This window comes from Dryobates pubescens, chromosome 34, assembly GCF_014839835.1.
Source record: "Dryobates pubescens isolate bDryPub1 chromosome 34, bDryPub1.pri, whole genome shotgun sequence".
In the NCBI taxonomy this organism is placed as follows: Eukaryota; Metazoa; Chordata; class Aves; order Piciformes; family Picidae; genus Dryobates; species Dryobates pubescens.
Window position 1 is genome coordinate 4,186,975 of NC_071645.1, and position 286,573 is coordinate 4,473,547.

General features: G+C 49.9%; 1 protein-coding gene across 4 annotated transcripts; it reads right to left on the minus strand.

Annotated features, from left to right (window-relative positions):
• Positions 1-750: 750 nt before the first annotated feature.
• Positions 751-192,523, minus strand: ARHGAP32 (Rho GTPase activating protein 32). 4 transcript variants are annotated; one of them, XM_054176227.1, is made up of 23 exons: positions 192,340-192,523; positions 157,216-157,324; positions 136,459-136,550; positions 135,305-135,346; positions 134,869-134,953; positions 101,311-101,397; positions 84,930-85,067; positions 84,339-84,431; positions 81,719-81,841; positions 80,681-80,758; positions 72,268-72,349; positions 36,175-36,324; positions 19,046-19,148; positions 16,758-16,902; positions 16,322-16,404; positions 14,354-14,461; positions 12,753-12,898; positions 11,150-11,351; positions 10,082-10,227; positions 8,657-8,731; positions 6,683-7,537; positions 5,096-5,985; positions 751-4,041 (listed from the first exon to the last, which is right to left on the minus strand). In XM_054176227.1, exons 1-23 carry the CDS (start codon positions 192,441-192,443, stop codon positions 1,768-1,770), a joined length of 6,210 nt encoding a protein of 2,069 aa, XP_054032202.1. In that variant the 5' UTR covers positions 192,444-192,523; the 3' UTR covers positions 751-1,767. The 4 variants fall into 4 exon arrangements, with proteins under 4 accessions (XP_054032202.1, XP_054032199.1, XP_054032200.1 ...); XM_054176224.1 differs by lacking the exons at positions 157,216-157,324; positions 192,340-192,523 and adding an exon at positions 63,124-63,174 and having other exon boundaries at positions 136,459-136,545; XM_054176225.1 differs by lacking the exons at positions 135,305-135,346; positions 157,216-157,324; positions 192,340-192,523 and adding an exon at positions 63,124-63,174 and having other exon boundaries at positions 136,459-136,545.
• Positions 192,524-286,573: the final 94,050 nt, after the last annotated feature.

Sequence of the window (286,573 nt, forward strand, 5' to 3'; positions counted from 1 at the left end):
TTAAAACAACAACATGGGACCCTGGGGTCCCCAGACAAGCCTACAAGGGAAGCAAACAGCTGAAGACTGGTGAGCAACTAGCAGCAGATTGTCCTCATGGTTTAAAAGCCCCTCCCAAAAAAGAAGCCACAAGATTTTTTTGTTCCCACACTCATCTGAGGTCCCTTTTAACTTGCTGCAGGACCTCTGGGTTTCTAACAAAACACCAGAGGTTCACAAGAGTTCTTCAGGCAGAGGGAGCAGCTTGGGAACGTCTCAGTGGATGTTTCAGAGCTCCCCAATCTCAAAGCCTTGCTGGCAAGCCCTCGTGGGATGGATGTGCTTCACTGATCAAGGTGGGCTTGTGGTGAGTCCTGGGGGGGCTGAGATGGGGCCTGGCTTCTTTTACAACATAGAAAAGCTTTTAAATACCCCAGGACAAGGTTCTGAGCATGTCAGGGAGTGCACTGGCCTCTTGTCCCTACTACAAACTAAATACTGGGAGGAGCTATGCTTGCAATACTCTTTCACAGAGCACAGGCTACTGGTTGCAGCTGCTCTGTGACAGGGATCCCCTTGCCCAGGCACGACCTGAAGGTTACAGGAAGCAGTGTCCTGTAGAGCTTCAGTTTAGGAGCATTCCCTGATCCATGAGCTGCAGGATCTGGCTGATCACAGAGTTAACTCATCACTTACACAGTCGCTCCCAGCTGGTAAGTTGGGCTCCAAGTGAGAAGCTGGACATAATGCTGGAGAGATTTTGAGGGGGGGTTAGGTCTTCTAGTTAGGTAATGTTTTGGGTAGAGATGACACTGTCTGGCCAGCCATGACACGGTATTAAATCATCTGGACTGTAGGTAGCCTTAAGAGGAACTGGCATGGAATGGGTGTGCTGTCCCCAGCCGTGTGTGGATGGGTTTGTGTTTCATTCCTTTTGATAGGAGCAATCCAAACGTGCCCTACTTGGCTTCCAGGGCTGCTTGCAAGAGAGGAATTTTAAAGCCATTAATGTTATTTGAGTTCTTGTAGTCAATTTGATTTGGTTTCTGGTAGGCAGGAGCACAAGTGATTAAAAAAAGAAGTGTGGGGTGTATTTTGAACTGGCCTGAGCCTATCCCACAGGCTTGAAGTCAAAAACAGGCTCCCACCCACTTCAAGGCAACTGAAGTGGATCTGCTATGCCTAAGCAATAATTTGCAAAGGAGAGGCAGGACCTCAGCATTTATGAAGAGAATATTTGGGAAGGCTCTTCCCCCTGGCCAGCTGAGTAACCTCAGAGGGACCATGTCAGGTAGACCCTGTGCTGGAAGCTAGCAGTGAGATGGGCAGCTCACTACACATGGGGAGAACAGCTACATGCACAGTCCATCATGCACAGGACCATGGAAGCATGGTGAGGAAGCGGTGGGAATGACCAAGGTCAAATCCTTGGAAGGAAAGACTTTTTGTTTTCCTTCCCTCCCTGCCCCAAACAGCATCACTTTCAGCTCTGCCCAGCCTCTCTGGCAACATCTGTGTGCCAACAGCCTGCCCTTGCCTTCCAGTTGTCTCAACCTACGTGAACAACCTATTACCTCTACTACATAAAAACAGTGAGTGGTGGTGGGGCTGCTGGGGGTGGAGGCCGAAGGATGGGGGGTGGGGAGGAGGTCTGCTTTGCTCATCGGGGCAGGGTTGGGTTTGGTTTTGTTTTCCATCATTGAAAAAATAAAACAGTCCACTGTCCAGCAGAGGCTGCTTAGACTCTATCCCTCCTTTTTGTTTTTTAATCCCTCCCCCCCATCCAGCTCACTCAACGTGGACCTCTGTCTCGGGCCTCTGCAAGCACAGCTCCGTCGGGAGGAAGGCTCCTTGGCCCAGGGCCGTGGCGTAAGTTCTACTGTGCACGTGGCTAAAAGCGGGGGGCACAAACCCCCCGCCTCCGACGTAGCCCCCTCTTTGGTGCTGAGGCATGGTATGGTAATCCTCCATGTTATCGTACTGGGACACCACAGTCATAGTGCTTTGGCGTTTCCCAAGGGTTTGGTAGGGGTAGAGGAGGGCAGAGTCCCTCTCCATGCTTTCGGGGTGCTGCATCCTGAGGCTGTGGCTGCGTTCGGGCTTGGGCGGGGGCGCCATGGGGGGGGCGGCGGCGGCGTGCTCCTCCTCTTTGTAGCAGTCTCGGGAGTGCTTCTCCATGGGTGGCGGGGGCCTGGCTCGAGGCCTCTCCAAATCCGGCCTCTCCTCCGCCAACCTCACCTCCTTGTGGTTCAGTCTCAGGGTGTCCTGGCTCGCTGGGATGTACTTCCCGCCCGGGTGCTGGTAGGCCATGGGTTCGGGGGGCTCTGGGCCCCCTTTGGGCCTGTAGTCAGGGTAAGGGGCTCCGTTTTTGGGCTCGGAAGGCTGCCTATGGCTTGCTTCCTGCTGCAAGTGCGTCCTGTGCTCGCTGGCGTTGCAGCCCGGCTCGTGCAGCTTCCTGCTGCGGATGCTGCTCTGCTTCTGGGGCAGGGAGGGCTTCTCGGGCTGCCCGTTGCCGTAGGTGCCGTGGTAGTGAGCCCTGTCCAGCTCCGGCTCGGGGTGCTGCAGGTAGTAACGCTCGTCCCCCTCGGGTGTCGCCGCCTTGGCCGGGTACCTGCCCTCCTTCCCCTCGGCCACGGCCAGCAGCCCGCTCTTCCCAGGGTCCGACTTGCTGCGCAGGTGAACGACGTCCAGGCCTCCCAGCTCCTCCGGCAGCAGCGGGGCCACGTTGTCGTACTGGGACATCAGCGGCCCCTTGACCTTCTGGCGCGCGCGGCTCTCCCGCCGGATGGACTGCATGCGGTACTTGTCCATGTCCTCCAGGTCCCAGGACACGTACATGTGCTTGACGTCCGGGGCCGGGGGCACGTCCCTGCTGATGAAGCTGTGCTCCTTGCCCGCCAGGTGCGAGATGAGGCCGCCGCGAGGGTAGGCGTTGAGGCTGGGGTAACGGTACAGCCCCTTGCCGGGCAGCCGCGAGGCGTAGGAGGTGAAGTCTCTGCCGGGCAGGGGGTGGAAGGGCCTGACCCGCACCGTGCTGTAGGGGTCCAGGTCGTAGAAGCTGCCGTCGGCCGCCGCGTAGTAAGAGGCAGCAGAGGAGCTGGAGTAAGGGCTGTAGCGGTAGTGCACCCTCCCGTTCTCGAAGTAAGGCTGCAGCTGGGTGACGTGGTAGTCAGAGTGGGGCTGGTATGGCTTGTACTGGTAGAGGGGCCGCGGGCAGAACACCGGCTCGTCGTCCGGGGGCACCTCGGTCCGCGAGATGGGCACCGAGCGGATGGCGGAGGCGGCGGGGGTGGGGACGTGCAGCGACTGAACGCGCCGGATGGTGGGGTAGGGCGGGGCGTCCTCGGCGGCGTAGCCGGCGCTCCGCAGGCCCGTGGGGCTCACCGAGGACACGAACTCCGTGCGGCTGCGGGGTTTGGAGTGGAGAGCTGCGCTGCTCTTCCCTTGCGTGGTGTAGGTGTTGTAGCGAGTGCCCACGGAGGTGGGCGTCTCGGAGCGAGGCGGGTAGGCTGGGTGCTGCTCAGGCTTGCCGTGGTAGGAGAGGTGAGGAGGGACGCTCTCGGGCCTGTACTGGTGGACGGAAGCTGCTTTGTGGTGCAGGTAGCCCTCCGGAGCCGGGGGCTCGGGGATGCTCTCTGGTTTGGGGTGCGGCACGTAGACGGACTGCAGGGAAGCGTGCTTGGGAGGGGGAGGTGGCGGAGGTGGTGGTGGCAGCAGGGCTTCCTCCACCGAGGAGGCCAGCATGGAGGAGGAGAGGAAGGCGTGGTAGTTGGAGTTGTTAATGGCCTCCGTGTTGTTCGAGTGCATGGCGGCAGCGATTTTGCTCTCCAGCGTTCTGACGGGCGGCACCGGGGGAGCAAAGCCGTAGGAGGAGGAGGAGTGAGTAGGGACGGACTCGGAGCGCAGGTGCAGCGGGGGTGCCCTCGTGGGCTCCCGAGGCTTCTCCAAGTGGCTCTGGTGGCTTGCGGGCACAGAGGAGGAGCAGCGGGCGGTGGAACTACTTTCTGAGACAAACCCGGGTGTGGGCTCAGGCGGCTTTTCAGGTGCTGATGTGGCCCATACCTATAGAGAAGCAGCCAAAAGTTAGATGAAAGCACCTTCTCTCCCCTCCTACTCCCCTCAACTCTGGCCTACTGAGGCCACAGCTTAAGGACTGGGGCCAGTTCTGGCCTCCCCAATTTACTAGAGACAGGAGAGAGTCAAGCAGAAGCTCTGAAGATGATGTGGGGCCCAGAGCATCTTTGTAAGGAGGAAAGGCTGAGGAACCTGGAGCTGCTGGGCCTGGAGAGCAGCCTGAGAGGGGATCTGATCAATGCTCAGCAAGAGCTGAAGGGCCCTGAGGGAGCAAGAGGATGGGGCCAGGCTCTTTTCAGTGGTGCCCAGTGACAGGACGAGAGGCAACAGACACAAACTGGAACCCATCTGGACCCAAACTGTTCCACACAGATAGGTGGTGAAAAATCTTTACTTTGAGGGTGCTGGAGCCCTGGAGCAGGCTGCCCAGAGACGTTGTGGAGTCTCCTCTGGAAAGATTCCAAAACCACCTGGACATGGTGATCCTGGCCAAGCTGCTGTGGGTCACTCTGCCTTAGGAGCGGGTTGGACTGGATGATCTCCAGAGATCTCCTTTCAAGCCTCACCATGTTTGGATTCTGTAACTGGGATGTTCCCTTGTGTTCATCCAGGAAATTCTGCCCTGCTTTCTGGAAGGCTGTGTGTGCCATACACGTGGAATTCCTAATAAGCCATGGAAGCACAGACTCAGGGAGTCATAGAACGCTTTGGGCTGGGAGGGACCTTAAAGATGATCTAGTTCCAACCCTCTGCCATGGGCAGGGACACCTTCCACTGGACCAGGCTAATCAAGGCCTCATCCAACCTGGCCTTGAACACCTCCAGGGAGGGGGCATCCACAGCCTCCCTGGGCAACCTGTGCCAGTGTCTCACCACCCTCACTCTAAAGAATTTCTCCCTCATCTCCAGGCTAAATCTGCCCTCCTCAAGCTTCCATCCACTCCCTGTCTCCTGTCCTTTAGGACTGCGTCTGACTCTCCTAGATCTGAGCCTCCTACAGCTACAGGTTCACTGTGCAAGGCTGGTGGCCATGTCCACATACCTGGCTGGAGCCGCTGGGTGGCTTTGCAGAGCCTGCTGGCACTTGTCCCATGGCTGCCTGGTGATCCTGCCTCTGCGCCTGTGCAGGCTGGCCGGCGGGGAGGGCTCGCTGCGCGGCGGTGCCGGTGCCATCGGCCTGAGCCGGGGCTGGCCTGGGCTCGGGGGCTGTTGGCTGGATGGTTGTTAAATAAGGGATTGGAGCCGGGGCGCTTTTCTCCCCGGCTGTGACAGGAGGAGACTGCAGTTTGTCCTCGGCTGTGCAGCTAGGAATGTGGTGCTGGTCCCCAGACAGGCATGCACGGAGCTGGGGCTTATCTACAGGCAGCTCCGCTGCGGGAGCTTCCCAGTCGGGCAGAGGGCCTGCAGCGTGGTGCTGGGTGTGCTCCCAGTCCCCGGCATGCGAGGGGAAGGGATCTTTGTCCCCCACTTTACCAGGCTGGAAGCTGGACTGCTCCTGCTCTGCATCTCTGCTATCAGGCATGTCCCCAGGCATGCCCGTGTGGAGAGGTGGGGGGTCCTGGTTGCCGGGCGCACCCGGAGGGTGGTTCTGCTCCCCGGCCGTGCCGCTACCTTGGCAATCCTGCTCTACTGCTGCACCGGCCTGGAAGTGAAGTCGGTTCTCGGGCAGACCGGAATAGTGGTGGAGCTTGTCTGGAGCACCAGCGGAGAGATGGAGCTTTTCTAGAGCTGTGCCAGCTTCAGCCTCTCCGTAATTTGTGCTTTCAGAGTGAGCATCTCCTGGCCTTTTCTGAGACTGAGCGGACGCTTGCTGTGCGGACTCGGCTAACGCTAGGGCTAGCATGCGCGCTGCGTTTTTCGGAGGAGGAGGAGGGATAAGAGACACAGAACTGACGGGAACAGGATCCTGGGGGGAGTCGAGGGCAACTGCTCCTAATGGGGGGAAAATCGAGAGAGAGAGTGATTTTATATGTTACCCAGTAAGGAGAGTGACCTACCCTTACATTCAAAAAAGAAATAAGAATAGATGCTTTTCCACACTGCCACAGTGGCAACTCCTCCTGACGTGAAACACTCTATCCTCCGTCTCACATGCAAGGGCTGCTCAAACAGCACAGCAGTTCAGCACAAAAAGGATGGGGGAAAGGAAAAAAGTCAAACCAAAGGACACAAGAGATTGTCTTAAAGGCTCCTCTTGCATTTCTAGAGAGGTAGGAAGGAGGTAGCAGAGAACGAGACACCCTTACACAATTTTGATCATAAGGTGGGAAGGGTCCCTTCTTCAAGTGTTGGCAGAGGTTTTACTTCAGTAAAAGACTTAGATGGTTTATTGGCTGAAATGGTTGAGGGCATGCTAGAGAGCTTCACGTATGACAGGATGAGGAGGGGGGGGAAGAAAAAAACCCAACAAAACAGTGGTGTAGAAAGAGTTATGGAAACTTAGCCGAGGTCTGTGTGATGTAGGGAGAAGGCAGAGGTTAAGAGCTTACTGATCTGCACAGCCCTGCGAGACACTCGTGATCAGAACTGGTGGGCAATCCCCTCTCCTACAAGGCACGCAGAGGAGGACGTTTCTGAGAGCAGGTCCCCTTTGGAACTTAAAGAAAGAATGGAGGAAAATGCACTGTACCTGGCTGTGCGTGTCCACTGGGTACAGTCTTATTCTGACTGCTTGACATTGGTCTCTCCCCTTCTTCTGGCAACTCTGGCTTGCCAGCAGCCACTAGCTGGGCATGCTGCAGCTCTTGGTGGGCTCCTTCCCCTGCTCCTGTTTCACTGTTTTTCAGGGGCAAGGACATCTGGGTTGGGGACCTGTTTGTGATTTCAGTGATGCCAATGCCTTTGCTCCAGCTGGAAGCAGAGGAGTTTCTGGATGTGATGGGCACTCCTCCCACGGTCTCTGACGCACGGCTGGGCAGGGTGAAGGAGACAGGTTCTGCTGCAGTCAGTGGTGGAGACTTGAGGGGCTTCCTCCCCATCTTGGGGGAGAAGGTGTGGGGTTTGCAGGCCTTCTCCTCAGTTGGGCTCAGGTCCAGAGTAAAGAAGGGACTCATCCTCTCCTGGAAAGGGGAGACCGGCTCAGAGCTCGTGGCACTGCCTGGTGTCTGGGACTGGCTGCCTGATTCTAAATCCTTCTTTAGCAGGCTTGGCTTGTCCTTATTGATGCCAACTGACTCCATCAGGGATGTGCTGCTGTCCAGGCACTCGGACTCTGCTTGGGGTGGGCTGCACTGGAAGGACATGGGGTCAAAATCCAGGCTAGCGACTCCGATATCCGGGGGGCTCAGGTCCACATCTTCAGAGGATCGAGGGGAAATGAGGGCAGGAACATGGATCAGGCCCTCGTCCCCATCGCTGTCGTCATGGGGCAGGTTGTCGTAGGAGTTGCAGCGGTTCATGTTCCCCAAGAGCTCTCCGTTGAAGGAAGCAGACAGGGCATCACTGCTGGACCTGGGTCTCCTGGGTCGGAACAGTTTGGATTCACCTAGGAAGGAGCAGACAGAAATGAGTTGGTGCCACAAGCTGACTGTCCAGGTGGTGGCTGTAAAGCAGTCCTAGGGCAGCGTGAGAGGTGCTCACCTGGGCAACTCAAACACTAAAGTCATGCTCTTAGCAGCTGCTGTACTCAGCACTGGTTAAGCCACACCTTGAGTACTGGTTCCAGTCCTGGGGCCCTCAGTTTAGGAAAGATGTTGAGTTGCTGGAAGGTGTTCAGAGAAGGGCAACAAAGCTGGGGAGGGGTCTGGAGCACAGCCCTGTGAGGAGAGGCTGAGGGAGCTGGGGTTGCTTAGCCTGCAGAAGAGGAGGCTCAGGGGAGACCTCATTGCTCTCTACAACTCCCTGAAGGGAGGTTGTAGCCAGGTGGGGGTTGGTCTCTTCTCCCAGGCAACCAGCACCAGAACAAGAGGACACAGTCTTAAGCAGCACCAGGGGAAGTTTAGGCTGGAGGTGAGGAAGAAATTCTTCACAGAAAGGGTGATTGGCCATTGAAATGTGCTGCCCAGGGAGGTGATGGAGTCACCATCACTGGAGGTGTTTAGGAAGAGCCTGGATAGGGTGCTTGGTGCCATGGTTTAGTTGATTAGATGGTGTTGGATGATAGGTTGGACTTGATGAACTCAAAGGTCTTTTCCAACCTGGTTAATTCTATTCTATTCTGTTTGCTCAAAGCCTCTGACAGCAGCTGCTGGGTCTGATTTAGTCTGACACCAGCAAAAGCAAAGCTAGCTGGAGTGTGCTGTAGAGCTAAGTCATGCTCAGAAAGCATTTTCCTTCCCGTCTTTTCCACCTCAGAAGAGCAAGAGGTGGTGGAGGTGGAATGAAGAGAAAGAGGAGGAATGAAGGTGAGCAGTGCTGCCTGCACCAAGGCAAGAGGTTTGGCTTTGGTCTTTTTTCACCTTGAAAAGGCAAGGCCTGAAGAGCATTTCCCTGTGACACACATCTGTGTGGGGCAGCGGCAGTACGCTGCTTCATCAATTAGCAAGCCCAGCTCTTCCTGGAGGGGTGGCAAATTGTGCTTTGCTGGATATCTGCAGTCAGCAGTGTCAAACTGCCTTGTTTAAACCCAGAGAGATGGGAAGTGCAGGTGCAGCCTGTGTCTTACCATCCACGGCGTGCAGGGAGGTCAGAGATTCCTCGCTCTTGGCCGAGCGCAGAGTCCCGCTGTCTCCTCGGCCACCTGGGGAAACGCAGCCAAGAGAGGGCAGAAGCTGAGTTATCACCAAATATAAAACCAGTTTTAGATAATGGTGGCAGGTAAAACCCAAGTGGGTTTCTAGCCATGGCACAGCTGTCCTCAGAGGAACTCTTGTGCTTTTTGGGTTTTTCAGGTTTTGGTTTTATTCCACAGCCCTTAAAGAAAAGCTTTGTCCTGGTCTACTCTTACTAGTTTTGCTGGGTGAGAAATGTGCAGCCCTGTTTTATTGAGTCATAGAATGGATTGGGTGGGAAGGGACCTTGAAGATCATCCAGTTCCAGCACCCTTGCCATTGGCAAGGAAAACCTCCCACTAAACCAGGCTGCTGAAGGCCTCATCCAACCTGGCCTTGAACACCTTCAGGGAGGGGGCATCCACAGCCTCCCTGGGCAACCTGTTCCAGTGTCTCTCCACCCTCACTCTAAAGAATTTCTTCCTAATCTCCACTCTACATCTCCCCTCTTCAAACTTCAATTCATTCCCTCTCGTCCTACCACTACAAGCCCTTGTAAAAAGTGCTTTTTGTCATGGAATACTGGCTTATGGAGGTCCTTTTCAACCCATGATGTTATATTACCAGACAGGTGGCAATTAGAAAAGACTAAATCATCCACTGGCTTTCAAATGCCTGATGAGACCTCATCTGGAGCACTGTGAACAGCTCTGGAGCCCTCAGCACAGGAGACCTGATGAGTGGATTCAGAGGAGGGCCATGAAATGGATGGAGCAGCTCTGCTACAAGGACAGGCTGAGGGGGCTGGGGTTGTTCAGCCTGGGGAGATTTAATAGTGGTCTTCCAGTACCTGAAGGGGGCTACAAGAAGGCTGCAGAGGGACTGTTTGCAAAGGGCTGCAGTGATAGGATGAGGAGCAATAGATTGAAATGAGACAAGAGCAGATTTAGGTTGGACGTTAGGAACAAGTTCTGCACCATCAGGGAGGTGGAACACTGCAACAGGTCGCCCAGGCAGGTTGGTTGGGGCCCTATTCCTGGAGCTATTCAAGGTCAGGCTGGACCAGGCTCTGAGCAACCTGCTCTAGTGGAGGAGGTCCCGGCTGACTGCAGGGGAGTTAAGACTAGATGACCTTTGGAGATCCCTTCTAACCCAAACCATTCTATGAGTCAATGAAAAGCTGCTTTGGGACAAGCTTTAGAGGTCTGTGCAGGTTCTGCTCTTGAGCCAACGTGAGCTCCATTTAGCACGGACAGCAGTTCAGTGCAGGTGTTATGCACGGCTTGAACGCTAGAAGGAGCTACTGCCCACCGAAAAGATGAACTCTGCTGCAGGCGAGTCCAGAGCGTTTTGGAGGCTGCAGCTGCAGCCTCACTCACCTGCCAGGGCTATGGCTTTCATCTCCGAGGGCTCGCTGGGGTTGCGCTGCAGTTTGCGCTTGGACACCGAGGAGGATTTCCCCAGGTTGAAGAAGGAACGCCAGCTGCCAACTGGGGACTTCTTCATCTTGCTGGGTGGCCTTTTTCTGGAGTGAGAAGGCAGAGGGAATTACTGGAAGGGAAAGCTGTGTCCAGATCCTGCTACTGGTCGTTGGTTATTCACACTCTCTGCTGCGAGAAAGCCTAGGAGGTCAGTCTGTGTAAATTGGGCTAGATGGCCTTTAAAGGTCCCTTCCGACCCTCCAACCCAGCCCAGTCCCTGATTCTGAACAGCTGAGGATGTTTTCATCCTTATAGCTCAGCCCTAAAGTTCTGCTGTGTGAATTCCTCCAAACTGCCAAGCAGGTGCACTGCAGGTGGAAAAAGAAGCTCCAGCTGTGGTGCTGAGGGCCATGGTTTAGCACCAGTCCTGGTAGGACTTCATGATCTTAGAAGTCTCTTCCAACCATAAGGGATTCTGTGATCCTTGTGCACTACAGCAGTAGAAGGGTGGTTAAACAAAGCTGGCAGATGCAGCAGTTCTCTGAGGAACTGTGCAGCCATCACAGATATTCAAAAGCATCTCTCACTCATGCTGTAAAATCACATTTACCTCCTCCCACTGCCATGTTTCATTCCTAGTGCTGTCAAGTCTGTCCAACTGCTCCACTTTGAAGGGAACTTGGGATGTGTTATAGGCACTGAGTCCTGAAATCTGGAAAACCCCAATGTTTCCAGGTGTTCAGCCTGGAAATGACTCCTCTGTGCCCATGATGAGTGCAGGCAGCTATATGCCTCACAGCTTTACACATTCAATGATCAATCTGCTAAAAAGGAGGGAGTGGGGCAAAAGTTTTATGGCTAAACTAAGTCCACCAGACAATGGATGGCCTCACAGAGTCCAAAGCAGCTGCAAAAGTGGCTACAACAGCTCATGCACAACTAGTGTAAGTCAATAGCATCAGGGTTCTGTTACAATCCCACCCCCCCCCAGTGATGACACGTGCTGCAAAGGAAATTGGTCTCTACCTTTCAGCTGGGAAGTCTATAACTGTGTGGAATTTCCCCTGCAGAGCTGCAGGGCCTTCACCCACTTCTATGTACTTGCTGTCTGCCACGATGGGAGAGTTGATCTGGGCTTGTGTCCGTGCCTGTGCCTCCTCCAGCGTCAGCAGCTTTGTGGAAGGGGAGGACACCAGCAGAGACTTGGGTCGTGATAAAGAGCTGTGCCCTGGAAAGCAAAACCACAGGAGAATCAGAAACCAGCAGGCCAGAGATCAAAGCTCTGGGGCTGTGTGTCTAGGGAGGGGCAGTGTTTGTCCTACATCTTTTGTTATCCCAGCAGCTGCAAGATGTGGTCAGAACAAACCATTTAGTCAGAGGGATGTTTATGACAACAACAATTCTGTAATTGAGAGCAGCTCAGTGTATTTTAAAAGGGGGAGGAGGGAGAAAAAGGCAGAGGGAAGCAGGTAGGTTAGAAACCGTCACTGCTACACTTAAGCTTCACCTGTGAGCAGGCATCTGCACAGAAAAGGATGGGTTTCCTTCTTCTAAAGCAAGGTTTCTGTCATTCCCAGGTTCCATCTCTTGGTGCAAGAGGAAATGCCATCTGTGACTGAAGCTGCCACAAACTCCTGTGCAGATGGACACTGCAAACAGACCCTAGCTGTGTGTCCTGCCCTTGGCCTTTCCACAGCTTGTGCCTGGCTTTGGAGATGAGCATGTGGATTTTACTAGAGGTAGTTGCTGTTGCCTCCTGCTGCTAGATCTGTTAAGTCAGCTCCGTGTTGAGGAGACTGCTACAGAGGAGCAACCTGGTCTAGTTGTAGAGGTCCCTGTGAACTGCAGAGGGGTTGGACCAAAAGCAGTCTGTGAGCCTGTTGGCTTTTGTTTGCCATTGCTTATTGTGCAAGTATTTACATGGCTATTGTCACATGAGGGAAGGGGTGTGGAGGGAAGCACATCACCTCACTCTTCTGGTTGGTTCCACTCCTATCACTATCCCTTTAGCACGTAATGCTCTGGGCTTGGGGCAGAAAGGTTGGAAGCTGTGCTCAAAACCAGCATCTCTTGGAAGCACTGAAGAGGTTGATGCAGAGCCCTGCTGCACTTTGCTGCTGGGCTGTGAAATGGCCTGACCCTTCTCCTGGTCAGTTTTGTGTCAAAGCACAGTGAATGGGAATGACCAAGTCATTAAACAATTAGCTGAATTTCCATGGTCCATACTAAGCCTGGATAATTATTTGGCTCAGGCACTCAGCGTGCTTATCTCCTCCTGGCAGAGCTCAGCTGCTGTGGGCTGTGACTGTTCTGCCAAGCCAGCCTCTGACTTCAAACTGCCTTCCAGCAGGAACAAAAATTGGAATGGAGGTAGGGCTGGTTTCAACGTGGGGAGCAGCCAACAGAGTGGAAATCCAGCTGCCAGAGGTGGTGGGATCTGCACTGCCTGGGCACATCCAAGAGGAAGGGCAGGTTATTACAGCAGATGGCACACAGGGTCAAACACCATAACCCTGGGAATCTCTTCTCTGGGCTATAGTGAAAAACGTTTTAATTGCCCCACAGGAGGTTCAGAGTACCCATTAAGTGTCTGCTACCTTTTTCTGCTCAAGTGGAGGAAGCCACATACCTGCTCCATCACGTATGACCGAGCTGAGCTTGGAACTGAAGAGGACATCCACGTGGTTCAGGATGAACTCCACAACTACCGACTGGATTCGCACCTCCATGAAGGCAGCTGTCCCGCTGAAGCAGGCAGACTCAATCTGCTTTGACCTGAAGAAAAGGCAGGTGGAATAAAGCCCCAACAGCCAGAAGAACAGAGGAAGATGCTCTTTGGGGAAGGCTCAGGATGTGGTGAGTTATTGTGCCTGGTCACTCACAAGGACAGGGCGTTAGGGGTAGTGAAGAGATTCACTCGGCAGCCATCCAGGCTTGTGGTGATCCACCAACAGGCTTTGGCAGCTTATAGATTCATAGAATGGGCTGGGTTGGATTGGAAGGGACCTTGAAGACCATCTAGTTCCAACCCTATCCTGTCATGAGCAGGGACACCTTCCACTAGCCCAGGTTGCTCATCCAGCCTGACCTTGAACACCTCCCTGGAGGGGGCATCCACAGCCTCCCTATTCCAGTGTCTCACCACCCTCACTGGAAGCCTCATCAAAGCATTACTCAAAGAACTGCACTGACTGGGGTGGTTCATATCTAGGTGTTGGATTCAGGTTGTAGCTCTCCTGACAGAGGAACACTGGGTTTGGAAGGGGAACAAGAGTGTGGAGGGAAATTAAATGCATACACCAAATGGAGAGCTTTTGCATAACTGATTTCCAGGCACTGTGAAGAGCAGTAGCAAACAGCCTCCTAATGGGATTTTTCCCTCTAGCAGGGAATGTTTCCAACTGGTCCTGCTCTGCAAGGACCCCAATGTTCACAAAAGCAACAAGAGATCATTTGACTGCTGGTGGGTGAGCTGCCAGCAAGGAGCAAAGAGCTCACCCTCATTAACTGCACACAGGGGAATCAATGACTCAGATTTCTCAGGTTGGTGACTGAAGCAATTCAGAAAGCAAGACAATGGAGGCCAGGGCAAGTTGGGCTTTCTTAAAAAGCAAAGTTTTTATGTCACACCATGCATTTTAATGCACATTCAAACCCCAGATTTTAGGGGACAGATTTATCCACAATCATTGCCCCAAGTTGGAATTTTTTGCAGCCAGAAAGCTGCCAAATTAGACTCTCACTGGGAAATCAGGGAGGGCAGTGATCAAACCTTCCTGGATACACTAAGCAGGAGAGGGAAAATGATTCACAGAACAGAATACCAGGTTGGAAGGGACCTCAAGGATCATCTAGTCCAACCAATGATCACCTAGGAGAGAGGCTTAGGGGTGGGGGCAAATCCTTCCTTGCCCCTCTGGAACGGTAGTCAGTGGAACTGCATCCTGGTGAGATAGAACAATGCTGGGGTGATCTCTCCAGGGGGTTATTCTTTGATTAGGTGGTGTTGGATGATAGGTTGGACATGACGATCTTGAAGGTCTCTTCCAACCTGGTCTATTCTATTCTATTCTATTCTATTCTGTTCTATTCTATTCTATTCTATAGCAGTGGTTCAGGAGCTGCCAGTTGGTCTCAAGCCCTTGCTTAGAATGACTTCCCTCTGGAAATTTTACAGGAGGACAAGGGATAGGAGTGAGGGCCAAAGGGAGGGAAGAAGTGAGACAGTACCTGAGGAGGTTTGGAGCCCAGACAATTGCTAAGTTCTTGGTGTGCATGTTTGTGATGGAGCAGTAATCAGCGAGTCGAGATAAATGCCTCATTAGGAACTCCAGTGTCCTGGAAAACAGGAGACAGGCAAATGTTCAGCACCAATGAGCAAAGCCAGGCTGGGATGTACAAAACAAACCCCAGATCATTATTTCCTTTTGGTTTCACAGCTTGCAGAAGAAAAATATAATAAAGTTGAACTATGTGCCCTAAGAGGGATGGTGAAGTCATCTTTAGCAAATGGCACCAGGGTGGGATGAGGAGAGTCTCTCCTCATCTGTAAATGAACAGAAGGTCAAGGAAACTGCTTTCAGTCCCAGGGCTAGAGCCAGCAAACGTGGAGGTGGACAGGAATGACCTAAATGCCACCAGCCCAGCAGGATGTAGAAGCAGAGTGTCCTGGAGCTTCAGCGCTCGGCTGCTCTGCTGTAGCACTGCACAAGGGAAATGGCTGCTTGGTGTGGTATGAGACAGCACTGAGGGAGGGCTCCCTTCTTCTTGGGTGGGAAGTGCTCTGGGGCTCAAAGTTCCACAGGGGGACAAGGCCTGGCATGAAGATGGATGTTTCTGGCTGGAAACAAAAGGGACGTCTCCAGCACTGTGCACAGCTCTGCTCCAGCTTTTGCTGCCAGAGCCTGGTACCCTGCATGGACCTTCTCATCAGAGAGAAGCAGCAAAATCATCTTGGGCTTGTTTTCTTCAAGCAAACCTCAGGACAGCAGGAGAGCAGCAGCTCTGTTCACCTACATGACTTGGCATCCCAGTGTCTCCTGTGCCCCCTTCTCTGCTCGAAGCCTAAGACACACCACGGCATCACCACCTTCAAGTTAAACAAATCTGGTACCCCATGAAGGAAGAGATATTGCAAGGAAAAGCTGGAATGCCCCAGAGAAAACCAGATGAAGGTGATGGCTTATTTTTGAGAAGGTCCTTTGCAAGGCCCTGTCTCATTAAATGACAGAAAGAAAATATTGCAGGCAGTGTCATGTCTGGTTTGGGTGACACTAATTAATGTTATTTAAATAGCAAGTAGCACATGGAGCTTAGAACACATTAGTTAAACACTGTAATTAAAGATTAATGCTCATATGATGTCATTTTAATATCAGTAACCTATATTAGAATGAGGTACAGCATTACACTTCCCCAGCTAATCACCACAGCTATCAATAATGAAAATTCAAGTAATCATTAGCTCAAATAATTGCAACTAATTATCAATAACCAAGTGTTTCCATGTGTTACAACTGGCCATCTACAGCAGTCAGGGTACAGAACCATAAATGCTTCTGGAAACTAAGATAGAATGCAATAAAACCTCCCCAGAAGCAGCCAGGTGATGACTCTCACCAAATCTCAGAGGGGATCTCAATAACCAAGGACCATTTGCCAAGGGTAGTCACTGGAAGAGGACAGGTGTTCAAGACCAAGGCATTAGGAGGGGGATAGCAATCAATTATTGGTGTCTATAACCAGGAAATGGTGTTGGGAGGGGACACCAATCAATACCTGGCATTGGGTTGGGAGGGGACACCAATCAATACCTGGCATTGGGAGGGGACACCAATCAGTACTTGGCATAGGGAGGGGACACCAATCAATATGTGACTTATGCCTTTTCCCATAGCCTCTGATAACTGTTAATAACAGAGGCCATTAATGTGTTAATTTACTTACCCCAGAGTCTTTACTGCCTCTCACTAATTAGTTATCAATATTGATTGAGTTGATCAGATAATGACAATCAGTTGGTGTGCTTTAAGCACTGCATGGTGGTATGCAAAGCACGGAGTGTTCCCCTGCTAACGAGCTCATTAAGACATCCATCACCTTCCTGGCACCGTGTGACTCTCTGGGGTGGGAAAGCTGGAATGGCCTCACCTTAGTTCTGGAACAGCAAGAGAAAAGCTGTGGGAATTCCACACTCACCTGTAGTGAGGAGGGGGCAGCTGCTGGATGACATCATGGATCTTCACCAGGCGTTCCTCGTCCGTAGCAGCAGAAACAGCATCCTGGAAGAAGGCAGGAAGGGGATCAGCTGCAAAGCAACTCAGTGCCTGCCACCCCATCTTCTCCTCAGTAGCAAGGTGGATTTTGTTGCCATTATCAGAATTCCAGTGTGGTGGGGGTTGGGAGGGAACTTCTGGAGACCACCCAGTCCAATCCCCCACCTGAAGCAGGGCACCCACAGCAGCTTGCCCAGCATCACAATGGCCAAGGTGGGTTTGGAAGACTCCACCACCTGTCTGGGCAGCCTGCTCCAGGGCTCCAGCCCCCTTGCACCAAAGAAGTTTCTCCTCATACTGCAATGGAACAGATGAAGTCACAGTGGAGGGGGAAGTGGAAGGGATCACCTGACACTTACTGAGAACTTCTCATAGAGTTGGTAGGTCAGCAGAGGGTTGGGCAGCTCACGGAAGTACAGCTTGCAGAGGGAGCCCACGCAGTGGATGTCTTGGATGTAGATGTCCTTGGTCAAGTCAGGGATCTGCTCAGAGTCAAACTCATGGCTGGAAAGGAGAGCAGAGAAATAAACAGTCAGGAATTTCCTTTCCTTTTCCTTTCCTCTTCCCCATTTCTTTACTTGCCTTCCTTTACATTTCCTTTTATGTTCGTTTTTTAGAATAGAGTAGAATTAACCAGGTTGGAAAAGACCTTTGAGATCATCAAGTCCAACCTATCACCCAACACCATCTAATCAACTCAACCATGGCACCAAGTGCCTCATCCAGTCTCTTCCTAAACACCTCCAGGGATGGTGACTCCACCACCTCCCTGGGCAGCACATTCCAATGGCCAATCTCTCTGTGGAGAACTTCTTCCTAACATCCAGCCTGAACCTCCCCTGGCACAGCTTGAGACTGTGTCCTCTTGTTCTGGTTGTCTGGGCGAAGAGACCAACCCCCACCTGGCTACAACCTCCCTTCAGGGAGCTGTAGAGAGCAAGAAGGTCTCCTCTGAGCCTCCTCTTCTCCAGGCTAAGCAACCCCAACTCCCTCAGCCTCTCTTCTTTTCTCCTCTTTCTCCTTTTCCTTCCTTTCCCTTCCCAAAAGACAGTGAAAGAAAAAGATAGAGAAAGAAAAAGATAGAGAAGAAAAGGAGAAAAAAGGAAAAAAGAAAAGGAAAAAACCCCCACACCCAGCCACCCAGCTCTTCCCTGTGTAGGTGTGGGGCTCTGATTTGCCCTTTTGTCCTCCTTTTGAATTCTTTTTTTCACTCCTCCCCTGAGTAATTCCTGAAGACCCCTGCCACACACTCTGCTTTCCCTACCAGCCAAAGGAGGAGACTACTGCCCTGCTAAAGACCCAACTCCTGTCCTGGAGAAAACAGCCCATGTGGAACAAATCCTTTAACTTCCTCTGCAACCCAAAAAACCAAACCCCAAACCCAACAACCCACCCCAAACCCCTTTAAATCCAGGAGATCCCAAACTTCCATGTGGCCCTTCAGAGCACTGCCTCAATTCTAAGGACACTGCAGCTCTGCCCTAACCCTGGCAATGTGTTTATAGAGCTGGGAACTCCAGCAGTGTGTCTTACATGAATCAAACCCCCAGCAAAGTCTGGCGTGATTGGGATGAACAAGGACAGTGCCTACAAGCTGTGCCATCTTCCCCCTTCCTTTTGTCTTTGGAACATCTCAGAAGGAGGCTGTCTCTTGCTCCTCTGCACTACTCCAGGGATTGAGGCTATTCAAGTGCCAGAAAAATACTTTTTAAAGCACCTTTGGAAAAACAATGAAGGAGAAAATGGTCTTGGCAACACACAGGGACAAAAATGGACTGGGGCACAGATTAGAGATGGTCAAAATAGTGAATTAAAGGGATGGAGCTGGAGCAAGGGCAAAATGTTTTATTCAGCCAAGACTGCTGTGGGCAACAGCTACAATCAGAGTCTTTGGAGCCTGCACATCAAAGCCTCAGGAGCAGAGGCTTTCAAATGGAAGTTGTTGTGATAGGAAACAGGATTAGGCTGAACCAGAACAAGCTCATCCATACAAGGGTTTGCACAGCAACCAGCTCAAACCTGGCCACTGAGCTGGCACAGAAAGGATGTCCTTCACTTGGGGGACAGCCCTTGGCTGCTTGTGGGATGCCATGAGCCTGGGACATGCATAGAATTGGTCACATCCCACTAGGTTCTCTCAGTCCCTTCACAACCAAACGTGGCATGCAATGCCAGGAGGAAAAGCAGCCTCACAAAAGGATACAGCCCAGTTACTGGGATGAGGACAGCTCTGAACTGGAGAGGACACACAGCCAGCCTTGACCTGCACAGCCAGGCAGCGTGGCAATGCCACCCACTGACAACTATGTGAGGATTCTTTGCATGTTGTTCGTTAATTGCCAATATGCCACCACAAGGAGGAATATCAGCTGCCCAAAGGGGCTATGGGAGCAAGAGGAAACAGGAAGGAAGCACTGACAGCAGTGCCACCACCATTCCAGAGCCTTCTGATGCTCTCTCCTGAAGGAAACCTTCCTGCAGAATGACTTGTGCCAAACAAGCCAATGCTTCCCCAAACCAGTGGAGCACAAAGCACACATCCTCATCAGAGCTGATGAAGAGTCTGTCCTGCAGCCACCACAGAGCAGGACCCAGGGCATGCCTTGCTCCTCCCATGCAATCAGGGCTGCAAACACAGTGCCCTTACCGTAGCTTCTGGATGTTGGAGGCGATCCCGGACAGCCGATAGATCCCGTCCACGATGCCGTGCTTCTCGATGAACTCCGTGCAGCTCTTGAGGACCTGTGGGACTAGAGAGCAAGTTCTGTTGGTTAGGGGAACCCCTTATGAAAGTTCAGGTAGTGGTCTTGTCAGATGTCACAAACTAGGCCTGTCAGTTCTTTCTTGAAAGACAAAGCCTGTAAGAAATTTCACTTCAGGAGGTGGTGTGAGAACTGGTCAGAGGTATTCCTGGCTTGGAAGGAATGCCAGGATTTTGGGGTGCATTAAGAAGAGTGTGGCCAGCAGGATGAGGGAGTCTCTCCTCCCCTTCTACTCTCCCTAGTGAGCTGGAGGACTGGGTCCAGTTCTGGGCTCCCCAGTTCAAGGGAGACAGAGAACTACTGGAGAGTCTCCAAAGATGCTGAGCATCCTGGAGCCTCACTGTGAGGAGAAAAGGCTGAGAGCCCTGGGGATCTTTAGCCTGGAGATGAGCAGCCTCAGAGGGGATCTCATCAATGATTATCAGTGCCTACAGAGTGGACTCTTTTCAGTGGTACCCAGTGATAGGACAAGAGACAACAGACACAACCCAAGAGGTTCCATCTGAATATGAGGAGAAACTACTTTGGTGTGAGGGTGCTGGAGCTCTGGAGCAGGCTGCCCAGAGAGGTTGTGGAGTCTCCTCCTTTGGAGAGATTCCAAACCCACCTGGCCACTGTGATCCTAAGCAACCTGCTGTGGGTACCCCTGCTTGAGCAGTGGGGCTGGACTGGCAGATCTCCAGAGGTCCCTTCCAACCCCACTATGCTGGGATTCTGTGATAGGGATTAGGCTGAAAAAAAGTCAGGTCTGCTTGAGGGGAGACAGTGCAGGTCCCACCCAGTAGCTCTATAAAACTGAATACATCCACTCTCAGAACCCCAGAACTGTCAAGTTTGGAAGGGTCCTCAAAGATCATTCAGTTCCAACCCCCTCTGCAATGGGCAAGGCCACCTCACATTAGATCAGGCCTTTGGCCTTTGTTCTCTACAGCTACCTGAAGGGAGGTTGTAGCCAGGTGGGGGTTGGTCTCTTCTCCCAGGCACCCAGCACCACAACAAGAGGACACAGTCTCAAGCTGTGCCAGGGGAAGCTTAGGCTCAAGATGAGGAGAAAGTTCTTCACAGAGTTATTTGCCATTGGAATGAGCTGCCCAGGGAGATGGTGGAGTCACCATCCCTGGAGGTGTTCCAGAGGGGACTGGATGTGGCACTTGAAGCCATGGTAGTTAGTCAGGAGGTGTTGGGTGATAGGTTGGACTTGATGATCTCTGAGGTCTTTTCCAACCTTCTTGATTCTGTGATTCTCCAGTCTATACAAAGATCAACTCACACTGTTTGGTTTAAGCAAACTCCACTTGCTGTGCCAGGGCCAGGAGAGTTTTTCTTACTGATAATAATTGCATTGCCAATGTCTGCTGGAGCATGACTGGATTGAGACAGCTACACAGCACACCACACTCACACAAACTGCAGCCAGGCTGGGGTATGACAGAATGGGAAAAACAAGCCCAGAGGACATCATTAGGTGTCAAGTTAATATTCAAGCCGCTTCACCAACTGATTCCTTCCAGCTGACTTCTCAGCCTCATGCAGCACTCACTGCTGGAGCTCTCTGTCCATCCTTGTAAGCTTAAGGAGGAGCAAATGACTTGATTTATCAAAGGGAGAGACAACTGCTCTGAACACAGAAAGAAAATGAGGATTGAGCTCTTGTATCAGCAAATACCCTGGGGAAAAGCTCAGATCCTTGTGGATTCCTCTGCAAACCACCTTCTTGCTCCAGCTCCTCTGACAGTGCAGATTTGTTCCTGCATTGAGATGCCAGGTCTGATCAATTTGCCACGTGACACAGACTCTGAATAGGTCATGTGGCAAATCCCTTTATATCAAGCAGCAAATGCCATCTGCCAGTCAGTTCTCCTAAGTGCTGCTGAACTTAGATGCTCTGTGCTCTCCCCCTCCCTGGCTTGCAGCAAACTCTTGGGGAGCAAAGCCTCATTTTATGTGGTTCCCTAGAAGATCAGCAGGTGCATCCTGGCCTAAGGGCACATCTGCTCCACACTCCAGCACAGGACAGGACTAACCCTGTAAATCTGTGTGGCATGGCAGTCAGACAGGTTCAGCTAGAGCAGGTTGGTCCTGGACCAACCATACCCAAAGAGGCCAACCACAGTCAGTCAGACTTTAGTATGACACAGAAAAGGCCTTGGAAATCAAGTGCTGCATTGCTGGGAGAGGGAAAGCCAGCAGAGGTGATCACCTTCCCCTCTCCCTTGTAGCTTCAATGGTCATTTCAACTTCCAGCCAGAAGATACTTGCAGAAGGAAGCCTTCCTGAAGCTCAAGGTACCTCTCACAGCCTCCTGAGTTGAGTGGCACCACAACTGCTGGCATTAAGAGTCAACCTGATGCACATTTAGGCATCTGAGGCAAGATAAGCAACAGCCTCTGAGTGCTGGAACAGGGCAGATTTAGACTGGATTAGGAAGAAATTCTTTACAGTGAGTGTGGCAAAACACTGGCACAGGTTGCCCAAGGAGGCTGTGGATGCCCCCTCCTTGGAGGTGTTCAAGGCCAGGCTGGATGAGGCCTTGAGCAACCTGGGCTGGTGGGAGGTGTCCCTGCCCATGGCAGGGGGTTGGAGCTGGATGAGCTTCAAGATTCCTTTCAACCCAAACCATTCTATGAATCTGCCAACACTCAGCTGCAAAATCCCAATTTAATGGTCCATACTGGAGCCTCAACAGGGTTGCCCTTGCAAATTAGTAGCCCCAGGTAAAATAAACAAAGCAGCAAATAAATAAGCAGCACATTCCCTGCCTAACTGCTGCCAGGGAGGCTGACACCACCCGAGAAGGGCGATGCACACATGGATTGTACCCTGCCAAGCTCTCCTGTTTATCTACTCCCCATGACCATGGCCAGGACACCCTCCTGTGCTTCTTAATTGAAGGCTGTGCCACGGGGAGTGAGCTCTGTGTGTTTCCAAGACCTTCCCCTTCTGGGGGTTGATCCAGGCTGTGCAAACAAGCAGCATGCTAAGAGTGGTGTTTATGGAGCCGGTCAGCCGAGCAGCAACCTGTTGTGACAACATCAGGAGGGAACAGAGCAGGAAGGTGAGGGCTGTAAGCACCTACAAGGGCTGATGGAAAGTCCTGGGCACAGTTAGAATCATTACTATACACTGAAAAAGAATTCCAGCAGGTTGCTTCAGTGCCTTCCCTAATGTGGATAGCAGGAGGAGCTGTTCTTCCAGCTAAATCTATCATGTCAGCAGCACAGGTACTGTGGGGGAATGCTGCACGGTTGGAGAAGTGACTGAAACTCAGTCAGAGCTACAATTAGAATAGAATAGAATAGAATAGAATAGAATAGAATAGAATAGAATAGAATAGAATAGAATAGAATAGAATAGAATAGAATAGAATAGACCAGACCAGACCAGACCAGACCAGACCAGACCAGACCAGACCAGACCAGACCAGACCGGAAGAGACCTTTGAGATCATCAAGTCCAACCTATCACCCAACACCATCTAATCAACTAAACCATGGCACCAAGCACCCCATCCAGGCTCTTCCTAAACACCTCCAGTGATGGTGACTCCACCACCTCCCTGGGCAGCACATTCCAAAGGCCAATCTCTCCTTCTGTGAAGAACTTCTTCCTAGCATCCAGCCTAAACCTCCCCTGGCACAGCTTGAAACTGTGTCCTCTTGTTCTGGTGCTGCTTGCCTGGGAGAAGAAACCAACCCACACCTGGCTACAACCTCCCTTCAGGGAGTTGTAGAGAGCAAGAAGGTCTCCTCTGAGCCTCCTCTTCTGCAGGCTAAGCAACCCCAGCTCCCTCAGCCTCTCCTCACAGGGCTGTGCTCCAGACCCCTCCCCAGCTTTGCTGCCCTTCTCTGGACACCTTCCAGCACCTCAACATCTTTCCTAAACTGAGGGGCCCAGAGCTGGACACAGGACTCAAGGTGTGGCCTAACCTGAAGGCCCTCTGCTGCAATGGTGACTTGATCCTTCAGATCCTTGAACAAATCATGGGCTGGTTTGGGTTGGAAGGGACCTTTTAAGGCTCATCCTGTGCAACCTCGCTGCAGGCAGCAGGGACATCTGCAACTACAGCAGGCTGTTCAGAGCCCCAGATAACCTGACCTAGAATGGGGCACTCACCACCTCTCCAGGCAACCTTGACCAGTGTCTCACCACCCTCACAGTGAAGAACTTTCTCCTTCAGTCTAATCTAAATCCCTCAATCTGCTGAGGATGAAGCCCAGGACATGGCTAGAGCGCACTTCATCACCACAGAAGCTGAAGGAATGCATTCAGCTTGCTCCTGAGCATCTTTCAGCTGCTTTGAAAGGTTTATTGCATTTCCAGGGCCCATTAACTGTTAATTCTTTGCCATTAAGAGCAAGCAGAAGTTTTATGAGTTTTCATCCTAAGACCATTTTGATCCAGCTCGAAATCAGGCCCTTCCCCCCACCCCCCCAATCATCCTGGGGTTATTTTTTATCCCCTCTTTCATCTTTTGCAATGCTCCCTCCCTGGGTTTTTGAGAGGCTTGCTTTGTTTTTGTTTTCTCAGGATGTTACTGGAATCAGAACTATTTGCTCAGCCTGGGGAGCAAGGCCTCCCATCAAGCTCCCCCCGCCGCCTCCAGCAGGGTCATTTCCACAGCCTCACAGCAATAAGGTGAAGCTGTGGCACAAGCCAGGCCTCTGGGCTGGTTAATGGACCAGAGCACTCCTGAAATGCAGCTGCTCAGCTGAATTCCACACATAGCACACACAGAGGGAAAGCCAAACCTGCAGCCCAGCAGGAACAAGGACAATGCAATGAACTGCGCTGAGCGCCACTCCGAACTGCCCACACAAAGGTAATAACCATGGCCATCAACATTGTGTAACCACCCTTAGGAAGCACATAAAAACCCCACAGCTCAGTGAAGGAACATCTCAGAAGGTTAAGGGCAAGGTTTTGAGTCACAGGAATGCAAACTGAAATAACCAGCCATAAGGTAAGGCTGAGGTCCTCTGCTCTGCTGAGACCTCACCTGCACTACCGCAGCCAGCTCTGGGGCTCCCAACACAAAAGGGATGAGGACCTGCTGGAGTGGGTCCAGAGGAGGCCACAAAGATGATCCACAGTTATAGAATCATAGAATGGTTTGGCTTGGAAAGGACCTCCAAAGATCATCTAGTCCAAGCCCCCTGCAGTCAGCAGGGACATCCTCCATTAGAGCAGGTTGCTCAGAGTCTGGCTGAGCCTGACCTTGAATACGTCCAGGGATGGGGCCACAACTACCTTCCTGGGCAACCTGTTGCAGTGTTCCACCACCCTCATGGCACAGAACTTGTCCCTCACATCCAGCCTAAATCTGCTCTTGTCTCATTCCAATCCATTGCTCCTCATCCTACCGCTGCAGCCCTTTGCAAACAGTCCCACTGCAGCCTTCCTGTAACCCCCTTCAGGCACTGAGGTTTCACAGAATCAGTAAGGTTGGAAAAGACCTCAAAGATCATCAAGTGCAACCTAACACCCAACACCTCATGACTACTAGACCATGGCTCCAAGTGCCACATCCAATCTCTTCTTGAACACCTCCAGGGATGGGGACTCCACCACCTCCCTGGGCAGCACATTCTGATAGCTAACAGCTCTCTCAGTGAAGAACTTTCTCCTCACCTCCAGCCTAAACTTCCCCTGGCACAGCTTGAGACTGTGTCCTCTTGTTCTGGTGCTGACTGCCTGGGAGAAGAGACCAACCCCCTCCTGGCTACTGGACACAGGACTCAAGGTGTGGCCTGCTTGAATCATGTCCTCACATCGGAATCCCCAGGAGAAGCAGCAGCCTGAGCAAGCAGCAGCCCTCCTTCAAGAGCCTCCCTGATTTGTAAGAAGTGATCCACACTAAAATGATTTATGCTGTTGATGAGCTGCTTAAAGCCTGCCCTGCTGTCACAAGCTGTGCTCCTTCCTGCTAGCACAGAGGGATTTCTGTTTGAAGTGTGACTCTCGCACTTGGGAGAAAGCTCAGTGACGGAAGAGCGAGCCACAGAGCAGGAGCAGGTTCCAAGAGCACTCACTGCCCATGTATGGGACTGAACTCTGCTTTGTGAAGGCTGGACTTCTTTTGTTTGTTTGCTTTATGGCAGCTTCCCAGGCACCTGTGGAAAAACCAAAGTGCAAAGTGCAAGCCTGAGAACCAGCAAACCTGTTGCATCAGGCTGGGGAGGCAGATAACTGCCTTGTGAAAGTGCTGTGAGATCAGCAGCGCTCTCAGTGCTGTGGGGATGGCTGTTCTGGGGTGGGGGCTGCACTTTGGCCACAACAACCCCATGCAGAGCTTCAGGCTGGGGTCAGAGTGGCTGGAGAGCAGCCAAACAGAGAGGGACCTGGGGGTGCTGATTGACAGCAGGCTGAACATGAGCCAGCAGTGTGCCTAGGGGGCCAAGAAGGCCAATGGCATCCTGGCCTGCATCAAGAATAGTGTGGCCAGCAGGAGCAGGGAGGTCATTGTGCCCTGTGCTCAGCACTGGTTAGGAAACACCTTGAGTCCTGTGTCCAGGTCTGGGCCCCTCAGTTTAAGAAGGACATTGAGAGACTTGAATGTGTCCAGAGAAGGGCAAGGAGGCTGGGGAGGGTCTGGAGCACAGCCCTGTGAGGAGAGGCTGAGGGAGCTGGGGTTGCTTAGCCTGCAGAAGAGGAGGCTCAGGGGAGACCTTCTTGCTCTCTCCAACTCCCTGAAGGGAGGTTGTAGCCAGGTGGGGGTTGGTCTCTTCTCCCAGGCAAGCAGCACCAGAACAAGAGGACACAGTCTCAAGCTGTGCCAGGGAAGTTTAGGTTGGAGGGGAGGAGAAAGTTCTTCCCAGAGAGAGTTGTTAGCCAATGGAATGTGCTGCCCAGGGAGATGGTGGAGTCCCCATCCCTGGAGGTGTTTAAGAGGGGATTGGATGTGGCACTTGGTGCCATGGTTCAGTCATGAGGTCTGTGGTGACAGGTTGGACTTGATGATCTTTGAGGTCTCTTCCAACCTTGGTGATTCTGTGATTCTGACAGGCAACTCTATTTACTACAGGTAGTTAAGAGGGGAAGAGCATCTACCTTGCTAAGAGAGGCAGGGTAAGAGCACAAACCATTCCTGCAAGCATTTTTTTTGCTCATGCTTGTTCCCCCCACAGCTGCAGTGTTTCGAAATGCCAATTAATTTTCAACTCCCTGCTGTCCTCTGGGTCACTCAGGCAGCAAAGAATTTCTCCTCCTGCAGCTGCAGGCAGTGTGGAGGAAAAAAAAAAAGGAAGGAAAAGGAGAGAGAAACCATCTCTCTTCTTCCCTGCCAAAGCTTGTGTGGTTTGCTCAGCCCTGGAGGTGTTCAAAAAGGGATTGGATGGGGCACTTGAAGCCATGGTTTAGTAGTCATGAGGTCTTGGGTGGACTTGATGATCTTTGAGGTCTTTTCCAACCTTATTGATTCTATCATTCTATGATGTCCCTCAAAATAATTCTCCATGGGGACCCCATGCACCTCTCTGCATCCTGGCCTGCATCAAAAGAAGCAAGGTCAAGAGAGGGGATTCTGCCACTTTACTCCTCTCTGGTGAGACCTCACCTGGAGTACTGTGAACAGCTCTGGAGCCCTCAACACAGGAAGGGCATTGACCTAATGAGTGGATTCAGAGGAGGGCCATGAAGGGGATGGAGCAGCTCTGCTACAAGGACAGGCTGAGGGAGCTGGGGTTGTTCAGCCTGGGGAGATTTAATAGTGGCCTTCCAGTACCTGAAGGGGGCTACAAGAAGGCTGCAGAGGGACTGTTTGCAAAGGGCTGCAGTGATAGGATGAGGAGCAATAGATTGAAATGAGACAAGAGCAGATTTAGGTTGGATGTTAGGAACAAGTTCTGCACCATCAGGGAGGTGGAACACTGCAACAGGTCGCCCGGGCAGGTTGGTTGGGGCCCTATTCCTGGAGCTATTCAAGGTCAGGCTGGACCAGGCTCTGAGCAACCTGCTCTAGTGGAGGAGGTCCCTGCTGACTGCAGGGGTGTTAAGACTGGATGACCTTTGGAGGTCCCTTCCAAGCCAAACCATTCTATGATTCTATGATCTGTAATGCTAACCCCAGCCCCAATAATCTTGTGCTCCAGCAATTCAGAGCACAGCTGGCCAAGCAATAACAGTGTTTGTTATCTTTGGGAAGCTGCCCAAACCAGCTCAAAACTATCAGCCTTCTAAATAGCATCAGCTCATGTTAAAGGAGTCTGTGTAGGGGAGAAGGCATCTGCAGGAATATTTTCTGCCATTTGGGTTAATTTGTGCAGCTCTGTCCAGGCTGCTGGGTCCATTTCTTTATGTTGAACTGGTTCATATGTGCAGAGGCACCTCAAAAAACATCACCCCAGGGAATTTGGCACTGTTTGGGCTCCAAAATGGTTGAGGCAACAAAGAAACAAAATAAATAAAAGGGACACAGGTAACAGGACATTTCCTACAAGGCTACTCTGGATCTAACATGCCAACCTCAGTAAATACTACAGAGATACATACATAAATATATATAGACACATACAGCAGGAGCAGGGAAGTCATTGTGCCCTGTACTCTGCACTGGTTAGGGCACACCTTGGGTCCTGTGTCCAGTTCTGGGCTCCTCAGTTTAAGAAGGACATTGAGAGACTTGAAGGTGTCCAGAGAAGGGCAACAAAGCTGGGGAGGGGTCTGGAGCACAGCCCTGGGAGGAGAGGCTGAGGGAGCTGGCGTTGCTTAGCCTGCAGAAGAGGAGGCTCAGGGGAGACCTCATTGCTGTCTACAACTCCCTGAAGGGAGGTTGTAGCCAGGTGGAGGTTGGTCTCTTCTCCCAGGCAACCAGCACCAGAACAAGAGGACACAGTCTCAAGCTGTGCCAGGGGAGGTTTAGGCTGGAGGTGAGGAGAAAGTTCTTCCCAGAGAGAGTTGTTAGCCATTGGAATGTGCTGCCCAGGGAGGTGGTGGAGTCCCCATCCCTGGAGGTGTTCAAGAGGGGATTGGATGTGGCACTTGGTGCCATGGTCTAGTAGTAGTCATGAGGTGTTGGGTGACAGGTTGGACTTGATGATCTTTGAGGTCTCTTCCAACCTTGGTGATTCTGTGCAGGTCATATCACCCTCTTCAGCTTCTAAGTGCTTCACAAGTATCAGAATCTCTCCCTAGTGGCACCTCAGGGCTGGATCCAGACTGGCAGTTTGATTTTACAGGTGTGGAGATGGAATGGGAGATACCAAGCACGTTCCCCACGGCCATGAAAGGTGGTTGAGAGATGGGTTTGAGCTCCTGAGCACCCAGGTCCCACCCCACCAGCCAGAATTCTGACTCCAGCTGGGGTCATTGCTTGGCCAAGTCCTTTGGAGGTGGATTTTGATTTAAAAAAGTCTACAAATTGTGAAATGCTGAAGGGAAACTGGTTTGGGCATGCCTGAGGCTGGCTGCTCTCAATGTATCTGGCCTGGGTCCAGCTCTGGGCTCACCAGTTCAAGAGACTGGGAACTACTGGAGAGTGTGCAGGGGAGGCTACAAAGATGCTGAGGGGCCTGGAGCCTCAGTATGAGCAGGAAAGGCTGAGAGCCATGGGGCTGTTGAACCTGGAGTATAGCAGCCTGAAAGGGGATGTGATCCATGCTCAGCAAGAGCTAAAGGACCTGTGGGGAGCCAAAGGATGAAGCTGGGCTCGTCTCAGTGGTGCCAAGTGGCAAGACAAGGAGCACTGGGCACAAAGTGGAACCCAGGAGGCTCCATCTGAACATGAGGAGAAAATTCTTTGGTGGGAGGGTGCTGGAGCTCTGAAGCAGGCTGCCCAGAGAGGTTGTGGAGTCTCCTTCTCTGAAGAGCTTCCAAAGCCACCTGGCCATTATGGAAAAGCAGGATGCCAGATCTGAACCTGCTTAGAGGTTTGAAACCTTTTCATTCCCATTCAAACTTGTCAGTTTGGATACTCTGAAAACACCTATTAAAAGCACAAAAATCCCCCAAGGGTTCATTCACTGAGTGAAAGCAGCTCACATAAACCTTCAACCTCATCCCCAGCCAACATTCCCCTCAGCCCTTGGTGATGACTGTGGCCAATTTCATCATCCTGAGCTCAATGTTATGGCTAACACCACACACAGGACCTGCCTCTTTCGTGCAGCACTTCAACAGCCCTTTGTGGAAGAACAAGAAGTGCTTCAATAAATCAACTTGATGTGGTTGGCAGCATTCAAGTCCTAACAATTCCAAGCATACCTGAGGAACTACGTCCCAGGGTTGCTGCCACGAAATCTCTCTGCTCTCTGAGCTGTGGCAGGCCCAGGTAAAGCTGCAAGGTCTATTTCTGATGGCTTTTTCTGAAGGGAAAAATCTTGGAGCAGAGCAAAAACCAGAATCACAGAATCACCAAGGTTGGAAGAGACCTCAAAGGTCATCAAGTCCAACCTGTCACCACAGACCTCATGACTAAACCATGGCACCAAGTGCCACAACCAATCCCCTCTGGAATACCTCTAGGGATGGGGACTCCACCACCTCCCTGGGCAGCACATTCCAATGGCCAACAACTCTCTCTGGGAAGAACTTTCTCCTCACCTCCAGCCTAAACTTCCCCTGGCACAGCTTAAGACTGTGTCCTCTTGTTCTTGTGCTGATTGCCTGGGAGAAGAGACCAGCTCCCTCCTGGCTACAACCTCCCTTCAGGTAGTTGTAGAGAGCAAGAAGGTCTCCCCTGAGCCTCCTCTTCTCCAGGCTAAGCAACCCCAGCTCCCTCAGCCTCTCCTCATAGGGCTTGTGCCTGAGGCCTCTCCCCAGCCTCACTGCCCGCCTCAAGGCTGGATGTTAGGAAGAAGTTCTTCCCAGAAAGAGAGATTGGCCACTGGAAAGTGCTGCCCAGGGAGGTGGTGGAGTCACCACCACTGGAGGTGTTTAAGAAGAGACTGGATGAGCCACTTGGTGCCATGGTTTAGTTGATTAGATGGTGTTGGGTGATATGTTGGACTTGATGATCTCAAAGATCTGGTCTATTCTATTCTATTCCATTCCCTTCCCTCCCAAGGACATCAGAATATAGATTGGAAGGTCTTGCCTTTTGTGCCTCCAGTTAAAAACAGTATTTAAAGAAAGGGGGGGGGAGGAAACCCCACCCCCAAAATCAACACTTGTGTAAATAAGTTTCTACTTTTCAGCCAAGTTTGCTTTCTTTTTTTTGTTTGTCACCTTCAGTCTCCTGCAAAAAGAGAGAGGGTGGAAACCAGCTGAATGAATCCTCCAAGAGTTAAAACATCCAGAAAAGCTAAAACTGGAGAAATATGTCAGACTTGGCTGGCCTGAATTGCAGATGAAGGCTTCTCTCACAGCTGGCACAGCTCCAAACCCAGGCAGAATGTTATTGTAATGAAAATTATTAGCTAGTAAAAGGGACTCCTCACATTAATACCAGGGGCCCAAAGAGATGACACAGAGATTCCCAAACTTCTGCTTGAGCTAAGGGGAACCAGATTGATACAGCTGCCTGCCAAGATGCTGCCCAAGATATCTCATTCCTTGTGCTGCTCTGTTCAGGCAACAGTGCTCTCCCTCCAAATCTGCAATGAGTTAGCATCTAAAGCAACTACACCCCCCAGCTGCAGAGCCAGTGGATGGCTTGAAGGGAAGGGTAACACCAGAAACCCCAGACCAAGCTGGGCTGTCACCAGAAATCCCAAGGTGCTGTTAAGGAGCTTAGCTGAAGAGCACAACCACCAGCCCAGGGGAATAAAGCCACCCCTTGCAAACAGTTGTTGCTGGTGCTTAGTACCTCAGAGGACCAAGATCTGCTGGAATTTGGTCTTGCACACAGCTCTGAAGAGTCTGAGCTTTGAGTTTAGTTATAATCCTGCCCAGCTTGTCCAAAGAACTGCTTCTAAACTGGGGGAACTGGGAAGAATAGAAGGACAGAGAGCAAGACTCAGGTGTGTTGGTGAACTCTGCTCTCTGTAGGCATTTGCTTTCTCAGCAGGAAAAGCTACACCTTGCCCAGCTGATCACAGATCACTGTCCCATCAAAAATGAGATCTAGATCCTCCAAAAGGGAATAGCTTGGCCAGAGAGGTGGGAGATGCCCCATGCCTGGAAACATTCCAGGTCAAGCTGTCTGGAGCTTTCAGCAACCTGCCCTAGCTGCAGATGTCCCTGCAGGGACCTTGAAAGGTCCCTTCCCATCCAAACCATTCTGTGATTCCCACCACACAAGGGTTCCATCCTTGTTTGGGAAGTGCCAGCACACCACAAACTGGAATTCAACCAAATACAACCAAACCCAGGACACTGCCTATCTCCAGTTGCCAGCCCAATCATCTCCACAATCCCCATCATGAATCACCAGGCACAGAGTTTAAGGTGCAGCACTCACCCCAACCACTGTCACTGTCAACATAGCAACAGCTGTGAGAATCCTTTCCTGCCCCCATACCTGCTCACAGTGTTGGCTCTCAGAGACACACACATCAATTAAAGCAATGACAGAGTAAATCCTCAGCCCAACATGAAAAAGGCAACACCATCCTGTTTGCACCACTCCTCCCACCTTCCCCAGTCACCTTCTTCCCCCAAGGAGAAACTCCAGTAAACAAGACCTGAAGTTCAACAGCTGCAAGTTGTGTCTTGCCAGCCTCAGAGGAACCTTTCAGAAGACAGAGCACTGTGCCTCAGAGCCAGGCTGACCTCAACAACTCAGGCAGAGCAAGATAAATGAATACAGAGCTCAGAATTAACCAGGTTGGAAAAGACCAGGTGAGACCTCATCTTGAGTACTGTGTTCAGTTCTGGGCTCCCCAGCTCAAGAGGGACAGGGATCTGCTGGGGAGGTCCAGCAGAGGGCAATGAGGATGGTTAGGGGACTGCAGCACTGCCTGGTGAGGAGAGGCTGAGGGACCTGGGGCTTTTTATTCTGGGGAAGAGAAGACAGAGAGGATTTAATACATGTTTATAAATATCCAAGGGCTGGGGGTCAGGAAGCGGGGGGGGACAGGCTCTGCTCACTTGCTCCCTGTGATAGGTCAAGGAGCAATGGATGTAAGCTGCAGCACAGGAGGTTCCACCCCAACACAAGGGGGAACTTCTTTACTGTTAGAGTCACAGAGCACTGCAACAGGCTGCCCAGAGAGGTTGTGGAGTCTCCTTCTCTGGAGACTTTCAAGGCCCATCTGGATGTGTTCCTCTGTGACCTGAGCTAGACTGTATGGTCCTGCTCTGGCAGGGGGCTTGGACTTGATGATCTCTTTGGGTCCCTTCCAAACCCTGACATCCTGTGATCATCAAGTCCAACCTATCACCCAACACCATCTAACCAACTAAACCATGGCACTAAGTGCCTCATCCAGGCTCCTTTTAAACACCTCCAGTGATGGTGACTCCACCACCTCCCTGGGCAGCACATTCCAATGGCCAATCTCTCTTTCTGTGAACAATTTCCTCCTAACATCCAGCCTGACCCTCCCCTGGCACAGCTTGAGACTGTGTCTGCTTCCCTGGTTTAGACCTTGGTGCATCCTGCATGTGAAGTGTGTGCATGGAGCTGTGCAGGATGTGTCACCAGGGCTCCTGCTCTGTTAAACAGGGCACATCTCTGTATCCTCTACAGCTCATCCCAATTTATTGTCCTCCTGAAAGAGGCTGCAGTGATGAGTGATGACTTGCTGAGGCAGCAAAAAGGCAGCATACTGCAGTAGGTAGAACATTCCCTCTGTGCTTGCAGATTCCCTTTGGGGTATTACAGAGACACGACAGCAAAACCATCTTCTCCTAGCTAAGCAACCCAAGCCAGCTGCCTCAACACAGTGCTCAGGACTAAAAATGTTAGACCTGTTTCAGTCTCTGCCCTTCCTCACCTCTCACCACTTCCCAGCTAAGAGACAGGCAAACCTTCAGGTGTTCGTGGCTGCTCGCCTTGTTTCACAGCACACTGCTGAGAAGTGATGTTCCACCAGCTCCCCCAAGGCTGGTAACCAATGAAATCCTCACCACAACTCCAGTTTGGTTCAGTGTTAGATCTGTGAGGAGCACATGAATGCTGAGCCACTCATTTCAAACACCCTGGGCAGCATTATTATTCTGGGCAGGAATAACCTCAGCAGTACAGGTGAGGAATGGACCTGCTGGAAAGCAGCTTCAAGGAGAGGGACCTGGGAGTGCTGGTGGACACCAAGTTGTCTGTGAGCCAGCAATGTGCCCTCATGGCCAAAAAGGGCCAAGAGTGTGGCCAGAAGGTTGAGGGAGGTTCTCCTCCCCCTCTACTCTGCCCTAACGAGGCCACAGCTGGTGGACTGAGTCCATGTCTGGGCTCCCCAGCTCGAGTGAGACAAAGAATACTGGAGAGAGTCCAGGGGAGGCTACAAAGAGGACTGGAGCATCCTGTGAGGAGGAAAGGCTGCGAGCCCTGGGGCTGTTGTGATCCTGGGCAACCTGTTCTGGGTGACCCTGTTTTGGTTGGACTGGAGGATCTCTACAGGTCCCTTCCAATCCCCTTCAGGGATTGCTTTCTCCTTCACTCCTACTAAATCTTTTTGGATATTAGAGAGAACCTCTCTCAACTGGCATTAACCTACCCCAATCTATGAATGCTTTGGGTTCTTTTGGGGTTTCTGGGCTGAGATGTAATCCCAAAGCTCTACCAGCAGGCACCACGCACAGGCTTCAGCTCCAGCTCTGTGCTGCTATGACAACACTTCTGCACGTTCTGGTTAGGAGGCGAAGGAGCAGGGCTGCAGCTTTGCTTTAACTGATTCAGCTTAGGGTCTCCTGTGGTACCTCAGTCCTCTCTCAGCAGATCAACACTGCATTTGGCTGCAAGGCTGAGCAACCTTAATGCTAGAGAGGGAGGGAGTCTTAAAATGCTGTGCCTGCACCCAGCTGGAGCCGCAGGAGCCCAGGGACGGAGCCGCAGGAGCCCAGGGACGGCTCCGCAGAACCAGTCCTGGGCATTACGTCACTTGGAATACAGGGCAGGGAGGTGAATCACACAGCACAAACCAACCCTGCTGTGAGAAACGGAGACCTGCCCCTCTCAGCAACATTCAAGCTGGAGCTGTTTCACTCCGGGGAGTTAGGAAAGAGCTCTCCAATCAAGGGTGAAAACAACTCGGTAGCTTCGCAGCTGATGAGAGCTCATTAGCACAGCGCGGTCGCAGCAGCTCCACTGCACGGGAGGGGAGTGACCAGGATGAGAAGCGAGCTCCCAGAGGCTGTCAAACAGGAGCCTGCAGTGGAGGCACAACAGCTCACTTCAGCTCAGGATGTGTCTTTTAATGCTAAAGAAAAAAGTGTCCCCCCTAAAGCCGGAGGAAGAAGTCAGCACGGAGGGCAAGGAAGAGCTTTAATGATTGCTGCCTTGTGCCTAACTGAAATGGACAGGAGGAGGGCTGGGGATGAAAGAGAATTTTCTCTCTTTGCCATTAATGAGCTCACTCCACTGGCATGTCTCCTGCCCTCCAAGACTGCTCCCACAGCATGAATATAAAACCAGCTCTATAGCTACCCAGCAGTGTAAATTACCTAACTCCTGATGCAGATCTTACATGGGTTACTGTCTGTTTCTGTCTCCAAACCATCCAGCTGCTGGCTCTCTGATGCTTTTCAAGCCCCAGCAGTAAAGATCTCTACTGGTTCCAATTAACAAGCCAACAAGCCTTGCCACAGACCTGATTCCATAAGAACAAGCTCATATTACTCATCAACTGGTAGTAAAACACTTCATGTCAGGCCAGGGAGTGCACATGGCAGTTACCAACTGAATCAGCTGGAAAAACAGCACCAAACAGCTCCCCACCCTCACCATCCCCTTCCCAGAAGGCACTCATGAATGAGGAGTTTGGGGCACAAAGAAACTCCTCTCCCACCCCAACATCACACTGCTTCTCCTTCAGCCCCCACCCAAAGCTGGCAGACACTGGATGAACAACTCTGGCACAAGAGCTCTGCTGCAGAACCATCAGGCAAGGAGCAAACCTGGGGAAGAGCTCACCAAGCAGACATAGCCAGACAGTGATGCTGCACCCATCGCTCATCTCCTGATGGTTTTAACTCCTGGGCAAGCTGGCTGCAGCCTGTGGTTGCTCCACACTGCTTTCCTTGCTAACCCTCACCATGAGCCGTTTGTGGGGATGACCTTGGCTAGTGAACTGGGAAAGAATTTGAGTCCTGTTCGCTTCTCAGCAATGCAGATACCTCCAGACCTCACAGCCCAGAGTGGGGATGTCACAGTGAGAGGGCAGGAAAGAGCATGTGAAACAACAGCTCATCTGAGGAAGAGCAGGAACAACTGTGTGATGGTTTGCTTGGAGGGCACAGCTCACCTCTGCTACCTCCCTAATCTGATGGTGGGCGAAGGCAAAAGCCACAGAGAGGACCTATGGAGAGCTCATGGTAACAAACAGAGAGGGAAGTAAACTGTGCCAAATGAATTCCTGGACAGGTTGTGAACTCCAAAGGAAAAGGCAGATGGAGGATTTACATTGCAAATCCTGCTACCATCACACAAAAGCACCCAGGAACTGTATGGATTTAACACAACACTTCATTATTCAGTGGGCACTGACACACAAATGAAGTTTCTTTACCTGCAAAAAACAACCCCCAACAACCTGATATTTAATATTTACTTGAAGAACTCAAGTGGTTAAGATTCATAGAATGGTTTGGGTTGGAAAGAACCCTAAAGATCATCCAGTTCCAAGCCCCTGCCATGGGCAGGGACACCTCCCACTAGCCCGTGTTGCTCAAAGCCTCATGCAGCCTGGCCTTGAATGTCTCCAGGGAGGGGGCATCCACAACCTCCCTGGGCAACCTGTTCCAGCATCTCCCCACCTTCACTCTAAAGAATTTCTTCCTAATCTTCAGTCTACATCTCCCCTCCTCCAGCTTAAAGAGCTCATCTCCAGTAGCTCCATCCATCCTCAGAGCTCCCACGATGCTTCTTAGCAGCGTTTACCTTTCAGCCACCCCATTTCTGCTGCGCTTCTCTCAGCCGGTCCCCCTTTGGAGCTAAAACAAGATTCCCAGCAGAGGAAGAGCTCAGGAAAGGATGGCTCCTTACCATCATGGCCAGAGTTGAGTAGGTGCTCTCCCAGGTCACAGCCAAAGACTCTTTCCTTCAGGATCCCCCGCTGCTTCAGCTTCTGCTTCGTTGGGCGCGACTTCATGAATGTCCGCAGGAAGGTGATGAGCTTGCCGTGTTTCTTTGACACTGCACAACAAAACAAAGCACAACATCTCAGCTTTGGCCCAGCTGGGCAGGGCCAAGCACAACACGTTCTACACAGCACGTAAGAGCTGTCAAAGTGCTCCTATCAATTATCTGCAGGAAGAGATTTTCCAGGGTGAGATGCTAAGCAGAGCCTTGGCTGGGGTTCGGCGTCTTGGCCGGCACGGAACTAACAAGGGGCAGCTGTGAAGGGAGAAGGTAGCACAAAGACAGGTTCAAGCTGCAGAGCAGCTCCAGGTGGAGCATCCTAGGGCTCTGTCACAGAGATGGCTGATGGGCAGCACCTGACAGCTCTGGTTTGCATCCCTGCCAAAGTGAAGGCAGCCAAACTCACACACCCAGTCATCTCCTGTCCACTGACTCACAGAATACCTTTGCTTGGAAGAGACCTTCAAGATCATCCAGTCCAACCTTCAACCCAGCACTGCAAGGTCACCACCAAATCATGTCCCTAAGCACCAGGTCCACACACCATTTAAACACCTCCAGGGATGGTGACTCCACCACTGCCTTGGGCAGACCATTCCAATGTTGGAGAGCCCTTTCAGTGAAGAAATTGTTCCTCACGTCCAAGTTAAACCTCCCCTGGTGGAACTTGAGGCTGTTTCCTCTTGTCCTATCATCTGTTATTTGGGAGAAGAGACCAACTTCCACCTTGCTACCACCTCCTTTCAGGAGTCCTCTTTGAATCTTCTCAAGCCTTTGCACTTGTTTTTCTGTCTTTGCTTTATTCAATAGAAACCCAAGGCAGCTGGTCTGAAGAGGTGCAATTTATCCTCCTCAAAATAAAAACACAAGACTACAAAGAAGTGAAAACACAGCTCAGGAGCCATCCCTCCAAACCTCTTGCTCCACGTGATGCCACATAGTCTCTGTGTTATGGTGAAACCTCTGTTCAAAGCATCCTGTCTGGCTAAGGGGAACAACCCCCCCACCAGTGCCATGGGCAGCCACACAGGGCAGAAGTGGGTGACACAAATAAAACTCCTGCAAAAGGGGAGGAGAGGCCCAGCAGGTTTGAATGGAAGCAGAACAATGCCCTTGAATGTCAACTTTTCTTCCTGAGGCCCAGGCTGGAAGAGGGAGGGCTCTGGCCTCCCCAACAAAAGTGCCATTGTGGCCATGATTTAAAAGCAGTTTGACTTCCACAGAAGAGCTCCACTGAGGAGAACAAATCACTAGGTAGAAAAGGCTGAGCTTTGTGAGGAAGCCTTTACAGCCCCAGGAAGCTGTAAAGGCTCCTGCAGCACAGCAAGGCAATTCCAGCCATCACTCCTCCGATCCTGCCTCAAATCCCACAGAGGAGAGACAACCTGCATTAAATCCCCAAGTACTGACAGCAAATCCCAGCAGGGTAATCAGAAAAGAAAAGCCTCAAAGGAGGTTGGAGCAACAGGAAGATGTCTGTCTCTCCTCCCAAGGAACAAGGATGAGAGGAAATGGCCTCAAGTGGCACCAAGGGAGGTTTAGGTTGGACACGGGGTACAGTTTCTTCCTCAAAAGGGCTGTCAAGCCCTAAACCAGGCTGCCCAGGGCAGTGCTGGAGTCCCCATCCCTGGAGGGGCTTCAAAGCCATGAAGATGTGGTGCTGGGAGCATGGTTTAGTGGAGACCTGGCAGTGCTGGATTTGATGATCTGAAAGGTCCTTCCCAAGCAAAATGAATTCTGTCATGATTTAATCCCTTTCAACAGCTGAGCATTTCCCTTCCATTTCACCAGGTGCTGCTTCAGCCCTTCTCTTTGTAACAACCCTGATTGCAGGGACCTTAACATATTTCTGTGTCTTGGATAAAGCCTCTTTCAGCAGCCCTGACACCACACTGATCTTCAGCAGCCCAGTCCCATCTGAACACCTGCAACCCCCAAACCTCCAGCAAAAGCCACAGCAACCAAACCCAAACCACTTAACAACAAGCAGAAGCTCTGAGCATGACAAACTGTGGCTGTGGGGGCTTTAATTGAAGGCACATTTTCAGTTTGGTGGGGTTGGTTTATTTAATCCCACAGTAACTGAACAGATTGTGCCAACGTGCCAGACACAGTCAGGAGAGCTTCTGGTTGGATCCATGGAGTAATGGCTCATTTATCACCTCCTATCATCCATCCCTGCTCAAAAACAAATGGAGACAAGAGCCTCATCCTGCCTCTTGTGGCATTTCAAAGGGTTCAGGCTCCTGTGAAATTGCTGCTGGAGGTGCTAGACCTGAGACAGACACTTTTACACCCCTCAAACAGACTACTAATTATTAACACCTAGGCAGGAGTCTAAATCCTTTCACAGGCTTCTGCATGCACCATTCCATGAAGTATCTGCTTGGACTATATGAGTCCATCAGAAAATGGACTTCAAAGGGAGGAAAAACACAGCCAGGTCCAGGACTGCAGCGATCCTAATGCTGGTGACCAGGTCAGCAAGTGACCAGGTCAGCAAGTGGATCTGAATCCTTTCACAGGCTTCTGCATGCAGCATTCCATGAAGTATCTGCTTGGACTAAATGAGTCCATCAGAAAATGGACTTCAAATGGAGGTAAAACAGGTCCAGGACTGCAGAGATCCTAATGCTAGTGACCAGGTCAGCAAGTGAATCTGAATCCTTTCACAGGCTTCTGCATGCAGCATTCCATGAAGTATCTGCTTGGACTAAATGATTCCATCAGAAAATGGACTTCAAAGGGAAGAAAAACACAGCCAGGTCCAGGACTGCAGAGATCCTAAAGCTGGTGACCAGGTCAGCAAGTGACTTGTGGGTGTCACCTCAGAAGAATGAGCAATGGATCCACCTCCACGATCCAGTGATGTCCTTTTTGCTTGGTAATGCTCCTTTTTTACACTCCTAACCAGAAGGGAGACCTGAGCTTTTAAAACCCCACAAGTTTGCCCTGCCTTTAAGCCACAGGTTAGAATTGTCTTGTTTGCTGCATCATTAAGCAGCCTCCTCCACTCACACCACAACAGACCAGGACACTGTCAGGGCAATGCCCCAGCAGGTTCAGTCACCACAAATTCCCTTACCAACAGCCTGGTGGAAGAGAGTTTTCTCTTCTCTGAATCACTGCCTGCTCTGGATGAGAGCTTCTCAGGCTAAACTGACTTCAGAGGTTCATACCTACGCAGGGATGATTCACTGATAGGAGCTGAGCTTCTCTGGGGTGGGGAAGGGAAAAAACAGAGAGAACAGGGAGAAAATCCGAGCTGTGCTGACAGCTTAGAGAAGAGAACAAAAAAGCAGGTAGGTGTCTGATAAGGATAAGCCATCCTCATAAGCTGCCAGAGCTCAGGAGGCTGGCAGGTATGCTGTCCTGCTGCCAACAGCAATAGAAGTGAAACGCTTTCCATCCACCTTCCCAACCCCCGGCGTCGTGTGACCCTCAAAGCAGCAAAGAGATTGCAGTTCTGGTGCATTTTGCTGGAGAGGAAGCCAGCACAGCACGCCCAGGTTGTGGATAATGCCAAAGGGGCTACCAAGAATCCCGCAGAGCACATGTTTTCTGCTCCAAAAGACTGGTCCTAAACCTTTGCTGGCCCACAGGTGACAGCACCTGCACGAGCAGTTGCCCCACACTCCTACCCCCATCTCAACCCCCCCAGAGTTCATGAAGGATGGCAGCAAGGCACAGCCTTTAGAGCAGAAACAAACCATTTGCCACTCTCAAAACCCTCAGAATCAGTGAACAATGGGAGTTAGGGGATCAAGGAAACAAACCTAAAATTGCTACAAAGGTGATTTAGATAAAGCAGTTAGCCTTCTTCTACCCTTTTTGTCCCATAAATGAGGGGGGGATATGCTAAATCCAACCCATTCACAGCCTAGAAAGGTTGGACCAGATGATCCTTGCAGTTCCTTCCAACCTGGCATTCTGTGATTCTGTGAGTTCAGGTCTCCATGTGAGGTGGTCAAGTGTCACAGAATGATAGAATCAATCAGGTTGGAAAAGACCTCAAAGATCATCAAGTCCAAGCTGTCACCCAACACCTCATGACTACTAAACCATGGCACCAAGTGCCACATCCAATCCCTTTTTGAACACCTCCCTGGGCAGCACATTCCAATGGCCAATGACTCCCTCAGTGAAGAACTTTCTCCTCACCTCCAGCCTAAACCTCCCCTGGCACAGCTTGAGACTGTGTGCTCTTGTTCTGGTGCTGCTTGCCTGGGAGAAGAGACCAACCCCCACCTGGCCCCAACCTCCCTTCAGGCAGTTGTAGACCGCAGGAAGGTCTCCCCTGAGCCTCCTCTTCTCCAGGCTGAACAACCCCAGCTCCCTCCTGGCAGTGAATTCAGACTCAAAGCAGCATCACCACCAGACAACTTTCCACGGTGGCAGAGATACTGCTGGGTTACCAAACCCCTTCCCAAATACCAACACTTAGCCATATCAATTCCCCCCTCAGGTTCAACCACTCTCAGACAAACTCTTGACCAAGAAATGGAAGCTTTCCTAGAAGGGGCAGGGGCTGATTTTCCTCAGAAAGGCAGCTCTGGCTGAACACCCTGGCCTGCACCAGCAAATATTCCATCAAGCTCTCCACAGTGAAATTGGCTGAAAATAAAACCCCAATCAAAACCCAAACAATAAAAACCCCACCCAAGCTTGGGCTGCTTTGGAAGGTTTGCTGGCACCAACAGGTCACTTAGGAGTGAGAAAAAAATATCCCAGCCTTAGCTGACAGAACCAGGCTGGCTCCAGCCTTTGTGTGGTGGGAAGGGAGGGAAGAAAAAAAAAGGGTCAGCTGTGCCAGGTAGCTCATTGTGGGTTTGGGAGGCTGCCATGGTCTGTACCTCCCTGAGGAGCATTCATCAATCCAGCCATGCTGTTGTTGCCATACCACCAGGCTTTTGTAGGAGGTGAGGCCTGAAATTCCCCTGCCATTGATAAAATCCATTAACCAACAATTACTTCATTAAAGGCAGGGCTTGTTCACCCTCAATGCCAGGGACTGAGAAGCCACTGCAGGATACAATTTGTGCAGCCCATTTCCTGGAGAAAGGTGTCAGCCATCAGGGCAGTTTTGTGGCTCTTCAGCACAATCTGCTTCTCCTGGGGGACTTTGGCAACCCACTGACAGCTCACAGGGATCTCTTGGGCTGCAGAATCATGGGAATGTTTGGGTTGGAAGAGCCACTTCAGGTCACGGAGTCCAACCCCTAAGTCAGTACTGCCAGGTGACCACTAAACTGTGTCCCTCAGCAGCACATCTAAAGAGCTTTGAAAGCCCTCCAGGGATGGGGAGTCCAGCACAGCCCTGTTCCAGGTCTTGACAACCCTTTTGGGGGAGATATTTTTCTGAATGTCCTAAACCTCCTCTGGCCCAGCTTGAGGCCATTTCCTCATCATACCACACAATCATAGATTCATAGACTGGTTTAGATTAGAAAAGACCTTAAAGATCATCCAGCTCCAACCCCCTGACGTGGGCAGGGACGCCTCCCACTAGCCCAGGTTGCTCAAGGCTTCATCCAACTTGGCCTTGAACATCTCCACAACCTCCCTGGGCAACCTGTGCCAGTGTCTCACCACCCTCACTGTCAAGAATTTCTTCCTAACCTCCAGTCTAAATCTGCTCTCCTACCACTTGTTCCTTTGTCTTATCACATTTGCCTTCGGAGAAGAGCCCAACCCCCACCTCACTCCAACCTCCTTCCATGTAGTTGTAGAGACTGCTCCCCTCAGCCTCCTCTTCTCCAGGCTAAACAACCCCAGCTCCCTCAGCTGCTCCTCAGAAGGTCTCTCTTGCCTCTTCCTTGACTTGCTGCCCTCCCATCCACTGTGGCACCTCCTGTTGTGTTCCTCCACCTTCCCATGAGGTTGCACTGTGAGCTGAGCCACTGCAGCAACCCAGATTACAACTAATCTGCTGAACCTGATGCTCTTACAGCATGAGCAGTTGTGGCAGCCAGAGTGAGGGGGTGGTGGAACAGAGTGCAGGAAACTTCTTATGCTGAGCTCCCTGCAGAACTACCCTCAGCCTGCTGGCAAATGCCTTGAATTCACTGAGGTACAACCCACCCATGGAACACCAGCTTCTGACTCCTCCTGTGCCTGTGCAGATTACTCTGGATTTGGAATCACTGAAACATTTGGGCTGGAAGACACCTTTAAGATAAGGATTTACACCCATCAGGTCAGTGCAGAGACCAGTGAGACCTTGTATCTCAGCCCAACCTGCACAAGAATCATGTCTGGGCCACAGAACTCTTCCTGAGAGCACTTCTAAAATGCAATCCTGAACGAAATTGCCCAAACTGTTGCCAACAAAAGGAAAGGGATGGAAAACAGCTCCTGATTCCTTGGCTTTGAATCATGGTGATCAAACAGGAGAGTCTTTTCAAAGAATTCCAGAATCCCAGCAGGGCAGGGGTTGGAAGGGACCTCTGGAGATCATCTAGTTGAACCCCCCTGCTAAAGCAGGGGTGCCTCCAGCAGCTTGCCCAGGAGCCCAGTGGCCAGGTGGGTTTGGAATCCCTCCAGAGAAAGACTCCACAACCTCTCTGGGCAGCCTGCTCCTTCCCTCTTCAGTATGCAAACCCCCATGACACACAGGCTCTGCTGAGAGCAAAACACAACACAGTCAGCCTTGCAGCCCAGGCCAGCAGCTCCCATCCCACACACCCTGTCTCTTTTCAGCGACCAGGGGAAGCAAGCAACAGAAAAGCAAAGAGCAGATTTCAGGTCTTGCATGTGAGCAACAAAGGTTAAGTGCTGGCTCAGTGGGCATCCAGGCTTCTGGTGACTCACCAACATATTCTGGCACCTTTTAGAAGCCTAGAATGGTTTGGGTTGGAAGGGGAGCTACAAGATCATCCACTTCCAACCCCACCTGCCATGGGCAAGGACACCTCCCACCAGCCCAGGTTAAGGTCCCATACAACCTGGCCTTGAACACCTCCAGGGAGGAGGTATCCACAAGCTCTCTGGACAGCCTGTCCCAGTATCTCACCACCCTCACAGTCAAGAATGTCTTCCTAATCTCCAGCCTAAATCTCCCCTCTTCCAGCTTCCCATAGGACACGCTCACAAACCCACTGCCTGTCCCCCTGCAACCTCCCTAGGTTTGGCCAAGGGAAACCAAAGCCAGCCGAGCAAAGCACACCTGCCTGATCTCCTGTTGCTATCACTGCTTTGGTTTGGAGCTCCTCTTCGCAGGACCCTTGTCAGCAACATGTTTTCTAAGGCAGGGTTTGTCAACTCTGACTCCAAGAGAAGCTCTTGGAGGGTGCTTGCTGCCCCACACAGCCCAGCATGTTTGTTTCTCCTCTTACTGGCAGTGATTTGACATATGGCAGAACCCAGCTGGCCCCTGCTGCCAGGAGGGAGTGGGGCTAAGGGCAAGAGCAAGCACACACGTGGCTGCAGAGTTCAAAACACATCAACAAACAGCAATATCCAGGCAGAGAGGGGAGAAGGGCTGGGAAGGCTGTATGAAAAGCACAGTGAAGATGACAAAACAAAAGTGAAATCCATCCTCTCTGAAGAGAGATTTACAGCAGGTCAAGCTCAAAATTTTTCCAGGCTATTGGCCCCTCAGGATTCATTCTCCTCTAAAATTAAACTCTGCTGCAGGGAGAGAAAGAGCAGTGACAGACACTGGGAAAACAAAATAAGAGCAGAAGCAGGAATCAGGGAATGAGAAGCTGGGTTTGGTTTTCCCACATATTTCCTCTTCTCCTTCTATCTGCAAACACTCAGGAAGACATTTAACGGTGTGAGAGGACTGGGTTCAGCTGGTTCCCCACCAGCCTCAGTTCTCTCAGCCCCTCCTTAAAACCCCAGTAAATATTTTTAATATCATCCATCCCTTCACACATAGAGGAGCAGGCTCTGTGGACCCACATCTTGCTGAAGAGAAATGATACAAAGCCAAGGACTGAGTCACATCTCCCAGTTCTCTGTCATGTTCCTTAGCAACAAGACATTTTACTCCTTCCCTCCTGCCACAGCAGATTCTATTTTGGAAGCTGAGTTAGACAGCCCTAAAAACCCCACCAGGATCTGGAACCAGGCACCACCAAGCACCATCTTTTTGTCCTTGAAGAGGACACTGGTTTTGAAGAAGAACCAACACCAGCATCACATCAATAACTGCAGCAATCTCATTGGTTCACAGATTGCATGAGGTTGGAAGGCACCCTCAAAGGCTTTCCAGTATTTTAAGGGGGGCTACAAGAAAGCTGGGGAGGGATTTTTTAGGGTGTGAGGGAGTGATAGGACTGGGGGGGATGGAAAAAACTAGAAATGGGTAGATTGAGATTGGATGCTAGGAAGTTCTTCCCCATGAGGGTGGTGAGAGACTGGCACAGGTTGCCCAGGGAGGTGGTGGAAGCCTCATCCCTGGAGGTTTTTAAGGCCAGGCTGGATGTGGCTCTGGGCAACCTGATGTAGCGTGAGGTGTCCTTGCCCATGGCAGAGGGGTTGGAACTGGCTGATCCTTGAGGTCCCTTCCCACCCTAACAATTCTATGATTCTATGATCTTGTCCAACCCCCTTGCAGTGAACAGGGACACTTCCAACTCGCAGGCTGCCCAGGGCCACATCAAGGCTGACCTCTACACTGGGCTTCCTTGCTGGTCATGAAGATTGTCAGGAGGAGATTTTAAAAGCTATGGAATTGAGAATTACAGTAAAATAGCCTTCTATCTTTGGTAACCTTCACCAAGGTGTCTTGACCGATTCGCTCTGTACAGAACCTTCTGACGCTGCAGCATTTATCTTCTGCCTGGCTGACAACGACGCCCTAAGAAACCACCAAATTTGTTAAAGGTGATGAATTTCAGTGTCATTAGAGAAAAGCCATTAAAATGAACTGTGGTGAGGAGCAGCAGCACGTATTTCCAGCAGACACAAGGAGAGGAAGGCAGGTCATTAACTCTGATAAGCAGTGCTGCTGCTCTTATTTACAAAGTCCAGTAGCAAGGAGCTGATCTGAGAAGGGCTTGGGTGCAAAGGGACCTTGCAAGGTCACCCAGCTCGACTCCCTGCATGTCTTCTTGGGATGTCTTCAACTAGAGCAGGCTGCTCAGAGCCCCAAACAACCTGACCTGGAACAGTTCCAGGAATGGGGCATCTGCCACTTCTCCAGGCAACCTCAGCCAGCATCCCACTACCTTCAACTAAAGTTTCTTCCTTCTCTCTCTGTCAGTGTTTAAAATGCACACAAGATCCATCACCTACCACAGCAAAAACCTCTTTCCATGCTCTTCATTGCCAACTCCTGACAAATTTATGGAGTGTTTATAACAGGATAAGGATGATCACCACAGGCTTAGCTAGATGCATGTGTGTCACCTATGCACAGAGAGGAAAGCCTGATCCCAAGCAACCCGCAATACTTTCCAGGTTAACGCTATGCCTGAACTTGTGATGGGACTCTAAAGCCATAAGGGAGCACTAAGACAAGTATGAGCTGATCTCCTGAGCAAACAGACCACAGGACACCTGTGAATTAGAGGCAGATTCAGACTGGAGATTAGGAAGACATTCTTTCCAGTGAGGGTGATGAGACACTGAACAGGTTTCCCAGGGAGGCTGCGGATGCCCCTTTCCTGGAGGTGTTAAGGCCAGGTTGGATGAGGCCTTGAACAAACTGGTTTAGTGGGAAGTGTCCCTGCCCACAGCAGGAAAGATGATCTTTGAGGTCCCTTCTAACCCAAACCATTCTATGAATTAATCTCCTGAAGTCCAGGATAGCAACTCTGAGGGAAGGGCCACGTGGTTAGGAGAGACAAATCAGTTAGCTGAAGGCTACCTGAGAAAGGAGAGAGGTTTCTAAGCTAGAAGGGCTGACAAGGTCTAGTTATTCACTCTAATCTTGGAATTGTGTCTGGAAAATGCTGACTAAGACAGGTCTGAGTGACAAAGCAGCAGGGATGGGTTCAGTCAGGGATCACAAGGGCCTCATGGGTTTGCAACTGGAGGTGAGGAAATGGCAACACACAGGGCTGTAGGTCAATGCAAACCAGTTATCAGAGGCCCAAACTGGAAAACAAGTGGGAGTTGCAAATAAAATGATGGAGATGATGTCATTTAGCACCCAGTCAGCAGTTCAGGTGACACAATGAGGCCAGAAGGCCGGCAGCAGGACTAGGAAACAAGAGGAACAAACTGGGAAATGTGGAGCTAGGAGAAAACCAGCAAGAGAGAGACCTGAAAGATCTTGTTTTCACTTTCCTTCACACTACATTGTGTTAAGCCTCTGTGTTCCAGCAGGGTTTAATGTGGTCCTTTTGCTTGGAGATCAATGACACACTGGAAAAATGAACGTTCTGGCTCAGGTAACCAAACTTCAGACCTGCTTTTTAGGAAGCCAGTGGTGATCCTTCACCCATGTTCACTTGGAGATCACCATCATTGGACTTTGCATACCCAAGCACACACTGCACCCATAAATAAGGGAGACATCAAAGTGTCCTCAAGCCCTTGTGGAGCACTGAATGCACACTAAGAAGAAACCTCATTTTAGACCAACCCCAAAGGTGATGCACTGTGTCCTGTGGGAGGTGTTACTGATGTGCAGGTTTCCTCAGGTGGTGCAGTACCCTTAAGGACAGCCAGGTAAGCATCAACAAGCAAACAAGCATCAAGATCAACCAGGTGATTGTGTGCTAGATAATAATCAAGAGCCAAGATGTCACCTAATCCACTAAGTGACACCTGAGGAGGTTCAACTCTCACCCCAGCCATCTCTGCCAAAAGTTTCTCCTTCTCAACAGTCTCCAGTGAGGAAAATGCCACATATTTCCTGTTGGCAGCATTCCTCCTTGATCAATCATAGAATCACACAATGGCTTAGGTTGGAAGGGACCTCAGAGATCATCTGCTCCAACCTCCCTGCCATGGCCAGGGATGCCTCTCAACTGGACTTAAGTCTTCATCCAACCTGGCCAAACACCTCCAGGAAGAAGCCATCCCTGGGCAGCCTACCCCAGAGTCTCACCACCCTCATACTGAAGAACTTCTTCTTCAGCTCCAGTCTAACCCTGCTCTCCCTCAGGGTTAAACCATTCCCTCTTGTCCCGTCTCTAGACACCCTCATGAAAAGTCCCTCTCCAGCCTTCCTGTAGGATCCCTTCAGGTGTTGTAAGGCAGCTCTAAGGTACCCTCAGAGTCTTCTCTTCCCCAGGCTGAACAACCTCATCTCCCTCAGCCTGCCCTGATAGCAGAGGCTATTAAAGGCTCTGGAGCTGCAGCACAGCCTCACCCACGCTATGTCTCCTTCTGCCACAACTGGTAGCAGCGCTTCGGGGGAGCTTCCAAAAGCCTGAGAGCAACCCAAGCCAGCCCTGAGTAACATCTAAGCCCTTTGGACACACAGACACACAGGGCCCAGAGCTTTCACTGATCATCCACAGGCAGATCAGCCTTCAGCCCCGGCCTGGCAGCAGCTGAACCAGGCTAACCGGAGTGGCGGTGGCAGGCCAGTCGCTCCGGTTCTGCACGGCAGCACACTCCAGCTGGGCTGGTGGGAGGAGGCAGGCAGGGAGAGCAGACCTGACATGAATCAACTGAGGCTGAATAATGGGGAGTTTGGCAGATGGAGCCCAGTCTTGGAGGTGAGAGGGTGTCTGCTCTTATGCAAGGCCTCAGGAAGAAACTGGGAAGGAGCCTTTTTATCCCATCAGGAAGGGGGATGAGCAATCCACCTGGAGCAAGGAAGGGAGCCAGGCCAAAGCACACTGCTTCCCTTAGCTTCAACCACAGAGCACAGCCCTTACCTCAGACTCCTCTGAAGTATGCAGCGCTCCCAGTGTGGCAAGGAAGATCCTTGGTGCTCTCCCAATCCCTTCCAGAAGATGCTTATCTCCATTTTCACTAGCTGCAGGGCAGCTGTTTACAACCCAGAGCAGCTCCTTGCAACTCACACTGACCTACTCTGCCAGGATCCGTATCGCCCTGGTTCTTTTCTTGTTTACAACCCTGAGTTTCCAAACTGCTTATACTGTAGCTACCAACACCTGCATTAAGGCCTGAGATGATTTTGCCTGTGGCAGCAGAATTCCCCCTCACCTGGAGTGAAAACAAGATTGAAGACAAGGAACATGAGCCTCATTCGTGTTACAGTCACTTTCTACAGCACTAGCAGGACAAAATAGCTCCAAAGAGGATAAAAACATCTTTTTTCTTGTACATTCTCCTTACCCAGCTGAAGAAGTGAAGTAAAGCTTTACTGAAAATGAAAACTGGGCCCAACTGGGGGCTTACAGTGCACCAAATCTGCTTTTTAAGATGCAGGAATGCAGATATTGCATTGTTTCGCCTGCTTTATTCTTTCCCTTTCTCTTACCAGACCGGAGCTTTGATTTCCAATGAGACTCTTTTACCATGCCCAGAACAAAGGAGGTCAGGGAAGAGTGGAAGGGGAAGGCCTCCTGTCTTGCCTGTCATAAATAATAAGATCCTGCAGGGCAGTTAGTCCTTAAAATGGACTATAGCTTCTAGGAGGTTTTCTGAACAAATAGGAACAGACAAGCCATGGCTACTTGCAAAGTGTCTCCTACCATCACCCTAACTCTCCCTCCCTGGGAATGTTATTTTCCAGAAAGGATTCACTGCCCTGGGGCTCCCACAAACAAAGGAGGAGCCTTTTTAAATAGGAAACACCACCCCCACCCCCCTCTTCTCCTCAACAACAGCATCCATAATATTAATGCTTAGGAATGCATCCTATGGCAGGCTGAGGAAGGGGAGGGGGAACCAGAAGATAAAGGGATATGCAAAAATCGATTGAAATTCAAATTCCAGGCAGTCCCATCTGGCAGCTGCCTCTTTGGAAGCTGGGTATAAATCCTGCAGGAAGAGCTGAGCTCTCACCTCCCCAACCTCAAGGACCAGGCAGGCAGCTGGAGAGGGCACTCAAGCTGAAATTCCTTCTCCCTTGGGATTTGGGTGGGAAGCTTCACACAAATCACCCCAGACATGAAATAGGTTCCTGTTAACAGCTCCAGCTCACTGCACACTCATGGCCTTATTGTAAGTCCAATAGACCAGTTTACAACTACAGACCTGGTGAGTACCAAAGTGCAACAGAAACCTGAACCCTGAGATGAGTAAAAGGGAAGCAGAAGTAAAACAATTAGCAAGGAGGGAGGGAGGGAGGGAGAGGGGGAAGTAGGAGGCGTCAATCAATCTCCAGTTGGCAAGAGAAGCCAACCACCACACCAGGTAACCTGCCCAAGGGCACAGGTCCCTGAGGATCTCCTCCCACCGCAGAAGCAAATGGGTCTACATGCAGGTGCCAGGCCAGAGTGGCACTGGAAATTGGTTGAGGAGCAGGTACTTTCTCATCTGGATGAACACACAGTCCCAGTGATCTGCCTGAAAACGTGATCCCAGCGATCTGCATACACAGGTGATGCCACAGGCTAACGTGATCCCAGGCTACTTACTCTACCACAACTGAAGTTAATTCGAGAGCCTTGCTTGCACTGCCCCTGTACCAGATGCCTCAATTTGAGCACCTCACTTGCACTACCCTCGGTATAAAAGGCAGTTCCACTCCAGGTACAACCTCCTGTGCAACACAGACCTGCGTGCTGGGCACCGTACAGCGCAGCCTGGCCCTGCTGTGCCCAGCTGGGGGGGGGGTCTGACCCCCAGGATGTGCCCACCGTTTCTTCACGGAAAGGGCTCTCAAACGCTGCCACAGACTGCCCAGGGAAGTGGCTGAGTCCCCATCCCTGGAGGCGTTTAAAAGGCAGAGAGATGTGGTGCCACGGGACACAGTTTGGCACCTGCCCTGGCAGAGCCGGACTCGACCACCTGAAAGGTCTTTTTCCAACCGCAACGATTCAAAGTCACCTCCTTCCCCAGAGCAACATCGCCAGACAAGAGGAAAAAAAATCCTCATCTAAAGCCATTAAATGCTCCCAACCCGCACGTTAAATACCTGGCAAGTTACTAAGCAACAAGTGGGCGCAGGGACCTAAAAATACTCCGCGAGTCTTACATAAGAAAGGCGCTGAGCGAGGGCAGGGGCTAGAGCCCAGACCTCCCTTACCTTCCTCTCCTGGTCGTGGGGCCGAGACGCTCTCCCGAGCAGCTCTGTCCCCCGGGGGGGCTGAGGCTGGGCTCTGCCCGCCCCTGCCCAGGAGGGGACGGAGGAGCCGAGGTGCTGGGCGGCGCGGCGCGGCTCGCTGCGGTCCGGTCCGGTCCGGCTCGGCTCCGGGAGGCTGGCGGAGGGTGCAGCCGCCTCTGCGGCTCCTGCCAGGCCCCTCCCCGGAGAGCCCGGCCCCGTCCGCCCCGGCTCCACCTCCCGCAGGTGGATCTTTCCACGCCGGCTGCCGGAGCTCCTGGCTGGGGGCCGGGCACAGCCGGGGCGTCCTTCCTCCCCTCCTCCTCCTCAGGGATGCTCTGCTGAGCCGCAGTGGGGCTGAGGGGGGACAAGGTGCGGGGCCTCTTTCCCTGCCCTGCTTCCCTTCCCTCCCTCCCTCCCCCGTGGCCCTTTGGACCTCGGCTGGGCCATGGGTTCATCAGTGGGCAAAGGGCAGAGGAGCAGAAGGGGAAAGAAAGCAAAACACAGCTCGGCCTGGGCAGTGTCAGACCTCTGGTTTCTCTCAACATCACCCATGACCTCCCCTCCATCTCTCTTATCGGGATGGATTCTTGCTTGCCATCCTCTTCCAGCTTGGGAGTACCTCAGGAAAGCAGCAAGAATGCAGCCAGAAGAGCTGCACCCAAGTTTATCCATAGGATTATAGAATCCTTTTGGATGGAAGAGATGTTTAAGATCATCAAATCAAACAGCACAGTCAGGTCACCACTGCACTGTCTCCCAGCTTGGGAGAGCCTTGGGAAAACACAGGAATGGGGCCAGGAGAGCTACACTCACGTTTATCCATGGGGTCATAACATCATTTTGGTTGGGAGAACTTTAAGATGATCCAAGTCCAAACATTAACCCAGCACTGCTGAGTCAAACCCACAGCTTTCTTGTCCCTTGCATGGAGCTAAACTGCACCTTCATGCCACCAAAGCTACAGAGGAACATCAGAGAGAGGGTGAAACCCCAATCTACAGGCTGCAGAGCTCAGGGGTAGGTTTGTGCCATTCTTAAAGCACAGGTCCCTCACTGCAAATCCTCAAGCCCATAAAGGTTGCCTCAGCATGTCCAAAAAGAAGGGACAGATGTTGAGCGTGCTGGAATGCTTTGAAACCTATCCAGACTTGCAGACTGGACCACATTCAGGTGAGCCCCACCTGCCCCTGAGCTCTGGTGACACTTTGCATCCAGGATGTGCCTTCTGTTAATCTAATCACAGAGCTGTCCCCTCCCACCCCCAGTGGCTGTTAACCAGCACAATTTGCAGCTGCATTGATCAGCTCACTGAGAACAAACCCAGCTCAAAATTCTGCTGGAGTTCTGCTATGTGAAACACCAAAGTAAAACGACACAGATGAGTTTACAGTGACCTAGTTTCACAGCCCAGCTCCAAAACCTGCCTGTACCATCTCACCAACACTCCAGAGCAGAAAGCAGAAGGCACCCTAACTTGACTTTATCAGCAACCCTTCTTGGCCACACCAGGCACCAAGCAGCAAGGACCAAAGCCAGGAGGGTCACAGGGCTCAGGAAACTTCAGCCAGGCTTTCTAGCTTTTTTTTTTTGGGGGGGTGGTGGTGTTACCTGCATTTATGGCATGCCTGAGGAATAAAAGCTGCTGCTGACCCCCAAGCCCCTGGGCTCACAGGAGGCTGCAGTGCCATTCATCAATCTCAGTAACTGCTGTCACACACTTTGAAATGTGGGCTCACCAGATAAGGTGGACAACCTCAGGGTCAGGAGGATTAAAGAGGAATCTGCTTCTATTTATGCAGACATCTGGATGACCAGGAGGGTAAAACTCATTTCTTTTGCTGCCCATAGTTTCTCCCCAAGCAGATGTGTTCACTGCTAAACGGTTTGCTGACTCACATCTCCACATCAGACTGGTTCTCCAGCTCCTTGTTAGATGTGCTATGTATTACTGGAATTGTTTGGCCTGGACAATGATCACACTATCTATCACATGACTTTTTTCCTTAGCAGCCAAGCATGACTCCTAAGGCTGGTTCTAGATGTCTTATGTACAACTCTGAACACAAAACCTTCTTCCTGATACCAGGCACGTTCCTCCTATCAAACCCAACGAGAAAATCCCAACACAAACAGGGGATGAATGCAGCAGGGACACAACAGCTGCATCCTCAGTGACACAGAGCTCCCTCAACTGTAGGTTTGAACCTCTGCAAATGATTGCTCTGATGTGATCATTGCCTGAGGAGCTCTTTTACTATACGGTGCACAATGGGCCACCTTTCCCCCACCTGCACTCAGCTTCCTGTAAAGAAGAATACTTCATGCTTGTAACAAAACACCTTGCTTTTAGGAATGAAACCTGAGCCACCAGGGACGTGGCTACAACAAGCCTGTGTCTGGCACAGCACTGCCATCACAGCTCCCAGAGAATGCTCAGAGCACAGCACAGATACATCTCCCCTGGCTCTGGAGCTTGAGGGGCTCTGCCCTGCACAGGGGTCTTTGCCCTCCATGGGACTGAACAGTATTGGGATGCCCTCTTATTTCTCCTAAATATCTGACAAGCCTCAGCACTTGAAATCATAGAATTGTCAGGATTGGAAGGGACCTCAAGGAGCATTCAGTTCCAACCCCCTGCCATGGGCAGGGACACCTCACACTGCAGCAGGTTGCTCACAGCCACCTCCAGCCTGGCTGCAAACACCTCCAGGCAGGAGGCTTCCACCACCTCCCTGGGCAGCCTGTGCCAGTGTCTCACCACCCTCATGGGGAACAACTTCTTCCTAACATCCAGTCTGAATCTACCCATTGCTATTTTTTTCCCATTCCCCCCAGTCCTATCACTCCCTCACACCCTAAAAAGTCCCTCCCCAGCCTTCTTGTAGCCCCCTTCAGATACTGGAAGGCCACAATGAGGTCTCCTGAGAGCCTCCTCTTCTCCAGACTGAACAGACCCAACTCTCTCAGTCTGTCCTCATAGGAGAGGAGCTCCAGCCCTCTGCTCATCCTCATGGCCCCTCTCTGGACACCTTCCAGCACCTCCAGATCCTTCCTGTAATAGAGGCTCCAAAACTGGATGCAGTACTCCAGGTGGGATCTCACCAGAGTGGAGGAGAGGGGGAGAATGACCTCCCTCAACCTGCTGGCTGTGCTTCTCTTGATGCTTGGCTTTCTGGGCTGAAAAGGCACACTGCTGGCTCATAGACAAAAAGGCTCCATCCACATACTTGTCATAAATTAGACCCTTCAAGCACCCTGAAGTTTAACCTATCCTCCCAAAGTTATTTCACATGGAAGTTCTGGGAAAGCAAAGTAAGCTACAAAAAATGACATTAATACACCCTGCAGCTTCTCCACTTCCCTGTTTTCCAGAGGGAACCACTGAAGGAAGCTTCAAGCCATTAATAGAAGCCAGGCAGCCAGCATTTTTTGGTTTGCTTCTAACTCAGCTGGATTCATCCTGCAATCAAATTCTCCCCAGATAAAACACACACAAAAAAGAACCCTCCCCAAAAATGCAAATCCCTCTCATTTAATTAAGAGTTTTTGGGGAGAAGCTAATATTATAGATGAAAGCAGACAGAGACAATTAAGATTACAGATAAAAGCAGACTGGGAGGTTAAACCCCCCTGCCCCCAGAGAACAGCACAGCATGCAACAGGCTGCCAGGGGGCAACCTCAGAGTCACAGAATGCCAGGCTGGAAGGGACCCCAAGGATCATCTGGTCCAGCCCTTAATGACTTGAATGATTTGATTTGATTCTCAGCACTGGTTAGGCCACATCTTGAGTCCTGTGTCCAGTTCTGGGCCCCTGAATTTAAGAAGGACATTGAGACACTTGAATGTGTCCAGAGAAGGGCAAGGAGGCTGGGGAGGGGTCTGGAGCACAGCTCTGTGAGGAGAGGCTGAGGGAGCTGGGGTTGCTTAGCCTGCAGAAGAGGAGGCTCAGGGGAGAGCTTCTTGCTCTCTACAACTACCTGAAGGGAGGATGTAGACAGGAGGGGGTTGGTCTCTTCTCCCAGGCACCCAGCACAAGAGGACACAGTCTCAAGCTGCACCAGGGGGAGTTTAATTTTGAAGTGAGGAGAAAGTTCTTCCCAGAGAGAGTTGTTGGCCATTGGAATGTGCTGCCCAGGGAGGTGGTGGAGTCCCCATCCCTGGAGGTGTTCAAGAGGGGATTGGATGTGGCACTTGGTGCCATGGCTTAGTAGTCATGAGGTGTTGGGTGACAGGTTGGACTTGATGATCTTTGAGGTCTCTTCCAACCTTATTGATTCTATGATGTGACTTGATTCACAGACCTCACAGAAACCCAGGTTTGACATCAAGGTGCCTGGATAACCCTGTGGTGACTCAGTCTCCTGGTGGATGCAGCCATGGCCTGCTGGCTTTGCAAGAAAAATGATCCCAAATATTCCATTTAGCAAGGCAATAAAGCAGTCAGGAATGCTGCCAGTAACGGAGGGCTTCCACCTGCCTCTTGGTTCCCATGAGAACAAGGCAGAGAACTTGAGGCAGGCTTCCCACTGGTGTTACAGCATTAAATGCTGAAGAAGAATGAGTGCAGCACTGACACAGGTTCTTAAATGAGATCTGGCAGATGAAACCTCAGCTCAGCAAAGTCTTCTGAATTAATCACAGGCACAGGCTGATTCATGAGCTAGCAAAGCAAGTCCTAAAGGCCACAGTAAGGCTGTGCTCTGCAGTTTGCAGCAGCTAAACCCACTGCCAGGGAGAGGGGAAGAAAAGGAGGGAGGAGAGAGAGAGATGGAGACAGAGAGGAGAGCAGGGGAGAGTCTTGCCTTGTGTAGGATTATGGTGGAAACATGCTGCAGAGCTTGTCCAAGAAGAGGGCAAAATGATTTTCTGGAGTTGTTTAGCCTGGACAAGAGCAGAAGGGATCTTCTCAATGCTTATCAAGATCTAAAGAGTGGGGGGCAAGTGGATGGGCCAGACTCTTCTCAGCAGTGCCCAGCATCATGACAAGAGGCAATGGGCACAAACCAGAACCCAGGAGGTTCCACCTAAACCTGTGGAGAAACTTCTTTGGTGTGAGGGTGCTGGAGCCCTGGAGCAGGCTGCCCAGAGAGGTTGTGGAGTCTCCTCTGGAGAGATTCCAAACCCACCTGGACATGGTGATCCTGAGCAACCTGCTCTGGGTGACCCTGCTTCAGCAGCAGGGTTGGACTGGCTGATCTCCAGAGGGTCCCTTCCAAGCCCACCCTGCTGGGATTCACAAGGAGAGCACAACAAATCTGCTTTATCTCATTGTTGCAAAGCTCTCAGCATAACTGCTGAGTTCTGCTTGACCCAGCTATTACTGCAGCCCCATTCTGACAGAGCTTGTTAGAAAGGGGGGGAAAAAACCCCAAACCAAACCTAGTTTAAAAATAACAACTCCCCCCAGCCCAGCCCACCCTGAGTGAGTGGAGAGCAGGCAGAGCAAGAACACAGCACAGAACGCGTGAGAAGGAAGCTGCCCTTATTAGCAGCACTTTGCTGCCTCCAACACCTCTGCACTCAGCCAAGGTCTGCTGCTGTCCTTCACAAGCAGCGGACTCAACCTCTCAGCATGGGTGAAGCACACCCAGCTCCAACCACCACAACCAGGACTGCAGCTCTTTGTTACCTCCACAACACTCAACCCATGTCCTTATCTCCAAGCTGAGGCACACACAGGCTGTGCAGGGATCCCAACATCCCACTTGCTCCCTTTCTTTTCCCATGTACTTGAGGAATTGGAACTCAAGGAAGAGAAAGGGAGCAAGTGGGATGTTTGGATCCAGTTCCTCAAGTAGCATAATCCACAGTACCTGTCAGAAATGTGGGAAGGCTGCAGCTGCTGTCTCCTGAAAGCCTCAGGGGCTGTGAGTGACCCCACACAAGGAAGGAGTTGCACTGCAGGCAAGGCAGAAATGAATCTGTCTCTTCCTTCTACCTGTGGTTCAGGCATTTCCCTGTGACTCCACGACATCCAAGGCTAATTCCCAACGCTGTTTTTACACCAGTAGTGCCTCCCAGTGGAGATGCAGGAGATGCTGGGAGATGTTTCTCAGCTGGTAGAGCTCTTCTGCCAGGACAGCTGTGCCCACCCTCCCCCGACTGGGTGTTTTGGGTGGCTTTGCTGGCTTTTTGTTGTTGGGTTTTTTTTGTCTTGGCAGAGAAGCTGTCAGCTCTGGATGTGATTCTTTTTACACCTACAGAGACTCAGCTGTGCCATGACAAACACTAGAGCAAACCTGCTTTGAAGCTGGAGACAGAGAGTTCACTGTGCCCTGCACCTGCGCTGTCACTGATCTTGTACCAGGAAGCCAAAAGGTCATCAGAACAATCCCCTTTTACACTCAATCCTCTGCAAATGACTGCAGGGGCTACAAGGCAATGCTCATGTACAAGAACTTATCCCTCTGAACTTCTTGCTCTGCACACATGACATTTGTTTCTGGAATTAGCAACGTTTCCCTTCTTGGAGGATGGGAGGAAGAATCATAGCATGGTTTGGGTTGGAGGGGACCTTTCAAGGTCACCCAATTCAACTCCCTGCACTCAGCAGGGACATCTGCAACTAGAGCAGGTTGCTCAGAGCCCCAAACAGCCTGACCTGGAATGGTTCCAGGGATGTGGCATCTGCCATCTCTCTGGGCAACCTGGACCAGGGTCTCTCCACCCTCAGTGTAAACAATTTCTTCCTTCTCTCCAGTCTCAGTCTCCCTCTTTTAGTTTCAAACCATCACCCCTTGTCCTGTCACAACAGGCCCTGCTCAAAAGTCTATCCTCATCTTCTTTAAGACCTAAAAGGCTACCAGAGGCTCTCCCTGAAGCCTTCTCTTCTCCAGGCTGAACAACCCTAGCTCTGTCAGCCTGGCCTCACAGCAGAGGGCTTCCAGCCCTCCCAGCATTGCTGTGGCCTCCTGTGGCCCCACTCGAACAGGTCCCTGTCTGTACTGAGGACTCCAGAGCTGCCCCAGCACTGCAGGTGGGGTCTCAAGCAGAGCACAGCAGAGGGGCAGAATGCCCTCCCTGCCCACACTGCTGGGGATCAGCCCAGCACAGGGCTGGAGCTGGGCTGGCAGCGCTTGGTGCTGGCTCCTGTCCAGCTTTGCACCCTCCAGCACCCCCAAGTCCTTCTCCTTGGGGCTGCTCTCCAGCCCCTCACCCCCAGCCTGGATTGACAGCAGGAGCTGCCTTGGCCCAGGTGCAGGGATGCTCAGCACAAGTGCTTGCCCAGGGCACGCAGCATCCAGAGTTTCTGTCAGCCTCTGTCCCTAGCACACAGGCTCTGGGGAGCTGTTCTCAGACTTTTCCAGCAGAATCACAGATTTTTATGGTGCAACTCTCATAGGAGACCAGATGAATCCTGAATATAGCAGCACTTCCACAGATCAGCCCACACTTCTCATCCTTTTCTATTTCTGCCAAAAAAACAGGAAGGGCAAAAAAAAAAAAAGGGGGGGGGGGAGGGAGGAGAAAAAATCACTTGAAACAAAGGAGAGGAAAGAGTAAGGAGGACTCCAAGGAAATGCAAATCCAGCAGCAAAACACTGCTGCAGCCTGGATTTGTTCTGCAGTTCTGTAGACAAATTTAAAGCCCTCCAAAGACTACCCACTGCAGCAGCAGCAGCAGCAGCACATCTCCTAGCTGTGTGCCACCATAAATCCCCTTCTCCTAAAGCCAGGTAATTACTGGAGCCATTCAGATTACAGCAGCACTTCATCAGAATTTGCTGCACTGAAAGCAAGCAGTGCAACAGAAATGAATGCAAACATTCATTAATGGAATGAAGCTGGAGGTGGGGAGATTCAGGCTGGAGGTGAGGAGGAAGTTCTTCTCCATGAGAGTGGTGAAGCCCTGGAATGGGTTGTCCAGGGAGGTGGTTGAGGCCCCAGCCCTGGAGGTGTTTAAGCCCAGGCTGGATGAGGCTCTGGCCAGCCTGATCTAGTGTGAGGTGTCCCTGCCCATGGCAGAGGGGTTGGAACTAGCTGATCCTTGTGGTCCCTTCCAACCCTGACTGATACTATGATACTATGATGGAAGGCCCAGCTCGGTGCTCCTGAGGGAACCAAGAGGTAAACTAACAGCAAAATAACACTGCTTAAAAAAAGTGAAATGAAGTACAAAAAAGTCCTGCTTTACTTAAAGGAAGCATGAAACACAGGAGGGAAATCAAGCTTTAAAGCCTGGCTAAGAGAGAAATCCACCTTTTGGTAGCTTTAGAAGGGCGACAATGGAAATGCAGAGCAGGATTTCAGGGGAGCTTTGCCTGGAGACAGCCACAAGAAGATTTGCAAGAGGATGCAATGGAATTAGCAAAGAGGTTTGTCACTTCCCAAGGGCTTAAAAAAAAATATATCCCTGAGCTGCACCAATATTGGACTCCTGCACACAGTGAAATGGAATCCCTGCGCTGTGGGCAGCAGGAGCTGCAGCCTGCAGAAGAGGAGGCTCAGGGGAGACCTTCTTGCTCTCTACAGCTCCCTGAAGGGAGGGTGTAGCCAGGAGGGGGTTGGTCTCCTCTCCCAGGCAAGCAGCACCAGAACAAGAGGACACAGTCTCAAGCTGTGCCAGGGGAAGTTTAGACCCCAGGTGAGGAGAAAGTTCTTCCCAGAGAGAGCTGTTGACCATTGGAATGTGCTACCCAGGGAGGTGGTGGAGATCCAATCCCCTCTTGAACACCTCCAGGGATGGTATGTGGCACTTGAAGCCATGGTTTAGTTAGTCAGGAGGTGTTGGGTGATAGGTTGGACTTGATCTCTGAGGTCTTTTCCAACCTGACTGATTCTATGGTTCAATGTGAGCTCTGACTGGCTACAGTTATTAGCATCGCTAACAGAGCTTGCTGCTCAGGCTCTCCTTAAACTCCACTCCCATTTTCTTTCAGGTGCTCAGGAGCTCCAGGAAAACAAAATCATTTAAGCAGAGCTGAAATGTCTGTTATCAGGCACCTCTCAATAACTGAGGCTCAAATTGTTTAGGTACCTAAAATGTACCAGAGACCCATCTCAGTTCCACAGTTCCACTGGAACACTTCAATTTGACTTAATATTAGGTTTGAAATGCCCAGTGACGTGTTCATGACAGTTGTTTTCTGCTGTCACCATGCAACTGGGCACACACTGGGGTCCTTTGCTTTGCCATAGATCTGCAGCACTTAACCACATTGCTTTTCTCTCTCATTCAAGCAATTTCTTTCCTCCACAAACAGGGTTTGGCACACTCTTTGAACATATCATTCTGAAAGCCTGGAAGGGCTGTGGTTAGCAGGTCCAGAGAGGTTTTCCTCCCCCTCTACTCTGCCCTGGTGAGGCCACATCTGGAATACTGTGTTCAGTTCTGGGCCCCTCTGTCCAAGAAGGACCTCAGGGAACTGCTTGAAGAGTTCAGCACAGGCACAAAGATGCTGAAGGCAGTGGAACGTCTCCCTGCAGAGCAAAGGCTGCGGGAGGTGGGGCTCTTCAGTTCGGAGCACAGGAGCCTGAGGGGTGCCCTCATTCCTGTTGATAAAGATGTGCAGGGCAGTGTAGGGCAGACAGAAATCTGCTCAGGGATGTCCAGTGACAGGACAAGGGGCAAAGGGGGCAAGCTGGAGCATGGGGGGTTCCATGTGAACAGAAGGAAAAGCTTTCTCACTGTGAGGGTGGCAGAGCCCTGGAGCAGGCTGCCCACAGAGGCTGTGGAGTCTCTTCCTCCGGAGACATTCAAACCTTCCCTGGATGCATTGCTGTGTGACCTGCCCTGGGTGATCCTGCCCTGGCAGGGAGGTTGGACTGGATGGTCTCTGTAGGTTCCTTCCAAGCTCTAGCATTGTGTGATCCTGTGAATTCAGCAGTTTGGCAAGGGGAGAAGCAGCTGATTTATGATACACAGCCTAACAGCCACATGGCCACTGACACTGCAGAGCATCACGCTGCAAGAGCCATGCTTGCTGAGCAGTGCCCTTAAGATTTGGGCTGACTGATTTGAGGGGAATCACTTCCATCCCTTTGATATGGTGCTAAGGGAGATGGTTGGGCAGCAGACTTGGTAAGGCTAGAGAATGGTTGGACTTGATGAGCTTCAAAGCCTTTTCCAGCCCAAACAATTCTGATTCTAAGGTGGATTCTTAGAATCCTGCATTGGCTTTAGCAGTCAGCAGATACTCAAGCAACAAAAAATAATGAATAAGTGAATAATAAACTATTTCAACTACAACTAGCTTCTGCAAGCAAACTAGGGTGTTAGTAAGTGGTTATTGCTACCACACACAGTGTTAGACTTGGTTAGGACACTGAGAGACTCAGCGCACGCAACGGGCTCTACCTGAGCTCAGCTGGGACTGGTTGAGAGCCTCTGTAACACATGCAGAACCTGGCTTTACACTATCCATCTCCAAATCTGCACATGGTTAGGGTCAGGTGAGGAGAGGACAGAGGGACAGACAGAAGGCAAGAGAAAGGACAAAGTTAAACCAAACCGACCTCCCAGAACGTCTCCTGGGGGCTTAGCACTTTGTAGAGACAGCAGTGAGAGAAACAGGGCTAGAGAAATCCAGATTGCAGGGTTAAGCAGCCTAAGGTGTTGCTTCTCTGGCATCTTCTAGGCCTGAACTGTTCTTATCTAGCAGTGTTTATGTGCAAAAAGAAGTCTGAGTGAAGTGATATGCCAAGCTCACAGGATAAATAGCCAAAAAGATGAGGCGAGATGAAACAAGCAGGGAACTAACAGCCAAAGCCCAGGAAAACTTGAGCTGCTGGGGATGAAAACTTGTGCTTGTACCTGAACATCTGGGCTTAAAGCTGGCTCAGGTGGGAGCAGTGGAAGCAGGCTTAATGCTCACTTTCAGCACAGCTCCACTTATTCATGCATTCATAGAGTCAGAGAATACTTTAGATTGGAAGTGACCTTAAAGATCATCCAGTTCCAACCTCCTGCCATGGGCAGGGACATCTCCCACCAGCCCAGGTTGCTCAAGGCCTCATCCAACCTGGCCTTGAACACCTCCAGGGAGGGCACACCTACAACCTCCCTGGGCAACCTGTCACAGTGTCTCCCCACCCTCACTGTCAAGAATTTCCTCCTCATCTCCAGTCTAAATCTCCTCTCCTCAAGCTTCAATCCATTCACTCTTGTTCTGTTACTCCCAGCCCTTGTCTAAAGTCCCTGCCCAGCTCTCCTGTGGCTCCCTTCAGGTACTGGAAGACTGCTCTAAGGTCTCCCTGGAGCCTTCTCTTCTCAACTCTCTCAGCCTGTCCCCACAGGGGAGGTTCTCCAGCCCTCTGATCATCTCTGTGACCTCCTCTGGACCCACTCCAGCAGTTCCCATATCACCATAAGCACAGGTTTCTCTGTAGAAAGAGTTAAAAAACCCCATACACTAGATCTCAGTTTAGGTTGGCAAACACTAATGGATGAATCAGTGACTTTAAAGATAGCTGCAGCTTGCACAATAGTGGTCTTTAGTACAGTTGGAAGACTAAGGATTCAGAGCCTCATTTTCTGAGGCACTCTGTCCCAGTTTCCAAACCATATTTCACCCCTTGCCTCCTTATTCAGATCTCAGTTTGCTTCATCTGGGGAAGGTGAGGGCCAAAAAGAAGCCAACTTCAGTGTCTAAAAGCTGAGGCCAAAAAGTAACTTCCCTCCTAACACCAGCAACACCTGCCCAGGGCCTCAAAGCTTCCCCACACCAAGTATCTCCCTAGGCTGCCAGTAAGAGAAGATGCACAACCATGAGCTTTGGTAGCCAGGAAGAGTCTCAGCAAGAGGAGCCAGTGCAGACCACAGGCACAGAGGAGGAGTGCTCAGGCTTGGGAGGGCTGTGGCACACGATCTCCTTGCGTGGCCATGGCCAGGTTTCTGGTCTCTGTTGCAATGCCATGACTCACAAAGGGATGTGGCTGTCCAAAGAGATTCATTGCACAGGAAAAACAAGATGAACCACTAACGAGCCTTCTACCTGCTCCAGTGCTGAACTCTTCTCTGACAACCAGCTCAGTAAGGAGGCTGGCTCTGAATCCTCTCCTTCCAGGCTGCAGCAAGCAACCAGAAATTGTTTTCATCTTAAAAAAGAGCAAAAAAAAGCTCAACCTTGCCTCTGTTATCTGCAGTTAGCAGCTACTGGTCCTCAGGAGGAGTGGCATCTTGGAAGGGCTCATGGATACAAGGAATTTGACTATAAAAAACCCGTTAAAAAAAATCTTTCCTCCATCCCTGTAGGTCCAAAGGAAGCTCCTTGGATCTTAACAGCATTCACTACTCTCACTTGTGGCAGGTTACTTATTTATCAGTGAGTACAGCCAGGCAGAGCAATAAACTCTGCCCTCATCCTGCAAAAACTCTACCCCAGCTTCAATCCTGCAAAAACTCTACCCCAGCTTCACTATTCCCTGGCTGCTGGATCTCTCATCTCCAACTGAAGAGTTCAAATCAGCTCCTTTGTCTCCCTGCTGCATTGTTTTATGGCCTCTTTAAAAACTCTTCAGTTTCTTAACAGGCACCTCAGGGTTGGGCTGGTTTCCCTGAATGTCTTTCAAAGAATCAGTGCTGCTGACTGTCCTGTTCTGAAGGAGGGGAGGAGAGGGGAGAAGGGAGGCAGGGAGAAGGAAGGAAGGAAGGCAGCTAGACATAGGGAGAAGAAGGGAGGGAAGGGAGGGAAGGGAGGGAAGGGAGGGAAGGGAGGGAAGGGAGGGAGAACAGTGAGGTATAAGAACAACAAGAGGGAGAAGCAAAACAAAAAACACAGAGGGAGAAAGAGTGAAAGAAGGGGGGAAAAGGCATAAATGAAACCGTACAAGGGGGGAAGTAGCTCCAGGACGCCGGCCGGGCTCCGTGGGCAAGGGAGACTGGGAAGGTGTCAGTGAAAAAAAAGAAAACAAACAAACAGAATGGTTAAAACATGCACCCCCTGCAGATGGCTTCATTTCATGTCAAGCTCAGCTAGGCTCGGTGCAAAACATGACCACAGACCCAGCCCTTCACGCTGTTTGGTGCTTCAGACCCTAAACACTTGGGAAGTTCCTTATGATCCAGGAATTTCCCACCCAGCACGTCCCAGCTCCCCAAACCCCCAGATATTTGGCAGGAGCGAACTTTTAGCACCAGGCTCAACCCTGCTGAGCGAGGCAGAGAAGCAGAGGATTTGTTTGCATTGCTTCTGCTGAGCATGTGGTTGTGGTGAAGGCCACGTTTAAGCACTCGGATGAGTCAGAGGAGGGGCTGCAGGATGTTATGTTGCTGGATAGAGATGGACAATGCCAACCACTTCCAACAGAAAGCACCTCCCAGGTTTGTAAATTCAGGGTTTGTGCCATTTGGTTCCTTACACATTCACAGGCAGCTGCTTCATCTTGCTGCCCATCCTCAGCACAAACCCAGCACTGTTTCAGGGCCAAGTTTTCCCACTGACAAAAGGAGTCCTTCCTGAGAAACACCAAATCCACAGTGGGGCTTGGAAGGGACTTCTGGAGATCATCCAGGCCAGCCCCCTGCTAAAGCAGGGTCACCCACAGCAGCTTGCCCAGGATCACAACAGCCAGGTGGGTTTGGAAGCTCTCCAGAGGTGAGTCTTCTTGCATGCCGCTCTTGAGATACTGATGAGCACTGAGTAGGTCCCCAAGATCTGATCTAGGGTCAATGGGACTGGGACAGACTTTGTTCAGTGGTGCCCAGTGACAGGACAAGAAGCAATGGGCACAACCTGGAACCCAGAAGGTCCCACCTGAACAGGAGGAGCAAATTCTTTGGTGTGAGGATGCTGGAGCCCTGGAGCAGGCTGCCCAGAGAGGTTGTGAAGTCTCCTTCTCTGGAGAGCTTCCAATCTCACCTGGCCATTGTGATCCTGGGCAGCCTGCTGTGGGTGACTCTGCTTCAGCAGTGGGGTTGGCCTGGATGATCTGGGATCCTGTGACCCACACCCTTTAGATATTTATAAGCATTCCTAACTGCAGCAAAGGCAGAGACTTGGCTTGTGCTGCCTCAGCCCCAGGGGTATCTCCTTTTTCTCATCTGGAGGAGAGAAAACACAAACCCAGGAAATAACTTTGCCCAGACCAGCTCATACTGGAGGTGTTTAGAAAGAGACTGGATGGGGTGCTTGGTGCCATGGTTTAGTTGATTAGATGGTGTTGGGTGATAGGTTGGACTTGAGGATCAAAAAGGTCTTTTCCAACCTGGTCTGTTTCGGTTCGGTTCTATTTGGTTCTATTCTATTCTATTCTACTCTACTCTACTCTATTCTACTCTACTCTATCCTATCCTGTCCTAAATCTGGGCTTTAAGCAAGTTGGCATCATCCTGCTGAAGTCTCCACTGGAGCCCAGAAGGCTGAATCTTGGTGGAGAAATCCCTGCAGGACATTCCCAAGCCACAGGAGCAGTCTCCTGAAGAAAAAGCTTTTCCACTCACACCCTGCAACTTCTGCCTGAGCTCCCCAGGGGCTATGAGAACTTCAGTCCTTGAAGAACTGCTCCTTAGCCCTGCCAACACTGGGAGCCCTTGGTCTGTCTTCCCCACCAGGAGCTGCACTTGCTGGCCCTGGGGGTGTTTGGGTGCTGGTTCCCTGCCCGCTTTTTCCAGCCAGGAAATCAATACCTGCCTTGCCTTAATAGCATTTTCATTTAATTCAGCTTTAATGAGGCAGTTGCACATTGGAGGCCAAACAACTGCTTTGTTTGCATAAGATTAACGAGCCTGCCACTAATTACATACAGTTTATCTTTCCATATTTCCTTTATTAAAGGCCTAATTAACACATTATGCACTCAGCAGTGTCAAATGACTGCTCAAGCCAGGCAGCTGCTGAATTGAAGTTCTGCTTGGACCTTATTCCTCCTCAGTGTTTTACTTTGTATTTATTTATTCTTGATTATTTTTACTTCTGTTATCATGGGGGATTTTTTACTTCTATTATTATTGATTGGTTTCACTTTTATTATTGTTATTTTCACTTTCATTATTATTACCTTCACTTCTATTATTTTTATGTCTATTATTATTTTTCCTTTTACCATAATTTTTCAGTACTTACTCTTTTAGTATTGTTTTTCAATACTTTTCCTTTTACTGTTGTTTTTCAGTATTTTTGCTTACTATTATTTATTATTTTCCCTTTTACTCTTTTTCCTTCTTTTCCCTTTTATTCTTTTTCCTTCTTTTCCATTTTATTCTTTTTCCTTCTTTTTCCTTTTATTATTTTCCCTTATTTTTCCTTTTATTTTCCCTTATTTTTCCTTTTGTTACTTTCATTATTTTTCCTTTTATTACCTTTCATTATTTTTCCTTTTATTCTTTTTCCTTATTTTTCCTTTTATTAGCTTTCATTTTTTTACTTTTATTCTTTTTCTTTATTTTTCCTTTTATTCCTTTTCCTTATTTTTCTTTTTATTCTTTTTCCTTATTTTTCCTTTTATTACCTTTCATTTTTTTACTTTTATTCTTTTTCTTTATTTTTCCTTTTATTCTTGTTCCTTATTTTTCCTTTTATTCTTTTTCCTTATTTTTCCTGTTATTCTTTTTCCTTATTTTTCCTTTTATTAGCTTTCATTTTTTTACTTTTATTTTTCCTTTTATTACCTTTCATTATTTTTCCTTTTATTATCTTTAATTATTTTTCCTTTTACTATTTTCCATTATTTTTCCTTTTATTAGCTTTCATTTTTTCCTTTTATTATTTTTCATTATTTTTCCTTTTATTATTTTTCATTTTTCCCTTTTATTATTTTTCATTATTTTTACTTTTATTGGCTTTCATTTTTTACTTTTATTATTTTTCCTTTTATTACTTTTCATTATTTTTCCTTTTATTATCTTTCATTATTTTTCCTTTTATTCTTTTTTATTGTTTTTCCTTGCATTATCTTTCATCATTTTTCCTTCTTTTTCCTTTGTCTATTATTCATTATTTTTACTTTTGTTATTCTTACTACTATTATTTATTATTTTTCCTTTTATTAGCATTGATTATTATTACTAGTAGTAGCCTTATCTTCTTGGACCTTACCCTTCCTCATTTCCTTTTATTATTTTGGCCTTTTTAAATACATTTTATCCAGGGCTTCAAACCAGGCCTGACCTCTTCCAAGCAATGACTGCAACAGCTTTAGCACAACCAACATTAACTCAGGTGGCACTTCTGGAGTTCAATCGAAATGAGTCAGGGCTGTAGGAGGTCAGAGCAGAGTCAGGAGGTCACAAGAGTCTCTTGCCTGCTCCAGACCTAGATTTCCATCCTGAAGTTCAGTGGATTATCTGTGTTTGGAGTGGTGAGCCAGATTAATCTGTTATTTATGCTTAGGAAAACCCCCAACTATTTATTTACAACAGCCTGTAATGCTGCAGTAGCCTGAGCTGCAGAGCACTGAGCACATCTACCTGCTAAACCTAAACTGAGTGGCTGAGACAGGGATTTGCAGCTCCTCCAGAAAGCTAGGCAGAGCTGCTGGGGTTCTTCATTCTTTTGTCCTAAGTGAGACTGAAGAACTGGTGAGTGGAGCCCTGGAGTTTTCCAGCTGCTCCTTGTTTTGACAACAAAAAAGGGAAACATCAATTTCTCATCCCCTGCTTCTTCAATTAAGCTCTAACTGTCCCACTGCATCTTTGCTCTTTTGTTTTCCCACTCCAAGCCAGGTGCTCCCCAGTAGCAAGCAGATTTAGAAGCCCTCACCTGAATTACCACTCCCAACGCCTCTGCAGTGAAGGTTTGGGACACAGGAGGTGCTACTTGGTGGCAAAAGACATGGAACAAATTGAAGGGACGAGGTGAAGGGTGAGGTGTGAATTTGGACACTGCTAAACTACAGGTATCCAGAGTTATGAGGAAGAAGGGACTGAAACAGCTCAGACATGCTGCCTGTGACTTAACTGTGCCACAATGATGATGAGGACAACACAGACACACATATAGACGCTGGCTCCCTACTATCAGGTGATAGGACAAGAAGAAATGGCCTGAAATTGTGTCAGGGGAGGGTTAGGATGGCTACCAAGAACAATTTCTGTCCTGCAAGAGTGGTCAGGGATTGGAATAGGCTGCCCAGGGAGCTGGTGGAGTCAGCATCCCTAGAGGTGTTCAGGAAACCTGTGGCCATGGCACTTCAATGGCCATAGTAGTGGTGGGTTGAAGGTTGGACTCAATGATCTTGGAGGTCTTTTCCAACCCAAACAGTTCCATGATTCTGTGAAAGACCAATCAGAGATGGACAGAAGAGAATGAGAAGAGCAAACACAGCCACAACCTGGAGGTAATTCCCAAACAGTCAATTAGAAGGAAAAGGCAAAACAGCTCTTCCCTTTTTATTTCCCTCCTAAGCAGCTCAATGAATATTTATAGGACTCACTTCTCACTGAACATCTGATATTCAAATGCAACCTTTCTCCTGTGTCTCTGTAAAGATCTGGATAAACATGAGCTGATCCCATCCATTGTGACACTGAATTCCAGCCCAGCTGCCAGCAAACGGTGTGAGCTCTGAAATGCCAAATACCAACCCAGTACAACAACTCAGGCTGAGGGTTTACCTTTAGAGCCTTGTATCTGAGTAAAAACTCAGGCAGGATTAAGTAAAAGGGCAAGTGCTCAAGAAATTTGGGCTTTGGTGAGCTCACACTACCTCCCTGCAGTGCTTTTTTTACTTAAGTTTGCATCCCACCTCAAAAAACCCCTCCATTTTCTGACCTGGCTAACATGGGGCATGGCTTTAGTACAGCCACTCAACAGGAAACCTCCAAGACCTCCTGTGCACCTCCAGCTCCTTACATGACTTTATCACATCTATGAACAGGTTGGCCTGCCAAGGGAGCTCATGGATGCTCCTTCCCTGGAGGTGTTCAAGGCCAGGCTAGACTGCCTGGTCTAGTGGAAGGATCATTTGGACTGGAAGAGATCTTTCAGGCTGACCAACTGTTAACCCAGCACTGCCAGGTCACCACTAAACCATGTCCCTCAGCACCACATCACCAAGGCTTTGAAACCCCTCCAGCCATGGGGATTCCACCACTGCCCTGGGCAGCAGAAATTGTCCCTCATGTCCAACCTAAACCTCCCCTGCAGCAGCTTGTGTCCATTTCCTCTTGTCCTATCCCTTGTTCCCTAGGGGAAGAGACCAACCCCTACCTGACTCTATAGAGTCAGACTTTCATGGATTTGTAGAGAACCAGAAGCTTGTCCCTTCAGCCTCCTTTTCTCCAGGCTGAACAAGCCCAGTTCCCTCAGCTGCTCCTCACCAGCCCTGTTCTCCAGACCTTTCCCCACCTTTGTTGCTCTTTAGATACTAACCTCAGGCACTGGCTGCATTCCCAGTGCTGTCACCCACATAGCTCCAGTGCAGGGGTCAAAGAAAACCTTGCTTGTAAAAGCAGAGCTTGCCCTCAAACCCAACCTTCCTCTCCCATTCCCTGTGCTTCATTTTCTCCCAAACTCCAGCCATTATTTGCAGTGCATTGCAGACCACTGCAATACTTTATGGTGCTATTAAAATGCTGTCCCCATCACTGCTGCAAATCAACCCCTCCAATTACAAATATTAATAAAAGCAGAGGGCAGGAAGTTCTTTCCCTTTCCATCTGCTTTTTATTACATTACTCAGCCCAGGCAAATCTATGGACAATTAAAACAACAGCAAGAGTTCTGTCTGTTTGTAAAGGCCTTCATGGCAAAGAGCTTTCTGCTGCTGATACAAAATGTCCTGGATGCTCTGCACATCGTATTTTCATTAAGGAAAATAAAGTTGGCATGTTGATAACTCTGCCTTGTCGAGGCCAAATCTAAAGCCTCACATTAATTCTAGATGAAATAACGCTGCTGAGGTCGGGTGAGGGCAAAAGCTCCAAGATTCCTTTCAGAAACGCCTCTGTCCCTTGGGAAAAGCCAATCTGAGGTTTCACATACAAGCTAAAGGGAGAAGATTGATTGGTGTGGATATTGAAGTGTTTGGGAAATCATAGAATCAATAAGGTTGGAAAAGACCTCAGAGATCATCAAGTCCAACCTGTCACCCAACACCTCCTAACTAACTAAACCATGGCACCAAGTGCCACGTCCAATCCCCTCTGGAGCACCTCCAGGGATGGGGACTCCACCACCTCCCTGGGCAGCACATTCCAGTGGCCAATTATTCTCTCTGGGAAGAACTTTCTCTTCACTTCAAGCTTAAACTTCCCCTGGCACAGCTTGAGACTGTGTCCTCTTGTTCTGGTGCTGCTTGCCTGGGAGAAGAGACCAACCCCCTCCTGGCTACAACCTTCCTTCAGGTAGTTGTAGACAGCAATAAGGTCCCCCCTGATCCTCCCCTTCTCCAGGCTAAACAACCCCAGCTCCCTCAGCCTCTCCTCACAGGGCTGTGCTCAAGGCCTCTCCCCAGCCTCATTGCCCTTCTCTGGACACATTCAAGAGTCTCAATGTCCTTCTTAAATTGAGGGGCCCAGAACTGGACACAGGACTCAAGGTGTGGCCTAAAGTCCTAACCAGTGCTGAGTACAGGGGCACAATGACTTCCCTGCTCCTGCTGGCCACACTATTCTTGATGCAGGCCAGGATACCATTGGCCTTCTTGGCCACCTGGGCACACTGCTGGCTCCTGTTCACATGCTGGCTCATGCCCTCTATGGCCAAAGATAGATTAGAAGGCACTAAATGCACAGAATATGGGTGAGGAAAATAGAATCACAGGCTCATTTAGGTTGGAAAAAGAACTTTGAGACCACTGAAATTAAGCTCTCCTGCATTATCCCAGCAATGCCATTCCTAGCAAGGCTCTGGAGGAACCCCTGGACAAGATCCAGCTTTCCACTCCCCACCAGTGCTACTGCAGGCACCCAGGGTGCTTCAGCAGCTCCTTTCTGCCACCTTCCTGGACTGTGCTGACAAGGCATTTGGCTTGGGCAGCTGTGTGGAAACTGAAACCCTTTCCTCCTCCTCCATCTTCTCACCTCTTCTGGATCTCACCCATCATTTTTCCCTCCAGGCAGACAGGTTCCTCGAGTTCTCCAACATCACATCCACTTACAAAAACCTCCTCCCTGAACTCCTTCCAGCTCTCACCAGCTCACAACTCCTGCAGCAACCCAGGAAGAGTATTCCAGACTTCCCCCTCCACCACACAAGCACTTCCCGAGGGGGGAAAAGGGAAAAGCACAATGCTACAGAGGAATGGCATCCTCGAATCTGTGTGCAAAGGCAAGGCAGGGGAGGATTACAGAGACAGCTGCAAGGTTCATTGGAGCAATCCTCACATCTGAAAGCTCATTAGTGCTCTTCTGGAGCGGTTTTTTGCCTGTAATTGCAGGCACAGAACAACTCTCAGGGAAGGTCAACAGGGACAGCCTCATGACTTGGCAATATCTTTCAAGTTAGTCCTTTTAATAGGACTTGGGCTTTTGCTATCAACTTCATAGCAAACATTTCCCAGGACTGAAGGAGAAAATCCACCCCCTGGTGTGTTGTTCAAGCCAAGCAGATCCTATTCATCTAGGTGGCTTCGTTATCTCTCATTAAAGCAGAGCAAGAAAGCACTCAGCAGCAGCTCATGGCAGTTAATTGCCTGAGCCATGTTTAATAATAAACACTTGCTCGGGATTGCATATATCAGCCTGGCCTGTGTTTAGGTTTCAAGCTGCCCTTGTCTACATGCTTTAGCTGATGGAGAACAGAGGAGTGCCCCATCAGGGCATTTCCAGATCAGCTCCAAACAACAAAAGGCAGATCCTGGATTTATGGGCTGACCACCTGCTGCCGCGCCTGGAATCGCCACAGATCCCTGTGACAGGGCTTCTGGCAAAGACATCTGCACCTTCCCCTGCAGCAACAAAGCCTGGAGACACCAAGGGCTGAGAAAACAATTTCCCTGAGCTGTCAGCTCTCTGAGGCATGCAGATTAATGTGGGGCACTGAGAGCAGAGGCTGTTCCTGACTTTCCACCACTGAACCCAAAGCTGTAACACAAGATCTGATAAAAAGCATTTCCCTTAGTCAGGTCAGATGGTTGAGTCACATCTACTCCTTTTAAAGCATCAAGTCAGCAATCTTAAAAGATAAGGAACATCATGAAAAGAGGGGGAAACTGATGAAAACAAGAGCAGTTAACCAGCTCTCCAACTTGATTGGCTGGCTGCATACTGCTTTAAGGGAGATCAGCAACTGCAAACTGCTTCTCTTGATGCACGAGAGATACAGAGAGATCTTCCTATGCATCATCATTAAACAACAGCTCCAGCACCAGGAAATGCTGCACAGATCTCAGTTATGCCACCACATCCAACTGAAATCCCTTCCAGTCTACGCTGGGAGGACAGCAGAGTGAGACCCAAGATCTAATCCTCTGTCAATGTTTCCTTTCCTCAGCAGGCCTTGGTATTCATTCACCTCCACTGCGTACAATCCAGAGCTGTCCAGGAGGCAGCAGGAAGGAGATGGAGTCACATACCCACAGCAGAAGCCATTAGTAATCCAGGTTCTGTTCTATCCATCAATCCTCAAACAGAAACAATATATCTAATTGATCTCTATTCCAAGATATCTAATTGATCTTTCCCAAACAGAAAGAAGCTTCCAATATCTCATTGATCCATTCCACTTAAGACATTTTTGGGTCACCTGTATGAAAACCACCTACCACACAACACACTCTGGCCATCATACACTGGGGACATTGCCTGGAGTTACAGATTGCTGAAGGTATCTTAACTTCTTACAAGCTTAAAAGCTTTCAAGTCAGGCAGGAGGCAGACATTGCCCTGAGGTGACAGAACACCACAGATGGAAGACATTCAACAGTGGCAACCAGTCAGAGAGGTAAGGTGGGGATGATCAACACACAGGATGGATGATGTGTGTGTGAAGAGGGATGGACAGAGAGTGCAGCAGGGTGTGTTTAAAGGGGGTATTCAACATGGAACAGCAACAGGAGAGCTCTCTCCTGGTTCATCAAACTTAAGAGACATACCTGGCTTTGGCACAGAATTGGTCACCGACTGAGGGACTTTGTCGTTAATCAGCTCAACACACTCACTGGGGAAAAATCCAACCTGTAGCAAAAACAGAAACAGGCAGAATGGTGAATGTTGTGGCTTTAGGAGCTGAGCTGTTCCACCAGCCACACTTGAACACTTCCCTTGAACCCCTCTTGCCTGCTGCTCCACAACATCACCCAGCGCAAAAGGGGCAGCGTAAGAGAAATCCCTTTGCAAAATGATGCAGCCAAAAATGCTGCAAAGCAAAGAATTCCTTCTGTAAAGCACAGTTGTGAGGCTGCTTGCCAGGCTTGGGGCACAGGACAGAGATACTTGCAGCAGAAGGGGGAGAGCACAAGTGTGCTACACACCCCTAAATCTCAAGTGGAACTTGAGAGAGAGAAAGACTTCAGCTGGGTCTCCTGCAGCTGGCTGCATGTAACATGAAGTTTAATGAAGAGATGTTTCAGCTCTCAGCATCTCAACTATCTGTACTCTGAGCTCCCCAGCACCTGACCCTCTTCCACTGTCAAAATATGATATTCACAAGCTCTTGAATGCTTGGTTCCTTCAGAAAACTGAGAAATATGGGGGAAGAAAACTGAAATCAGTTTGGGCCCAAGCAAAGTGACATCAGTTTGGGCCAAGCAAACTGAAATCAAGTATGGGTCAAACCCCCTGAAACTGATTTGGGTCAAGAAAATTGAAAGCAGTATGGGTCAAAAAAAGAAATCAAGATGGGCCAAGAAAATTGAACTCAGCAATGCTGGAGAGCCTGTCTAAACCAGCCCAAGGGTCACAGGCTTGAAGAGGGTGGGGAGGACCTGCATGTTTTGTGGCACTGGGATGTGCCTGCACAAATTCACAGGCCACTTGAAGGTCTCCATGCCTGGAAAGAGGCAAAATTATTTCCCTTGCACTATGAAAGGATTCAGGCCAAGGTGTGACCAGGCAGCAGTTTTAGACTTCCCACATTCCCAAACCTTCTCTCCACCTCGGTGTCCTCCTCCTTACTGATGTTCCAGTGCCAGGTCAGAGCCTTTGCCAGCTTTAATCCTCAGTCCATTACTTCCAGACTTTTTTGTTTCTCAGAATCACAGCATGGTTTGGGTTGGAAGGGACCTTCAAAGGTCACCTAGTCCAATCCCTCTCATATCCTCACCCAACAGAGCTTTGGTATTGTGCCATGTAATTCAAGCACCACCACCCTCCTGGGACACCCCAGTCTAAGCCAGGAGCAGGATTTCCTGCCCTGTGTCAGGCATGTGGTGGGGACAGCTGAAAGCATCAAGTCACTTCAGGCAGCCACGGTTTGGTGAAGCGCTGCAACAATGCATGGCAGGGAGCCAGCACAGGGCCCCGAGCTCATCTCAGCAGCAGAACGGGGCCAGGACTGCTGCCAGTCCTGTTAGCACATCTGTGACATTCCTTGGAGCCACCACGAGCCTGGCAGACAGCCCCTGCTCTATTTATTCATCTTACACAACTCCCTTTTTGTCTCCAAGGAACAGCAACAACAAAAAAAAAAGTCATCTCTGTCCTACTCCAAGTTGGTTTTCACCCATAAACCTCCCAGCAATTTAGCAACAAGGGTAGTGTGTCCAGGTGAACACTCCAGGCTTTGAAAGCATCCCAAATTCCCTCAGGGAAGCCACAGCTCATAGCAAGAGCTTCTCTGTCCCACCCCCCCATTACTCAGGCAATGTTCTGTGCAAGTCAGAGGAGAAACTAATCCATCACATTAATGTCTTATGAGGAGAGGCTGAGAGCCCTGGGGCTGTTCAGCCTGGAGAAGAGCAGCCTGAGAGGGGATCTGATGAATGCTCAGCAAGAGCTGAAGGATGGAGGTCATAAGGATGGAGCTGGGCTTGTCTCAGATCTCCCTACTGATAGGAAAAGGGGCACTGGGGGGAAACTAGAACCCAGGAGGTTCCACCTAAACCTGAGAAGAAACTTCTTTGCTGTGAGGGTGCTGGAGTCCTGGAGCAGGCTGCCCAGAGAGGTTTGGAGTCTCTGTCTCTGGAGAGCTTCCAAACCCACCTGGCCACTGTGATCCTGAGCAACCTGCTGTGGCTGCCCCTGCTTGAGCAGGGGGTTGGACTGGCTGACCTCCAGAGGTGCCTACCAACTCCCACCATGCTGGGAGTAAAGATACAAAATGGTGGATGAGATTCCAGCCCCAAATCCCATGCTGTCATGAAAACTCAGTTGTCTTTGATCACTAACACAAACCTTCTCCTGTTCCTGGATGCAACAATCCACCACTGAACGTGCATTTAGAATCACAAAATCAGTAAGGTTGGAAAAGACCTCAAGAGATCATCAAGTCCAACCTGGCACCCAACACCTCATGACTACTAAACCACAGCACCAAGTGCCACATCCAATCCCCTCTGGAACACCTCCAGGGATGGGGACTCCACCACCTCCCTGGGCAGCACATCCCAATGGCCAATTCCTCTTTCTGGGAAGAACTTTCTCCTCACCTAAACCTCGCCTAAACCTCCCCTGGTGCAGCTTGAGACTGTGTCCTCTTGTTCTGGTGCTGCTTGCCTGGGAGAAGAGACCAACCTCCACCTGGCTACAACCTCCCTTCAGGTAAAGAAGACCTAAGACGTTTCTGTCACTGCTTCTCCAGATCTCAGCCCCTTTTCCCCCATGAAGCACTACACCTGTTCCCCATGTCTCATGTTTGCCATGGGCACAGCCAATAATTCTGATGGATTTTTCTGGGGAGAGGAAGTTTTCCCTTGTGCTCTCAGATGGTCACCTACAGCTCCCAGCCCTCAGACCATACATTTCCTGACTTACCTTTCTAACTTCTCATGCAAGATGCCCACGAGGTCATCTTCAGGGTCGTGAACCTATAACTCCTGCCTCCTTCCCACCCTTTTAAAATGCTGGCTTTCCTCCCAGTTTTCCCATGATTTTGTATAAATAAGGGAGTTTAGTCCCAGAGTTAATCTCAACAGATGTAGCCAGGCACTGTTCGAGCTTGAGCCAGGATTAAAGGATTTGGCAACGCAGGAAAATGAATAGCAAGGGCAGTGTATATTTAGATAAATGCAAGGTCATCTAAAGGTTAAAACAATCTCTGCACACCTCAGCCCAAGGAGGAAAGCTCAGGCTGCTGCTGGAGGCAAGCATTCCTGCTACTCTCTCTTTTTCTTCCACTTCCCTGCCAGAGTCTGCTAAGGCTTGGAGGGAAGAAGTCAAAGCAGCAGCAATGACTGTCAGTGTACCAGGAGGGAATTCTGCATGGGAGGTGGGAGCAGCAACATAAATCACAGAACCATAGAATGGCTTAGGTTGGAAGGCACCCCAGAGATCATCTACTCCAAGCTCCCCACCATGGGCAGGGACACCTCTCAACTAGTCTTGGTTGCTCAAGGCCTCATCCAACCTGGCCTTGAACACCTCTAGGCAGGGGGTAACCACAACCTCCCTGGGCAGACTGTTCCAGAGTCTCACCACCCTTGTACTGAAGAACTTCCTCCTCAGATCCAGTCTAACCCTGCTCTCCCTCAGCTTCAAACCATTCCCCCTTGTCCTATCTCTAGACACCCTCATGAAAAGTCCCTCTGCAGCCTTCCTGCAGGATCCCTTCAGCTATTGGAAGGCAGCTCTAAGGTCCCCCCATAGCCTTCTCTTCTCCAGGCTGAACAACCCCAGCTCCCTCAGCCTGTCCTCAGAGCAGAGCTGCTCCAGCCCTTGGATCTCTTGGGAAGTAAAGCTTCTGTTTGAGACCTCTTGATTGGGTTTTGGTTTTGACATGGGCTGAATAAAGGTCATCCAGTCCAATTCTTATGCACTCAGCAGGGACATCTGCAACTAGAGCAGGCTGCTCAGAGCCCCAAACAACCTGACCCGAAAGGCTTCCAGGGATGGGGAATCTGCCACCTCTCTGGGCATCCTGGGTCAGCATCTCACCACCCTGACTGTAAACAATTTCTTCCTTCTCTCCAGTCTGAATCTCCCTCTTTTAGTTTCAAACCATCACCCCTTGTCCTGTCACAACAGGCCCTGCTAGAATTCTGTCCCCAGAAAGTCCTGAAAGGCCACCAGAAGATCTCCCTGGAGCCTTCTTTTCTCCAAGCTGAACAACCTCAACCCTCTCAGCCTGGTCTCACAGCTCTCACTGAGGCTACATCCTAAAGACAGAACTCTTCTAAACATCAAAAGGCAGTTGGGCACCAAAGAGAAGGAAGAAAAAGGGGGACCGGTCCCTAATGATTCAGCTGCCTGAAACAGAGCTCCTGATGGAAAAGACAAAGCATGAGGAAAAAAGCAGAGGAGAACAAAGAAGGCAGGAAGGCTGGTGGTGAGGAGGTGGCTGTGATGTAGGTAACACTCTCACAGTGAGAGCAGTGACTCACTGAGGGCACTGGAAAAGAAAAGGAAAGAAAAGGCTTGAGGAAAAATGCTTTAAAAATCATTTTCCCCTCAACCAGAGGGGAAAAAAAAATGATCAGAAGCCCACTGGCTTGTTTTGTTCTGCAGAAGATTAAGTCATTAGATCAGGTATTGGAGAGAAAAGCAGCAGGCAACTGGCAAGACAGAAATGTGAAGGATAACAACAGTGGTGATTCATTCCTGGAGGAGAGCTCTGCCTGGCACGCAGCAAACTGACTTCAGTGCCAAATCAAAGCTGCTGCAGTTCAGACCCAATGTGCTCCCAACCTCCCCAAGTGCCTCTGCTGCTGACATCTGCTGACCTGCCTCTTGTTGATGTGCTCAGCACAGAGCAACCCTTCACTGACCCTAAGAGAGAGGCAGAAATGATCTGCCCAGATGGACACAAGTCACAGCAGTTGAAGACTCACAGAAGCACAGAGACCTCTGGAGATCAATCAGTTCAACCCCACTCCTAAAGCAGGGTCACCCACAGCAGCTTGCCCAGGATCACAATGTCCAGGGGGGTCTGGAATCTCTCCTTGCACACCTCCAGGGCAAGGACATCCACAGCCTCCCTGGGCAACCCATCCCAGCATCTCACCACCCTGATGCATGGAAATGAAAAGCTTTGAGAAGGACATTTCTCAAAGGGAAGGGAAAACCCACTGGCAATTCCCAGAGCAAAATGCACCTCTCTGCAAATCAGATCCATGGGTGTGTGGAGAGATGTTTATGCAGCAGTAACTGAGTGAGCACAGCTTATGAAATTCCTGCCTGACAGCTGGGATGCAGCTGCTGAGCAGCACCTTGGAGCTAACTAGCTGTAGTCTGCAGTCAGCAGGAGCACACAGCATCCAGATGGGCTGTCACCCTTCCTCAGCTGACAGGCAGCAACTTCAGCACCACTAACTTCTGCCCTGTGCAAACACATCCTGAGACCTCCTGAAACCCAAATTATCTCCACAGCTCTCTGAAAGGAGGTTGGAGTGAGGTGGGGGAAAGTCTCTTCTCTCTACTAGCAAGCTATAGGATGAGAGGAAATGGCCTCAAGTTGTAGCAGGGGAGCTGTTCAGGTAGGACATGAGGAACAATTTCTTTGCTGCAAGAATGGTCCCAGGGAGGTGGTGGAGTCCCCATCCCTGAGCTGCTCAAGGAATGTGTAGACATGGCACTTTGGGGCATGGTTTAATGGCCATGGTGGTGCTGGGGGGATGGTTGGACTTGATGACCTCTGAGGTCTTTTCCAACCTTAAGGATTCCATGGCTGCTGTAATCCTAACTGAGGAAAGCAGAAGAGCAGCCAAGTCTGTTCAAGAAATATCAATGTGTCAGCTCTAGAAACAAGTTTAATGGCAGGGCAGGTATCAGATGTCCCCACTGCTCTGACTTTCCAAATGAGGTAGGCTCTGAACCCCCACATCTGACAATCTGTTCCATAGCTTTATTGATGATCTGGATGAGGGGATTGAGTCAGCCATCAGGAAATTTGCAGATGACACTAAGCTGGGAGCAGGAGTTGATCTGTTAGAGGGCAGAAGGGCTCTGCAGAGGGACCTTGCCAGGCTGGACAGATGGGCAGAGGCCAACAGGATGGCATTCAACAAGCCCCAAGTGCCAGGTGCTGCACTTTGGCCACAGCAACCCCAGGCAGTGCTACAGGCTGGGGTCACAGTGGTCGGATAGCAGCTAGGCAGAAAGAGACCTGGGGGTGCTGGGTGACAGCAGCTGAACATGAGCCAGCAGTGTGCCCAGGTGGCCAAGAAGGCCAATGGCATCCTGTCCTGCATCAGGAACAGCGTGGCCAGCAGGAGCAGGGAGGTCATTCTGCCCCGTGCTCAGCACTGGTTAGGCCACACCTTGAGTCCTGTGTCCAGTTCTGGGCTCCTCAGTTCAGGAAAGATGTTGAGATGCTGGAAGGTGTCCAGAGAAGGGCAACAAAGCTGGGGAGGGGTCTGGAGCACAGCCCTGTGAGGAGAGGCTGAGCGAGCTGGGGTTGCTTAGCCTGGAGAAGAGGAGGCTCAGGGGAGACCTTCTTGCTGTCTACAGCTCCCTGAAGGGAGGTTGTAGCCAGAAGGGGATTGGTCTCTTCTCCCAGGCAAGCAGCACCAGAACAAGAGGACACAGTCTCAAGCTGCACCAGGGGAAGTTTATGCTGGAGGTGAGGAGAAAGTTCTTCCCAGAAAGAGGAATTGGCCATTGGAATGTGCTGCCCAGGGAGGTGGTGGAGTCCCCATCCCTGGAAGTGTTCAAGAGGGAAATGGATGTGGCACTTGGTGCCATGGTTTAGTTAGTCATAAGGTGTTGGGTGACAGGTTGGACTTGATGATCTTTGAGGTGTTTTCCAACCTTACTGATTCTATGATAAAGCCAACCCAAGCAGGATCTCAGGTGCTCTGGCTGATCAGAGAGAAGTGCAGTGGTGGAACTATCACTCAACTCAGAAGGGATTGGTGGTGTTTGGAGATCAGTTGCATGACAGCAGAACCACAATTTGGGATCTGGCACAGAAAGGTCCTTCAGGGAAAAATCCAAGTGGCTTTAAGAAGACTTTTTCAGGCCAAGCTATTCAAGTGCCTGGTCGGTTCTGACCCTCTCCAGAGCAAACTCCTAATTCCACCTACTCACAGACAGCAGCTGCAGTGTGGAAAATCCCTCCTGCTTGAAAGGAGCTGAAACCTGAGCCCTTAAATGTGAGGAGGTAGAACACCACTTACTGCAACCTTCAGCAGTTCTGGGGTTTGGTAGGTAGAGATCTTCCCTAATTAAACTTCCTAATGAGAAAATCCAAGCCAGGGATTAACAGGTCCATTGGAAGGGAAGTTTGGGTGCCTAACTCCCAGGTATCTTTAGGATCTTCTGAAAACTCAGCCTAAATCTCTCTGTGTAGCCTTCACAGTGAGCAGTGCCAGGCACCCCACACGAGGAACGCAGGCAGGACAGCACAGGTTAGTTGGGTGGCTTGGCCAAGTCAGGGGCAGTGTCTCATCAAGTGGCTTCCTCTGAAGCCTTCATGTTCTGCCTGATCTAGTTCCAAACAGTGGAAGGAATGGGATGATTTGAGTAACAGTGTCAGCTGCCTTGGAGGAGGTGCAGCACAAGCTTCCACTAACATCAGGCCAGCTGTCCATCACAGGGTCATGGCTATCCCTCACTCCCACAGTTAGGCAGGGAGGTAACTTCTTTCAGGATCACATCTTCGGACAGGGTAGGGTAGGGTAGGGTAGGGTAGGGTAGGGTAGGGTAGGGTAGGGTAGGGTGGAAAAGACCTTTGAGATTATCGAGTCCAACCTATCACCCAACACCATCTAATCAACTAAACCATGGCACCAAGTGCCTCATCCAGTCTCTTCTTAAACACTTCCAGTGATGGTGAATCTACCACCTCCCTGGGCAGCACATTCCAATGGCCAGTCTCTCTTTCTGTGATGAACTTCTTCCTAACATCCATCTTGAACCTCTGCTGGCACAGCTTGAGACTGTGCCCTCTTGTTCTGGTGCTGGTTGCCTGGGAGAAGAGACCAACCCCCACCTGGCTACAACCTCCCTTCAGGTAGTTGTAGACAGCAGAAGGGATGGGACTTTTTCCTAGGACTTGTAGTGACAGGATGAGAGGGAATGGATTGAAGCTTGAGGAGAGGAGATTAGGAAGAAATTCTTAACTGTGAGGGTGGTGAGACACCGGTACAGCTTGCAGGGGGAGGTTGTGGATGTCCACTCTGGAGGTGTTCAAGGCCAGGCTGGATGAGGCCTTGAGCAACCTGGGCTGGTAGAAGGTGTCCCTGCCCATGGCAGGGGGTTAGAACTGGCTGATCTTTAAGGTCCCTTCCAACCCAAACCATTGTACCAATCTGAGAATCTCTGCTGGAGCCCAAATCCAGAGAGAAAGGAGAAGTCCTCTCACAGCAACCCATAAGTAACCCTGCTCAGGGAGAACACTTTGGTAAACACACTGCTGAGTTTCCTGCCTTTCTCTCTGTAAGGTGCACTGTGGAATCTGGTGCTTGTGCCTACCTGGAATCCATGTTTGCCTCTCCACCACGTGGTCAGCTCCTTTGGTGGCATATCGATAACAGACACTATGTCTCCCACCTGCAAAAGATGGGCAACATCAATCACAGCCTGCAACGTGGCCAGGAGGAAAGCACAGCTCAAACATCTGTGCTCTTCAGCACTGCAAAAGAGGAAAAAAGCCCTCTGCAACCTGGGAGCAACTGCAGCAACACCAACCTTGAGACCCCTGCCTGGGGGACATCACACTGTGAGGAGCAAGAGCCCTTTCAGATCATTCGGCCCAACCATCCTCTAACTCTGCCACGGCTGGGGCTAAACCATGGCCCTCAGCACCACATCTCTGCCTCTTTTAAACACCTCCAGGGATGGGGATTCAAACACCTCCCTGAGCAGCCTGTTCCAGGGTTTGAGAACCCTTTCAGCCAAGAAGTTTCTCCCAATGTCCAACCATTTCCTCTCATCCTATCACTTGCTCCTTGGGAGAAGAGACCGATCCTCACCTGGCTCCAGCCTGCTGTCAGTGAGGTTGTGGTCTCAGTGAGGTTGTGGTCTCAGTCATGTTGAGGTCTCCCTTCAGCCTCCTTTTTTCCAAACTAAACCCCACAATTCCCTCAACTGCTCCTCCCAAGACCTGTCCTCCAGACCCTTTCACCAGCTTCATGTCTTCTTGTTTCCTCTCACAGCAAAACAAAGCTCCATTCGTAGAACCATCTAATCATAGAATGGGTTGGGTTGGAAGGGACCTCCAAAGGTCATCCAGTCCAACCCCCCTGGAGTGAGCAGGGACATCCTCCACCAGACCAGGGTAGAGTACTTGACACTGTCTATTTAATCAGCAAAGCTGTGTTTTAAAGATGACTTCAGCTCCTGTGACTTCCCTCTGCATCCAGCCCACGGCAAATCCAATATTCGACTCCATCTTCTAAGCTTCACCTCACAAAACTTTCTGAAAGCCACTGACTGTGCCTCCTGCTGCACAGACAGAGAGGTTACACCCTCCTGCACAGGACAGCAAGGAATGCAAGCATTTCTCTGTACCTCAAAGGACAGCTCATCTGCTGCTTGGGCAATGTATCTCTTGATAACGTGGGCAGCAGCGATAGCAGGGACGTTAATGGACGACTCCTCGTGGACCAGCAGGTGGTTCCCCTTGTTATCAATCTGCAATGAAGAGCAGAGCAGAGTGGGAGGCAGCTGAGGACAAGCAGGGAGGGATTTTATTGGTGCTCATACGTGGCAGAACCTTTAAGCTGATTCACAGAGACAGCACAGCCCCAGGGCCCCCCGAGGAGAGCGGCACAGACAGGCAGCGCAGGCAAACAACTGCTGAAGAGTGTTTGGGAAGGTCGAGCGTCCCCAGCCAGCTCAGGAGAAAACATCCTGCACTTGTGCTTCTCTGTGTACAAACAGCAAGGTGGCAGGGAAGCTTTACACCTCCCTTTCATCACCTTGTTTGTCCTCAAGTACTTCGAATGGTAACATCAAAGAGGACTACAAACCCCCCCTGCAATGCTCCAAACCTCCCTGCAGTGCTAAAGGAAGGAAGCAATGCTGCCAAACTCAAACAGTCTGGCACTTCCAACATTCCCTCCACCTCTTTAGTCCTTCTTTTAGAACCTGCCACTTAATCACAGAATGCCTTGGGTTGGAAGGGACCTTCAAGATCATCCAGTCCCAACCCCCCTGCCATGGGCAGGGACACCTCTCGCTGGACCAGGCTGCTGAAGGAGGGGACATCCACAACCTCCCTGGGTGACCTGTTCCAGTGTCTCACCAGCCCTCACTGTTAAGTATTTCTTCCTAATCTCCAGTCTAAACCTCCTCTCTTCCAGTTTCTAAACCATTCCCTCTCATCCTATCACTACAAGCCTCTGTTAAAAGTCCCTCCCCAGCTTCCTGGCAGATCCCTTTCAGGTACAGCTAATGCCAATATATGCCAGCAGACATTGCTCCTTCTCCTTGCTGCAGCCCCCAGCCCCCTTCCAAAATCCCAAGACTTTAGTGCCCCTGCAATAAACTCTCCACCACAAATGCCACTGTGTTGCATCTGCCACAGCTTTGCTGTAACCTCCTGATCCACTCTCTTGCTGTAAATTCTAGTGTTCATTTCCCCCCTACAACTTCCTTCCTCTGGGAGGCTTCCAAGAGCTGAGGTTTCCAGGATTTTTTTCACATCCCAAAGGATTTCAGGGTGAGGAGGATATCAGCAGGGAAAACAGCAGGAAATCACACTCCATCCTTATCACCACCATTTGAAAACGAATTGCAACAGCCTAATAATAGTTGTTTCTATTCCTGGCATGCAGCAGCAGGCAGTGGAAATATCTCTAGCAGACTAATCAGGACCAGCGCTGCTGACACAAACCTGCCCTCAAACACCCAGCTCCAGTCTTTCCTGCTCTCCTCCCCCAGTGAGGGCTGCTGTTTGAGATGGTAGAAGGCCATGAACAGAGAAACCAAAGCTGCAGCTCTGATTCACAATGTGGAGACAGCGCTCTTAGAATCATCGAATCAGTAAGGTTGGAAAAGGCCTCAGAGAGCATCAAGTCCAACCTGGCACCCAACACCTCATGACTACTAAACCATGGCTCCAAGTGCCACATCCAATCCCCCCTGGAACACCTCCAGGGATGGGGACTCCACCACCTCCCTGGGCAGCACATCCCAATGGCCAATTCCTCTTGCTGGGAAGAACTTTCTCCTCACCTCCAGCCTAAACTTCCCCTGGCACAGCTTGAGACTGTGTCCTCTTGTTCTGGTGCTGCTTGCCTAGGAGAAGAGACCAACCCCCACATGGCCATAACCTCCCTTCAGGGAGCTGGAGAGAGCAAGAAGGTCTCCCCTGAACCTCCTTTTCTCCAGGCTAAGCAACCCCAGCTCCCTCAGCCTCTCCTCACAGGGCTGTGCTCCAGACCCCTCCCCAGCTTTGTTGCCCTTCTCTGGACACCTTCCAGCAACTCAACATCTTTCCTAACCTGAGGGGCCCAGAACTGGACACAGGACTCAAGGTGTGGCCTAACCAGTGCTGAGTACAGGGCACAATGACTTCCCTGCTCCTGCTGGCCACACTACTCCTGATGCAGGCCAGGATGCTGCTGCAAGCACAGACTGAGCTCTGCTCAGCACTGTAACCAACAGTGGCAGGTGATGGTGGTTGGTTCTGGAGCTAATGGCATGGAAAAAAAATGGGCAGGCATCACAGAATCCCAGAATGGGACTTGGAAGGGACCTCTGGGGATCAGCTAGCTCAACCCCACTGCTAAAGCAGGGTCACTCACAGCAGCTTGCCCAGGATCACAGTGCCCAGATGGGTTTGGAAACTCCAGAGCACACGACTCCACAATCTCTCTGGGCAGCCTGCTGCAGGGTTCCAGCACTCTCACTGCAAAGAGGTAGAACCTCCTGGGTTCCAGATTGTGCCCACTGCCCCTTGTTTTGTCACTGGGCATCACTGAAAAGAGTCTGGCCCCATCCTCCTGTCCCCCAAGGGTCCTTTAGCTCTTGCTGAGCACTAAGAAGATCCCTTCTCACTCTGCTCTTGTCCAGGCTGAACAGCCACAGGATTATAAATCCTTCTGGAAAGGCAAGAGAGCATATCTGTGGCTTAATCTGCTGCTCAGGACAGGAAATAAAGACTAACCTGAGCTTCATACCATACCTCCATCCATGTGAGAGCAGGCCCACAGTTGATCTTGTTGCCTGCAATGGCCGAGAGCCGTGACAGGTAAGCCATCAGCATCTGGGTGACAAGCTGGAACAGAGACAGACAGACAGGTTTCTTGTTAATGCTCCACAGCAAGGCTTCTTCAGATGTGGAGAGACCAAAAACTACCCTTTGGCACAGGCAACCCACAGAGAAACAGCAAAAGCAGGGACACCTACAGTAGATTGCCCAAGATCACAATGTCCAGGTGGGTTCTGAAAGTCTCCAGAGAAGAAGAATACACAACCTCTCTGGGCAGTGTGTGCCAGTGCTCCAGCACCTTCAAAGATAGAAATCTCTTGCCTATGTTTAGGTGGAACCTCACTGGTTCCAGTTTGTGCCCATTACCCCTTGTCCTGTCACTGGGCACCCTTGAATAGAGTCTGACCCTATCCCCTGTGTGGTGCTCAAGGCCATGTTGGATGAGGCCTTGAGCAACCTGGGCTAGTGGGAGGTGTCCCTACCCATGGCAGGGGGTTGGAAGATCTTTAAGGTCCCTTCCAACCCAAGGCATTGCCTGGATCTCTGCAGTGTTTGCTGCTGTACCTCTGGACTGTCCTTCAGGGCATCGGAGCGGGGCAGCTCGGCGAGCTGGGAGAAGCGCCGGTCATAGATGCAGAGGTGAAGGTGCTTGTCAAGGACTCTGAAATCTTCATAGCTCCTCTTCACAATCCAGCTCCTCCCCTGCACAAACACAAAAGACAAACCACATCTTCAGGGGCTGCTCACCAGTTTGGGTTAGATGAGGAAAGCACAAATGTGTATAGAAAGGGCTGAGAGCTCTGGGGAGTGCTGTCAGAAGAGACCTCCTCATAGCATCAGAGAATCAATAAGGGTGGGAAAGACCTCAGAGAGCATCAAGTCCAACCTGGCACCAAACACCTCATGGCTCCAAGTGCCACATCCAAACCCCTCTTGAACACCTCCAAGGACAGGGACTCCACCACCTCCCTGGGCAGCACATCCCAATAGTTAATTCCTCTTTCTGGGAAGAACTTTCTCCTCACCTCCAGCCTAAACTTCCCCTGGCACAGCTTGAGACTGTGTCCTCTTGTTCTGGTGCTGCTTGCCTGGGAGAAGAGACCAACCCCCACCTGGCTCCAACCTCCCTTCAGGTAGCTGTAGATGACAGAAGGGATGGGACTTTTTCCTAGGACTCGAAGTGACAGGATGAGAGGGAATGGATTGAAGCTTGAGGAGAGGAGATGTGGTGCTGAGGGTCATGGCTTAGCACCAGCCTTGGCAGAGTTAGAGAATGGTTGGATTGGATGACCTGAAAGGGCTTTTCCTACCAAAAAGACTTTATGACCACTCTTCTCCATGCCCTTGCACATGCTGGAAGTGCCTCAGCAGCATCTTCCTGCTTTAACTGGGGGACAACTCATGCTCAAGCCAGCTCTCAGTGTTCCTAATTCTTTCACCAGTTATTGGGATGTACCAAAGCTTTGAACTTCCACCTGTCCTGCAAGGACCTGGCAGCTCCTCCACACTGGAGGTGTCTTCTGCAGAGATGCAAATGACAAAGTGGTTTATAAACAGCATGAAATTCGATTCAACAGAGAGAGGAAAAGATGCAACCAGAGATCTGAAGGTAGAACTGAAGCCTGCAAGATTTCTGGCAGGAGCCCCAGGCAAATCTTCAGCTGAAGTGGGGAAAAAAACCCCCAGCACCAAGCCACCAACCTGTGATGAGTAACACCAGCTGAAGCTTTTACTCCTTGAAGATTTAATTCCCCTAATTAATGCATTGCCAAGACACATCCTGCTGCAGGGGACAAGGAAGGGGCCGTGGCAGCTCAGTGTGATTTGCTTTGTGAAGCTTTTCATATCTGATGGTGCTTCTAAACTCTTCATGGTCTATTCTGATCGATGAGAAGATGCTGTAATAATGCAGCAGTTTCCAGGTCAAAGCACTTCATGAAGACTCATTACTCCTCTCAGCCCCTAAAATGAGGCTGCTCCTGCTGGAGAGATGTGGGCACTTGCCTCAGACCACCCCCACGCTCCCCACAGAGCTTCCCCACCTCCCAGTTCCAGTGCAAAGTGATTTCAGAATGAATCACAGGGGTGTTGGAAGAGACCTTTCAGATCATTGAGGCCACCTGGTGACCCAATGCACCACTAGACCATGGCCCTCAGCACCACAGCTTTCAAACCCCTCCAGGGATGGGGACTCCACCACTGCCCTGGGCAGCCTGGTCCTCACTTGACAGCTCTTCTGGGGAAGGAATTCTTGCTCACACCCAACCTAAACCTCCCCTGATGCAACTTGAGGCCATTTCCTCTCATCCTATAGCTTGTTCCCTAGGAAAAGAGACTGACCCCACTTCACTACAGCCTCCTCTTCTCCAGGATGAACATCCCCACTTCCCTCAGCTGCTCCTCCCCAGCCCTGTTCTCCAGACCCTTCCCCAGCTTTGTTGCCCTTCTCTGGACCTGCTCCAGCCCCTCAATGTCCTTCATGGTGTGAGGGTCCCACATCTGAACCCATGGTACAGCCTCAGCACTGCCCAATACAGAGGGACAAGCACCTCCTTAATCCTGCTGGCCACAGCATTGCTGATCCAAGCCAGGGTGCTGGTGGCCTCCTTGGCCACCTGGGTACATGCTGGCTCATCTTCAGCTGGCTGTCAACCAAACCCCCACAGGTCCTCCTCCACCAGGCAGTTTCCAGCCACTCTGCCTCAAGCCTGAAGCATTTATGGGGTTGTTGTGCCCCAAGTGCAGGACCCCAGCACTTGCCCTTGTTGAACCTCATACGACTGACCTTGGCCCAGCCAGCCAGCCTGGCTAGATCCCTCTGCAGACCCCATCCCAGTCCCAGTCCTGCCAGACTCATTTGTAACAAGCACCATTTCAGAGCCTGCAAGGCAACAGTGGATGCAAACCCTGGAATGCACCAAGCTAGACCTTTCCTGTCCCACTCACTTCAGACAGCTCCAGCCCACGTGTCCATACCCCTGTGTTCAGACCACAAGACATCACAAGCCCACAAGGAAGGCTCCACACAGGACAGAAGCACTTTGTCATCTCCATGACTTCTGTCATTTTAACTCCCCATTTAAAGGGCAAAACCCCAAACCAAGGAGTGCAAGTGGAATGATCTTCATGAAGGTGACAGCCTGTCCTATTTCTCCACCTTTTGCAGCCCTGTAGTTCTTGCTGTCAGGAAGCTGCCAGCACAACCTTCAGCCCAGGGAGGTTTAGTCACCAGCGTAAGAAAGGACAGAAAAAGCAATGGCTGCAACCCTGTCCCTGTTTCTGGGCAAGACATCTCCATCCCACCTCATACCCTGCCCACACAAACCTGCTTGTCAGATGATCCCAGGCTGTCACTGATCCCATGACATTTTCATTCTCAGGCTCCTTTTGGGATGAGTTAAGACAGCAAGGGTTAAATTCCCAAGCTAGCAATCGCTGGGGGTCAGCAAACCACTGCTGCAAGAGACAGGGTGTGCAGGACCAGCCATGGACAGTCAGCCCTGGCCAGTCAGCCCTGGCCAGTCAGCCAACGCTCTCCTTGCTGCTGCTGCTGCAACCCATCCTACACCATCACGCTAACGAGGCTGCTAATAGCTGGAGGAGGCTGATTAAGGAGCAGGGGTGGCTTACCTCACCACAGCAGAGGGGTTTCTTGCCCCACCATCTCTCTGGGAGGTTCTTCCTGAGCTGCTGGACAACTGGTGGAGCAAGCCCCCGAGCTGGCTCAGTGGGAGCTCGGTGCAGAAAGGTAACCCAGAACCTCCTGCACCTTCAAGCTGCAGCAGCTCAGCAGCTGCTAAGCAACCAGCCGAGCTAGCCCTGCGGAAGCAGAAACAGCCTCCATAAGAGGGGTGGTGCCCACGTCTGGGGGCCAGAACCACTAGCACCGTTCCCAGGGAAGTCAGGCCAACATCTGCAAACACAGCCCTGGCTCTCAGGCTCTTGTGCCAAGGGACTGCAGGATAGCAGTGGGAATGGAACCTACTCGTTCTACAGCCGCATTCCTCAGGGCTGCAAGTGCAGAACACAGGTTTGGGAGCAGCAATTCATAGATTCCCAGAATGGTTTGGGTTGGAAGGGACCTTCAAGATCATACAGTTCCAACCCCCCTGCCATGGTCAGGGACACCTTCCACTAGGTTGCTCAAAGCTTCATCCAATCTGGCCTGGAACACCTCCAGGAAGGGAGCATCCACAATCTCCCTGGGCAACCTGTTCCAGTGTCTCACCACCCTCACTGGAAACAATTTCTTCCTGATCTCCAGTCTAAATCTCCTCTCCTCAAGCTTCAATCCATTCCCCCTCATCCTGTCATTCCAAGCCCTTGTCAGAAGTCCTTCTCCAGCTCTCCTGTACCCCCCTTCAGGCACTGGAAGGCTGCTTTAAGGTCTCCCTGGAGCCTTCTCCAGGCTGAACAGCCCCAACTCTCTCAGCCTATCCCCACAGGGGAGATGCTTCAGCTCTCTGATCATCATCATCATAATCAATACTTCCATCCAGCAGAAAGTTATCCCAACCCCCTAAAATGGGAACCATTCCCAGTATCCTGCAGGGGATCTTCTCAAGGATTCAGCCCTTCAGTCCCAAACCTGGGTAGGACAGACTTCATAAATCAAGCCTCACATGAAGATTTCAGTGAGGCCACACAACAGCTTCAGGATCTTTAAAAGGAAAAACTGAGCAGTGACTTAAAGCAAAACCCCAAAGTGGGCTTTGGGAACTTCATTGGACAGCAAGGTTCACAATGAAAGGCATCATGAGAATGATGGAATTCCTCACAAAATGGAAAACCTGGGCTCCTCCCATGCTCCAGTTTGCCCTCTGCTCCTTTCCTCCTGCTTGCTGTGTAGGATTTAAGGTATGATGAAAGCCTGCAGGCTGCAGAGAGCTCCTGGTAGTATTTTTATCAAAGCAAGAAGAAACCTGATGCTCAACCAAAAAATGATTGGAGAGTTCTGAGTTGATGATTTAATTCCCACCAAGACAGAGATTTGAGCCTCCCCTTAGCACAAGCATTACCCCATCCTACAAAGTCACCCAAGCTTCACATCCCACGAGAGGAGCTGCAGAAGGACAAGGACTCCAAGCACCAGCTCCACAAGCAGCATCTGATCAAGGGGCCTAAGGAAATGCTGGGCTGGGGAAAATCACATTTCAAAGGAAGGCATTTCTAGGGTTTTAAACCATTCTCTGCATTGTCATTCCCACAGTAACAAAGATCCATCTTGGCTCCAACACAGCCTTCCAGTCCAAACCCCTTAGCTCTAAGAGGGGCTCCCATGAGCTGAAGGCCAATTCCATCCAGGGATATTTTCATGTGGATTCAACTGTCTTCACTTTTCTGGCAAGAAGCAATCCTTCTCCAGTCAACAGTGTACTCAGAAGCATCCAGCTACACTAAAGAAGTTCACATGTGGTCAAGATGTCTGAAATGATCCACTTGCAACCCAAGCAGGCCAACATTCTCTGCAAATAGGATAGGATAGGATAGGATAGGATAGGATAGGATAGGATAGGATAGGATAGGATAGGTTGGAAAAGACCTTTGAGATCATCAAGTCCAACCTATCACCCAACCAGTGATGATGACTCCACCACCTCCCTGGGCAGCACATCCCAATGGCCATCTCTCTCTCTATGAAGAATTTCTTCCTAACATCCAGCCTAAACCTCCCCTAGCACAGCTTGAGACTGTGTCCTCTTGTTCTGGCGCTGGGTGCCTGGGAGAAGAGACCAACCCCCAGCTGGCTACAACCTCCCTTCAGGGAGTTGGAGACAGCAAGAAGGTCTTCCCTGAGCCTCCTCTTCTCCAGGCTAAGCAACCCCAGCTCCCTCAGCCTCTCCTCACAGGGCTGTGCTCCAGACCCCTCTCCAGCCTCCTTGCCCTTCTCTGGACACCTTCCAGCAGCTCAACATCTTTCCTAAGCTGAGGAGCCCAGAACTGGACACAGGACTCAAGGTGTGGCCTAACCAGTGCTGAGCACAGGGCACAATGACTTCCCTGCTCCTGCTGGCCACACTGTTCCTGATGCAGGCCAGGATGCCATTGGCCTTCTTGGTCACCTCGGCACACTGCTGCCTCATGTTCAGCTGCTCTCCACCAGTACCCCCAGGTCCCTCTCTGCCTGGCTGCTCTCAGCCACTCTGCCCCCAGCCTGTAGCACTGCCTGGGGTTGTTGTGGCCAATGTGCAGCACCTGGCACTTGGATGTGTTCAATCTCATGCCCTTGGCCTCTATCCATCTGTCCAGCCTGGCAAGGTCCCTCTGCAGAGCTCTCCTACCCTCTAACAGATCAACTCCTGCCCCCAGCTTGCTGTCATCTGCAAACTGACTGCTGATGGACTCAATGCCCTCATTCAGATCATCAATAAAGATATTAAAGAGCATGGGGCCCAGCACTGATCCCTGGGGGGCACCACTAGTGCCTGGCTGCGAGAAGCCCTCAACCTGCCAACATCTGTGCAGGGGAGGATTCCTCTCTGTCCCTCACTGCCCCTGGCTGCGCTCCAGCAGGCAGAGCTTTCCTCTCCCACGCTCTGACCAGCTTTGCTCTCTAGCACCTAAGATTTATTTAGTTTTGAGGCAGGGACAGACCTTTCTTCTCTGGTTCAAATGCTTGTTTCCTGAGAGAATTCACATGGATGCTCTCATGAACCTTCACCAGTCCACGTGGAGAGGGAGACCAGCAAATGAGATGAAAATCTATGGCAAAAGTCACTGCAGTTTGACCCCACTGTAAGAAAACACCCCAGATTAAATAGCAGGGGAATGGCCAGCATCCACCAGTGGAGGTGACTCTGCCATGGGGGTGACTTCTCCAGCTGTCTGGGCCCTGGGTTCTGGATGTTATTCCAACATGACCCTTCTGCCCTTTTTTTCTTTCAAGTCACACTGGAGAATGGCTTCGAAATTTAGTCAAAACAGAAGATGAGGCTGCTGGAATCCATCACTTCCAGCTGAGCCAGGAAGTGTTTGGAGCTGGTGCCTTTAGCTAAGCTTAGGTTTGTTTACCAGAATGTCCTGGGTGATGTCAGGGCTTCTGGGGTGTGAGTGGAACTTAGGGAAATTAGAAATCTCTACAAATTGAAAGGAGTTTGCACTAAGGCAACACAAAGCTGCTCCTGCAACCAAAATGGATCCTGCTTCATTTCTGAAGGAATCAGAGAATCACAGAATCCTTTTGGTTGCAAGAGCCCTCTAAGATCATCAAGAGGGATCTAAGATCATCAAGAGCCCTCTAAGATCATCAAGAGCCCTCTAAGATCATTTGAATCCACCCATCACCCATCCAACCCAACACCACCATGGCCTCTAAACCACATCCCAAGTTCAAATCCCTTGAACACCTGCAGGAATGGGGACTCCACCACCTCCCTGGGCAGCCTGTTCCAACACCTGGCCACTCTTGCAGTGAAGAAACTCTTCCTAATCATAGAATCATCATAGAATCAATAAGGTTGGAAAAGACCTCAGAGAGCATCAAGTCCAACCTGTCACCCAACACCTCATGACTAACTAAACCACAGCACCAAGTGCTACATCCAATCCCTTTTTGAACACCTAGGCAAAGGCTCAGCTATCAGAAGATGAAGGGAACACCTGGACAGATGGATTGTAAGGCAGAAGGCAGAGAAGGAAGGTCAGGGTATTTTTTGTGGTGAATCCTTAATAGCCTTATTCCACAGAAGAAATTAATCTCTTTCAATGTTAATTAGCAGTTTATTATCAATTAATTGCAATCTGCAGGGAAAATGAGGATTTAATGGCAGCCACTGCAGCTGTTCCCCACTGAAAATTACACTTCCTTCCACCCCCTGATTTCAGTTAGAGACAGGAACACTAAACCCACATGTGGGAACACAAGGTTGCCCCAGGAGCAGGTCTGAGTGCCAACAGAGTCATGCTAGATGTTGGATATTGCTGTCTACAACTCCCTGAAGGGAGGTTGTAGCCAGGAGGGGGTTTGTCTCTTCTCCCAGGCACCCAGCACCAGAACAAGAGGACACAGTCTCAAGCTGCACCAGGGGAGGTTTAGGCTGGAGGTGAGAAGAAAGTTCTTCCCAGAAAGAGAGATTGGCCATTGGAATGTGCTGCCCAGGGAGGTGGTGGAGTCCCCATCACTGGAGGTGTTTAGGAAGAGCCTGGATGAGGCACTTGGTGCCATGGTTTAGTTGATGAGATGGTGTTGGATGATAGGCTGGACTTGATGATCACAGGATGTCATGGGTTGGAGTGTTCTGTTCTCTTCCAAGAGGTGTATGTGGCCTTGTGCTGCTGCACTGACAGCAGCCATGACCTTCCAGAGGTCTCTCTGGCACTCAGAAGAGGGCATCGATGGGCCCAGGCCAATGGGATGAGCTTGAACAAGGTCAAGCGCTGGGTCCTGCACTTGGATCACAACAACTTAGCAGGGGATTTGGAGTGGATGATCTGCAGAGGTCCCTTCCAACCCCCACCATGGAGGGATTCTGGGATTCACAAACTAACAGGAGCTTCAAAGCATGGAAATCACTAAAGCCATGATGGGACATCTTTAACTGGAGCAGGTTGCTCAGATCCTCCAACCTGACCTTCTGTGCCTCTTTTTTCTCCCCCACTATCCTTTACTAATCTCCTTGTCCTACATTTCAGGTCCAATCAATCTGTTGTCTGGAAGTGCAGATGCTCTTCCAAGGTCTGTGAGCTTTATTTACATGCAAGTGGTTCAGGTCTGAAGCATCACAACTCACACACTGCCATTCTCCTGGTGGCTGCTCAGCCACCTAACACCCACCGTTACTCCTTGATCACAGGAACTCTGCAGCCCACAGAGCAGCTCCCCATGGAGCTGGTTGAGTCTCCATCCCTGGAGGTGTTTAGAGGATGCAGGGATGTGGTGCTGAGGGACATGGTTTGACAGCAGGCTTGGTGAGGTTGGGTGCTGGTTGGACTTGATGATCTTGGAGGCCTTTATCCAACTGAAGCAATCCTATGATCCCAATGAGGCTGCTCTGGACTCTGTCCCAAAGGGCTGACAACTGCCCCAAGCTACTATTAAAAAGGGATTTATGTTCAACTCCTCTATCAGGAACAAACATCAAGGCAGCTAAGAAAAACAGGAACAGCCACCACAATCCTCCTCCTCTTTTGGATTTGGCCCAAGGCCAGCCCTTGAAGAAGCTGTAAACCAAGTCAAATTGCAAAGCTGCCCTCTGCAATGCCTCTAGACTTGCTTACTTATGGGGCAGGATCCAATGCCTCTACAGAATCAAGCCAACTGTGCTCTTCAATTAGTGGCTGGGCCCAGCCTTGTCTACAAAGCACCACATGACAAGGAGCAGCTCTGCCAAGAGGCATCACTAAGAGCAAGGAACCACAATTGCTATCCTGTCCTCTTAGCTTTCAACAGTGATCTTCACTCCTGCTTCGGTACAACACAATTTGGGTACAAGAGGATTGATTGAACTCAGAGCTTGCTTTCTGAAGGCAAGATGCCCAAAGGACATGACAGGAACAAACCACCATGTAATTGTAAAAGATTCTGCTGCTTAAAAAAAACCCTTTCATGGCAGCATGGCCCTGGGAGAGGCTATTTCGGTCTCAGAAGTGATTTTTCCTCTTGCTCATGGTCGAGCATTGGAAAAGGCTGCCCAGAGAGGTCTCTTCTCTCACTTCAGTTCTCTATAGGGAGCTTATAAGTGAGGGAGATGTTGGTCTCTTCTCCCTAGTACCAAGCTGGGACATTGAGACTCCTGAATGTGTCCAGAGAAGGGCAATGAGGCTGGGGAGAGGCCTTGAGCACAGCCCTGTGAGGAGAGGCTGAGGGAGCTGGGGTTGCTTAGCCTGCAGAAGAGGAGGCTCAGGGGAGACCTTCTTGCTCTCTCCAACTCCCTGAAGGGAGGTTGTAGCCAGCTGGGGGTTGGTCTCTTCTCCTAGGCAAGCAGCACCAGAACAAGAGGACACAGTCTCAAGCTGTGCCAGGGAAGTTTAGGCTGGAGGTGAGGAGAAAGTTCTTCCCAGAGAGAGTTGTTAGCCATTGGAATGTGCTGCCCAGGGAGGTGGTGGAGTCCCCATCCCTGGAGGTGTTCAAGAGAGGATTGGATGTGGCACTTGGTGCCATGGTTTAGCAGTCAGGAGGTGTTGGGTGACAGGTTGGACTTGATGATCTTTGAGGTCTTTTCCAACCTTACTGATTCTATGATTCTAAGTGATAGGAAGAGAGCAGCCCCAAACTGCACCAAGGGAGGCTTAGGTTGGAGATTAGGAACAATTTCTTTCCTGCAAGAGTGGTCAGGCATTGGAACAGGCTGCCCAGGGAGGTGGTGGAGTCACCACCCCTCAGGTGTTCAAGAAACCTGTGGCCATGGCATCTAGCAGCTACATGGACACACAGACCTCTGAAGGCATTGGTAGGGGCAGGAGACTGCAGCCAGACTGCAGAGCCTTCACCTGAATTTGTTGCTTAATAGAGAACACAGCTTTTGTTCAGGCAAACCTTTAACCAACAGAGGCAGGAAATGCAGTGCTAAGGAAGGAGAAGCCCAGTAAGAGATACTCCAAAAGTGGATTTTGAGGTGGGTAGGGGCCAGCTTGGATGCTCCACAGAGAGATTCCACCAACAAAGAGGAGGCCAGATTTTGTTTTCTTTTTTTCCCTCCCCTCTAAACCACACAAGGATCTAATTGTGTGCTAAAGCTTGGGCCTCAGACATCTGTTGGAAGACCTGTAGCTCTTCACAGGAAGACACTTGGTGGCACTTACTCAAGTGAGTGTTCTGTAGGTGTTTTGAGCTTCCCTCACACGAGATGCAAGCGATTCATACCTTAAAGCAGCAGCCTCTAAGACAAAACCCAACCATACAAATGTTGGACTCAAAACTCCTCCTGCAAGCAATTAGTGGTTTTGAGTCTGGGCTATCAGAGCAGACAGGACCAGCAAGCCATACTTTAGACATTAGCAGTCTGAGTAAGACATCTGCTTCTGTGACAATATATTCCACTCTCTTCTCCCCACAAACCACCCAGGATGGGGAGTCCTGCCTGTTCTGCCTCCTGGGAGCCCAGTTTTTTCCTGGCATTCTCACTGCTGCCCTTGGAAGCACTCATTACTGCAACCATGCTCCCAAGCCAGGCAATGCTGGCTGGGGGCTGCCTTCAGAGCTTGGCAAAGGCTGCTCTTCAGGGAGAAGATCGGGGAGGTGGTCTGTTCCCTAAGTACCTAGTGACAGGTCAAGAGGAAATGGCCTCAAGCTGCACCTGGAGAGGTTTAGGTTGGGCACTAGCAACAGTTTCTATCCTGCAAGAGTGGTCAGGCATTGGCACAGGCTGCCCAGGGAGGTAGGTGGTGGACTCCCCATCCCTGGAGGTGTTCAAGAAACCTGTGGACATGGCACTGTAGGACATGGTTTAGAGGCCATGGTGGTGGTGTGTTGCTGGTTGGACTTGATGATGATCTTGGAGGTCTTTTCCAACCTTAATGATTCTATCATAAGATACTAAGCTTGAATCTCTTGCCTGGCAGAGCTGGGAGATGCAAGTGGCATACATTTGCATAAATGTCTCCATCTAGCACACCAGAGACCTGATTCCATCAATCAAAACCAACACACAGCAGACACCAGAACAGGGCAAAGGACTGTGCATCCTGCACAACAACTGCTGGCCAGGCACTGGCACAGGCTGCCCAGGGAGGTGGTGGAGTCCCCATCCCTGCAGGTGGTCAAGAAACCTGTGGCCATGGCACTTGGGGATGTGGTTTAGTGGCCATGGTGGTGTTGGGTCAATAGTTGGACTCAATGATCCTGGAGGTCTTTTATAACCAGGTCTCCACTAAACCGTGGCCCTCAGCACCACATCTACACAGCTTTGAAACCCCTCCAGGGATGGGGACTCCACCACTGCCCTGGGCAGCCTGTTTCAGGGCTTGACAACCCTTTTGAGGAAGAAATTGTACCTGTTGCAGGACCTCATAAACCTTTTGGGGAAAGAATTTTTCCCAACACCCAACCTAACCCCCCTGTGGAGCAACTTGAGGCCATTTTTCTCTCATCATATCACTTGTTCCTTGGGAGAAGAAACCAACCTCCACCTCCTTTCCTCCAGACTAAACACCTCTAGGTCCCTCATCTGCTCCTCACCAGCCCTGTTCTCCAGACCCTTCCCCAGCTTTGTTGCCCTTCTCTGGAGCTGCTCCAGCCCCTCAATATCCTTCTTGGAGCAAGGGCCTGAAAAACTGAACCCAGGACTTGAGGTCTGGCCTCACTACTGTCTAGTACAGGGGGATTATCCCTGCTTTAGTCCTCCTGGTCACACCACTCCTCATCCAAGCCAGGATGCTGTTATCCCTCTTGGCCACCTGGGCACAGCCTGGCTCACATTCAGCTGCTGTCAACCAACACCCCCAGGCCCTTTTCCACCAGGCAGTTTCCAGCCACCCTGCCCCAAGCCTGGAATATTCATGGAGCTGTTGTGACCCAAATGCAGGACCCAGCACTTGGCTTTGTTGAGCCTCATCCCATTGGCCTCAGCCCATCCATCCAGGCTGGCCAGATCCCTCACACCACCCCTGCCTGGATTCTATCCTTGTCTGTTTCCTACACAAACCCCAGACTCCAACATTCTTCAGAGACATTTTCCTCCCTGGCAGGAACACACGTGGCCTTCTGTCTGCACTCTGCAAAAGTTCCAACTCCAAACAGGATTCCTCTTCCCTACAAGCTTGCCTCCAACTTCAAGCACTTGCAGATTGTTCCACCCCTCCTTTTATCATGGAAAGGGATTTTGTCTGCCTTTATTGTAGGAACAGCAACCCTTCAAGAGCAGCAACTGAACATAGAATCATAGCATCAATAAGGTTGGAAGAGACCTCAGAGATCATTAAGCCCAACCTCTCACCCAACACCTCATGACTACTAAACCATGGCATCAAGTGCCACATCCAATCCTCTTTTTAATACCTCCAGGGATGGGGACTCCACCACCTCCCTGGGCAGCACATCCCAATGGCTAACAACTCTCTCTGGGAAGAACTTTCTCCTCACCTCCAGCCTAAACTTCTCCTGGTGCCTCTCCTCACAGGGCTGTGCTCCAGACCCCTCCCCAGCCTCCTTGCCCTTCTCTGGACACCTTCAAGTCTCTCAATGTCCTTCTTAAATTGAGGGGCCCGGAACTGGACACAGGACTCAAGGTGTGGCCTAACCAGTGCTGAGCACAGGGCACAATGACTTCCCTGCTCCTGCTGGCCACACTGTTCCTGATGCAGGACAGGATGCCATTGGCCTTCTTGGCCACCTGGACACACTGCTGGCTCATGTTCAGCTGCTGTCAACCAGCAGCCCCAGGTCCCTTTCTGCTTGGTAGCTCTCCAGCCACTCTGACCCCAGCCTGTAGCACTGCCTGGGGTTGTTGTGGCCAAAGTGCAGCACCTGGCACTTGGGCTTGTTGAATGCCATCCTGTTGGCCTCTGCCCATCTGTCCAGCCTGGCAAGGTCCCTCTGCAGAGCCCTTCTGCCCTCTAACAGATCAACTCCTGCTCCCAGCTTGGAGTCATCTGCAAACTTCCTGATGGCTGACTCAATCCCCTCATCCAGATCATCAATAAAGCTATGGAACAGATTGTCAGATGTGGGGGTTCAGAGCCTACCTCATTTGGAAAGTCAGAGCAGTGGGGACATCTGATACCTGCCCTGCCATTAAACTTGTTTCTAGAGCTGACACATTGATATTTCTTGAACAGACTTGGCTGCTCTTCTGCTTTCCTCAGTTAGGATTACAGCAGCCATGGAATCCTTAAGGTTGGAAAAGACCTCAGAGGTCATCAAGCCCAACCATCCCCCCAGCACCACCATGGCCATTAAACCATGCCCCAAAGTGCCATGTCTACACATTCCTTGAGCAGCTCAGGGATGGGGACTCCACCACCTCCCTAACATGTCCTGAAGGTGAGCTCAGCATTCAAGTTAAAACCATGCCAGCTGACTTGGAACAAAGGAAACTCCATCTACATGGCTCTAAAAAGAACCCCAAACCAGACCAGATCCTCACCAACTCTTTCCAAGGTCATTTCAAGCCCTAAAACTTTGCATTCCTGTTTACATTTGTTCCACAAGCTCAAACCAACCCTGGCTTTCCACTCTTCTGAAACACTTGGAACAACTCTCTCTGTATTCCCACCACTTCTTAGCAGCTAATAAACTGGATTAATATTTTATTGTTGAGGTCCCTCAGAAAAGCTGAAGAGAGACTTAATTCCCCTACCCCTACCCAGAACCTCACACAAAGCTTCTCTTCCACAAGCTGACAAATACAACTCCAAACCCTCCCTTTTTATTCCCCTCACCCCCAAACCTTATCTGGGAAGCTTTTGCAGAACAGGCATCAAACCCAATAATTCTCTTTACACCACTGAAATTATCCTTACAGATGGGAAAGAGTGGGATAGAATTTCCTTAGCCTGAATGCTGAGCCAAACCCAGCTGAGCCTGGGTGCTTGCAAAAAAAAACAACCTCCAGTGCTCAAAAGCTTTGTGTTTGCTGCCTGCTACAGAGTGAAATGACAAAATGAATGCCTGGTGATGGCCCACACCACACAGAGCTGCTGTCAGCGCAGGCCATACTGGCCAAGGCACAGCATTCAACCCCCAAACCCGGGACTTTCAGCCTGTTTTCCTCCTGCTCTCTAATCTCAACTGGCCAGAGTGGCCACATGCCCTTGCTTTTCCAACTCACAAAGATCCTGAAGCTTTCAAATGGAGCTTTAATTACCACAACTCCTTTTCCCTGTGTCCCTCTGAGAGCTGAAGGAGACTTCTCCAGGCTGCTGCAGCAGGATGAACACCGGTGCTGGCAGCAAGCCAAAAGGTGAGCAACACCAAAGCTGGTTTACAGCCTTCCCACCACCACCCCCCCACCATGGTTTTTTTCTTTCTCCCTCCTTCAATATTTTTGGCCTGATACAGCTGCATCCTGCCAAAATCTCTCCCCACTGCACTATCATTCCATGAGCTATTTCACACCTCCCATCCAACCCTACTGTGGGGCCAAATCCATCCAGACACCGACGGGCTCCAACGCGTGACGGAATGGAATCTTTCCCTGGACATTAGGAGAGGCCATGAGATGTCAGGGGTGAAGCAGCTCCATGCTGCTCAGCTGTGCAGCTCCTTTCCATGCCTTTCCCTTCATTGAATCCAGATGCCACAAGTTTCTCAGCTTGTAAGTAGCTGAGAGATGGGGACACGGATGGACCTGCAAGAGGTGAGTCACAGACTCGGGGCGGGGAGAAGTTCCAGCTAGGCAGAAGGATGACTTTAAAAGGAAAGGAAAGAAGGAAAAGGTGACTAGTTTCATGGGCAGCCTTTAAAAGGATGAGGCCAACCCCCAGTGCTCCCATTTCAGTTGAGTAATGCTGGAAAAAAAAGTGTAACATAAGCCCTCAGCAGCTGGGCTTGACCTACTGGACAGCCAAAGCCCTCAGCAGCTGGGCTTCACCTACTGGACAGCCAAAGCCCTCAGCAGTCAGACAGGATCTACTGGACAGCCAAAGCCCTCAGCAGCTGGGCTTCACCTACTGGACAGCCAAAGCCCTCAGCAGCTGGGCTTCACCTACTGGACAGCCAAAGCCCTCAGCAGTCAGACAGGATCTACTGGACAGCCAAAGCCCTCAGCAGCTGGGCTTGACCTACTGGACAGCCAAAGCCCTCAGTAGTCAGGCAGGATCTACTAGGCACAGCTCACCTCTGCATTCAGCACTGTGAATGTAGCCTCAAACCCAACAGCCAGGAGGGAAGGCAAAGTTCATCTCTGCCTTCAGCACTGTGACTGCAAGTCTCAAACATGAGGACTCAAAACCCATCCCAACTCCAATTTCCTTCAACCCCCTCCAAAAATGTCCCTTCTGTCACTGTGCTGCTCTTGGCTGGGGCACAGACACGTGTCCACTGCCACATTTTCTGACAAGAGGGCAATTATTCTGTGTGTTTCTATCCCACTGACCACACTGCTGTGTCTCAGCCTGTTCCAAGCTCCACCTCCCCACCAGAGCAGAAGCTTTGCCTCCCTACAGCAGCGTGCACAAAGAGGGAGGGCAGAAGAGCAAGGTGACTGCACATTGATGTTTCTGTGGTTCTAATGCCACCAGGCTGCTAAAAACACAGAGAGAGGCAGAGCCCACAGCGGCTTCAGCCTAAATTGCTGAGAGGTGCTCAAGAAGTGCCGAGATGAAGCATGGAAAGAATTGAGCTAAGAGCAGACCCAGTGCAGGCATTAAGCCTCAGTTGATGCTGTCAATGCAGTCTGTCTCCTATAAACATCTGCATCCAAAACAGTAAAATCAAATCCCCATTTGGGCAGCACCTCACAGCCACTACAGCCCTGGGAGCAGATGGGGACCTGGGGCAGAAAGCAGCAGATCTCTCTGCTTGGTTTTGATGCCCCGGCGGCAGAGGCAGCGAAAAGAATCTCACACTGCAGACCTAACTGGGAAGAGACCAGGAATTCCCATCTCCTGGCTGCCATCAACCAAACCACTGCCCAGCATTCTGCTGCGTGCCCTTCCTCTGTCTGTGTGCCTGGTGTGTCCCTGTGGCAGGGCACAGCCCCCCAGCTGACAGCCACACGTCGGCAGAGCCTCAGCACGCACGCCCGGGGCTGCAGGCTAATTGCTGTGCAGCTCAGCACAAGCTGCAGCAAGGATTATTTGCTTAACAGATTCCTTTTCCTCCCCTCCATGCTCTTTTTCTTCCTACTTGCTGGTTACAATGCCACAACCAGCATCTGTCTGAGGAGCAGCCTTCTAAGGAGCATCCTCTTGAGAAGCATCCTCCTGAGGACCAAGCGAGGCAAGGAGTGGAAAAAACCCACACGTGCTGCAGGAAGGTGTTGTACCCAGATATTTCAAGGCTGTGCTGCCAAACAGAGTGCAATCCAGCCTGCCAAATGAGCTGAGGGACAGAAAAGGTGGGCTTTACCTGACAGGAGATCTGCACCAGGTAGACCAGTTCCTTGGATTCACAGCCGTTCCTCGTTACTTCATTCTGTTCCTCCGGGAGCGAAAGCTGCGCCGAGGGAGAGGGGAGGGGGTGGGGAGAAGAGGAAGAGAGAAAGCCCAGGTCAGTGAGCAGGATAAGCCAGGCATGGCAGAATGCACAGCACTCACAGCAACTTGCTCCAAGACATGCTGAGTACCAAGGAACTGGGGAAGTGCTTGCCTGTCTGGAGCTGTCAGACAGAAAAGAGTCAGCACTCAGGGTTAATCCAGACCCTCCAGTGCCACTGGGATCTACCCAGACCCTCCAGTGCCACTAGCATTTACCCAGACCCTCCAGTGCCACTGGGATCTACCCAGACCCTCCAGTGCCACTAGCATTTACCCAGACCCTCCAGTGCCACTGGGATCTACCCAGACCCTCCAGTGCCACTGGGATCTACCCAGACCCTCCAGAGCCACTGGCATTTACCCAGACCCTCCAGTGCCACTGGGATCTCCCCAGACCTTCCAGTGCCACTGAATTTTGGGCACTGAGTTTGATCCAGACCCTCCAGTGCCACTGGGATTTGCCACAGGGTTTCACACAAACCCTCCAGTGCCACTGGGATTTGGGCACTGGGTTTTACACAGCCCCTCTGGTGCCACTAGGTTTTGCCCCTGGCTTTCACCCAGACCCTCCCCCTCCAGTGCCACTTCACCTGACAGTTCAAAAGTCAAAACATGGCTCAGAAATAAAGCCAGGAAGGCAAAATTGTTCCAGGCAGGGATTAAAGCTCTGCCTTAGAAGGCTGCAAAATTAATTGTTTGCTGAAAATATCTCTATAAATATTCATGTATCAGATAAAAGTGAATCCCCCTGCAGCCTTAGCCTTTTTCTTTCACTGTATATGTTCAGGCAGACATTAGACAGTGAAATCCATCTCCTGGTTTGCAGGGCTGTCGAGCAGTTCCCCACCACACAGCAGTTTATGGCACCACTCATCACACAGAGGCAGCCAACACCTCATCAGGATGGGCTTTTTGGAGGAGCAGGGAGCTGTAACCACCTCCTTCCTGTGCATGTGCCCAGCACCATGACCAGTCCTGACACCCAAACCATTCCAGGCACCCATGAAGATCATCAGGGCTGTGCCTACTGTTCACAGAATGGTTTGGGTTGGAAGAGACCTTCAAGATCATCCAGCTCCAGCCATGGGCAGGGACACCCTCCACCAGCCCAGGCTGCTCAGGGCCTCATACAGCCTGGCCTTGAACACCTCCAGGGAGGGAGCAGTATCACAGTATCACTAAGGCTGGAAGAGACCTCGAGGATCATCGAGTCCAACCTGTCACCACAGACCTCATGGCTAAACCATGGCACCAAGTGCCACATCCAATCCCCTCTTGAACACCTCCAGGGATGGGGACTCCACCACCTCCCTGGGCAGCCTGTTCCAGTGTCTCCCCACCCTCACTGGAAAGAATTGATTGAATTCAAGAACTTCCTGGATACCAATTCCATTCCTGATGGCTGTGTGGAGGCCATCAGAATTCAGCAGATTCTGCTGCACCTGCAGAGAATTCAGAAGGTTTCTGGGCCACAGGAAGACTTTGTGTTTCCCACTGTCTGAGACAATCAGCTCATCTCTAAGCTGGGAGACAAAGACAGTGATTACAGGAGGCTCCAGCAGAAAGGAGCCCCTTGGTTATTCCTCTTGTAGAGACAAACAGCAACAGAGTGCACAGGAGGGTAAGCAAGTTCTGGTAGAGCACACTGAGGAGGCTCACTCAGTAGTTTCACAAGGTACAACTCAGGGTCTGTGCATTTCTAAACACATGCTCTCATCTCTCCTCTCCAAAGTAGCTTTGGAGGCTGCTTTCTGCTCTGCCTCCAAGAATAATCCTCCATCAAACCCTGGCAGATCTGTGCTTGGAGGGAAGCAACTGAGAGCCTCCTTTGTTTGTCTGGAGTGCCACGATTTCAAGGCTACTGTGGCTGGAAGGCACAGGGGATCTGCCATGGCTGAGATCCAAGGAGCAGAGGCTACTGAGTAAGGAGAGGATTTCGATTAGAGCAGAGGCAGCACCACTCTCCTTTCAGAGCAGCAAGGTCTCAGCCTTCTCTTTGTCACACTAAACCATCCCAGCTCCCTCATCTGCTCCTCATAAGACACATTCACTCCTTTCACTGCATGCCACAACCTGTCCATCTGTGACCCCACTCAAGTGAGCAGCACCTGGCACAGTGGTCCAGGAAGGATGGAGAGGTCACAGGGGGATGCAAGCGGCCCAGCATGGAAGGATGGGAGGAGGCAGATGGCACGAATCAACCTCAGGGGCAGGCATGAACTTCACCAGGTTCCACCTCAACCACAGTGCACAGCTGTAGAACTCGAGGAGGGAAGTGAGGGCAAGACAGCTGCAGAAAGTCTCTTTGGCCAGGAGTTTGAAGTCAGTGGAAATGCTGATGGCTGTTCCTGGCAGAGCACAGGTCATTGTTCCAAGGCAAGCTGGTGACCTGCTCACGTTTTTCCAAGCAGCAGTTCGAGGCAAGCAGACACACACCACTGGCACAGCTGCTGCTGCTCACACTCAGCCCTGCTACAAGGCTCCAAACCACCACTGCTGACAGCATTAGGAGCACACCTGATGATCTTCACAGACTCACAGAACAGCTGGGGTTGGAAGGGACCTTCAAGATCATCCAGCTCCAACCCCCCTGCCACGGGCAGGGACACCTCCCACCAGCCCAGGTCGCTCAAGGCCTCATCCAGCCTGGCCTTGAACACCTCCAGGGAGAGGACATCCACAACCTCGCCGGGCATCCTGTTCCAGTATCTTACCACCCTCACTGGAAAGCATTTCTTCCTAATCTCCAGTCTCCATCTCCCCTCTCCCAGCTCAAAGCCATTACTCCTCATCCTAGCACTACAAGCTCTTGTCAAAAGTCTCTCCTCAGCTCTCTGGCAGCCCCCTTCAGCTACAGGCAGGCTGCTTTAAGGTCTCCCTGGAGCCTTCTCCAGGTTGAACAGCCCCAACTCTCACATCTTCAAGATCTTTTCAAACCAGAATGATTCTTTGAGTTTGGGATTTCTAATCCTCTCAGAACCACCCCACTCCTGATGGCTCCCTGCTGTCCCTCCCCTCCTTCATTTATGACATTGCTGCAATTGAATCATAGAATCACCAAGGCTGGAAAAGACCTCAGAGATCATCAAGTCCAACCTCTCATCCAACACCTCATGACTACTAAACCATGGCATCAAGTGCCACATCCAATCCCCCCTTGAACACCTCCAGGGATGGGGACTCCACCACCTCCCTGGGCAGCACATCCCAATGGCCAATCTCTCTTTCTGGGAAGAACTTTCTCCTCACCTCCAGCCTAAACTTCCCCTGGCACAGCTTGAGACTGTGTCCTCTTGTTCTGGTGCTGCTTGCCTGGGAGAAGAGACCAACCCCCACCTGGCTACAACCTCCCTTCAGGGAGTCAAAGAGAGCAAGAAGGTCTCCCCTGAGCCTCCTCTTCTGCAGGCTAAGCAACCCCAGCTCCCTCAGCCTCTCCTCACAGGGCTGTGCTCCAGACCCCTCCCCAGCTTTGTTGTCCTTCTCTGGACACCTTCAAGTCTCAATGTCCTTCTTAAACTGAGGAGCCCAGAACTGGACACAGGACTCAAGCTGTGCCCTAACCAGTGCAGAGTACAGGGCACAATGACTTCCCTGCTCCTGCTGTATGTGTCTATATATATTTATGTATGTATCTCTGTAGTATTTACTGAGGTTGGCATGTTAGATCCAGAGTAGCCTTGTAGGAAATGTCCTGTTACCTGTGTCCCTTTTATTTATTTTGTTTCTTTGTTGCCTCAACCATTTTGGAGCCCAAACAGTGCCAAATTCCCTGAGGGACCCAGAACTGGACACAGGATTCAAGGGGTGGCCTAACCAATGCTCAGCACAGGGCACAATGACTTCCCTGCTCCTGCTGGCCACAGGATTCTTGATGCAGGCCAGGATGCCATTGCCCTTCTTGGCCACCTGGGCACACTGCTGGCTCATGTTCAGCTGCTGTCACCCAGCACCCCCAGGTCCCTTTCTGCTTGGCAGCTCTCTGCCCCCAGCCTGTAGCACTGCCTGGGGTTGTTGTGTACTTGCCTTAGTTTGCCTTGCAGTGGGGCACCTCCAAGCCCTGGTTGGGTGTTTTTTGGATGTATTTGAAGATATTACTTCATTATATTGGAAATTTCAGCTTGGCAAACTGGTTTTCCACCAGGGAAACATTTTCTAGCTAATTACCCTGACAGCTTAAATGCATTTCTCTGGCCTATTTTTCTTCTCTCCAGATTTATCTTGCTAAATGGACTAATTATCCTCCCACACCGTTCCCCATCTTCTCCTGCTTTCTCCTCAACTCTGGCTGCAGAGCAGGAAAAGAACATTTCCAGCAGTGGCTTCATTATCCAAACACAAATATCCTGAAGTAATGATGAAAGTGAAGACAAAACTGACATGCTTAAAGAGTATTTTTATCTCTGAAGATCCATTTCTCCCCTTGGAGAGCTCAAAAAGCAGCACCCAAAGCCAGCAACAACAAAACCACAGTCAAGCAGAGCTCAACAGGACCCTCCACCCTTCAGCTCTTGCTGGGCATTCAGCACATCCCCTCTCAGGCTGCTCTTCTCCAGGCTCAACAGCCCCAGGGCTCTCAGCTTTTCCAGCTCCAGGTCCCTCAGCATCTTTTCAGCTCCCTCTAGACTCTCCAGTAGCTCCCTGTCTCTCTTGAACTGGAGAGCCCAGAGTTGGACAGAGATCTCCAGATGTGTCCTCATTAGGGCAGAATAGAGGTGTAGGAGAACCCTGCAGTCTTTGCTAGTGGCCAAGCAGAGGACAGCACCAGAACAAGAGGACACAGTCTCAAGCTGCACCAGGGGAGGTTTAGGCTGGAGGTGAGGAAGAAATTCTTCCCAGAAAGAGACTGGCCATTGGAATGCGCTGCCCAGGGAGGTGGTGGAGTCCCCATCACTGGAGGTGTTTAGGAGACTGGATGGGGTGCTTGGTGCCATGGTTTAGTTGATTAGATGGTGTTGGGTGATAGGTTGGATGGGGTGATCTCGAAGGTCTCTTCCAACCTGGCTTATTCTATTCTGACACAGTTCTGGTCAGGTGGATGCTCCCCATGCCACCCTCTGGACTGCCTTTGTAATGCTGCTCTCGGACACCAAGCACAGCAGGAGCAGGGTCTAGCTTCATAGATTAGCTTGGGTTGGAAAGGAGCTTGAGGATCATCTAGATCCAACCCCCCCTGCCATGGAGAATCACAGAATCACCAAGGTTGGAAGAGACCTCAAAGATCATCAAGTCCAACCTGTCACCACAGACCTCATGACTGAACCAGATTCAAGGTTTGGCCTCACTACTGCCCAGTACAGGGGGATGATCACTGCCCTGGTCCTCCTGGCCAGGGGCAGTTGGTGCCTTGCTGAAGACAAACCCAGGAGGAGCCCTGACACAACTTGACTCTCCCTGCAGTCTGCAACACACAGCTGGGAAAGGTCTCACTCCCAAGCCCTGATTCCCAGCTGAGCTGCCAACACAGGCACCTTCTGTCTCTGCTGCTGGAGTTTGTTTGCTTTCATTCTTAAGCCAAGTGTACTCGATGCTGGAGCTCCCTGAGACATAAAGTCTCCGAGAGTTGTTCTCAGGCCTCCTTCTCCCAGCTTTTCCTGCTTTAAGCCCCAAATGTTTTCCCCTGTGGCCTCACCCTTTTCCTCCCTCTAAATGTGTAAGAAGGTCGATCTCCACAAGCAATGAAATATTCATTACAGCTTCTCAGATGCAGTCATTAGGGACTCCATTAGGCAAAACCAACTTCTTCAGGTCTGGAAATGGGATGTTTTCATCAAGTTAAAATATCTGATGTGATTAAAAACAAACTAATGAGCACACACACACCCCCTCTCCCCTCCCCAACCAGCCTGCAGAGTACTGCCTCAGGCACTTGATGACTGGCAAGGAGGGCATTACACCCTGGAAGGCTCCAGAAGATGGATTTGCCCCCCCTGGGTAGATTTTGGTGGGTTTGTCTTTGGTCTTTAAAGCTCAGTATGAACTTTCTTACAGAAAGATGGGGAGACACTGGAACAGGTTGCCCAGGGAGGTTGTGGGTGCTCCCTCCCTGGAGGTGTTCAAGGCCAGGGGGGGAAAAAGGAAGGGAGGAAGGGAAGGGGAATGGGGGGACCAAAGAGGGGGGATGAAAAAGGGGAGACCAAAAAGGGGGATGAAAAAGGGGAGACCAAAAAGGGGGATGAAAAAGGGGAGACCAAAGAGGGGGATGAAAAAGGGGAGACCAAAGAGGGGGGACCAAAAGAGGGGGATGAAAAAGGGGGGACCAAAAGAGGGGGAAAGGGTGGACAAAACCAGGGGAAAAGGGGGGACAAAACCAGGGGAAAAGGGAGCAATAAATGTCACAGAGGCAAAAGGAAATGAAAGTATCTCTTTCAAATTCATTTTCCATACAACAATATCAGCCAAAGGAAACCTTTCCTTAATAAAGGCAACTGCAAGGGTGTGTGAAATGACCAAGGGTACAGGTGCCCAGCAGTAGCACACTGCTGTCAGAGCATGACTGCAAACACTGCAGTCATTACTGGCACAGATCCCTCCAGGTCCAATAAACCTGGCCCCAAGCAGAGGGCTTTGATGTGAACGGCTGTGAATGCGTATTTGAGCGGCCTGACAGAAATGTCTTTCAGGGAGCATCCTGCAAACAGCATTTCTGGCCCAGGCAGGGGATTTACAACTTGTTCTGCTTCAAACTTCTGAGATTTGACTCTTGTGAAGCTGTTAGGAGCTTGTCCCCTACATCTCCAGAGCATATCAAGTTGTTCCCTGTGAATTCCTTGCTTTGAAAAGTGGGGAAGGTGAAAGAAGAAAGGCAAAAGAGGAAGCAGAGAGAGAAATCCCAGCTACTCTCAGAAGCCTGTTGTAAGGAAACAGAGTAAGGGAAAAAAAGCCACAAAGTCAAACAAATAGATTCCAAATAATTCATTTCAAGCCCCCAGCTGCTGAATTTGGAGTCCAAGAGGCACTGCCATGCAAACAGTGCAGTGCTTTGGAAGCAGCTACTCCAAACAGCCCCTCCACTCTACTCTGGCTGCCCAGCCAAGCACAAAGGCACAAATTAAACACACACACACAAAAAAAACCCTCTCAGTTTCTCTGACTTAGGGCAAGCATTAAGCTGAGGGTTTTGAGTAACACAGGAACTGTCTCACCAGCTCTTGTCCCACTAACCACAACCTCACAGGAAAGGTGTCCCTCAGCCTGATGCAACTAAGAGGGGAAAACCAGTACGTGAAGAGATCCCCTTTATTCACATATGCAAATCTGGGGGCAAGGCATAAAAGGCTTAGTGGGGCACATGAAAAGCAACCAGCAAAGATAGGCAGGAAATAGGAAGTGGTTTAAGTCCAAGTCTCCTCCACAAAAGACAAGGAGAGCTGAGCCAGCACAAAGGGAGAACTTACAACACGTCCTAGCAGTGGGATTTCCAAGTGAAGGAGCCCTGGCAATTCTCACCAGGATTTCACAGAGGGCTGCAGATGCTTTGCACTGCTCCTTGAGAGCCTGGAGCAGGACTGAGCTGCCTGAGGCAGGAATTTCAGAGGTAGGCACGTGGACAAAAGTCATTCCTAGAAAGCCCAGCTGCTGATTTTTGCCTGGTTAATAATTTACTGGCTATGAATGAAAGAACACATGTAAAACTTATCTGTCTGCTGTCTCTTTTGCTGTGGCTCCTGCCAGCGTGGCACCTAAGATGAGCATTTTGTGCCTCTGCACCTGATTAAAGATTTATCCAGAGCTGTGTTTCACTTACACAGACATCTGCAGCAAAAAAGAAACTCCTGAGAAGGGCTCAAAGATCATTCAGACCTAAGTTCTGAGCCAATACACAAAGATCATTCAGACCTAAGTTCTGAGCCAATACACACTCTCTTTATCAATACAGAATTTATGTTCTACATTTTATATTACCATTGGATAGCACACAGTTTATCTAGGACTATAAAGTTTCTCTTGCATAGTTGGGAGATAGTTTGTATTCCAATTACTACAGAAGGATGCATGGAAGATCAAAGGCAAATGAAATAACTTCTAAACTCCTATGGTTTTCAAAAGCCACCTTTGCTCAGCACACCCTGACAACAAAGGAAGTGTCCTAGCAAGTTTGGAACATGCCTAGCACCCTAAAATGCAACACACTCCACTTTTTTATGGCCTCCCATTCCTTTAATTAGTAGACTCAAAGAATCAATAAGGTTGGAGAAGACCTCAGAGATCATCAAGTCCAACCTGTCACCCAACACCTCCTGACTACTACAGATGCACTGGAAGTCTAAAAGCCACTCAGTTCTGCTGAGGCAGGAAAGAAACCACTGTGGGGATGTTCCCCAGTTAATTCCTTCTCCCTCATTCATTCAGAATGACTACCTGAGTGCAAAAACAAAACCCCTTCCCTAAGGCCACAGGTTAAGCTCAGGGAGGAGAGCCACAGTTTGCATTATCCTGAGCTGTAAAACCTGTAACATAAGACAGGCTGCACACAAATGCCATAACCACCACCCTCCCCCCCCTCCCCCTTCAAACTACAGGGAAAACTCTGACTGGAAAATCAGAATCTTTCTTTATTGCCCCAGGAGCACTTAAAAGTGCCATCCTGGAGGTGCTCTGCCAGCTGGTTTTCCTTCAGCACTACCATTAGATCGTGGCAGCAAACGGAAAAGGGGATCTTGCAGGGAGCGCCGAGGAGCTCTGCAAGGCTGAGGGCTACTTACCCCTGCTACAAGGATCTATTCTTCCCATGGATGGGCTCCCTAGCCAAGGCCTAACAGCTCCAGGTCCCTCCGTAGCTTCCCAGCAGCTAATTGAAAAAACCTTGCAGGCATCAGCTCCGAAATGCAAGGGCTCCAGGCTGGCAAAATCAGATGAAAGTCCTGAGGTCCAGCTCTCCAGCTCGCCTCCCTCCCCGCCGCCGCCGCCGCCGCTGCTGCTGCTGGGGCTGAACGTGCCTATGAATAGCATCGAGGAGCTGCCTCCACGGCCCCGTCAGCCGTTTCCACGCTGCCCATTTCATGCTCAATTTGCACTGCAGAGAAACCAGTGGTGTTCTTTTCTCTCTGCCTCGCTCTCTCCTTGGAAAGGTCCCGCAAGACGAGCCGTGGAGTTTAACAAGAGCCAAGAGAAACAAGGAGGGAGGGAATGCACGCGGGGGATGTGCTCAGGCGAGCGCACAGCAGCCTGCTGCTACAGCTCCCAAGGAGAAGGGGAGGGGGGGAAACAACCAAACAAAACCCAACAAACAACACAACAAGAAGCATGACAGCGAAGTGCCATCACATGCCCGAGAGCCAGCAGAGTTGGAGGCAAGCCGATGCCTCACCGCTCGCTCCTTCCCCCCGGGATCCAACTGCGCGGAGCTAAAGCTCGACCAAATTCCTCTCCCGTCCCCGGTGCTGTGCGAGCTGCAAATCAAGGCAGGATGGGAGCCCTAGTGCCCAGGGACAGCGCTGCTCTGGTCACTCCCTGCATGCCCTACAGAGAACAGGTACTTAAATCCTGGAGGCTTTCACAATCCACCTGGATCAGCGGCCCTGGGGGTGTTCAAAAAGGGATTGGATGTGGCACCGGGAGCCATGGTTTAGCAGTCATGAGGTCTCGGGTGCCAGGTTGAACTTGATGATCCCTGAGGTCTTGTTCAACCTTGTGCTACTGTGTGACCTGCCCTAGGTGATCCTTCTCTGACAAGGGGCTTGGACTCAGAGGTCCCTTCCACCCCTACTGTTCTATGCATGGATTGGGTTAGAAGAGACCTTAAAGATAAGAAGTTTGCTGGCAAAATCTTCCCTCGTCTGTTAACAGCCTAAATGTACCACCCTGTCCAGGGGTCCATAGTCTGAGCACAGAATGAATGGCACTAAGGCATCTGCAAAGCCAAACTCACCAGCAGGATGTTAGCAGTCACCACTGAAGCACAGACAACCACCACCAAGGGCATCACCCCAAGTCTGGGGTTCAGAGATTCATAGATTCAAAGAATGGTTTGGGATGGAAGAGACCTCAAAGGTCATCCAGCTCCAACCCCCCTGCCATGGGCAGGGACACCTCCCACCAGCCCAGGTTGCTCAAGGCTTCATCCAGCCTGGCCTTGAACACCTCCAGGGAGGAGGCATCCACAACCTCCCTGGGCAACCTGTTCCAGTGTCTCTCTGGAGCCCTACACCATGTAGGCACAACTCTCCTTGCCCCATCTACTTCCAGCAGGTTATGATGCTGAATCCTTCTGTTCCCAACTACACACTGAGCTGGAGATCACTGCAATGCCTTGAAGTGCACAATGAGAGAGTAAAAGCCAGGAACTAATGAAGCTGCCTCAAACTCCTAAGAGGAACCATCACCTTCATTCCACCACCCCCAACCTCCAAGCAACATCATCAGATTCCACCAGCTTCCCAGGAACCCAAACCAAATCACTCTGTTTACCAACAGAAACGGTGCTGGCAAGAAAATGACTCCTTTGTATGTGTGCAACAGTGACAACAGAGAAACATTCCCCTGGTCACAGGCTGAACATCCGTGCCTGGTACCAGGCTGGTCTAAATCTGCTTTCTGGTGAGCACAGCCACCAGCATACAATCATGGGATGGGATGGGATGGGATGGGACCTTTGAGATCACCAAGTCCAACCTATCACCCAACACCATCTAATCAATTAAACCCTGGCACCAAGCACCCCATCCAGTCTCTTCCTAAACACCTCCAGTGATGGTGACTCCATCACCTCCCTGGGCAGCACATTCCCATGGCCAAGCTCTATAAAGAACTTCTTCCTAACATCCAGCCTAAACCTCCCCTGGCACAGCTTGAGACTGTGTCCTCTTGTTCTGGTGCTGCTTGCCTGGGAGAAGAGACCAACCCCCACCTGGCTGCAACCTCCCTTCAGGCAGCTGTAGACAGCAAGAAGGTCTCCCCTGAGCCACCTCTTCTCCAGGCTAAGCAACCCCAGGTCCCTCAGCCTCTCCTTATAGTGCTGTGTTCCAGGCTCCTTATCAGTTCCATTGCCCTTCTCTGGACACATTCCAGTACCTCACCATCCCTCTTGAATTGAGGGGCATAGTCACAATCTCCATCAACCCATCAGGTTCATCCCTGCACAGTAAAGTTCTCCAGAGGAATATGCAAAACTTTCCTTGAACCTCCCTCAACTCCTCCTCCTCGGAACCATCTTCCTCATTCCAACAGCCCCAAATCCCCCAGCAGCACCACCACATTCCAGCAGTTTCCCAGGACCTCAAATCAAAGCTCTCTGTTGATCAACAGAATTAGCCAGAAGTGACACCCCTGTGCTTTCCCAGAGACAAAGCTCTTTACCACCCTTCACAGCACAGCCAGCAGCCCGTGCTTGTCCTCCCCCTTGCCTCAGTGAGCTCAACTGAACAGTCAACTACAAAAAGGACCCAAAAAAAAAAACCCCAAAACCTCTTCCTGGCTGCCAACCAAACTTTGCTTCCGACATGAATTCCCAGAAAATTGTGATGCAGCCAGAAAGAGAAGAACCCAGCCTGGCTCCAAGGGAAACCACCTTCAGGCCCCAGCTAACTGATCCTGCTGACCATAATAGCAGCTACTTGGAAATAGGCACTTGGGTCCCCAGGGGTCCCCATGCCCTCTCTTGTGTGTTAGCCCTTGCACCACAGGCTCTGCTCCAAAAGGGGAAAGCAAACCTCTTCCATCTTGCAGTTCAAAGCAAAGCTGATCCAAACTAATGATGGGTTTCCATAGCCACGCTGGGTGTTTCTGCAACACAAACTCACTGCAGGCAGCTGAAGGAGTCTTCTTTCTTTCATGGATTCATAGAATGGGTTGGGGTTGGAAGGGATCTTCAAGGTCATCCAGATCCAACCCCCCTGCCATGGGCAGGGACACCTCCCACCAGCCCAGGTTGCTCAAGGCTTCATCCAGCCTAGCCCTGAACACCTCCTCCAGGGAGGAAACATCCAGAGCCTCGAGCACAAGCCCTGTGAGGAGAGGCTGAGGGAGCTGGGGCTGCTTAGCCTGGAGAAGAGGAAGCTCAGGGGAGACCTTCTTGCTCTCTACAACTCCCTGAAGGGAGGTTGTAGCCAGGAGGGGGTTGGTCTTTTCTCCCAGGCAACCAGCACCAGAACAAGAGGACACAGTCTCAAGCTGCATCAGGGGAGGTTTAGACTGGATGCTAGGAAGAAATTCTACACAGAGAGAGAGAGATTTGACATTGGAATGTGCTGCCCAGGGAGATGGTGGAGTCCCCATCCCTGGAGGTGTTCAAGAGGAGATTGGACTTGGTGCTGCCATGGTTTAGTCATGAGTTCTGTGGTGCCAGGTTGGACTTGATGAGCTTTGAGGTCTCTTCCAGCCTTGGTGATTCTGTGGGCAACCAGTTCCAGTGTCTCCCCACCCTCACTGGAAAGAATTTCTTCTTAATCTCCAGTCTCAATCTACTCTCCTATAAAGGTTAAATCTTAACCTGGAGATGTGCAGCTTGCTCCTAGAAACACCCAGGCTCAGGGTTAAAACAGGTCTAATGATGAGGTTTTCTGTGCTTTTCCTAACCTCCATCCTAAATCTCCTCTCCTCAAGCTTCAATCCATCCCTTCTTGTCCTATCACTCTCAGCCCATGTCAAAAGTCCCTCCCCAGCTCTCCTGTAGCCCCCTTCAGGTACTAGAAGGCTGCTCTAAGGCCTCCCTGAAGCCTTCTCTTCTCCAGGCTGAACAGCACCAACTCTCTCAGCCTGTCCCCACAGAGGAGGTTCTCCAGCCCTCTGATCATCTTTGTGGCCTCCTCTGGGACCTGCTCCAGCAGTTCCATTCCATCTTGTGCTGGGGGCACCAGAGCTGGAGGCAGTGCTGCACGACTTTAGCCCTTCCAGCTCTCTGCTGAAAGCTCCCAGGCAAAGGTGGAGCATTTGTGAACTCGAGGAGTGGCTCCAGTTTCACCCGGGGGTGTTTGAGGGGGGATGTTGATTAACAGATGCAAATAAGGGCAGCTTGTGGTGCTTCTCATTTCACACCCTACTGCAGGCTGCAGATGTGGCCTTACCAAGGCAGAGCAGAGGGGGAGGAGAACCTGCTTGGGCCTCTTGGTCACACTGCTCTTCATGCACCTCAGTGCTTCTCTCCTTTCTGACACACACACGAGATCAGCCATAGCCAGAAACACCTCCTTGGGCTGGGCAAAATGTCACTGCCCCCTTCTCTACTCTCTAACACACCCTCACTCCAAGAAAATCCCAGTTAGCAAGAGGAGAGATGTGAAAACTGAGAGCTGAAGGATGCTTGAAAATGTATTACAATCACCCCTGCTAAAATATGGAGCAGCCTGGAATCAGGTGCAAGGAGCAGCCCTCTGGGAGCAGCCTGGAATCAGGTGCAAGGAGCAGCCCTCTGGGAGCAGCCTGCAATCAGGTGCAAGGAGCAGCCCTCTGGGAGCAGCCTGGAATCAGGTGCAAGGAGCAGCCCTCTGGGAGCAGCCTGGAATCAGGTGCAAGGAGCAGCCCTCTGGGAGCAGCCTGGAATCAGGTGCAAGGAGCAGCCCTCTGGGAGCAGCCTGGAATCAGGTGCAAGGAGCAGCCCTCTGGGAGCAGCCTGGAATCAGGTGCAAGGAGCATCCCTCTGGGAGCAGCCTGCAATCAGGTGCAAGGAGCATCCCTCTGGGAGCAGCCTGGAATCAGGTGCAAGGAGCAGCCCTCTGGGAGCAGCCTGGAATCAGGTGCAAGGAGCATCCCTCTGGGAGCAGCCTGGAATCAGGTGCAAGGAGCATCCCTCTGGGAGCAGCCTGGAATCAGGTGCAAGGAGCAGCCCTCTGGGAGCAGCCTGGAATCAGGTGCAAGGAGAAGCCCTCTGGGAGCAGCCTGGAATCAGGTGCAAGGAGAAGCCCTCTGGGAGCAGCCTGGAATCAGGTGCAAGGAGCAGCCCTCTGCTGCCACGGACTTAGAGCAGATAGGAGCCTGGAGCTCTCTGCACACTAGATGGCATTGCACGACAAAGGATGGCAGGGATCAAGTTCTCCTAAGGAGAACACCAGCACGATTATCTTCCTGCTCATGCACTCCTGGTGTTCTCCAGAGCCCAACTGTGTGAGCATCTATGGCGTGAAGAACAATGGAGATGGCTCTGGAAGAAGAACCAGCCTCTTGGTGGCTTCAGGCAGAGACAAAGAGGCTGTTAAATGAAAGCAGTGGGGTTATTCATTTGTTTCTGGAGGAAGAAAAGTGGCTTTGCCACCAAACAAAGAGTCCTTTCTGGTGCTGGCTGCTACCAGACAACACAGGACCTTCACTTTGGCTGCTGCATGAGGGCAGAGTTCCCCCTTTGTCACACCAAAGGCATCATTTTTATACTCAACACACTCAGGAGCTACTTAAAGCCACATGGATGAGCCAAGAAGGAGGTTGATTGCTTTGCAGTTTTTGTCCATCAGGCTGTCCAAAGAGGTGGTGGAGTCTCCATCTCTGTAGTCATTCCAAACCCACCTGGACACCTTCTTGTGTAACATACTCTGGGTGGAGGTTTGGACTGGGTGGTCTCCAGTGGCCCCTTACCAACCCCTATTGTCTTGGGATATGCTGGCAACATCTATTAAGGGTATAAGTCATCTATAACCTCTATTATGAGGAGCAGCTGAGGGGGCTGGGGGTGTTCAGCCTGGAGAAAAGGAGGTTGAGGGCTTGCAGTGATAGCATCATAGTATCATAGATTCAGTCAGGGTTGGAAGGGACCACAAGGATCAGCTAGTTCCAACCCCCCTGCCATGGGCAGGGACACCCCACACTAGATCAGGCTGGCCAGAGCCTCATCCAGCCTGCTCTTAAACACCTCCAGGGATGGGGCCTCAACCACCTCCCTGGACAACCCATTCCAGGGCTTCACCACTCTCATGGGGAAGAACTTCCTCCTCACCTCCAGACTGAATGATGAGAAAGCATAGACTGAAGCTAGAGGAGGGCAGATTGAGACTAAAGATTAGGAAGAAATTCTTGCCAGTGAGGGTGGGGAGACACTGGAACAGGTTGCCCAAGGGAGCTTGTGGATGCTCTCTCCCTGGAGGTGTTCAAGGCCAGCTTGGATGAGGCCTTGAGCACCCTGGGCTGGTGGGAGGTGTCCCTGCCCATGGCAGGAGGGTTGGAACTGGATGACCTTCAAGCTCCCTTGCAACCCAAAACCATTCTCTGAATCTATCCTCTACAACTCGCTGAGGGCAGACTGGAGGCGGCTGGGGGTAGGGCTTCAAGTTGTGTCAGGGGAGGCTTAGATTGGACATGAGAAACAACTTCTTCCCCAAAAGGGTTGGGAAGCCTCTACCAAAGCTTTACAGGGTGGTGGTAGAGCCCACATCCCTGGAAGGCTTTAAGAATAGAATAGAATAGAATAGAATAGAATAGAATAGAATAGAATAGAATAGAATAGAATAGAATAGAATAGAATATAGCAGACCAGGTTGGAAGAGACCTTTGAGATCATCAGGTCCAACCTATCACCCAACACCATCTAATCAACTAAACCATGGCACCAAGTGCCTCATCCACTCTCCTCCTAAACACCTCCAGTGATGGGGACTCCACCACCTCCCTGGGCAGCACATTCCAAGGGCCAATCTCTCTTTCTGGGAAGAATTTCTTCCTAACCTCCAGCCTAATCCTCCCCTGGCACAGCTTGAGACTGTGTCCTCTTGTTCTGGTGCTTAGATGTGGTGCTGAGGGACATGGTATTGTGGTGGACACGGGCAGTGTTAGGTTGACAGCTGGACTCAAGGATCCTGGGGGGGTCTTCTCCAACCTCCATGACTCTGTTACTGTTCCAGCTCGCTGGGAGATGCATTCATCCACAAGCAGAAACCAGAAGAGTGTGCCGGGCGGCTACGAATTAGCTCACAGCTTCATTTTCACTTCTTCATCTCCCTGCACGTGGCCATTTCATAAAGATTGCTGACTTTCAAGGAAAGTGCATTCAAAATCAGTGTGTTAGTTAGGACTGCCTGCTCTTCCCCCAGCTCCAAAAGCCATTAAATGCTGTGGGAGGTCACTGACAGCTTCGCTCAGAGTCGACTTTTCCATTTGCTGGAGAGAAGTGGATTATTCCTCTGGGAGAACTGAAAATTGATACACTCCTGTCATGCCAGGCTATTAGGCTCTTACTCACTTATTGTGCTCTCTCTCTCTCCCTCCCCCACTAAATCAATATTAACCTTTTTTTTTCCTCCAGGCTGATAAGGATCAAAGTCACCAGGAGGGAGGGAAAAAATGGTTTATAGACCTGAAATATCAGCAGGAGCTCCAGGGGAGGAGAAAGAACACTAACAAAAAACCCCATCCAACCCTCAAATCCTGGAAGCAATCATTTTGAGGAGGAGGAGAAAGAGGCAATGAGAAGCATGGTTTGGTAGTCAGGCTGCCCAGGGAAGTGGTGGAGTCATCTCCACAGGTGTTTAAAAGATGTGTGGATGAAGAGCTTAGGGACATGGTCAAGAGCTGTGTTTAGGGAGATGGTAGGTCAGGGTTGGACTCAGATTCATAGATTGGAAGGTGACCTCAAAGGTCATCTTGTCCAATCCCCCTGCAGGCAGCAGGGACACCTCCAACTCGATCAGGCTGCCCAGGGCCACAGCAAGGCTGATGCTGAATGTCTGCATGGACAGAGCCTCACCCACATCCCTGGGCAATCTGTTGCTGGATTTCACCACTCTCACTGCAAAGAACTCCTCCTGATGGCCAACTTAAATCTCTCTAAACAGTCCCTCCCCAGCCTTCCTGTAGGTCAGGGACAACCTCATTTGTGCTGCCCAGGGAGGTGGTGGAGTTCTCATCCCTGGAGGTGTTCAAGAGGGGATTGGACGTGGTACTTGGAGCCATGGTTTAGTCAGGAAGTCTGTAGTGACAGGTTGGTCTTGATGACCTTTGAGGTCTCTTCCAACCTTGGTGATTCTGTGATTCTGTGATCTTGAGGTCTTTTTCCAGCCAGGCAGTTCTATTATCCTTGTCTCACTGTCACACTGACCCTGGGAAGGTTTAGGCTGGACATCAGAAGAAACCTCTTCACTGAAAGGGTTCCCAGAGACTGGCACAGGCTGCCCAGAGAGGTGCTTGAATCCCCAATCCCTGGAGGTGTTTCAAAGAGGCAGAGATGTGGTGCTGAGGGCCATGGTTTGGCACCAGCCTTGGCAGAGTTGGAGAATGGCTGCACATGGCCATCCTAAAAGCCTTTTCCCACCACATCAATTCTCTGATTCCAGGACTGCATGTTGTGATTCTGTTGCCTAAGCAGAGGTTTTTGCTCTGATTTCTCACCTTGCTGCCACCCAAAGAGAGAATAAAGCTCATGGCATCCTTCAGGAGGAGCCCCAGTGCAGGACTGAGTGCTGAGCAACATTGCTTGTTCTGCACATCCAGAGAAGCAGCAAGAAGGAATCCAGCTCCAAGGAGCAGAGGCAGTACACAAAGCTTAATAATGCACACAAGGGAAAAACAAACACACCCTGAGGAGCCCTGAAGGCAGCAGTCTGGATGTGCAGGGCATGAATAAATCTGCAATCTCATTAGGAGCTCTACCTCCTGGCTCTTGTGTCAGCACTTCTGCTGGCCTGCAGCCCAAACTCCTACCCCCGGCCACAAGCAGGGCCCGGTGCTCAGCAAGCAAGGGAGGTGAGAGGAAGCACAACCAGCTTTCACACCAGCATGGAATCACAGCATTGTCTCAGTTAGAAGAGACCTTTAAGATCATCAGGTCCAGCCACTGACCCAGCACTGCCAGGTCACCACTGCACCATGTCCCTCAGCACCACATCTCCATGGCTTTGAAAGCCCTCCAGGGATGGGGACTCCAACACAACCACCTTTTAGTGGAAGAAATGATTCCTAACACCCAACTTAGACCTCCCCTGGAGCAACTTGAAGCCATGTCCCCTTGTCCCTTGGGAGGAGGGACTGCTCCCCACCTGGCTCTGACTTCCTTTCAGGGAACTGCAGAGAGCCAGAAGGTCTTTCCTCAGCACAGAATCATAGAATCAATAAGGTTGGAAAAGACCCAAAGATCATCGAGTCCAACCTGTCACCCAACACCTCATGACTACTAAACCATGGCATCAAGTGCCATGTCCAATCCCCTCTTGAACACCCCCACACCTCTCAGCTGCTCCTCCCCAGCCCTGTTCTCCAGACCCTTCCCCAGCTTTGGACCTCTGGACCTGCTCCATCCCCTCAATGTCCTGCCTGGAGTGAGGGCCCCAAAACTGAACCCAGCACTCAAGGTGTGGCCTCAGCAGTGCTGAGTACAAGAGGACAATCACGTCCCTGCTCCTGCTGGCCACACCATTCCTGATCCAGACCCAGGATGCTGTTGATTTTCTTGGCCACCTGGGCACACACTGGCTTCTCTTCAGCCACTCTCAACCAGAAAAGCCTGTACTGTGCTGCTGTGAGAACCTCCATACCACAAAGGGACATGCTCTAGGAAAAGGCCACAGGAGAGGCTGCTAAAACTGCAAGAATTCACAGGCCTAGGCTGAAAAAAGCACTGAGAGGGGCAATCAGTGTTGCCTCAACCACATCTGAGAGCTCCTTCCCCAGGAAGAGTCTTATTTATTCCCTGGCTGAACACCAGCTCCCCTCTCTGACAGGAGGAGCAGCAAATGCAGGCAAATAATCCACCTTTGGCTGGCAGGAGGAAGTGATAAAAGCTGAGGGGAAGCTTTCTGCACTTCCTCCCATGACCCCAGAAGTGGGAAAGATCAACAAGCTCTCATCTTTACAGAGCAGGCTGTGTGAAACCCAGAGCTTTTGGCATTTCCCTCTGCCTCCAGCCCCTGCTTTTACATAAAGCTCAGTCTATGACTGAACTACTGAATGCACCTTAATGTAACACAGACACAGCTAGAGGACTCCCACTGCTGTCAAACCCAGCCTGGGACCTTCAGCTACCAAGCTTCAGCTCAAGAGGAAGGTGCAAGCAGGCAGATGCAGGAGAAAGAACATTTCACCCTTTCACATCCCCCCCATGCCATTTTTCTACCCAAAGAACATGCTAGCTCCTGTTCCACAGCTGGGTTCAGAGGCATGGAGCAGAGCAGACAGATGTTTTACATCACCAAGGAGGTTTTTATCCACCAGCAAGTGCTACAGCATGAAGCAGACTAGAAGGAAGAAGCATCCCATCTGGGAAAAGGAGGGCTGGAAAAGAAGCTCAACAGGTGTGTGGTCAAAGGGAAGTTCTAAAAGGAAAGGTTTTGCTAGGAGTAAACCCAAAAACTTCTAACCTTACAGGATGGCATTCAACAAGTCCAAGTGCCAGGTGCTGCACTTTGGCTACAACAACCCCAGGCAGAGTGGGGTCAGAGTGGCTGAGAGCAGCCAGGCAGAAAGGGACCTGGGGATGCTGATTGACAGCAGCTCAACATGAGCCAGCAGTGTGCCCAGGTGCCCAAGAAGGCCAATGGCATCCTGGCCTGCATCAGGAAGAGTGTGGCCAGCAGGAGCAGGGAAGTCATTGTGCCCTGTGCTCAGCACTGGTTAGGCCACACCTTGAGTCCTGTGTCCAGTTCAAGCTCCTCGGTTCAAGAAGGACATTGAGAGACTTGAAGGTGTCCAGAGAAGGGCAAGGAGGCTGGGGAGGGGGCTGGAGCACAGCCCTGTGAGGAGAGGCTGAGGGAGCTGGGGTTGCTTAGCCTGGAGAAGAGGAGGCTCAGGGGAGACCTTCTTGCTCTCTCCAACTCCCTGAAGGGAGGTTGTAGCCAGGTGGGGGTTGGTCTCTTCTCCCAGGCAAGCAGCACCAGAACAAGAGGACACAGTCTCAAGCTGTGCCAGGGGAAGTTTAGGCTGGAGGTGAGGAGAAAGTTCTTCCCAGAAAGAGGAGTTTGCCATTGGAATGTGCTGCCCAGGGAGGTGGTGGAGTCCCCATCCCTGGAGGTGTTCCAGAGGGGATTCTATGTTGATTCTACGATTAAGAGAAAAAAAACCCCACAAGGGACTGAAACTCCCTGGCTTCAACACAACACAGCAAAGGGACACTGCAGTGTTTGTGTTTACAGCATCTGTCCTGCTCTTCACATACCCAAACACAAGGTGCATGGTTGCTTCCCATCTTCTGCTACTCACACCCACATCCTGTACACTCACAACTCCAGCCAGTGTCTCTCCAAGGCATGATGCACCAGGAAGGGTGCTGGGAACACTGCTGTGCCCTGCACAACATCTCCGGCACCACCTACTGCTACTCCTTTGAACAAAGGCAGAGGTGACCCTCATTATAGAATCATAGAATCAATCAGGTTGGAAAAGACCTCAAGGATCATCAAGTCCAGCCTGTCACCCAACACTTCATCACTACTAAACCATGGCCCCAAGTGCCACATTCAATCCCCTCTTGAACACCCCCAGGGACAGGGACTCCACCACCTCCATGGACCTTGCACCACTACAGGTGAAGGGTTGACCTCCTGGAAAGCAGATCCAAGGAGAAGGACCTGGGAGTGATGGAGGACAACCATGTGCCCTCGTGGGCTGCCTTAAGGAAAGTGTGGCCAGCAGGTTGAGGAAGGTTCTCCTCCCCCTCTACTCTGACCTAGTGAGGACACATCTGGAGTATTGTATCCAGTTCTGGTCTCCCTATTCAAAAGAGAGAGGGAACTGCTGGAGTCTAGTGGAGGCTACAAAGATGCTGAGAGGCCTGAAGCATCTCTGTGAGGAGGAAAGGCTGAGAGCCCTGGGGCTGTTGAGCCTGGAGAAGAGCAGCCTGAGAGCTAAAGGGCCCTGAGGGGGCAAGAGGAGGGGGCCAGACTCTTCACAGTGACAGGACAAAACATTCTAGTCAGTGAAGTCAAACACTCTCCTTGACAGAGGTGCCAGGGAAATTATATTCCAGAGCTCTGGAGGCACTTCAGAGAGCAAGCAGGCAGGAGAAGCCTTGCAAGTCACAGCCCTGATTGAAAAATAGCTGTGACTGCATACAGGGACGATAAATAAATGCTATCATGAAGCACAAGAGCAGAGTGCCAGCCAACCTTCACCACTCTGTGTCACTGCAGGCCATCAGCACTTCATCAACACTGGGTTGGTTTTTTTTTCCAGTGGTTGTATGCAAATGTGCTGCAAACTCCAACCCAGAAAGGCCAACTGGAAAAGATGAAACTGTGTTTTCCAGAGCACAAGCACACACAGGAATTACCCTGCTATTTGCCTGTCAGATTATTTATGTCATGTGGCAAAAGCAGCATCTTGTCTGGGGCTGCAAAACCCCAGGGGAGGAAGAACATTGCTTCCACAGCCAAACAAAAAGTAGAATCAGAGAATCAGTCAGGGTTGGAAGGGACCACAAGGATCAGCTAGTTCCAACCCCCCTGCCATGGGCAGGGACACCTCACACTAGATCAGGCTGGCCACAGCCTCATCCAGCCTGGGCTTAAACACCTCCAGGGATGGAGCCTCAACCACCTCCCTGGACAACCCATTCCAGGGCTTCACCACTCTCATGGGGAAGAACTTCCTCCTCACCTCCAGCCTGAATCTCCCCACCTCCAGCTTCATTCCATTCCCCCTAGTCCTATCACTACCTGAGATCCTGAGCAGTCCCTCCCCAGCCTTCCTGTAGCCCCCTTCAGATACCAGAAGGCAGTAAAGTACCTTCCGAATGTTAACTCAGAAGAGCAGCAGGAACTGAAGGGCAAAATGTCTGAAATTCAAGGGGTTAAAGACATTTGCTCAGAAAGGTTTAATAAATGGGATGATTTTACTTTTGTGAGGTAGTTCCTAAATGGTGTCTTGGGGGTTTTTTTTGATCCATGCATCAAAACCTTAGCCAGTGGTCTCCAGAGTGTGGACTTCAAGAGGTGAAAAAAAACAGGCAAATTGCACCAAGGGTCAGCACCACAGCCCTGCCTCTTTGAAACACCTCCAGGGATGGGGATTCAACCACCTCCCTGGGCAGCCTGGTCCAGTCTTTGACAACCCCTTCAGTCAAAAAGTTTCTTCTAATGTCCAATCTAAACCTTCCCTCAGGCAACCTGCATCCATTTCCTCTTGTCCTATCACTTGTTCCTTCGGAGCAGAGACCAATCCCACCTCACTGCAACCTCCTTTCAGGGAGCTGTGGAGAGCAATGAGGTCTTCCCTCAGCCTCCTCTTCTCTAGCCTGAACATCCCCAGCACTTCCTCAGCACCTCCTTGTAGCCCAGGTGCTCCAGCCCCTTCACCAGCTTTTTTGTCCTTCTCTGGATGCACTGCAGCCCCTTGGAGTGAGGACTCCAAAACCGAACAATATGCTCAAGGTGTGGCCTCAGCAGTGCTGAGCACAGGGGGACAATCCTTGCCCTGGTCCCACTGGCCACACCAAGCCAGGATGCTGTTGGCCTTCTTGACCACCTGGGCACACCCTGGCTCATCTTCAGCAGGCTGTCAACCAGCACCCCTAGGTCATAGAATCACAGAATCAATAAGGTTGGAAAAGACCTCAAAGATCATCAAGTCCAACCTGTCACCCAACACCTCATCACTACTAAACCATGGCTCCAAGTGCCACATCCAATTCCCTCTTGAACACCTCCAGGGATGGGGACTCCACCACCTCCCTGGGCAGCACATTCCAATGGCCAATCTCTCCTTCTGGGAAGAACTTTCTCCTCACCTCCAGCCTAAACTTCCCCTGGCACAGCTTGAGACTGTGTCCTCTTGTTCTGGTGCTGCTTGCCTGGGAGAAGAGACCAACTCCCACCTGGCTACAACCTCCCTTCAGGGAGTGGTAGACAGCAAGAAGGTCTCTCCTGAGCCTCCTCTTCTGCAGGCTAAGCAACCCCAGCTCCCTCAGCCTCTCCTCACAGGCTGTGCTCCAGACCCCTCCCCAGCCTCCTTGCCCTTCTCTGGACACACTCAAGTGTCTCAATGTCCTTCTTAAATTGAGGGGCCTCCAAACTGGAGTGTTCATGGGGTTGCTGTGACCCAGGTGCAGACCCTGCTGAACCCTAAATACAACAAAGAATTAAAGGGCAGGTAGACAGTTTGTTGAGAAACCCCCAAGCCTCTCCTTGCTTGTCTTTAGACCACAAGAGAGCAAACGTGAACATTATTCCCCAGACTGGCTCCAGGAGCTGATGAATGCCCCAAATCCTGCAGTTTTGTGCCATTAGACAGGCATGACAAGTTTAAGCCAGCTGCAGCACGCCTCCAGGACTGCGCCCTCCGATTCTGCATCAACACCAAGCAGCTCTGCGAAGATCTTCTCCTCACTTTGAACTCCACTTTGCTGAAAGCAGCTAGAAACTGAGGGATAGAGGGAGGCTTAAAGGAGTTCAAAGAAGTGCAGGGACCATGCAGTAGGGGAAAGAAGAGCCCCAGCACAGCTCATCTGGGGTGGATTCAAAGTGCACATCACAGCTCCAGAGCCGCTGCTAAAATCCATCAATAATTCAGACTGCGTGCCCCCGCCTAAGAGCTCGCCGACAAAGAGTTTCCAGGCTCCATCTAGCTATTATTTAGTATGAAAAGAAAAGGCAAAGCATGACACTGAATCAAACCTTGAGCCAGAAGAGAAGGTGCCTGGATGAAGACTGTCACTCAGGCTGTGACATTGCCCTGGTCTCACACCTTCACTACACCTCACAGTCCTGAGTTTCCCCTCACCTTAACACCCTCATCCTGGTATGACACTGCCCTTTCCTCCATGCAAATCCCTTCTACCCCAAGGCTCCAGCTCCCAGGGGGTTCCCAGTCCATTCCAGGACTGCTAAACCTATGATTATTGCAGAGCTTGGCAGCTAATGGACTATTAAATAATTCACCAGCGTTTCAAAGTCAGTTCCTGGACTCACACTGCACAAAATAATACAAGTTGCTTTGATTTTGCTTTTAACTGCTTCAAGCTGGTAAAGAGGAACTGGGTCCAAGGTGGTGCATTTTATGGTTTAGTGGGAGACCTGATGATCTGAAAAGGCCTCTTCCAACCCAAATAATTCTATGGTTCTCTGTTTGGACATGTCACACCTGCAATAAGTAAGGCTAACACCCAAGCACCATAAGGCTGGAGGTGAGGAGAAAGTTCTTCCCTGAGAGAGTTGTTGGAATGGGCTGCCCAGGGAGGTGGTGGAGTCCCCATCCCTGGAGGTATTCAAGAGGGGATTGGATGTGGCACTTGGTGCCATGGTTTATTAGTTATGAGGTGCTGGGTGACAGGTTGGACTTGATGATCTTTGAGGTCTTTTCCAACCTTATTGATTCTATGATGGATTCTAAAGCTGCCCTGAACCTCAAGCTTTAACATCGTGTCTAAACATCATTTGGCAGGAGCAGCCAACACCATCCACCCAAAGCTGAGATTTTCTAGCAGGCAGTTTGCTTTGTAATCACATTTATAAGCTTCAGCAGCCTTCCAATAGAACAGAATTGATTTTATGGCAGGCTGATGGATCCTGAACACACATTAAATGTAAGTCACCACACATCTTGATCTCCAGCTTGCTGTGAGGCTGGGTTTGTGGCTGTCTGTTCAGCAACAGCCTCCCCTCTAAGTTATGACTGACATACTTCTGAGTGTGAGGGTGGACTTAGAGGTGTCAGCTCTGACTGCAGCTCCCAAACCAATCCCTGACTGCCCTAAAAAAACCATTTGATGGGCCTTTAAACATACATATGCAGACCTAAACAAGCTTCCCCTGAGAAACAGGGAGGTGGTGGAGTCACCATCACTGTTTAGGAAGAGACTGGATGGGGTGCTTGGTGCCATGGTTTAGTTGATGAGATGGTGTTGGGGGATAGGTTGGACTCAATGATCTCAAAGGTCTTTTCCAACCTGGTTAATTCTATTCTATTCTGTTTCCTCCTTCTATTTCCTAGATTGAAAGGAGGCAATCTAGGATGGTGGCAGGGGAGGTCTTGCTCCTTAAGAAATTTCTCACAGCAAGCAGAAGATAATTCTCTCATTAATATGGCAGGCAGAGGGGTGGAAACAACTAGGGAGAAGGAGAATCAAAGTTTGTTCAGTTAGTTTCAAGAGACAAGAGAAGCTGCACTTTAAAAAGAGGCTGTCTTGAAGAGTATCTTCATGGAAGTATTTCATTTTTAAAGCTCCCAGACACACATGCACAAGAAGCAACCCAAGAAAACAGCTTGCCCAGGGTCACAATGCTCCTTCCTCTTGCCCCCAGCCCTTTGGCTCTCGCTCAGATTCCCGCTCAGGCTCAAAGGCTCCAGGGCTCTCAGCCTTTCCTCCTCACAGAGATGCTCCAGGCCCCTCAGCATCTTTGTAGCCTCTGCTGGACTCTCTCCAGCAGTTCTCTGTCTGTCTTGAACTGGGGAGCCCAGAACTGGACCCAGGACTCCAGATGTGTCCTCACTAGAGCACAGTAGAGGAGAAGAACCACCTCCCTGAACCTGCTGGTCTTCTTTTTAGTTTGTGCCCATTGCCCCTTGTCCAGTCATGGGGCACCACTGAGAAGAGTCTGGCCCCTTCCTTTGACCCCTGCCCAGAACTCAAAGCCAAGCCAATCAGCACTACAAGTTTTGCACCCTTAGGTGGTATCCTACCTGCGCCTCTTCACCAGGAAACAAATGAGAACACTTCTAAGCCCAGGACTCCCCACAGCCCACTGGGAAGCCAATCTTATGAATGAAGAGTTTCAAATTCTCAAGCCCAACTTGCTCCCCTCGAGCTGCCAACTGTCAGCAAGGCCCTGAGTCCTGGCACATGAGCAGAAACCAAACAAACCTCCCTTTCTGCAGGCAGCTCCGGTCCACACCAAATGCCAATGCTCCCGGGGATGTTTGCTTTAGCAGCTCATACATCCACTGCCATGACAAACCTCCACTGGAGAGGAAAAACACATCCCTGTTCCTGTAAATCTCAGGGATGGGATCAACCTGGGGGTTGCTGGTTGTTAAGAGCACAGCAGCCTGGCACGCCGGGAGAGCCGAGGGCACTCTTCTGGGGTGTTTTAGCACCATTCCTCTTAACAGCATCACTTGATATAGACAAAACCATGAGGGCTTTAATCCTCTCTCACACCACTGAAACTGGGATTACTTTCCTGGAGCCCACAGATTCCTTTCACATGTTTAATATCTTTTCATTATCCCTAGAATACATCTTGTAGGGCTCTTCCCCCCGACCCCCTCCCCCCCCCTTCTTTTGCAGGTCATTAAACCTCCAGGAAGAAAAAAACTTTTCCAACACAAATCTGTTCCAGTTACTAATTAAAACAATTTTTATACTTTCCTGTGACATGCTGCTAAAGGTGATTTATGGGGGTGGCACACAGCAGGAGGTCAATGCCAAAGTTAACAGCTGGGCTTAGGAAAGGCACTTCCAAGATTTGCTCAGCCTATAAAGAGCCACCACGCAGCAAGCCAGAGTAAAAAGCCACAGGGAGCTTTGCTCTGGTTTTCAGGCAAGAAAAACGAAGCTGGATTCCTGCAGGAGGCGAATGCCCTTTGCCCAGTCACAAAGAAGAGCCAAGTGTGCCCATTCTGGTGCCCAAGCCCTCAGCACTTGAGTAACAGAAGAAACCCAACGCCGGGCATTCAAGTCTGAGAAAATGCTCATCCACTCTGGCACAGGGAGTTTGCTCTCTGACAAGGGCTGGTGGGACAAGAGGGAATGGGCTGAAGCTGAAGGAGGGCAGATTTAGACTAGAGATTAGGAAGAAATTCTTGCCAGTGAGGGTGGGGAGACACTGGAACAGGTTGCCCAGGGAGCTTGTGGATGCTCTCTCTCTGGAGGTGTTCAAGGCCAGGTTGGATGAGGCCTTGAGCACCTTGGGCTGGTGGGAGGTGTCTCTGCCCATGGCAGGAGGGTTGAAACTGGATGACCTTCAAGCTCCTTTTCAACCCAAAACATTCTATGAATCAATCATCACCCAAAGCAGCCTGAAGCTGTCCCCATCCCTTCCAGTACTACACCTCCAAATACTCTCAAGGGTGCTCCTCTGAGCACGTCCCTTCCACTCAATCACAAACACCTCCAGCCAAATGATGGCCACGAGGTCTGCAGAAGGACTTGCTTAGCCTTCCAAATCACATCCTGTCAGCCACCTGCCAGCAGACAGTTTCCCTGAGAGCTGCCCATCAATTCTGCAACCCCAGTAAGCCCTCTCAGCCCTCTCTACAGCAACACCTGTAATAAAACAAGTAGTAAATGTAGCAGCAAGAGCGGAGTTCATGGAGAGAGATCCTCTCCATCCCTGAAGTCAACCTTCCACTATAAAACCCATTGCTGGACTTCTCCCCAATTCACTGGAAGAACACCAAGTAAGCTGGAATTTCACAGGTGTGAGCTTGATCCAGGCAAGAATTTTTCTGAGGGCTTAGTGGCAAGTTGGATGCAAGGCAGGGAAACAGAAGAATCCAAGAACTGAGGTGAACTGACTCAAATAGTTTCCTAACGTCTTGGCACTGAGAAGCTTGGCCTGGAGACTCCAAATTTTCAAAAGCTGTTGATCTTGGCAGGAAACTGTGCCAAGTTTCAGGGAGTTGTGGCTGGAATTATTAAGTTAATAGAAGCAGTTTCCACCTACACGATGAACATCGTCGCTGTGATAGACCCACGTCCCTCTAGCTGCCTTTGAGACACCTTCCCCTAGTCAAGAAGACACAGAGCAAGACCTGGACAGGCTGGGAAGTGGTCTCCTGGTGGGGGGCACAAAGAAGAGTGTGGCCAGCAGGTCAAGAGAGGTTCTCCTGTCCCTCTAATTCTGACCTAGTGAGGACACATCTGGAGTCCTGGGTCCAGTTCTGGGCTCACAGTTCAAGGAAGACAGGGAACTACTGGAGAGAGTCCCATGGAGGGCCATGAAGATGCTGAGGGGCCTGGAGCATCTCTGTGAGGAGGAAAGGCTGAGAGCCCTGGGGCTGTTGAGCCTGGAGAAGAGCAGCCTGAGAGGGGATCTGATCAAGGCTCAGCAAGAGCTAAAGGATTGGATGATCTCCAGAGGTCCCTTCCAATGCTCACCACGCTAGGACTGTGTGAAAAGATAAGCAGTGAGAGGGGAAGGTCTTAGGAATACAGCATATAAGAATCTGGGCACTATTCTGGGGGGAGATTATTATCATCCAGAGCTGGAAGGCAATGAAGCTGCACCACTTGACATGCAACACAGCTGTCATCACACAAAGACAAAGCAAGACCCAGCAAAGCTGTCCTCACAGCACCAACCCCCAGCACCACGCAGGCCAGTTCTGGTGACTTCTGCTCTGTGTTTCCATCTCTTCAAAGGGCCTGGGGGTGTTTCATTTTCTTTTCAAAGTCAAGACTTTCTTTCTCCTGAAGCACTTTGCAAATGAGTGGGATAAATGAAGACATTGCAGCCTGTAGCTGCTCACGACTGCCAAGACACTGAACATCACCATGGCCACAGAAGAGCTGGAGGAACAAAAGTGCCCTCCTACACCAAGCAGTGAGCAGGTTTGGTTTAAAGGCACTGCTGGGAGGAGACTGGAGCTCAGCTAGCCAGCTTCACGTGGACAGAAAGCAAGGAGCACTCCTCCAGCCCTTTTTCCAGGTGATCTGTGCACAGGACAGCCCTAAGCTGGGGCAGAAACACCTCAAACTGTCCCACACCTCAATTAACTGCAGAGGAGAGCAACTGGTCAGCCTTTCCCATTTAGGAACTCTTTACAGTGAGGGTGGTGAGACACTGAAACAAGCTGCCCAGGAGGAACACCTCCCTGGAGGAGTTCAAGGCCAAACTGGATGGGGCCATGAGCAACCTGGCCTAGTGGGAGGTGTCCCTGTCCATGGCAGGGGAGTTGCAGTAGATGATCTCTAAGGTCCCTTCCAACCCAAACCACTGCATGGCTCTAGGAATTTATATTCCTTTGCAATTCATCTCAGCACAAAGACTGCTGTATAATTCACAGAGACACTTTTCCCTCTCCAACCCCTTCCCTAGAATATTATTAAATCACAGAAAAAAAGGCAAACTAGACAAAGATGACCCCAAAAAGATCATCTCAACAGGCTGTGCTGACAGGAGGCACAAGAAGAGCTGACCTGCTCTTTGCAGTGCCTCTAACTCTGAAGACCCATCAGGAAAACACAATTCCAGGGGCAAAGCACAGCCACCATCATCTGGGCTGGAAGGCTGGAGCTTGCCAAAGGCACTGCAACAGCAAACAATGCTGCTGAGCTCCTCAGGAATTCCTGGCAGCTGGAATTCCAGAGGAGGAAGCGATTCTGGTTCAAATACTTCCTTTCCCACTGATAGCAGGCTCCTACCACTTGCAGTGTCAAAGCTTAACAGATAAGGAGAGGATCTTCCATGCACCATAATCCAATCCTGCTCCAACAGGGGTTTATTTTTAGAAGGCAATAGCACAGAGATGGGGCTGTTGGAAGGGGTGAAGTTGGGTCAGATGCAAGATTCCTGAGGTGATATGAATGTTCATGACAGCCCTTTCTCTCATTCAGCCATGAGGTTTTACTCAGGGAGCAAAAATCATTAGCTGGGAATCGTGGAGCTCTTCATATTCCATTACTGAAATCGACCCAACCAGAGATCATGTCTTCATTCTGTTTTTCCTCTTCTTTTCACAGAATCCCAGCAATGTGGTGGTTGAAAAAGGGCCTCTGGAGGTCATCCTGTCCAAGCCCTCTGCTAAAGCAGGGTCACCAACAGCAGGCTTCCCAGGGTCACAGTGATGCAACCTCAAACCTTTGACAGCGTTGACATCAACCACCTTTGCCTGGTAAAACAGCAACTTCTTGCTGATGCTGATAAGGTGAAGATACAGTGGTCAGGCAGAGGGTGGGCTGCCCAGGGAGATGGTGGTCATGGCACTTTGGAACATGGTTTAGTGGCCCTGGTGGTGTTGGGTTGATGGTTGGACTTGACAATCACAGAATCACAGAAGCACCAAGGTTGGAAGAGACCTCAATGATCACCAAGTCCAACCTGTCACCACAGACCTCATGACTAAACCATGGCACAAGTGCCACATCCAATTCCCTCTTGAACACCCCCAGGGATGGGGACTCCACCACCTCCCTGGGCAGCACATTCCAATGGCAAACAACTCTCTCAGTGAAGAACTTTCTCCTCAACTCCAGCCTAAACTTCCCCTGGCACAGCTTGAGACTGTGTCCTCTTGTTCTGGTGCTGCTTGCCTGGGAGAAGAGACCAACCCCCTCCTGGCTACAACCTCCCTTCAGGTAGTTGTACACAGCAAGAAGGTCTCCCCTGAGCCTCCTCCTCTCCAGGCTAAGCAACCCCAGCTCCCTCAGCCTCTCCTCACAGGGCTTGTGCTCCAGGCCTAGAGGTCTTTTCCAACCTTAGTGACTCTGTGATTCTACAGCAGAATATTTCTGAAGAGAGAAAGCAGAAATGCACCTGGATGTGTTAGCAGAGGGCTGGAGAGCAAATCCCTTTTGCTACATCTCAGGAAGTCAATTTGAAACCGTCTCATGAGGTGAAATGCCAAGATATTAATACCAGTTGCACCACCAGAGCATATTCTAAGTGACATCAACGTTACAAAACAATCTGAAACTTGGCCAGGCTGTTAATAGACAGTGTTACACAATTCCTGACACAGCAGGGTAATGCTGTGTTCCTAACCAGGCACATTTTTAACAGTGCAGTTGATTTTGAAAGGAGTTTCCACCCACCACCCCTCAGCTGCAAGGTGGGAATGAGCTATTAAGTGCCAAGCTGTCATTTACAAGTCACTTCAGCCTGCTGCTTTTCTCCTGTCTACCCTCTTATCACAAAGGAGCCACCAATGAATGCTGCTTGACTGCAATGCATGAGCCCTAGAGGAACCTATTTTTAAGTCTATAAACTAATGCTGCTGATGTTATTAATACTGTAATTTCTCTTCCCTTTAATGCTGGCCTTCTGCTGAGGAAATACTGCCCTGCCCTGTCCTTCTGCAGAACACCTTTGGTCCTCAGAGGTTTGTATCTGGGGGTGGGATCTACCACAGAATCGTTTTGGTTGGAAGAGACCTTTGAGATCATAGAGTCATTGAGTCAATAAGGTTGGAAAAGACCTCAAAGATCATCAAGTCCAACCTGTCATCCAAAAACCCCATGACTACTAAACCATGGCACCAAGTGCCATGTCCAATCCCCTCTTGAACACCTCCAGGGACGGGGACTCCACCACCGCCTTGGGCAGCACATTCAGGGATCATCAAGCCCAGCTGTTAACCCAGCACTTCCAGGTCACCACTAAACCATGTCCCTCAGCACCACATCTACAGCAACCTGGCTAAGTAAAAGGAAGGGACAAGGGGCACAAAGCTGGTGCTTAGGACCTGGCTCACTTTATTTAAGCACAATCATTTTGGTTGGAAAAGACCTTCAAGATCATCCAGTCCAATCATGCTCTAACTCTGCCAAGGCTGGTGCCAAACCATGCCTCTCAGCACCACATCTCTGCCTCTTTGCAACACCTCCAGGGACAGGGATTCAGACACCTCCCTGGGCACCCTGTTCCAGTGCTTGAGAGCCCTTTCAGGGAGGAAGCTTCTTCTAATATCCAACTTAAAGCTCCCCTGGTGCAACCTGAGGCCACTTCCTCTTGTCCCATCACTTTAGAGAAGCGGCCAAACCCCATCTGGCTCCAACCACCTTTCAGGGAGATGTAGAGCCAGGTGGTCTTCCCTCAGCCGCCCCTCACCAGACCTGTTCCCCGGGCCCTTAACCCACATGCTCTGCTTCAGTTAAGCAGCCAAGGTTTTGCAGAGGTAGAATTAACTCCCCCAACACACATAGAATCACAGTATTGTGACAGACCCTCTCACGCTGTCATCCTCCACAAGTTCTCTTCCTGCCATCCCCACACAGACACTGTGACAGAAAACAACTCAGGGGCTGAACAACCAATATTACTTTTTATTCCTGGGCCATATCCTTTCCCTATTGTTATTTTCAGACAGACCACTCCTCTGCTGACAGCAGTTGGAGATCTGCTACTGATGGAGACCACAACACAGAGGGTAGCCAAGCAGGAGCAGGGAAAGCTGCAGGTGCAGTCATGACACCACAAGTGCTAGACAGCACCCAGCTCCTGCTTGAGGAAAGCTTCCCATCAGAACAGGCTTCAGGTTTCTCTGTAGAACACCATGAAGGAAATCTGCACAGAAAAGATGGTCTGATTTTACTTCTCCCTCTCAAAGACACACACACACAGAGCAATCCCAGGATGTCAACCCTACAAGTGTGCCCTGCTGTCCTTACAACACTCCAAAGAATAAACCCGCTAAACGATCAAGTTATTTGTCATCAACATGCTTTAAAGGCAAAGGTTGGACTCTCTGTAGCTTGTACATTGTGCTGAACACCTTTGAAGGGTGGAAAGGAAAAGCTCAAGAGGACCACATGAGGCCAAAAAAAAACCCCATCTTTGTGTGTACAGAAACCTGTTCAAACACCTACTGGGCAGAAAACTTCTCTCCAAAAAGAGGCTGAAAAATCAGCAGTGCCAAACCAGGAGGCAAAAAAAACCAGGGGACAGAGATTAGTCACACATGCTCCCATGCACAGGAAGGGGAAACAAAGCAGCACACTCCTGCTTCAGAAGACTTGAGGGCTGCTCCTGCTTGCTCTTAGCTGCTGCAAAAAGTGAGCTCTTTGCACCGGTGTCCTCCTAAACCTCGGTCCAGTTCGCTTTGGCTTCGTGCGCGTGTGCCTGCCAAGGCGCACGCCTCCTGCGCTCTGCAGAATGCACCTACTTAGAGGCACTAAGTGGCTATGAGCCTTGAAAATCCTGTGAAAAGGACCCAAACTCCTCCTCAGTCTGAATTTTACAGGAACAAGAGGCAGGGGGGGGGAAAAAAAAGTCTGCACAATTCTGCTTTGCAGAACAGTGGAGCAGGGAAGCGCGAAGGGCTGTAAATAATTCACTCTGTATTACAGGAAATGTTTTACAAATGGAAAGGTTGTAACCTCTTTTTCTTTTGGAGGCTAGAAGGCTGGTGGCAAATGCTGGAGGCATTCCTGCCTCTCGAAGCACAGAACATGATGTGCTCTGCTTACGAGGAACCAAGCAGCAATTCCGAGCTCTCTTTGCTCGCTGCTCAGTCAAAAGCGTGGCTGGGCTTCTGATGCATCACAAAAGAAAGAAGCTTGAGCACTTGTGGAAATGCAAGTCAGGCTGACTAGCAGATTCTTGCATCCTGATGACACAGAATATCAGACAGGTAACAGGAAGGGAACAGATAAGTTGGAATTATTTACATTTAAGCAAAGCAATTTGCACTATTCTTTGAACACACACAACCAAACCAGAGGCATGCAGGCAGTTACCACCAGCGGCTCAGTAAGGAGTGCTTGATGCAGTCTGAGAACAGTAGCATCACCAAACTCAGCAGAAATTAGATCATCTCCGACCTCAAAGTGGTGGCCACATGGTTGAGGACACAGAAGTGATTCCAACAAGACCCTGATGCTCTAACTGCTTATCCCTGAGCTCCCTCAGTGGAGCAACCTCTGCGCCTTCCCCCAGCAGGGCAGTTGGCGGCCAGGACAGGGCGATAGGAAGAGACATCTGCAACTCACCTGGATGTTGCCAAAGTCCACGTTCTCATAATGGAAATGTGCACATTCAGCCATCTTCGGGAAATGCCCCTTGGTAAAGGATAACCTGAGGCACATCAAAAAAGACAGGGTAAGGGAGGTGCTCCTCACCTCCGCTGCGCCCGGCGCCAAGCGCGGATACAGAACGCAGTTACTGAGACCAATCCTAAAGCCGAGGGAACAGAGGGATTTGTCGATGTGATGCACCAAAATAAAACCAACAGAGGAGAAAGGAACTGAGGAAAAAAAAAAGAGGAAAACAAAACCACCAAGTGGCTTTTCTCATCACATCCTCCGAGCTGAGTGGCATTCCATCAACACCAAGCCCACATCTTTACGCGACGCTGCGGGGACAAGCACGGCTCTGCGGTGCAAATAAACAGCCTTACACGAGACACGTAGCAAAGGAGAACTTTACCTGTGAAAGGCATCACAGCCCATCAGTCCCGGGTTGAGGTATCTGAGGGTGCAGAACAAATGCTATTTATCCTTTTCTGCCTTTGGGCAAGTCAAAAGTGAGGCATAATTATTCCCCCAAGTGTCTCCGGCTACAGCGATGGCTGACGGGGAGATCCTCTGGCTCTGCAACATGCTCTTGCTTCTGCTGAAGCTATTATAGACTCCTATAGATATTTCTGGTGGTGAGCCAATGAGATTGTCATTATCTAACTCTCTCTTCCCACGGGAATAGAAGTGGGAAGTGAGATGCAGCATCTGGCTGCTCAGCACTAGAACAAAGAGCCATTTCCCTTCCAGCTTCCCAGCGCTAAGGAGAGGTGATCTGAACGCTCGGACTGATCAATATCTGGGCGTTCTGGGCTTCCAGTCAGCACTCTCAGCTGAGATAAGTCAAGTTATATTGATTACTTTTGATCCCCTTTGCAGGCTAGAGGTTTGAAACCTTAGCTGCAAGCATAATAAGTTGGTTTACATTCTCTGGGAGAGAATGAGAGTGAGCCCAAGGCAAAAGAAAACCTGGGAGAACGGGGAAGGAAAAAATACCCCTAAGAAAGAAAAATACTGCAAAAAGACCCCCAAAAAACCATTCAAATGAAGAGGTACAGAGCAGAATGTCAAATAAGAAAGGAAAGAAGAAGAAAATAACAGATAAAGAAAATATATATATATATCTAGGCCACCCACTTGTCCTGGTTTCGCTTCCCAGAGCATAGGGAGACAGGGAAAATGATCTCATTTAGACATTGCATAGGCTTTTATTTAGAGGGTTTATATATATATGTATGATCCAGTTTGGGTGTTTTAATTGACCAGTTTCAGGAAGAAATGACAAAAATGTAAAAATACAGCAAGAGTCAAGTTCAAAACTCTAAGCAGCTTTGCTGCTATGGCCAGAGAGAACCCCAAACCCTCCCAAGGCCCCCAGTTTCAGACAACATTAGCTGTAATTCCCTTCCTGCACGTGGATTTTGGTGGCTCTGATGAAGACCCCATCCAAAATGACTGCTGAATTCCCTAGCTGTATTACAGCTCAATAGCTAAAAGCCCAGGGTATGAAACCCAGCAGCCCAGCAATGAGAGGTAAAAAATGAAAGCAAAGGACTCAGCTCTTACTTTTTCACATTCTTGACTTTCATACTGGCTGTGCTGCCGCAGGTCCGGAGCGCCAGCTCCCCGGGAATGTCAGGGATATCTGCACCTCTTGCCTGCAGAAAAGAGAAGGAAGGAAAAAGAACTCCTGAGACATGTTTGTGCAACACAGCTGAAGTCTCATTATGTGCTAGAAGTCCTTCTGTCTTTTTACTTTGAGGCTGGCAGAGCACTGGACCAGGCTGCCCAGAGAGGTGGCGGAGTCTCTATCCCTGAACTCACCTGGATGTGTTCCTGTGTGACCTGCTTTAAATGATCCTGCTCTGCCCAAGGGGGTTGGACTCAATGATCTTCAGAGGTCCCTTCCAAGCCCTGTGATTCTGTGGTTATCTCTTCATGAGCCATGTTGCAGGGCTTTGCTAATTCTCCATAACAACAGCCAGAGACCCAGCATTTCACTCATGACTCCTAGTTCCTAAACAGGAGGTTTTCAGAGGCAGGAAGCCTCATTTTCCAAACATCTGTGCCCACAGATTGAGGCAGAGGCACTGGGAGAAGCTGGATAGCTCACACACTGGAGAATCAAGTTAATGACAGAGCTGTTGGAATGTGGGAGGTGAGCTTCTTAAAAAAGAGGTTTGAAGCTGTTGGGCTAAGTGCATGAACACATTAAAATTCCTTAATCACTAAAATTCATTTACTGTAGTGAGGCCAGAGCTCCCAACTCTCTCTTTTCATTCGTTCTGCCATGCTTTTCCCGTCCTTTCCTTCCTCCAGATGCTGCTTCATGAACTCTGAGCTGTCACCATCACAAGGGACCCTGGGACACTCTGCACCACGTTTTCCTCTCGCTGGGCTGTACCAGACCCTAAGCACCAGGGGAATGATGGCTTTTAGGTGAGGCTTTCATGAAGGCAGCAGTGATCAAACGGGAAGATCAGCACACACACTTCACAGAAAAGGAGAGAAATGTGGTCCTGATGTGGGCCAGAGATGGCTCATTAGTGCTGTGGGTGAGAGCAGCTGAATGAGCTTTTTTCTGCACCATCAAACATGACTAATGGCCAAAAGAGTGAATGCTCCAGCAAGAGGAAGAAAAGCACCTTAGCGCTCCTCCTCTTACAGGTCTGGAACAAAAGTAGCACATCAAATCCTTCATCTAGTGACAGAAATGAAGAGATGAGTTCCCTGATCCCCATTATAATGTACCAACACTGTGGCCTCCTTGGCCACAAGTGCCCATTGCTGGCTCATGTCCAGCTTCTCCCCCACCAGCACCCCCCACGTCCTTCCTGCAGGGCTGCTCTCAGTCTCATTATCCCCCAGCCTGCACTGATGTCGAGGTTTGCCCCAACCCAGGGGCAGAACCTTGCACTTGGCTTTAATGAACCTCATGAGGCTCTCCTCAGCTGACCTCTCCAGCCTGCCTGATGGTTCCCTGCACCCAAACCCCGAGCACTGCCCTTGGAAAAGTGATGCTGCAGCTATTAGGAGCCAGCTCCCTCCTTTCAACCTTACTCAAGAAATTCAAAGCCAGGACACTCACTCTCCCACAGCTGTTGACTCCACTGTCCCACAGCCCTGCAGAACACACATGCCCACTGGCTGGAGACAAACAAGGACAACATTTACACCCTCAAATAAACCCATCCTTGGCTGCCTGCCTGTTCCCAAGTACACAATCACTTTAGGATGTAAGAAGACACTTGAGAAGCTCCTTGTGCATTTCAACATTAAGAGGACCACAATTTAATAAACCCTGCAGGCCTTTTACACAACAACATAACTAATGGCAGGAATAAACAGAAGCTGCTTTTAGGCAAAGTTGGATGTGCTCACCTCAGATTTTCTCAGGAGCAGAGTTTCTGCAGGAAGAAAAAGAAATCTTTCTCCTCCATCAGCAGTGGGATATAAGAATGGCTAAAGGAATCTGACAGAAAAACGTGGGCTTCAAGCCAGTTTGCAGCAGTGGGTGGAGACTACCTTAGGTCTGACTCAAAGCAGCGTAGGCAAAACTCACACCTCCAGGAGACTTAAATGCCAGCAACTCTCTTGGAAGACAAAAAAGTTGTATTATGCCCTTCCTCCTGGTTGAGCTATGGCCAAACCCTGCTGGAAAGGGATAGCTGCCTGTCCCATGGATCCATTTAAATGGACCACAATGGAGTCATTAACTGGGGTCTTTTTTTTTCAGTCAGATCTGAGCTCTTTGGACTCTGCTGCAGAAGAACCATCTCTCATGAGCATCACAGCTGAGAAAAAGGGCAGGATGGTGACCTGGTGCAAGTTAAAATCCTTAGTATGAGCAACTAACAGCAGGTAACACTTAAAGAAGAGATGAAAAGCAGACTAACTGCCATTTTGGAACCCATATGACACCAAAGTGTAAAGCAGTGGACCAGGGAGGTAGTGGAGTCCCCATCCCTGGAGCCGTTCAAGAAGCGTGTGGCCATGGCACTCTGGGACACGGTTTAATAGCCCTGGGTTGATGCTTGGACTCAATGATCTTAGAGGTCTCTTCCAACCAAAATAATTCTATGATTCTATGAAAACAAACCAGCAGCTGCTTTCCATGTAAACCAAAGAGTCACAGCTACACAAAAGCAAACTTGATTCACCACCAATTTGGACCTGGCTTGATCCAAAACCTGGCAAGCAAAACGCCATCCGAGCTTCCCCCTCCTCTCAAAGCACCAATGAGATGGGTCATCTTTTGTGCTTTGTGTCACAGGAACTGAATTTTAACAACCATTTTGAAACAGTTGGGTGATCTACATCTGAAAAGTAACTCTCTAGCATGGGCAGGGGCTTCTCACTTCCCCACTCTCGCTCTCTCCGCATCGCAGTTCGGTGGAAGCCTCCAAACTGCAGAGCAAATCACTTTATGCAAATGATGGAGGCTGATTTTCACAGCTTCCTGTCACTGCTGCATCAATCTGCTGCAGCCCAGAACTTGGTAAACAAATTAGGACCCAATCCAGAAGGCAGTTGATTTGAGTTTATCAGGACCCTCAGTGCTCTTGCAGATCACCCAGGGAGGTGGTGGAGTCACCATTATTGGGGTTGTTTAGGAAGAGACTGGACAGGGTGCTTGGTGCCATGGTTTAGTTGATTAGATGGTGTTGGGTGTTAGGCTGGACTCAATGATCTCAAAGGTCTCTTCCAACCTGGTTAATTCTATTCTATTCTATCATTAGAAGGTTTCTGAGCAACACCCTACCACCAACTTGCTCTCATCTAAGATGTTCTCCTACCAAAAGCCCACTCAGCACTGCACTTGCAGTAGCAGCAGCTGGGACACTACTTGAGAGCTTCAGTATTTTATAACAGACTTCCCAGAATCATAGAACTGTTTTGGTTGGAAGAGACCTTTCAGATCATCAAGTCCAACTGTTAACCCAGCACTGCCAGGTCACCACTAAATCATGTCCCTCTGCACCACATCTGAAGGAAGGTTGGAGTGAAGTGGAGGTTGGTCTCCCCTCCCAAGGAATAAGTGATAGAGAGGAAGTGGCCTCAAGTTGCACCAGGGAAGGTTTAGGTTAGACATTAGAAGAAACTTCTTTCACTGAAAGGGTTCTCAGACCCTGGAACAGGCTGCCCAGGGAGGTGGTTGAATCCCCATTCCTGGAAGGGTTTCAAAGAGGCAGAGATGTGGTATTGAGGGACATGGCTTAGCACCAGCCTTGGCAGAGCTAGAGAGTGGGTGGACTCAATGATCTTAAAGAGTTTTTCCAACCAAAACAATTCCATCAGCACCACATCAACCATGAGGCAGATAAAGCCCACTGAAATGGGATGCTCTAAGGGATTTTGGGACAACATCTGCCTGTCTATCCCACCCCTCACTGGATGCTCACTCCATTTCTACATCACCACAGCCACCTGCTCGGTGGGTATCAGGAGGACACCTGAAGCATCTCACTCATTTCTGCAGCTCTGAAGTGCTGCTGCTGAGCTCCCTGGGAATCCAGGAGCTCACACAGTGTCTAGCTTGAAACATCTAAGCTTGAAAATGTTGGTCCTTATATTTATAGACATGATTTGGAAAACTTCAGCTTTGTGCTCTCCAGCACACAAAAACCTGAGCCATAAATAATTCATATCCAGCGATTCCAGAGCATAATAGGAAAGGATTTGCTCCTGCAAAGTCTCATTGCATTTATCAGAAAACATGTCAACCTGTCTGCCTCACATCTAGAAAGGTAACACAATCTGAAAATACACCTGAACTGGAAGAAAACAGCCCAGTGAACACGATGTGATAAAGCTTCCACCCTGGCATCCTCGACAGGGGAGAGCATCGAACCAACGCGAAACGTGCAGCCCTCCTCCTGCTGCCACAGGCGTACTCTGGGAGTCAATGGCTCACAGAATGGGTTGAGTTGGAAGAGACCTTCAAGATCATCCAGTTCCAACTCTCCTGCCACAGGTTCCACCAGCCCAGGTTGCTCAAGACCTCATCCAACCTGGCCTTGAACACCTCCAGGGAGAGAGCATCCACAGCCTCCCTGGGCAGCCTGTTCCAGTGTCTCCCCACCCTCACTGGAAAGCATTTCTTCCTAACCTCCAGTCTAAATCTGCCCTCCTCAAGCTTCAATCCATTCCCCCTTATCCTAGCACTACAAGCCCTTATCAAAAACCCCTTCCTGACTTTCTTGTAGCCCCCTTTCAGGTACTGAAAGGCTGCTCTCAGGTACTTTAAGGCTGCCATAATGCACAAGAAGAGAAGAAATCCTGGAATCCCAGCCAGTACCATGACTGGTAAACTGGCTTTCCACAAAGTCACTCAAACTCCTAACTAGGTACCAGGAATAGTTACAACACAGGGCTTGACTGGGCAGAGTCTCCCCAGGCTAGTGAGTTCACATGGGATTTCTGAAGGCAGAGATCCATCCTTAGTCCAAGATGAACACAAAGCAAGGAGAACTATTAGACAGGCAGGAACATTTATGCACCTTCCTTCCATCAGTCTTTCACCAAACCCAGGCTGGAGGAACCAGATTGCTCTGGTTTCTTTCAACACATGCCCTTGTTTCTAAAAGTGGCAGAGCTGATTCAGAATGCTGGTTGGTTTCCATGACACTCTTTCCTTTACATCATCTGCATTTCCTCTCAGTTTTCTTGGAGAAGAAAAAAGGAAGGAGGGAGGGGGGGAAAAAAAGGCCCAACCATGACATACCCCCCAGAGCTTTCCAAAACCCCAAAGCTTGGTTGGAATTTTAATTCTTCACTGGAGAACAGCAGGAAAGAGAAATGTTGTTTCAATAAAAGTCATTACCCTGTGGTAAGAAAGAGTCTGCTGAACTTGAGTGAGAGGATGAACTGCAGAAGCCTCTCTGCCCTGTTTGATAGCTCAATCATAGCTTTCTCTGGGTTGGAAAAGCTCTAAGATCATCCACTCCAACCATCAACCCAACAACACCATGGCCGTTAAATCATGTCTCAAAGTGCCATGTCTATATCTGTAGGGATGAGGACTCCACCACCTCCCTGGGCAGCCACTTCCAGTGCCTGACCACTCTTGCAGGGAAGAAATTGCTCCTAATCTCCAATCTAAACCTCCCCTGAGACAGCTTGAGGTTACTGTGTCCAGTTCTGGGCCCCTCAGTTTAGGAAAGATGTTGAGTTGCTGGAAGGTGTCCAGAGAAGGGCAACAAAGCTGGGGAGGGGTCTGGAGCACAGCCCTGTGAGGAGAGGCTGAGGGAGCTGGGGTTGCTTAGCCTGCAGAAGAGGAGGCTCAGGGGAGACCTTCTTGCTCTCTACAACTACCTGAAGGGAGGTTGTAGCCAGGTGGGGGTTGGTCTCTCTCCCAGGCAACCAGCACCAGAACAAGAGGACACAGTCTCAAGCTGCACCAGGGGAGGTTTAGGCTGGATCTTAGGAAGAAGTTCTTCATAGAGAGAGAGATTGGCCATTGGAATGTGCTGCCCAGGGGGGTGGTGGAGTCACCATCACTGGAGGTGACTTGATGGGGTGCTTGGTGCCATGGTTTAGTTGATTAGATGGTGTTGGGTGATAGCTTAGACTCAATGATCTTGAAGGTCTTTTCCAACCTGGTTAATTCTATTCTATTCCATTCTATTCCCTCTTGTCCTATGGCTTGATAGGAGGAAGAAAAAGACCAACCCCCACCTCACTCCAAGCTCCTCTCAGAGAGCTGTAGAGATCTGAAGTGGGTGTTTTTGCACAAGGACATCAACAGCTACTCCAAACCCCGGGTACCAACTAGCTACATAAAGCTGGCTCAGCATCAGCTTCATTGCAGAGCTTGCTTTGCAACATTGAAAAGAATCTGTCCTACAAAAATCCCCTGCAGAAGATGATGGCTGCATTAGCACCATCCTGCTTTTACCAAGCACTGCTCAAGAGTCAGCCTGCGGCACAACGAACAGGCTGGGGTCGGAGTGGCTGGAGAGCAGCCAGGCAGAAAGGGACCTGGGGGTACTGGTTGACAGCAGCTGAACATAAGCCAGCAGTGTGCCCAGGTGGCCAAAAAGGCCAATGCCATCCTGGCCTGCATCAGGAATAGTGTGGCCAGGAGCAGGGAAGTCATTGTGCCCCTGTGCTCAGCACTGGTTAGGCCACACCTTGAGTCCTGTGTCCAGCTCTGGGCTCCTCAGCTTAGGAAAGATGTTGAGTTGTTGGAAGGTGTCCAGAGAAGGGCAACAAAGCTGGGGAGGGGTCTGGAGCACAGCCCTGTGAGGAGAGACTGAGGGAGCTGGGGTTGCTTAGCTTGGAGAAGAGGAGGCTCAGAGGAGAACTTACTGCTCTCTCCAACACCCTGAAAGGAGGCTGTAGCCAGGTGGGGGTTGGTCTCTTCTCCCAGGTAACAAGCACCAGAACAAGAGGACATAGTGTCAAGCTGTGCCAGGGGAAGTTTAGGCTGGAGGTGAGGAGAAAGTTCTTCCCTGAGAGAGTTGTTAGCCATTGGGATGTGCTGCCCATGGAGGTGATGGAGTCCCTGTCCCTGGAGGTGTTTGAAAAGGGATTGGATGTGGCACTTGGTGCCATGGTTTAGTAGTCAGGAGGTGTTGGGTGGCAGGTTGGACTTGATGATCTTTGAGGTCTTTTCCAACCTTATCGATTCCATGACTGTAAGAAAGCACAAATACGGTTCACCTCAGCTTCCTACTCCACAGCAAGCTGCTCCAGGGATGGAAAGCTCTCACTACTCTTACTTTATGTGTTGTAACAACTATCCTGGCTGTCCACAATAAATAAATCAATGAAGCCTTCACTAAATGCTTGTACTAAAGGCTGGAGCCCCTTCCTAACAGCACAGGCTGAGGGAGCTGGGGTTGCTCAGCCTAGAGAAGAGTAGCCTCCAGGCAGACTTAATAGCAGCCTGCCAGTACCTGAAGGGGACTACAAGAAGGCTGCAGAGGGACTGTTTGCAAAGGCCTGCAGGGAGAGGACAAGGGGGAATGGTTTAAAATGAGAGGAAATTTAGATCTTTAGGAACAAGCTCTGCACCATGAGGGTGGTGGAACGCTGCAACAGGCTGCCCAGAGAGGCCCCATTGCTGGAGATATTCAAGATCAGGCTCAAGAAGGCTCTGAGCAGCCTGCTCTAGGGGAGGATGTCCCTGCTGACTGCAGGGGGATTGAACTGGGTGACCCCTTTGGAGGTCCCTTCCAACCCAAACCACTCTATGATTCTATGTCCAAGCTACTGTAAATGAAAAGTCCCAAACTGGCAGCCTTTAGCTGTTCAAGCACTAACCCTGAAAGGATTCAGATGTACCTGGGCAGAAGGAGGATGATTCACCCTTAAGTGGGGCACTTCTGAATGGAAGAACTCTTACAGTGATTGATGGAGGTACAACCTCCATCCCAAGCCGGCAGAGGTACCCTGGCAACACGATAGAAATTCAAGCCATTTGCCAAGTTCTTCACATTATCACTTCCCATTGATTCATTTAGTGGAGGCTAATGAGGTTCCAAGCACCTGCACACAGGATGTTTGTGTCACTTCGAGGCGTTTTTCAGAGCTGCTTAAAGTATCTGCATAGATTTGAAATGAAGCAGTGATTGCATCTGCTCCAGGTGCCCAGGTCTGAGCAGTCTCGGGTTAAATGGAAGTATCTGCTCGTTATACTGCAGGAGCTTCACTTAGGAGGTACAAAGGAAGAATAAATGCTGCCCTCCAGCTCTGAATTTCCCTCCCGACCTGCTTCAGGAGGAACTTCTGTGCTATCCGTGCTGTGAGCAGCAGAGCGCAGCACTGCCACATTGAACTACCACCCAGAGCTCTGCAAAGCTGAAACCGAGGACGAGCTTCTCCCCTCAGACTCGAGGGGACAATGTGCCCATACCATCGCAGCCCGGTTTGGGTTGGAAAGACCTTTAAAGGTCATCTAATCCAAGCCCCCTGCAGTCAGCAAGGACATCTGCAACAAGAGCTTGAAGGTGTCCAGAGAAGGGCAACAAGGCTGGGGAGAGGTCTGGAGCACAGCCCTGTGAGGAGAGGCTGAGGGAGCTGGGGTTGCTTAGCCTGGAGAAGAGGAGGCTCAGGGGAGACCTTCTTGCTCTCTCCAACTCCCTGAAGGGAGGTTGTAGCCAGGAGGGGGTTGGTCTCGTCTCTCAAGCAACCAGCACCAGAACAAGAGGACACAGTCTCAAGCTGTGCCAGGGGAGGTTCAGGCTGGAGGTGAGGAGAAAGTTCTTCCCAGAGAGAGTTGTTAACCATTGGAATGTGCTGCCCAGGGAGGTGGTGGAGTCCCCATCCCTGGAGGTGTTCAAGAGGGGATTGGATGTGGCACTTGTGCCATGGTTTAGTCATGAGGTCTGTGGTGACAGCTTGGACTTGATGACCTTTGAGGTCTCTTCCAACCTTGGTGATTCTGTGAAGAGCAGGCTGCTCAGGGCCCCGAACAACCTGACCTGGGATGGTTCCAGGGATGGGGCAGCTCCCACCTCCCTGGGCAACCTGGGTGAGGGTTTCACCACCCTCATTGGATCTATAGTTGCAGAAGCTGGCTACCCAGGAGCAAGGCTTCAGCTACACTTAACCTCGAGAGCGCAAGGCTCCAGCACCCTCTGATAACAGCAATCCAAACCCCGGGGGGAGGGGGCGGGGGGGAACCAGCTTTGAGAGCCAAGTTAAAGGCACAAAGATGGTTTTCAGAATGAGAAACCTTTTAAAATCGTTAAAGCATTTTCATTTTCGATTGAAGCCATCACTTAGCTCCTTCCCTAGTGCAAACATCCTGATCCCTTCTGATCTGAGAGCTGCAGGGTTACAGTGCAGGCATAGCTCAAGGCCCCCGGGGCTGGAGTCATTAGGGGTTCTGGAGTCATTAGAGGTAGCACTGACTGGTTCAATTTAACACTCAGTTTGGGGGCTGGGGCATGTGGGCACACATTCACCCAGAAGAGATGCCTTTAGAATCTCTTGGTGAAGAGAAATGTGGCAGAGGGAAGCCAGTGCAAACATGACACACTGCTTCCTGTAGGGAACCTCTGAATGCTGGCTCTGCACAGGCTGAATCCCATCTCCAAGGAATCTGCATTCAATAAAGAAGATCTTTCATGTGTATCACTTTTGCAGTTGAAGCCTTTTAATTCCATTTTCCACATTCCCTGTCAATGCTGAATTGTCCCAGCCAACACTCCTTGCATGGCATGGCTAACAGTCAATTCTTCTCTCTCACAGGACCACACAGGACGTGGGCTTTGGGGCTTTTTTAACTTGCTCCCAGCTTCTCCCTTCCAAAGGGGAGAATGAAGAAATAAGGGGGGGGGGGGGGGGGGGGGGGGGGGGGGGGGGGGGGGGGGGGGGGGGAGGGAGGAAGGCGGGGAACCAGACCAAAACAATACCCCCAACTTTTAAGCATTGCCATGAGCTGGCAAACTAAGGGAAACCTCTCAATCCTGAGACTTGGCATGATAGAGGACTTTAGAATCAGTCAGGGTTGGAAGGGACCACAAGGATCATCCAGTTCCAACCCCCTTGCCATGGGCAGGGACACCTCACACTAGATCAGGCTGACCAGAGCCTCATCCAGCCTGGGCTTAAACACCTCCAGGGCTGGGGCCTCAACCACCTCCCTGGACAGCCCATTCCAGGGCTTCACCACTCTCATGGGGAAGAACTTCCTCCTCACGTCCAGTCTGAACCTCCCCTGGCACAGCTTGAGACTGTGTCCTCTTGTTCTGGTGTTGGTTGCCTGGGAGAAGAGATCAACCCCCTCCTGGCTACAACCTCCCTTCAGGTAGTTGTAGACAGCAAGAAGGTCTCCCCTGAGCCTCCTCTTCTCCAGGCTAAGCAACCCCAGCTCCCTCAGCCTCTCCTCAAAGGGGTGTGCTCCAGACCCCTCCCCAGCTTTGGTGCCCTTCTCTAGCCAGATTTAGGTTTAGAATCACTCCAGGAGACTCCACCACCTCTCTGGGCAGCCTGCTCCAGGCCTTCAGCACCCTCACAACAAAGAAATTTCTCTTCCTGTTCAGATGGAACCTCCTGGGTTCCAGTTTGTGTCTGTTGCCTGGCACCACTGAGAAGAGTCTGGCCCCATCCTCTTGCCCTCTACCCTTTAGCTCTTGCTGAGCATTGAGCAGATCCTCTCTGGGGCTGCTCTTCTCCAGGCTCTCAACTTTTCATTCTCACAGAGAAGCTCCAAGCCCCTTTACATCTTTGTAGCCCTCTCTGGACTCTCTCCAGTAGCTCCCTGAAAGCTTGATGATGATTATTTCCACCACAACAGCCCTAGACTTGTATTTTCTTTCATGGCTATCCCTTGTTTCAGAGACAAACCCAGATGCAGCAAGCAGAGATGAATGGTTAGCTGCCAAGGACAGCATTAGCATGACAACCACCTGACAGCTTGCAGTCTGGGGCTGCCATCGCTATAGTGAGGCAGCAGAGAGCTCCCCTTCTTGCCATTCAGCTTCCCATTCAGCCCAGGAGCTGTGGGTACAGTACACAGCCTCACACAATAGCTCAGTGCCTGAGGAATCCACTTTCTTTAGGAACAAAAATCCCACATAAATATGCGTGGGAAAAGCAGCCAGGGTTAGAGTCCTGCTCCTGTCCAGCCTACAAACTCAATGTTAGGAGGGAGAAAAAAAGCCACAGTGAAAAAAAACCCCACAAACACCTCCAAGGAGCACACCACTCTGATCCCAGTTCCCTGTTGGCTAGAAGAAAAAGACCCTCCTCTCCCCCCAAAAAACCACCCCAAAATCCCAGCTCCTGCTTGATGCAGTCTCTACAGATTTATTGTTTGGTGGAGGGAAGAAGGGATCCTAATGGTGGCTTAGTGATAAAAGGACAAGTGGAGCTCTGGGCTGTGTTGGCAGAAAGCAGCTCTCATCAGAGAGAAAACTCAGAAAGATGCACACAGCCTGGAAGTAGCAAGTCCCACTCCAGTATTTGCTGATGGTGCCTAGCTGGGAGGAGTGGAAACACACCATGAGGCTGTGGTGATGTGCAGCAAGAGCTGGGCAGGCTGGAGAACTCAGGAGAACCACCTCATGAAGTTCCACAAGGGCAAGTGCAAGGTCCTGCCCCTGGGGAGGAACAACTCCCTGCACCAGTAGAGGTGAGAGGTGACCTGCTGGGGAGCAGCTCCACAGAGAAGGGCCTGGGAGGGCTGGGGAACAGCTCACCCATGAGACAGCAACCTGCCCTTGTGGCCAAGAAACTCAATGGTCTCCTGGGGGGGCATGAAGAAGACTGTGGCCAGCAGGATGCAGAAGGTTAAGGTGAGAGGAGATCTTCTCAATACTGATCAACAGTTCAAAGGTGGAAGGCAAGAGGAAGGGGACAGACTCTTTAAAGTGCTGCCCAGCAACAGGACAAGGAACAACAGACACAAAACAGAATGCAGGAGGTTCCATCCAACATGAGGAGAAACTGCCTTGGTTTGAGGGTGCTGGAGTCCTGGAGCAGGCTGCCTGGAGAGGTTGGGGAGTTTCCTTGTCTGGAGAGATTCCAAACCCACCTGGAATTGTGATTGTGATCTTGCTGTGGCTGCCCCTGCTGTAGGAGTGGGGGTGGTTTGGATGATCTGCACAGGTCCCCTCCAGCCCCCACCACTCTATGATTCTGTGTCCCTTGGCCATACTCAGTGATTATGCAAATTGCAGTGTGATGTGGTAGGTATAAATCAGCTTAGAAACTAAGCATTTTCCTGATGCAGGAGAAAGGAGGCTGGGAAGATGGAAAAACCAGCAGCCTGACATCTAACTCCAACATCTGAGTCAGTGGAGCTGACAGGAATTCATATTTCTGCATCTAAAGCCAACCTGGGCTCAGCTTTTTGTGTCCAATGGCATAAACCCCAAAGCTGGGTTGGGATCTGCTCATTTTCCAGACCCTTAGAACAAGAGCCACGTGAAGAATGTGTCTGCTTGGGACAGGCAATTTCTATCATCAGCTGTCCAGAAACTTCTGAACAACAGAACAAAAGAGGCAGCTTATTAATGTCTGGAAAACCTTGGCCTCTGATCACACACCCTGCTCTAGCTGCAGCAGCCTCCAGCTGTGGGGCAGGATAACTGGGCAGAATTCCTTGGATCTGCCTTCCTGACCAGATGTTCCCAACCCTGCTCAGCCTCAGCCAGCAGAGTTCTTAGAAGCAGGTTAGAATCATAGAATCAACAAGGTTGCAAAAGACCTCAAAGATCATCAAGTCCAACCTGTCACCCAACACCTCATGACTAATCCATGGCACCAAGTGCCACATCCAATCCCCTCTTGAACACCTCCAGGGATGGGGACTCCACCACCTCCCTGGGCAGCACATCCCAATGGCTAACAAGTCTCTCTAGGAAGAGTTCAGGGCAGACTCTGAAGATTCTGAGGGGCACAGAAGAGCATCACTGTGAAGAGGAAAGGCTGAGAGCCCTGGGGTCTCATCAATGCCCAGCATGAGCTAAAGAATGGGGCTGGCCCCATTGGAGAGGGGGCCAGCCCCATCAAGAGGATGGGGCTGGACTGTCTTCAGTGGTGCCTCATGACAGGAGAAGGGGCAATGGGCACAAACTGAAACTCAAGAGGTCCCATCTGAAGAGGAAGAGAAAGCTCTTGGGATTGAGGGTGCCAGAGCCCTGTCCCAGGCTGCCCAGAGAGGCTGTGGAGTCTCCTTCTCTGAAGAGATTCCAAACCCACCTGGCCATTGTGATCCAGGGCAAGCTGCTGTGGGTGCCCTGCTTTTAGCAGGGGGTGGACTGGATGACCTCTGGAGGTCCCTTGCAAGCCCCACCATGCTGGGATTCTGCAGGCATTCCAAGTTCAAAAGCACTCTTCTTCCCCCCCCCCCCCCCAGAGAAGTCTCAGGCACAGCCCTCCTAAAACCAGGATCATCACCACCAGATTGTCTGCACAGTTACTTAAGAGCTCACGACTCAGCTGTTACATTCTGGTATCAGTTCAGACCCCAGACAAAACATAAAGAGCTGTAAGCCACAGGAATAAAAACCCCCAAATCCCTCCTTTTTTCTTTGCATCTACTCTTCCAGAAACCACAATCAAGATCTGGGGCAGCACTGGGCTAAGTGCTGCAGAAAGAAGAAGAAACAAACCCTGTGCTAAGGAGAGTGAAATCTTCCTTTAAACCCTTTACAATTCACTAAGCTCTCCACACTTTCATAAATTGCATTTAAAAATAGCCTTCTCCTCACTCATGTCCCAGATTTAAGAGAGTGATATATTAAGGTCTCATTAAAAAGTCTTCATTACCTTCCACAAGCCATGGTGAGGGAGTCAGCCAGTGCCAAGTGCTGAAAATACTACAGAGCTCAGAAGCCTTTGACCTGATCTAAGACGAAGATCATTCCAAGGGACTTCATAGGGCAAGCTCCAACCCTTCCATCTTCCCAAAACACTTGCAGGATTGGACTTTCCTAACTCAAAAAGGATGATGTGCACCATGTGCCACCTACCTGCCCTCTTGGCACTTATGCCTGTGCCAAAATCAAGGACTCCTCACGTTCTCCCATTCAGAGGTTCAAGCATCACACCTTCTAACCTCCTTGGGCAACCTGTTCCAGTGCCTCACCACCCTCACTTTCTAATCTCCAGGCTAAACCTCCCCTCCTCAAGCTTCAATCCACTGCCCCTTGTCCTGTCAAAAGTCCTTCCCCAGCTCTCCTGTAGCCCCCTTCAGGTACTGGGAGGCTGCTCTAAGGTCTCCCTGGAGCTGCCTTTTCTCCAGGCTGAACAACCCCAACTCTCCCAGCCTGTCCCCATAAGGGAGGTTCTCCAGCCCTCTGATCATCCTTATGGCCTCCTCTGACCCCACTCCAGCAGTTCCAGGTCTTTCTTATGTTGCATTCTGCAGAACTGGAGGCAATGCTAGAAGTGAGGTCTCAGCAGAGCAGAGGGACAGAATCCTCTCCCTGTGCTGCTCTGCTCCCTGCTTTGGATGCAGCCCAGCACACAGCTGCCTGCTGGGCTGCCAGCAACCATTGCTGGCTCCTGGGGAGATTTCCATCAACTGACACCCCCCAAACACTACCTAAAGGCTCTTTTTGACCACTTTATTTCTTCTCAGGCAGAAATGGAGGATTCTTCAGGCCCTTACAAGTTAAAGATCCTCCTTCCCTATTGAAACAACATTGCTGCCTCAGAGAAAATCCATGCACAGTAATATTACTTGGCTCAAAAAGCAGCTTTTCATCCCCCCTGGAACCCAGAAGTGTTCTACAAAAGTCAATATCATCAACTGCTTTTTGCAAACTGGAGCAGGGGAAGGGGAAAACTTGTGTGTGTGTGAAGGTTACCCAGCAGGCCAGCAGCCTGGTGGGAATAGGAGGTTGAGGCAGTGAGGAAAATGGTCTGTCTAATATGATCAACCTCTAAAAATAGAGAACACAAGCTGGGAGGGGAATACAAAATATAGGGAGTCCTTGAGGGCTGCTCAGGCAGCTGCTGCCTCATCTAGCTCCTGTGAAGTCCATCCATCCAGTGCTGTGTCTCAGCCAGCTTGCCTCTCACAACCTGCAGCACAGGATCTCATTCCTGTGAAGTTTCCAGAGCCACCAGATCATACAATCATAGAATCAATAAGGTTGGAAAAGACCTCAGAGATCATCGAGTCCAACCTATCACCCAACACCTCCTGACTAACTAAACCATGGCTTCAAGTGCCACATCCAATCCCCTCTTGAACACCTCCAGGGATGGGGACTCCACCACCTCCCTGGGCAGCACATCCCAATGGCAAATTCCTCTTTCTGAGAAGAACTTTCTCCTCACCTCCAACCTAAACTTCCCCTGGCACAGCTTGAGACTGTGTCCTCTTGTTCTGGTGTTGGTTGCCTGGGAGAAGAGACCAACCCCCACCTGGCTACAACCTCCCTTCAGGGAGTTGGAGACAGCAAGGTCTCCCCTGAGTCTCCTCTTCTCCAGGCTAAGCAACCCCAGCTCCCTCAGCCTCTCCTCATAGGGCTTGTGCTTGAGCCTCTCACCAGCCTTCAATATGAACCAGGTCTTCAATATAAAACCACTTCTCCTGCTGAATATCTCTTGGAATACTGTGTCCAGCTATGGGATTCCAACAGAAGAGAGGCAAGGACCTGCTGGAAGCCACAAAGATGATCAGAGGGCTGGAGACAGGCTGAGAGTTGGGGCTGTTCAGCCTGGAGAAGAGAAGGCTCCAGGAAGACCTTAGAGCAGCTTTCCAGTACCTGAAGAGGGCTACAGGAGAGCTGGGGAGGGGCTTTTGACAAGGGCTTGGAATGGCAGGACGAGGGGCAATGGTTTGAAACTGAAGCAGAGCAGATTTAGGTCGGACATCAGGAGGAAGTTCCTCACAATGAGTGTGATGAAATCCTGGAACAGGTTGCCCAGGGGTCACGGTCGAGGTCCCATCCCTGGAGACATGCAAGATCAGACTCTATATGGCCCTGGGCAGCCTGATCTAGTTGGAGCTGTCCCTGCTGCCTGCAGGGGGGTTTGGACAAGATGGACCTTTGAGGGTCCCTTCCAGCCTGATGCCATCTGTGACTCTCGAAATCACAAACAAGAAAGGAGCAGCTTTAAGAAGGAGGTGAAAGAACAAATAATAAGCAGTCAAATGATGATAAAAGTAGCATCAGACAAAGGACTGGAGCTGCTCAGCTGCTCAGCTGCCCAGAACAAACTGGCAATGACAGAAATATTAAAAATAGAGTTTCTGCCCTACCTTGTATTTACAGCAAAGGAGGACAGACACTCCACCCCCACCCATTTAGAAAGACCTTTGGTTTATTTCTTGTGAAGAAAAAGCTCTGGACACAAAGCACTTCCATAAATTAGTAATAAGCCCTTGGAAATGTATTGAGGATAAAAGGGGGGAGGGAGGGAGGGAAGGAGAGCAGGGACAACTTGTAGCTGTTCATTTAACTGTGAATGCAGAAATGACCTTCTCCCAAAGCACAGAAACATACAGAAAGCAAAAGTTTAAGAGAGAAATGAGTAATCCTCACCAGCCTGGTGGCTGTGTCAAGAGGCTCCCAAGCTCTCCACGGTGTCACCACAGCCTCAGCATTTGCTCACCTGGCAGAAAGTGAACTTCATTTCAAGTGACAAAGCCTTTGCAGCCAGCTGCCTGACACAGAGAGCAGAAAAGAACCCAGCTGTGTCCACCTTGGCCAAGCTCCTGCAGCCTCCAGTCCCCAGAGGCTGAAACAGCAGGCAAACAAAACCTCAAGTCTGCAGCTTAAACAACTACCAACCAGTCATGGAATCCTTTTGATTAGAAGAGACCTTTAGGATCGTCTAGCCCAACCATTAACCAGGTCACCACTAAACCATGGTCCTCAGCACCACATCTACAAGGCCCTGGGCAGCCTGGGCCAGGCATTCACAACCCTTAACAGAAAGAATTTGTTCCTCATGTCCAGCCTAAACCTCCCCTGCTGCAACCTGAAGCCATTTTCCCTTGCTCCTTGGGGGAAGAGACCAACCTCCACCTGGCTCCAACCTCCTTTCAGGCAGTTGTAGAGAGTGCAGAGATTTCACCCATAGCCTTCTTTGCTCCAGAATAAGCAACCCCAGCTCACTCAGCTGCTCCCCCCCAGCCCCGTTCTCCAGACCCTTCCCCTTTATTACCCTTCTCTGGATCTGCTCCAGCTCCTCAAGGTCCTTCTTGGTGTGAGAGGCCCAAAGCTGAACCCAGGATTTGAGGGGCAGCCTCATCAGTATCCAGTACAGGGGGACAATCACTGCTCTGGTTCTGCTGGGCACACCACTGGTGATCCAGGCCAGGATGCTGGTGGCCTCCTTGCCCACCTGGGCACACACTGCCTCATATTTAGCCAGCTCTTGACCAATAGCCCAACCACAAACATGCTGTGCCACTATGAGAAACTCCCATCCCATGTAAGGAGCCTGCTCTGGGAAAAGGCTAAGCAGAAGGCTGCTAAAAATACAAGATGGAGAAGAGTAAGGAAAAAAACCATCAGGCTAAAAATGCTGAGGCAAAAAAGCAGAGCAGAGCAGCTGAAGTGGTTAAACAGGGACTCCAAAGTGACAGTGCTGTGCACTGCCCTTCAAATATTTACATCTTGCAAACATTACCTTGTGAGTGGATATTAAGGCAGGGGTTGAAAGTGGGAATTTGATTCACTCAGCACAGTAAACACAAGCAAGAGAGGTTTCTCCACCCATCTACACCACAGTCAGAGGATCAGGAGGTCAAAGCAATGCTGTGAACACAAATCCAAGCCACTATATACTCTGGTAGCTTTGCAGGTAGCCCTGTGCTTCCTCACACCAAATCAGCAAGCAGCAAACCTCAGCTGGGAATTTGCTTGCTTATCATCCTCTCAATCTCCTCTTTGCAGCCACCTGGGCTGTTCAGTTTTACAGTGCTGGCAAGAGAGCTGTGCAAGAGGATGTGTGCTACAAAGGGAATTAATAGCACAGCGTGAGGAACATTATGCAGATGGGGAGGGTGCAAGAGAAAAATCACAGAGGCATGGAATGGTTTGGCTTGGAAGGGACCAGTTCCAACCCCCTGCCATGGGCAGGGACACCTCCCACCAGACCAGGTTGCTCAAGGCCTCATCCAAGCTGCCCTTGAACACCTCCAGGGAGGGGACATCCACAGCCTCTCTGGGCAACCTGTTCCAGTGTCTCCCCACTCTCACTGTCAAGAATTTCTTCCTAGTCTCCAGTCTAAATCTGCTCTCTTCAAGCTTCAACCCATTCCCTCTTGTCCTATGGTGACACTGTGCTACTGAAGTTGCACCAGGGGAGGTTTAGGTTGGGTATTGCAAGAAACTTCTTCACTGAAGGGATTCTTAAACCTTGGAAGGATGTGGATGCTCCCTCTATGGAGGTGTTCAAGGCCAGGCTGGAGGAGGCCTTGAGCAACCTGGGCTGGTGGGAGGTGTCCATGCCCATGGCAGGGGGGTTGGGACCAGATGATCTTGAAGGTCCCTTCCAATCTAAACCATTCTATGAATCTATTACAAGGGCATAAGAGCTGAACAGTGTCCATGGGTGCAGCTGCCTTGATGAGCACAGGGAAAGCATCACAGCAGCAGGAGTGAACCTTTCCTTCACTGCAAGTCAACAACAGAATAACCCAGGAACAAACAGGGGATGCCAGCTAACTTCTGTTACAGGTGGAGACATGGAATTACAGAGCCACATTCCTGAGACACACCTTGAGGTTACAGACAGCACAGTGTCAAAGAGTGATTTGCACCCAGCTCCTGCCTCTGGGGTTTTTAGAGGCACCAAGGCTGGGAGCATGCACCCATGACTGGGTAACACTGATGAGAACAGGCAGCTCCAGCCTGAGCTGCTCCCCACCAAGGGGGAGAGAAGGCAAAAAATACCTACACAGGAGATAAACACAGTGAGAAATGCAAGAAGCCACCAGCAGGAGTGGATAAGCAGGAGCGAAGCAGAGTGACAAGCCCAGAAAATGCCAGCAGATAAAAGTGCTGGGGAAGATGAGGCTTTGGGTTGGGCTTTTGGGGGGCTGGAACAAGTTTGGAACAAAATATTGTCACTGTATTCCAGAGGGGCTGCATTCTAGCAGGGGGTTACAGATGCTTGTAAGAGAGTAACTCCTGGTGCTCCTCTTTGTTCCTCTGCTTAAAATAAATGCCTGGCTTGCAGGGAGTTTACACCCTGCACATTTCCTGACCCTTCTGCAAAGAACAGCTAACCCAAAATCTATTCCACATGCCCCAAGGAGCAGCTTTAAAATTCAAAGAACCCCCTGGGTTGAATACCCTTCCTGGATCAGATGGATCTGACTGTCCTGCAGCACCCAGCTCTCAGGCTCCCACTGCACTGCTGGCAAAGCCACATGTTCCCTGCTGCTGGAGTGCCAAGCTGAGGAGCTGCCACACAACCTCAACACAGTCTCAAGCTGTGCCAGGGGAAGTTTAGGCTGGAGGGGAGGAGAAAGTTCTTCCCAGAGAGAGCTGTTAGCCATTGGGATGTGCTGCCCAGGGAGGTGGTGGAGTCCCCATCCCTGGAGGTGTTCAAGAGGGGATTGGATGTGGCACTTGGTGCCATGGTTTAGTCATGAGGTCTGTGGTGACAGGTTGGACCTGATGGTCTTTGGGGTCTCTTCCAACCTTAGTGATTCTGTGTGAACCCAGTGAGAGGGAAAACTGGTCACTGGTGTCACAGCACAGCAGGAAATCTCAGCCTGGGGCTGTTCAGACTGGAGAAGAGAAGGCTGAGAGGGGATCTGATTGATGCTCAGCTGCATCTTCAGTGGTGCCCAGTGACAGGACAAGGGGCAATGGGCACAAACTGGAACCTCCATCTGAACAGGAGGAGAAAATTCTTGGTTTTGAGGGTGCTGAAGGCCTGGAGCAGCTGCCCAGAGGGGCTGTGGAGTCTCCTTGTCTGGAGAGATTCCCAACTCACCTGGCCATTGTGATCCTGGGCAAGCTGCTAAGGGTGCCCTGCTTTAGCAGGGGGTTTGGACTGGATGATCTCCAGAGATCTCTGGTTCTGGGATTCTGTGCCTGCCACTGCTGTCCTGGCATAGTCAGACCTTCCTGCTATCCAAGGTGTGTGGCAGAAGGTAATTCCCTCTTCAGCTCAGTATGCTAATGGGGCAATTTAGGAAACAACAAGCAAGATACAACTTCCAGACACTCCTACACTGAAACAAGGCAGGTCAAGCTTCTGTGAGCTGAGATAACTTCATCAAACTAATCAGACTGCCTTAGCTGGCTGCTGATCAAACAACAGCTGACCTTCCAAACTCAGCAAATGCTAGGGGGAGCTGGGGAAGTGGAGCTGCAGGTACTTCACTCCCTCACTGAAAAAGAAAGGAAACACACCGAGGCAGCAGAGCTGCCTGTGGCTCACTGCCTGCTTGGAGCAAGCTGGAGAGCAGCACCTTTGCAGCTGCTTCTCTGCAGCTGTGCTCTCCCTGATGGTTCATTAGCTCTTGGGTTGAGGTTTTGTTTCTCCAGACTTTGCCAGCATTTTGCTACAACCTCCTTCTTCTTCTTCCTCCTCAACGCTGCACGCTTCAAAGAGCCTCTTTGTACAAGGAGCTCCCTTCCTGCTCCAAAGCCTGCCTGAAAAAAGAGGTTAATGCAGACTGAAAATCGTTGTGACATTGTGGACCTTTTAATTGCTTACTAGACCTGCTTTGGGGCACATATTAATAGGGCAGAAGCATTATGCATGCTCCTTCCCTTCCTCTGGCAGTTTGTCAAGGAGAGAGAGAAAGAGAGAGAGAAGTATTTTGGGCTTGTACTGTGCAAGCCATTTAAAAACCTGAAATTCAGAGGAGATAAATCAGTAAGTGGGATGCAGGAGGAGATTGTGCACCAGAATGGGGCTAGAAAATGCAACAAGGTGTTTTACCATGGCATTGAGAGTCTCCTCCCAGTCTGGCCTCTCTCTGGGGTGGATGCTCCTCTGAAGCTCTGGCACAAAGTCATCTTCTTCTGCATGGAGAGAGGACTTCATCATTCTGCAAAAGAGGACAGAGAGGATTGATGCTCAGTGATAGTATCACAGTATCAGTCAGGGTTGGAAAGGACCACAAGGATCAGCTAGTTCCAACCCCCCTGCCATGGGCAGGGACACCTCACACTAGATCAGGCTGGCCAGAGCCTCAGCCAGCCTGGGCTTAAACACCTCCAGGGATGGGGCCTCAACCACCTCCCTGGACAACCCATTCCAGGGCTTCACCACTCTCATGGGGAAGAACTTCCTCCTCACCTCCAGCCTGAATCTCCCCACCTCCAGCTTCATTCCATTCCCCCTAGTCCTATCACTACCTGGGATCCTGAGCAGTCCCTCCCCAGCCTTCTTGTAGCCCCCTTCAGATACTGCAAGGCCACAATGAGGTCACCTTGGAGCCTTCTCTTCTCCAGACTGAACAGCCCCAACTCCTTCGGTCTGTCCTCGCAGGAGAGGTGCTCCAGCCCTCTGCTCATCCTCGTGGCCCTTCTCTGGACACCTTCCAGCACCTCCAGATCCCTCTTGGAATAGGGGCTCCAAAACTGGAGGCAGTACTCCAGGTGGGGTCTCAGCAGAGCTGAGCAGAGGGGGAGAATCCCCTCCCTTGCCCTGCTGGCCACACTTCTCTTGCTGCAGCCCAGGCTCTGATTGGCTTTCCAGGCTGCAAGTGCACTGAGAGCTCCTGCTGAGCTTCTCCTCCCCCAGCACCCCCAAGTCTCTCTCCTCAGGGCTGCTTTCCAGCCAGTCTCTGCCCAGCCTGGATTTGTGCCTGGGATTGCCTCCACCCAGCTGCAGGACCCTGCACTTGGTCTTGTTGAACCTCATGAGGTTGGCTTGTGCCCACCTCTCCAGCCTGTCCAGGTCCCTCTGGCTGGCATGCAATGATGACACCCAGCTAAGCTTAGGCAGAGCCTGTGATGATGCTCCCAGTGTTGCCATACACCCAGAAACCTTACAAACTTCCAAGCCTCTCTTCCATCCTCATTACACTCTTGTCCTGCTTGTATAGCTCTGGTGGAGAGAAATCTGCACTTCCCCACCAATCAATGGATAATTGTGTTTAATCACAGCACAATTTGCAAGTCCTACAACACAGACAACTGCAGAGCAGTCATTTTCAGTCCAGTTCCAGGAAATTGTTCCATCAGCCAAGCAAACAACATCAGCCTCAGCAGCACACTGACACATCCGAGTCCTCCACTGTCACTGCATGTCTTCCCCAAAATGAAGAGAGCACTTTCCATATCTTAGCTTGAAATCACATCCCAAGGCCTGAGCCAGCAGCTTTCACAGTCCTTACTAATCCTAGCTGAAGGGTGAGCCCCTTCAACCACCCCAGCTCTGCAGAGATAAGCTCCAATCAGTCTCCTTTTATCAAGGTAACCTTTTCTTTGGATAAGGAAGCATCTTTCAGCTATCCTATGAAGTATATGCTGAGCCTGCTTGATCAGAGGCTCAAAATCAAGATTTAAAAAGTAATCCTAAAAGTTTCTCAGCCTATCCTTATGACAGCTCTGCTGTGACAGCCCTGGAGCTGTTAGATACCATACCTGAAGGACACATAGATGTGTCTTTAGAGGGGTTCCAGAACAGATCTGCAGCACCAAGGGGCTGGTAAAAGGCTGCTGTTAGCCATTCTGCTTTCCTTAAATAGAGACTCAGGCAGAGTTTTATTTCACAGAACTGCAGAATGGGTTTGGCTGCAAGAGACTCTGAGTACCATCAAGTGACAACCCTCTCCAGGAAGAAACTGTTCCTCATGTTCAACCTGAACCTCTGCTGGTGCAAGCGGAGACCATCTCCTCTCATGTTATCACTTGTTCCTCGGGAGAAGAGGCTAACCCCCACCTCATCCCAGCCTCCTTTCAGGGAGTTGGAGAGAATCAAAAGGTCTCCCCCTCAGCATCCTCTTCTCCAGCCTAAACATCCCCAGCTCCACCAGCTGCTCCTCACCAGCCCTGTCCTCCGGACCCTTCCCCAGCTCCCTTGCCCTCCTTGGGACATGCTGCAGCCCCTCCACGTCCACCCTGGAGTCAGGTGTCCAAAACAAACCCAGTAGCTGAGGTGCAGCCTCACCAGGCCCCAGGACAGGGGAACAATCACTTCCCTGCTCCTGCTGGTCACACTGCTGCTGATCCAGGCCAGGATGCTGGTGGCCTCCTTGGCCCCCTGGGCACACTCTGACTCATTTACTTCTTTTGGGTAACAACTCTGGTAAGGAACAGTGTGCTCACAGGGGCTGGAAGGCAGGGCTGGCTTCAGCACATCCTAACTGTGCTGATTTATGGCCCCTTTGACCAAACCCAGTGGGGTGAAAGCCATCTGAGAAAACCAAGCCCAGACCTCCTGAAACCTCCCTGTGCTGTTTGCCACCAGGACATAAGTGGTTGGGCCAAAGCATTTAACTCTCTTTTATGCTCTACAAGAAGGTTAAGATGGAGTAATTAACACTCACAGTAACAGCACGGCAGGGTTCCAGAATGACAGCCCCTAGAATGCCATAACTGAGCTCTGTGATCACTTGGCAGTAGAGAACACATGCCAGGGAACATGGGCCTCAAACCCAGAAGTCATCATCCCCCAGGCTACTGCTGCTAAACGCTTCCATGTGCCATTCCCACCACAAAGTGAGAGTCAGCCATCCCCAACGAGACCACAAACCCCCCAGGTGGGGAAAGCTGGAGGGAGCTGCACAAGATCTGCATGGCAATAGCATGGGTGGGAAGGGAGAGGTGTGGTGGCAGCCCAGAGGTGAGACTCCCACCTTTGTGACCTGTGTGTTCAAAGGAATCTGAGTCTTGCAAACCTCAGAGGGGTGGCTCTCCCATTGCTCCTGCTCTGCATCACCAGAGCTGGATGTGGCCTCAGCTCCAGCCCTGGAGGAGCTGCCACTTCCTTTCACTGACAGCAAAAGCTGAACTTGCTGGGTGCAGCTGAAAGCACATTGAGTGGCTCACAACCAAAGAGAGCAAACATCTCAAATCCTGAGCTCTGGGGCCCTTACTTCAAGAAGGACATGGAGATGCAGGTCCAGAGGACAAAAAGCTGGTGAAAGGTCTAGAGACCAGGGCTGGGGAGCAGCTGAGGGACCTGGGGCTTTCAGTCTGAAGGAAAGGAGGCTGAGGGGAGACCTCATAGCTGTCTAGGACTCCTTGAAAGGAGGTTGGAGTGAGGTGGGGGTTGGTGTCTTCTGGTGAAAGGTCTAGAGAACAGGGCTGGGGAGCAGCTGAGGGACCTGGGGCTTTCAGTCTGAAGGAATAGAAGGCTGAGGGGAGACCTCATAGCTGTCTAGGACTCCTTGAAAGGAGGTTGGAGTGAGGTAGGGGTTGGTCTCTTCTCCCAAGGACTAAGTCATAGCCTAAGAGGAAATGGCCTCAGGTTGCCAGAGGGGAGGTTTAGGTTGGCCAGGTAACTTCTTCACTGAAAGGGCTCTCAACCACTTGGAGCAGGCTGCCCAGGGAGGTGGTTGAATCCCCATCCCTGGAAGTGTTTCAAAGAGGCAGAGATGAGGCACATGGTTTAGGACCAGCCTTGGGAGAGTTTGGGAGAAAGGTTGGACTGGATGATCTTGCAGGTCCCTTCCAACTGAAAGCTCTGTCTATAAAGCTCCACAATACAGTCTTCCAAAACCCTTCCCTCTGAGATCCTGAAGCACAGCCTCATTAATTCCCTCAGCTGAAGGCATTCTGGACTTCTACTAGAAGTGAAAACCAGCTCTGTGTGTAAGGCTGCATATTTACACCACCCCAGCCCTCCTGGAGGATTCTCCTGCTGATGGAAATCGAATACTTCATCAGAGTACCACCAAAATATTGGACATGACACTGAAGATTTTCTAATTCTAACCACTTGATAACCATCTGTGAACCTTCATTAATCTTTAACAGCAACTATTTAATTCCATGCCACCTGAGACAAGTGACCAAGGCAGGCAGAAGATGCTGCAGATAATATTAGTCCCTTATATATTCAGTCTAGAAGGTTCTTCCTCCCTGCCCTTGAGCTGGGTGAAGGAAAACCACCTTGTGAGTTAGCAGCACTGAAACAGAAGCAGGGGTAGGGCCAGAAAGGAGGGGAAAGAGGAGGAAGAGCAGCTACTGGAGACAGTCCTGCTGTTATTTCACAGAATCTCTGTGCTCTGAAGGAGGGCAGAGAGATGAGTCAGAAGCTCAGGGTCCCTCAGAAAGCTGCAATGGGAAGACTCACAGGACTGGTGCCCACCTGCATCAACACTTGGAAGCATTATTTCCTCACACCCTCATCTTCTTCTGAGCTTTCTGCACCAACTGAGTATCAAAGGCACAGCCCTGTTGTGTTTGGAACCCCCTCATGTGAGAAACCAACCACGACTGGGAGAGAGCCACAGTGGCTGCACTCACTGGGAGCATCCCCAAAGAAAATGTCCTCTGGGCACATGTAAAAGAGCCACACAGCTGGGGGATGAAGCCTTCCTAGAAGCCAGACATAGAGATTGTCCCTGGCCTCACCCCAAGAACAGCTTGGAATACTACACAGAGGTATAATCCTAGAGTCTCAGCAGGTGAGGGTTGGCAATGAGCTCTGGGGACCATCTAGTCCAACCCACAAGCAGCCTGCCCAGGATCACAAGCAACCAGCACCAGAACAAGAGGACACAGTCTCAAGCTGTGCCAGGGGAAGTTTAGGCTGGAGGGGAGGAGAAAGTTCTTCCCAGAGAGAGTTGTTAGCCATTGGGATGTGCTGCCCAGGGAGGTGGTGGAGTCCCCATCCCTGGAGGTGTTCAAGAGGGGATTGGACGTGGCACTTGGTGCCATGGTTTAGTCATGAGGTCTGTGGTGCCAGGTTGGACTTTGATGATCTTTGAGTTCTCTTCCAACCTTGGTGATTCTGTCATACAATGGCCACATGGGTCTGGAATCTCTCCAGAGAAGGAGACTCCACAGCCTTCCTGGGCAGCCTGCTCCCAGGCTCAAAGCCAAGATGTCTCTCCTCATGGAACCTCCTGGGTTCCAGTTTGTGTCTGTTACCCTTTCTCCTGTTGCTGGGCACCACTGAAAAGAGTCTGGGCCCCATCCTCTCATCCTCCACCCTCTGACTATTGTCCCCCACCCTTTAAATATTGATGAGTATTAAGCAGCTATGGCAATATCCTAAATGCTGAGGTCAGACAATTGGATTGGAGAAGGTGGAAAGGGGCATTCAGGGTTTCCTTGATGCAGCTGCCCCATGGGACATGTACAGGCTCTGCCTTGACATTCATCAGGTTGACCTAACAGAGAAGTTTAAAGGCTGGGTGTGAAGGAGGGCTGTGCCTTTTGTGAAGTGTCCTGTAAACATTTGTTCCAGTACATTTGATCCTCAATTTACAATGAAGAAGGATTCATTCATCTGAAGGGAGATTGCTTAATGGCCTCTGTGCAGCCAGGGCTTTTATTAATATAATGGTGTCACTTTTCATGGAAGGGCATGCAGAGCCTGTTAGGCTTTGAAAAAGTGACATTTGAGAGAAAATTTCAGGGCAGCTCTGCTGACTGGGTGCCCCTGTGCTCCTGAGCCTAAGTACCACCTGCACACCCCAATGGTTTGAGGAAGCCCCACAGCCATGCAGATGGAGGGTTGCCACAAGAAAGAATCACAGAATCCCACCATGGTAGAAGGTGGAAGGAATCTCCAGAGGCCCTGAGCAGCCAAGTCTGGTTGAGAGGTGTCCCTGCTCATGGTGGGAAGGTTGGAGCAGATGATCTCTAAGGCCCCTTCCAACCTAAGCTGTTCTCTGATGATGATGGTAGGGCTTCATGCTAATGATACAAGTTAATCACAGAGTCAATAAGGTTGGAAAAGACCTCAGAGATCATCAAGTCCAACCTGTCACCCAACACCTCCTGACAACTAAACCATGGCACCAAGTGCCACATCCAAGCCCCTCTTGAACACCTCCAGGGATGGGGACTCCACCACCTCCCTGGGCAGCACATTCCAATGGCAGATTCCTCTTTCTGAGAAGAGCTTTCTCCTCACCTCCAGCCTAAACTTCCCCTGGCACAGCTTGAGACTGTGTCCTCTTGTTCTGGTGCTGGGTGCCTGGGAGAAGAGACCAACCCCCTCCTGGCTACAACCTCCCTTCAGGTAGCTGTAGACAGCAAGGAGGTCTCCCCTGAGCCTCCTCTTCTGCAGGCTAAGCAACCCCAGCTCCCTCAGCCTCTCCTCATAGGGCTTGTGCTTGAGACCTCTCACCAGTAAGGTCTGTGCTGACACCCAGCTGAAGGAAATTGGGGGGGGGCAGTCTGGAAGAAAGGAGGCTGAGGGGAGACCTTCTGGATCTCTTCAACTCCCTGAAAGGAGGTTGGAGCCAGGTGAATCTTTGCCTCTTCTTCCTAGAACAAGCAATGGAACAAGAGGAAATGGACTCAAGCTGCACCAGGGGAGGTTTAGGTTGGATAGAAGAAACTTCTTCTCTGAAAGGGTTCTCAGCTCTGGAATTGCTGTCCAGGGAGGTGGTTGAATCCCCATCCCTGTAAGTGTTCAAGAGGCAGAGATGTGGTGCTGAAGGAGATGGTTCAGCCCCAGACTTGGTAGAGCTAGAGAATGGTTGGCCTGGATGATCTCAGAGGTCTGCAACTACAACAATCCTGACAGAAATCTGTACTGCAAGTCCAGGAGCTCAGACACCTCCTGATCAAAACTGTCATTTCTGCTGCTGCTCAAACAATTCCCACAAAAGGCCAAGCTAACAGAGCCTTCACCAGGGCACTGGGAAGGAATGGGGGCTCAAGCTTTGGCTTGTTTGCAAATGCAACGTGCAGGGAACTGCAGATCCACTCAGCTCATCTTCCTCGCTCCTAGCAACCGTGTTTGACTTCAATAAGCACTCTTCAGCTGGCTGCTGCTAGCAGATGCTGCTCCAGAAAGAGAGGAATGGCAGAGACAGCAGAGAGCAATCAAACCAGAATTGTGATGCAGTGCTGCAAGGCCAGGAGTCAGGAGCAGTCACAAAAATGAACATGATGTTTTGTAGACAAATGAGATTTGGGTTTATTGTAGGCTTCAGGACTTCACTACAGGTGAGCCACAGTGCAGAAAGCTAATGCTGAGATATTGCTCCTTTGAGGCACGGCAAAGCAGCCCGAGTGCAGCATCCTGATGTAAGCAAGCAGAGAGCTGCCAGGATTCAATTCCATAACCCTCAGTCACAGAATCTGTGAATCCCAGCATAGAGAGGGGTTGGAAGGGACTTCTGGGCATCAGCCAGTCCAATCCCACTCCTGAAACCAGGTCACTTACAGCAGGCTTGCCCAGAATCACAATGTCCAGGTGGGTTTGGAAGCTCTCCAGAGAAGAGTCTCCACAACCTCTCTGGGCAGCGTGGAACAGGCTCCAGAAACCTCACAGCATAGAATTTCCTCCTCCTGCTCAGATGGAACCTCCTGGGTTCCAGTTTGTGCCCATTGCCCCTTCTTCACCACTAGAAAGAGCTCAGCAACATCCCCTTGCCCCCAGCCCTTTAGGTCTTGCTGAGCTTTGATCAGCTGCCCTCTCAGGCTGCTCTTCTCCAGGCTCACCAGCCCCTGGGCCTTTGCTCCTCCCAGAGATGCTCCAGACCCCTCAGCATCTTAGGAGGAGGAGGGAAGGAGGTAAAAAGGGGGGATGGGGTGTGGGAAGAGGGGGAAAAAAAGCAGGGTGGAAAGAGAAGTGTCATAAGAGGCGTGGAACAAGCCAAAATGCAAAGCCCTCCTACCCTCCCCCAACCCAATTCTCCACCCAAACTCTGTGCCCATGAAATTAAACCGAACACAGCGGAGAGGGCTCGAATCAGCCTGCAATATGGGAAGCAGAGATAGCTGGAGAGCCCCAGGAAAAATGAAACAAGAGATGGGAATTGAAGGCTGAGAGCTCTGACCTGAAAGGGGATTTCATTTCCCCTGTTCTAAATCAGCTTTGTCAACACCTTTGCTGCTGCCATTCCGTCCATCTGCATTACATAAACCAAGACTGCTGAAGCCTGGGCTGCAGGATCACACAGCGTGAGGAGAGAGCAGACCAAGGAGGTCAGCTTAATGCATGGCTCATAAATAAACAAATGGGAAATGGATTGGACTTAATCCTTGACCACAAAATGAAAACCTGGCATCAGGAAATGCTTGACTGTGATGGATTCTACCACGCTGAAAGCTGTAATTGCTACTCTTGATGGAAGGGCAGAGCCTGGGAGCCAAAACTCAATTGTTTGGGAAGCAGTGCACAAGGAGAATGAATAGAATCAGAGTGTGGTAGAGGGAGGGACTCTTTCAAAAGCATCTGAAGGAAATCTGGTTGCAAATACCAGCGAGCACCAAGTTAAATGAATCTCTCTGGGCACTGCTTGTGTTGGTCAGGATGTATTACTGCCTGGGTTTAAGCTAGAACAGAGTCACAGAATTGGTTTGGTTGGAAAAGCTCTCTAAGATCATCCAGGCCAACCACCAACCCAACACCACCATGGCCATTAGACCATGTCCCAAAGTGCCATGGCTCCAGGGCAGGTGATTCCACCAGGTACCTTGGCAGCTTGTTCCAGTGCCTGGCCACTCTTGAAGAAAAGAAATTGTTCCTCATCTCCAACCTCAACCTCCCCTGGTGCAATTTGAGGCTCTGGATAGGTCCCACCTACAGCACTGCCTCCAGTTCAGGTGCCACCAGCACAAAGAGAACATGCAACTGCTGAAGCAGGTCCAGAGCAGGACATAAAGATGATCAGAGGGCTGAAGAACCTCCCCTGTGGGGACAGGCTGAGAGAGTTGGGGCTGTTCAGTCAGGAGAAGGCTCCAGGGAGACCTTAGAGCAGCCTTCCAGTACCTGAAGGGGGCTACAGGAGAGCTGGGGAGGGACTTCTGACAAGGGCTGGGAATGACAGGATGAGGGGGAATGGACTGAAGCCAGAAGAAGAGAGATTTGAGACTGGAGATTAGGAAGAATTTCTTTACAGTGAGAGTGGGGAGACACTGGAACAGGTTGCCCAGGGAGGTTGTGGATGCCCCCTCCCTGGAGGTGTTCAAGGCCAGGCAGGATGGGCTAGTGGGAAGTGTTCCTACCCATGGCAGGGGGTCTGGAACTGGATGATCTTTAAGGTCCCTTCCAACCCAGTGCACTATGAACCTAGGAACCTGTACCTCATGCTCTGGCAGCACTTTGTTGAGCAGGGCTGTAATCATTTGCATTCAGGATTTTGCATAACTGGAGCTGCTTTAAGCTTGGTGAATAGAAGATTCAGCTTCTACAGGCTCTGAAACATGTTCTTAGCTATTAAAAAGCTTTATAAAAATAAATCACTAAATCCTCCTGCTTTTCTGCACATATCTGCTGCTGAACAAACCTGCTCTTTTCTTTAGCAGCACACAAAAGCTGTTGGGTTTAGGAGATGCTTGGCATTTCACAGAATCACCAAGGAAGAGACCTCAAAGATCATCGAGTCCAACCTGGCACCACAGACCTCATGACTAAACCATGGCACCAAGGACCACATCCAATCCCCTCTTGGGCACCACCTCCCTGGGCAGCACATTCCAATGGCTAACAACTCTCTCTGGGAAGAACCTCATCCTCACCTTCAGCCTAAACTTCCCCTGGCACAGCTTGAGACTGTGTCCTCTTGTTCTGGTGCTGCTTGCCTGGGAGAAGAAACCAACCCCCTTCTGGCTACAACCTCCCTTCAGGGAGTTGCAGAGAGCAAGAAGGTCTCCCCTGAGCCTCCTCTTCTCCAGGCTAAGCAACCCCAGCTCCCTCAGCCTCTCCTCACAGGGCTGTGCTCCAGACCCCTCCCCTGCTTTGTTGGCCTTCTCTGGACACATTCAAGTCTCTCAATGTCCTTCTTTAATTGAGGAGCCCAGAACTGGACACAGGACTCAAGGTGTGTCCTAACCAATGCTGAGCACAGGACACAATGACTTCCCTGCTCCTGCTGGCCACACTCTTCCTGATGCAGGCCAGGATGCCATTGGCCTTCTTGGGCACCTGGGCACACTGCTGGCTCATGTTTAGGCAGCTGTCAATCAGCAGCCCCAGCTCCCTTTCTGTTTGGCAGCTCTCCAGCCACTCTGACCCCAGCCTGTAGCTCTGCCTGGGGTTGCCATGGCCAAAGTGCAGCACCTGGCACTTGGATTTGTTGAATGCCATCCTGTTGGACCCTGCCCATCTGTCCAGTCTGTTGAAGTCCCTCTGCAGAGCCCTTCTGCCCTCTAGCAGATCAACATCTGCTCCCAACTTGGTGTCATCTGCAAATTTCCTGATGACTGACTCAAACAACAACCCCCAAGTCCTCAGGACCAGGTTTCCTCTTATCACTTTTGCCCAACATAAGAATAGGAATAAGGGAATCACTGAACAATCAGAATCACTGAGCCCTGCCTTGGATTTCTTTTGTTTGATTCAGGAACAACTATAAAAGTATTAAAGAAAATTGCCTGCAGGGGAAAGGGTCCTAACATCTCATTTGCAATGAATGAAGTGCTGAAAGCAGCTCTAAAGTCTCCACACAGAGGAGAGAAGGGAAAGGATAGCTGCTGCTGTCCTCCCTGCTCTGCTGGGAAGTCTACATTTGGGCAGCAGCAGCATCCAGAAATCCCCATGGGGCAGTGGCAGCAGGATGTCCTGCCTCTGGCCCCCTGCTTCCCATGGTCTGAATGATCTGTGCTTCTGGCCCTGGCTCCTGCCACTTGCTTTCCCCCTCCAAGTGCCAGCAGGACAGGTACCACCTCACCAAGCTCTTAGTCAAACCCTGTTCCCTGCATCTCCTCTGCAATCCACTGGTGGTGTTTGTCTTGTTTAAGACCATGCTTTCCTCATAGGGTCACAGAATCCTTCAGGTTGGAAAAGGGCTTTCAGATCATCTCATCTTCCTCACTGCCCAACAGAAGCAGTTCACTGGAGTCCTTCAGTACAAGGGTGGGTAGACACTGCAACAGGTTGCCCAGGGAGGTTGTGGATGGCCCCTCCTTGGGGGTGTTCAAGGGCAGGTTGGATGAGCAGCTTAGTTGAGAGGTGGTCCCTGCCCACGGCAGAGAGGTTGGAACTAGATGATCTCTGAGGTCCCTTCCAACCTAAGCCATTCTGTAACCCTCCAAGCACTACCTGAACCCAAGTCAGCAATCAAACCCATCTGTTCACAGCTATTCCAAGCACAGCAAAGATCAAAGCAGCCCCCAAAACTGCAAAGAATGACCTAGAGCGAGATCCAAGGACATTCATCTGGGCTGATCCCATTTGTTTGTGGTTTGGTGCCAAGGCAAAGCCATGGTAAATTTAATCCTTCCTCAGAGAAGCATCTAGTGGAAAACTGATGCTTTCAGCACATGGGATGATCAAGTGCCATCAACTAATCACTTGCAATTAGCCTCGCGTGCTGTTCACTGACAACTGCTCCTAACGCAAAGCAACATTTCCAACTTGCCCACTCAGCCAGCTGCTGAGCAGGGAAATCCTCCCTCCAACTAAAACAGTTCTGTGGAGCCAGGCACTAATTACTGCCCCCTTTCAAAGGGACCAACAGCAAACTGGAGGCTGCTCGGCCATGAAGATGCTCAGAGGGTTGGAGCATCTCCCCTCCGGGGAGAGGCTGAGAGGGTTGGGGCTGTTCAGCCTGCAGAAAAGACAGAAGGCTTCAGAGCAGCTTTCCAGTACCTGAATGGCACAGTATCACAGTATCACAGTAACTAAGGTTGGAAGAGACCCCAAGGATCATCAAGTCCAACCTGTTCCAACAGACCTCACAACTAGATCATGGCACCAAGTGCCACGTCCAATCTCCCCTTGAACACCTCCAGGGACGGCGACTCCACCACCTCCCTGGGCAGCCCATTCCAATGACGAATGACTCGCTCAGTGAAGAGCTTTCTCCTCACCTCGAGTCTAAACCTCCCCTGGCACTACAGGATTGCTGGGGAGCGACTTCTGACAAAGGCTTGTAGTGATAGGATAGGATAGAACAGAATAAACCAGGTTGGAAGATTCCTCGAGTCCAACCTATCACCCAACACCACCTAATCAACTAAACCATGGCACCCTATCAAGTCTCCTCCTAAACACCTCCAGTGATGGTGACTCCACCACCTCCCCAGGCAGCACATTCCAATGGGCAATCACTCTCTCTGTGTAGAATTTCTTCCTAACCTCCAGCCTAAACCTCCCCTGGTGCAGCTTGAGACTGTGTCCTCTTGTTCTGGTGCTGCTTGCCTGCAAGAAGAGACCAACCCCCTCCTGTCTACAGCTTCCCTTCATGTAGTTGTAGAGAGCAATAAGGTCTCCCCTGAGCCTCCTCTTCTCCAGGCTAAGCAACCCCAGCTCCCTCAGCCTCTCCTCACAGGGCTTGTGTTCCAAACCCCTCACCAACCTTGTTGCCCTTCTCTGGACATGTTCCAGCAAGTCAACATCATGATGAGATGAGAGGGAATGGATGGAAGCTTGAGGAGGGCAGATTTAGCCCGGAGATTAGGAAGAGATTCTTTCCAGTGAGGGTGAGGAGACACTGGAACAGGTTTGCCCAGAGAGGTGAAGGAAGCCCCAGGCCTGGAGACATTCAAGGTGAGGCTTGATGGGGCTTTCAGCATCTGATGCAGTTGCAGATGTTCCTGATGACTGCAGGAAGGTTGGACCAGAGGACCTTTAAAGGTCCCTTCTATGAAACAACTCCACTGCTGAAGCCATCTAAACACACTGGCTTTGCCCTTTTGCAGGGCCTATTAAATATCTTTGTCAATGAATAATAATTAAAAAGGTGGGGGTGGGGGAGGGAAGAGCTGAAAGATATCATTGATCTGCCTTGCCTTCAGTGCTCAAGGGTCCAGCTGCAGCCACTACTGGCCAATGCTTTTCACCTTCAACACCCACACAAGCAATTTTTTTTGGTGCAGAAGCATCTGAGCTGGCACACACACACCTCTGCTGGGAATGGAAACCCTGCTGCTAGCTCTCCTGCTGCCACAGAGATGCATAGAGAAAGAACAATTAGCTCAGGCTTCAGACTCATTTAGATGTGCTTTTGGTTTTTCCTAGCTGGAGGAGAGCCTGAGAGACAGCACAATGGAAAACAAAAGTATTCACTCCACAGGCTACTCAGAGGAGGGCAATGCTGAAACACCTTGTTGGTCCTGGAGAAGAGGAGGCTCAGGGGAGACCTTATTGCTCTCTACAACTACCTGAAGGGAAGCTGGAGACAGGTGGGGGTTGGTCTCTTCTCTCAAGCAACCAGCACCAGAACAAGAGGACACAGTCTCAAGCTGTGCCAGGGGAAATTTAGGCTGGAAGTGAGGAGAAAGTTCTTCACAGAAGGAGTAATTGGCCATTGGAATGTGCTGCCCAGGGAGGTGGTGGAGTCACCATCCCTGGAGGTGTTCAAAAAAGGACTGGATGTGGCACTTGGAACCAAAGTTTAGTTGTCAGAAGGTGTCAGGTATTAGGTAACAAGTTGGACTTGATGATCTCTGAAGTCTCTTCCAACCTTAGTGATTCTATGACCTGTATTCTAAGGACTTCTGATCACAAGCACTATTGCCTAGAGCCCAGTGACCCCAGTTATGCTAAATGCTATGTGCTGAAGACACTGAAAGAAGAGAATGTGGACATTTGTCTTAGCTTTGCAACACTGGAGCTGAGTGTGGAAAGCTGCTGCAGTGCTCCATCAAGCAACATCCCCCCAGCCCTTTGGGAATGCCGGAGCTCCAAAATCAGCATAGGTTTCTCAGTTGTTGCTGTTATCCTTGATTAACTGGGGAGGGAAGTATCTGAAATACCAACATTCTGGGGGGGAAAAGTATCTGAAATGTCAGCACTTGGAGGTCTGGGGGGAAGGTCAACATTGTCTTTATGCTTTTTGATGTGAAGAGCAAACTGCAAGCCACTAAAATAATCAGCAGAGGAACAAAATTGCAGCTGAGAACAAAGTCATTTTGAGATGGAAAACAAAAAAAAGCAAGCCAGCCAGGAATTTTCACCCTCTTAGAACAAAAGGCTTTAATTGCACTGCTTCCCAGTTCTGTGGGTTTAAGTAGCCTCTTTAATTTTACATCAGGAAAGCCAAAAAGTCCCTGAAACATTAAAAGGCAGAAGGAAAGGGGGATAAAGAAAGAGGGGGGGGAAGTGAATTAGGCATTCACAGACAAGATTGGAAGGATATTCAAAGAGCAAAAAGAGAACCCTTCCAATGCATGAGAGGGGATGAAAACATGAAAGGTGTTTAATTGCCTCAGCAGATGCCAGCAGTGGAGTGCATGAAGAAGCAAAAGCAAAGAGGGTTTTCTGTCTCCTCAGTTACAGGACAACACGTCGGCATCCGCCGGCTGCCTGCGTGCGAGGAGGACGAGTCCCTGTAACTGTTGGCATCACCACGGCTTACTGAGCACAGGAGAAATGCTGCCTCACTCACCCCATCACAGAGAGACACCATGGGACCATCTGAAAGGGTCTGCTGCGCTGGGAAAGAGAGCAGTTAGAAATGCAGGAGGGAAGAAGAAGGAGAAAGGTAGGTGGCAAACCCATTCGAGGCTCCAGGAAGCGAAGCACGCAAATGACTCTGGAGTTGTGCAGTGACTCAGCAGGAGGGGGGAGAGGAATAGAGGGGAAAAAAAGACTAGACACAAAATACAGCAGCAGATAGGGAAGTCTGGGCTGGAAGAAATGAACTACCATGAAAAAAACCAAACAAAACAGAGGAACAAAAAGAGAGCCCAGCCTGGAATTCTGCCTAGTCCCAGCAGCTCTGCACACAAAGTTCTCTCTTAACCAGCCATTCTTTATTACCCTTTGCAGCATACCTGAGCCAGCAGAGCAGCAGGAAACTGAGCTGCTTTAACCCCTGCTTCACCACCACCTCTGCCTGGGTTGGCTGGGAATGAGGCTTTCCTGGTGAGCAACATGATAGGAAGAAGCTGAAGCCAGGACAGAAGTCAGATAAGCACACAGCAGAGACACAGAATGGTTTGGGTTGGAAAGGACCTTGAAGATCATCCAGTTCTAACCCCCCTGTGATGGGCAGGGACACCTCCCACTAGCCCAGGTAGCTCAAGACATCCAACCTCATCTTAAAGACGTCCAGGGATGAAGTGTCCACAACTTCTCTGGGCAAGAGGAGGGGGCTGGGCTATTTTCAATGGTGCCCAGTGACAGGACAAGGGGCAATGGTCACAATCGGGAACCCAGGAGGTTCCATCTGAACAGAGGATGACAATTCTTTGGTGTGAGGCCTGGAGTAGGCTGCCCAAAGATGTTCTGTATTCCAAACCCACCTAGACATTGTGATCCAAGGGCATCCTGCCTGCATCAGAAAGAGTGGCCAGCAGGAGCAGGGAAGTCAATCTGCCCTGTGCTCAGCACTGCTTAGGCCACACCTTGAGTCCTGTGTCCAGTTCTGGGCTCCTCAATTTAAGAAGGACATTGAGAGACTTGAAGGTGTCCAGAGAAGGGCAAGGAGGCTGGGGAGGGGTCTGGAGCACAGCCCTGTGAGGAGAGGCTGAGGGAGCTGGGGTTGCTTAGCCTGCAGAAGAGGAGGCTCAGGGGAGACCTTCTTGCTCTCTCCAACTCCTTGAAGGGAGGTTGTAGCCAGGAGGGGGTTGGGCTCTTCTCCCAGGCAAGCAGCACCAGAACAAGAGGACACAGTCTCAAGCTGTGCCAGGGGAAGTTTAGGCTGGAGGTGAGGAGAAAGTTCTTCCCAGAGAGAGTTGTTGGCCACTGGAATGTGCTGCCCAGGGAGGTGGTGGAGTCTCCGTCCCTGGAGGTATTCAAGAGGGGATTGGATGTGGCACTTGGTGCCATGGTCTAGTAGTCAGGAGGTGTTGGGTGACAGGTTGGACTTGGTGATCCTTGAGGTCTTTTCTAACCTTATTGATTCTGTGATGCTATTCTATGATCCTGGGCAACCTGCTATGGGCTATCCTGCTTTAGCAGGAGGGATGGACTAGCTGATGACCTCCAGAGCTCCCTTCAATCCTCACCATGCTGGATTCTCTATGAATGATTTCTGAACACTCTCTTCTGCCACCATACCACCCTTTATGGTTAACACAAGGCACTGTCCACTCCCAGTACTAACAGAACTGACCCCCCCTGCAAGGCAAGGAGAGCTGGGGCTTCATGGCTAGGATGTGAAAACCCATTACTTGCATAGCTGGATGGTTGGCAGTGAGGGATCAGGATGGACCCTGGGCTGTTGTTCCAAAATGTACTACGGTGAAAAACAGGAAGTCATAGGCAGAGAGGAGAATCACAACATCTGCAACATGGCCCTGACACCTGTGTCAACATCCACCACTCCCTGGTGCCTTGGGCAGCACTCTTGTAATTCAAGGGCTTGGGAGGGAAGTTAATAACCAAGGACAATCCTGCTTGAAAATGACACACAGCCACTAAATCCACCTTTCAATCCTCTTTCAAAAGGGCAACAGGAACCAAAGAAAATTTTGCCCTGAAGTAGTTTTCATCCTTGAGCCACACAGCTCTTCACAATTAAGCTAAAATCCTGCTGTAAAAGAGCTATTTTTGTTAGCTTTGCTTAAAATATGGTGCAGAGAGCTTCAGCACTGAAGCCCAGAACAAGCTGTCAGGCATGGGAACAGGCTGCCCAGGGAGCTGGTGGAGTCACCATCCCTGGAGGGACTCGAAAATCATGTAGCCATGGCACTTTGGGACATGGTAGAGTGGCTTGATGGTTGGACTTCAGGATCTTAGAGGTCTTTTCCCACCTTTAGGATTCTGTGATTTATCTTACATGTTTATAGAATCATTGAACAGTTTGAGTTGGAAGGGACCTTAAAGATCATCTAGTTCCAACTCTCCTACCACTAGCCCAGGTTGCTCAAGGCCTCATCCAAACTGGCCTTGAGCACCTCCAGGGAGGGGACATCCAGGACCTCCCTGGGCAACCTGTTCCAGTGTCTCACCACCCTCACTGGAAAGAATTTTTTCCCTGTCTCCAGAGTAAATCTTCCCTCTTCCACCTCTCAGCTATTGCCCCCTGTCCTATCACAACAAGCCCTTGTAAAAAGTCCTACCCCAGCTTTCACAGGGCAGGGGAGTTCACTAGAATAGACCAGGTTGAAAGAGACCTTCAAGATCTAGTCCAACCCATCACCCAACACCATCTAATCAACTAAACCATGGCATCAAGCACCCTATCAAGTCTCCTCCTAAACACCTCCAGGGATGGTGACTCCACCACCTCCCAGGGCACCTCCAACCTAAACCTCCCCTGGTGCAGCTTGAGACTGTGTCCTCTTGTTCTGGTGCTGCTTGCCTGGGAGAAGAGACCAAGCCCCTCCTGGCTACAACCTCCCTCCAGGGAGCTGTAGACAGCAATAAGGTCTCCCCTGAGCCTCCTCTTCTCCAGGCTAAGCAACCCCAGCTCCCTCAGCCTCTCCTCATAGAATGGTCTGGGTTGGAAGGGACCTTGAAGATCATCCAGTTCCAACCCCCCTGCCATGGGCAGGGACACCTCCCACCAACCCAGGCTGCTCAAGGCCTCATCCAACCTGGCATTGAACACCTCCAGGAAGGGGGCAGCATCCACAACCTGCCTGTGCAACCAGTTCCAGTGTCTCACCACCCTATCCTTACCTTCTTTATTCTTCCACCTGCTCCCTCTCAGCCTTTTCTCCCAGTCATTCACTCTGCACTAAGAAGTCTCTTCTGCAGGTGTGTGTTCCGAAATCATCGTGATTACACAGAGAGGGGGAGAAAACAGGGGGGGGGGGAGGGGGGTGGCAAAAAGCTTGAGGAGCCATTTTCCCAGGGTGCTGAAATTAATGTGCACTGATTTCAACATCTCAATGTCCTCAGGAGGGCTAATGGCCTGGTCACTTCATTATCCTGCCTTGCTGCACAAGTGCCAGGGTAATAGAAACGCTTTCATTTTCCAGACTCCCCTTCGGCTGCTTCAGACAAATGCTTTCAGAAGCTGGGCCATGCTTCCTTGCTTTTATTTTTCTCTCTCTCTGATTGAAAAAGCTCTAAATCTGTTCCTCACCTGTCCTTTCAGGTTAGCATTTTGCACCTGCAAGCCTCTTTTAATGTCTTCAAAATAACCCAGCCTGTGTGCTTTCACCAGGAGGTACTTTACCGAAACATTAAAGCTTTGTCTATTTTTTTTTCTCCCCCTCTCTTCTCCCAAGAGGGCATTTTTCTTCCTGACAGCATGAGTCAGGACAATGAAAGGTTGCAGTGAAATATTCCACCTTCTGAGGTGATGCAATATGAACTGGACTCAAATGTTACCTGAGTCATCCGGAGAATAAACACTTTTAACACACTCAGTGCTGTGTCCACTGCGAGATGGAAGGCTACCGGCTAAGCTCTGCCCACTGACTTCCCCTGTACTCAGCACTGCTTAGGCCACACCTGCAGTCTTGTGTCCAGTTCTGGGCTCCTCAGGTTAGGAAAGATGTTGAGTTGCTGGTACCTGGCCAGAGAAGGGCAACAAAGCTGGGGAGGGGTCTGGAGCACAGCCCTCTGAGGAGAGGCTGAGGGAGCTGGGGTTGCTTAGCCTGGAGAAGAGGAGGCTCAGGGGAGACCTTCTTGCTGTCTACAACTGCCTGAAGGGAAGTTGTAGCCAGGAGGAGGGGGTTGGTCTCTTCTCCCAGGCACCCAGCACCAGAACAAGAGGACACAGTCTCAAGCTGTGTCAGAGGAGGTTTAGGCTGGATGCTAGGAAGTAATTCTTCAGAGAGAGAGAGAGAGAGAGAGATTGGCCATTGGGATGTGCTGCCCAGAGAGGTGGTGGAGTCACCATCCCTGGAGGTGTTTAGTAAGAGACTGGATGGGGTGCTTGGTGCCATGGTTGAGTTGATTAGATGGTGTTGGGTAATAGGGTGGACTTGATGATCTCAAAGGTCTCTTCCAACCTGGTTAATTCTATTCTATTCTTCCCTATTCAGTGTTCATCAGGGCCTGGTAAGGAGAAATATTCTCCTTTAGAAACAGGAGCTGAATCTCCCTGGTTTCATGAGAAAGGTTCATTTTGGAGCCAGGCTGCTCTCCCTGCTCTCACACAGAGCGAGGCTGGTGGCATCCCAAAGGGTCATGGCTTGGTTATCTGCATCTCCCTCTCCACTCTGATTTCATCCCCAGCTTGCTGCTCACAGGCACTTCACAGAGTGAGCCACGATCCCATGTGACAGCCCAAGCCAGGGCTCTGCAGGCTTTTCCTTCCCAGAGACAAATGCACTCACTGCAAAGCTTTCTGCAAAGCTTGTTCAGAAATCACTTTGGGGGGTTGGTTTGTTTGGTGCTTTGTTTCTTTTAGAGTACTCTTTCCTTGTTTGGAAAAACATTTGGGAGAGCTGCTCATGGTGTTCTCCTTGGCACAACACAGAAGAACAATCAACTGCTCTGCCCTTTCCTCTTATGTACATCAAATTAATCAGGTTAATTAGCTAAAGACTTTTACATTTTATGTAAGACTTTCACAGAATTAAGGTTGGAAGAAAATCCCTGTGAACCAAGACCTCCAGGACCCTCTACTCTAAGCCCAACCTTCTCCCCAACACCTCCATGACCACCAGACCATGTGAAGTGCCACCTCTACTCAGTTTTTTAACACACTGCCACATGTTTGCAGGAAAACCACACACCTGGATGTGCGTGGACCAGTTCTGGGCCCCTCAGGTTAGGAAAGATGTTGAGTTGCTGGAAGGTGTCCAGAGAAGGGCAACAAGGCTGGGGAGGGGTTTGGAGCACAGCCCTGTGAGGAGAGGCTGAGGGAGCTGGGGTTGCTTAGCCTGCAGAAGAGCAGCCCAGAATGTGAAATGTTGGTTGCCTCTTCAAGGCCAAAAAAACAGCAAGGTTTGTGGTTTTTTCTTTCTTACCAAGCATGTTGCTAGAGATGCATCATCCTCAAGACTCCATGCAACCAGTACCACATAGAATCAATAAGGTTGGAAGACACCTCAGAGATCATCAAGTCCAACCTGTCATCCAACATCTCATGACTAACTAAACCATGGCTCCAAGTGCCACATCCAATCCCTTTTTGAACACCTCCAGGGATGGGGACTCCACCACCGCCCTGAGCAGCACATTCCAATGGCTAACAACTCTCTCTGGGAAGAACTTTCTCCTCACCTCCAGCCTAAACTTCCCCTGGCACACCTTGAGACTGTGTCCTCTTGTTCTGGTGCTGCTTGCCTGGGAGAAGAGACCAACTCCCACCTGGCTACAACCTCCCTTCAGGGAGTTGGAAAGAGCAAGAAGGTCTCCCCTGAGCCTCCTCTTCTCCAGGCTAAGCAACCCCAGCTCCCTCAGCCTCTCCTCACAGGCTGTGCTCCAGACCCCTCCCCAGCCTCATTGCCCTTCTCTGGACACATCTCTCAATGTCCTTCTTTAATTGAGGAGCCCAGAACTGGACACAGGACTTAAGGTGTGTCCTAACCAGTGCTGAGCACAGGGCACAATGACTTCCCTGCTCCTGCTGGCCACAGTATTCTTGATGCAGGCCAGGATACCACTGGCCTTCTTGGCCACCTGGGCACAGTGCTGGCTCATGTTCAGCCAGCTGTCAATCAGTACCTCCAGATCCCTTTCTGCTTAGCTACTCTCCAGCCACTCTGCCCCCAGCCTTTTGTCTTTTTTATCCAGAATGGCCCAAGCCCTTTTTCTCCCAGTCTGAAGTTTTCCTCTGAGTCTTTCCATTTTTGAGTATCCAGATTCCCTGGGAATACTTTTAGCAGACAACAGAAAACTTTGGGTATGCACAAGGGAGAAGAGGCCAAAGAAGTTACCTTCTGTTCTTTTATGAGCCCCTGGGGACTTGTCAGAAAAAAACCCTTTTCCCTGCAGAGCAGCACATCTTGATTGCAAACCAGGCCAGGTACTAATTAAAAAGCCTGTGTGGGCATCAGCTGGTGCTCAGCAACAGTTTTACATCTCAATGGGGTTTTTTCTTACCAACACCATATCCTGTGTCAATATATTGCTGGCTGTAATGGGAGAGGAAATCTCATGTGCTGTCAGATCAGCAACCTTGTCCTTTCCCTCCCTGAGTTCATCAGATGCATCAGGTGCTCTGAAGTCAAAGGGATATTTCAGGGTATTCCAAAGTAGAGTTAGAGTTGGGCTTGATCTTAAAGGGCTTTTCCAGCCCAAACAATGCCATGACAGAAAAATCATTCAATGTACCCACAGATGTTGCTGTCACCTCCCTGTAGGAGCCAAAGACCAACGCCACGAGGCAGACAGCACTACCTGAGTGCCTCCTGCAGTGCCTGAAATGCCACCTTCACCCAGGGAGAAGGGAAGATGAAGTTACCTGCCCACCTTCTGCATATCAGTACATTTGCAGATGACGTCAAGTTTGGAGCAGGAGTTGATCTGTTAGAGGGCAGAAGGGCTCTGCAGAGGGACCTTGACAGGCTGGAGAGATGGGCAGAGTCCAACAGGATGGCATTCAACAAGTCCAAGTGCCAGGTGCTGCACATTGGCCACATCAACCCCAGGCAGTGCTACAGGCTGGGGTCACAGTGGCTGGAGAGCAACCAGGCAGAGAAGGACCTGGGGGTACTGGTTGACATCTGCCTAAACATGAGCCAGCAGTGTGCCCAGGTGGCCAAGAAGGCAAATGGCATCCTGGCCTGCATCAGAAATAGTGTGGTCAGCAGGAGCAGGGAGGTCATTGTGCCCTGTACTCAGCACTGCAACCAGCACCAGAACAAGAGGACACAGTCTCAAGCTGTGCCAGGGGAAGTTTAGGCTGGAGGGGAGGAGAAAGTTCTTCCCAGAGAGAGTTGTTAGCCATTGGAATGTGATGCCCAGGGAGGTGGTGGAGTCCCCATCCCTGGAGATGTTCAAGAGGGGATTGGATGTGGCACTTGGAGCCATGGGTTAGTGGTCATGAGGTGTTGGGTGACAGGTTGGACTTGATGATCCTTGAGGTCTTTTCCAACCTTGTTGACTCTATGATATTTATGAAGCCCTGCACAGAGCTGGAGATGCTGCCACAGCACAACACAGTTCTATGTGAAGCTGCACTTCAGCTTCAGCCCCTTCAGAGGGAACAAAAAAGTAGTGTCAAGAAATCCACCTCAAGCCACTTCTCTGCCTCAGAAGCATACCTAGGCTACAGTTTCTAGTTTTCAGAACATTCAAAATGTAGTTTCAAGTCCAGCCTAATGGTCTTGGTAAGCCTCATGATAAGGGTTTCAGCATCCTGGCCTACCAAGAGGTGTCCCTGCACACGGCAGGGGATTGGGAACTAAATCATCTTTAAGGTCCCTTCCAGTTGAAGCCTTTCTATAAATTCTATGTGCAGAAAACCATCAGGAAAGAGACATTTTCAAGGAGCTGAGGAGAACTGGAGAAACAATTTTGTTGCCAGACCACTCAGATAGACTGACATGACCTTTCTAATTGTCACTGGGAGTGGAGATAACCTCCAATTATAAACACATGCGAACACAACACCCAAGCCTCCCTTCCTTGCCATTTCCCTGTCAAGTCACTCAGCATTTGGTGCTTTCAGAGCTCTCCAGTCAGGGAGCCAGACAAGGGGGAAATATTCCCAGCTTTTACTGTAATTACTAAATCATCTTGCAGGGGAAAGGTGAACAACACGACCCACCTTGCACTTAAAAACTCAAACTGGAGGGGAAACGAGAACAGAGCCATAATCAAAGTCTCCCTTAAAAGGTGTCATCTTTTAGGCAAATCTTGGGGGTTGTTTTTCTCCCAGCAGCTTGACAGTTGTTTGCTAAACGCTTGAGGGGTCAGTTCTACTACTGTATCAAAGGAGGATTTCTTTACAATGAGTCCTTTGGTCTCCAGGGTGACTCTCCTCTGAAGGTAGGCGGAAAGCATTGGGGCTGTTCAGCCTGGAGAAGAGAAGGCTCCAGGGAGACCTTGGAGCTATGTTTCAATATCTGAAAGGGACCTACAGGAAGGCTGGGGGAGGACTGTTTAGAAGGAGTGACAGGATGAGGAGCAATGGTAGGAAACTCGAGCAGGGCAGATGGAGGTTGGTCATCAGGAAGAAGCTCTATTCTATTCATGGTTCATTTCTACTGCACTGCAGCTCAGCTGCAGTCAGAGACCAATGTAAGGAACTGAGCTGGGAGAGCAAGGGAGAGGAATTTGTGCTGCTGAGGCCTCACCCTGAGTACTGTGTCCAGTTCTGGGCAATCCAGCTCAAGAACTCCAGAGAGCATCTGGTGCAGGGCCACTGTGTTAGGGGACTGGAACTGGTGAAATACAGGGACAGGCTGCCCAGGGATGGGACTGAGGCCCCATCCCTGCAGACATTCAAGATCAGACTCCACGTGGTCCTGGACAGCCTGATCTAGTTGGAGGTGTCCCTGCTGAGTGCAGGGCAGTTGGACAGGGGTCCCTTCCAACCTAGTGCAAGCTGTGAACCTGGGAATAGCCAGTCTCATTCAGCAAGATCACTAAGTGATACCAAATTCCTCTGAAGGATTGTACTCCAGACACTGTGAATCATCTTGGAGCGCTGCAGACCGCTGATGGAGCACAGGTTTGAACAGGAGCAGAGCCACCCATAATCTGGGGAACCACCAGACACCTACATGAATACTTGCTTCTTTTTTTGGCCTGGATTAACCCATGGTGGCTTTTTGAACCCACACAAATTTCACCTTCAAAGCAGCAAGGCTGAAAGACCTACAGAGAGAGACAAGACAGAACTTCCCTCCAGCCTGGCAAGCCAAGTCTCCTCTGATGCTGTTCTGTCTGCAAACAAACCCATCAGGATTCAGCAACATGTTGTACTTTGACAGGACTCAACATTAGGTGCCAGATCTAAGGAGCAGCTGCATTCCAGCTGGCATAGCTAGGCCTGCTCTTCCTTCCACAGCCAAGAAGGTTCAAGCAATTCCAGCCCTACTCTTTCTGGTGGCTTTCCTGGCTCTTTGCTGTGTAGATGTGGTCAAGTGCACATTCCATTGTTCACTCACTGCATGTTGACTCAACTGAAAATCATTTTGGAGGATTTATCATCACCTTCCCTCACCAAAAATAAAAAGAGGAGAAAGAAACTAGAAAGAAGGAAAACAATCCTCAAGGAGCTGAATTCAATCTTCCTGGCAGGGAAATCTTTCCCTTAAAGTCTCGTGGCCAGGAAGTTCAGATTTTCCCTTGCCACATCATTTCTAGTAGCTCCAGTTCTCAGGAGGATAAAGTTCTCTCCTGAGGTTTACAAAGCAGCAAAGACCATCCCTGGCTGCTTCAGCTCCCAGAGTCCCTTCAGACCCAGCAAATCCTGTTAGAGACACAGCCACAAGAGCACCTAAAGCACCTTCCATTTGCCAGTCCTAAATGGAGAAGGAACAGGGCACCAAACAAAAGCAGTTTCCAGCTCTGTGTGTGGATTGTGAGATTTGGAAGTCATATTTTACATGAGCAAAGAGATAATCCTGGGCTTAAAAAGCAATAAAAGGGATGGGAGAAGGGTGAGCATGAACAGGCCCCATACAGAACAGAACATTGTATTCAGGGGCTGCCCACAGCTGGAGTTCCTTGGGAGCAGCTGTTCCTGAGATGTTCCATGTGTGAACAAGCCCTTGAAAGGGAGAATGGGTTCAAAACCTGAGACATTTGCTGAAGACAAGGGGGTTGTGTGATTTGAGTGTCTGCAGTGTTTCTCAACATCCACTGAAGCCTGGAGAAAAGAGGTTTTACTCCTACAAGCCTTCCGTCCTACAGGGGAGCCACAAAGCAACACCTCCACCAAACTAACTCCTGCTCCAACAGCCAGTGCAGACAGCTCACTGGGAAACTGGGGGAGGAATTACTGAAAAGGCAAAGAGACCTTCAAGAGAAGGGCCTGTCAGCTGTGGAGGTGCACAGAGACCTGCCATGGGGACTGGAGGAGTAGCTGGAAACATCTCAATGACACCAAAGCCACAGGGTAAAGCAGGCACAGAGCACACCACCACTGCAAAATTGAGAGTTGGGGGTTCAACATACAACTGTGCACAGCTGAAGAAAAGGCTTCTCATTTTGCACTCAGAATCAATAAGGAATCACAGAATCATTAGGGCTGGCAAAGACCTCTAGGACCAGCAACTCCAACCATTAACAGCACCATGGCCATTAAACCCCATCCTGAAGTGCCACATCTACACATTTGGTGACAGAATAGAATAAACCAGGTTGGAAGAGACCTTCGAGATCATCAAGTCCAACCTATCATCCAGCACCATCTAATCAACTAAACCATGGCACCCAGTGCCTCATCCAGTCTCTTCCTAAACACCTCCAGGGATGGTGACTCCACCACCTCCCTGGGCAGCACATTCCAATGGTCAATCACTATGAAGAACTTCTTCCTAACATCCAGCCTAAACTTCCCCTGGTGCAGCTTGAGACTGTGTCCTCTTGTTCTGGTGCTGCTTGCCTGCAAGAAGAGACCAACCCCCACCTGGCTACAACCTCCCTTCAGGGAGTTGGAGAGAGCAAGAAGGTCTCCCCTGAGCCTCCTCTTCTCCAGGCTAAGCAACCTCAGCTTCCTCAGCCTCTCCTCACAGGGCTGTGCTCCAAACCCCTCCCCAGCTTTGTTGCCCTTCTCTGGACACATTCCAGCAAGTCAACCTCCTTCCTAACCTGAGGGGCCCAGAACTGGACACAGGACTCGAGGTGTGGCCTAAGCAGTGCTGAGCACAAGGCACAATGACCTCCCTGCTCCTGCTGGCCACACTGTTCCTGATGCAGGCCAGGATGCCATTGGCCCTCTTGGCCACCTGGGCACACTGCAGGCTCCTGTTCAGCCTACTATCAACCAGTACCCCCAGGTCCCTCTCTGCCTGCTGCTCTCAGCCACTCTGACCCCAGCCTGTAGCACTGCCTGGGGTTGCTGTGGCCAACGTGCAGAGCCTGGCACTTGCATGCCGCTGTGAGTAGAGGCACACACAAAATCCAGGGCTTAATTCTGACTACAGATGAAATTTCTGACTCTCAACCAAAAGTGGGAAGGAAAGCAAAGGCAAGGAGGCAAGAAGCAAGTCCTTCAGGACATGCACCGTGCCTAAGGGGGAGAAAAGAGGGAGGAATTGGTATGCCTGCCATGGCTTTTCCCCCCACAAGGACTCCGCTTGTGGTGCTGTGAGCTGTCACAGCAGTTTTTCCAGTAACGTAATTATCTCCCTATGAAACTTGCTTCCCTCTCCAGGGCATGGTGGGGGGAGGAAGGGAGGGAGGGAGGGAGGGAGGGGGCTGTTTGTCTTTTCTTTCCAATAATGAACCCCCTGGCTGGCAGCCTCAGCAGCCCTCCTCTCGCTGCTTTAAAATCATGCTGGCTCCAAGGCTACAGACTGAAGCTTTAGCTACTCCATCGTCCCAGCAACCTCAGCCACAGCATCTAACACCAAGAACAACTCTTGGCTCTGCCAGCCACTGAGCTCTGACACTTCCCCAGCTTCCCATGAGGATTTAAGTATCAGATAGGGAAGCGAGCAGGGGCTTGGTAATCTCATTACATTGCTGCTATGGGAAGCAATGAGCAACCCTGGCAGTACTGAAGAAATTAGTTTAGGGGGGGAAGGGAGGGGGAAAAAAAAAGTAGTCAACACAGCTTTGGTTAACCCTCTGGGCATGAATTGAATGGCTCTCTGCAACCACAAACCCTAGGATTTCAGAGCAAGCCTCCTCTGAAATTGATGGTTTGCATTGCCCTTGCTTCCCTCCATCATTAATAGGGGACAGAGGTTTTCAGTCGGTGAAAAACTGGAGTGCTTTCAGGAGTGCCCCTCAGCAGCTCCCTTGGCAGGGGAGGAAGCTGGGAAAGTCCCTTTCAAAGGGAATCTGTCAGCACCACACACTGGGTGCAACTGGGCAAAATGAAGACATCACTGCAATTTCCTCCTCTGGCTCTATTTCTTCACAACTCCCGTCACATCCCTGGCTGGGGAAGCACTGCAGCCAGCCTGCTCCCCTGCCTGAGATCAGTGGAACCTCAGAAAGCTCTGCAGATCTGCTCCTGCCCTTTGCATATTCCCCTAACAATACCAAGGGTAGGTTTCAAAGCAGGTTTGGCCACAGCAGACACATGTTAAAAGCAGTCTTGAATCATAGAATCAATAAGGTTGGAAGAGACCTCAAAGATCATCAAGCCCAACCTGACACCAAACACCTCATGGCTACTAAACCATGGCACCAACTGCCACATCCATTCGCCTCTTGAACGCCTCCAGGGATGGGGACTCCACCACCTCCCTGGGCAGCACATCCCAATGGCTAACAACTCTCTCTGGGAAGAACTTTCTCCTCCCCTCCAGCCTAAACTTCTCCTGGCACAGTTAGTGACTTTGTCCTCTTGTTCTGGTGCTGCTTGCCTGGGAGATGAGACCAATCCCCTCCTGGCCACAACCTCCCTGCAGGGAGTTGGAGAGAGCAAGAAGGTCTCCCCTGAGCCTCCTCTTCTCCAGGCTAAGCAACCCCAGCTCCCTCAGCCTCTCCTCACAGGGCTGTGCTCCAGGTCTCTCCCCAGCCTCATTGCCCTTCTCTGGACACCTTCAAATGTCTCAATGTCCTTCTTTAGTTGAGGGGCCCAGAACTGGACACAGGACTCAAGGGGTGGCCTAACCAGTGCTGAGTACAGGGCACAATGACTTCCCTGCTCCTGCTGGCCAAACTGTTCCTGATGCAGGCCAGGATGCCATTGGCCTTCTTGGGCACCGGGGCACACTGCTGGCTCATGTTCACCCTACTATCAACCAGTACCCCCAGGTCCCTTTCTGAAGAGCAGGGAGGCCTTACTGGAGTTATTTTCAAAGGAGAATGTCTTGAGGAGTTTCAAACATTTGTGAGATCACATTTTGAAGGTCAAAACTCCTTCTCATTGCAAGTGTAGCAAGGGCTGTGCTCTGTGTTTGATGCCATCCAAAGTTCTAACCTTACTGCTACCATCACTCTCCTCTGCCCTACTGAGGCCATACACACAATACTGCATCCAGCTGTGAGCTCCCCAGGTCAGGAGAGACAAGGAATTACTGGACAGATTCCGAGGTGCTGAGGGGCATGGAGCATCTCCTGAGGAGTGAAGACTCAGACCTGAGGCTGTTGAGTCTGGAGATATGATCTACACTCAGCAAGTGGAGAAGGCAAGAGGATGGGGCTGGACTCTTCTCAGTAACAGCACAAGGGGCAACAGGCACAAACTGGAAGCCAGGAGGTTCCACCTGAACATGAGGAGAAACTTCTTTAGTGTGAGGCTCCTGGAATAGGCTGCCCAGAGAGGTTGTGGCATCTCCTCCTCTGCAGAGATTCCACCTGGACACTGTGATCACAGGCAAGCTGCTCTGGGTGACCCTGCTTTAGGAGTGGGGTTGGACATTCATCAAGTTGCTCAAGGGCAAACTGGCCTTGAACACCTCCAGGGAGGGAGCATCCAGGCCCTCCCTGGGCAACCTGTTCCAGTGTCTCCCCACCCTCACTTCAAAGTATTTCTTCCTAATCTCCAGTCTAAATCTCCCCTGCTCAAGCTTCAAACCATTCCCTCAAGGGCTGAAATCTCATCTGTGGCATTGCAATCCTCAGCAAGGTTTGAAGCACTAATTTATAAGCCCTGGGGAAAAAGAAATGTTGATAAATTCTTGACTATTGAATGGCACTGAAAAAGTGCTGTATAGTAAGAGAAGTCACCAGACATTCCTGGAGTTCATTAGAGTATCACACTGGGTTTGGAAGAGCAAGCTGCACCCAAAGACTGGGCTCAAGGAGAGAGGCAGAACAACACAACTGCCCCCTCTCAGAGTGATTAAACCACAACAGGACTGCACACTGCAGAAAAGAAGGCTCCAGGGAGACCTTAGAGCAGCCTTCCAGTACCTGAATGGGCCTAAAGGAGAGCTGGGAAGGGACTTTTGACAAGGGCTTGTAGTGATGGGATGAGAGTGAATGGACTGAAGCTTGAGGAGGGCAGATTTAGCCTGGAGATTAGGAATAAACTATTTTCAGTGAGGGTGGGGAGACACTGGCACAGGCTGCCCAGGGAGGTGCTGGATGCCCTCTCCCTGGAGATGTTCAAGGCCAGGTTGCATGGGGCCTTGAGCAGCCTGGGCTGGTGGGAGGTGTCCCTGCCCATGGCAGGGGGATTAGACCTAGATGATCTTGAAGATCCCTTCCAACCCAAACCATTCTATGAATCTAACAGCCTATGAAATTCATTTGCCAAGAGAAAGCAAATCACCACCACTGCCTGTGTACCAGCTCAGTGTCCAAAGAAGCCATCATCTTCTTTCAGCCAATGCAATCAGCTGTTTGTGATCACCCAGATGAAACTGCCCCCAGCTTGAACTGTCTGAATCCAAACACAAAGAGCTGCGTTCAACTCTTGGTGTGCTAATGCAGCCAGAGCTTTCTAGACATCAGCATTATGAGAAGTGTCAGGTTAAAAGTCCTTCCCCCAAGTCTGATCAAGCAGAGACATCAGACCTCTGAGGAGCTTTAAAAGGAACCTGGAGTAACTGTAAGTATGTAACCCACCAAGCAGTAATGCACTGTCATCTTCTGGATGCTTCAGAAGGTTATTCAACCATGGGACTAACTGCAAGGGAATGCAAAGCCTAGAAATTCAAGGGGAGGCCATGAAGATGATCTAACAAAGATAGAATAGAATTAACCAGGTTGGAAGAGACCTTTGAGATCATTGAGTCCAACTTATCATCCAACATCATCTAATCAACTAAACCATGGCACCAAGTGCCTCACCCAGTCTCTTCCTAAACACCTCCAGTGATGGTGACTCCACCACCTCCCTGGGCAGCACATTCCAATGACCAATCTCTCTTTCTATGAAGAACTTCTTCCTAACATCCAGCCTAAACTTCCCCTGGCACAGCTTGAGACTGTGTCCTCTTGTTCTGGTGCTCCCTGCCTGAGAGAAGAGACCAATCCCCACCTGGCTACAACCTCCCTTCAGGCAGTTGCAGAGAGCAAGAAGCTCTCCCCTGAGCCTCCTCTTCTCCAGGCTAAGCAACCCCAGCTCCCTCAGCCTCTCCTCACAGGGCTGTGCTCCAGACCCCTCCCCAGCCTCCTTGCCCTTCTCTGGACACCTTCAAGTCTCTCAATGTTCTTTTTAAATTGAGGTGCCCAGAACTGGACACAGGACTCAAGGTGTGGCCTAACCAGTGCTGAGCACAGGGGCAGAATTGATTCAACACATACATGCTGTTCCTCATCAGGCATGGAAACAGGTTGCCCAGGGAGGTGGTGGAGTCCCCATCCCTGGAGGTGTTCGAGGAATGTGTGGACATGGCACCTGGAAGCACTGTTTAGTGATGATGGTGGTGTTGTGCTGATGGTTGGACTCAAGTCTAGCTAAGAAGTATCCCTGCCCATGCGAGGGATGTTGGAGCAGATGATCTCTGAGGTCCCTTCCAGCCTAAGCCATTCTACGATTCCTGATGCAGAAAGCTGAGCAACAGCTGACATTTGCCTCTGCTAGCTTGTGCTGTGCTCTCAACGATGATCACTGCCTCTTACCCTTGAGTGGGGTTTTGGCCACCATAACACATCTTCAGCCAGACCTGGGTTGCTACAGGCTAGGAAAGAGAAGTGTCACAGATCGTTTACTGCTGCTTTAGACACAGGAAGAAGAAACCCAGCTTAGTGCAGGGATTGCATAAGACAAGGCAGCTGACAAAGCCCAGGTTTTACATCACCTCAGAGGTGTCTACAGAGGTGCTGGGATAAGAAATGTCACATTCCCACTTGAAGAGGAGTGAAGCAGGATGTAAGAGAAGCCTGAATGTAAACAGCGCTTCAAAGCCAGGGTGCCAAGTTCAAATTCCTTCCCTTTTTCCCCCCCTCAGCATCCCCACTCTAAATCATGCTCTGGTCCCAGAACAAACCAGGAGACATGGAAATAGGTGCTGAGGCTTGCATTTTAATTTGCTTTCTGGATGTACACCTCAACCATGTTTGCAAACATGTTTTGCTCTCTTTAGAAACAGCAGAGAGAAAGCTCCCTCAAGGGATAAGAACAACAAACAGTTCAGTAATAACAGTCCCTTCCCATTCTAAGAAGCTTGAATGAAGCCCAGAAGATGCCTGCTGGAGTCCTCAGCCCTGGCCACCGCCTCCTGTTAACATTTCCAACACACAGGAATTTCAGGCCACGCAAAAGGTGCCTTTTATTTTCTCCTCCTTTCACATGAACAGACATTGAAATCCAGCCTGTTGTGACTCAGCAGCTAAGGACCTGCCTGCTTTGGTCTTCCTCCTAATGACTGGAAAGCTCAGGCCCCATCCCAACTGTTCTGATACTGGTCCATCACATCCAGCATTTCCAAGTCACCTTATTTCTCCTCCCCACCACCTATTCTGGGGGGGGTTTATTCTCTTCCTCCTGGCTGAAGAACATTTTCTTACGACACAGGACTATGGGTGAAAAACAGGGATTGCCTTTTTATGGACCCCAGTCAGGAGCAGAAGATTGAAATACCTTCTGTAAATGATACCAGGGTCTTGAACTTCTCAGAAAGAATCAACAGTGAGAAGAAAAACAGGGTTCAAAAAAAAGAGATTAAACTAAAAAGCTGGGAAAAGGGATCACAGAATGCATTGGTTTGGAAGGAACCTTTAGAGGTCATCTAGTCCATCCCCACCCTGCAGTAAGCAAGTGATATCCTCAACTACACCAGATTGCTCAGAGCCCCACTAAGCTTGATCTCGAATATCTCCAGGGATGGGATCCTCCAGAGACAGTCAAGGAGGATTAAATCTTTTGTCTTCTTGCTCTAACCCCTGCAGATGTGTCACAGTGCATTTGATATGCTGCTCGGTGCCAAAAGAACCAGGGGGGCAAAGGATGCACTCATTAACACCCTGATAAAATTGGCCCCTCCTTCAGAAGACAGCCTGCAGGGATTTGGGGTTCTTTTGCCATGGAAAGCATCCTGGAGGGCTCCTGGCTGCTGGAGCATGTGGAGCTGTGCAAGGGGAGGTAGAGGGCACGCAGCGAACAGGAGCGCCGGCAGCTCAGCGCTCCCTGGGCAGCTCTAGCAGCAGGAGCTCCTGACGTGCCAAATCACCCAGAACTGGTTGTGCCTGTCAGAAATCACCACGGAGTGGCCTCCAAGAAGATGCTATCTGTCCACAGCAACACACACAGCTCTGTCTGTGCAGTCCCTCGCAACAACTGCTCTTCCCCAAGCTCAGAGTTGCTGCTTTGCCCCTCTTGCCCTCCAGCCAAAAAGCTGCTGAAGACTGGGCAGGAACTCTGCAACCCTGAGATGTACCACTCCAATGCACAGAATGGTTTGGGTTGGAAGGGACCTTTAAGAGTCACCTAGTCAAACCCCCTGCAGTCAGCAGGGGCATTTCCTAACTACTTAGGACATGACTTCTGAATTTCAAGCAGAAAGTGACCTCTGTAATCGTGGCTTCAGTCAGGGCATTGCCACCAGCTGGAAAGGAAAGAGGCTGCAGGGTGAGGAATATGATTTCACAGACTTCTCCTGAACAACCTGACCTGGGCTTCAGCTGGAATGAAGACTTAGGCAGGCTCTCAGCATTGCACCTTTCTGGAAACAAAATCACCTCTCAGATCAAAGAACTTTGATTAAAACACCTTGGAGACACAGGGGTTGGCCGGTGGCTGTCGGGAAGATGAAAGCCATCTGCTTTCTGCTGAGGCATTTGAGTCTCATCTCCATGACCATTCATCTGCACCAGGAGTGCAGGGCAAGGAGGTGTCTCTGTTGGGGCTAAAGCTGGAAAGAGAAATGCCTCTGCAAGTTGTCAGTGAAGCAGCTTCTTGGCAAGAAGAATTTCAGGACTTTCTTCCCCCCACTTTGGTGCTACCTTTCTACGTCCTGGAATCACACAACTGAGGTTTTACCTGCAGAAAATCTGCATCAGCACCCTCCATTCTCTCCAGATTTACATCAAATCTCAGCCAGGAACGCTGGGCTGAGACAAGTTAAAAATACTTCTATAATCCTATTAAATGCAGGTCTTGCTTCCAAGAAACAATCCACATTTCTATCTCTCTGTTGAAAAGCAGGAAGCTGAGAGAAGCCAAGCAAGAAGCCTCTCCTTTGGGGAGCCAACCGTAATCAGCTCATACAAAGTTCTGTCATGCTCTGGACAAGCAGCAATAAAACTGAAACTGTCACTGCCAGGACTAAAACATCTTTTATCTGCAGCCTTCCCTGAAATACAGGGCTCAGCTGAAAGAGAACTGTACAGGTTGGATCAAATCGCTGCTAAGCTTCATCTGTCTTCAGCCACAGAGCTGCTGTTCTGCTCGGTGACACTGCCAGCTCCTCACAAATGTCAGCCTGCCTCCAGAGCGAGCCCCACACATTCCAAAGGGGAATTCTCAGCAAGCAAAACTCCTGGGGGGATTCCTGTTTACAGGCTCCTCTATAGCATGTGTGCAACTGTACACAGGATATTGCATGTTCTGCTTTTTCCATCACCAAGCAAGCTGGGGAGTGCGAAGCCTTCAGCATCAGCACACTGCACGCATCTGATTCTGAAACGCAGTTTGATTTCTATATGGCTGAGGGAGCTGGGGCTGTTCAGGGTGGAGAAAAAGAAGCTGAGACCTGCTGGCTCTCCACAACTCCCTGAAAGAAGGTTGAAGCCAGGTGGAGGTCAATCTCTTCCCCCTAGTAACAAGGGACGGGACACAAGGAAATGGCCTCAAGTTGCACCAGGGGAGGCTTAGGTTGGACATCAGCAGAAACTTCTTCACTGAAAGGGCTCTCAAAGACTGGAACTAGCTGCCCAGGGAGGTGGTTGAATCCCCATCCCTGGAGGTGGTTAAGAGAGGCAGAGACGTGGTGCTAAGGGACATGGTTGAGCACCAGCCTTGGTAGCATTACAGAACGCTTGGTCTCATGATCTGAGAGATCTTTTCCGAGCTCAAGGACCATGAAGCTATGAAAATCACCTAACTGGCTGCCTCACAGCACCAGGCTCACCGAGTTAGCACAAACGACAGGAAGATACTCAGCAGCAGCTTTCCTAAGGGTAAATACTTCAAGAAAGAAACAAAACACAGAAATTCAGAGGGGTTTTGTGGAGCTGGTAGGAGCTACTCTCCTTCAGTTTCTGGCAGTGAGCTGAAGAGGGTGGAGTTAGCATAAATTATCCAGACTCTTGTTGATAATGGATTAGAGAGTGAAATAAGAACCCAAGCCTCCAGCTTCCAGCAGCTATCTCCAGAAAGAACTTTTAGTTTGGTAGAAACAGCCTTGATTTGCAAGCCAAGCAGGTGGTAGCAGCATGCCCAAGACAGCAAGTTTTGCATTATACTGCTTCCCCAACTCTCTCTTTTTTCCCCTCTCACCAGCAAATAACTCTGCACTCTCTGCCCTGAAGCAGAAAAGCCCAACTGAACTGCTACAGCACCGGGCTTCTCTTCCCTATCAGCCACAGCACAAAGCCAAGCCTAGGGTGAGAGAGACGATCTGCCATGCAGATAACCAGCCCTGCCTCATTCCAGAGGAATTTTAACTGCGAGATAACCTACCCCTCCAGAAGGATTGCTGCTAACCCCACACCCTATCAACAGCACTTAGAAAGGAAGAGAGGTGTGGGGAGGGGGAAATCCGCTGAGCACAGAACCCTTGTGACTGTTGCCGCTTTCACTCGGCCACAGAGTACAGAACAACGAGGCTACGGGCTGGCTATACTACATTAGTGATTTAAAAAGGCAAGTTTCTGTCATGCTGATAACCACACTCTGCACCCTGCACCCGAAAATGCCTCCAGGAGCACTGTCACATGAAGAGCAGGATGCCAAACCCTACTTTGCCTGCTCGCTACGCGCCCGGTGTAACCTACATAGTGGTTGAAGGAGATGATTACCCTTCCTCCATTCACATACTAAACCACTTAAAAGACACTGCCACATGACTATGCTTTAAAAAACCACCCTAAAAAACTGCGAGGAAGCTGCCTGTGCAAGGCGAAGCTGCCACGCTTGCCTTTTCCACCGGCACTCTATCAGACCTTGCTGGCTCTCCAATTGCATTGCTCAGAGCCAGGCTGGCATTAAGGCTCCGTTCACGAGAAAAGAGGGTTAACACCACCACAGAAAGGGAGCAAGGAGAGTGATTTATTGATAGCACTGACCTTTGGGATTCATCAGGCTTGCTCCCAGCTCCTAGCACTCCTGCAGGGAAAGCTGCCGTGGCGAGACTGGCAAAGGCGGCAGCGGCTCCGGTCCCTCCCTCCATGTTGCGCACACAGACAGACAGACACCCGGACACACACACGCTGGCTCTGCAGGAGCAGCTGGCTGGTGGGGAGGAGGAGGCTGAGCATTGGGGTTGTGTCTCCCACCACCACACACTCTCCTGCTGCACTCTTCCCCACCCCACGGGAGCCAGACTGCTCCCCCACAACAGGGAGGGTTAACGCCATCTGCTCCCCATCGCAAAGGGCAGCCCGGCCGCGAGGGGATGAAACGCTGGATTTCAACACCCCCCTCCAAAACAACGATGTAGATACAAACGAAACGCACAAGCCAGCTCCCGAATCTGGGCTCCCGTTCTGCCTCTCCTCAGCAGCACTGATTCACGTTTTCCTGAGGCTGTAACAGGCATTTCAGCTGTTAACCCTTTCTGCGCTGGAAGGAGGAGGTATAGGAATGTCTTTGTCCTGTCCCTCAGATCCACGCAGGGATCTTCTTACCTGCTCTGGAGGTTTTTATCCCTAAATAAAACTTCAGCAACTCTGATGTGAGTGACCAGCATAAGCTGTAAGAGCAGGAGTCTATTCCCAACTGCATAACCTTGGATATATCCCATTAATGCTGCTCTGCCTCCTCCTGTTTGAAAACAGGAGGATATTTACTGGGTTCCCAGAGGAGGCTTAGGAGGCTTAATTAATTTCTGGGTTTATGCTGCCAATTGGAAAAGGAGCTGTGTGAAAACTGAGCTCCTGTTTCCTACTATCCACACTACACCACGAATAGGAACTGTGTCTTATTTCCTAACTTCACAAACCCCATTCAAAGAGGGAAATCTTTCCTCAGACCACCACTGCAGCAACCTAGGAGATCAGACATCCATAAGAGGCAGCGAGGTCTAGCAAATCAAGAGCAAAGCTTGGGTGATGGATCGCTGCCTTTCAGCCCTGACTTTGCCATCAGCTTGCAGCATGACCTTGATCAAGTGGTTTTAATCTCTCTGTATCAGTACAAAAGGCAGAGCTGTTCCCACTTCAGTGAAACAACACAAGGCTTTGCCGGTGGTGTCATTACTGCTGCTATCTGCTCAAGTGCTACCTCGTAACCGACAGTGTTAGATACTGACCAGACACAGCCCGTGGAGACTCAACAGAGCATCTCGAGGTAGCTGATGTTGCACCTAGTTCCTGTCAGCTCTGCAGGACTGCTGAGGAAGAGCTTTAAGACCATCAAGTCCAAGTGCTAACATCCAGCACTGCCAGGTCACCACTACACCATATCCTTCAGCACCACAGCTACACAGCTTTTCAAGCCTTTCAGGGATGGGGACTTCATCACTGCCCTGAACAGCCTAGTCCAGCTTGACAACCCTTTCTAAGAAGACAGTTTTCCTACTGTCCAATCTAGTCCTCCCCTGGTGCAACTAGAGGCCAATTCTTCTTATCCTATAGCTTGCTCCTTGGGAAAAGAGACCAACCCCCACCTGGCTCCAGCCTCCTTTCAGGGAGTTGTAGAGCACCAGGAGGTCTCCCTTCAGCCTCCTTTACTCATTGCAGACTCTTGGAACTGGGTGAAATACAAAGTGGAGAAAGACAAAAGGTTACAAAATAAAACCTCTTCCTGTTTTTTGGTTTAAAACTCATCAGAAGAGGCCAAACAATCCCAAATTACACCTTTTAGCATTGCTTCCTAAATGCTGGGTAGCTGAGTGACAATAACCTGATTAACAACATCTACTGCATGAGGACACCAGCAGCAGTTAGAGGAGAAGAGGAAGAAGACAGGAGCTTGGCAAAGTCTGAGCAAAGCCAAACAGGTTACACCCGTTCTGTGCCTAGAAAGCCAGATGACTCTAAATCCCTTCCTCCCAGTGCTCATCTTCCTTTCTTTCACCAAAACAGACAAGGGGGGATGGGACAAGCTAAAGAACTGCATAGGAAACAACACACCCGTTCAGGGAACAGAAAAATCTCTTCTGACTTGGCAGCAGTAGCTGCTGGGCTGCAGGAAGTACCACAAAGCTCTTCCTTACCCCTGGACCACCTCCTCCACCTGCAGCTCCCTGTGGCAGAGACCAAAAGACCATGGATGGATTTAGGATAGGATAGGATAAACCAGGTTGGGAGAGACCTTTGAGATAATCGAGTCCAACCTATCACCCAACACCATCTGATCAACTAAACCATGGGACCATCCACTCTCCTCCTAAACACCTCCAGTGATGGTGACTCCACCACCTCCCTGGGCAGCACATTCCAAGGGCCAATCTCTCTCACTGTGAAGAATTTCTTCCTCACCTCCAGCCTAAACCTCCCCTGGCACAGCTTGAGCTTAGGTCCTCTTGTTCTGGTGCTGGTCACCTGGGAGAAGAGACCAATCCCCACCTGGCTACAACCTCCCTTCATCTTAGGGAATCTCTCTCTCAGCTTAAGCTTTTGACATTCCTGACTGGAGTGGATGACTCAGCTGGAGTCAAACTTCGTGACAGAGGAAAACAGCAGCAACAAACCAAAACCTTAACCTGCTCTCCCTGTTTTGGACTAGATGATCCACATAGATCCCTTCCAACCCACAATATGCTGGGATCACACTTCAACTTTCTGCTCCCTAAATGAACTTTGTGGAGCAGCAAGGAGAACTCCCATTCAGCCAATTCTCTCCTAACTGAAACTTCTGTTAAGCACCTCAAGATGCTCCAGCTTGAACTCCACTTGTCACCTCTGGCAGCACAACCATTCATTCCTTCTTTGATAGCTTCTGAGTTTAAAGATGGTTCCTTTGTAAGAAGACGAAAAAGCCAAGCAAGAGTGGATTTTAAATGTCACCTCTTGATGGCTTGAGGTTATCTAGGCAAAGAAAGAGCAAAGATGCTGCCAGGCAGCCTTCCTCCCTTGCTCCCAGCCTCTTTTTCTTCATTCAATTAAAAATGGATTGCAGTTGATAATGTATGCATGACATGATACAGCAGGACTGCTTCTGAAAGCAAATGGATTTAATGGGAAAATATTTCAGTGTTGAGATGCTTCTATTGTTGAACAAACCACTCCAAGCAATACCATTCTCAGGTTCTGTACCATGACCATAGCTTGAGTTCAAGCAGAGCTCCATAAGCAGAGCTCCATAAGCAGAGCTCCATAAGCAGAGCTCCATAAGCAGAGCTCCATAAGCAGAGCTCCATAAGCAGAGCTCCATAAGCAGAGCTCCATAAGCAGAGCTCCATAAGCAGAGCTCCATAAGCAGAGCTCCATAAGCAGAGCTCCAGGTTCAGAAAACACAGAGACCAACTGGCCAGCTGGAACCTAAGAACTGCAATATTGAAAGGCAAAGCTTGCTGCAAGCCCAAGACAAGGATTGTTTCATGGCTAATTGATGACACAGGTCACCAACTGCTCTCCACTCAGGCATATGACAGGACATTTGCCTTCCCTGAGACACAGAGCACAGCCATTCATGACCTGTTCAATCTCACAGTCTATGAAAAATGGGGAGGGGTTTCATACCAGGAGAGCTCAGTGAATCACAGCACAAGAAAGAAAACCAGACTGCAATTTCTAACTGCCAAAACAGATGTAAAAGCCTTTCAGCCCCTGACCACATCAGACACTCTCTTACTATGGCTGGAGTTAAAAGCTTTTCTGCAGGGCTGGTTTAAGCTCTGCCTTCCCTGAGAACACAAGAGAAATGCTGAGCAGGCTGCAGCAGACACCTTCCAAGCCCTTTCCAAAGGGAAGTTTGCACTCCTGAACATCCTCCTGCACGAGAACTACGCTCAAGGCTCTGCTTTAAATACAAAGCTACTGCCACTCCTGCACACCTCCCACAATTAATCACCTTCAAAGGCCCTTGAGACAGCTCTGGATTATTACATCTCCATGACAGTTATTGGCCTGCTGAATTCCTGGGTATAGGCCTTACTCTTTTGATGACCAACTCATCTACTGCAGGTATACAGTAGAAGAAACTTCTTCACACCAAGGGTTCTCAAGCACTGGAACAGGCTCCTCAGGGAGGTGGTTGAATCCCCATCCCTGGAGGGGTTTCAAAGAGGTAGAGATGTGGTGCTGAGGGACATGGCTTAGCACCAGATTTGGTACAGTTACAGAACAGTTGGCCTGGATGATCTTGGAGGTCTTCTGCAACCAGAATTAAGCAGAATCTTCACTGGTGGAATCCATGCCAGGAATAGAAGCCACCCCCTTCCCTCACTAAAAAGTCAGACATTGAGGTGCTGAAGTGTGTCCAAAGACCAGCAGAGCTGGTGAAGGGTCTGGAGAACAGGTCTGGTGAGGAGCAGCTGAGGGAGCTGGGGTTGTTTAGACTGAGGCTGAGGGGAGACCTCACTGCTTTCTGCAACTCTCTGAAAGGAGGCTGAAGCCAGATGGGGGTTGGCCTCTTCTGCCAAAGAACAAGGGATAAGACAAGAGGAAATAACCTCAGGGTGCACCAGGGGAGGTTTAGGTTGGACATCAGGAATAATTTGCCCAACAGGGTTGCCAGTGGTGGCCTGGCAGTGCTGAGTTAATGGTTGGTACTTGATGATCTCAAAAGTCTTTCCCAACCTTAATAATTCTATCCTCAAAAAAAGGTACTCACTGCAACTAAGTTAGAAAAACCTTATTGCAAAGCAAGGACGAAGCAGCCCCAGGAGCAGCTGACTCATTTCAGCATTCCCACTCTGCTTTTCTTCCCCTGTCAAACACCCTGAGCCAGCTGCTGCTCCACACAAGTTGGTGCTTGTACAAAATGCTTTCCAATGCATTGTCCAAGGTGTGTCTGTGCAATCCACCTGCTGGTATTCAGCAATCCTTCAGCCACCTGCCCTCTGAGGAGGGATGAACATGGCAAGGAGGGAGCATGAACCTAAAATGTATTCCCCTCAGATGTGTCTTAGGCTTGGGAAGAGAGAACTCCTACCAAAAGAAATCCAGCAAGCTTTGTGAAGTATTCCCATCTGCAGAAGTCAGCCATGGAGAAAGAGATCATCAGCCTCACAGCTGCTCAGGAGCACTTCATGCCTTGGATTTGTTTCTACTTCAAGGTTTGGATCAGAGTTGAAAACCTGCTTCTCCTGAGCCTAGAGAAAAGGCAAGATAAGCTACCAAAACAACAAAATCTCCTGAGGGATGGTGAGCAGTGACAGGAGAGGAAAGTCAGCACACAAATTTAGGGGGTCTCCAGAGCTGGAGAAAACAGAAGGAGGTTCAGTAGCAGAGAGAAGCAATAAACAGGCTCAGGGAAAAGATAAGACACCTGACACCATGATAAAGAACTTGTGGGGAAGAGAACACCACTGCCTTCTCACTGAAGTCTGGTGAGGCAGCTGGGCTGCTTGCCCCAGGAAGAGCCACAGTTTGTGGTGGAAGGTGGCCAGGTCTGGAATTGAAGTGTTTGAGGAATAGAGGAGCAGATCAAATGGTAATTAGCACAGGCACATTTCACTGCAGCCAGGTCAAAGTGCTCCCAGACGGCAGCTTTTTAGCCCTTAAAGGACAGTACCTCGGGGAGCAGCTTTTTCTCCAGTGCAAGAGGTTAGCAGTAACAAGGAATAAGAGAACATCCTGGAAGTGACTTGAGCATCCACACATCTCTAACCAGAAAAGCAGCTGAAAAGCTTCAAATGCTTCTCAGTCTGTCCATCCCTCTCACTTCTAACCCAATTGCACGTTTCCACAGGTCTCTTTTCAACCAGCTGCTCTTCACATACAAAGTGATCCTCTCTTTTGTCACAGGAGATGAACAAAGCTTGTTAGCACTGTTGGTGGTCCAGGCCATCAGACCAGTTCACCTAAGGGCTGCATAAAGATATCTAATGGGACTGTGCAGCCCAAGCTCTGCAGCAGGAGCCACCTAGCTCCCTGCCTGCGTGGCAGCAAGCTTCCCATCCCAGGGAGGTGGGAATTCCACTCAGCACCTATCACACAGCTGTCACACAGTCAGTGTCTAACCACACAGCCAGACAACGGCCTCCAGGCTTCTGCTCCCCCCCAGGCATGAAGCCAGCAATATGCTGCTCTGTTTTTCACATTAGCCAACCATGATTTGACTCTCAGGGATAGTGCTGGTAATAATTCTGCCTCTATCTCACCTCAATACCCTCTTGGAATGAAAGCTTTTAATTAAAATATCCCCCAAGACAGTTGCAAGGAGAGAAAGAGAGAAGTTTTGCCTTCTCTACCACTGCCTGTTCTTACCAGTTGCAGTTCTCCTTGCCATCAAGGGTCCTGTTTCTCCTTCCCCAAATGTTGCTTTGTAACAAACTCCTTTACCTTAACACAACAAATCAGTCTCCTTCCATAGAATCACCCAGGTGGGAAGGGACCTCTAAAGGTGCAATCCCCTTGCAGCCAGCAAGGGCATCTTCAACTAAATCAGGCTGCTCTGAGCCCTGTCAAGCCTCACCTTAAGAATCTCCAGGGATGGGGCCTCAACCACCTCTGTGGGCAACCTGCTTCAGTGCTCAACCACCCTCATTGTAAAGAACTTGCTCCTAACATCCAATCTAACTCTCCTCTGACTTCAAACCATTGCCCCTCATCCTATCACAGCAGGCCTTCACAACCAGTCCCTCTGCAGCCTTCTTGCAGCCCCCTTCAGGTATTAGGTGGCCACTATTAGGTCTCCCCAGAGCCTTCTCCTCCCCAAGCTGAACAATCCCAGCTCCCTCAGCCTGTCCTTATGGAACAGGTGGTGGAGTCCCCAGCCCTGGAGACATTCAAGCAACCTGTGGATGTGGTTTAATGGTCACGGTGGCGTTGGGTCAATGGTTGGGACTCGGAGGTCTTTTCCAACCAAACCAACTCTCTGATTGTAAAACCTGGCCAAAAAAGGGTTCCTGTTTAAGAAGACATTCCACATTTTCTCAGAGTACAGCTTCTGGGATATAATTTTTTTCTCCCCCCTCCCCAACACTGAAAGCTTTTTAACATAGAAGACAGTTAAACCAGAATAAAATGGCTGCTTGGAACATGAAGAAGAGATTACACTTCTTTCTTTCCTTTTTTTTTGTCTCAAATGGCAAAGAAAAGAAGATGAAAGGCAAAGCTAATTTTCTCTCATTACAATCCATTGATGCACAGATTTTGGTTAATTGCTTCCCTTATGGGTATAATCTAAACGTTTAAAAGTGTAATAAACCTACCCAGCACCACAAGAAAATAAAAGGAGATTTGAGAAAGAGCTTGGGGAACCTTTTCAGCACATTCTTCATTAGTCTTGCATGGAGGACAGACTCCAAGGAGCCTGGGTGCATGTTGCAGCAAGAAAACAGAGAAGAGCTCTGTTCAGTGGAAAAGGCCACACAGAAAAGGCTATCAGTGCCCTGCTTCCCAGCCCCACCATCCAGCACACCAGGGTGTTGGTTTGGTGGGGAAAAGATGATGAGAAACTCTTAAACACATGTGCTAGGGGAGAAAAACGAGCTCTAAAGGTGGACCAAAAGTTTCCCTGAAAAACAGAAGGAAGAAAAGGTAAAAAAAAAAAGACTTCTTGGCAGCAGTTCAGTGGCAATTTGTCCCAGAGCTAGAGGAGCTCAGCCACTGCTGGTTTGCACTTCAAGGCTTTAATGCCCCTTGGCCACCTCTGAAGCATCAGCGCTGGAAACACAAGAGTAAAGATTTTAACAGAGCAACTGGAAATGGTCCCCACCAGGCCAAAAAAAGTGGCTTCCTCATTAAGTTCCAAGAAGGAAATGAGCACTCAAGGTGTAAAACCAGCAGTTAAAGTGCAGGCCCAGCCTCTCCCATCTCCACAAGGTACCATTTCTAAACGCCCACAGGCGACTAAAACGAAACACAAACTGGAGAAGAGATTTTGGAACAAAATGGGGACTTGGTGTGCTTTTTGTCTTCATGCTTCAAGGGCTGCAGCAGGGCTGCTTTTCCTTCAGGTATGGCCTTGTGCAGTCCATGCTCACCCAATGTGGTAGCTGATGATCACTGATATAACTACATATATACATAACAATAACAGGGCTCACAAAGGCAAGGAACAAGGATAGATAGGGAGAATATATATATATACACACAAACCCAACAGTCCTTTGAAGATGCAGCAGGGACAAAAGACCACTCTAGGGAGAATATACATATATATATACAAACCCAACAGTCCTTTGAAGATGCAGCAGGGACAAAAGACCACTCCAGAGAAGGGCAATGAGGCTGGGGACAGGCCTCGAGCACAAGCCTTATGAGGAGAGGCTGAGGGAGCTGGGGTTGTTTAGCCTGGAGAAGAGGAGGCTCAGGGGAGATCTTATTGCTCTCCAGAGCTACCTGAAGGGGGGTTGTAGCCAGGAGGGGGTTGGTCTCTTCTCCCAGGCAGTGACAGAACAAGAGGACACAGTCTCAAGCTGTGCCAGGGGAAGTTTAGGCTGGAGGTGAGGAGAAAGTTCTTCCCAGAGAGAGCTGTTAGCCATTGGAATGTGCTGCCCAGGGAGGTGGTGGAGTCCCCATCCCTAGAGGTGTTCAAGAAGGGATTGGATGTGGCACCTGAAGCCATGGTTTAGTAGTCATGAAGTCTTGGGTGACAGGTTGGACTTGATGATCCTTGAGGTCTCTTCCAACTTTATTGATTCTATGATTAGCCAAACAAGTAGACTATGAAAGGACATGAGTGTCTGATTCAGTCCAGATGTAACATTCAACAGTTAAAGGTGGTCACAGTACAAGCAGGTTAAAGCCATGACCATGCAAAAGAGGGAGACACAAAGGGCAGTCCCTTGTGCCTGTCTCATTCCACTCACACAGGTGAACATTCAGACAACGCCCCTGATGCCTTTCAAGGAGAACAGGCTGCCACTCTTAAGTCCCAGCAATCTACCATGAGGCTTTAAAGATGTCTTGGGATTTGCAACTTCTGTAAGAGGAATGGAGGAAAAGAAAGAAATCAGCATGTTCAATCAATCCTATAAAAAGAAGCATGAGTGCCAGACTGCTGGGTGACAACTGCCATGCAGCAGGAGATGAATCATGCCCCTGGCATAGGCAGGCTGTAATTTGGTGCAAAGAAGTTATCATAATCAATATTTACAGATGAGTATTTATATCAAGAGTGTGTACATTTGCCTCAATAAGGATCTGGAGACTGCCCTTGGAACAGAAATAAAAGGCACCAGGTGAAAAACGCTGGCTTTCCCCACACTGCAAACTCATTTGTCTTCAAACCTGGCCATGCAGATTGCCATTGACTGTGTGAAATTGAAAGGGCCAGCAACAAAACCACGGAGCAGAGCAGTCACATGCTCCTTTTGTGTTGGTTGGAGGGCAAACTGAAGAAACAAAGTTGGAGAACCAAGTGCAATTATTTTAACAATAGGACTACAGAGCTGGCTGGAAGCTCCCACTGTGCATGGAGTCCTCTGGACACAAAGAGAGGCTGTGATTGAGAGCACTGAACATCAAAAGCCAGCCCTGGAACAGAACCAGTCACCAAGATCCTGAAAGCAAGAAGTGACCACTCCACCAGGATGATGAAACTTGTTTAGAAGCATCTTGGGAACATCTACTGCACCATTGCACAACTGGTAAATAGGTTTAGATTTCCAGCATGAAAAGGCAGGCAGTGAAGGACTTGGCAGGGATGGACCTCTGGGAAGCACCAAACAAGATTGCAAGTGCACAAAGTTTATTACTTGGATGCTTCTGGCAATTTCATTTCACTCTTCATCGAGAAAAGTGTGACCAGCAGGTTGAGGGAGGCTTTCCCCCTCTACTCTGCCATGGTGAGGGCATAGATGGAACACTGGGTCCAGTTCTGGGCTCCTAAGTTTAAGAGGGACAGGGAACTGCTGGAGAGAGTCTCACGGAGGCCACAAAGCTGCTGAGGGGCCTGGAGCATTTCTGGGAGGGGGAAAGGCTGAGACCCCTGGAGAAGATCAGTGTGAGAGGGTGATCTTATCAATGATCAGAGAAGGTTGGAGGTCATGAGACTAGAATAGACCAGACCAGGTTGGAAGAGACCTTCGAGATCAAGTCCAACTCATCATCCAACACCATGGCACCAAGCACCCCATCCAGTCTCTTCCTAAACACCTCCAGGGATGGGGACTCCACCACCTCCCTGGGCAGCACATTCCAGTGGACAATCACTCTCTCTATGAAGAATTTCTACCTAACACCCAGCCTAAACCTCCCCTTGCACAGCTTGAGACTGTGTCCTCTTGTTCTGGTGCTGGTTGCCTGGGAGAAGAGACCAACCCCCATCTGGCTACAACCTCCCTTCAGGGAGTTGGAGAGAGCGAGGTGGTCTTCCCTGAGCCTCCTCTTCTCCAGGCTAAGCAACCCCAGCTCCCTCAGCCTCTCCTCACAGGGCTGTGCTCCAGACCCCTCCCCAGCCTTGTTGCCCTCCTCCAGCTTGGCTCTTTTGAGCAGTGCTCAGTGACAGAACAAAGCACAGTGGGTACAGATGACAACACAGGAGGGTTTCACTTGAACTGAAGAAGAAACTTGTTTACTTTGGGGGTGGCAGAGCACTGAACCAGGCTGCTTACAGAGGTTGGGGAGTCTCCTTCTCCGGAGACTTCCAAACCGTACCTAGACATATTCCTGTGCAACCTGATCCAGGAAAAGCTGGGTTAGTACGGGGGCTGACTTCATGATCTCCAGAGGTCTCCCTCCAGCCCCCAATGCTCCATGAGTCTGTGATTCATGCTTTAAGGGCAGCGACAGCAAGCCAGAGCAGCTGCCAAAGATGATGCCAGAGCAAAAGGCAGATCTGCAGCAGCCTTCTCTGCACACCCTCTATTTTATCAGCTGGGAAACAATAAAAAGCCACCACTTTAGAAAAGGAACTTGCACTGTCACATATTTTTAGCTTCTTAAAGCTCAAAGTGCTCTAAAAGAAACCAAATTTAGGCTCTGCTGCTGCACTGCACCACAGTAACACACAGAAGTGTGTCCCAGACTTCTAATGGTCACTCCAAGCTCTCCAGATCAGCTTTTGCTTATGGATTTGCAATAAATGCATGTAAATATAAACCTGGGCTTGTTCTCTCTGTACTGATAGATCTCTCTGTACTGATAGATCAGACTCGAGGTGAGGAGAGAGTTCTTCACTGAGCGAGTCATTCGTCATTGGGATGTGCTGCCAGGGAGGTGGTGGAGTCCCCATCCCTGGAGGTGTTCAAGAGGGGATTGGATGTGGCACTTGGTGCCATGGTTTAGTCATGAGGTCTGTGGAGACAGGTTGGACTTGATGATCCTCGAGGTTTCTTCCACCCTTAGTTATACTGTGATCTCTCTCCTGAGAGATCTCAATAGATATCTATAAATAGAGATCTATTTATTGATATACATAAATACCTATTGATTTATATAAATACCTATTGATATACATGTATTGATATAAATACAAATCTGTTTGCCACTTACATATAGCTCTATTTGCTATATATACACATTTCCTACCTATCCAACTATAGACCTGGGTTGAGCTACAAGAAGGTCTGCTACTTTGCACATGAAATCCAGCCCAGCCCCCTGATTTGAATTCACTGAAGCACAGCTTGCAGACACATCTTTACACATCAAATACAACTCACAGCTGATTGAATTCAAATTCTGTGAGTGCCAAACACCCAGCACTGCAGAACTAGCAAACTGTGTACCCAATTATCACTTGTGCAGTTCAAGGGACTGCATTTAAATGAAGATTAAGAAAATTAAACAGGCTTGGAATGGGTTTGTTGTTGGGTTTGGGTGGAGTGGTTTTTTTGCTAGGAAAATGTGTTGAAAGTGACCAATGCTCACAGAAAGGGCTTCTGAAAATCATAGAATCAATAAGGTTGGAAAAGACCTCAAGGATCATCAAGTCCAACCTGTCACCCAACACCTCATGACTAACTAAACCGTGGCTTCAAGTGCCACATCCAATCCCCTCCTGAACACCTCCAGGGATGGGGACTCCACCACCTCCCTGGGCAGCACATTCCAATGGTTACCAGCTCCCTCTGGGAAGAACTTTCTCCTCACCTCCAGCCTAAACTTCCCCTGGCGCAGCTTGAGACTGTGTCCTCTTGTTCTGGTGATGCTTGCCTGGGAGAAGAGACCAACCTCTACCTGGCTACAACCTCCCTTCAGGGAGTTGCAGAGAGCAAGAAGGTCTCCCCTGAGCCTCCTCTTCTCCAGGCTAAGCAACTCCAGCTCCCTCAGCCTCTCCTCACAGGGCTGTGCTCCAGACCCCTCCCCAGCTTTGTTGCCCTTCTCTGGACACCTTCCAGCAACTCAACATCTTTCCTAAACTGAGAGGCCCTGAACTGGACACAGGACTCAAGGTGTGGCCTAACCAGTGCTGAGTACAGGGCACAAATAGCGTTGCCACAAGTGGTTTTAATGAAGGTGAGGATGTTATTGCCAAGTTTTCTTCTTGTTTCCCCTTCATTCCCCTGAGCAGGTAACACAAACCCCTGGAAAAAAAAGGACAACACCAAACACTACCAAACATTATTAGCCTTAAAGGAAAACAACCTCCTACAGCCAGACTCTGAACTGTAACTGAAGTTGAGAGACCTAAGAAAATACTTACTGTAAGTGCAAAGCAGACTCTCCAGAAAGAGGAGTTTGGGCATGCTGAAACACCCTAATTTATGGAGAAATGCAACTGGGCAGGTTCCCTTTGTACAAATCCCACACAGGTTTATAAACCAGGAGCATCCAAATGCTTTTTCCTCCATAACAAAGGCAAGTTCTCTCTCCCCAAGCATACACTGAGCAATACATTGATCTTTGGATACAGCTACCGACTTGCTTGCCCTTCAAATGGGGCCTCTCAGTTTGACAGAGCAGTCAATGCTCTGTGAGAACCTACATGGAGCAGCTGAGGGAACTGGCATGGATCAGCCTGGAGAAAAGGAGGCTGAGGAGAGACCTTCTGGTAACTCCCAGAAAGGAGGCTGGAGTGAGATGGGGGTTGGTCACTTCTTCCTAGAGGACACAGTCTCAAGCTGCACCAGGGGAAGTTTAGGCTGGAGGTGAGGAGAAAGTTATTCCCAGAGAGAGTTGTTGGCCATTGGAATGTGCTGCCCAGGGAGGTGGTGGAGTCCCCATCCCTGGAGGTGTTCAAGAGGAGATTGGTGGCACTTGGTGCCATGGTTTAGTCATGAGGTGTTGGGTGCCAGGTTGGACTTGATGATCTTTGAGGTCTCTTCCAACCTTGGTGATTCTGTGAAATGACCTGAAATTGCACCAGGCCAGCTTTAGGTTGGATATTAGAAGAAACTTCTTCACTGGAAGGGTTCTCAAACATCAGAACAGGCTGCCCAGGGAGGTGTTTGAACCCCTATCCCTGGAGGAGTTTCAAAGAGGCAGAGATGTGGTGCTGAGGGACACGGTCTGGCACCAGCCTTGGCAGAGTTAGAGAACAGTTGGACTCAATCTGAAAGATCTTTCCCAACCAAAATGATTCTCTGACTCTGCAGATTGCTTCCAAAGCAGAACAAAACCCAGAAATATGTATTGCAAAGAGGTGACATGCAAATCACTTGGGGATAGTTTCGCTATCCTAGGCAGGAGAGAGAAAAGTGAATGGAAACAGCTACCAATACTCCTGATCCGAGATCCTACTCAGCAGATAAACCTGCCAGATTTGATGCTTTCACCAATACCACCTGTCTGCAACATCATCATAGAATGGTTTGGCTTGGAAGGGACCTCCAAGATCATCCAGTTCTAACCCCCACTGCTGCAGGCAGGGATACCTCCCACTAGCACAGGCTGCTGAAGACCTCATCCAACCTGGCCTTGAACGCTTCCAGCTCCAACAACATTCCCAGGGCCACAGAAACAACGCCTGACACCACATCAGAAACTGAAAATTAGTTCTCTTACTTCAAAAGCCACTGCAGGACTGCTGGAGCTTTGGCTTCAGTGCAGGAGTTGAACTGGGTGCCTGCTAGAACAATGCACAAAAGCACAGCTCAGAGCACAATGAAAGCACCACATTCTTGCAGCTGGCAGCCAAACCTTTCTCACTCCCCTGGTGCCAGGCAGTGTTTTCCTTCAGGAAGAAGAGGCAACAAAGAAATGCACAGAGAGCTACATCAAGATAAAATGATGCAGCAGCCTCGGTGGCCTCGACCACAGTTAGGGATCCCATGCTGCCAGCACAAGCATCACCAGGGGGCTGAGCACCTCTGCTCCAAGGACAGGCTGGGGGAGCTGGGGGTGTTCAGCCTGGAGAGAAGAAGGCTCCAGGCAGACTTTAGAGCAGCTTCCAGTACCTGAAGGGGACTACAGGAAGAGTGCAGAGAGACCTTTTGCAAAGGCCTGCAGTGATAGGATGAGGAGCAATGGTTTGAAATGAGAGGATACAGGCTGGATGTCAGGAACAAATCCTGCACCATGAGTGCTGGAACTCTGCAACAGGTTGCCCAGGCATGGAGCTGAGGCCCCAGTCCCTAAAGGTATTCAAGGTGAGGCTCAAAAAGGCTCTGAGCAACCTGATCTAGGGGAAGAGGTCCCTGCTGACTGCAGGGGGTTTGGACTGGATGACCTTTGGAGATCCCTTCCAACCCAGACCATTCTATGATTCTCTTCTCTGATTTGTCTCTTATCACAACTGAAGGTTTTAAAGCAGACCAATGTAAATATTATCCTTGACCTGAGGGATTTCTGTGCCTGGAACACAGAATAACCACTGCTTTAGCCACAGATTTGTTCTCCTATTAAAATCTTTAAGGCTTTCCTGCCAAGTGGTTCAGTACTTCATTTTGCCCTTTAAGCTGGGTTAGAGATGAGAATCCTGAAGGGCTCTGCAACATTTGGATAATTTTGAGTTTATTTTTAATCACCTTTCTGGTCCTCATCAAAGATTTAACTCCTGCTCTAGTCCTTTCTCTTCTGAAACCTCTCAGCAGCCTTCCAGTATTTGAAGGGTGCTACAGGAGAGCTGGAGAGGGACTTGTGACAGAGGCATGGAATAATAGGATGAGGTATAATGGCTTAGAACTGGAAGAAGCTGGATTTAGATTAAACATCAGGAAGAAATTCTTCCCCATCAGGGTGCTGAGGCACTGGAACAGGTTGCCCAGAGAAGCTGTGGAGGCTCCAACCCTGGAAACATTCAAAGCCAGGCTGGATGGGGCCTTGATCAACCTGGTCTAGTGGGAGGTGTCCCTGCCCATGGCAGGGGAGCTGGAACTGGATGATCTTTAAAGTCCCATTCAACCCAAACCATTCTATGATTCTAAGTCATTACTGCTGTATAAACTCTGTCTTTTTGGTTTCATACTGAGCTTAGTCATGTCACCAATGAAGGTAAAATCTGGGTCTGATGCTGGAAGGGGTTTCTGCTACAACTTTTCTGTGGAAGTCCATATATTTTTATCACTGTTGAGTATCATAATCCCGCTGCAGGAAAAAGGAACAGAAAGCAGAGGAGGGAGGATGGAGAGGAGCACTGTTACTGCCAAAAACCCATCTGCAAGCAGCTGCAGAAGCAGCAAACATAGAATAATAGAATCAATAAGGTTGGAAAAGACCTCAAAGATCATCAAGTCCAACCTATCACCCAACACCTCCTGACTACTCAAGTGCCACATCCAATCCCCTCTTGAACACCTCCAGGGATGGGGACTCCACTACCTCCCTGGGCAGCACATCCCAGTGGCTAACAACTCTCTCTGGGAAGAACTTTCTCCTCACCTCCAGCCTAAACTTCCCCTGGCACAGCTCAAGACTGTGTCCTCTTGTTCTGGTGCTGCTTGCCTGGGAGAAGAGACCAACCCCCTCCTGGCTGCAACCTCCCTTCAGGGAGTTGGAGAGAGCAAGAAGGTCTCCCCTGAGCCTCCTCTTCTCCAGGCTAAGCAACCCCAGCTCCCTCAGCCTCTCCTCACAGGGCTGTGCTCAAGGCTACTCCCCAGCCTCATTGCCTTTCTCTGGACACCTTCAAGAGTCTCAATGTCCTCCTTAAACTGAGGGGCCCAGAACTGGAAAACAAACATTGTTCTAACACCCAGTATTTCTCTACAGAAGGCTGCATTTAAGCAACATACAACACACATGCATTAAGACAGAGGCTTGAAATGTCTTTTTAACACAAACTAACCAAAAAAAAGAAGGAGAAATCCAATGACAGTCAACTAAAACCCCTTGCACATTACTGAGAGACCAATTTCACTTTCCTGTTTGCCTTGGAGTCTGACTTCTTGCATCATGTGGCATCTGGGTACACAGAGACGATTTCAGTGCCCTCTGTGGCTTTTGCTCCCCTACTTTTCTCCTTCACAAGTAGTTCTTCAAACTTGCAGCTAATCAAAAGAAATTTCTGGCCTCTTGAATTCCATTTTTAGTGCTGGCCTACTTCAATGATAAAAAAACCCCAAAACAAAAAAGGAATTCAGGCTTCTCTTCTTTTGAAAGCAGTTAAAGGAAACAAATCTCTCTGAGCCTCCCTTGCTCAGGTTATTGAGGCAAACAGGCTTCCAGGGCTCTCAAGAGCTGTTCACAATCCACCCAGCCTGCTGTAATGGATGGAAGGAAAGCAGCTACAGAGCAAAGAAGCAACCTGCAGCTCAGATTTCAAGCAGCATCAAACCACAGGCACAGCCATGGCCCTCCGGGGTTAGCGGTGCTGGGACACCTTCCTTTAGCGAAGCTCCTGGCCTCCTGCCCAATTCAGCTCCCCTGGATGCAGTTCAGTTCTGTCCTGAACAAGCACATCTCTGTCAGATTCTCATGCTTCACTCATTAAGTCCAAGAACAGCAATTTGCAAAGGAAAAAAGTGGGATACTTCAGAGCCCTTAGTTCCTCCATCACTCCAATCAAGTCTTCCAGGGCTCAAGGATGAATGGCTGATAACAAAACCTTGCCAGATCATGTGGAGGCAGCTGACTCTGAGCAAGGAAAGCCTTTGAGAAAGGCTGTGTGCATCAGCAATACACACTGGGTGTTTCTGCAAAACCCAGGCCAGGAAACAAGCCAAGATCTAACCCTGGCTGAGACTTCCACTGTCCTCAACCCACCTTTCTCCTCCTCTAACAACTAACCTTCTTATGCTGATGCACTGAATGGCTTTGGCTGGAGGAAACCTTCAAGATCCAACTGTTAGCACAACACTGCTGGGTCACAGATGGCTGAAATAAACTGAGGGAGAATTTAAAAGAGAGCACAAAACAACTTCAACTTTACATCAAGAATTGTTCCATCCTCATGGAATTTCACCTGACTAAACAGCAGAGTGGGCTCAACTATGCTAATTAGGAACTATAAAGCTGACTGCATCCTCATTTGGGGGCAAACTCCACTCAGGGACAAGGACTTGCAGTGATAGGATGAGAAGGGATGAACTGAAGATTCAGAAGGGCAGCTTTAGACTGGATATTAGGAAGAAGTTCTTGACAGTGAGGGTGGGGAGACACTGGAACAGGTTGCCCAGGGAGGTCTTGGATGCCCTCTCCCTGGAGGTGCTCAAGGCCAGGTTGAATGAGACCTTGAGGAACCTGATCCAGTGGGAGGCGTCCGTGCCCATGGCAGGAGGGTTGGAACTGGATGATCTTGAAGGTCCCTTCCAACCCAAACCCTTCCAGGAACCCATGAGTTATCCCTTATTTTGGAAGAGTCCAAACTGAAGCTTCTGGAAAACTGAGCTCTTCCTACTCAGTATCCTAAACTTCAGTGTGAGAGGCTCTCTTCTCAAATAACCCTCAAACTAACCTGGCATCAAACACTTGCAAAGTGATGATGATCCTTGTGGTCTCTTCCAACCCTGGCTGATACTATGATACTTCCAGGTGTTTGCAGTATTCCCAGTGAAGCCAAGCACTGCCATCACGTTCTACCCAGACTGCAAATCATTTGGAACTGGAGAAAACAAAACCTCAGGATCTCAAATTCATCACAAGTGAACAAATGGGAGAAATGAGGTTCCAGCTGCTGCCCCAGCTCTGAGGAGAGGACATGTTTTGACTCACAGTGAAGCACAAGTGCAGCCCCCACATCTGTACTGCAGCTGCCAGCAGAAAGCAGGAGGGGTGGAGGAACCTCAGCAGCATAGCAAATGCATCAGGAACAGTGTGGCCAGCAGGAGCAGGGAAGTCATTCTGCCCCTGTACTCAGCAGTGGTTAGGCCACACCTGGAGTCCTGTGCCCAGTTCTGGGCCCCTCAGCTTAGGAAAGATTTTGAGACTCTTAAAGGTGTCCAGAGAAGGGCAACAAAGCTGGGGAGGGGTCTGGAGCACAGCCCTGTGAGGAGAGGCTGAGGGAGCTGGGGTTGCTTAGCCTGGAGAAGAGGAGGCTCAGGGGAGATCTTCTTGCTATCTACAACTCCCTGAAGGGAGGTTGTAGCCAGGTGGGGGTTGGTCTCTTCTCCCAGGCAAGCAGCACCAGAACAAGAGGACACAGTCTCAGGCTGTACCAGGGGAGCTTCAGGCTGATGGTTAGGAAGAAGTTCTTCCCAGAAAGAGAGCTTGGCCATTGGGATGTGCTGCCCAGGGAGGTGGTGGAGTCACCATCACTGGAGGTGTTGAGGAACAGACTGGATGGGGTGCTTGGTGCCATGGTTTAGTTGATTAGGTGGTGTTGGGTGATAGGTTGGACTTGCTGATCTTTGAGGTCTCTTCCAAGCTGGTTAATTCTATTCTATTCAAATGAACCTGCCCTTGAAGGAGGGGTGAGGGGAAGGGAAGAAATAAGAAGCAAACCTACAGTGGCAGGTACCCTTGGCAGCAGTCTTAGAGGACAAGCTTTTACAATTAGGGGACCATTTCAACAAGGCAGCTCTGAAGGGTTTTTGTCCTCTGCACGCCGCAGCCTCTGCGATGTGCTCAGCAGTTCTATTTATATAGCTGTGACTCACCTTAGAGCTCCCTCAGACAATGTCCCTCCTCCACTCTCCCTTCAACCAATACAAACAACAACAAAAGGGACAACACTGAAAATAAGCTCTTTCCAATCTTCACCCCAAAACCACCAAGCAGACTGTAAAGGCCACAGTGACAGTCAGGGCTCAGAAGGCTCAAAAGGAGGTGTGGGGGCTTGGGTGAGCAAAGGGGAACTGCTAGACCAGAAACTGTCATTTTAATTCCACATGACACTGCCATATGCCCAGCATCAGGAAGGAGGAGATCTGAGACCTCATCTACATGCACATCATCATTGCAAAGGTGTCTTCAACAGCCAGACAAGTGAAACAGTGGTGGTTGGGGTTTTTTTCCCTGCTGTAGTCCCTTCAGTGAATTGTTGTGTTGCTTTTATTTCTGTATTGAGGACACTCTGTTAAAAATCAGAAGAAGGAGGAGGAAAGCAGTGAAGCTTGGCTGGAAAGTTAGGGAGACATCTCCCCTGAGATGTCTTGTCTTAAGGCTGGGAAAAATACAGGCTCTAATTTACTCTGCTACTTCAGAGACTGTAAAAGAGAAACACTTTGCAGATGGTGTTCCTGGGGGGTGTGTGGGAAGCAAGGAAAAAGAGCTCCTCCAGATTCAGTCTTTCCAGAATGCCTCAAGGTAAAAGGAATTGCATTTCCCCCACTGCTTGACTCTGGGAGTTTTGCTCTTGTTATGTAGCTCACTCCTAGCTGCTCCCTGCTCTTAGTTCCCTGGAACCCCATCCACAAGCCTCCTCTCCACTACACCTCATCCCCTTCAGCAAAGCCAAAGTCATCTATGGCTGCAGTCACTTGGCCACCAAAGTCACCCAGCCTTCAGCTCTCAACAGCTCCTTCCTCCTAAGAGCTCCTCATCAACTGTACAACAAGAAGGGAAGTTTTGTCTCTTTTCTCCTCTGTGTTACAGGGTTGAAACAGCCAGACTCAAGCACTTCCCAGTGAAAGTGATCAGTGCTTCTTGGGCACACATCCTTGCTTCCCCAGAAGATTGCTTGCCAGCTCAGTTTTGAGGACCTACATTGTCCCTGGGAGCTGCAAGAAGTCACAATGGCTTAGGAACAATTGATTGATTCATTATGAGTACCAGCAAGAAGAGTGATTTGACTGACCCCACCTGGCCCCAGCATAAGGAGGACATGGAACTGCTGGAGCAGGTGCAGAGGCGGTCATGAGGATGATGAGGGCTGATGAGAGAGCTGGTCCTATGGGGACAGGCTGAGAAAGTTGAGGCTGAACACCTGGGAAAGAGAAGGCTCCAGGGCAGCCTTCCAGTACATGAAGGGGCTACAGGACAGCCAGGGAGGGACTTCTGACAAGGGCTTGTAGTGATAGGACAAGGGAGAAAGGATTGAAGCTTGAGGAGGGTAGATTTAGACTGGAGATTAGGAAGAAATTCTTTCCAGTGAGGGTGGGGAGACACTGGAACAGGCTGCCCAGGGAGGCTGTGGATGCTCCCTCCCTGGAGGTCTTCAGATGAGGGTTTGAGCAACCTGGTCTAGTGGAAGGTGTGCCTGCCCATAGCAGGGGATTTGCAACTGGATAATCTTTAAGGTCCCTTCCAACCCAAACCATTCTATTAATCTACAGACATCACTTCCCACTACAAAGCAGCAAATAGCTCAGACAGATTAAAGCAGAAAATTCTCTTGCATCCTCCATCCTATTTCAGTTAACTGCATGTCATCCATCATCTACAGCAACATCCTGGGCTTAAAAATACCTAGTGTCAAATGCAGGCATGGGAAAATCCCTTCTTCTAAACTTCTGCTTGTTTGTATAAAGCTCAATACAAAGAGATCAATCCCTTCCCCTAAACAGACCTAATATGCCCCAACTGGCAGAACTTCGTGGTAACAATCTTGACCCAGAAAAGGCTGAGCTGTTCTTCCCAAATTCCTCAGCTGTAAGTAATCTTATGTGAACCACTGTGAATGAAGTGAAATCCAGCTTGTCCTCGTGTGCAAACATGAACTGAAGTGTCAGCATTCCTCAGTGAGGTCCAGAGAAAGCTGCTCAGCACACAGCGTGGAGGTCTACGTGCAGTGAAGTATGTGCTGAAGTGCTCCTCTGAAGTGAAGGGCCAAGACAAACCCCCTAATAGAAGCCAGGCCTCCTGGGCCTGCTGGGGTATATTGGAAAATACAGATTGCTTAGAATCATAGACTTAGGGAATTGTTTCTGTTGGAAGAGGCTGCTAAGATCATTGAGTCCAACCAAGAACCTAAGACCACCACAGACACTAAAGCACATCCCACAGTGCCACGTCCACAGGTTTCTTGAGCAACAGCAGTGTGCCCAGGTGGGTGAGAAGGCAAATGGCATCCTGGCCTGGATCAGGAATGGTGTGGCCAGCAGGAGCAGGGAAGTCATTCTGCCCTGTACTCAGCACTGGTTAGGCCACACCTTGAGTCCTGTGTCCAGTTCTGAGCCATTCAGTTTAAGAAGGTCACTGAGACTCTTGAAGGTGTCCAGAGAAGGGCAATGAGGATGGGGAGGGGTCTGGAGCACAGCCCTGTGAGGAGAGGCTGAGGGAGCTGGGGTTGCTTAGCCTGCAGAAGAGGAGGCTCAGGGGAGACCTTCTTGCTCTTTCCAACTCCCTGAAGGGAGGTTGTAGCCAGGAGGGGGTTGGTCTCTTCTCCCAGGCAACCAGCACCAGAACAAGAGGACACAGTGTCAAGCTGTGCCAGGGGAAGTTTAGGCTGGAGGTGAAGAGAAAGTTCTTCCCAGAGAAAGTTGTTAGCCATTGGGATGTGCTGCCCAGGGAGGTGATGGAGTCACCATCCCTGGAGGTGTTCAAGAGGGGATTGGATGTGGCACTTGGTGCCATGGTTTAGTAGTCATGAGGTGTTTGGTGTCAGGTTGGACTTGATGATCTTTGACGTCTCTTCCAACCTTACTGATTCTATGACCTCCAAGGATGGGGACTCCACCACCTCCCTGGGCAGCCTGTTCAAATGCCTGAAATTCAATTCTTGAATCCCAAGACTCTGGCAGCAGCCCACCCTAGAAGAAGCCAAGATGTGCTCCTCTGTTTCAGGCCTGCCAGGTACTGCTGCTGAGCACTTCAGGGTTTTTCAGTGGATTCAGCCACAGCTATTATGGAATGACAGACTGCTTTGGGATAAAGAACCTTTAAAGGTGATGCAGACCAAACCCCCAGCACTCAGCAGGCACATCTGCAACCAGAGCAGATTGCTCACAGCCCCAAACAGCCTGACCTGAAATGGTTCCAGGGATGAGGCATCTGCTACCTCTCTGGACAGCCTGGGTCAGGGTCTCCCACTACCCTCAGTGTACAAAATTTCATCCTTCTCTCTCATCTCAGTCTTCCTCTTTTAATTGAAAGCCATCACCCCTTGTCCTGTTGCAACACGCTGTGCTAAAAAGCCTGTCCCCATCTTACAAGACAATCCAATATGGCCACACAAATGTGTAGGAATGGAGAGGAAAGGCTCTCCAGCAGCTCCTTCACTCCCAGCCTTTTCATTACATGAAAGCTCTCAGATCTCCAAAGCTATTAAGAAAGCAAGAGGCACTCCAGCTACCTGCAGACTCCCAGAGAACACAGGGAGACTGTTTTCATGTAGAAAGTGCCTGGGATGACCTTGACTTTCCTCCTCAGGTGCAAAACTCATTTCAGTATGCCTCACCTTGTGCTTGCCCTGACATTTCAGATGCCATCAATAAGATGTCCTCATTGCATTTGGTTTCAACAGGCAACTCCACTGAATGGCAACTGAATCAAGGCAGAATCGGTCAGACACAATTTTTGCTCTGCTGCTGCCTAATTAGATGATGCTGACTAATCCCCTGCATTACTTTGCTGTGAAAGGCACCCAGCAGGAGTGTTAAGATGGGGTTTTAAAGAGCTAAAAGCCATGAATGATTTCCTTTTACAGGGAGCATTTCTCTGCACAAGTTGCTTCCACGAAGGGTCCTTTTCTGAGATCACATCCTCCACAAAATGCCTCTGTGGCCCACAGCATCAGAAGTTCACAGAGCAGCACAAGGAAACTGCAAAGATGAAGAGAGGAAAGAGCTGGGCACAATCTCCTGCAAAATTTTCCACACAGGAGGGACTACAATGAGAAGTGACTTGCAAGAGCAGCCTCTCAAGCTACCATTAAACAAACAGGCTGGAAGGTTTGGCTCTCCTCTTGCAAAAATGCAGACATGTGGTTGACTAAGCTTAGTCTTAACCCCTCTAGCTGACTAAGAACTGCTGGGGGCTTTGCAGAGAGGAATCACAGAATGGCTTAGCTTGGAAGGGAGCTCAAAGATCATCTGCTCCAACCTGCCTGCTATGGGCAAGGATGATTCTCAACTCAGTTGCTTGAGGCCTCACCCAACCTGAAGTTGAATACCCCCAGGGAGGAGACATCCACAACCTCCCTGGGGCAGCCTGTTCCAGTGTCTCTCAATCCTTCATCCCAAAAGATCCCTTCTAACCCTACTCTCCCTCAGCTCAAAATCATTCCCCCTTGTCCTGTCTCTAGAAACCCTCATGAGAAGTCCTTCTCCAGCCTTCCTCCAGGTTCCACTCAGGTACTGGAAGGCAGCTCTAAGGTCCCTGTAAGCTAAAGGGAATGCACAAGCAGCTCTTGCAAAGCTCAACCCTGACTGAGAGAACCTTAAAAGACTTAAGCACTGCTGGAAATTTCAATCTAAAATGTTCTAATTGCTTTCATGCCCTCAGAGATCCTGCTGAACCGCAGCTGAGGAGGCACAGGTTGGAAATCAAAAGGCCCTGCACTGATTTATTAGGGGATGGGAAATCATTATCAACCTTTTTTGTTGAAGCTCCAACAGAATGACATCACCAACTGCCTCATTATGTCAACCAGTTCCTACAGCAAGGAGAATTCCACTCCTCAAGCCTGCCTGTTTTTTCCCCCCCCCCCTCCTCTTCTCCAGGCTTAGCTTGTTAGGTTGTGGTCAATTAGGAGAAAGGAGGCAGGCAACAGTGGAAGAGGTCATTAAAGTGTAAGGCACTGAATATGTGCTGTCAAGCAAGGGAAAACTACAGCACCTTGTAAGTGGTGAGTTCTCAATAAAACCTGAGGTACATCATCCTCAATGCTCCAGGGTTGTGCCTGTCATGATGTGCATTTCCCCTAATCATTTAAAAGCAGACAGTGCTCTTGATTTAACCTAAGCTCTTGTGTGAGCCGAGATACAGATCAAAACCTGCTACCTACTGCTGCCCATCTGGGAGCAAATCAAAAGAACACCAACAGCATGCTCAGTGATCTTAACTGGGAGAAATTCAGCCTTCAACACTCAGGGTGCTCAAGGCTTCATGCAGCAGAAGGGCAAGGAAGGTTCTCCTCACCCTCTGCCCTAGTAAGGGCACATCTAGAGATGTAGACTTCTGGGTCCAGTTCAAGAAAGAAAAGGAAGTACTGGAGAGAGTCCAGCAGAGGCTGGGCTACCAAGATGCTGAAGGGCCTGGAGCATCTCTGTGAGGAGGAAAGGCTGAGAGCCCTGGGGCTTTTGAGACTGGAGAAGAGCAGCTTGAAAGAGGATTTTCTCCATGTTCACCAATATCTAAAGGGTGGGGGGCAAGAGCCTGGGGCCAGATTCTTGTCAGTGGTGCCCACCAACAGGACAAGGGGCAACAGGCACAAACTGGAACCCAGGAGGTCCCACCTGAACAGGAAGAGAAATTTTGTTTGCTGTGAGGATGCTGGAGCCCTGGAGCAGCTGCCCAGAGAGGTTGTGGAGTCTCCTGCTCTGGAGAGATTCCAAACCCACCTGGAGATTGTGACCCTGGGCAACCTGCTGTGGGTGCCCCTGCTTCAGCAGTGGGGTTGGACTGGATGATCTCCAGAGGTCCCTTCCAAGGCACACCATGCTGTGACTCCACAACTGACAGCAGCTGCAGGCTAAGGACTGACTGCTGCACAGAGGCATCTTCCTTAGGTACCTGGCTGTGCACCTGGAGCTGGATTATAAAGTGCCTCTTACAAAAGGACAGCTTGAGCCACAGCTTTCTGCTTACCAGTAACTCAACACAGCCTAGCTCCTGAAAGCTGTCCAAGGTCAGCTATGCCTCCTTCCTTTAGTGACAAAACCAGGTCAACACAACTGCCTACTTCAATTACTTCCCAACATCTAACCCAGAGGGTGCAGTGGGAGGGCTGCAGTGCTCGCTGGGGACAGATGTTAAAGGCTCAGGCTGACATGAACAAGCAAGCTGGTTCCACAAGCCTCTAGTTAATGATTGTACACAAACTGGGGCTAGTGATGGAGGAGAGAAGAGGAGGAAGAGACAGTTGGGTTTCCAGAGCTCCCAGGTTTGGGCAAGCAAGAAAACCAAACCCTTTCTACTCACACTGCAGATACACTCAGTCAGGAAAACAAGATGAAGAGCCCCAAATCCACAGAGCTGTGTTCAAAGTGGGGCTGCTTTCAAAACAACTTCTTAGGTATACCTGCAGGTGAGCCTGTGCATTGCAGGCTGCTTTTCAGATCTCCTGGCTCTATTGGCAGCCAATTTGAATAATAACTAGTTCCCATGAAGGACATCCATTCTGCTATGTGAAACAATAGCTGATGCAGAAGAGCTGAACCTGAGGAAGTGTGCAGGCATTAATTAAGTCAGAACATAAATGCAGAAGATATGCTGCTGGAAATAACTTCTGCTCAAGGTCACTGGTGAAGTTGTTTTAAGGTAATTAATTCAATAGCATAAAGGAAAAAAAAGATTATTGGCATAAAGTATTAAGTCCTATGAAGCACAACGGGGAGCCAAGGACTGGACATCACCTACAGACACACACACAGGCACTGCACCCCGGGCTGGCATCAGCTCTGCTCACAGAGGGTTAACTGAATTCTGCTGACTCACCAAGGCAGCTCAGTCATTATCACAGAATGGTTTAGAGTGGAAGGGACCCAAAAATCACACAGTTGCAAATCCCCTGCCATGGGCAGGGACACTTTCCACTATAGCAGGGTGCTCAAGGCCTCATCCAACCTGGCCCTGAACACCTCAAGGAAGGGGGCATCCACAACTTCCCTGGGCAATCTGTTCCAGTGTCTCCCCACCCTCACTGTGAGGACTTTCTTCCTGATCTCCAGTCTTCCTTAAGCTTCAATGCATTGCCCCTCATCCCATCACGCCCAGGCCTTGTCAAAAGTCCCTCCCCAGCTCTCCTGTAGCCCCCTCAGGTTACTGGAAGGTTGCTCTAAGGTCTCTGTGGAGCCTTCTCTTCTCCAGGCTGAACAGCCCCAGCTCTCTCAGCCTGTCCTTATTCCCTCAAACAGGATGGGGAAGGAATGTCCTTTGGAAGCCAGGGCCCAAAAATGCAACTCCAGGGGGGGGAAAAGAACAGAAGAATGAACTATGTTAAATGTTGGCTGGTTTCTATGATAGTAAATAATATGCCTTTCTCCTTGGTATTCAGAGGAGAAGCTGAATTTGGGAAGAATTTCAGCTGCTCTCACATCAACAGGAGTGGAAAGGAAAAAGATTTCAGCCTCTCATGTTGAAGACAGAGGGATCAACAATTCCATACACCTTCTCTTCCCTTGACAAGGAGCCTTCTCACTTTCCTGTCCAGCAAACAGACCCACCACAGAACACAGGAATAAAAAGGGGGAAACAGCAGCCAGAGGAGGATAAAGTACCTCTGAGCACATTTCAGGCTCAACAAACCTCATTTAATACTTTCCAGTGCATTTTATTCCAAACAGCATGTGACCTATTTCAGGGCTCACTCTGAGCTGACTATAATTAACTGTAATTTGTACAGATCTCAATTTAATACATGAACTGGCTTGCTTAAAAAGTAAAGGAGGGCAATCTCTACAGCTAAAAAAAGGCAGAAACCCATTTTGCAGTTAAAACATCAGCCCCCAAAACACACTGTGTAGCAGGGCTGGAGAATATTCTTCTCAACACAATTCCAAGGTAAACCATTTTAGAGAGGGTTTGATGCTGTCTCCAGCCTTAGCACAAGGACAAAATGTGATTCAGAGGTCTGAAAAACCTCTATTTCCCCCTCAAAATAATTCATAGTAGATCTTTTTTTCCTTCTGAGGGCCAAGTAAGGCTCTGTTATATATTGGGGTTTTGTAAGGCATTAATGCCTCAAGGTACCCAAGAAAGAGGAATAGAATAGACTAGAATAGAATAGGTTGGAAGATACTTTGGAGATCATCAAGTCCAACCTATCACCCAGCACCATCTAACCAACTAAACCATGGCACCAAGCACCCCCATCCAGTCTGTTCCTAAACACCTCCAATGATGGTGACTGCACCACCTCCCTGGGCAGCACATTCCAATGGCCAATCTCTCTCTTCATGAAGAATTCCTTCTTAACATCCAGCCTAAACCTCCCGTGGCACAGCTTGAGACTGTGTCCTCTGGTTCTGGTTGCCTGGGAGAAGAGACCAACCCCCACCTGGCTATAACCTCCCTTCAGGGAGCTGTAGACAGCAATAAGGTCTCCCCTGAGCCTCCTCTTCTCCAGGCTAAGCAACCCCAGCTCCCTCAGCCTCTCCTCACAGGGCTGTGCTCCAGACCCCTCCCCAGCTTTGTTGCCCTTCTCTGGACACCTTCCAGCATCTCAACATCTTTCCTAAATTGAGGAGCCCAGAACTGGACACAGGACTCCAGATGTGGCCTAACAAGTGCTTAGTACAGGGGGAGAGTGACCTCCCTGCTCCTGCTGGAAACAAAGGTTCAGTTGTCAAAGCCCTACATGGGTTACACTCTTCACTGCGCCTTCTAAGCTGCTTCATCTCCATAAGACCCCTGCACAGTAACCCACTCAAAACAGAGTGTCCTGTAGCTGCAAGTTACTGTGGACAGCTGCAGAGAAGAAAAACCTCAATATTATTTGGGTGATGAACTCCTAAGTTTATCTGTGGGGCACAGATAGAAGATTCTGCTGTGCTCTCAACTGCCCTCAAACCCTCAGATGGAATTCACCATGCCATTTTTCTCCCCTTGTCCCCATTTCATCAACAGAGAGGTCTAATTACAACTTGCAGATGTTCAAGGCTGGGCTGAATGAGGTCTTCAGCAAGATGGTTGAGCAGAATGTGTCCCTTCAGGTATGGGAAAGCAGCTCTAAGGTCCCCCTGGAGTCTCCTCCAGGCTGAACAACCCCAACTCCCTCAGCCTATCCTCACAGCAGAGCTGCTCCAGCCCTTGGATCACCCTTGTGGCCCTCCTCTGGACTTGCTCCAACAGCTCTGTGTCCTTATGCTGGGGACACCAGAACTGGAGGAAGTATTCGAGGTGGGGGCTCACCAGAGCAGAGTAAACCTTTCTGCTCTACCCCTCCAATCTGTGACACCCCTCCCTTCAGGTCTGGATTTCTCAGCTTTCAAAACAGGCAGCAGTTTGGGGAGCTCAAAAGAGCATCAGCCCACAAACCTTTTGTGAGGAAAGCCAGCCAATACAAACAAAAATACCCCTCTCAGTGTCCTTATCTGCATCAGCAGCTGCATCAAAGCACTGGCTGGCTTTCACTCCGACACATCCTCTCAATGAAGACAGCTTCACAAGTCAGGGTCAAGGCTTCTGCCAAAAGTTTCCCTGACTAATACTGCAAAGCCTGGCTGGGAAACTCAGCTGCAGAGCCTGATAGTTTTGCAGTGCTGTCTTGGCAAGGCAGGAGGGAGATGAGGGATGGAAAGAGAGGTGGAAATTGAATTAATAAAGGAGTAGATGAAGTGACATTCAAGTAGAGGAGATAGGATAAAAAGCAGTAAGACATCACTCTGACTTGACAAACTTCAGATTAAGTCACTTCAAGTTGACAGAGCATAAATAGTCACTGATGATGTAAAAACAGAGTCAGGAGGGCTTGGAAGCATTAACTTTCCCTGGGTAGTTGTTATTCCTACAGCCCAGACAGAACTTTGTCTGCCTCCCTGCAATTCAAATCCCACCAGTTTCAAATGTGGCTTCCAGGGGGAAAAAAAAGGTTGTTCTGATGCAGGAGAAGTCTTCTTCAGAGGCAAGTGACAGCCCCACAGTGCATAAAGGCAAAGGCACAGGCAATGTCCAGCTTGCAGGGGGCTTAGAAAGCCTCTGAATTCATTCCAGCATCTCAACACAACAAAAGGCAATATCCAGACCACGTAACCACGAAGCTATAGGAGAACACACAAGCAGACAAACACAGCTCAGGTAGCCATGGGTGAAGTGTAAGAGCACTGCAGAATTCTAACAAGAGGTTTAGGCTCCAAACTGTCCACACCTCCTCAGCTCTGGGCTGAACTCCACGCCAGCCAAATGACTAGGATGTGCCATGAAGTGCCAGAGGATGTGCCACAAAGCTCTTCACTTCCAACGCACTGCAAGTGCAGACAAGCCAAAAGAAGTTTCAAGTGAGAGACACAAGGCAGGGCAGCAACAGCTGTATGACCCCAGATGTGCTCTACTTCTCACTCCTCCACTCCTCTGCCCCCTTGAAGCAACTTGTAACACTGCCAGAACACATGAGTGGATCTTTCCTACAGCTTTGAGAGCTCTTGCAGCAGCTCACCATCTGGCTCTGTTTCTGCTCTCTGCTTCCACATCAGGGCACATCAAAACAGGAGCAAACTTGGTCTGCCTGAATGATGTCACCGAAACATCCACTTCTACCAAAGGCATCATCCCAAAGAAAGAGGAGAGTGTGGGCATAAAGGGAGCAGTGGCACAAGAAGAGAGAAGAAAGACAGCCCTGGAACAAGAGAAAAAGCCTCAAAGAAAGACAATGGATAAAGGTAAGAACCAGGGAAAGAAAAGAGAATCAGTAACAACCATAGAATGCAACAAATCAGTCACCACCTTTTTCAACTGCTCCTTGGTTTTCACTGCTCTCTGCTGTGGTAGCAGCTACTCCTCATCACTAGCCCCCCAAAACCATACAATCATGGAATGGGTTGGGATGGAAAGGCCCTCTAAAGGTCATCCAGTCCAAACTCCCCGCAGTCAGCAGAGGCATCCTTCATTAATAGTAGGTTGCTCAGAGCCCTGTCGAGCCTCACCTTAAGTATCTCCAGGGATGGGGCCTCAACTACCTGCCTGGGCAACCTGCTGCAGTATTCCACCCCCAAGGAGAGGGTTTGTCACAGGGACTGTTTATTAAATCATGACACTAGGGAATGCCCCACTTTGGAGAACAAACTGAGAATTAAGGCTTTCTAGCAGCACCCACACCACAGTAAAGGCTACTAAGCCAAGGCAGCTGCTATTAAGGAAGCAGCCTCAGCACTTAAACACCCAGCTTGAAGTTTTCTGACAGTGCCCAAACTAGTGCTGCCTGTTTTGAATTACAGCTTCCCCCCTTATCTTAACCAAGATAAGAGTTTATCTTGCCAGCCCTTAGAAATTCTCAGCTGGTAGGAACACAACTGCCCTTTCACTGAAGTCATCTCAAGCTTTCAGCTATTTTCCCCCATTTCACAGATTTACACAGCATGCAGCAGCAGAGGCTCTGCTCAGACAACAGGCATGCAGAAGAGCAGGTGCCATCAATCCTGACAGCTAAGGCAGGTCACCAGAGAAGCTTCCCTTCAGAGCATCACAGAACAAAGAGCACGCTCCTGCGAAGCCACGGTGCGGTTTGCAGCGAGCAGCAAAGCTTCATGCTCTGCCCAGCCAACAGGCAAAGCCACACTGACCACAGGACTGAAAGTGTGGCTGGAAAATTGAAAACAGTTGCCTTCATGCTTGTACTGGGAGGAAATAATCACCCATTAAACAGAGACAAAAGAAAAGACACTGCACGCTGTTCAGAACTGGTCTGACTTGCCTCAGCCTCAAGAGTTTCTTCCTTCATGAAATAGGAGCTCTGGGTAATTCCAGGCTGCTTCCCTGTCATGTTTTCAGTCCCCTTAACCTTGCTGATAACTACAATGGCTCAAGCACTCTGATGACTCCCTTGAATCAAACTCCAATCTCATCTCAGCCCCTGTTGTCTCAGCAGCTCTTCAAGAGGGGCAACAGACACTTTAGGAGCTCAATATGAGGGAAAAGATCTCCTCTGAGGGGGAAGAGAATATTAAGCATTGCTTAGCTAAGAGATTCTGCAGCCTTTCCAGACCATTTTTTGTGCCCAGAGTTTAAACCCACCCCACTGTATTTTACCAGCAAGCAGAGATGCTTTCTTCTGAGCTACATATCCATTACTCTGGGTGTCAGAAATCCAAGTGCAAGCGACCCAACCCTAGGTTGGGTTTTCAGACAGTGCAAAAATCAACCTGACACCACTGCTCACCAGGGAATTAATCTTATCCTAAGGCAAGCATTAAAGCTTGATCACCCCTGGGAGGTGCTTATTTGTCTGCAAGAGAAATCCCAGACACAGCCACCCAATTTTCAGGTTGGGGCAGATGAATCCTACCAGAGGAGGAGGAGGAGGAGGTGGTTACCAACCCCATTTATGTGGTCCAGCCACTGAAACGTTGGGACAAACTTCAAGACTCCCAGGTTAACACAAAAAAAAATCAGTCACTTGAGTTCTTTGTGCAGGTCTGGCTGAAGTGAAGATGGCAATTTAACCCAGAATTTTAGTCACCAAGTTGGGAGCAGATGTAAATCTGTTAGAGGGTAAGAGGGCTCTCCAGAGGGATCTTGCCAGGCTGGACAGATGGGCAGAGTCCAACAGGATGGCATTCAACAAGTCCAAGTGCTGGGTGCTGCACTGTGGTCATAACAGCCCCATGCAGTGCTACAGGCTGGGGTCAGAGTGGTTGGAGAGCAGCCAAACAGAAAGGGTCCTGGGGGTACTGGTTGATAGCAGCTGAACATGAGCCAGCAGTGTGCCCAGGTGGCCCAGAAGGCCAAGGGCATCCTGGCCTGCATCAGAAATCATGTGGCCAGCAGGAGCAGGGAGGTTGTAGCCAGGAGGGGGTTGGTCTCTTCTCCCAGGCAACCAGCACCAGAACAAGAGGACACAGTCTCAAGCTGTGCCAGGGGAAGTTTAGGCTGGAGGTGAGGAGAAAGTTCTTCCCAGAGAGAGTTGTTAGCCATTGGAATGTGCTGCCCAGGGAGGTGGTGCAGTCCCCATCCCTGGAGGTGTTCAAGAGGGGATTGGACGTGGCACTTGGTGCCATGGTTTAGTAGTCATGAGGTGTTGGGTGACAGGTTGGACTTGATGATCTTTGAGGTCTTTTCCAGCCTTATTAATTCTATGATTTTTAACTAGTACCATCAGGTTGCAACCATCTCTAGCCTCCATTTCAGGAGGTTCTGATGTTTTACTACTTCAGAGCACAAAAAGCTCCACATTTTGGGTCTGAACAGCTGAATCAGGTGGATTCTAAATGCTCACAGAACAACAAAGCCTTGCAGAACAACTTGTGTGCATCAAGCTCCTTCCAGCACAGCTGCTCTGCTGTCAAATTTGGTTATCAAGGGACAAAAGCCAGCTCCTTCTCTGCCTTGAAATGCTGTCCTTCATCCTAATTGGGAAATCAAAGTGCTCTCCTACATGTTCTGCTGTTTGTTTGCATTTCACAAGATATGTTCATCAAATCTCTCCAAAAGTTGCAGGAGGGGACCAACAAATGCCCTGATTTGCACTCCATTTGCTTTCATATTCTACTATGAACCTTCACACTGAGGATATTGATTCCTTTCTGCTCCCATCTGACTAAAGGGCAAACAATAAAAGCACACAAATGCTGCTCTGCCGCTTCTCCCAAGAGTCAACAGCTGGATGTCCTTCAAGACACAGCTCCTCCAACTGCTGTCAGATAAAACACAAGGCTTATTTATATGTAGCTCCTTAAATATGTTCTAGATAGGACAGGTATCCTTGTGAGTTGGGAGTAAAACTAGAAAGGCACAGAAGTCAGTGATGAGTCCAAAGCAGCTCAAAACCAATCCTTGCTGTTGGTGACAGAGCAACCATGAGCCTGCAGTTTCCCCAGGTGAGGTGGGAAGCACAGCACTAAGTTGTGGAGCAGCACAGATGCCTTAGAGGAAAGATTACTTCATTCTCCTCCTCCACACTCATTCCCAACTGGAATGATGACATGAAATCCCCACAACAGGCCTAATACCCACACAGGAAAAGAGAGGACACGGAAGGATCTCTCCCTACTTTTTCAAGTCAACACCCCTGGGCCAGCTTTTCCCCCCAGTCCCTGCTGGAGAGCATCTACACTACAGCAAAGCATTTAAAAACCCCAAACAAATGATAGAGAAGAGAAAAATCCCACACAGAACAAATCTGATCTAGCAGGAGGTGGAGAAAGCCCCACACAGAACAACTCAGATCAAAGGAAAAACATTTGAGGGCATCTCAGAAATACAAAGAGATGCTTTTCAAAGCACACAAGGGCCTCAGAGGTTTGCTTTTCCCCTTCTCCCCCACACCTAATCTCTCTCAGTTGTACATTCTGTAAACACATGAGCCTCAGAATATAATGAAACAATTGTGTTTAGGAACAAATTCCTCCTTTTGCTTTATTAAAATAAAAAGGCAGAGAAGGGGGAGGGCTGGAAACAGATACTGAGATGGAAGGCAAACAACTCCACAGTCCCAACAAGTCCTCCTGGCAGCACATTTTTGCTGTGGTGTGTAAGCAGTCTCTTGCTCCACACATCCTCAGTGCTGCCATGCAGCTGGGCAGGAGATGCACCCAAGCTGACTCTCCTGCCCTACTGACCCTGAACCTGTGATGTCAACCTTCCCACTCCTGCACAGCTGGAGAGAGGACTTCAAACTTCAAAAGCAGGATCACACCACGGGTGTGGAACTTGCAGCAGCACTAAAGAACCTGCTACAAACTTCCACAGGATAAATGATCATAGTATCACAGGAAGGGACCACAAGGATCAGCTAGTTCCAAGCCCCCTGCCATGGGCAGGGACACCCCACACTAGATCAGGCTGGCCAGAGCCTCATCCAGCCTGGTCTTAAACACCTCCAGGGCTGGGGCCTCAACCACCTCCCTGGACAACCCATTCCAGGGCTTCACCACTCTCATGGGGACGAACTTCCTCCTCACATCCAGTCTGAATGATGAGAGAGCATAGACTGAAGCTAGAGGAGGGCAGATTGAGATGAACATATCTCAGCAGCTAACCCAAGACACCAGACATCAAAGGCTGTTGACAGACAAAGAGCTGATGGAGGAACTACTCCAGGAGTTCCAACATGGATGGGAGCTTGGAACACTCCTGACACAAGGCAAAACCACAGCTCTAGCCACAAAATGAACTTCTTTTGATGGTAGGAAAGGAGATACCCAGAGACCAGCAGAGCCCACTGAAACAAAAAGGATAGGAAAAATCAATCACCTAAACCACACTGCTAATGGTAAAAGCAAAAGAGCAGGAAGAAAGAGAGGAAAAGGTCACTGGAGTCTTAAATCAGTGAGAGTGACGACTCCTTGACTGGTAAACCGCCCTCACTCAAAGACAACAGGGAAAAACTGTGATCCCCAAGGTTTTCCCCAAAGCTTTTGTATCTTCTACCCCATGCACTCCCACAAATCTGTGAAGGCTGAGAACAGAGCAACGCAGCTCTTCAGCCACACTGGCAGCAACTCCAGCAAGTAAGGCAGATAAGCAACAGATCCTCTTCCTGGTGAGCACAACAAAGTATCTTCATCCATAAACAGCTTCTGCTTTCCAGAGATCCCTGCAGACAGCTCTTCACTGTGATTCCAGCCTCTTGCTGCAAACTTACACTCAATTCCTGTGCAGTTAGAGGCTGAAGGGAGACCTCATTGCCCTTTACAGCTCCCTGAAAGGAGGTTGTAGAGCGGTGGGGGTTGGTCTTTTCTCCCTAGTATAGTGCTAGCACATGAAGAAATGGCCTGCAATTGTGCCAGGGAAGGGTTAGGTTGGAGATCAGGAATAATTTCTTTGCTGCAAGAGTGGTCAGGCATGGGAACAGGCTGCCCAGGGAGGGGGTGAATTCACCATCCCTGGGGACATTTGAGAAGCATGTGGCCATGACACTTTGGGACATGGTTTAGTGGCCATGGTGTTGGGCTGATGGTTGGACTTGATCTTAGGGGTCATACCCAACCTTAAAAATTCCATGATTCAATGAGGCTCTTCTGCTCTATCACAATCACTCTGAAGGGATCCATCCCTTACAGAGGAGGAACCATTCTTCTGGACCTTCTCAAAGATGAGGAGCTCATTCTTGGTAGCAGCAGTACCCAGAGGCACACGTGCCCGTGACGGAGCCTTGCTGCTCACATCCACATCTCTGTGTGTGTGCTGCACTTACTTCATATATAGCTAAATACAAACAGCAGGTGGGATTTGGAGTGGGCACAAACCACACTTAGAGGAACTGAGGTTGCATTTAGAAACCCTGATCTGCAATTATCACATTCAGCTGGCCTAACTGAGACCACAAGGGGTGCACAAACCTCTTCTCAGATGCCTCCATAATTAACTGAAATTGCTGTATTGTGAAACTCCAGCTTACAGGTTTCATCCTTTCTTGAATTTGAAGCTAAAATAAAACAACAACAAGACACCCAGGTAAGAATTCAGCACACAGCTGTATTTAGTGCTGGGCTGTTGACAGCAGGCAGTTAAAGAACATCCTAAATGATGGAAGGGAAAATGGGTATGTGGGGGAAGGAAGAGATTCAAATTGCCTCCTAGGGGGTGGAAAAAAAATAAAGCCAAATAGAAATACAAACACAAATACTACTTCATTGATTCACCTGAGAGTCAGAACTTAGTTCACTTCCAGACACCCACGTCCAAGCCATGAATCACCAGATTGCCTGGCTGAAAGCCAGGGCTGCAGCTCTAGTTACTATGACAATATTGATGCCTCCATGCTCCCAAGTCTTAGGTATAAAGGTATTCATTCAAAAAATAAACAAACTATTTAGAGGAGATGGGGGATGGGGGGGGGGGAAGTCTAGGCAAGATGATGACTAAGAAAACACTTAGCAAGAAACTGCTCATGTAACATTCAAAGCTTGCTGAAAACACAAGGAAACAGTCAATCCATCACAGGAGCTATTTCTGCAACAGAACACCTCTGAACTTCCTCTCTCTTCACTTCTGGAGCTTCCCTGGAGCCTTCACCTCTTCCTAATGGCAGCTAAAGCAGGGGAAAGGTCAGCTTTAATTTATTCCAATTTCTGCTTGAACATCTGTTTGCTTCTCCCTGAAAGGCCACACTGTTGTCCATACACATCCCGACCCAGCTGCTCATCTTTGCTGCAGTTTAAACTGTTCCCAAACTGAAAATCCCCAGAAGAATAAGAGAGCAACTCCTCCTCACTCAGATTAAGCTGCAATAAAACTTCCTGCCCAGTCTGGCATTCTGGCTGGTTGTCCTTTGATTTTACAAGAGCTGAACCAAGCTTAATGCACAGCTCCAATGTGGAGTCACTGTACAGGCCCCTGCAGAAAGCATCAGATGACATTTCAGGCTCCAGATGTGATGGATCAAGCCAGATGCCCGAGGAAACGGAACGCTCTGTCTTTTCAGAGAGAATTTCAGCTGCTACTAAAGGGCTTAGACAGTCACACACCAGATCAGTGCTGCTGAAGAGTTTCTGCTAACTTCAGCAATGTTCAATCAAACCCATGATCACTTCAGATGAACCTCATCCAAAAAGAGAGCTTTTGACTTCTTCACGACTGGCAAGTGCGCTAGGGAAGTCGTGACGCTCTCAAGAGCGGATCTCGGAGCATTTACAGTCTGTAGTGAAGTTGTGCTGATGTTGTACTAATGCAGAGATGCTGCCCTTAACCATGAGTCTTCAGTCTCATCTGGCCAAGATAGGTAAGTTCCCCAAAACCAAGGTAGAGACTAGAATAGAATTAACCAGGTTGGAAAAGACCTTCGAGATCATTGAGTCCAACCTATCATCCAACACCATCTAATCAACTAAACCACGGCACCAAGCACCCCATCCAGTCTCTGCCTAAACACCCCCAGGGATGGTGACTCCACCACCTCCCTGGGCAGCACATTCCAATGGCCAATCTCTCTTTCTGGGAAAGAAAGATTGGGAGAGATTCTCATTCTGGGAAGAACTTCTTCCTAACATCCAGCCTAAACCTCCCCTGGTGCAGCTTGAGACTGTGTCCTCTTGTTCCAGTGCTGGCCACCCAGGACAAGAGACCAACCTCCACCTGGCTATAACCTCCCTTCAGGTAGTTGTAGACAGTTGTAGACTTCAAAAAGCACAGTGAGAGCATTCATCTAAGGGTACAACTTAGTGGCAGGCAACTAGCCCACATCCAAGTGTGTAACACTCAGTGGGAGCAATGAAAATGAGAAGCCATCAACCCACCACCCAGCACCTCCATGCCCACTAAACCATGTCATGAAGTCTTACATTTTTTGAACACCTTCAGGGACAGCGACTCCACCACCACCCTGGTCAGTCTCTTCCAATCTCTGTCCTCTCTGACAGGACAGAAAGTGTTCATAATAGCCAACCTAAACCTCCCCTGGTGCAGCTTGAGGCCATTTCCTCTTGTCATATTGCTAGCTACTTGGCAGACTAACAGCCACCTATCTGCAACCTCCTGCAGGGAAGAGTAAGATCTCCCCTCAGCCTTCTCTTCCTCTTACAGCACACAGCTTGGGAATTAAAACTGCTTCTGCCTCCTTTGGCGCATTTTTGACATGCCACTGCAGAAAGCCAAGCAATGTAAAAGCTAATGGCTCCAAATTACCTGTGAGCCTCTCGCCTAACTGACACACCAAAACCACACTCACTCATTTCCCTGAGAACAAGCTGAGCTCTGTGGTCTGGGAATTGCAGAAGAAACATCTCAGTGAGGTTGGTTACATTCATTCTGCCCAAAGCTTGGTGAAATTTATCTCCACTCTACCAGTAAACACCACCTTAGATGGCAGGGGTTGTTTATTTGCTGTGCAATTGTCTTTTGAGAGTTGCAGCATCATCTTTGCTAATTATAAAGGACTCTGCAGTTCTTAGATTCATAGAAGGGGATGGGTTGGAAGGGACCTTAAAGATCATCCACTTCCAGCCCCCCTGCCATGGCCAGGGACACCTCCCACCAGCCCAGGTTTCATCCAACCTGGCCTTGAACACCTCCAGGGAGGGGGCATCCACAATGTCCCTGGGCAACCTGTTGCATTGTCTCACCACCCTCACTGGAAAGAATTTCTCCCTGACCCCTGTCTCCATCTCCCCTCCTCAAGCTTCAATCCATTCCCCCTCACCCCATCACTAAACCCTTGTAAAAAGTCCCTTTGAGCTTTCTTGTAGGCCCTCTTCAAGCCTCTTGCTCCATATATCAGTGTCACAACCTGAGCTCCCTACCTGCAGACCCAGAAAGCACAAAGAATAAAGAGAAAGCATTTTTCCAGGTAATGAAATATCCTCAAGAGCCTGAGTGAGGCTACTGAAGGACACAGGAACAGTTTACAGAGTCTTGAAAGCAACACACAAACACACCTTCTCCTCAGCAGGGAATCTGAAACATGTTGAGGCAAAATGGCTTTGGCCATGTCTCATCTTGCCTGATGTGAGGGCCTTCCAGGTGTGCTGCTGTACCTGGATATGAAGCAATCACCAGGTAAAAGGGAACTTTCTTTGTACTGCTTGAGCAATGCCTACACTACAGTGCTCAAAACTGCTGGTTCCAGGCTTTGTCCCTCCTAGTATTAAAGGTCAACGAGGGCAAGGAGCCAAAAATAGCTGCTCCCCTTCCACAGAAAACAAATGGCTATTAAAGGCTCTGACTTGTCCACCCACATTGCAGACAGTTTGAAAAGATTGAGGGAGTACTCTGTGCTGATCTTGTCAAACCTCTCCAGAGCTGTCAGGAGATGGCAGCCCTCTGTCTGTCTCTGGGGCCAGATCTCCAGGAGCCTGAATTCCAGGTAACGGCCTGAGGGGCTGGAAGGACTCAGCACCTTCAGGAAGAGCTGGCAGGCAATCCTCCTCCCAACCCTTCTCCCAATCCTGCCCATTTTGCTTTACAAGTTTCATTTCCTCCCAATCATTAAGACAACCAACCTGCCTCTCCTCAACATACCCACCCCTCCTGGCTTTGAATGTCTGATTCATTCCACTTGCCTCTGTCTTCTCATCCTACCCACACCCATCTCCTTAGCTCTGATCAGACTTCACCCTGCACAGACCGCCTTTCAGTCCCAAAGTCCTGGTAGAATTAGGGAAATCCAACTGACAACACAGCCTGGAGAGGCTCACCATGAATGAGCACCAGGACAGGTCCAAGTGCAAGCAGAACTAAGGGTGAAGATTTCTCTTAGAGAAGTTTGTTAGCTGTGAAAACGATCACAACCCAAACCAGCCTCCAGCACACTGTCCCTTCACTCCAAGCATACAGAACACCCAAACCCCAACCAACCCAGGCAAAACCTAAAGTCCTCAAGTGCTGTGGTGAAGGGTCAAAATCTGAACTACCCAGAAGGGGAAAACAACCAAACCAAACCAGCATGTTGTGCTCAGAGTAATTGCTGAGAGACCTCTGTGGAATTCACTGCGAAGCAGGAAATGAACATTTTGTGGTGCAATTTATTACACCACTACAATGACACCAACAGGATTCCTGCTACAGAATGAGTAGCTTCACAGCTGAGCAGCCTGCAAGTCAAGCATCCCTGCTCTCTTTCAAGCTCTAGACTGGTTTTTGGTTTGACAGAGGGAAGGCTTTGCTGAGCATCTTTATTTCCCCATGACTCCAAATGCTTACAGCTCTTCTTCTCTGTGCTTTTGCCTTTCCATGCCCAGAGTGGAGACAGCTCCCCTATTATTTCAGAGCACTGTTAGCAGCTCAGTAATTATAAACCACTGAGCTCATTGGATTAATCATACACATGTGTCTTAAGTAACTCTGATCTTCCTGTTATTCAGCCCTCTCAACGCATGGTTTCACTCCTTCTTCTCACAGCCCAAACCAGCACTTGACAGTGGTCCACCAGGAGTACTGCAAAACTCCAGCACAGCCACAGCACACAAAGGCCAAGGTGTTGAAAGAGATTCCAGTTCTACATTGCTACCTGCAGTTTCACAGAGTGCATCAGGTTGCAAGGGACCCTCAAAGGTCATCCTGTCCAAACCCCCTGCAGGCAGCAGGGACACCTCCAACTAGAGCAGGCTGCACAGGACCACAGCAAGTCTGACCCTGAATGTCTCCAGGGATGGAGCCTCAACCACATGCCTGGGCAACCTGTTCCAGTACTTTCCCTACCCTCATTGTGAAGAGCTTCCTCCTGATGTCCAACCTAAATCTATCCTGCTCCAGTTTAAAGCCACTGCCCCTAATCCTACCACTCCAAGCCCTTCTAGACAGTCCCTCCCCAGCCTTCCTGCAGTCCCCTTCAGATACTGAAATGCAGCTCTAAGATCTCCCTGGAGCCTTCTCTTCCCCAGGCCAAACAGACCCAACCCTTTCAAGCCTGTCTTCATAGGAGAGGTGCTCCAGCCCTCTGAATTTGCTTTGGTTTATTTCCAAAGCAAAAATCCCAACTCCTCAGCAACAGTTTTGCTGGAGAACTCTCAGGGAACGAAGCCAGCCTTAGCAGGAATGGTGTAATGACCTCAAGGATAGGGACTACTTCATCAGAGGCAAGGAAATTACCCTGACCTCACCTTCTTGCTCAAATCAGCTATTCAGCACTCTGCTGGTTTATGGAGCAGCAGATAAAAGAAGTGTCTAGGGATGAAATACACTTCCTACAGGTGAAACTCAGAAAGGAAACAGCAAGCCACTAATCATCTGAGGGGTTGCTATTATTCCCTTGCATGGCAGCACTGTTTGAAATGCATCATTTAATGGAACTTTCCTTCCAACAGTGACCCAAAACAAACAAAACAAATTCCCCAGACTAATAAAGATGTTGCAGGTAAGATGGCAGCTTGTCCTCCTCAGCCCAGGCAGGACTAATCCCACAAGGAACTCTTTCAGGGCACATCTCAAACCACAGGAGCTTGCAAAATAAGGCTATTCCCACCACCAGAATTAGGCTGTGAAGGACCCAAGGGTATTCCCCCCTCACATCCTACTGCAAGACCTGGCCTGAAATGGAAACCAACAGTCCTTTATAGAGCTGCTCCATCTCCCCAGAGGGTGAGACAATCAAACAGGACAGATCAAGCCCTACAAAGCTTCTCATTTAATAAAAGTAGACTCCTGAGGAAGACAAGGACACATTCCCTGCCCAGCAGTGACAGTACTCACTCATTTTAACAAGCTCACAGCACATACCAGAGACCCAAATTGAACTTCCTGGCACTGACAATACTGCTCAGTTTTAGAGAACTGTGTGTGTATTATCCAACTTCCCCAGCAATAAATCTTCCTCTGCTGTTCTCACCTCCCCACTAAAACCACACCAAAACCTACACACACCAACAAAACCCTAACCCTATTGTCACCTCCTTAACCCTTCCTCTACTCAGCCACACCTTGAGTCCTGTGTCCAGTTCTGGGCCCCTCAATTTAAGAAGGACATTGAGAGACTTGAAGGTGTCCTGTCCAGAAGGGCAACAAGGCTGGGGAGGGGTCTGGAGCACAGCCCTATGAGGAGAGGCTGAGGGAGCTGGGGTTGCTTAGCCTGGAGAAGAGGAAGCTCAGGGGAGACCACCTTGCTGTCTACAACTACCTGAAGGGAGGTTGTAGCCAGGTGGGGATTGGTCTCTTCTCCCAGGCAAGCAGCACCAGAACAAGAGGACACAGTCTCAAGCTGTGCCAGGGGAGGTTCAGGCTGGATGTTAGGAAGAAATTCCACACAGAATGATTGCCCATTGGAATGTCCTGCCCAGAGAGGTGGTGGAGTCATCATTACTGGAGGTGTTTAGGAGGAGACTTGATAGGATGCTTAGTGCCATGGTTTAGTTGATTAGATGGTGTTGGGTGATAGGTTGGACTTGATGATCTTGAAGGTCTCTTCCAACCTAGTTTATTCTATTCTATCCTGTTGTGACAACCTGCTGTGGTGACCCTGCTAAAGCTGCCTCCATTCCCTGAGAGTTCTCCAGCTAACCTATTTCTGAGGTGTTGGCACCTGCTGTGACACTGCAATACCTCCTTATCATCTGGGCTCTTGGTTGGGCCTGGTCACCATCTCTGGGTCAGTCCTGCTCACCACATTGGGGTGTGATGAGGAGCTGGCACCAGACTTGGCAGAGTTAGATGATAATGGTTGGACTGGGTGATTTCCAGAGGTCCCTTCCAACCCCCCCAGCACGCTGGGATTCTGAGGCTGTCACTCAGGACTGCATTGAGCAATCACCAGAGCAATGCCACCTTCAGCAGCTACACAAAGGAGCTGATTCAAGGTGAGGGGAAAAAAAAGAATCATCATCATCTGCAAAAGACACACTCCAATTTCCTGCTCCCCCAAGTTCCAGTCTGTCACTCTTCCTGCTCTAAACCTAATCAACAAAGAACTGATTTGAATCCTCTGTAAATAAAATGTGGAAGCCCTTCCTCATCTGCAGCTTAATTGGTGACTCACTTCACAGCATCGCTGAAGGATTTGTGCTCCCTTCCCTCCTTCCTCCCGCTAAATTCATCACTACACTCAGCTGCTTTGCCATTAAGCTTTACCATGCCAGCCTGTCTCCTGTTCATCTGTTACCATAGCAGCCACACTAACTGAATTCGATGCTAACAAAAGATTATCCCCACCACCACCACCCCAGAGCTCCCTTTTAATTTATTTATATGCAAGTAACCCACCCAGAGTTGACAACAACAGCGACTTCACATTCTCACTACAGGAAAGGAGGCTTTTACACTACTTTTTGCCACACTGATACTAAAAATAATCAAAATTCCTCTGGAAAGGGTGTGTGGGGGGGGGGGAAATCCTGAAGTTCTTAGGATTAAGAGAATGCAGTGGCAGATCTGGATAGGATGCTGATTTGGAATTAAAGCTGGGGTGGGGAGCGAGAGGCTTAGCACAGACACTGCTTGAGAATCCCTCTCCAGAAAGCTTTTTGCCCTTTTTCTTTTTGTAATGAACCATTAGAGCCAGGGAGAGGCTGAACTGGGAAAAATACCTAATTCCAAGCATTTCCACTGAATTAGAAGCCAACAGAGAAAGCAGGCTAACTAGAGACAGACTCTTAGGAAAAGCCTCTGATCATACCTGCTTCTGCCGGGTGCACGCAGGAGCTGCATTCAGCTGTTAAATCGTTGGGTTCCTGTAAGAGCTCCTGGTGTGAAATCAGCTCCCTGATGGATTCTCCATGAGAGTCACAATAAATGATCATAGAATCAGCAAGTCATTTTGTTGGAAGAGACCTTTAAGATCACAGAATCCAACTAGTATTATCTAACTTCACCAAGTCTGGTGCTAAACCATGATTAGATCCGGGCTTAGGTGCTTCCGCTCTTGTTAAGACTCCATGCCAGGCCAGCCTCATCACACCCCAATGAGGTGAGCAAGGCTGACCCAGAGATGGTGGCCAGGTCCAACCAAAAGCTCAGATGATAAAGAGATATTGCAGTGTCACAGCAGGTCAAGATGGGAAATCAACACACAAGTCAAGTTGAGGTCCAGCAAACACCAGGCAGGTGCACAGCAAGTGGAGACGGCTTCAAGCCAGGCTTTAGGTTGAGATGCAGATCAAGGAGCTCCAGAGGCAGACAGGCATTCCTTGTGGCCAAGGAGAATCACAGAATTGTTAGGGTTGGAAGGGACCTCAAGGATCATCCAGTTCCACCCCCCTGCCATGGGCAGGTACACCTCACACTACATCAGGTTGCTCACATCCAGCCTGGCCTTAAAAGCCTCCTCCTCCAGCACAGCCTGTAAGGGACTGTGGAGAGCCTAAAGGTTGAACTTCCTGGGCTCATGGGTGTTAGTTAAGGCCCCAGGTGAGGCTGGTGAGGGCCATTACAGCTCATTCACACCCCCAAGGCTCTGATAGGGTTTTGAAGGTCTATCATCAGGTGAGGCTGGTCAGGGCATTAAGGTTTATTGATGCCCCAGGGCTCTGAGAGGGTTTTGAAGGTCTCTCATCTTCCGAGGCTAAAATAAATGCTGTTTTAATCCTTCCCATCCCATTAACTAACAACCAGACTTGGCCCAGTAGCATTTACCACTATGAATGCAAATTTAACCCCTCTCACAGTAATTTCCAAGGCTGGAGATATACATACACACACACAGAGTTCTCTTCCTTCTGCCACATCATTGTTGTGCTAGATACAGAAATTGGAAGACACTTCTGCTCAACACATGTTCCAGGTTATCTTCCAACTCCTTGCTTCCCAGGTCCATAAGATGTGGGAACTCTCAACCACCTCCAGAGCATTTTCCAGAACTTGGAATTTAATGCCCTGATGAGAAACCCTGGGACTTTCAAGGCATAATGGTTACTTAAGATTTAACTTGTATTCAGCCAAAAGACCTTAACACTGCCTTTAATTGAGGCCCTTTTAGAACCTGATATATTCATGTATAAAAAGTCATCAACACTACAAGACAAAAAACCAACTCTGAGCAGCATAATTAACAATGCTTTAGGCAAATGTATTCACAGCCTGTGGTTTGTGGTTCTCCCTAGATTACACAAACATACACACACACACAGACCTATGACATGCTCTTCCCAAACACAAAAAGGACTAAATCCCTCACTTGGTTTTACCTCCACTGAAAAAAAAAAACCCACAACACAAAAATTAAACAGTTTAGGCTGTCTGGCCTGTGAAAGTCACTGGTTAAAGAGAGGGAGAGGGAGCAGACCTTCAGTTTGTATTTAATAATGACCCAGCTATGCTTTTTGGCCTGAGACCTCATCAGAAAGAGGCACAGTGACTCCACTACAGTGACTGGGAGGTACCAATCCATGAGGCTCTCATTTGACAGCATCTGTTTCCTTCAGGTGTCCTTCCTACTCTGCTGTTATTCAATGTCAATTAGGGAAAATGAGACAGTACTATGCTCAGCTAATTTCACAGAATGATTTGGGTTGGAAAGGACCTTAAAGATCATCCAGTTCCAACCCCTGCCACGGGCAGGGGCACCTCCCACCAGCCCAGGTTGCTCAATACCTCATCCATCCTGGCCCTGAACACCTCCAGGGATGGGGCATCCACAACTTCAATGGGCAACCTATTCCAGTGTCCCCCATCCTCACTGGAAAGAGTTTCTCCCCACTAATAATTCTTCATCATCCCTCCACCCCTACTACACTGCATCCCACTCGTACACAGCTGCCCTTTACTGAGAGGATGGAACCTAATTGCTGGGAAGCAATGAAGGAAGAATGAAGCTAACCATTCAGTTACTGAAGAGGACAGTCAATATGGGCTCTAGATGAACAAACCTGTTCAAGCAATAATCTGGAGCTTTGGGAGATGTGCCAGCGTGCTTGCAGCCTGCCTCCACAGAGTTCCTCCTGCAAACACAGAGCTGCAGCTGCCAGCAAACTAGGAACAACCTGCATCAAGAGGGTGAATGCTTAGAATCATAGAGTTGTTTCATCTGGAAGAGACCTTTAAGATCATTGAGTCCAACCTTCAACCTAAAACCACTATGGCCATTAAACCACATCCCCAAGTGCCATGGCCTCAGGTTTCTTGAATGCCTTCAGGGATGGGGACTCCACCACCTCCCTGGGCAGCCTGTTCCAAGAAACAATTTAGAAACAAATATGCCAAGAGGACTTGGGAAAGAGGATTAGATATGTGCATCTTCTGCAGCTTAACCAACACAGGGGTGGTGGTTTGGTGGTGGTGTTAAAATTTGAAGCTGCAGCAGCCTGTTAAGCAGCACTCAAACACTTTAAATCTGTCTTACATTTAAGTAGTTTTCCCCTGAGCTTCTTACATACAGGTATGAAAGATCAGGGTTTAAACCCAAGAACAAGGCCCTAACAAAAAGAGCATCAACTGCTTTATGCTGGGGAGCAAGACTCTAACCTTTCTCTGACAAAAATCTGCCTGAGACAGGTTTGTGTAATACTGAGTTCTCGACTTCAGCTCAAGATCTGTGCTTTAGATCAAAGCCAATGCCAAGAAAAATTAACTCCTGGACAGCACTTGGCAGACAATGCCTGCAACCAAGGATGCTGCTGCAAAGGTTGAGTACATTTTAACTATCAACCTGGGAGAAGAAAACTGATTTGCCAGCCCAGAAATTTATTTTTCGAGGGGGGGGCAGATTCCTGCCCTCTCTTTCTACTTCCCTTTGGATCAGTGTGTGCTTAAGGGTCTTCCCATTATTTAATTGTAAGTATCAAATAGCCAGCATATGAATTAAAAATACTCCCCAAGGAAAGCTGGGTTTCGTATTTCCTGTTGTGCTATCTTCTGCCTCACCAATTTCTTTAACAGCTCAATTAGTGAAAGGCTCTGAAAGGCCAAATAAATTTGGCATCGTTGGCTTGCCAGTAACGACAAGGCTTTGCTGGAGCCTTTAGGAACAGAAAGGGTGCCATGAAAGATGAACTGAATAGAATAGACCAGACCAGGTTGGAAAAGACCTTTGAGATCATCAAGTCCAACCTATCCCCCAACACCACCTAATCAACTAAACCATGGCACCAAGCACCCCATCAAGTCTTCTCCTAAACACCCCCAATAATGGTGACTCCACCACCTCCCTGGGCAGCACATTCCAATGGCAAATCACTCTTCTGTGAACAATTTCTTCCTAACATCCAGCCTAAACTTCCCATGGCACAGCTTGAGACTGTGTCCTCTTGTTCTGGGTGCTTGGGAGAAGAGACCAACCCCCTCCTGGCTACAACCTCCCTTCAGGGAGTTGGAGAGAGCAAGGAGGTCTCCCTTGAGCCTCTTCTTCTCCAGGCTAAGCAACCCCAGCTCCTTCAGCCTCTCCTCCCAGGGCTGTGCTCCAGACCCCTCCCCAGCTTTGTTGCCCTTCTCTGGACACATTCCAGCATCTCAACATCTTTCCTAAACTGAGGGGCCCAGAACTGGACACAGGACTCAAGGTGTGGCCTAAGCAGTGCTGAGCACAGGGCACAATGATTTCCCTGCTCCTGCTGGCCACGCTGTTCCTGATGCAGGCCAGGATGCCATTGGCTTTCTTGGCCACCTGGGCACACTGCTGGCTCATGTTCAGCCTACTCTCAACCAGGTACCTTTTCATATGTTTATTTTTGCTGCAATTGAGGTCATCACTTTGCACTAGCATCCTATAAACTGCCACCACTGTTTTGGTCTGCCATCCCCATTGCAACACTTCTGGGCCATGGCTCACAGTTACAAGGTGCTGAGCAGAGATAGGTCTCTAATTTCAATCATAAAAAAAAAAGCTTCTAATGTATGTTCTGCAGGGCATAAATTATTCTACCTTCCCAGAAGCATTTGACTGGTTTGATGAGATGGTGATGTCGGTGAGACACACCAACCTTGGGGATCTAGCACTCCAAAGAGCAAAGTACAATATTCTGCCTCTGCTCCCCATGGCCATTGGTGCTTGCCAAATGCATGGGGCCAATTCAACCCAGCATTGCAGATAATGTAGGCTGTTCTCAAAGGAATTCAAAGAGACAAGCATGCTCTTTTGCAATTCAATAAACCACTTTTTTTTCTCACGCTCAAGTGGTGACCTCCTCTTAACCACACAAAGTCGCTGAAGAGAAGGTACAGACAAAATGCAGGGGCTGGCAGATCAACCCAGCTGCATTTTGAAAGGCATGGCCAGGCAATATAAGGGGGAAAAAAAAGGATGGGGGAAGTTAAAAACAAAGTACTAGTGCTGTGGCCTAAAGGTTGGTGCAGCTGAAGAGCGAGGACAGAGCAATGTCTGAGGCTCAGTCAACAGAGACTCAAGAGACCTTCAGCATCTGTTAATGAAGGCACTCGTGCAATGCTGCACAGGAGGTGTTCAAGAGGGGATTGGAGGTGGCACTTGGTGCCATGGTTTAGTCATGAGGTCTGTGGTGACAGGTTGGACTCGATCTTTGAGGTCTCTTCCAACCTTGGTGACTGTGTACCAATGTGGTCACAGGTACTGCTGCCTCCCAGTTGAATAAGGTCTTGGCTCAGGAGTACTTCCCCAGATCCAGCAGATGTCACAGAAGATCATCCTGCCTATCTGTAACATGGGACTCATTATGTTTGTCACCTATGCAATCACAGCATCACAGTATCGCCAAGGTTGGAAGAGACCTCGAGGATCATCAAGTCCAACCTGACACCACAAACCCCATGACTAAACCATGGCATCAAGTGCCACATCCAGTCTCCTCTTGAACACCTCCAGGGATGGGGACTCCACCACCTCCCAGGGCAGCACATTCCAATGGCCAATTCCTCTTTCTGGGAAGAACTTTCTCCTCACCTCCAGCCTAAACTTCCCCTGGCACAGTTTGAGACTGTGTCCTCTTGTTCTGGTGCTGCTTGCTTGGGAGAAGAGACCAATCCCCTTGAGCAATGAGCAAAGCCTGCTATGTCTATCAGCAGTATAAGCATCTGGGTGGTAAGAGAAGATAACTTTGCCTGCCTGCTACTGCAGAAGATGAGAGGAGAAAGTTCTCTTCACCTTGCAAAGGCCACAAAATGCAGCAGGTGGTCAGCACAGTGCAGCCACTCAGACAAGGCAGGAGTCTAACCTAGATTCTCACAGTATACCAGGTATGGATGTTGTTCTGAGAACTGTCTTGCCTGCTCAGGTTGCTTCTCAAACAGCATGGTTCTCATTGTAAAGTCATGCCTGTAGCTGGACTGCTTAGAAAGAGATGGGAAAGAGCTACCAGGTTTCCTTTATTAGAAGGAAAGAATCTAAAGCTTAGAAGGCTAACAAACGAGAATAACCAAGCTGCAAAACAAGCATGCAGAAAGCACCCTTTTACTCCTAGAAGTGCAAAGGGATGGATTAGAACTCCCAAAAATCCAACAACACTCCATTTTACATCTCATTTCAGCTCAGCAGATGCTTGAAGTTACACACACTACTTCCCTTGCCATCGGTGGGGCTGCTTGTGTTGAAGGCTCAGCAGCCATTGGAAGACTGTCCTACATCAGTGCATCTGCAGCTTCAGCGAGGAGTGTTTATGAAACAAATTGTTGCTGAAATGTTTGGGCTCTCTGCACTTCCAGGAGCGTGAAGGCTTGTAAACAGAACTGTAGCAAAACCTGCTGCACTTCAGAGCATTCACTTTCCCAGGCAGTCGTCATAGCTCAGCAGAACCCATCCTCACGTCTGGCAACCACAAGCTTCTGAGCCTGTGAGCACACGCCGTGGCTGGCTCACTGCTCTTCAACTGCACACAAACCAGGCAAAGGATCTTTCAACTCTAACTTCCAAACAAGATGCTCAAATAACTTGACTTGGAGACAACCTGGTTTATTAGCAAAGGATTCTGCCACTCTGCTCTGGTGAGACCTCACCTGGAGTACCACAGCTATGGGACTGCCAGCACAGGAGAGACGTGGAGCTGCTGGAGTCCAGAGGACAGCCATGAAGAGGAGCCACCTCTCCTACAAAGACAGGCTGGGAGACTTAGAATAGAATAGGTTGGAAAAGACCTTTGAGATCATCAAGTCTAACCTGTCACCCAACACCATCTCATCAACTAAACCATGGCACCAAGTGCCTCAACCAGTCTCCTCTTGAACACCTCCAGGGATGGCAACTCCACCACCTCCTTGGGCAGCACATGGCCAATCTCACTTTCTGTGAAGAACTTCTTCCTAACATCAGCCTAAACCTCCCCTGGTATAGCTTGAGACTGTGTCCTCTTCTTCTGTTGGTGGCTGCCTGGGAGAAGAGACCAACCCCCTCCTGGCTACAACCTCCCTTCAGGGAGTTGGAAAGAACAAGAAGGTCTCCCCTGAGCCTCCTCTTCTCCAGGCTAAGCAACCCCAGCTCCCTCAGCCTCTCCTCACAGGGCTTGTGCTCCAAACCCCTTGTGGCTGTTCAGCCTGGAGAAGAAAAGGCTCAGGGGTGCCCTTATAGCTACATTACAATATCTGAAGGGGACCTACAGGAAGGCTGGGGAGGGGCTGTTTGGAAGGGCTTGGAGTGTTAGGACAAGGGGGAATGGTTTGAAACGGGAGCAGGGAGATTTAGGTTGGACATCAGGAGGCGGTTCTTCACAATGAGAGTGGTGAAATATAGGAACAGATTGCCCAGGCATGGGAACAACTTTCTGAAGTGCTATTAAATACACTGCTCCCCCTGTAAGGTGCACATTGAAGCCAGTGAATGTACACATTCTGTCAAAGGGCTCCAATATTCCCTATGATCATTAATGAAGGCTGAAAGAATTATAACTAGCCTGCCACAAAATGCAAGTCAACCACAAACAGCTTCACACATAGTGGTTTGAAGAGGCTACATATTGCTCCAGCATCCTCAGAGTCACAGAATGATTCACTGTTCAGTCAGTGCTTTAAAATAATAAACCAATTTCTTCATTGATCCAAGGTCACCAGCTCAACTACTAATCTACAAGAGGCTGCAGAGTCCTCCTGTCACCTCTTAACCTTTTTTATCTACACAAGAGCCATAAAATGATCCCTTCAGTGACTAGAGCAGTCCACCACTGACAACTGCCTCTCTCCTTTTAAAGAGAGCTGGAGAGCTCCCAAACAGAAAGGGACCTGGGGGTGCTGATTGACAGCTGCCTAAACATGAGCCAGCAGTGTGCCCAGGTGGCCAAGAAGGCCAATGGCATCCTGACCTGCATTAGGAACAGTGTGGCCAGCAGGAGCAGGGAAGTCATTGTGCCCTGTAGTCTGCATTGGTTAGGCCACACCTTGAGTCCTGTGTCCAGTTCTGGGCCCCTCAGTTTAGGAAAGATGTTGAGTTGCTGGAAGGTGTCCAGAGAAGGGCAACAAAGCTGGGGAGGGGTCTGGAGCACAGCCCTGTGAGGAGAGGCTGAGGGAGCTGGGGTTGCTTAGCCTGCAGAAGAGGAGGTTCAGGGGAGACCTTCTTGCTGTCTACAACTCCCTGAAGGGAGGTTGTAGCCAGGAGGGGGTTGGTCTCTTCTCCCAGGCAACCAGCACCAGAACAAGAGGACACAGTCTCAAGCTGTGCCAGGGGAGGTTTAGACTCGAGGTGAGGAGAAAGTTCTTCACCGAGCAAGTCGTTCGTCATTAGAATGTGCTGCCCAGGGAGGAGGTGGAGTCACCATCACTGGAGGTGTTTAGGAAGAGACTGGATGGGGTGCTTGGTTGCCTGGTTTAGTTGATTAGGTGGTGTTAGATGACAGGTTGGACTTGATGATCTCAAAGGTCTCTTCCAACCCGGTTTATTCTATTCCATTCCTCAATGCTGAACAATTTCCAAGCCATTTTAAATCAGCAGGAGCACAACTGCCACTGCTGCAGGAAGACACACCCCAAAATTAAGTGCAATCCTCCCTCCAGTTAATCCTGATGCTGCTGGTATTACTCCTGATCCAAGGTTAACTGTAGTAACCCTGACTTCACCCGAAGCAGCGTGGTTGTATTTCTCACCTGGAGCACGTTGGCAGAATTGGGTTAGGGAGTGACAACATGTGCAAAGAGACTAGCAGACCTGAGGGGACAGCAAGAGGCAGTGAGAAGATGATAATCTCTTGCTGCAGCTCAGATGTGGCTAAAATAACAGCTTGATGGATCACAGCTTAATACAACAACCAACCACTATGGGAGGGGAGGAGTTTGATACATGATCATGGAGGTGAATTATCAGCTGTCAGAGCATAATTACTATTGTTTATGGTACCAAACCCACTGGAGAAGAGGCTTAAAATTCCCTCTGCTGGCAAAAGTCAAACACTAGATGTGTCTGTCAAACATCACAGACGCACAAGACAGTCTCAAAGCCTTTAGCTGCTTTTAAATTGCTCTTGCATGGAGTTCACATAGAATCACCAAGGTTGGAAGAGACCTCAAAGATCAAAGTCCAACCTGTCACCACAGACTCCATGACTAAACCATGGCACCAAGTGCCACATCCAATCCACTCTCAAACACCTCCAGGGATGGGGACTCCACCACCTCCCTGGGCAGCACATTCCAATGGCTAACAACTCTCTCTGGGAAGAACTTTCTCCTCACCTCCAGCCTAAACTTCCCTTGGCACAGCTTGAGACTCTGTCCCCTTGTTCTGGTGCAGCTTCCCTGGGAGAAGAGACCAACCCCCTCCTAGCTACAACCTCCCTTCAGGGAGTTGGTAGACAGCAAGAAGGTGTCCTCTGAGCCTCCTCTTCTCCAGGCTAAGCAACCCCAGCTCCCTCAGCCTCTCCTCAACAGGACTGTGCTCCAGACCCCTCCCCAGCTTTGTTGCCCTTCTCTGGACACATTCAAGTGCCTCAATGTCCTTCTTAAATTGAGGGGCCCAGAACTGGACACAGGACTCAAGGTGTGGCCTAACCAGTGCTGAGCACAAGGCACAATGACTTCCCTGCTCCTGCTGGCCACACTGTTCCTAATGCAGGCCAGGATGCCATTGGCCTTCTTGGCCACCTGGGCACGCTGCTGGCTCATGTTCAGCCAGCTGTCAATCAGTACCCCCAGGTCCCTCTCTGTTTGGGAGCTCTTCAGCCACTCCAGCCCCAGCCTCTAGCTCTGCATGGGGTTGCTGTGGCCAAAGTGCAGCACCCAGCACTTGGGCAGAGTCCAACAAGATGACACTTAACAAATCCATCTGTCCAGTTGGTCGAGGTCCCTCTGCAGAGCCCTCCTACCCTCTAACAGCTCAGTTTATCACTGCAGTTATATTAGGTAATGAATTGACAACAGGAATTTCCCCCCCCCCCCCCCCTTTCTTTAACAGAAAAATCTAAACCCCTTGACTACAAATCATCTACTACAAGTCTTTAAATAAGTCTACCCAGAGGAAAAAAGAAAACTCCAAAGAGTTGCCACAGATGCAGAAGCAATCCAACAGATGGCAACTCTAACAGCAGAGTACATTTGTGCTGAACAAACATAAATATGTTTTTGGTCACTAACATTTCAACTGTCAAGCACAGCATGGAGTAAAATGACTTAGTCAAGAGATTCAACCTTCTCCTCCATCCCCAGAATAATGCAATTCAGAAATGCTGTTGACAAAAGGAAGATTACAGGCACCTTGTAATGGGAAATCCCATTCAGTGGTTAAACACCACTCCCCTTGGCAGGGGACTGCTCAGCAACAGCTTTCTGTAACACATTTCAGATGTAAGAGAGTGGAGTCTGCAGCAGAATAGATTCATAGAATGGTTTAGGTAGGAAGGGACCTTCAAGATCATCTACTCCCAACCCCCCTGCCTTGGGCAGGGACACCTCCCACCAGCCCAGGCTGCTCAAGGCCTCCTCCAGCCTGGCCTTGAGCACCTTCATAGAGGGAGCATCCACATCCTCCCCAGGCAGCCTGTTCCAGTGTTTAAGAATCCCTTCAGTGAAGAAGTTTCTTGCAATACCCAACCTAAACCTCCCCTGGTGCAACTTCAGTATCACAGTGTCACCAAGGTTGTAAGAGACCTCAAAGATCATCAAGTCCAACCTGTCACCACAGACCCCATGACCAAACCATGGCACCAAATGCCACATCCAATCCCCTCTTGAACACCTCCAGGGATGGGGACTCCACCACCTCCCTGGGCAGCACATTCCAATGGCTAACAGCTCTCTCTGGGAAGAACTTTCTCCTCATGTCCAGCCTAAACTTCCCCTGGTGCAGCTTGAGACTGTGTCCTCTTGTTCTGGTGCTGCTTGCCTGGGAGAAGAGACCAACCCCTTCCTGGCTACAACCACCCTTCAGGGAGTTGTAGAGAGCAATTTGAGGCTATTTCCTCTCATCCTATCACTTGGCACTGATAAAAACACCAAAAGAGACCAAGGTGTGCTTTCTTCAAGCTCTCCTTTGAGCCCAGCCAGCTGAAGGAATCAAACAGCAAATGTGACTGCAGAAATGGCCCCAAAAGCTGACATTAGAGAGCAGCATCCCTACAGTTTTAATTCTCCCAAAATTGTTTCAAGAGAAGAGCTTTAGGAACCTGCACCTGTAACTTGATTAAGAAATCCCAGCCCCAGGCAGGTGATTTCTTTGCTCAAAAACGTGCACAGAAACACTGCCGTTGCTCAGCCTGGCTCTACATTAGGGATGCCAGGCGAGAACCAGTTTCATCTTCTGGTTAAATGGCAAGTTCTTAAGCAAATCTGTCTCCTCATTGACTTTTCCTGCTCATCTTGCTTCAAAGTAATAGTTGGGGCTATTTAAAGCAACAGTGATTTGGAAGAGATCTCAAATCCCCACACATCAAAGGAAGCTAAAACTCCAACCGCTCTGTCAAGGCTTCCTCCCAAGGATGGACACCAACAACGAACTCAGCTTTATTAAAGCCACTTCAGAGAGGCTGAGCCCCACTTCCAAAACATGACCATTTAGTCTCCCTCTTCCACACCAAGAGGCATTTTAAAAAGCAACCTAAAAAAAAAAAAGAGCTTCTAATAGCATTTGCAGACCTGGGCCTGGGTGTTTCAATGATCACCTTGCTGACCACCAGAGAAAGCATCCTGTGGGCAGAGCTCACCACAGAGTCCAAGCAACATTTACCTCACAAAGAAGTTGTTTCCACAAACTTCCAGCAGCATTCCCCAGACCTTCTGGCCACTGGCAGATGGCTACACTTGGCTGCCTGTGCTATCCCTCCTTTAGAGAGGCTGAGCTGTGATCACAAGGCACTTCACCAAGCTCTCCCCCCACTTGGTGTGTAGTTTGCCACCTCCACCAAGTTCTCAGCTCCTGGGAAGAGCATCTTTTCTCCTACCATATATAGGAAAAAGGAGGAGACTACCAGACTGATGATTCTGCAATAGTCTTGCAAGCAGCCAACACTTTGATACCATCCCCAGTAAACATCTCTACCATCCCCACTCAAGACTTTGATACCCCACGAGTCGATTTTCGCTTGGCACCACGTTTTTCATCGTGCAGCATTCCACCTGCACGGTTACACACAACAAACTTTCCCTTCAAAACACTACAATCCCCCTGCATATGACCAAAGAGATGTCATCTAGCAAACTTAGGAGAGGCACAAAAAGTTCTAGAGGGAGAGGAGGCCAAAAGAAAGAAAGAAGTGTGGTGTTTTCTGCCTGCCCCAGAAGGCACACAGTTGTGCTTATGTTGAAAGCTTATTTAAATGCATGGCCTCTGTAAGCGAAACCAGCCCTTACTCAGCACTGCTTAGGCCACACCTTGAGTCCTGTGTCCAGTTCTAGGCTCCTCAGTTTAGGAAAGATGTTGAGGTGCTGGAAGGTGTCCAGAGAAGGGCAACAAAGCTGGGGAGGGGTCTGGAGCACAGCCCTGGGAGGAGAGGCTGAGGGAGCTGGGGTTGCTTAGCCTGGAGAAGAAGAGGCTCAGGGGAGAACTTCTTGCTGTCTGCAACTCCCTGAAGGGAGGTTGTAGCCAGGTGGGGGTTGGTCTCTTCTCCCAGGCAACCAGAACAAGAGGACACAGTCTCAAGCTGTGCCAGGGGAAGTTTAGGCTGGAGGTTAGGAAGAAATTCTTCACAGAAAGAGATTGGCCATGGGAATGTGCTGCCCAGGGAGGTGGTGGAGTCCCCATCACTGGAGGTGTTTAGGAAGAGCCTGGATGGGGTGCTTGGTGCCATGGTTTAGTTGATTAGATGGTGTTGGGGGATAGGTTGGACTCCATGATCTCAAAGGTCTTTTCCAACCTGGTTAATTCTATTCTTATTGAAAACGCTTTCACAGGGACATTTTACAGCTTAAAATAAAAAGCCTCTTGAAGTCTTCTTCCCCTACATTTTAAGCATCAGACTGGTCACCTTGCTTGCCTCCCTCCCTTGCACTAACTTGCAGTTCTGCCATACTCTTCTCAACCACTTCTCCATCTGCTAAGGAACTATTTCTGAGACACAAAATTCATAAACGACAAATCCACGCAGATTCTGCAGGTCTGAACCTCTTAATCTTCACAAAGCCTGATGTAAGTAGAGAATGCTTTTCTCTGATGCAGAAAAGACCTTCACACCATGAGGAACTTAATAACCTAAGTGGAAAAAAAGCCAACACCTTCCTTCACATGCCCCTTGCTATTTGTGTTAAATACAAGTACCAAGTGAGCATCTTGGAGTGACACTGTCTACCTGAACATCACAGAGTGGCTTAGGTTGGAAGGGGTCTCAGAGAGCACCTACTCTAACCTTCCAACCACAGGCAGGGACACCTCTCAACTAGGCTTGGTTACTCATCCAGCCTGGCCTTGAACACCTCCAGGGAACAGGCATCCACAACCACTCTGGACAATCTATTCCAGTCTCTTACCACCCTTACATTGAAGAACTTCTTCCTAAGATCCAGACTAACCCTACTATCTCTCAGCTCAAAACCATTCCCTCTTGTCCTGTCTTAGATGCCCTCATGAAAAATCCCTCTGCAGCCTTCCTGTAGGATCCCTTCAGCTTTGGAAGGCAGCTCTGAGGTTCCCTTAGAGTCTCTGAGGAGGCTCAGAGGAGACCTTATTCTCTCTACAACTACCTGAAGGGAGGTTGTAGCCAGGTGGGGGTTGGTCTCTTCTTCCAGGCAACCAGCACCAGAACAAGAGGACACAGTCTCAAGCTGTGCCAGGGGAGGTTCAGGCTGGACATTAGGAAGAAATGTTTCCCAGAGATTGGCCATTGAAATGTGCTGCCCAGGGAGGTGGTAGAGTCCCCATCACTGAAGGTGTTTAGGAAGAGACTGGATGGGGTGCTTGGTGCCGTGATTCAGTTGATCAGATGGTGTTGGGTGATAGGTTGGACTCAATCTTGAAGGCCTTTTCCAACCTGGTTAATTCTATTCTATTCTCTTCTCCAGGCTGGACAACCTCAGCTCCCTCAGCCTGTCCTCACAGCAGAGGTGCTCCAGCCATTGCACCACCCTTGGTGATCTGGGAGAGGAGTGGCAACACAGGGAGCTAGGGAAGGCTGGAGCTTCACTTCCAATGTTTCTACCACCTAGACATTTAAGCAGCAGATGTAGTTGTCTGTGTTAAGTTTATTGCTTCAAACTTAACACCATTTCCTTAGAGACTTGATTAAAAGAAAAAAAAAAAGGCAATATAGGAAATGAGAGGAATGGGGGAGGAGAAATTTCTTGCTTTCTCTCTAGATAATGCTCACAAGGAGACTGATTACTCAGAAGTGGGACAGAAAGGAAGACATTCTGACGCAGTGTTTTAATGGGGCTGTATACCCACATTTCAATCAGCCTGCTCCCAGTGAGACTGGGAGAGACAAAAGAAGAATCAGAGCAGAAGAAAAATTCTCCAACTGTTTGTACACATTCACAATCCTCCTTGCTGCAGAACTGCAGCATCTGCTAGAGCAGTGAGCCTGCTGTAAGCCAGACTGATGCACACAGGCTCAGAAATCACAAGCCATTCTACAGCCCCTCTGTGTTTCAAGCCCTTCTCTTTTATTTCTCTTTTACAGGATTCTAAACTTGAGCATTTGTTCAACTTATCTTCCCATCTTTAAGCTCTGCAGTTATGCACATGCTTAAGGGCAGTAATTAAAGCATTTGTTGAAAGAGCAGTAATATAAAACCAACTAAGTGGTATCCTCATTGCAATCTCTACACAGGTCCAGCTGGAAGACAGCAAACCCAGCAGCAACTTCTAAGGAAGTATCAGGAATCACAGCTGGAGAAGTCCAAAGCACTTTTTCTCCCTCTGAAACCTTTTCATTCCACTGTCTTCCCAGTGCTGAAAAGCACAGAATGGCTCAGGTTGGAAGGGATCTCAGAGATCATATACTCCAACCTCCTTGCCGTGAGCATGGACACCTCCCAACCAGACTTGGTTGCCCATGGCCTCATCCAGCCTGGCCTTGAACACTTCCAGGAAGGGAGCATCCTTCTCTGGTGACCTTCAGGAGCCATCTAGATGTGTTCTGGTGCGACTTGCCCTAGGTGATCCTGCTTTGGCAGGGAGGTTGGACTGAGTGATCTCCAGAAGTCCATTCCAAGCCTCAGCATTCAGCGATTTCCAAGTGCTGGTTGCTACTCAGGTTCTCAGGGAAAGCTCTTTACAACATTAACTTGAAATAAATAAAGCAGTCACAAAGAGAAGAAAAGGTTAAGTGTAAATTGCTTTGGCCAGGACAAGGGTGGGAGCTGTCTACAAGTACTTAATACAGTTAAATGTTTAAGAAAGAGACTCATTCCCTGGAAGTTGAGACACTGAGGTGGTAAATAGCACCGTATGTCAGGCCATATGTCACTCAGCAAACAACCTAAACAAATCAGCTTTCAAAAAGCATCCTCCTAGCCTCTATCTCATCCACATTTCCACACACACTTCCAGCAGGGATACAAGAAAATCCAGGTGCCCTTCCAACACTCATCCTTTCAAACAGGCAGATCAGCCCACAGTGCACGCACTAGGTGCTTTCTGCCGCGAAGAAACTTGTGCCACTGGCACACAGATTCATTGAATGCTTTGGGTTGGAAGAGATCTTAAAGAACATCCAGTTCCAACCCCCTGCCATGAGCAGGGACACCTTCCACCAGCCCAGGTTGTTCAAAATAGAATAGAAAAAAACAGGTTGGAAGAGACCTCCAGAACACCTCCAATGATGGTGACTCCACCACCTCCCCGGTGCCCATTCCAATGGTCAATCACTCTCTCTGTGTAGAATTTCTTCCTAACCTCCAGCCTAAACCTCCCCTGGCACAGCTTGAGACTGTCCTCTTGTTCTGGTGCTGCTTGCCTGGGAGAAGAGACCAACCTCTACCTGGCTACAACCTCCCTTCAGGTAGTTGTAGAGAACAATATGGTCACCCCTGAGCCTCCTCTTCTCCAGGCTAAGCAACCCCAGCTCCCTCAGTCTCCCCTCACAGGGCTTGTGTTCCAAACCCCTCACCAACCTCGTTGCCCTTCTCTGGACACATTGCAGTAACACCTCCAAGAAGGGAGCATCCACAACCTCCCTGGCAGCCTGTTCCAGTGTCTCACCACCCTCACTGGAAAGAATTTCCTCCTAATCTCCAGTCTAACTCTGCCTTTCTTCAAGCTTCAATCCACTGTCCCTTGTCCTATCACTACAAGCCCTTGTCAAAAGCCCCTCCCCAGCTCTCCTGTAGCTCCTCCTCAGGTACTAGAAAGCTGCTCCAATTCTTCCTGAAGCCTTCTCTTCTCCAGGCTGAAGAACCCCAAGTCTCTCAGCCCGTCCCCATAGAGGTGCACTTCATCTTGTCCAACCAAAATGACTCCATGACTCTTCAGTCATGCTGCTCTCATGTGTCAAAACCGATGGAGATCAGGATGGCTACACCAAGCATAGGCAAATCTGTTACTTGCAAGGTTTTGCTAACAAAACTCTGCCACATTCAGCATACAAGATCAAACTGGTCAGAGCTCTGAAAACTTGCAGCTCTCCCCAGAAGGACATTTTAACTTGCACTTTCTCTCCCAGCCAAATCAGAGTGTTTGCATTTCCCCTCGAGCCAGCCTAAGTCACTGTATTCCTCCCAAATTAAAAGGAGCCATTTAAATCCCTGCAGTGGTTCCTCCTCTCAGTGCATGCAGCAAATAAGGAGGAGCTCTTCAACCACAGCAGGGAAGGCTGGAAAGACCTTCACCCAAACAGAGCTGGTAGCACCATCCTGTCAGCAAGTTTTTTTTCCCCTGTGCTGACAAGGTCACAGGTTAAGCACCACAAGGGTTTCTGGCATTAGTTGGAGGATTCTGCTGACTTAGCTCTTCATGCCGGAGAATCCTTCAAACCTGTTTAACGGGTTGTCAAATTTCTCCATGGCAAGCTCCTTCCAGATTCATTCCTCATGCAAATGAGCACAATCTCCAGCAGAATTGACAATGCCTTATATGCCAAAGTAAACTGGAGTTTGTGATAAACACACCAGGCAGGAGCTACTCACTGAGACCTCGCTGCTCTCTACAGCTCCCTGAAGGGAGGTGGGAGTGAGGTATCACAGTATAACCAAGGTTGGAAGAGACCCCAAGGATCACCAAGTCCAACCTGTCCCAACAGACTCCACAACTAGACCATGGCACCAAGTGCCACGTCCAATCTCCCCTTGAACACCTCCAGGGACGGCGACTCCACCACCTCCCCGGGGAGCCCATTCCAATGACGAACGACTCGCTCGGTGAAGAACTTTCTCCTCACCTCGAGTCTAAACCTCCCCTGGCACAGCTTGAGACTGTGTCCCCTTGTTCTGGTGCTGGTTGCCTGGGAGAAGAGACCAACCCCTTCCTGTCTACAACCACCTTTCAGGTAGTTGTAGAGGGCAATGAGGTCACCCCTGATCCTTCTCTTCTCCAGGCTAAACAATCCCAGCTCCCTCAGCCTCTCCTCATAGGGCTTGTGCTCAAGGCCTCTCACCAGCCTTGTTGAGGTGAGGGTAGGTCTCTTCTCCCTAGTTAGCAGGGGATAAGAGTGAGAGGAAATGGCCTGAAATTGCACCAGGGGAGCATGTTGGCCATGAGGAAAAACTTCTTTCCTGCAAGAGTGGTCAGGCATTGGAAGAGGCTACCCAGGGAGGTGGTGGAGTCCCCATCCCTGAAGGCATTCAAGAAACCGTGGCCATGGCACCTTGGGACACGGTTTAGTGGCCATGGTGGTGTTGAATTGATGGTTGGACTCCATGATACTAAAGGTCTTTTCCAACCCAAACAATTCTATGGTCATTTTGAACTATTCCAATCCATGGAAAAACCATTTTGAGTTCACCAAGAGCATTAAAGAGTTTGACCTTGGCTCTGTTGTGTCAGCATCCAAGACAGACATGACCCCTCTGATCTATCCCTGCAGTTCTCAAGCTCACTCCTTGACTCCCTTATCTTTGGCAGTTACAACTTCACACACTTTTATTTACAAACAAATACTCCTTCCTGTTGTTTGGGAGAAAAATGCAGACTGAACAAAGCTTTGTGGTTCTGCAGACTCTGCTCACACTGGGTTCTTTATTTCTAGAGAGCTCACCACCTTGGGATTGGAAGTCCTGCTGAAGCTTTTCTCCAGATGAACAGCCTCACTTTCAGTTTGTTCTTCTTATTGTAGCCCCCTACAGGTTTTCAAACAGGAATGTACTCCCTAAATCTCTTTTAGAAGGCAAATCAACAGCAACAACATCTCCATTAGATCCTCCACCTTAGTTTACACCTCCTAAAGAATCAGGAAGCTTAGGGAAGGCAGAGACACTTTCTATTTACTATGTGTCCTACAGCCTCTAAAGCTTCACATCCCTTTTCTTTGCCACTCCTGCAATACAAAAAGTTGTGACCCAGGTTTTCTGAAGTGTGATTTCACATACCTGCTCCCCCCCCTACACACACACACACACCAGCCTTTAGCACTGTGTGCCTACAGGAATATTCAGCAGGGAAATTCCAACATGCATATGCATAAGTTAACACCCCGATGGAAACCCAAAGCTGCACAAGGAATTTCACACTACATTTCTTGATGTATTCAAATTTTGGGATGTTTTAGAGGCATAAGTGAGAGAAGGAACACAGCCAAAGCTCCCAGTGCCAGGAATTTCTGAGCACTGTCCCGGCAATCACTGACAATAGGATCCTTAGCAAATCCTCTGACATCTCCATGTCAAGGAGCTCCTGGGCCAGGAGGGGAGGGAGCATTAAGTCTCTTGAATGACTATTATGAAGATTAATTAAGGTCTGAGCAGGGCTTTGAAGATCAAAACTGCTATGCTGTTATTTATTATTAAAGAACAACAAAGTGCATTCTTGTTGTCTGTAATTCAGCTTCACAGAGAAAACAGTGCAAGAGCACATGTGCTTGAGTGCATAAATTAATTCTCCTTGCCCCAACAAGCTGCAATTTGCCTAACTGCATCTTCAGTCACCAAAACCCCACCAGTGAAGTTTACACTCAGCCCTTTGAATCATTTTAAAGGCCTTAAGGAATCTAACCAATACAGTTTCTCTTCTGATTCTCTTCCAGGATAAGCTTTCCCTATCAGATATCTCTGCCACAGCTCAGCAATGCCTTTTATCCTAGACAGAGCCCTAGGATTACTCACATGCTAACATTAGACATAAAGTGCTTTGCTAAATCAGAAATTCAATCCCCAGTTTGGATTTTCATGGAGTAACAGGATGGGTGATTTTGGGGGGGGGGGGGATGGGGAGGGCTGTAAGGGAAGGATCACAGAAATGCCTACCACTTAAATCTACACAGATGTGGGATGTTGCAGCACACTGCTTATTTTCACCCCTTCTGATCTAGTGGAAGGTGTCCCTGCCAATGCCAGAGGGGGCTAGAACTAGATGATCTTCAACGTGCCTTCCAACCCAAGCCATGCTAGGAAACTATGAGCTTGCTTGTGTTACCATATTTCAATTATATTTGTGTTCCCAACACTTAGAACAACATGTATTTTGGCAGCACCTCCACAGAACAACAAAAGGCAAGTAGTACTACCAAGCATTTCACAGGATAACTTTGGTTGGAAGAGATCTTTAAGATCAAGTCCAATTATTAACCCACTGACAGCTGGGCTCAGTGATCTTAGAGGTCTTTTCCAACTGGAACAATTCTATGATCCTGGTAGGTCACTTTCAGACTATTAAGAACCCAGAGTAATCACTCTCAAGTCATAAATGCATAGCATGGGTTGGGTTAGAAGATCATCCAGTTCCAACCCCCCTGCCATGGGGAGGGACACCTCCCACCACCCAGGTTGCTCAAGACCTCATCCAACCTGGCCTTGAGCACCTCCAAGGGAAGGGGCATCCACAATCTTCCTGGGCAACCTGTTCCAGTGTCTCCCCACCCTCACTGGAAAGAATTTCTACCTAAGTCTTGCTACTATAACCACATTTTCCTGACCTTATTCAAACAGCTCCAGCAGATCAAGCTCTCCAGCACTGGGGTGTAACAGTGCAAGCGTTTGAAGCAACCAGGAATACAACAAGCTGTTGGAGCTAGAGGGTGGGGAGCACAGACAGCTGATGTCACCTAGACAGCTACTACCACCCTTTGCACTTGCAAGAACTTGCTAACAAAGAGCACCTTGCAAGATGCTGAGCAGCCAGCATCACCTCTTCACAGGAAATGTTGCTGGATTGTTTCTTGGCTCCAGTCCCATCACCTTAGTTTGCACTCCTAGGAGGCTTCAAATCTGCAACACACTCTTATTAAAAACCCAGCTTGTGAACTTCTGTACTTTGGAGACTGCTTTCAGGAGAAACTTGTGATATATTTAGCAGCCATATGGCATCCCTCCTCCACACACATGTTTTCTAGTGATAAGAACTGACAAATTAAGTTTTCTACAACACTGATCTATATGTTTGCATTTCCCCAGAAGTTAAGTGCAGTTTAATTTTTTTAAGCTTGGCATTTGACAAGCAGGAAATGCAAGAGGTGCCTATGGGGAATGAGGCAATCAAGGAGAAAGGTCTCCTGTAATCTAGGTGAAAATGTTCAGAAAGCTGCTAAGCTGCATTCTAGAGAGTTGATTCTCCCCTGAATGAATGCAGTATGGCTACCTAACTAAATAGCCAAGGATGTATTGGCTTCCCAATGCCATTTACAATTGCTCTGTGGATAGATGACTGAGATTTTAGCTACAGAATACTCCCTGTAGTGAAATCCTTAAATAATGAGAGGTTCCTCGTGTATTTCAAGCTGGTGCACATCTTAAGAGAGGAGGGATCAAAACAAAAACCCAACACTGTGACAATCAACAAGTACACCAAAAAGAACTTCAAAGATTCAAGAGCAACCACCATACAGCTCTGCCATGCTCCTGGGAGCCAGGTTTACATACTGCCTGGAAGACAGAAAGATGAATTTCCCTACAGCACAGCCAAAAATGCAGCCAAGAAGTTAGCAAAGGGACAACAGTTTTAAGGAGCAAGAGAAAACATTGGAGAGATGCTGCCATTGGGGACAGCTGAAAAGGCAGGCTGATCAGAAGACAGAAAAACCTACAGGACTGCCACCCCATCAAGCATGCACCCCTTAGGAAAAGAAAAAAGAGGGGGGGGAAAGGGTGGCTGAAGGCCCCCAAATGATCTAACACTCCAAGAAGTGGATTGTTTTGTTCTGCAAGAGCAAGAAGTACTGCTTGAAATAACTTCTCTGTCAGCTAAATCATGCCTGGTTGCTGCTCCTCCTTCTGGCATGTAGAGCTCTTCCAATTTGGTCGGTGCTTTGCTGGGAACCAGGGACCTAGAGAACAACCCAAGTGATGCTCTCACAGGCCAAGCTGGCTGCAGCCACCCTGCAAACTGCTGCAGAGTGTGCCCTCTCCAACGGTGACTGAAGGAAGCCAGGCAGAAGAACACCAGATGCCAGAACTCCTGCTGCGCCCCCACCGTGATGGGGCTGACCTCCTGCCAGCTTCCGCAGGAGTCACAGCGTGCGGGCCAGGCCTGATTCAACTCCCCAGAGACTACGTGGGGCAAGCTCAGCCTTTCCCTTCTGTCCACACGATTCCAGAGCAGCACTGAGAATCTCCTCAGCAAGAGGGACAGCCATGAACATTACACGCATGCCTGAGCACACTTATGAGCTGCATGTCCAGGCTGAGAAATAGAAATGAACAACCGTGTTTTTTCCAGCTGGTGTGTTATGTTCATTACTCACAAATAATAAACACCCAGTGCTGTGGTTTCTCTCCCTCTGCACCAAGCACAGTTGAGGAAATATGCCTCTTGCAGCACAGCCTCTCTTTTGAACCTTCTAAAATTCATCAAGGTGAATGAGACACCACAAATCGCTGCCCAAAGCTCAGCCTCAGAGTCACAGAATGGTTCGGGCTGGAAGGGACTTTAAAGATCATTCATTGTGCCCCTGTACTCAGCACTGCTTAAGCCACACCTGGAGTACTGTGTCCAGTTCTGGGCCCCTCAGTTTAAGAAGGACACTGAGACACTTGAAGGTGTCCAGAGAAGGGCAATGAGGATGGGGAGGGGTCTGGAGCACAGCCCTGTGAGGAGAGGCTGAGGGAGCTGGGGTTGTTTAGCCTGCAGAAGAGGAGGCTCAGGGGAGACCTTCTTGCTGTCTCCAACTCCCTGAAGGGAGGTTGCAGCCAGGAGGGGTTGGTCTCTTCTCCCACGCAAGCAGCACCAGAACAAGAGGACACAGTCTCAAGCTGTGCCAGGGGAAGTTTGGGCTGGAGGTGAGGAGAAAGTTCTTCCCAGAGAGAGTTGTTGGCCATTGGGATGTGCTGCCCAGGAAGGTGGTGGAGTCACCGTCCCTGGAGGTGTTCAAGAGGGGGAAAAAAAAGGGAAATAAAAAAAAAGGGGGAAAAAAATAAAAGAAAGGGGGGAGGGGGGGAAGGCAAAAAAAGACCAAAGGGGAAAAAAAAAAAGAGGAAAAAAAATAAAGGAAAAAACAGACAAACAAAAAAGCCAAACAAAAAAATCATAGACAATCATTAGTTTAAAGCTTGCTTCAGTGAGAAAAAAAAGAAGTGGTAGCCTAACCATTCCTGCATACTTGATTATCACATCAGAGCCTGGTGAGAAGACCAAGAATCTCTTCCAATTAACCAACTTTTCTGTGGACAGACACAGGGAAAAGCAGATCTCTGGTCTTCTGGCAGTTTTTCCCCCCATTCTTCAACAATTCCTCCTTCAGATGCACAGCCACAGAGGTTCAAAGGTCCCTGCAGCCTTTGTTCTCCCTTCCAGAGGAGTTACAAACAAACTTTTGTTCCTGGTGCTTCAATGAAATGAGCTGCAGCAGCTAGCAGGGGCTGAACTTTGCATGGGAAGCTCGCCTTGTGCATCATTCAAGGCAAGGACGCTGGAATCTCATTTACCCTTCCAAGAAGAAATTATCAGAGCTCTTGCTGAAATAAAAATTAACCAATAAATAACTAACTCGACCTGCTGCTGAGTGAAGCAAGCCCTAGCAAACCTCTCACATTCCTGCATACACAGGGAAGCCAGGAAGGACTGAGGGTGAGCACTAAGGAAAGCGGCTACCGAAATCCACTCACGTGCCATGGAAACACCGATTTGTTTCATCTGGAAGAGACCTGTAAGATCATCGAGTCCAACCTTCAACCTAAAACCACCATGGCCATTAAACCACATCCCCCAAGTGCCATGGCCTCAGGTTTCTTGGACCTGTACAGGGATGGGGACTCCACCACCTCCCTGGGCAGCCTGTTCCAAGAAACAGTTTAGAAACAAATATGCCAAGAGGACTTGGAAATGGTTGCTGCAATCTGAATGAATCTCTACACATTTTATCAGCTGCTATGTAAATCTTGGGGGGGGGGGAGGCACAAGCAAAGGGCTTTATTGAGCAAGATAACAGGCTTTTTAAATTAAAAATAAAGCCTGAAATTAGCCTTTTAAAAACCTGATTGTTTCTAGCAGGTGGGAGCTGACTCTCTAGAGATGCTCCTTGTAAAACACACAGCACAAAAGGTAGCAGCTATTATGAAAGCTGATGAAGACATTCATGAATCATAACAAGGAGCAAAAAAAAGAAAGACTAAATCCCAGTAAAGGCTCAAAGGCTCTTTGAAACAATTAAAATTATGCTCCAACAGAGCTGGTTGTCCAGCTGCATTCCTCCTCATACCAACCAAGCATCTGCCCCTGGTGAAGTCAGTCAGAATGGGATGAAATATGCAATAGTGCTGCAACTGCTTCGGCACCGGCCACATCAAACACAACCTGCTCAAGATGCTCCAACTTGGCCACAGAAACAAGACTAAAAGAAAACACAGGTTCTTAAAACAACAATTTCAAGAAGTGGAGATCTGGGAGGGTATTTAATTTTCTGAACTAGGTCTTAAAGGTCAGAGCTGCTGAGCCACTTTCTCATACGTTGTAAGGCTTCGGGACCTGGGGGTGCTGGTTGCCAGTAGGCTGACCATGAGCCAGCAGTGTGCCCAGGTGGCCAAGAAGGTAAATGGCATCCTGGCCTGCATCAGGAATAGGGTGGCCAGCAGGAACAGGGAGGTCATTCTGTCCTGTACTCAGCCCTGGTTAGGAGTCCTATGTCCAGTTCTGGGCTCCTCAGGTTAGGAAAGATGTTGAGTTGCTGGAAGATGTCCAGAGAAGGGCAACAAAGCTGGGGAGGGGTCTGGAGCACAGCCCTGGGAGGAGAGGCTGAGGGAGCTGGGGTTGCTTAGCCTGGAGAAGAGGAGGCTCAGGGCAGACCTTCTCGCTCTCTACAACTCCCTGAAGGGAGGTTGTAGCCAGGAGGGGGTTGGTCTCTTCTCCCAGGCAACCAGCACCAGAACAAGAGGACACAGTCTCAAGCTGTGCCAGAGGAGGTTTAGGCTGGATGTTAGGAAGAAGTTCTTCCCAGAAAGAGGAATTGGCCATTGGAATGTGCTGCCCAGGGAGGTGGTGGAGTCACCACCACTGGAGGTGTTTAGGAAGAGCCTGGATGAGGCACTTAGTGCCATGGTTTAGTTGATTAGATGGTGTTGGGTGATAGGTTGGACTCGATCTCAAAGGTCTTTTCCAACCTGGTTAATTCTATTCTAAACTTCAGAATCACAGAATGGCTTGAGTTTGAAAAGACCTTAAAGATGATCTAGTTTCAACCCCCCCTGCCACAGACAGGGACAGTGAGAACAGAGGAAAAGAACATCCAGTGACTAGTTACAGTTAAATGTCATCAGCATCCCTTGGTATCACCAGGTAAATATACTCCCATCGTTTGGATGCTGATAGGTAATATTGTGTTTAATCAAAAAAAGCAAGACAACAACCTAAGGAAGCATTTCCACCAAACTGATTACACTGAACCTGGTAGCATTGGTTTATCATCTTAAAACAATCAGCAGCCAATTAACTGTGCATTTAACAACTAGGTAATAAAGTTTCTTCTCAGGGAAAATCAGATTGGAAAAGTCAACATCAGCTTAAACACGATTAACTTCCTGTCCCACTGCTGGTACAGCAAATCCAATTTGCTAAATAGTTTAAAGGGCAGGTTTTAATTATTTTGCACACCTCCAAAGACTCCACCACTGTATGCACACAGCAATATGGTAAGCTGAGCTACTCGAGGGTGTAGAGACGCCAGCAACACGACACCCCGCTGAAATGAAAAGAGGTTGGAGGCTTCCCAACGCACTTCACAGCCTAGTAACTTGGACTGCAGAAGCTCCTGTGGATGTCAGCTGGAATTTCTACAGAAGATGTAGTTGCACTTGTGTTGTGGTTGTAGCTGCAGTCCCTCATGTATAATATGCCATAAAATTCTAACTGGGGAGTAGCTCTTTCAGGCTTTTCCTCTACTTCATGGCTTCCTCTTTCTAAAACCACCTCCGGGAAGCAAATCCGAAGCTTGACAAAGAAAGATTGACCTATTTCACCTGGCTTCAACTGGCACACATGCACACACAGATTGCTCCACAATCTCTAAAGTGTTTTACACAGCAGAAGTTGAGGCACAGCAGGAAAATCTGTGTGGAAGAAACCCAGCAAGTCCCCAACAGAAGCAGAAGTCGGCTTTGAATGAGCAGCTCACAGCTGTATCAGCGCAGCGACAGCTTTGCTGCCTTCCCACATTTTTTTACCCAACACCACCTTTAAAGACTGAACACTTCAGTTTTCCGACTTCAGCTGTTCAGAACCAGAGAGAATAACTTGGTTTGGGCCACAAGGTGGATTTGGAAAAACACAAAAGGAGCAAACCCCCCACAAAACTGCTACTGATAATAAACAGTTGGGAGCAAAGCAGCTCAGGATTGCTGAGTGACTGCTGACCCGCAGCTTTGCATCCCCAGGTTACACCGTGCTCCGCTTGGCTGGCAAACCTAATCTGCATCACAATAAGTCCCAAAAATGGCTTCTCTTTGGTGTCCTCAGCAGGCACATCCCTCCTCTCCCCCTGCCGAACAGTGCACAGCCAACCCGTTCAAAGGATTAGCATAAGAATAGAAATCACTGCGAAAATCCACATGCTCCAACTGACCAGACTTGTTGACCTGCTTCACCCCAGCTACCAAACTGACTTACTTCCCCAAAGGAAAAACACTTGGGCAGTCGCAAAGTTGATAAACACTTCATTTGTTTCTTTTGGATCATAATATTAGACATCCCCAGGGCAGCTGCTAGCCCCAAACAGTGAAACCGAGCTGCTTTCACTGCTGGAGGCACAGACACCCCATGAACACCTTCAAGCCCTATGAGGAGGGACTGAGGGAGCTGGGCTTGCTTAGCCTAGAGAACAGGAGACTCAGGGGAGACCTTCTTGCTCTCTACAACTACCTTAAGGGAGGTTGTAGGCAGGCAGAGGTTGGTCTCTTCTCCCAGGCAACCAGTACCAGAACAAGAGGACACAGTCTCAGGCTGTACCAGGGGAGGTTTAGACTGAAGGTTAGGAGGAAGTTTTACACAGAGAAAGTGATTGCCCATTGGAATGTGCTGCCTGAGGAGGTGGTGGAGTCACCATCACTGGAGGTGTTCAGGAGGAGACTTGATAGGGTGCTTGGTTGCATGATTTAGTTGATTAGGTGGTGTTGGATGATAGGTTGGACACAATGATCTTGAAGGTCTCTTCCAACCTGGTTTATTCCATTCTAAATTCAAGCCTGGAGAGAACAGGGCTGGAAAGACCCTTCATCAGCAAGCTGGTAGGCTCTGCTGCTACAGGATGCTGCTGCAGCCAGGATGAAACCAGATACTGGAGCTCCAGTTCAGGAGTACAGCTGGAAGAAGGAACTGGCCCTGTGTAGGCTGCACCTGACAGAAGCCACCCATCCTCAGGAGTCCCATGAGAGCTATTAGTCCAGGGTTTTGCAAGGAAAACAGACACATTCACCTTCACTTTTTCATCTTCTTCCCTTTCTGACCTTACCCCGGAACAGCCAAAATGATACCGAGCCACCAAATGTGAGACAACAGCTCCTGCCACGTTTGCAGCCACTGGAACCAGATAGCAACTAGTCCATGGAGCAGAATATTCTGAGAGGAAGTGCAAAGGAAAATAATGCCCCAGTTCACGGAGAGGCCAACATCTTCCTTTGATTTGCAGAGAAAAGGACACAGAGGCCAAGGGAACCCGTTCCCATTTTCTTTTCTTCTCCTACACAAACTCTTCTAGCCATAATAAAGCATGAAAAGCAGCACTTATTTTTGGAACTGTGCATCTTGGGTTCCTGAAAAACACCGAATCCTCGTGTAAACACAGCAGGGCGTTTGACGTGGTCGGCCGGGACCAGGGGAAGCCGACTGGAATCATCCCCGTAATGTGGCCTGACACCTCATGCAAAACAATGCATTCAAAGAGCAAAATGACATTTCCTTTGCAAAAATTCACAAAAGGCACAAAAGCCCTGGGGGAAATGGGCCAAAACAGCTCAATTCCCCCCTTTTTATTATTCTTCTCCCCTGGTGGATTTCCTCCTCTCCCTCTGGGATCTTCTCCCCAGCCAGTAAGTCAGCACTGCAATCCTTCCCCCGCTTCATTTCAATGACCTCATCCTTTCCCTCACTTTGCATTACAGAAAAATAAGACGATTAAGAACCGGGATCCTGAGATTTCACAACCCATCAGGCAAGTGGCACAAAACCCACTGAAAACAGACAGCTGCAAATCAGACCTGGTTAAAAAAAAAAGAAGTCTCCAAGGTGAAACAATTCCCTAATGATATCTCTGCTGACCTGCCTCAGGTGCTCTTTGTTTCTCCAGAAACTTGACAAACCTACTTTAAACAAACAGGATTAAGACCACAAGCTGAGAGGCTGAACTCCAATGTGCTCCTAGCAATGGGCAAACATTTCTCTACGTTGGGCAGGGTGTTAGCAGCACATTAACACCTTCAGTTCTTGTTTCCCTAAATGAGAGGCTCTGCAAAATGCATGCTTTCATAGATAGAATATATAGAATGGGTTGGGTTGGAAGGGACCTTAAAGGTCATCTAGTTCCAACCCCACATGCCATAGGCAAGGACACCTCCCACCAGCCCAGGTTGCTCAAGGCTTCATCCAACCTGGCCTTGAACACCTCCATGATGTTCATCCACGACCTCCCTGGACAATCTGTTCCAGTGTCTCACCACCCTCACTGTAAAGAATATTTGCCAGCCTCACCTAATTCCCCTGATGTTTATCATCTCAATCATTATGTGCCCTCAAAAAAACCCCCCACAATTCTGACTCTTCCAGATGGCTCCAATGTGTTCTAAGATCATAAACCCAGCAGCCACCCAAGGGTCTCCACCCCAGCATGGCACAAGCAACCTCCCATCAGTCTCACCAAACCAACTCAGCCCAAGCACAAGAATTCCTTGCTTGCTCCTTTATCATGAGACATGCATAATGTTTAACTCACCAGAGAAAATAAATTGGGCACTCAAGGATAACCTAATTTTGCAGATCTGGAATGAAAAGACATCTGAGCAGCCAGAAGGAAATGGTAGGGTTCTGAGTAAGTACGTTGAGGACATTTGTGCCTAGGAAAAGGTGCTCAGACAGCAAACACTCAAAATATGTTCTTGTAGGAGTCTTGGAAACTTATTCTGCTTCCAAAACTTATCCTGCTCCCTATCAAAGAGGGATGCCCAGTCACTTTTGGCACACTTCAGGGTTGCAGATCTTCCCAGGTGAAACAGCAGCTTTTAAGCTTCCACCTTCTTGTCTTTTCACCAGTTCCTGTCAAATTCCTTCATACCCAGGGCACCACCGACCAACACAACAAACCCATCCCAGCCATGGTTGTCCCAGTCTCTGTCCAAAGTGCTGTTTTCTGCACTCTCTCGTGTGGGAGGTATAGAGGTGTACCAAAAAATGACTCCCTCCCATCACATTCATGTATTTCAACAGCCACCGGTCCGGTCTGGAGCAGCAATTTGTGACACCGGGCAGGTTCTCACGGGACAGGAGCTGCGAGCATGGCTTGTGAAAGGTAAACACACACACACACACACACAGAGGGACACGCACCCAAGTTTCAAAGGTTAATTTACCTTTTTCTCAAGTTTAAGCAATTGCTGGCTCAGAAGCCAAACACATCGTAGAGCCTTCCTTACAAGACCCTGCGCTGCCATCCTTTGCTCACCTCCCTGCTGCAATCTGGTGGGAAACCTAACCCAAGACCTTCCAGATCTTCTAAGACCTTCCAGGTCTTCCATCTGCAGGCACACACGAAACGCCTGTGGGTGCTCCTCCATTTCACATCGCTCCCTAGCACCGATAGAGCTCACCCAACACCCTCAATGACCCAAGAAGGGACATTCACTCCACCTGAAAAGGTCTAAGGAGGCATTTGAAGGGTCCCCATTCCAACCCCCACAAAGGCCAGCGCACACAATGGAGGAAAGGAGCATGCACAAAGCCGGACGGGCAGCAGCTGCGCTCCAGCCGGGAAGCCGCACGCCGGTTTCCCCCCGCGCCCGAAGGGGAATGGCACCGGCAGGCTGCAATCCCACATTATCCCCTCGGACCCGGCGATGGGCGAATTTACCCACCTCGGTGGGGTCGGCGACTGAACAGCGGGTGAAGGGAGAGAAGGGGGGGCAGGGAAGCCACAAAACCAACCCCAAACCCCACCGCGACGTTGCCGCGACTTCTTTTATTCGACCGTTTCCCTCTCCCTCCCCACGGCGAGCCCGAGGCGCTGCCCGCCCGCCCCACGGCACCGGCCGCCAGCCCTGCCGAGGCTGCCCCGTGCTCGCCCCCTCCCCGCGCCCGCCGCCGGCGCGACACGCACGGCGCTGTCGCGACACGACCCCCTCCGCCCCCAGCCTCTCCCTTCCCCGCACTCACCTCGCTTCGCCGCAGCGGGGGCCGAGCCCGGGCACCCCAACCTCCGCCTACCAGCCGCGTCCCACCGCCAGCGCCGACATGGCGGCCGCGGCCGCTGCAGGTGAGGAGCCGCCGGGGAAAGGCCCCACGGCCGCCGCCGCCGCCGCTGGGTGAGGGGAAACGGCAGCCGGGCACACGCCCCCCGCACACGCTGCCGGGCTCAGAGAAAGGCTGCGGGGCCCATGCGCGCTGCCGCCGCTCGCTGGCTCCTCCCCGACGCCGGGGAAGGGCGGGGCTCGGGCAGGCCCGCGGGGGACGGTGGGCGGCCGCGGCTGGCGGCGGAGCGGGGGTGCGCACGGAGCGGGGGGTCTGGGTGCGGCAGGGGCCGAGGATGGAGGGTGCTAGGCAGGGGCGCTGCTGTGGGGTGGGTGGAGGGAGCTCGGGGTGCGGGGTCGCGGTGGGAGCAGAGCCACCGCAGCTGCGCGACTGGTGGTGGTAAGGCTGGGAGCAAACGTCTCGACTTTGGGGGTCAATTCCTTTTGACACACCAGATAAAAATAAACCAAACAGATTTGGGACAACGGGATGGAGGCTGGGGCTGCTCCCAAGGCTTGAGTGTGGAGGGAGGGTACTCGAAATCTTGTCAAAGAGGTCCTGGAGTTTTGGTTTTATTTTGATATGTCCAGGCATGGTTCCTCTCCGAATGAAGAGTCCCACCCAGGAGGGATGTAAATCAGGTGCCTGCCTGCAGCAGGGCTCTATCCACCTCCATTGTGTTAGCACAAGATCACTCACTCACAGGATTTGGTTACCCATGGACAGACTATTTGCACACCCTGTTCATGATACAAAGCCTTCTCTGGTTAAGCTTGACATACATTAAACCAAGTCTTGACACAATCGTGTTTTATCAGGAAAAGGGAATTCAAACTTCCAAGTGAGGTTTAAGTGTGAACCACAAACTCCTTCCTGCAGGTAAGCGATGGACCTTCTTGAGCTAAAGTGTGTCCAGCAGGTCTAGGGAGGTTCTCCTTCCCCTCTGCCCTGGTGAGATCACAGCTGGGATACTGTGAGGGTGCTGGAGCCCTGAAGCAGGCTGCCCGGAGAGGTTATGGAGTCTCCTTCTCTGGTGACTTTCAGAATGCACCTGGATGTGTGTCTGTGTGACCTGCCCTGGGTGTTCCTGCTCTGGCAAGGGAGTTGGACTGGATGATCTTTGGAGGTCCCTTCTGACCTCTGCCGTTCTGTGGTTCTATGATTCTATGACGTGCAATGCTTCAGCAGGGGATCTTTCTGATAGAGATGTTAGCCCTGTGTGGTATTTCTGCAGCTGACCCCAACCACTTCACCATGTGCTCTTGAGATGCTTTCCTGTATCAATAGCGTTGTCAGAAACACGATTTGGCTGGCAGGGGGCAACGTGGAAAGTGCTTCCTGATAATTATGCCACTTGGTGACCACTGAGGTTAAAGATCTACTTGCTGGGGTGTATTTACTCTTCTTCTAGCAGCACTGGAAAGGAAGAGCTCTCTCCACTTTTGGCATGGGCCCAGAGGCACAGTTGGGAGCAACTTGGAGCTGTGTGGTGCATGTTCACACGAGAGCTGTGGTGGCTACGCGGTCTTAACCACAGGGTGACAGCCACATTTGCAGGGCAAAAGTAAATACCAAATGGCCTGCTTGATCCTCCTTCAGAAATGTTTTAGAGAAGGTATAGCTGAAACTATTCCACAAGCTGAATCTGATGCTTTGTGGGTTCCACTTCCATCTGTGAAACACCGTCAGTGTCGTCTGTAATCTACATTAAGGCTGCCCTGGTGACACCAGCAATCCAGAGTGTTTGGGTAAAGGATGCTGGGGGACTAAGAAAAACAAGGTGTAAGCATGCCCTGAGTTGTGAGTTTTAATTTCAAAGGTTTGGAGGAATTTTTTGTTTTCAGTTGTGAGTAACTGATGCCAACTGTAAACGTGCAGAGTCTGGAACAATAGCTCTGAGACGTGGGAACTGCCTGGTGTCAGCATATGCTGTGCCAGGTGCCAACAGACACAACTGCAGTTAAGAATGTTCGGTGGGGCTTGGGGCTCCGTGTGTAAGGAGACAACAAATCAAGAAGATGCTGCATGGCATCCCCTAAGATGGGGAAGAGCATAATAATAATTATAATCATGCAGGAAATAATGCAAATTGCAATGATGGCAAGGTCAGCCCCTGTGATTTATTGTGCTCCTGTGGGCCACAGCCTACAACTCTGAGCCTCTCAGAGCTGACAGGCTCACTGGGATGACCTTGTGGCTGCTGAGCATACTTTGGGGCAGCAGGAGCAGGTTTGTTGCCTCCATATACAGAAGATGGAGTTTTGCTGTCCCCATCATGAGAAGGACACAGAGCTGTCAGACTGAGTCCAGAGGAGGCCACAAAGATGAGCCAAGGGCTGGAGCAGCTCTGCTCTGAGGACAGCCTGAGGGGGCTGGGGCTGTTCAGCCTGGAGAAGAGAAGGCGCCAGGGGGACCTTAGAGCTGCCCTCCAGTGCCTGAAGGGATCCTGCAGGAAGGCTGCAGAGCGACTCTTCATAAGGGTGTCTGGAGACAGGACAAGGGGGAATGGTTTGAAGCTGAGGGAGAGCAGGGTTAGACTGGATCTGAGGAAGAAGATCTCCAGTACAAGGGTGCTGAGACTCTGGAACAGGCTGCCCAGAGAGGTTGTGGATGTCCCCTCCCTGGAGGTGTTCAGCACTAGGCTGGATGAGGCCTTGAGCAGCTGAGTCTAGTGGAGAGGTGTCCCTGCCCATGGCAGGTGGAAGTAGATGATCTCTGAGGTCCCTTCCAACCTGAGTCATTCTATGATTTAGTGAGGTGTGAGGAGGTAATCCCCATCTATCCCTCACTGATCTGAGTGCCATTGTAATTCCTGGATGAAAGGTGCCCAAAGGATCCCCAAGAAGCTGAGCCTCCCCTTCAATTCAAAGCCATCACCTCTCCTGTGCTTTTAGGCTCTCCCTTATTTTGCCTGGCTGTCACTGTGTGATTTTTGCAGGGCTTGTTTGTTTCTCTTCCCAAGCAGAGGATTTTTTATTATGTCTAACTAAAAACAAATGGTGGGCTGCAGATGGGAATGCAGCTTGAGAAAACTAGAGATCAAAGGAAGGTCTTGCCTCAGTGCTGAGGATCCCTGCTGCATTTCCCCTTTAACTACCTCCCACCAAGCTTCTGCCTTGGGATTTGAAGCTCTCTGCCTTCACTTTTTTTGGTTGTTTTTTTGTTGAACCTCTTTGCTTTAAAAAGGGGGGGGGGAAATAACAGCAGAACGTTTTTTTTCCATCCCAATCTTTCTCTGTTTCTTGTCCCTCAGTCCTTGGTCTTGCTGATTTGCTGGAAAACTTTAATGGCTCTTCATGATGCCAGGAACTGCTTCGACTTGAATGTAAAGCACAGAGCCCTTAGACCCAGTTCACCCGAACACAAAAGGACTGATCTGAATTGCTTCAGCCCTTGCCAGTTATAGGTTGCTGCTGCGTGTCTAGAGGGCTTGTCTGCCCTTTTCATGTTGCATCTGAAGGTCATTCAGCCCTGATCACCTCTTCAGCAAGTTAGCCACTGCATGCAGGGAATCAAAACTTACCCAAAGGCTGAGAGGTAGGAATACGACCAGGTGGCACTTCCTGCTGGTTGGATTTTTCAGTTCCAGCTTGTAAAACCCGGTGCATATTTGTTTGTCACACAAGAGTACAAATGGGTGTGTTTTGTACTTCTGAGTGAGGACACTTTAGAGCCACACATGATTTGTTACATCTCTGCTTTTCCCCCAGCCACTACCTCTTTGGTTTTTTCCCCCCACTAAGGGACAAGATTAGGGAGATGGAAGAAGGGGATTAAAACTGCTGGGGCTTTTAGGGGTGGTGGTTTTGCCCAGGAATGCCAATGGAAAGATTCCTCAGCCTCTGCTGAGAGAAGCTGTAGAAAGCAGCTCTGCTGCAAGCCAGTTCCAAGTCTTGTTCTGGATCAGCTGGCCTGACTGTGCTGTCAGAAGATGCCTCTCTGAGATAACACTGGATCTTTCCTTCCTTTACTCCACGATCTGCTTCTCTTGAATATTTTTCTTGGAATGAAATGATAAATACTGCAGACAATCAGTTGCACTTGGAGATTCCTTGGGAGCTTTGTAGGGTTTGTTTTGAGAGGGTGCTGCTGCTGCTGCCAAACAGTACTGGCCTCTGTTTACAAAATAAACTGGGACCACAACAAAGAAGTGTGAAAGCAAAAGGGGAAAAGAGGTGGGGGGAAAGGAAGAGTGAAAGACAATGCACTTCTGTTCCTGAAAGCTGCTTTGCATTTCTGTGGCACCTTTCCTCCCAGTGTTTCAGGGCAGATCACAAGCATTAGTCATGCCTCATGCCAGATTTAGGAGATGAGGCAGGCAATTCCTGCCATCCTTTAAAGAATGAGCCTCCTGGATATCTATAACCTTCTGCAGAATCCTTTCTGGGTTGTGGGAGCCAGCCAGGTCACCCCTGGAAATGTAGAGAGCTGGGGAAGGGGGTGGATTTGGATGTCTAGATAATTACTGCAGAGAGAACCCTTCTGTGGTGAGGATGGGCTGAGAGAGTTGGGGTTGTTCAGCCTGAAGAAGATGAGGCTCCAGGGAGACCTTCTGATGGCTTTTCAGTACTTACAGAGGCCGATCAGAAAGCTGGGGACGGGGTTTTGAGCAGGGCCTGTTGTGACAGGACAAAGGGGGATGGGTTGAAACTAAAAGAGATTCAGACTGGATGGAAGGGAGAATTTATGTACGCTGAGAGTGGTGAGACACTGACCTTCTGGGCTGCACGAGGGCACTGCTGGCTCATGGTGAGCAACAAACACCCCCAAGGCTTTTTCTTCAGAGCTGCTCTCGATCCCACTCTGCACCCAGCCTGGATTTGTGCCTGGGATTGGCATGTCCCAGATGCAGCTCCTGGGCAGCTAAGAGATCTTTTTTTTTCCTACAGTACTTTTTGCCCAGATTATTGGGGGGTTAGTATCTCATGGCATCAGAATCCCCCTGACTCACCCAGGACAAAACTAATCTATGGTTTTAAAGCTGCTCATCCTTGGAAAAGCAGAGGGTGGGGTGTAAACAGGATGAGAGAGGTACCATGCTGTGACTGCATGGCTGCTTGGTGTACTTCATACACCCAGCAACAGAGCCTGAGCTCTGAGCAGTCGTCACTGATGATGCCACAACTCATTGCTGTTGCATGATGAGTTCTGCTAGAAGAGATAAACAGGAAGATAGCGAAATAATGTGGTCAGGTCAGGTGTGATCCTGCCACATCCCCTGTGCATGCTCAGCATCAGAGGTGAGCAACTCTGAGGGTTGTTTTTTGAGGGTTGCAAAATTCTGATGGGCACAAACCCTGCTCTCCCCACAGTAAAACAGCCCTGAAATACCACTGGATTCGGATACAGACCCTTTAGCTGGGCACATTTCTGTCCACATGCAGCACACTGCAAATCCAAGGGAGCTCCCAGCCTCACAAAGACATGCATTCAGAATCCATGAGCTCAGATTCTTTAATGAACCATTCATTGGGACTGTGCAGCACACACACACACACAGAGAAAAAATAAATTACCATCCTCCAAAGTGATTTGGCTGAAATAGTCACTGAATCCTCAAAATGCTTGCAAACAACAGCCTGAATTTGTAACATTCTGGAGCCTTCTCTCAAACAATTGGATGGTTTGCCACCCTCTTAAAATGGGTACTGTCCTCTCCCCCCTGTGCTTGGCTACACAAGGCAATGAGGACAGTTAGAAGTGTAACTGCATAAATTGGTTTTTTAAACCCTTGAACCTCTTCATGTTGACAAAACACCCCCAGAGTACACACAGACTGTGCATATGTAAAGTTGAACTGTGGAGAAACACAAGCAGAGCAGAAGAGAGGTTTCTCTTCCAGCCGATCTCTTTGCTGGTCAAACCCACCCAGGTGAGTTCACAGGCTGCTGAATGGAATTCCTCCAGCCCTTGGGCTTAGTTCTCCTTGCCTGCAAACATGATGCTGTGCTTGGGATAGAGTAAAGTTGCACTTTTGACTGCTTGCCCTTTCATCCTTCCTTTATAAGCTCTCTTCCTGGAGCTATACTGCCACGAAGGATCTGTGCAATCAAGTGACTGCCTGGGTCGCTCACATGGCTGCTTCTCCAGACTTCAGGCAAGCACATTCCAGCTGCTGTGACCTGGGTGAGATGGGAAGTATCACAGTATCACAGTATCACCAAGGTTGGAAGAGACCTCAAAGCTCATCAAGTCCAACCTGTCACCACAGACCTCATGACTAGACCATGGCACCAAGTGCCAGGTCCAATCCCCTCTTGAACCGTGAGACTGTCCTGCAACTTGCCTGCTCACACAGTTTCTCTCTCTTTAGAGCACTTGTGCCAAATGTTCTTGAAGTTCACAGACTTGGATTTTTTGATACAATCCAAGACAGATAATCCAGCTGTCAGCTGGGCATTGCACCATCAGGCTTCCAACTAGTTATAGGCACTGGCGTGGGTGGAGAAGTGCCTCAGCTTGCTCTGGTGATGAGACAGAGATTGAGATGAGCCAATAAAGCAGAAGCCATGCAAGACTGAGGAGACTTAGCACTTGCTGTGCTCTTCTGTGCCTCACTAAGCAAGTGCTCAAGATCCCTGTTCAATAGCTTGGCACTTGGATATTTTCCTGTGAAGAAATGACCTTGGAGCACTTCTCCTTCAAAGACAGGCTGAAAGAATTGGAGCTGTTCAGCTTGGAGAAGAGAAGGCTCCAGGGAGACCTTAGAGCTGCATTTCAATATCTGAAGGGGACCTACAGGAAGGCTGGGGAGGGACTGTTTAGAAGGGCTTGGAGTGATAGGATGAAGGTCAATGGTTTGAAACTGGAGCAGGGTAGATTTAGGTTGGACATCAGGAGGAAGTTCTTCACAATGAAGGTGGTAAAATACTGGAACAGACTGCCTAGGGATGTGGTTGAGGCTCCATCCCTGGAGACATTCAAGATCAGACTTGCTGTGTCCCTGGGCAGCCTGATCTAGTTGGAGGTGTCCCTGCTGCCTGCAGGGAGGTTGGACAGGATGATCTTTGAGGGTCCCTTCCAACCTGGTGCAATCTGTGAGTGTGTGAGTTTGGGAAGCTGGAGTGAACTGGGACATGCTGGCATTATACTCATCTTGTGAGCAGGAAAAGAATAGGAGCTTAAAACTTTACCCCTGAGTGGGTAAAGATACTGGGCTGAGGGAAACCCAGCAATGTGCTGGGATCCAGCACTGGTGCTGAGCTGGTAGAGTGTCTGAGGCCTTGTTTTCACAGTGACTGATTCAGTGCTGCTCCCCATCACGTTTAATGCAAATTGTGTTGTGTAATAATCTGTATTTTTATGACTGTGTGTGGCCAGAGCTGCCTGTTCCTGTTCACGTCTCTCTGTTGCCTGAACATTGCAGACTGGATTGGGCCTGAGGTCTAGCTACACATGGACAAGTAGCCTGGGAGAAGTGCACTCTATCTTGCATTTTTAATCTTAGATTTTCTCCAGTTGTGTTAGGGAATCCCTGAAACAGGAGCTACAGCATCCCCCTGTAATGATGGCAATTTCCCATATCCAAATGCTGGCTGTGGGCTGGCTTAGGGTTAGGCTGCTGCAACCTTGAGCAATTGGAGTGAGGTCTAGAAGCAAATTAGTTTGGAAAAAGGGCAAGAAGTTGAGGGATGACTGTGAGCTGGGTGCCTGAAGACACCAAGGGAGGGCATCTGGAGGTGGACTGATGAGATGGAGAGACCTTAAAAGCAAGTGACAGGCTGTCAGGGGGCGAAACTAGATGAGATCTGAACTCTGTCTTTCCAGTTGCACCCACTGAACTGCAACCCTGAGAGGGAAAGTGAGGGGCTGCACTGTGCAGGTGCTGGAAATGGCCTCTGGTAGCTGCTAGCAGAAGCAGAGCTGCTTTCTGGAGCTGGGATGTGCATATGGCATTTCAGGGAGCCTCCAGGAGAGCCTGATGGAGCTGTCAGGTGTCTATGTGTCACACATGATGCAGATGCTTCACAGGCTCTGGCTTATAGCAATTTGTAGGTGTTTTTTTTCCCTCATGGGCTGAATCCCAGAGTGCCAGGTTGGAAGAGACCCCAGGGATCATCTGGTCCAACCTTCCTAGGTGGTAGTTGAAATGAGCTGGCCCAGCACCCCATCAAGCTGAGTCTTAGGACTGTCTAGTGGAGGGGAATCCACTGCTTCCCTTGGGAGATGATTCCAATTACTAATTATTCCAAACCCAAGGAAGTTCTCTTTTGGGGAAGTACAAGTAAAACACATGACAGAGGGAAAGGCTGTGCTGTCTGGAGGCCTTGAGACTAAGCAAGACAAAGCAAGACCTCATTAGCTTGCTGTGTCCCATAACAATCTTCCATTTATTCCTTTCTTGAGCTATTTTTTTCTTTCCCCATCCCCCTCTTGGAGCTGGGGGAAGCCAGAGTTGAGCACTATATAATTACAATCAGCAGCACTTGCTGCCATAAGATCCTGGTGCTCAGTGCTAAACAAGACTTAGTGTTGCATATTTATCTGGAGGATGAAAATACCCACAAATACCTCTAAATATATTCAGTTATTATTAGAAGAGCTATTTAAATCTTCTAGTGGTTGGGTGTCCCAGATAGAAAGTGATGGAAGCAAGGGAAACCTCCTCTTGCAAATCAGTTCCTTGGCAATGTTTCATCATAGATTTTGCTGCTTTAGGTTTGTGTTCCTGGGCAGGGCACTCATTTAAGATCAACCATTCCTCTGATCTGAACAAAGTCATCATAAAATCAGAGAATCATCTTGATTGGAAAAAGACTTTGAAGATCATTGAGTCCAACCATTCTCTAACTCTGCCAAGGTTGGGGCTAAACCGTGGCCCTCAGCACCACATCTCTGCCTCTTTGAAACACCTCCAGGGGTGGGGATGCAACCACCTCCCTGGGCAGCCTTCCAGTGAAGAAGTTCCTTTTGATAGCCTCTTGTGCAACTTGAGGCCATTTCCTCTTGTCCTGTCACTTGTTCCTAGGAAGAAGAGCTCAACCCCCACCTCACCCCACCCCGCTTTCAGAGAATTGTAGAGAGCAATGAGGTCTCCTCTCAGCTTCCTTTTCTCCAGGCTGAACACCCCCAGCTCCCTCAGCTGCTGCTCCCCCCCAGCCCTGTTCTCCAGACCCTTCCCCAGTTTCATTGCCCTTCTCTGGACATGCTCCAGCCCCTCAGTGTCCTTCTTGAAGTGAGGGCTCCAAAACTGAGCCCAGGATTTGAGGTGTGGCCTCACCAGTGCTGAGTAGAGAGGAGCTATCACTTCCCTGGTCCTGATGGCCACACAGTTGGTGATCCAGGTCAGGATGCTGGTGGCCTTCTCAGCCACTTGGGCACACACTGCCTCATCTTCAGCCTGTAATTACCTAGAACTTCACCTTTGCTGCACCAAGGCTCAGTTTCTACTATTGCTGCAGTAAACCCCAGAAATCACAATAATTTTGAAGGGCAGGCTGGACTTCACCACTTCATTCTTTTAGGCTTGTACAGACATCATTACTTTGTACTGGGAAAGGTGATTGTTACTGGCACACTTCAGACTTCTGGCTATTGACATTAGCCCCCCCAAAAGTCTGGAAGAGGAGAAGGGGAAGTAATCAATGGAAGAAGTCCTGTGCACCAGGCTGGATTAAATCTCGTGTGAGCTAGCAGAAGAAGTGATAAGAGCTGTGCACAGAAGATGTGGCAAGTGGAACAGCATCTCACAGCTGCTGTTCCAGCTTTTGTACCTACAGGGCATAGCAATAAAGAAGTGAGTAAAGTTCTGCTGTAGAAAATGCCTGCAGAGCCAAGCTGGTGCTGGGCTCACCCTGTGACCCAGCAGATTAATTGAAGAGATCCAGACTTTGCTGCAGCCACCAGAGGCTTCTCTGGCCCTTGGGCACTGGCTCAGAATCCTAAACAGGGGGAGGCAGCAAGACAGAGAGAGCCAGAGAACGTATGGGGCTGTAGGAATGGAGACAAGCTGGGGAAAAAACCATGCTGGAAGGAAGGGAAAGGTTGAGGGTGGCTTTGGGCAATGGGTAGGAATGAGAAAGTATAAGAAATAAGCAGGGAATTTAGCTAAAAGGGTCCTTGGCTGATTGATTTAACTTACAGTGGAGAGAAACTGGCCTTAGGTCAAGTCTGCAATGCTTTTATGTGATTACTCTCCCTCTGAGCATCCTGCAGTGGCAGTTGGGCCAAAGCAGTTTGGCCTGTGGGCAAGCAAACAAGAAAGGCACAAGAAATGTCCCTCCCAAGGACAGTTCCCTGTGTATCCTTTACAAGCTCATTTGGAAGCTGTAGGTCTGTTTGAGCCTTCTGGGCTTCTCTGTCAGGAGGGGAGTGGGAAGTTCACCTCCTTGCATCTAGGCACTTGATTTAAAATGCTCCATCATCAGTTGTGGCACCTTCTCAGAGCTCACTTACGAGATGGAAACTCTCAGGCTGCCCTTGGAGCAGAGCCATGTGCTAGCAGCCCCATGAAGACACAAGTTGATTAAATATGTAGGTCAGAAAGCAGAAAACACATCCCAATTTATTTAATAGCTGAGGGTTTTGTTGCCTAATGTTGTACCACTGGAGCTGCTGATCACTTCTTGAAGGTAATATAATAATGGCTTTGTTCTCAGCTCAGAGATTAAGGAAGGTCACCAGGAACTGCTACCCAAAGGGCAGGTGCAGCTTTGTCAGTGGCATTAATAAATAAAGATACCTGCCAGGGAATTGGGTTACATGTGAGGATTGCTGGGAGAGAAGAAGAATAGCTAAGAAGGAGCACAGGCTCCAGAGCAGGATCTCTCTCTGATCCATTAATGGGATGAACAGAAATGTAAGTGGATCTCTACAGCAATATTAACCCAAAATGAAGGCAGGAGTCCTACTGGCAATTAGGATAGGATAGGATAGGATAGGATAGGATAGGATAGGATAGGATAGGATAGGATAGGATAGGATAGGATAGGGTAGGGTAGGGTAGGGTAGGGTAGGGTAGGGTAGGGTAGAATAGAATAAAATAGAATAGAATAGAATAGAATAGAATAGAATAGAATAGAATAGAATAGAATAGAATAGAATAGAATAGAATAGACCAGGTTGGAAAAGACCTTCAAGATCATCAAGCCCAACCTATCACCCAACACCATCTAATCAACTAAACCATGGCACCAAGAGCCTCATCCAGGCTCTTCCTAAACACCTCCAGTGATGGTGACTCCACCACCTCCCTGGGCAGCACATTCCAATGGCCAGTCTCTATTTCTGGGAAGAACTTTCTCCTCACCTCCAGCCTAAACCTCCCCTGGTGCAGCTTGAGACTGTGTCCTCTTGTTCTGGTGCTGCTTGCCTGGGAGAAGTTGTAGACAGCAATAAGGTCTCCCCTGAGCCTCCTCTTCTCCAGGCTAAGCAAGCCCAGCTCCCTCAGCCTCTCCTCACAGGGCTTTTGCTCCAGACCCCTCACCCCAAGCCTTTATTGTGGCTCAGTTTCTTTAACAGGTTCATGGACTGCATTGGGTTGGAAGGGACCCCCGAAGGTCATCTTGTTCAACTCCTCTATGCTCAGCAGGGCCACCTCCAACTAGATCAGGCTGTCCAGGGACACAAGAAGTCTGATCTTGAATGTCTCCAGGGATGGGGCCTCAACCACAACCTGTTCCAGTGTCTCACCACCCTCATTGTGCAGAACTTCCTCTTGATGTCCAACCTATATCTGCCCTGCTCCAGTTTCAAACCATTGGCCCTTGTCCTATCACTCCAAGCCCTTCTAAACAGCCCCTCCCCAGCCTGGGCAGGGAGCTCTCCTTGTCCAGCAATCTGGGCTCTATCATCCTGGGGTTTTTTGCTGATTGTCCCTCTCCTCCAGTTGCCTGGCTGCTGTCTGTAGCACCCTCACACGGTTCTGCATCTGAAATTAAAAGAGGTGCCTGGGTCTGACTGAATCATTCTTCATTATCTCAGCAGGCAGCAGATTTAGGAGCTAGATCTGCAGTGAACATTCATTAGATTGTGTGTCTTCTGGGGATAGCTATTTTATGGGGTTTTTATCATCAGATTCCCTGACTTAGCATCATAATTAGCTATTAGACACGAACAGTCAAGAGCTGCCTGGGATTTTTGAAGCCTGCTGGATTTAGGAGTCTTTCTTTTCTCATTTATAGGGGAGTTTTGCACTCTTCTTCTGACAAGAGCAACATGGCCAGCGGGAACGAGACCTGGAATGAATCCACTGGCTGCACAGGGCAAGAAGAGCAGCTCTTGGATGAAGCTCTTCAGTGTCTGCAAGGCATCTGCCAGAGGGACAAACATTGTTAGAATGGTTGGGGTTGTGGTGTTAGGGCTAAGAGTGGCACCCAGCAAACTCCAGCCACAGGAGTGAGGAGAGAGAAAATGATGTCTTTCAGCAATTTCAGGGCAGTGGTGGAGTCCCCACCCCTTGAAGAGGGAGCTGGGGTTGTTTAGCCTGGAGAAGAGGAGGCTCAGGGGAGACCTTCTTGCTCTCTACAACTCTCTGAAGGGAGGTTGTAGCCAGGAGGGGGTTGGTCTCTTCTCCCAGGCAACCAGCACCAGAACAAGAGGACACAGTCTCAAGCTGCACCAGGGGAAGTTTAGGCTGGAGGTGAGGAGAAAGTTCTTCCCAGAGAGAGTTGTTAGCCATTGGAATGTGCTGCCCAGGGAGGTGGTGGAGTCCCCATCCCTGGGGGTGTTCAAGAGGGGATTGGATGTGGCACTTGGTGCCATGGTTTGGTAGTCATGAGGTGCTGGGTGACAGGTTGGACTTGATCTTTGAGGTCTTTTCCAACCTTATTGATGTCTTTCAGCCTTTTCAGGGCAGTGGTGGAGTCCCCATCCCTGGAAGTGTTTCAGAGCCATGGAGATGTGGTGCTGAGGGTCCTGGGTTAGCACCAGCCTTGGTAGAGTTAGATAACAGTTGGACTTGGTGATCTTAAAGATCTTTTCCAACCAAACTGATTCTGTGATTCCTCTGAATTTTAGTGGATGATTGTGCACTTCCTCATCAAGAACTGGTTTACTGAATTTCCAGTCAAGAAAATCAAGGAAGACTGGGTCCAGTTTCTCACCTACAAAGGTGTGTGTGTGTGTGTGTGTGTGTGTGAGTTCAGGCAGGATGACGTTAAATGGGAGGCCAGCATTGAGCCCATTGGCCTGAACTGTGGGAGGTCCAGACTCAGCCTTTGCAGTGCCAGAGACAAACTGTGAATTTGCTCATGTGTCCTCATTGTGCTTCAGCTTGGCATGCATAACAATAACTTCAGAGATTTAAACTGAGCTCCCTTTGGATGCTGCAGTGTGAGGGTGTCTTGTTGGCTTGTCACCAAAGTGTTAAAGGAAAGCACAGGGTGAGGATGGTTGTCCCTTTGAATTAAGTTCTGCTTTTATGCAATGCTGCTCGGTTTATTGCACAGGAACTTCCTTTGTTTCTCAGCTCTCTAGCTACTATAGTACCTGCCATTTATTGCAATTTACTTCTGAGCCTGGTTTTCTAACTGCCTTGTGCTCTTGGATCAGCTACAGCACCCTTTGCTTCCTGTTGTCCTTTTGTCTTTGCTCGCTGGGCTCTAAGCAGTTCCCTGAACGTGGGCCCAGGTTCTCCTCTCCCTTGTGCAGCAGCAAATCAGGAATACAGCTTCTGAAGCAATTGGTTAAGAAGCATGGACACCCAGGAGGGGAACTGGGATGCTTCATTATTTTTCTTCACATTTTGTCAAGGGTTCTGTACTGCTTTCCCCAAATCTTCCAGTAGCAGGCCAGTTCCACGGCTGAGTGCCTGCTCTTTGCCACAGCTTCCAGTTACCTGATGCTCCTCTGCTGCTCCATAGCCACAGCCCAAGCTACAGCACAACAGGCATTGTGTGTGCAGCTGCTTGACTCCTGCCTCACTCAGCTGGGTGGATACACAATCACAGAATCAGAGTTTTGGTTGGAAAAGGTCTCCAAGATCATCGAGTCCAACCATCAGCCTAACACCACCGTGGCCATTAAACCACAGCCTGATGTGCCCTGCCCAGGCATTTCCAGGCAGTTGTATTCTGAAGGCAGATAGAAAAGTGACTTATTTGCTCAGCAAACACTGAAAACATCAAGTGAAGAGTGTTGCTGATGCAGAACTGTGCAAGGTCTGCAGGAGTGCTGACTCTCAAATGAGAATCTGCAGGCCAGACCTCTGCTCGTGGTTTCCTAGTGGATTGTGATAGAAATGAGGAAAGAAATTACTTTCTTGATGCAAAAGCTGCTCCTCATCTCCAGGGAAGTGTGGAGTTGGCAAAAAAAAAAGGGAAAATAATTAAGGTCTGAGCAAAAATAGTAACTGTCACAAGGTCTCCTGTGTTATTCTGTTCAAGGAGGACAGGGACTTGCTGGAGAGGGTACAGAAAAGGGCCACAAAGATGCTGAGGGGAGTGGAACATCTCTCTGATGAGGAAAGACTGAGAGAATTGGGGCTGTTTAGTCTGGAAAAGAGAAGGCTGAGGGGGCATCTCATCAATGCTGATCAATACTTAAAGGGAGAGTGTCAGGAGGATGGGACCAGGCTTTGTTCAGTGACAGGACTAGGGGTAACAGGCACAAACTGGAACGTGGCAAGTTCCATCTACAGATGAACAAAACAATTCCATGATTCCATACCTCTGTGGCTCTTTGCTTTTATGGCACAAATATCTCAGTCTCAGATTAAAACCCAACCAACCAAAAACCCCAAATCCACCAGAAGCAACAAGCCAAACAAAACCCCCCAAAAAGGGAGAGGAAGCTACAGTAGAAACTAATGTGACTGCTGAGATTGAGATGTCCAAAGGCATTGCTCCCCCCTCCTGGACTATAGCAGAGCTCAGACACGAGCTGAAGTGTTTCCCTGCTTAGGCCAGAGCCTGTCTAGCTCTGTGCAAAACTATAGCTACCCAGGATACTCCTAAGTTACTCAGAGCCTTGAGTTCTCATGCTTCCAACAATAGATGGGCACTGGGCAGTGGGGTTGTGGCTTCCAGTCTAAATGCCTCTGAAGCTCCTGTGTTTCATGGAGTGGTTTGGGTTGGAAGGGACCTTAAAGATCATCCAGTTCCAACCCCCTGCCATGGGCAGGGACACCTCCCACTACTCCAGGTTGCTCAAGGCCTTGTTCAACCTGGCTTTGAACATCTCCAGGGAGAGGGTGTCAATGACCTCCCTGGGCAACCTGTCCCAGTGCCTCACCACCCTCACTGAAATAATTTCTTCCTCCTATTATTTTTAGGCATCATTATTAGGTGCTCCAGAGCCCACTCAAGAGTTCTCTATTTTAGGTTGCATTTAGCCTGCCAGTGCTCAGTGCTGCTGGTCCCTTACTATTCCTGAGAGAGCTGGGAATGTTGTTAACCCTGTTCTGTAGCTGGCCAAAGCCTCACAGGCTGGCTGGAGCCGAGCAGGGACTGTAATCCCTAATTCTAAATTCTCTATTAAACCTCTAATCCCTGGGCTCTCCTTCTGCTTCACACAGCATTCAGGGTCTATCATTTATCTGAAGTGATGCACCTGCCACTATTTAAAGCCAATTCTTTTCCTTCAGTCCCTCTCTCAAAGTTCCTTCCCTCTCCTCTCCTTTTTCCCCTCCTTTAATTTCCAAGTGACTTTCCCCCTCCCCCCCCCCCTCCTTTTTTTTTTCTGGAGTGATTAAAAATTGAATTCCTCTCTTTTTGTAGCTCTCTGTCAGAGTCTCATGCTTCAAACACTTCAACAAATCCCAGTATTCTGGGAATGATAAAGGTTGATGCCTGGGCTGGTTAAAGGAGATGTATCCTAGCATGTGGTTTCCTGGGCTGTGAGAATCAAAACATCTCCTGCTGCTGCCTGAGGATCTTCATTTTTCCTGAAGAAGTTTAATGGATAAAGGGGCAGGAAACTACAGCTACTTCACAGGGAATGAGGAGAGGAGAGGAGAGGGAGGGGAGAGGAGAGAGAGGGGAGAGGAGAGGGAGGGCAGAGGGGAGAGGAGAGGGAGAGGAGAGGGAGAGGAGAGGGAGAGGAGAGGGAGAGGAGAGGGAGAGGAGAGGGAGAGGAGAGGGAGAGGAGAGGGAGAGGAGAGGGAGAGGAGAGGGAGAGGAGAGGGAGAGGAGAGGGAGAGGAGAGGGAGAGGAGAGGGAGAGGAGAGGGAGAGGAGAGGGAGAGGGGGAGGAGAGGGAGAGGAGCATGGTGGGGGGATGTGGAAGTAGGCCAGATGCACTGCAGACAAATAAAAAAAATCATTATTATGATTAGGAGAGATTAAGGAAGGCAAGAGCAAACAGCATCAAAGGAATCCAATTCATCAAGCCATTTAAGCAAGAGCATTGCTTGCAAGGCAAGATCTCCATCCCACACAGCAGTGTGGAGCTAAAGGAGAGGAGAGCATCCCATGCTGGCTGTTGAAATTCCATATCTAATCTTCTGTATATTAATCCATGAATTCTCCAAGAAACCCTTTCTGGGGTTGATTGTCACGAGGAACAAACGCTGCAGAAACCCTTCCCCACCCTTCCTTGCTTCAGCTCTTCTGGATTTCTCCTTTCTTAAAGCTATAATTATCCAGGTAGGTCTCCAGGTGAAGAATGCACCCAGTGTAATAGTAGTGCTGGCTGACAGCAGTCAATCAATTACTCCTGCAGCACATTAGGTGCTTTCTATAAAATTAGGAGGTTCTTATCTCAAAGGTTTCACACAAAAGGCAATTTCTAAGTGGGAAGTTATTTCATCTGAGGATGTTCAGAAACTTTGCAATGGCAAGAAGGTTCTGTTGCTTTTCATCAGATCAGAGAAACAATTTGGTTGGAGAAGATTTTAAAGATCATCATCTCCAACCATTCTCTAACTCTGCCAAGCCTAAAGCATGCCCCTCAGCACTACATCTCTACCTCTTTTCAGCACCTCCAGGGATGGGGATTCAACCACCTCCCTGGGCAACCTGTTCCAGTGTCTCACCACCCGCACTGGAAAGAATTTCTTCCTACTCTCCAGTCTCAGTCTCCCCTCCTCGAGCATCCTTTCACTCCTCCTTCCTCTATCACTCCCAGCCCTTGTCAGAAGTCCTTCCCCAGCTCTCCTGTAGCCCCCTTCAGGTACTGGAAAGCTGCTCTAAGGTCTCCCTGGAGTCTTCTCTTCTCCAGACTGAACAGCCTCAACTCTCCCAGCCTGTCCCCATAGAGGAGGTGCTGCAGCCCTGAACATCTCCTAAGACACGGCTGTCTCCTAAAAAGTGGATGTCTCCCAGCAGTGGGTTAACTACTGGCTGAACATCCTTCTAAGGAGCTGAAATGCTGCTGCCAGGGGCTGTGGGCTGGTCTGCAGCCGAAACCAAGCCCTGCAGAAGTGCTGACTTGAGCTGAAGCATGTAGAAGGTTTGGCGTTTTAGCAGCTTTTAATTAAGAGCACATTTTATGCCACTCATTAGTTTGCTATTCAGGAGGAACTGGTGTATGAAGCATGCTGAAACTCTGAAGGAGTGGTTACCCATACAGCTGAAGTTACAGCTGGTGTGTTCTCAGCCTGCCAAGCTGAGGAGCCACGACTCAGACCATTCTATGATTCCCTCCTGCTGCCTTTGCAGCCACGGGGAGCAGCACCAGCCCCGGAGCTGGGCTAAGGCTTTTCTCATTGTCTGTCACATTGTCACCTGAACAATGTTGCCTGTCAGGTCCAAGCACTGCCAGAACTTGCTCTGCTCTTTGTACAGCACAAGGCAGAGCTTTGATGGGAATAACCTGGCTCTCCTTTGTTTAGGCAACAGAGTGAGTGTGTGGGGGAAACTCTCACCCCCAGCCTGATTTTGGACCTTTTCCAGTGATTGGCTTCAGCGCTGGAGCAAGATTCTTATCTTCCTGTTTGGATGAAACTCCAGATCTTGATGGGTTTATGCATGTTAAACACTTCCTTTGAGTCTGGCTACCACAGCTTTGACTGCTTTAAGTTGGTCTAGAGTTTCTGTGTTCAATAAAACTGTGCTCAATTATCCCTGGTAAGGTTTCAGTCTCTCGCTGCTGTGTGTTCTGTGCCTCACAATGGCAGGGAACCCAATAGCAGCAGTGTCCTGTTGCTGTGCTCCAGCACCCTGGCAAAATCCTGGCTCTGACAGGACGAGGCTCAGCATTTCAGGCACTGGTTTAGAGTGTCCTGGCAGTGTATGTGGCCTTGGAAAGGGAGACAGCATGAAGTCCAGCTGCTGCTTCTCCACCAGCACACTACAAACCCATTTGAATTCCATAGTGGAAAGGGAAAAGGGGAAATTAAGCCTTAACCATAATTGTCTGGATGTTTGGACTGTGTTCCTAAATGTCTTAGTGACTCCTGTGATGCTCTGCAAAGCCTTTAAACCAGGGTGTGCTTAAAATTTCCCTTTTACAAGAATCCTGGCAAAGGTTTAAGACTTAATTAAGGTTGATGAAGAACACTGCATTGCTTTGGGAGCTGCTGGGGGAAAAGGCAAGTCTTGTTGGGAATATTATTGTGCTATCTTTAAGCTGTCAGATCCTATAAATCCAGGCAGATGCCCTAAAGCACCACATGCAGAGGAAAACTCTCTACAGGAATAAACTCCCTTGGCCTTCATCTTGGAATGAAAGGTCATCATTGTGTGAGAATATAGATTGAGCAAGAGAAATATGAAAGCAAGTGGTCCAAAAATCCTCTAACACTGCATTCCCCCTCCCCATTCTCCTCTTCTGAATCCCTCTCCAGAGCCCAACACTGAGCTTTGTAGGATCTTCCCAAGGATGCTGCTGTTTGTTGCACTGCACTCCAGACTGCTGTGACAGATCTGCTGCATTTGGATGAAATCATTGGAACTGGAGAAGAGAAGGCTCCAGAGGGACCTTAAAGCAGCCTTCCAGTACCTGAAAGGGACCACAAGAGAGCTGGGGAGGGACTTTTGACAAGGGCTTGTAGTGATAGGACGAGGGAGAATGGTTTTGAGCTTGGAGAGAGGAGATTTAGACTGGAGATGAGGAAGAAATTCTTCCCAGTGAGGGTGGGGAGACACTGGAACAGGTTGCACAGGAGGTGATGGATGTGCCCTGCCTGGAGGTGCTCAAGGCTGTACTGGATGAGACCTAGAGCAACCTGGGCTGGTGGGAGGTGGCCCCGCCCATGGCAGGGGGGTTGGAACTGGATCATTTTTAAGGCCTCTTCCAATCACTCCATCTATGAATCCAAACTGGTATCACTAGTGGTGCAATTATTCCATACATAGATGCTTTAATCACAGCAGTGAGATGTTATGGGGCTAATTAATTGTTGCTCATTAGGTGCTTTGAGACTCTTGAATGGAAGATGCTATGTGTATGTGCAAGGGATGATTATTAGCTATTAACAGCCATGCTCCCAGCTATGTGCAGTGGAAAAACAATTCAGCTGCCCTGTGACACAATACCTTCCAGCCCAGTCAGATCTGTGGCATGTTTCAGCCCAAATCCATGGGTGGTGATGCCCAGTGCCAGGTCTGGCTGGTGGGAGTGGTCCCATCAGTTGCCACTGGAACAGGGAAGAGCTAGAAATGCAGCAGGGTATGGAAACTGGAGGAGGGGATTGTGTGGGAGGAGGTTCCTCAGCTTCCAGCAACCTCAGCAGAAGCTCACAGCAATACTGAGGTGCAGGCTCTCATCTCATCACCTTCAAGCCATGCTTATTGCACAGCAGCCATCAGTGTGTGTGCAGCAGTTGTGGTTTTGATACCTCCAGAGCCACCTTCTCCTTTTTGAGGCTTTTCCCTGAGCATCATCTCTCTCAGCAGCAACTGAAGCCTTGCCTGTGGGCACGGACAGCGTAGCTGCCTGAGCTCTGCTATTTATCCTGGCACTCAGGAAGCTGTGCTGTGTCTGGGGAGGCATTTCATCAGTTCTCAAAATTTAATAACTCAGTCTGACAAAATATGAGCTGTTCAATTCCTGGGATTGCTCCACTCATTTCAGGGGGATCTCTGTTCCCTTTGCTCCTTCTTGCCACGCTCACTCTTTCTGGTGTGGAGGAACAAACACACTTACTGGTGAGGGAAGAGGAAGAGAGAGACTTTTATCCTCATGTTGCTCCCCATGATTAAGCACAAAGGGTTTGTTTCAGTCCCTGGATATTCCCTATTTGTCCCCACCCCAGAGACACTTACTGTGGGACTTGGTGTGGAGGTTCTGCAGCGGCTGAAGGTGGAAGGAGGCGACCACAAAGCAAGCTCTTGGAGCCCTGTGCCAAGCCAAAGATGACTAACAGCATTCAACTCAGCTGCAAAGCCTACCCCTTTCTGTCTCTAGAAATGATTATTGACATGGATGCCTGCAGCAGTTCTGCAGGCTGTTGACAGGTAGGGGCCAAATGTGGCTACAGAAGCAAGGGGTGCCCAAAGCTGCTGCAAAGCTTCCCGTGAGGTGAAGAATGTGGGCACTGGGGCTGCCAAGGGCTGTGTGTGATGTCCTGCAAGGTGATGAATGGTTAATGGAACATAAATAGAAATGGGTAGGTTTAGATTGGATGTTAGGAAGAAGTTCTTCCCCATGAGGGTGGTGAGAGACTGGCACAGGTGGTGGAGGCAGCCTCATCCCTGGAGGTTTTTAAGGCCAGGCTGGATGTGGCTGTGAGCAACCTGCTGTAGTGTGAGGTGTCCCTGCCCATGGCAGGGGGGTTCCAACTGGATGATCCTTGAGGTCCCTTCCAACCCTAACAATTCTATGATTCCATTCTATGATTCTGTGAATGCCCACAGCTCCCACTGAGTGCCACTGAAGAGGCTGCTCAAAGCGAGGGCTGCTGGATCTAGGAGGCAATGCCACGGTCCTGTTCTGCTCCAGCACTCTGTGTAGTACCTCATGGAAACCATGGATTCACCCTGCACATGCAGGATGTCTGCTCCTCCCAGCTAACTGGCATTATCCCCTGGGAAGTTTTTATCACCAGTTGTGATGGACCTAACCATTTGCTGTTCACACTACGGAAGTATTTAGGTCAGTTTTGCATCTTGGTGGTTTAGGGGAGCTTAATTTTGCATGAGCTGGCTTTGTTTCCAGAGCATGCAGACAATTATGCAGACATCACTTTCTGAAGGGGCAGGAACTGGCAATGTATTGGCCACAAGGAATCACAGAATCACCAAGGTTGGAAGAGACCTCAAAGATCCTCAAGTCCAACCTGTCACCACAGACCTCATGACTAAACCATGGCACCAAGTGCCAGGTCCAATCCCCTCTTGAACACCTCCAGGGATGGTGATTCCACTTGTGAGGAAGACTCAGCAAGTCTGATGGGATGAAGCCTGCTGCCATCTTCCTGGCTGTGTACAGCAGCTGGTACTGCAGGGCTGTGCCTGGGAATCCCAGATGCTTCTGCCAGGCAGATGATGACAATAAAAATACTCCACACCTCATTAAGCAAGTCAGGGAAAACTGCAACAAAGATGCAGTTGGAACTTCCCTCTGTTCTGCTGATGCAGGCAGGGATTTCTTCTGGCTTCAAAAGCAGGACTAGGGAGGAAGTTAGAGCAAATTCCACTGAGCAGCCTGCATCCCCATGAGCTGAAGGATGAATTATTGCAAATGCTGTGGCAGGCAGGGAGAAGGGAGTTTGTCTCTGCTGCAGCCCAGAAATGCAAATGTTTGCCATGCTGCAGTTGTTTTGACTCAGAATTATTCTCCTTCCTGTGTTCTGCCTTCCTTGCACTCTGCTCACCTGTCAGCCAAGGGATGCTGCTAGGCAGAGGCAAGGTGACAATGAGTCTGAGTGAAAAACTATTTCATTAAATCTTTCTGGACTGTGTGTTTCCCTTTCTGTTGC

What these genes read in the sequence shown, in the direction of transcription:
- ARHGAP32 (XM_054176227.1), bottom strand. Translation starts at nt 192,443, where the DNA reads ATGGAGGGAGGGACCGGAGCCGCTGCCGCCTTTGCCAGTCTCGCCACG. An exon ending in AACTCTATGAGAAGTTCTCA is followed by an intron (nt 16,405 to 16,757) that starts GTAAGTGTCAGG and finishes GCCTTCTTCCAG; the next exon opens with GATGCTGTTTCTGCTGCTAC. An exon ending in CTCCCTGCACGCCGTGGATG is followed by an intron (nt 7,538 to 8,656) that starts GTAAGACACAGG and finishes GCTCCTTCCTAG; the next exon opens with GTGAATCCAAACTGTTCCGA.